The sequence below is a fragment of the Ranitomeya imitator genome, chromosome 2 (genome assembly GCF_032444005.1).
Source record: "Ranitomeya imitator isolate aRanImi1 chromosome 2, aRanImi1.pri, whole genome shotgun sequence".
In the NCBI taxonomy this organism is placed as follows: domain Eukaryota; kingdom Metazoa; phylum Chordata; class Amphibia; order Anura; family Dendrobatidae; genus Ranitomeya; species Ranitomeya imitator.
The window spans coordinates 760,744,067-760,995,553 of record NC_091283.1 but is presented as its reverse complement, the minus strand read 5'-3'; the positions used below and the strand labels follow the sequence as shown (position 1 = coordinate 760,995,553).

The window sequence follows — 251,487 nt, the reverse complement described above, 5'->3', positions numbered from 1 at the left end:
AAATTCAAAAAAGTTCATTTTTTTTCTCATTAATGTACATCTTGACTGAAAAAAAAACAAAGACATATTTGCAAATTTATTAAAAAAGAAAAAATGAAATATCACATGGTCATAAGTATTCAGACCCTTTGCTCAGTAACTCATATTTAAGTAACATGCTGTCCATTTCCTTGTGATCCACCTTGAGATGGTTCTACTCCTTTGGAGTCCAGCTGTGTTTAATTAAGCTGATAGGACTTGAATTGGAAATAATAATAATAATAATAATAATCTTTATTTTTATATAGCGCTAACATATTCCGCAGCGCTTTACAGTTTGCACACATTATCATCGCTGTCCCCGATGGGGCTCACAATCTAGATTTCCTATCAGTATGTCTTTGGAATGTGGGAGGAAACCGGAGTACCCGGGGGAAACCCACGCAAACACGGAGAGAACATACAAACTCTTTGCAGATGTTGTCCTGAGTGGGATTAGAACCCAGGACCCCAGCGCTGCAAGGCTAACCACTGCGCCACCGTGCTGCCCACCAAATGCACACACCTGTCTATATAAGACCTCACAGCTCACAATGCACAAATGCCAAATGAGAATCATGAGATTAAGGGCTCACACTCACTGCAGCCCTCCACCAGTTGGGCCTTTATGGCAGAGTGGCCTGACGGAAGCCTCTCCTCAGTGCAAGACATATGAAAGCCCGCATAGAGTTTGCTAAAAAACACATGAAGGACACCCAGACTATGAGAAATAAGATTATCTGGTCTGATGAGACGAAGATAGACCTTTTTGGTGATAATTCTACCAGTATGTGTGGAGAAAACCAGGCACTGCTCATCACCTGCCCAATACAATCCCAACAGTGAAACATGGTGGTGGCAGCATCATGCTATGGGGGTGTTTTTCAGCTGCAGTGACAGGACGACTGGTTGCCATTGAAGGAAACATGAATGCAGCCCAAGTGGTCGGGCGACGTTCTCTGAGTCCCCTAGATTCTATACGGCTGCCTTTTCGGCGAAGTATGGGTCGATGTGGCTGTGCTTCTTGCAAAAGCCACAGCCTCCGGTTTCTTAAATGAACTTGAAGTATTCCACTAAGTTGGGGCTGGTCCCCTTGCCTGCAACCTGGTCCATCCTCTCTGGATGCAGTCCCCACTGGTGGCTTCTGCACTCCCCATGCCCCTAGGACCCCTTGTGTCTTTCTGAGAGCTTCTTCCTGCTTCTCCCTCTCACTTCTCTGTTCCATCTGACCCTCACATCTGCTCAGCTCCACTTCCCTCTCATTTTCCATCTAGCCCCCTCTGACAGGGAGCTCCTTCTTAGTACATCTTACTGCATCTCCTTCCTCTCACAATCTGACCAACTTTCCCTCCTAATTAGCTCGTCCCCTACTCTACCTTCCCATCCACTCCCCAACACCCTTTCCTATCCATCCTGGGATGAGGCCTTCCTCCCTAAGGGTATGCCCAGATGCCCCGACTGAACTAGTGTGTTTGAAGTGAGTGTTAGAGTCCTGGGTAGTGCTCCCTCCTTACCTGAGAGTAGGATACCACACCTCTGGGTGAGGTGCAGCATCTCTGTGGCGATTGGACCCCAGGGGCGCCACACCAGCTTAAACCTACAGCCTAGCTGGTAATATCTCAGTGTATCTACTGCCCATTTTATGGCTAAGCAATCCTTCTCAATGATGGCGTAGTTCCTCTCACATGAAGAGAGCTTCTGGCTCAGATACAGGATGGGATGCTTCTCCCCTTTCACTTCCTAAGACAGCACGGTTTCCAAGCCAACTTCTGACGCATCTGTCTGGACCACAAACTCTTTGCTGAAATCTGGTGTGACCAGAACCGGAACTTTACAAAGAGCCTGCTTCATCTCCTGCAAAGCCATCTCAGTCACAGCAGACCATTTAATCATCTGTGATCTTGTGCCTTGAAGGAGGTCCATCAATAGTGTGTCAATTATGGTGAAACTTTGGATACACTGTCGGCAGTTAGCTACAATTCCAAGAAATGCCTTCACTTGCTTCTTGGAAAGCAGTTGTGGACACTTCTGGATTGCATCAATATTGTTTATCTGAGGCTTGATTTCGCCCCCTGCTGATGACATTGCCTAGGTATTTGGCTTCTTCCTTCCCTATGGCACATTTTTTGGGGTTCACGGTGAACCCCACATTCCTCAACACATTGAGGATTGCCTGTACCTTTGGAAGACGACTACACCAGTCAGGGGTGAAGACCACAATGTCATCTAGGTAAGCCGGGGCATACTTCTTATGCAGAATTAGGACCCGATCCATAGCCCTCTGGAAGGTTGCTGGAGCCCCCTGCAGTCTAAAGGGTATTCTGGTGTATTGGTGTCTTCTCCTTGACTCTCTGGGTCATGGAGATCTGCCAGTAGCCCTTCATCAGGTCAAGGGTTGTAATGTGCCTCGCGGTTCCCAGTCACTCAAAAACTTCATCCACACGGGGCATCGGAATGGTGACATTGTCCACTGTGGCTTTGGGATTGGCTCCCAGGCAAAGGGATTCTGGCGACTCCTAATATCACCATGGCTAGAGCAAATTCCCATGGTATATTTGGTGCAGCTTTCTTTGGCTTGGCTGGTGTACCTTGTAATTCACCCCGCTCAGTTTTTACACCACCTAGTATGGGCCTGCCACTTGTCTAGGAACTTGCTATCTACTGTGGGGATAAGCACTAGCACGCGGTCCCTGGGCTGTAACTGCCTTATCCTCATTATGGTTATGTGACAAAAAAATGCCCACAGAAAAATTGCCCACATGGAAAGTTGCCCTCACACAAAATTGCACACATGTAAAATATTGACAACATGGACAAAATAACAATCGTTTATTAAAACAGTTTATAGCTATATTCACACACTGAAAATTGGGCACATGAGAAACTGCCCAAATGAACTTAATAACAACAGTTCATTAAAACAGTTTATTAAAGAGGGCTAAGGCTGTAGTCAAACATGGAAAGTTGGATGTATGGGAAATAGGTCACAAAGAAAATGGCCACATGGACAAAATAACAGTTTGTTAAAGAAATCTAATAACAACAGTAACTCCAGTTTATTGAACAATTGCACACCTGCAAATTAGCCAACTCTAAGTATTTCAGTTTATCTTCCACCTGGTGATAGTCCTGTACAGAAGTAATGCAGTGCTTCATACTTACTCTTTTTTCTCAAGGAGACCTGACTGTGCATTAACCACAGTGGCAAGACAGGTCCCTCTACAATCCATCAAAGAGAAACCACAAGCTGGGATGACTGCAGTGGAACAGGGAATTAAGTGCATTGTGAAATCCCCCACAACAGTTTGTAGTTTTTGGTGACTGTTCCAAGGCTCCATTATGATGATTCCATATTCTTTTAGGAATATAAGGATCTCTACCAGCTGCATCTTCAATATAGGTAGAAAAAAGTATTTGAGCATCTCATAGCATTCTTCATGTTGGAATGTGGCAGCAAGCTTATCAAAAACACATCTCACTTCTTTAATTGGCGCAAAGGCTAATGAAGCATGAGACTTCAGTGTATATTCTGTCCTAAAACCAACATTTTTTATTTTTACGATGAGACTCTGATACAAATGAAAATAACACCCTTTGTCCTCAGCATGTGGAAAGGCAATCCTTAGTGTAGTCATACAAGTCTTCTTAAAATCGACTAAAACCTTTTGAGGTGCCAGATTTGGAATCAGTAGCGTCATTACCATACCATACCAAGGAAGGTGACGGGCACAAGGGGGCATTCTTTGCGTCTGGAGGAGAGAAGGTTTTTCCACCAACATAGAAGAGGATTCTTTACTGTTAGGGCAGTGAGAATCTGGAATTGCTTGCCTGAGGAGGTGGTGATGGCGAACTCAGTCGAGGGGTTCAAGAGAGGCCTGGATGTCTTCCTGGAGCAGAACAATATTGTATCATACAATTATTAGGTTCTGTAGAAGGATGTAGATCTGGGTATTTATTATGATGGAATATAGGCTGAACTGGATGGACAAATGTCTTTTTTCGGCCTTACTAACTATGTTACTATGTTACTATGTTACTATTATTTCAGACATTCTCTTATACGTGTTCATGTCCTTTGTTTGTAGTAAAATGTACAAACATGGCGGATATGAGTTACCCACTTTCACATGCCAATTGTACAGTTGGTAAAAAAACACTGGGTACTTTATCAAAGGTGCCATTTCCATAGATGGTATCTTAGTTCAGTTAAAGCATAAGATTTCTATCACCTAAAGCTAGAATTCTGTTTTGATCATCCTTTCCCGAATCATGAAGTATCAGATGGCTATACTTTTGCAGAATATAAAAATTAATATTTTGGGGGTTAGGTAAATTACCATATATGCTATGATGATATATATATGATGATATAATTTACAAGATTTATATTCTTTAGCTTGTACGTAAAATAGCACGGTGCTCCAACTGTTACAGACTCAATATATGTCACACAAGTAAATGCAAACAATAAACAAAGAATGATGCTACTCTACGTATAACCTCCCTGGCCTTTATTAAGCAGGCCTCACGCCTGCCGTGTTCTGACTATTGAAGCCTACACTAGGCCCTGACATGTGCACAAAACAGGAGCAAACTCACGGTGATGTTGGGGACACAGATCCAGTCCCAGGGGGCCCCCTACAGTCTAGCACGGTAGTGCGCACGGCTTTCAGCCAGCTCCGTGAAACGTGGCCTTCTCCTTGCTTCGGGGTCCTGGAGGTGCTTCTGGAAACTATAAATCCCTTTCTCGGTAGCTTCGTGGCTCCTCAAACTAACATAAGACAGCCACCCTCGATGCACCCAGAAAAGTCTGTGAAATCTCACAAGTCCACTCCATTACAGGCTGGGGCTCCTCTCTTGCAGCTATCTCAGCACACAGTTCTCCTCTCTTGCAGCTATAAGCACAAAGTTCTCTCTGCAGAAGCCTCAGCTCACACACGCTGTTCAGGCTCCACCCCTGCCATCTGCACAGTCCAGTTCATTTACACAGTATATCCCAGGGGAGAAGCAGAATATTCCATCCTGCCAGACAAGGGGGTGCAGTCTCTTAAAGTAACATCATGTTCCTTACTGTCCGCAACAGCACCACCCTCCTACATTGGCACATGGGCCAATACATTACTCAACACAGACAGCACCTTTCCCATCACATTACGAGCACTTACAGCTTTCATGTCTTCTCTCATTTTGCTTCTGGTAACGTTTGCTACTGCTTTTTGAGGCCAAGAGACATGACTATGTTCTGTTGATTCTTAACCTACAGTCATGCTGTGATGGTCTTTGGTACGGAAGAGGTGAATCAAACTGTCCCTGGAAGCTGGGACCCTAACTATCCCTGTCCTGGGGTACTCTTGAAGGTAGAGAGGCCCAGGGTTTCTTACCTTACTGTGCTCCTGTTAAACCCTACTCTGTCTCCTCCACCACCCCATGAGGCATGGGACAGAAATGTAAGGTAAACAAAACACAAAGACAAAACAGGGATAAAAGACAAACCCCTATCATACAAAAGCACAAACCAAGGAATAGGGAGGAGGATAGAGACAGGGAGGAATAAACTAAGTGGAAATAGGGACCAGAAGATAAACACACATATTTCAGTAAACTACAGATCACTACATCTACAACTCTAATCCAATTAGTTAATTTAAACATACAGCACAGGAAGACAAATCTTCCACTGTCAGGGGATAAACGCCCAGAGCCAGTACATATAGAGGGATTAAATGAAAAAGCAATTGCAGCTGAGAACAACCAGGCTGTATGGTCTCTTACTTGACCCTCTCAGTACTGAAGCAAAGGAAATACATTTAAAATAGGACATGAATCACACCATCTGTAAAAAGGACTGTGATTCATTACCCGACGTGACCGTTCAACTCCAAGTCTTTCAGGGGAACGTGACACTCTCGTGACAACTACGCTGCCATCTTTTGATTTGATAATTGAATGGCACTTTGTAGAGTGAAGTAAATCATAACTTTGTTGTTCCTCTGGCTACTTGAAAACTCCATTGCTGGCACTACAAGGAGGAATAGAATACTTTAGATAAACTGAAAATATAATTTTATTGAGGAGAAATACTCATTTGGGGATAGATCTATTAAAGTGCATGTTTTAATTAACCAAAACAGAATTGGCTTGCACAGCAGGAAAGTCATTGTTCACTGGGGTTGTATGAAAAAATGGAAGGCCCATTTGAAATAATGGCAATGAGGAAAGCCAATTGACTTCCATGGGATCCATTGAAATACAATACAGCACAAAACAGGCAGCAAAGAAAAAGCAGAATGGATTTCAACAAAGGTCTCTGGGCCCAGTTCACTTCTCCAGGTTCTACAGGTTTGGTTCACTCGCACCTAATCCCAGAGTACAGATTCTGTTCTTACGAGTTATCGTTCCACTGTGTTAGATGTCATTACAGTCTCAGTGTGGTCTGTATGGACCCAGAGACCCTTATTTAAATCCATTCTGTACTTCCTTTGCTGCCTGTTTTATGTTGTAATATATTTCATTGGCAGTGGCGTAACTACCGCGGTCGCAGCGGTCGCCAGTGCGACCGGGCCCGGCAGGTCAGGGGCCCGGGCCCGGCAGGTCAGGTGCACCCAACAACATGTTGCAGTGCAGGAGATTCCTCCTGCACGGCAACAGTCCGAGGCATATCTAGGGGGAGGGGGCAGCCGGGGCACGTGAGAGACAGGAAGCAGCTCCAGTCATCATGCCAGGTGAGACTGTCAGCTTCTGCTCTGCAGCCCCGGGATAGAAGGTGAGAGCAGGGGGGGGGAGGTGCGGGATGGAGCCGCTTTAGTCAGGAGACGCTGAGGAGCTGCGGAGCTGCAGAGCTGCAGCCGATTTACATCAGCCACCCCTGTACCAGAGAGGAGATTGTGAGTTGTGTATATGAGCTGGTATCGTGTGTGTGTGTGATATCTGTAGTGTTTGTGTGTGTGTGTGTGTGTGTGTCAGGGACTTGTGTCCCTTGTCTCCGTGTACCAGTCTCCCTTGCCCATTTGTCCCTGTGTGTCCCCATGTGCCTGTCTCCTTTGTCCCCTTGTGCTTGTGTCAGTCTCCCTTGCCCACTAGTCCCTGTGTGTCAGTCTCCCTTTCCCACTTGTCCCTGTGTCCCCTTGTGCTTGTATCCCTTGCCCACTTGTCCCCATGTGCCCCTTGTGTCAGGCTCCCTTGCCCACTAGTCCCCTTGTGTCAGTCTCCCTTGTCCCCTTCTGTCAGTCTCCCTTGCCCACTAGTCCCCTTGTAACCTTCTCCCCTGCCTCCTAGCCCCCATGTGTCCCCTTGTGCCTGTCTTACTTGCTCCCTAGCCCCCCTATGTTACCCTTGTGCCTGTCTCCCCTAGCCCCTTGTGCCCTCTCCCCTGCCCCCTCGTCACCATTTGCTCGTGTCTTTCTCACTGCCCCTGTATGGAGGGGCTGCATTATACTATTAGGGGGGCTGCGTTGTATTCTATGGGGGTTACATTGAGTTGTATGGCAGGGCTGCAGGGAGGGGGCCCCATTTGGAAGTTCGCACTGGGGCCCCTAACTTTGTAGTTACGCCACTGTTCATTGGAGTCCAGGACCATTATCGGACCACAAAATCATATGCCTCCCCACCCTGCAGTATATGTGTTGTGATGCATAGCTATTTAAGCTCTGATCACTTTTTCTCACGGAAGTCATAAGTGGACAGGGAAGGTAGTGCAGGTGCCATCTTCACACCCGCTGAAATCAATGGGAGAGATACTCTGCTACAGCACCTCATGCTCCTCTGTTGGTCAGTGACATCACATCCAGATGTCACCAAAGAGGGCAGCAGTAAGACCCGTAGCAGCGCTGCTCACTCATTGATTTAATGGGAATTAAGCCTTTGCATGCACTTCCTCACCACTCCTCTTATGACAATACTAGATTGTGGCCCGATTCTAACGCATCGGGTATTCTAGAATATGCATGTCCCTGTAGTATATGGACAATGATGATTCCAGAATTTGCGGCAGACTGTGCCCGTCGCTGATTGGTCGAGGCAACCTTTATGACATCATCGTCGCCATGGCAACCATTATGACATCTACGTCGATACTGTGCCCGTCGCTGAATCAGAAACGTGGGATTTCTATGTCCTTTATGACATCATTGTCGCTGTGCCCGTTGCTGATTGGTCGAGGCCTGGCGACCTCGACCAATCAGAGATGCGGGATTTCCAGGACAGACAGACAGACAGACAGAAAAACCCTTAGACAATTATATATATAAATCCAGCTCACTGAAAGGAATAGTGGGCCAGATGATCAGCTGATGCAGGATGTTCCCCTCCCCCTTGTCCATCAACTACTGATGACCTACCATCTGAAAAAGGGCAGACAATGACACCTTTTGGCCTATGTACCCCCGCAGATAACACAGCGATATCTCTGAATACAGATAAAGCACTAGATGTGACCTGCAGTCCTATGTAACACCACAGATAACACAGTGATACATTTGTGAATACAGATTGGCTATGTTCACATTAGTGTCTTGCGGTGGTGCGTCAGGCGCCACCGCGGCGACGCATGCGTCATGCGCCCCTATATTTAACATGGGGCTCATGGACATGCGTTTGCATGCGTTTTGTGATGCATGCGTCTTTTTTGCCACAAGCGTTAGGGCGCAGAGGACGCAGCAAGATGCATTTTTTTTGCATCCAAAATCCGGCAAAAAAAGGACGCATGCGTGGCAAAACTATGCGTTTTGCATGCGTTCTTGTTTGCGTTGTGCGTTGCGTCGCCGACGCAGCAGCGCACAACGCAAATGTGAACGTAGCCTAATAGCTATTCTCTGGATCACACTGCTTGCTGTTTTTTCCTGAGCTCAGCATCTGCTGTTGCTTCCTGGGCTGGTGGGAGGAATAAGCAGGAGTAACGCACAATCAGTGAGTGATGAGACCAGACAGTATCTATCTATTGATGATAATCGCAGACTGGTGCAAACATGTGTTTCAACCACAGATCTTCATAATTTTTGCATTAGATCTGAAAATTTGTGATGCTGCAATGGTGCAAAACTGTGTGGGCAAATTTCCATATGAGCAAATTACTATGTGGCCAATTTTCCTGTGGACATTCATTGTTGTGGGCATTTTACTGTGGGCATTTTTTCTTTGGCCATTTTTCAAGGAACCGCTATGTCATTGTTGCAGACACCTAGAAGAGGATTATAAGAATCCAAGGAAATCGCAGCGAAAATTCTCCCGGCAGACCGACATCAGCAGAACATATTTACATGTGCTAAAATCCCTTCATCTGAAGCCATGATGAGTGTAAGGCCGGGGTCACACTTGCGAGTTCAATGCAAGAGACTCGCGGGAGTCTCTGGCATCAATACCCGGCACTTCCACCGACACTCGGGAACGGAGCGTTCAGCTGCATAGAAATACATGCTGCTGCACGCTTCGGTCCCAAGTGCCGGCGGCAGTGCCGGGTATTGATGCGAGAGACTTGTGAGAGTTTCTCACATTCAACTTGTAAGTGTTACCCCGGTCTTAGATGTGAAAGAGCTAAAGGAGGGTAATGGACAGAAGCATGTGGTGGGTGTGTTAACTGGCAGAACAGTAGGTAATACCATACAGAACATTCTCTCAAAATGCACCAAGAGCCATCTAATGATCCAAAACTCTGCATTTGGTGGCATCAGTATTCTGTGTCAAGTATTCTTGGATGAAAATGGAACACCAACATGGGCATCTTACTCTATCAGAAACAACTTTCAGCATCCACTGCAACAGTGAAGTATGCCATCTGTCCAGTTATTCATTGTCTTATACAAGGGAAATATGATTCTGTTTTTCATTGCCGACCCCATGTAAATAAATAGATATAAGTAGCTAGAGCTTTGTTCACACTTATGTAGATGAGAGCAAAATTTGGGGAATATTATGAGATGTAAACAAATAACCATAAAAACACCACATTTGTACTGTAGGATAAGATATAACACACAGCAAGTTCCTTCCACTGATATTCAATTGTTTCTCAATGAAAGTGTCTCAAGACAGAAACACTTCACCATGGACTTTGTAATCACAAAGCCTTTAAGAGCTATGACCACAGTTTCCTTCCTATTGTTGCAATCCGGCCTGGAGTTATTCTTTATGCAACATCATCATCATATTTCACAAATTGCAGCTTTATTCTAACAACTATTGTGTAAAAAAAACAATGAATTGTGTCTAAACTGCATCCAAATATATTAAATTAGGACTTACTGTACCAAAGAGGTCACCAGGCTTTTCACATTCTTCACTTAGTTTTGGTTTGTTTAACCTACTCAGTGTCACTAAAATGCTATAACATAGAAATAATGTAATACCCATTACTTGTATAGATGTACACTTCCCTACACCTTTTGTCATAGTGTATATGGTGCAGCTGCACCAGGCAGCACACGACATGATGATAGCATCATGGAGATGTTTTTGAGCAATCCACCTGTGTTGGCACTCCGACCTATGAAGGTTTCAGGCATGTTGGGGAGCATCCCTGTGACAGACTACCTAGTGGGGCATCTCTTGAAGTTATGCTTCATAGTTTCAAAGTTTTTAAGGCTCAACCTAAAACCTAATATGTCGATGATACATTTGAAGGCCCACATACAAAAAATATTAGAAAAAAAAGCAATATAAAATAAAATCACAAAATAATTGAACCAAACTTCCTATAAGAATATAGGAAGCTAAGTTTTCTAAAAAGGACAACCCCCTTAACCTCTTCACCCCACGCCTGTTTTCACCTTCCTGACCAGGCCAAATTTTTCAAGTCTGACCAGTGTCACTTAACCCCTTAGCGACCGCCGATACGCCTTTTAACGGCGGCCGCTAAGGGTACTTAAACCACAGCGCCGTTAATTAACGGCGCTGTGGAAAAAGTGTATAGCGCCCCCCACAGGCCGATTTTCTCCGGGGTCTCGGCTGCCGAGGGTAGCCGAGACCCCAGAGAACATGATTCGGGGGGTTTTTAACCCTCCCCGCATTTGCGATCGCCGGTAATTAACCGTTTACCGGCGATCGCAAAAAAAAAAAAAAGCGATCTCTTTTTAATTTCTCTGTCCTCCGATGTGATCGCACATCGGAGGACAGAGAAAAGGGGTCCCAGGTGGCCCCCCAATACTCACCTAGCTCCCCCGATGCTCCTCGTGTCTCCCGGTGGGCGCCGCCATCTTCAAAATGGCGGGCGCATGCGCAGTGCGCCCGCCGGCCGGCACCGGGAGAATCTTTGGGGTCTCGGCTGCCTGGGGTAGCCGAGACCCCAAAGAGCATAATCGGGGGTCGGTTTTAGCGACCCCTGTTTTGCGATCGCCGGTAATTAACTGTTTACCGGCGACCGCAAAAAAAAAAAAAAAAAAAAAAAAAAAGTAAAGTGTAATTCTCTGTCCTCTGATGTGATCGCACATCAGAGGACAGAGAAATAGGGGGATTCGGGGACCCTAGCATACTCACCTAGGTCCCTGGATCCTCTTGCTGCTCCTCCTGGCCGCCGGCAGAAGAACATGGCGGACGCATGCCCAGTGCGCCCGCCATCTGTCTCCATCTGCCGGCCGGCAGGAGAACAGCGGTTAGGGCTAAAATTAGGGTTAGGGTTAGGGGTAGGGTTAGGGTTAGGGGTAGGGTTAGGGGTAGGGGTAGGGGTAGGGTTAGGGGTAGGGTTAGGGTTAGGGTTAGGGGTAGGGTTAGGGGTAGGGTTAGGGGTAGGGTAGGGTTAGGGGTAGGGTTAGGGGTAGGGGTAGGGTTAGGGGTATGGTTAGGGTAGGGGTAGGGTTAGGGCTAGGGTTAGGTTAGGGGTAGGGTTACGGCTAGGGTTAGGTTAGGGGTAGGGTTAGGTTAGGGGTAGGGTTACGGCTAGGGTTAGGTTAGGGGTAGGGTTAGGTTAGGGTTAGGGGTAGGGTTAGGTTAGGGGTAGGGTTGGGGCTAAATTTAGGGTTAGGGTTGGGGCTAAATTTAGGGTTAGGGTTGGGGCTAAATTTAGGGTTAGGCTTCTTTCACACTTACGTCGGTACGGGGCCGTCGCAACGCGTCGGCCCGACATACTGACGCACGTTGTGAAAATTGTGCACAACGTGGGCAGCAGCTGTAGTTTTTCAACGCATCCGCTGCCCAATCTATGTCCTGGGGAGGAGGGGGCGGAGTTACGGCCACGCATGCGCGGTCAGAAATGGCGGATGCGACGTACAAAAAAAGTTTCATTGAACGTTTTTTTGTGCCGACGCTCCGCCAAAACACAACTGATCCAGTGCACGACGGACGCGACGCGTGGCCATCCGTCACGATCCGTCGGCAATACTATGGGCAAAAAACGCATCCTGCGGGCACATTTGCAGGATCCGTTTCTTGTCCAAAACGACGGATTGCGACGGAATGCCAAACAACGCAAGTAGCCCTAGGGCTAGGGTTAGGGTTGGGGCTAAAGTTAGGGCTAGGGTTGGGGCTAAAGTTAGGGTTAGAGCTGGGATTAGGTTTAGGGTTTGGATTAGGGTTGGTATTAGGGTTAGGGTTGGCATTAGGGTTACGCTTGGGATTAGGGTTAGGTTTGGGATTAGGGTTAAGGTTAGGGTTGTGATTAGGGGTGTATTGGGATTAGGGTTAGGTTTGAGGTTAGGGTTGAGATTAGGATTAGGGGTGTGTTGGATTTAGGGTTTTGATTAGGGTTATGGTTAGGGTTGACATTAGGGTTGTTTTGGGGTAAGGGTTGTGATTATGGTTAGGGTTAGTGATTAGGATTATGGATCAGGTTGGGATTAGGGTTAGGGGTTGGAGCTAGAATTGGGGGGTTTCCACTGTTTAGGTACATCAGGGGGTCTCCAAAAACGACAGCCAATTTTGCGCTCAAAAAGTCAAATGGTGCTCCCTCCCTTCTGAGCTCTGCCGTGCGCCCAAACAGTGGGTTACCCCCACATATGGGGCATCAGCGTACTCGGGATAAATTGGACAACAACTTCTGGGGTCCAATTTCTCTTGTTACCCTTGTGAAAATAAAAACTTGGGGGCTACAAAATCTTTTTTGTGAAAAAAAAAAATATTTTTTATTTTCACGACTCTGCATTCTAAACTTCTGTGAAGCACTTGGGCATTCAAAGTTCTCACCACACATCTAGATAAGTTCCTTGGGGGGTCTAGTTTCCAAAATGGGGTCACTTGTGGGGGGTTACTACAGTTTAGGTATATCAGGGGCTCTGCAATCGCAACATAATGCCCACAGACCATTCTATCAAAGTCTGCATTCCAAAAAGGCGCTCCTTCCCTTCCGAGCTCTGCCGTGCGCCCAAACAGTGGTTTACCCCCACATATGGCACATCAGCATACTCGGGATAAATTGGACAACAACTATTGCAGTCCAATTTCTCTTGTTACCCTTGTGAAAATAAAAACTTGGGGGCTACAAAATCTTTTTTGTGAAAAAAAAAATATTTTTTATTTTCACGACTCTGCATTCTAAACTTCTGTGAAGCACTTGGGCATTCAAAGTTCTCACCACACATCTAGATAAGTTCCTTGGGGGGTCTAGTTTCCAAAATGGGGTCACTTGTGGAGGGTTTCTACTGGTTAGGTACATCAGGGGCTCTGCAAATGCAACATAATACCCGCAGACCATTCTATCAAAGTCTGCATTCCAAAACGGCGCTCCTTCCTTCCGAGCTCTGCCGTGCGCCCAAACAGTGGTTTACCCCCACATATGGGGTACCAGCATACTCAAGACAAATTGGACAACAACTTTTGGGGTCCAATTTCTCTTGTTACCCTTGTAAAAATAAAAACTTGGGGGCTACAATATCTTTTTTGTGGAAAAAAAAAATATTTTTTATTTTCACGGCTCTGCATTATAAACTTCTGTGAAGCACTTGGGCATTCAAGGTTCTCACCACACATCTAGATAAGTTCCATGGGGGGTCTAGTTTCCAAAATGGGGTCACTTGTGGGGGATTTCTACTGTTTAGGCACATCAGGGGCTCTCCAAACGCGACATGGCGTCCGATCTCAATTCCAGCCAATTCTACATTGAAAAAGTAAAACGGCACTCCTTCTCTTCCAAGCTCTGCGGTGCGCCCTAACAGTGGTTTACCCCCACATATTGGGTATCAGCGTACTCAGGAGAAATTGCACAACAACTTTTGTGGTCTAATTTCTCCTGTTACCCTTGTGAAAATAAAAATTTGTGGGCAAAAAGATCATTTTTGTAGAAAAAATGCGATTTTTTTTTTTCACGGCTCTACGTTATAAACTTCTGTGAAGCACATGGGGGTTCAAAGTGCTCGCCACACATCTAGATAAGTTCCTTAAGGGGTCTAGTTTCCAAAATGGTGTCACTTGTGGGGGGTTTCCACTGTTTAGGCACATCAGGGGCTCTCCAAACGCGACATGGCGTCCAATCTCAATTCCAGCCAATTCTACATTGAAAAAGTAAAACGGCGCTCCTTCACTTCCAAGCTCTGCGGTGCGCCCAAACAGTGGTTTACCCTCACATATGGGGTATCGACGTATTCAGGAGAAATCGCACAACAACTTTTGTGGTCTAATTTCTCCTGTTACCCTTGTGAAAATAAGAATTTGTGGGCAAAAAGATCATTTTTGTGTAAACAAAAGCGATTTTTTTATTTTCACGGCTCTACGTTATAAACTTCTGTGAAGCACTTGGGGGTTCAAAGTGCTCGCCACACATCTAGATAAGTTCCTTAAGGGGTCTAGTTTCCAAAATGGTGTCACTTGTGGGGGGTTTCCACTGTTTAGGCACATCAGGGGCTCTCTAAACGTGACATGGCGTCCGATCTCAATTCCAGCCAATTCTGCATTGAAAAAGTCAAACGGCGCTCCTTCACTTCTAAGTTCTGCGGTGCGCCCTAACAGTGGTTTACCCCCACATATGGGGTATTGGCGTATTTAGGAGAAATTGCATAACAAAATTTATGGTTACATTTCTGTTTTTACACTTGTGAAAATAAAAAAAATGGTTCTGAATTAAGATGTTTGCAAAAAAAAGTTAAATGTTCATTTTTTCCTTCCACATTGTTTCAGTTCCTGTGAAGCACGTAAAGGGTTAATAAACTTCTTGAATGTGGTTTTGAGAACCTTGAGGGGTGTAGTTTTTAGAATGGTGTCACACTTCATTATTTTCTATCATATAGACCCCTCAAAATGACTTCAAATGTGATGTGGTCCCTAAAAAAAAATGGTGTTGTAAAAATGAGAAATTGCTGGTCAACTTTTAACCCTTATAACTCCCTAACAAAAAAAAAATTTTTTTTCCAAAATTGTGCTGATGTAAAGTAGACATGTGGGAAATGTTATTTATTAACTATTTTTCGTGACATATCTCTCTGATTTAAGGGCATAAAAATACAAAGTTTGAAAATTGCAAAATTTTAAAAATTTTCGCCATATTTCCGTTTTTTTCATAAATAATCGCAAGTAATATCGAAGAAATGTTACCACTAACATGAAGTACAATATGTCACGAAAAAACAATCTCAGAATCAGCGGGATCCGTTGAAGAGTTCCAGAGTTATAACCTCATAAAGTGACAGTGGTCAGAATTGCAAAAATTGGCTCGGTCATTAAGTACCAAATTGGCTCTGTCACTAAGGGGTTAAACCAGTTTGTCATGCTGTACAAAATAATTTATAAATAACATTTCCCATTTGTCTACTTTACATTAGGATCATTTTTGAATCATGATTTTTTTTTTGTTAGAAAGTTTGGGGGGCGTATATGACAGAAAATACCCAAATGTGACACCATTTTAAAAACTATACTGCTCAAAGTGCTCAAAAAAACACATTCAAAAAGTTTACTAACATTTTAGGTGCTTCACAAGAATTAAAGAATGTGGTAGGAAAAAAGAAATTGTTAATTTTTCACACAAAAATGTTCACTTAGCCCCAAATTGAGCATTTTTACACGGATAACAGAAGGAAATGTTGTTGTGCAATTTCTCCTGAGTACACCGATACCCATATGTGGTGGAAAACTACTGTTGGGTTGCACAACAGGGCTCGTAAGGGAAGGAGCGACAATTGACTTTTGGAATGTAAAATTGTCTAGAATAGATACCAGACACCATGTTGCGTTTGCAGAGCCCCTGATATTCCAAAACAGCAGAAACCCCCACAAGTGACCCCATTTTGGAAATTACACCTCATCTAGCAGTGTAATGAGCATTTTTAACCCTCCAATGATTCACAGAATTGCATAACTAATTTTGAGACACAGTGCAATGCTTAGAAGGGAAGGAGCGTCCTATTGTAGTGTACACTTTGCTGAAATGGTTTGAGAGTGCCATGTCACATTGGCAAAGACCCTGATGTGCCAGAACAGCAGAATCTCCCATAAGTGACCTCATTTTACAATCTACACCTCTCAATGAATTCATCTACGGGTGCAGTAATCATATTGACACCACATGTGCCTCACAGAATGTTATACCATTGGGCAGTGAAGAAAAAATAATGACATTTTTACAACAAAAGTTAGGTTTTGTTTTATAGGTCTTGCTGTTCCAAATGTGGCAATATTAAATATGTGTAGTTTATTTGTTTATTTTTACATAAATATATATATTTATTGCATTAATATATATATTTTTTTTTTGGGGGGGGGTTGTTAATTTTGTGATTTTTTTTCATATTTTTAAAATTTTTAACCCCTTCCCGGCCTTTGACGCAGCGTATGCATCATGAAAACCTGTGCCAATTCGACCTATGACGCAGCATATGCGTCATGGTCGCATCACGCTCCTGCAGGCCGGGTGAAAGGGTTAACTGTAATTTCACCCGACCTGCAGGCACAGGGGGAGTGGTACTTGAGCCCGGGGGGTGGCTTCGCCCCCCCTGGCTACAATCGCTCTGATTGGCTGTTGAAAGTGACGTTTCACTTTCACTTTCACTTTCAATCAGAGCGATAGTAATATTTCACAAATGAAAATTGGTGAAATATTCCAATCCAGCCATGGCCGATGCTGCAATAGCATCAGCCATGGCTGGAGATCGCGATCTGCCCCACCGCCACCGATCTCCTCCCCTCTGTCCTCCATCCGGTCATTAGCTGTCCTCCGCTCCCATAAGTCCTCCTGTCCGCTCCCCCCACAGTCCGATCTCCCCCCCGCTGTCTGATTCCCCCCCATCATACTTACCGACCTCCCGTGTCCCTCCCGGTGTCTGTCCGTCTGCTCCATGGGTGCCGTCATCTTGCAAAATGGCGAACGCATGCGCAGTGCGCCCGCCGAATCTGCCGGCCGGCAGATTCGTTACAAGTGCATTTTGATCGCTGTGATAGGTTCTATCACAGCGATCAAAATAAAAAAATAATAAATAACCCCCCCTTTATGCCCCCATAGGTAGGGACAAAAATAAAATAAAGAAAATATTTTTTTTCACCACTAGGGTTAGGGCTAAGGTTAGGGTTAGGGTTAGGGCTAGGGTTAGGGTTAGGGCTAGGGTTAGGGCTAGGGTTAGGATTAGGGTTAGGGTTAGGGCTAGGGCTAGGGCTAGGGTTAGGGTTAGGGCTAGAATTAGGGTTAGAACTAGGGTTAGGGTTAGAATTAGGCTATGTGCACATAGTGCAGATTTGGCTGCGGATCGGCAGCGGATTCGCCGCTGCGGATTCGTAGCAGCTTTCCATCAGGTTTACAGTACCACGTAAACCTATGGAAAACCAAATCCGCTGTGCCCATGGTGCGGAAAATAACGCACGGAAACGCTGTGTTGTATTTTCCATAGCATGTCAATTCTTTGTGCGGAATCCGCAGCGTTTTACACCTGTTCCTCAATAGGAATCCGCAAGTGAAATCCGCACAAAAAACACTGGAAATCCGTGGTAAATCCACAGGTAAAACGCAGTGCCTTTTACCTGCGGATTTTTCAAAAATGGTGCGGAAAAATCTCACACGAATCCGCAACGTGGGCACGTAGCCTTAGGGTTAGGGTTGGAATTAGGGCTAGGGTTGGAATTAGGGCTAGGGTTGGAAATAGGGTTAAGATTAGACTGTGGTTAGGGTTATGGTTAGGGGTGTGTTGGGGTTAGGGTTGTAGTTAGGGTTGGGATTAGGGTTAGGATTAGGGTTAGGGATGTGATTAGGGTTATGGCTAGAGTTGGGATTAGGGTTAGGGGTGTGTTGGGGTTAGTGTTGGAGTTAGAATTGAGGGGTTTCCACTGTTTAGGCACATCAGGGGTCTCCAAACGCAACATGGCGCCACCATTGATTCCAGCCAATCTTGCATTCAAAAAGTCAAAAAGTTTACAACGCAGAGCCGTGAAAGTAAAAAATCATTTTTCTTTCCTCAAAAATGATGTTTTAGCAAGCAATTTTTTATTTTCACAAGGGTAGCAGGAGAAATTGGACACCAATAGTTGTTGCCAAGTTTGTCCTGAGTACACTGATACCCCATATATGGGGGTAAACCACTGTTTGGGCAGACGTCGGGGCTCGGAAGGGAAGTGTTGATTTTTGAAATGCAGACTTTGATGGAATGGTCTGCGGGCGTCACGTTGCGTTTGCAGAGCCCCTGATGTTCCTAAACAGTAGAAACCCCCCACAAGTGACCCCATTTTGGAAACTAGACCCCCAGGGAACTTATCTAGATATGTGGTGAGCACTTTGAACCCCCAAGTGCTTCACAGAAGTTTACAACGCAGAGCCGTGAAAATAAAAAATCATTTTTCTTTCCTCAAAAATGATGTTTTAGCAAGCAATTTTTTATTTTCACAAGGGTAACAGGAGAAATTGGACCCCAATAATTGTTGCCCAGTTTGTCCTGAGTATGCTGGTACCCCACATGTGGGGGTAAATCCCTGTTTGGGTGTACGTCAGCCCTGGCATTTGAAGTTACACAGGCCCACTTGTCACATGGTGACTATATAATATCTTTGTACACTTGTGGGCAGGGCCAGTTTTAGGCAAAGTGGGGCCCTAGGCAAAGTTTAAAATGGGGCCCCAAATGCTAACATATTGCACATCACACAAAAGCATTTCGGTTGTATTTATATGCGCTGATCTCAGACCGCTAAACGAGTGTGATCGACAATTCTGAAGTTGTTCAACACTTGTTTCCCGGCCTCTTTCCACCAGCTTAGGAATAATGATGGGACAGAACAATCACTAATAGATCACTAACAGATCACCATACAGTATCATGTTATCAGCAGCACATCTACAGTTTACACCGGCGATGTGCTGCTGAGAACAATGATTTTTGTTCCAGCAAAAACAATCTGAATATGCTGCATTTTACTTGTTTAGTAAAATACACCCCATAGTCCTCCATATATTATAATGTGCACCACAGTCCTTCATATAGTATAATACACTCCCTATAGTCCTCCATATATTAAAATACACTGCTCAGTCCTCCATATAGCATAACACACTCCTTCTAGTGCTCCATATAGTATAATGCACCGCCATAGTCATCCATGTAGTACAATTCACTTCCCATAGTATAATGCACCCCATAGTTCTTCATATAGTATAACGTATTCCACATAGTCCTCAATACAGTATAATGCAGCCCACATATAGTATAATGCAGCCACCCCAGAGTATAATGCAGCCACCCCAGAGAATGTAATGCTGCCCCTCATAGTTTAATGCAGCCCCCTCATAGAGTATGATGCAATCACTCCTCAAAGAATATAAATATAATACAGCCCCCATAGAATATAATGTAGCCCCGAATAGAATAGAATACAGCCCACCTCCCCACAGAATATAATGCAGCCCCATCAAAGAGTATGATGCAATCATCCCTCATAAAATCTAATACAGCCCCCCATGGAATATAATACAGCCCACCTCCCCATAATATATAATGTAGCCCCATAGAATATAATGCAGCCCCCCATAGTATATAACACAGCTTCCACCATAGAATATAATATACCCCCCATAGTATATAACACAGCCTCCTCCATAGAAAATAATATGCCCCCACAATGGTATATAACACAGCCACATAGTATATAACACGGCCTCTCCCATAGAATATAGTATACCCCCATAGTATATAGTAAAGCCCGCATAGTGTATAGCACAACTTGCATAGTATATAGCAAAGCCCGCATAGTATATAGCACAACCCGCATAGTATATAGCAAGGTCCGCATAGTATATAGCACAACCCGCATAGTATATAGCACAACCCACATAGTATATAGCACAACCCGCATAGCATATAGCACAACCCGCATAGCAGATTACACAGCCCACTTTGTAGTATACAGCACAGCCCACACAGTAGTATTCAGCACAGCCCACACAGTAGTATACAGCACAGCCCACATAGTAGTATATAGCACAGCCCACAAAGTAGTATACAGCACAGCCCACATAGTAGTATATAGCACAGCTTACATAGCACGCTCGGGTGGTCTCCGAGTATTTGTGAGTGCTCGGAGATTTAGTTTTTGTTGACACAGGTGCATGATTTATGGCTGATGAGTACATGTGGGGGTTGTCTGGTTGCTAGGGAATCCCCACATGTATTCAAGTTGTCTAGCAGCCGCAAATCATGCAGCTGCGGTGACGAAAACTAAATCTCCGAGCATTCACAAATACTTGGAGACCACCCAAGCGTGCTCGGGATAACCCGAGCAACGAGTATAGTATACTCGCTCATCATTAGTTGCAACTTATTGTCTGCTATCTCTGCAAGACAGGAGTGTGGTGTCATTGGACAATCGGTGATTGATAATGTTGATTGACCATTGTGTGGGACCTTGTGGCTTGTTGACCTGTAAAACAGAGAAGGACAAACAATGAATAGTGATAAAATAACACTGGTCAACGCAATTTTTCTGGCAAAAGGTTTTAAAACATATTTTAAGTCAATTTTGGCTGCTGATGACAAATATGAACTCTGGCTATCACATCAGGATTTCGAGATATTTTCAATTTTTAATGAAAATTACTCATAATGTTTTATGATAAAAAGACATGATTTTCGGTACTACATTTTGTATATTTTTAATCAAGGAATAACAAAGATTACAAAGTCTATATACAGCAAATCAAATATACTTACAGAATTAAACTACAAAATAAAAAAAAAAACACATATATATGGCACACAGATGAATGACAAATGGCAGTTATTTGAACTTTCTTTTCTTGGCTGATCTGTGATGTACACCTTCTGGGTTGTGTCTCATCAAGCTCCAGCAATAGTCAGCCATCATATGTGAGTCCCACCGGCCTTGATACCGTTCTTCCATTGTTTTAATGTCCTGATGAAAACGCTCCCCTTGTTCCTTGCTCACATCCCCAAGGTTCTCTGGAAAAAAGTCCAAATGGCTGTGTAAATAGTGAATCTTGATACTCATTCTACATCCAAGATTTTGCAGACTCATTAGTAGCTTTTCCACAATCTCTTCATAGTTGTCTGCTTTCTGGCAGACGCGGTACTGATTAAGGTGCGAGTCTCTGACTGGGGAGCACACATAGAGAGCTGCACGAAAAGGATGTCTGTGCCAGTTCCCCCCTAGCATCACTCCCCCCTTAGTGATGCATTAATTAGAAGACCCCCAGCCGGCCAGTGGTCACTAGAGGGGAGAGGTCCTACGGCCACTCCTACAGGGGTTAAATCCAGGTGTCCGGCCGAGAACTTCCTCTTTTCCTCTCGGCGGACACCTGGAAGCTTTTGTCTGTTGTATCCTTACAATAATGTCGGACCCCCTGGTTGAGGCCCTGCTCAAGGGAGCGGCACAGAAAGGTAAGCACTGGCTTCAGGCCATTTTTACCGGCGTCAGGGCTCAGCTTTCTGTCCCCTCTCCTGTCCCCCTGCTCACAATCCTCTCACCTGGTCTGGCTAGGTCCGTCTCCCCTGCGCCCCCAGGTCCCTGCGTGTCCGGCTCACCTCCGCCGCTGACTGGCACGCCGGCTGCGGGTCTCTCTGCGATGAGTGCCGGGAGTCCGGAGGACGGAGCTGCCCGGATTCCTATGCCGGAGCCCCTCTCTGGACCGCAGCTGTCCGGGGCCCTCCCAGCTACGGGCGTGCATAGGCGGCGGGGTAGGGCTGGGTGACGCACCCGCCATAAAAACGTTTGCGGTCCCCCATCAGAGGGGGCGGCGGGTTGCGCCGTTCTGTGCGCGGCGCCGCCACTTTCCCCGCCTGCAGCTCTGGCTGCGGGCAGTGTGTCGGTGGGCAGCGCCGGGCGGCTAGAGGCATCACCCCAATCCCCGGCCGCTCCAGTGATGCTGCAGGCGATACAGGGGGAATGGCAGTCCGCCCGCTTACCCCGCACCCCAGAGCGGCTCCAGGTCGGGGAAGGGGCGGCCTCACCGCCTCGCAGCTGCCGGGGACTTCCGGCTCCCTCCTCGGGCTCGGTCCGGCGCAGTGGTAAAGCTCCGCCCACCCACTTCTGGTCTCCGCCCACCCACTTCCAGTCACCGCATCCCAGCGATGAAAACACCGCTAGCCAGTCCTTCATTACCTTCCCTGCGGGCACATATATTACACCCGCAGGGGGTAACCTGGAGGCTGGCGCTAACGCCGCACGGTCCCCAGAGTGCACTGGTCGGTCGCACCAGACCGATCAGTGCGCTGATTTCTCACCTAGCCTGACCTCCAGCCTACCCCCAGCAGACGCAGCACTCATGCCTGCACGGGGGTATCAGGGGTCAGGCCGTAGAGGTTACAGTGCAGCTGAAAAGCGCATTGTTCGGTCCAATAGGACCGAGCAGGGCGCTCAACAGCTGCTCAGCGGGAATCACTGCGAAATATCAGTAAACGCACCAAACACGGACACATTTACACCTCCCCCCACAGCCCAAATTCCTAATAAACAGTATCCGTTTACCGCCGCCCCATCAAATCCCAGCAACGGGATAGAATACGGTTACCTCCTAACCCCCCCACTCCTAAGTAGCACTATGGGACCATATACTGCCATTAATCCCCCTTGTAATAATGTTAGAATCCCCCCATTACACCACTGAGCAACGGCGGACGAAGGCGTAGATGCCAAACGTCCTCCCGATCCTCATCGGACAACTCCCATCACCAGTCGCCCTCTAAACGCCCCTCCCGTCATCGACGCAGACGCAGCTCCCATAGGAGCCGCCGCAGATCCCGGGCCTCAGGATGGCTGTCATTAGCAACATCCGAGGGGTCCGAGGTATCGCAGAGCCCGGATAGAAGTCATCGTGGCAAATCCTCCCCGGCGGGCACCCTCTAGGGCTTTCAGCCGGGGAGAACAATCCCCCGCGGCTTCCAGCCACAACTGCCAGGCAGTTGCTGAAGACAGAGCCATTAATCCGCCACTACGTGGTTGTAATCAGGCTCCAACGCACGATAGTCAGCGCATCGGCCAGTCCCTCGCTGTAGCGGGAGTCAGAGTTTCCCCGTCCTGCGACATCACCCCGTCAACATCAGCGGGGGTTCCTCCAGGATCGGAGTACACTCGTCCAGAGTCACACAGTGGTGAGTGTACCAAGGGTAGCGAGGAAATGTTACGCTACAGGGTTAATTTAAAAGAAATAGAGATAACCTCAGCATTAAAGGAGATAATCCTACAACTATCACATTCGAGCGGGAAAGTGGTGAACAATACAGCACCACAGTCCGCTAATCTACACAAAGACGCCTTCTGCGGGATCAGCCCGCTAGGCGCCCATATAGATCAGGAAACTAGACAGAAGATATGGAGCAACGATTATATTGACATATAGTCGCTGTTATCAGCGGACCAACAAACGGGTGGATAAAGCTAACGATAGGGGTTTCGATAGAGGCAGATCGAAAATCGGATTAACCATGAGTAATTGGCTCCAGGCCTTCGCAGTATTGGGCTCTATTATGGGCCAGAAACATCGGGAACGCTACTCCGAATTGTTTATATATCAGGACATGATATATAGTTCGTACAAGTCGCACGACAGTTCAGCCCGGCGACGGTACGACAAGGAGTTCCGAAGGTGTCTGGCGCGACAGCCTGATCTAGGCTGGGGGGTTAAAGCAACGGACGTATGGTTGCGTCTGATGCGGTCTCAAAAGCAGTCCCCCTTTTCAGCCACGACCACTAATTACTCCACAGCTGCAGGTCAAAACTCAGTGGTCGTGCAAAAACCCGGGGCCTGCTGGCTATTCAACGAGGGAAACTGCCGTTTCCACGCATTATGCAAATTCCGACATGATTGCTCCGCTTGCTGGGGGGGACACCCAGCGTCAAGGTGCACTCGTCAGCCATCCAAAGCGCCTACAAGGCAGAACCCCAGTGAGCGTAACCACGATGGCCCCTTGGCTAAAGCTCTACCCCAATAAGAAAGGGCTCAGCAGCTGCAGGCGGGATTCTCCGACGGTTTCTTTATCCCTTTTAGGCTAACAAGAATGCCAACCCTATCCGATAACCCAAAATCGGCTCGCGAATTTCCCCAAATTCTTAGACAAAAAATTGAAAAGGAGGTAGAATTGGGTAGAATAGCGGGCCCCTTTAAGTCGCTCCCCTTCAAAAACATGAAAATATCACCGCTAGGTATTATACCAAAAAGGAACCCGGTAAATACCGACTAATTCATCATTTATCTCACCCAAAAGGCGATTCGGTTAACGACGCTATTTCCCCAGAAGAAGCTTCTGTCTCATACGCGTCATTCGATAAGGCGGTAGAATTAGTCTGGGCAGCCAGACCCGGCGCCTTGCTAGCCAAATCCAACATTGAATCGGCATTCCGTTTACTACCCGTGCACCCCGAATGTTTCCACCTTCTGGGCTGCAAAGTGGACCAACACTATTACTTCGACATGTGCCTCCCGATGGGATGTTCCGTCTCATGTCACTATTTCGAGCTATTCAGCACCTTCCTAGATTGGGTAGTTCGGTACGAGACGGGCAGTAAATCCCTAATTCACTACCTTGACGATTTCTGTTGTGAATTCTGTGGTCACAAGTGGTATTGCAGTCTCTGGGCGTCCTCCCTCAGGTGTTTTGGTGAGCTCGTTGGCTGCCTTGCTATTTAGCTCCACCTGAGTCTGTCTTCCTTGCTCCTTGTCAATGTTCCAGTGTTGGATCTGAGCTACTGCATCTTTCCTTGGGCCTGCTGCTCTGCTAGATAAGTGCTTCTAGTTTGTTTTCTGTTTTTTCTGTCCAGCTTGTTATTATCTTTTGCTGGAAGCTCTGAGAAGCAAAGGGGTGCACCGCCGTGCTGTTAGTTCGGCACGGTGGGTCTTTTTTGCCCCTTTGCGTGGTTTTCGTTTTAGGGTTTTTTGTAGACTGCATAGTTCTCTTTGCTATCCTCGCTCTGTCTAGAATATCGGGCCTCACTTTGCTGAATCTATTTCATTCCTACGTTTGTCTTTTCATCTTGCTAACAGTCATTATATGTGGGGGCTGCCTATTCCTTTGGGGTATTTCTCTGAGGTAAGTCAGGCTTGTATTTCTATCTTCAGGCTAGTCAGCTCCTCAGGCAGTGCCGAGTTGCATAGGTAGTTATAGGCGCAATCCACTGCTGCTTCCAGTTGTGTGAGGACAGTTCAGGTACTGCAGTCTACAGAGATTCCACGTCTCAGAGCTCGTCCTATTGTTTTGGGTTTTGGCCAGATCTCTGTATGTGCGCTGATTACTGCACGCTGTGTTGCCTGATTGCCAGCCATAACAGTACAAGGAGCCAATTCAATGATTTCCAATAGAGGGAAAAAAGAAATCCTGACATCATTTTTTTTTCTTAGCTCTGTCTTCAGTCTTTTTTTTCCCCTAGACATTAGAGTGCTTCAGGACACAGCTGTGGACATGGATATTCAGGCTCTGTGCTCCTCAATGGATAATCTCGTTGTAAATGTACAAAAGATTCAAGATACTATTGATCAGAAATCGATGCTAGAACCAAGAATTCCGATTCCTGATTTGTTTTTTGGTGACAGAACTAAGTTCCTGAGCTTCAGAAATAATTGTAAGCTATTTTTGGCCTTGAAACCTCATTCTTCTGGTAATCCTATTCAACAGGTTTTGATTATTATTTCTTTTTTGCGCGGCGACCCACAGGACTGGGCGTTTTCTCTTGCACCAGGAGATTCTGCATTGAGTAATATTGATGCATTTTTCCAGGCGCTGGGATTGCTTTACGATGAGCCTAATTCAGTGGATCAAGCTGAGAAAAATCTGCTGGCTTTATGCCAGGGTCAGGATGATGTAGAACTATATTGTCAGAAATTTAGAAAATGGTCAGTACTCACTCTGTGGAATGAATCTGCACTAGCGGCTTTGTTCAGAAAGGGTCTCTCTGAAGCTCTTAAGGATGTAATGGTGGGATTTCCTATGCCTGCTGGTTTGAATGAGTCTATGTCCTTGGCCATTCAGATCGGTCGTCGCTTGCGCGAGCGTAAATCTGTGCACCATCTGGCGGTATTGTCTGAGAGTAAGCTTGAGCCTATGCAGTGCAACAGGACTATGACTAAAGTAGAACGGCACGAACACAGACGTCTGAACAGACTGTGTTTCTATTGTGGTGATTCTACTCATGCTATTTCTAATTGTCCTAAACGCACTAGGCGGTTCGATAGCTCTGCCGTTATTGGTACTGTACAGTCCAAATTCCTTTTGTCCATTACCTTAATGTGCTCTTTGTCATCATATTCTGTCATGGCGTTTGTGGATTCAGGCGCTGCCCTGAATCTGATGGATTTGGATTATGCTAAACGTTGTGGATTTTTCTTGGAGCCTTTGCGGTGTCCTATTCCGTTGAGAGGAATTGATGCTACACCTCTGGCCAAGAATAAGCCTCAGTACTGGGCCCAGCTGACCATGTGCATGGCTCCTGCACATCAGGAAGTTATTCGCTTTTTGGTACTGCATAATTTGCATGATGTGGTCGTGTTGGGGTTGCCATGGCTACAAACCCATAATCCAGTATTGGATTGGAACTCTATGTCGGTAACCAGCTGGGGTTGTCAGGGAGTACATGGTGATGTTCCATTTTTGTCTATTTCGTCATCCATTCCTTCTGACATCCCAGAGTTCTTGTCGGACTTTCAGGATGTATTTGAAGAGTCCAAGTCTGATGCCCTTCCTCCGCATAGGAATTGTGATTGTGCTATCGATTTGATTCCTGGTAGTAAATTCCCTAAGGGTCGTTTATTTAATTTGTCCGTACCTGAACACACCGCTATGCGCAGTTATGTGAAGGAGTCCCTGGAGAAGGGACATATTCGCCCATCGTCGTCACCATTGGGAGCAGGGTTCTTTTTTGTGGCCAAGAAGGATGGTTCGCTAAGACCGTGTATTGATTACCGCCTTCTTAATAAGATCACTGTTAAGTTTCAGTATCCCTTGCCATTGATTTCTGACTTGTTTGCTCGGATTAAGGGGGCTAGTTGGTTTACTAAGATTGATCTTCGTGGTGCGTATAATCTGGTGAGAATCAGGCAGGGAGATGAATGGAAAACGGCATTTAATACGCCCGAGGGTCATTTTGAGTATCTGGTGATGCCGTTCGGACTTGCCAATGCTCCATCTGTTTTTCAGTCTTTTATGCATGACATTTTTCGTGAGTATCTGGATAAATTCTTGATTGTTTACTTGGATGACATTTTGATCTTCTCAGATGATTGGGAGTCTCATGTAAAGCAAGTCAGAATGGTTTTCCAGGTACTGCGTGCTAATTCCTTGTTTGTGAAGGGATCAAAGTGTCTCTTCGGTGTGCAGAAAGTTTCATTTTTGGGGTTCATCTTTTCCCCTTCTACTATCGAGATGGATCCGGTTAAGGTTCAGGCCATCCAGGATTGGACTCAGCCGACATCTCTAAAAAGTTTGCAGAAATTCCTGGGCTTTGCTAATTTTTATCGTCGCTTCATCTGTAATTTTTCTAGCATTGCCAGACCATTGACCGATTTGACCAAGAAGGGTGCTGATTTGGTTAATTGGTCTTCTGCTGCTGTGGAAGCTTTTCAGGAGTTGAAGCGTCGTTTTTGCTGTGCCCCTGTGTTGTGTCAACCTGATGTTTCTCTTCCGTTCCAGGTCGAGGTTGATGCTTCTGAGATTGGTGCAGGGGCGGTTTTGTCACAGAGAGGTTCTGGTTGCTCAGTGTTCAAACCATGTGCTTTCTTTTCCAGGAAATTTTCTGCTGCTGAGCGTAATTATGATGTGGGCAACCGAGAGTTGCTGGCCATGAAGTGGGCATTCGAGGAGTGGCGTCATTGGCTTGAGGGTGCTAAGCATCGCGTGGTGGTTTTGACTGATCATAAGAACCTTACTTATCTTGAGTCTGCCAAGCGCTTGAATCCTAGACAGGCCCGTTGGTCGTTATTTTTTGCTCGTTTTGATTTTGTGATTTCATACCTTCCGGGCTCTAAAAATGTGAAGGCGGATGCTCTGTCTAGGAGTTTTGTGCCCGACTCTCCGGGGTTATCTGAGCCGGCGAGTATCCTCAAGGAAGGAGTCATTGTGTCTGCCATCTCCCCTGATTTGCGGAGAGTGTTGCAGAAATTTCAGGCTAATAAACCTGATCGTTGTCCGGCCGAGAAACTGTTCGTCCCTGATAGGTGGACTAGTAAAGTTATCTCTGAACTTCATTGTTCGGTGCTGGCCGGTCATCCAGGAATCTTTGGTACCAGGGAGTTGGTTGCTAGATCCTTTTGGTGGCCGTCTCTGTCGCGGGATGTGCGTGCTTTTGTGCAGTCCTGTGGAATTTGTGCTAGGGCTAAGCCCTGCTGTTCACGTGCCAGTGGGTTGCTTTTGCCCTTGCCGGTCCCGAAGAGGCCTTGGACACATATTTCGATGGATTTCATTTCTGACCTTCCCGTTTCTCAAAAGATGTCAGTCATTTGGGTGGTCTGTGATCGCTTTTCTAAAATGGTCCATCTGGTGCCCTTGGTTAAATTGCCTTCCTCCTCTGATTTGGTGCCTTTGTTCTTCCAGCATGTGGTTCGTTTGCATGGCATTCCTGAGAATATTGTTTCTGACAGAGGTTCCCAGTTTGTCTCAAGGTTCTGGCGAGCCTTTTGTGGTAGGATGGGCATTGACCTATCTTTTTCCTCGGCCTTCCATCCTCAGACTAATGGCCAGACCGAACGAACCAATCAGACCTTGGAAACATATCTGAGATGTTTTGTTTCCGCTGACCAGGATGATTGGGTGTCATTTTTGCCGTTGGCTGAGTTCGCCCTTAATAATCGGGCCAGCTCGGCTACCTTGGTCTCTCCATTTTTCTGCAATTCTGGGTTCCATCCTCGTTTCTCTTCAGGACAGGTTGAGTCTTCGGACTGTCCTGGTGTGGATTATGTGGTGGACAGGTTGCAGCAGATCTGGACTCAGGTAGTGGACAATTTGACCTTGTCCCAGGAGAAGGCTCAGCTTTTCGCTAATCGCAGACGCCGTGTGGGACCCCGACTTTGTGTTGGGGATTTGGTTTGGTTATCTTCTCGTCATATACCTATGAAGGTTTCCTCTCCTAAATTTAAACCTCGTTTTATTGGTCCGTATAGGATTTCTGAGATTCTCAATCCGGTGTCTTTTCGTCTGACCCTCCCAGACTCCTTTTCCATACATAATGTATTCCATAGGTCGTTGTTGAGGAGATACGTGGCACCTATGGTTCCATCTGTGGAGCCTCCTGCCCCTGTTTTGGTGGAGGGGGAATTGGAGTATATTGTGGAGAAGATTTTGGATTCTCGTGTCTCTAGACGGAAACTCCAGTATCTGGTCAAATGGAAGGGTTATGCTCAGGAAGATAATTCCTGGGTTTTTGCCTCTGATGTCCATGCCCCAGATCTTGTTCGTGCCTTTCATGTGGCTCATCCTGGTCGGCCTGGGGGTTCTGGTGAGGGTTCGGTGACCCCTCCTCAAGGGGGGGGTACTGTTGTGAATTCTGTGGTCACAAGTGGTATTGCAGTCTCTGGGCGTCCTCCCTCAGGTGTTTTGGTGAGCTCGTTGGCTGCCTTGCTATTTAGCTCCACCTGAGTCTGTCTTCCTTGCTCCTTGTCAATGTTCCAGTGTTGGATCTGAGCTACTGCATCTTTCCTTGGGCCTGCTGCTCTGCTAGATAAGTGCTTCTAGTTTGTTTTCTGTTTTTTCTGTCCAGCTTGTTATTATCTTTTGCTGGAAGCTCTGAGAAGCAAAGGGGTGCACCGCCGTGCTGTTAGTTCGGCACGGTGGGTCTTTTTTGCCCCTTTGCGTGGTTTTCGTTTTAGGGTTTTTTGTAGACTGCATAGTTCTCTTTGCTATCCTCGCTCTGTCTAGAATATCGGGCCTCACTTTGCTGAATCTATTTCATTCCTACGTTTGTCTTTTCATCTTGCTAACAGTCATTATATGTGGGGGCTGCCTATTCCTTTGGGGTATTTCTCTGAGGTAAGTCAGGCTTGTATTTCTATCTTCAGGCTAGTCAGCTCCTCAGGCAGTGCCGAGTTGCATAGGTAGTTATAGGCGCAATCCACTGCTGCTTCCAGTTGTGTGAGGACAGTTCAGGTACTGCAGTCTACAGAGATTCCACGTCTCAGAGCTCGTCCTATTGTTTTGGGTTTTGGCCAGATCTCTGTATGTGCGCTGATTACTGCACGCTGTGTTGCCTGATTGCCAGCCATAACAGATTTCTTGTTCGTCGGCCCCAGAAATTCTAATCTCTGCTCCAAGCTACTAGAGAGATTCAAAACTATCTCCAACAAATTCGGCGTGCCATTGTCACCGGAGAAAACGGAGGGACCGTGTATTGTGTTGCCCTTTTTGGGCATCGAAATAGATACCAATTCAATGGTCTTCCGCTTACCAAAGGATAAAATACTAAAAACCCAGCAAATGTTGAAAGGCTTCCGCGAAGCTAACAAGGTAACCCTACAGCAAATGCAGGCATTATTGGGCCTACTGACGTTCGCCTGCCGTGTAATGCCGGTTGGTAGAGCATTCTCGCGCAGATTTTCTTCGGCTACAAAAGGCGCTTCGAAACCCGGCCATAGAATCAGGCTCACCCGTTCGCTAAAAGCAGATCTGCTAGTATGGTAGACGTTCCTACAATCGTACAACGGTCACACGTGCGTCATGGCTAGAGAGATCACAAGCAAGGAATTAGGGCTGACAATAGGGTGGAACAAAAAAGAGGGTTTTGCAGCAATCTATAAAAACCAATGGTGCAAATCTGGTTGGCCAGAGAAATGGACGACAACAAGGTGGGGGCAAGACCGAGCCCTAAGGGAATTGTTTGCGGTAGTTGCAGCGATGGAGTTATGGGCCGATCAGTTGAGAAACATGAACATTCATTTCCAAACAAAAAAAACAGCGAAGAGTTTAAATCACACGTCTTCTTCATCATTGCCCATTGCGCCGGCTAGCGCTGATATGCCTCGATAACAATATTTAGTGAAGAGCCACCGTGGTGGCGGAAGTTGACGACAATATCATTAACCCATTGTTATTTTCCATTTGGCAGGCTTTCAGAATCCAGCAGCCCAACGCGGAACCCCGGGGTATTCGGTGTCCACTGTCCCTGTGGGACACAGTGGCCAATCATTGATGCCCCTAATCCGGGCCTCAGTTTCGCCATCTACCTGGCAGGGGTATGGTAAGGCTTGGGAGGAGTGGTGCTCACTAATTCAGGGAAGGCTGGTGGATAAATGCGACCGAGCACGAAGCGCGGTTACAACTGAATTTCTATTACGGATGAGGAAAGGCGGGGCTTCGGGTATCTTGGCACAACGGAAATTATCGGGCCTAGCATTTTTCTTTCAATTAATGGGATGGGCAGATGTAACTAAGTCCTTCTGCATAAGACAAGCCATAAAAGGTTGGAAAAGGCTTCAGCCAAGCCAAGAATGTCGCCGCCACATTTCTCTGAGACTATTGCAGGACCTGATTGCGATATCCCCATCAGTCTGCTCATCGCAATATGAGGCAGCCCTCATATCGGCAGCTTTTGCGACCGTTTTTTCGGAACACTGCGTATCAGCGAATTGCTACCGCTGTCAAAAATCGCGTCGGAAGGAGGCCTAATTAACGAGGACATAGTTATATGCAGCGACGCCCTGCGCATCAGGGTCAGAAAATCCAAATGCGATCCCACCGGTAGGGGCACATGGGTCCTGGTTAACTCTACAGATGGCCCAGCTTGCCCACTAAAAATGGTTAGAAGATACGCCGTAATAAGACACGGTAGATTTTTCTTCACTCATACAGATGGGTACTAATAAGTACTAATTCCAGGCGATGTTCAAGCTATGCTTGGAAAAAACCGTCGCAAATCCAAAGGAGTACGGAACACATTCGTTCTGGTTAGAGGCAGCCACAGAAGCAGCTAGGGCAGGAGTGTCAGAGGCCGAAGTGCAGAGAATGGGTCGTTGGAAGTCCACATGCTTCACCAGATACATAAGACCCGCTTACTTGCTTAAGTAATATGTGTTGTCTCTTACAGGGGTTGAAATTTGAGTCGTAGGAGATTCCTACGTATACTTGGCCGAAGAGAGGGCCAAGCTGCGGCCAGGAGGAACAAATCTTTACCTCCCGGGCATAAAAGTTAACTGAAGGGGTATCAGAGGCCTCCAGTGGAAACAGATGTTCAAGGAGATGGTTGGCATAGCATGGATGGCGGAACAACCGGTGATAATGGTGTTACACGCGGGTGGCAATGACCTTGGCAAACAAAAGGTGGCCGAATTGTACAAATGGGTGACAACGGATATGGAAAGGTTCAGCTGTCTATTCAGGAACATAATACTGGTGTGGTCGGACAAGGGGTAAATTCAACGCGCGGATTGGAAAATATGTGAGAGGAAGAGGCGGCATCGTGATTCGTCACCACCAGCTACAAGGGGATAACACTCCACAATTAAGACCGGACGGAGTTCACCTAACGGACATTGGCCTCGATATTTTTTTGTCTGGTTTACAGGATAGGGTTGAACAGGCCCCAACATTGATGGGTGGGGTCAGAGTCCCGCGTAGGTAATACACGGGATCCTCCATGGCGGAAGAAGCGGAGGAGGGCAAAGGTCGTAACCGCTCGTTGGGCCAATTCCCCTGTCGATCACGGACAGGAGCTCGGCACGAGCCGCCTTTTACGATATGTAATTGTCTTTCTCTGCTTATTTAATTAATAAACTGTGACCGACCTGTTCAACCCACCTAGGACTGTGTGTGTTTCATTACGGGATTGATGGGAGGGGGAAAGGCACTGGTTACGACACCCAGGTCTCCACAGTCTGGCAGACGCGGTACTGATTAAGGTGCGCGTCTCTGACTGGGGAGCACACATAGAGAGCTGCACGAAAAGGATGTCTGTGCCAGTTCCCCCGTAGCATCACTCCCCCCTTAGTGATGCACTAATTAGAAGAACCCCAGCCGGACAGTGGTCACTAGAGGGGAGGGGTCCTACGGCCACTCCTACAGAGGTTAAATCCAGGTGTCCGGCTGAGAACTTCCTCTTTTCCTCTCGGCGGACACCTGGAAGCTTTTGTCCCACCCTCCCTCCCTCCCTTTTAATGGCTAATGAAACTAACCTGCGGGATAATGTAAATTTGTAAATTATGTTTTAATTTAAAAAAAAAAAATGGTTTATACATATGTGATATAACTAACCCTGGTAACCTTGATTAAGTCACAGCGGAAGAAGCGGAGGAGGGCAAAGGTTGTAACCGCTCGTTGGGCCAATTCCCCTGTCGATCACGGACAGGAGCTCGGCGCGAGCCGCCCGTTACGATATGTAATTGTCTTTCTCTGCTTATTTAATTAATAAACTGTGACCGACCTGTTCAACCCACCTAGGACTGTATGTGTTTCATTACGGGATTGATGGGAGGGGGGAAGGCACTGGTTACGACACCCAGGTCTCCACAGTCTTATTCCCTAGAAAATTCTGCACCACATTACAAAATGCATTCCAAGCTCTTTCTTCTGTCTCATTCATTGATGTGATAAAATTTGGGTCTCTCATAAGTGTTCTTATTTGAGGTCCATCAAATATTCCAGCCTTTTTCTTCTCTTCACTAAGACCAGGAAAAGTTGAACATATATAGTTAAAGCATTCTCCACTGTGATTGAGAGCTTTGATGAACTGATTCATCAATCCAAGTTTTATGTGTAAGGGAGGAAAGACAATGTCCTTCCTATCCACTAGAGGATCATGGATGACATTCTTTATCGCCAGATGCCAAACTCTGTCGCTGAGGCCATTCAGTTTTCACCCAATGCTCTGCTGTAGCTCTACTGTCCCAGAAGCACAGAAAACAAGGGTGTTATCATAACAAGTGGGAATTATGTATGTTCAAAGAAAACAAAGATATTCTCACTTTTATTGGGAGACTAAATGAAAACTTAATTTACCTTAGTGAACTGTATAGACCAACACTTTTCATACACTACTTATATTTATCATGGAATTCATGAAAATGGGCTATATACCTATAGCGCAAAAACGTGTCGTGATAGAGAAATTATAAGATCAGATTTGAATTCAGCACTAGAGATGAGCGGTGTTCGAGTCGAACTGTTCGCCAATCTCAAATTCAAGCTGTTTTGGGCGGTGTTCGAGTTGTTCGACGAACCCAAACAATTTGCTTAAAATTCAGCTGTTCGAGTTTCTGTTCGATAACTGTTCGTTCAGCAAAAGCCTCGCTTGATTTGCACATTAAAACTGTTTATCATTGTTAATAGACTGTTTCAGTGTATAGTGGGCGGGGGAGGGGAGGGGGATAGATCTGTGCTGAAATAACGCCGATCTCCTTTTTTTTTTTCTTTCCCGCATTTACAGTGGGGCGGTGCAGTCTCTCAGCCTATCAGCAGTGCGCACACACACAGCAATGTGCATGTGATGCACACAAACAAGGGCATGTGTCATTGGCTGTGTATGTCACATGTCCTCCTTGTCCTATAAGACCAAAGAAAGAGAAAGCCCATGCATAAAAATGTGCACACCTGTTCCAAGAATACTGAAAATATATAAATTTATTTATATGAACACCAAAAAGAAACAAGAATATAAAACCAATTAAAACCACAACAATACACCCATCCCCATATAAAGATGTACAATATAATGCTCTCTAAGTACATGCATGTTAGAGTTGCAATATGCAGGGAAATAATCCAAATTGTACTGTAATAACAATCATGTACACAAAATTCCCCCAGAAAAATATACCAAAACAATTATACCAAAATATATATGGATGGAGATAGAGCTAGAGAAACCCTGCAAAGTGCTCTGGATGAAGCTGCTCCTCCTATACATAAAACAACTCGGCACAGACGGCAACAACCGTGGCACACGCTGCAAACATGTTTCCTGCAGCGGTGCTCCAGGTGCGCAGAACGTCTGTGGAGAAAATCTAATCTACCCGAAGACTTCATCCATTATAAGTTCATGCTAAAGACATACAATTCTGCCCTTCACCTCTCCAAACAAACCTACTTCAACACCCTCATCACCTCCCTGTCCAATAACCCTAAACGTCTCTTTGACACGTTCCAGTCCCTACTCAACCCAAGAGAGCAGGCCCCAACCACGGATCTCCGTGCTGACGATCTGGCCAATTACTTCAAAGAAAAAATTGACCACATTCGACAGGAAATCATCTCCCAATCTCTTCATACCATGCACTGTCCTCCCTCCCCCACTGCATCTAGTTCACTCTCTGACTTTGAAGCAGTTACAGAAGAATAAGTAAGCAGGCTCCTTGCATCTTCTCGCCCGACCACTTGCACCAGTGACCCCATTCCGTCACATCTCCTCCAGTCCCTTTCCCCGGCTGTCACCTCTCACCTAACAAAAATATTCAACCTTTCCCTCACTTCCGGTATTTTTCCCTCCTCATTTAAGCATGCCATCATACATCCATTCCTTAAAAAACCATCCCTTGATCAAAACTGTGCCGCTAATTATAGACCTGTCTCTAATCTTCCCTTCATCTCTAAACTCCTCAAACGCCTGGTCCACTCCCGTCTTACCCGCTATCTCTCAGATAACTCTCTTCTCGACCCTCTTCAATCTGGCTTCCGCTCTTTACACTCTACTGAAACTGCCCTCACTAAAGTCTCTAATGACTTACTAACAGCTAAATCTAATGGTCACTACTCCATGCTAATTCTCTTGGATCTCTCCGCAGCTTTCGATACTGTGGATCATCAGCTCCTCCTCACTATGCTCCGCTCCATCGGCCTCAAGGACACCGTTCTCTCCTGGTTCTCCTCCTATCTCTCTGACCGATCCTTCACTGTATGTTTTGCTGGTTCCTCCTCCTCTCACCTTCCCCTTACTGTTGGGGTTCCTCAAGGATCAGTCCTAGGCCCCCTCCTCTTCTCGTTGTATACTGCCCCTATTGGACAAACAATCAGTAGATTTGGTTTCCAGTACCATCTCTATGCTGACGACACCCAATTATACACTTCTTCTCCTGATATCACACCGACCTTTTTAGAAAACACCAGTGATTGTCTTACCGCTGTCTCTAACATCATGTCCTCCCTCTATCTGAAACTTAACCTGTCAAAAACTGAACTCCTCGTGTTCTCTCCCTCTACTAACCTACCTTTGCCTGACATTGCCATCTCCGTGTGCGGTTCCACCATTACTCCAAAGCAACATGCCCGCTGCCTTGGGGTCATCCTTGATTCTGACCTTTCATTCACCCCCCACATCCGATCACTGGCTCGCTCTTCTTACCTGCATCTCAAAAACATTTCTAGAATTCGCCCTTTTCTTACTTTCGACTCTGCAAAAACTCTTACTGTTTCACTTATTCATTCTCGTCTGGACTATTGTAACTCTCTACTAATCGGCCTCCCTCTTACCAAACTTTCCCCGCTCCAATCTGTCCTGAATGCTGCTGCCAGGATCATATTCCTCACCAACCGTTACACCGATGCCTCTACCTTGTGCCAGTCATTACACTGGCTACCCATCCACTCCAGAATCCAGTACAAAACTACTACCCTCATCCACAAAGCACTCCATGGCTCAGCACCACCCTACATCTCCTCCCTGGTATCAGTCTACCACCCTACCCGTGCCCTCCGCTCCGCTAATGACCTCAGGTTAGCATCCTCAATAATCAGAACCTCCCACTCCCGTCTCCAAGACTTTACATGTGCTGCGCCGATTCTTTGGAATGCACTACCTAGGTTAATACGATTAATCCCCAATCCCCACAGTTTTAAGCGTACCCTAAAAACTCATTTGTTCAGACTGGCCTACCGCCTCAATGCATTAACCTAACTATCCCTGTGTGGCCTATTTATAAAAAAAAAAAAAAAAAAAACTAAAAAACTATCAGGTTCTTCGCATCATGTTCTCATTCACTTTATGCAGTTAATAGCCCACTGTGTCTGTACTGCTACATACTTAGGCAGTTAACTGGTTCATGCAGCTTTACATGAACACCCGAGCCTTACACTATGGCCGGTCCGAATAACTAAAGCAATTGTTACCATCCACCTCTCGTGTCTCCCCCTTTCCTCATAGTTTGTAAGCTTGCGAGCAGGGCCCTCATTCCTCCTGGTATCTGTTTTGAACTGTATTTCTGTTATGCTGTAATGTCTATTGTCTGTACAAGTCCCCTCTATAATTTGTAAAGCGCTGCGGAATATGTTGGCGCTATATAAATAAAATTATTATTATAAAATAAGGGCCTCCCCAAATTTGCTAAAGGACAGTGGTCACAGCACATGTATGTGTGGGGGGAAGGTAGATATAAATAAAGTCCCTACTGGAGTCGTAGAAATCCACACCCTCCTTTTCTTTCCTCTCTCCCTTTCAGTCCTCATACTGGGGTCGGATTATTAGTTCGTTAGTATTGTATGCCTAATCCAGAGCCTCTTTGGTATATTTTTCTGGGGGAATTTTTTTTTTGTCAAGACATCTGGGTGTTGGTAGAGTGAGTTTAGATTTTTACTCCAGCTTTCTTGATTTTAGAAGAGCATGACATGCCTATATCTGTGTGTCCTCCTCCTTTTACTCCTCCACCTCTTTTCTTTTCGCATGACTATATGTGGTTGTGACTTTTCCATGTTTGTTGTGTCTTCTGAGCAGTTTGTCAGCTTTTGGACACCTTTTAAGGTGTTTTCTATGTGTTTTCCATGTGTTTGTATGTGTTTGTGTTTGCCTGTCATTGGTTTCAATAGGGTTCGACGAATAGTTTGGTGAACACCTCCCTGTTCGACGAACCGAACCCGAACACTAGGGAGGTGACTCAACACTATTCAGCACACTCAAATTAGTCTAAAACTGTTCTTAAAGTCCATGCCAGAAATTTTTTTTTTGTAGACCAGTGTAATCAATGCGAAATAATCTCATCACACCTTCCTCTTGACCTCTGAATGATGGCTTGAATGACAACAGTTGTGAACTATATAAAGGAGATATGTCTCTGTAACAAGAGATCCAAAGAACCAGAGACTATTTACAAAACCACAGCTAGGAACACTCTACAGGACAGCAGTCAGGTCATCATGGTTCCATTACACGTGACACAGATTTGACAATCTACAGCTTAGGGGACCACTAGCTTAGGGGACCACGTGCCCGGCTGAAAGAACAAAGAGTTTCTCCATTGATCATAACTGAACCCATGAATACATTTGAGGAAACCAGGATTTAGACCGGTCACCTGAACCCCATGGATATGTTTGGGAAAGCCAAGATTGGGACCCTCCGGTCACCTGGCCTCATTCCTCAATGGACTGTCAGCTTCCTAAGCTTGTCATTACTTCCTCTCTGTGCATGCCACAGGTTTGGGTAGTCGGCCATGGATGTCAGATTTACTTTAATCCCTGCGAGTCAGCAGGAGGGTGAGACTCTACAATTTTGCACCATCTTGGGTATTTTACCGGGATTGTTCTATGTGTTATTGTCTGTTTGTGGATCAATAAAGTATTGCCTGGTCCATGCGGTCTTGAGCTAGCGGACTAGAGCACCCACTGACCCCTGTGTCTCCACACCTAGTTTATCCCTGTTCCCCGTATTACCCCTGAGGGTGGGTCACATACTTTGCTATGCTCCTATCTCAGCCCTTACCTGTTTCTTCTCCCACCCAGGGAGGTGTGAGGCTGAAGTGTATAGGATTACACTAACCAGACAGACAAGGGAAGACAGACAGGGATAAAAGAAACAGAGCAGATTAAAGGGGAGCGATAGGTAGGAGAAACCAAATAGGTGAGGATAATGATAAGCAATCAAACCAAAACCACTCAACAATCTCCAGAACAACTCTCCAAATGAGTTAGCTATCACTGGCAAGGTCAGAAGCAAGAAGAGGGTTCTATTGCTACTGTGAGAAACAAACTCAGAAGAGCTGATACCACCCAAGACAGAGAACTCCAGGAGTCCAACTAAGCAGTTTAACCCTTGCAGAACCAAAGCAAAGAAAATCAGAGCTGCTAGTAGGATTGCAAAGCCGTTGTAACTAACACAGGTGTATGTGTCACCAGACACTGCAATCGTCTGACTCCACTTTGTCGCGGTATCCCCATGATAGTATTCCCCATCCTAAGAGGGGACAACGGACCCTCAGAACCTGGTTTATCAGGATGACAGTTGCGAAAGGCCTGAGCCAACCAGGTCGCATGAACATTGGACGCTGGTACCCACATTCTTTCCTCTGGATCGTAACCTTTGCAATGTACTAAATATTGAAGAGACTTCAATTAACCATGATGGGAAGGTGATAGGAGGGATGGTACCGAGAAGGACACATATTTTTTTTTTTTAGAAGAGAATGGTGAAGTGCATTATGGATCTTAAAAGTAGATAGTAGTAGAGTTGAGCGACCTTGACCTTTTTAGAGTCGAGCCGGGTTTCGCGAAACCCGACTATCTCAAAAGTCGGGTCGAGTGAAATCGGCCGATTATGACGTAAAGTCGGGATCGACCGAAACACGAAACCCAATGCAAGTCAATGGGGCAGCATAGTCGGCAGTGAGTGGGGGCCAGGAAAACACCTAGAGTGCCCATTTTAATGTCAAAACCATCCATTCTTCTTAATGAAGCTTGTCAAGCGTAATTTACCTTATAATAATTGGAAGGCATTTGAAATTGGGGGTCATTTGGCTAAAGTTGTGGTGGGTAGGGCTGGTTCAAGTAATTAGTGGGCCCAGGAAATCTGGACCACGTCACGGCAGTGGAGCAGGGAGAGGTAAGTATTTCAACTTTGCAAGTGCTGTGAACCTGAGCAAGCAGGGGGGGCCCACTCGTTGGCATTGGCACTGGCACAGGGCCCCTCAAAGTACAGCGGTGTGTTTGCACGGCGGGGGCGCCTCCCACCGGCAGCAACACTTTTGCGTACTATGAGAGGCCCTGTGCCAGTGACGTCGCCAACTAGTATTCCTCCCCCCCACCTGATGAAGGAACCTGCACTTTCATCTGCACCTTCCTCTTTGTCCCCGTGTAAGGTGGTATGGTATGCGGGAAGAGCAACCTGACTTTCAGCAGGGTCACAATGTTGTTGTGTAGCATGCACGGGGAATGTTGCGTTATGGGTCAATGTACCAGCAGACTCATCTATCACTGGCTGGGCAATGGGCAGGATGAGGAGGAAACACAGATATAGGCCCAAAGAATAAAGTTGGCTAAATGCAGTTCAAAATTGGTAACACAGGAATAACCAGGGGGCATTGCAGTGTAGGACAACTGGAATGAGAGGCTGACACAGAGAGTAGGCCCAAATCAGTAAGTAGTCGAAATGCAGTTCAAAATTGGCAACCGTAGTAAACAGGCGGCACAGCTTTGTTCAGTGGAGGAGAACAGCAAGGAGTGGCAGACACCGATAGTAGGCCCCAACCCAACTAGTAGGCAAAATGCAGTCTAACATTAACAACTACTTAACGAGCGCCTGAAAACGGAATTTCAGGACAGGAAACCAGGAGAACAGCAAGGAGTGGCAGACACCGATAGTAGGCCCCAAACCAACTAGTACGCCAAATGCAGTTGTTCCGTTTAACCACAATTTAATGAGAGCCTGAAGATAGAAGTTCAGGAAAGAAAACCTGGAGAACACCTTGGAGTGGAACACACCATCTCTCTACACCCCATACCCAATTTGTAGGCCTAATGCAGTGTAGTTTCCAAGAACTACTAAACGAGAGCCGGAAGATCGAAGCTCAGGAAAGGCAACCTGGAGAACACCTTGGAGTGGAACACACCATCTCTCTACACCCCATACCCAATTTGTAGGCCTAATGCAGTGTAGTTTCCAAGAACTACTAAACGAGAGCCGGAAGATCGAAGCTCAGGAAAGGCAACCTGGAAAACACCTTGGAGTGGAACACACCATCTCTCTACACCCCATACCCAATTTGTAGGCCTAATGCAGCGTAGTTTCCAACAACTACTAAACGAGAGCATGATGATCGAAGCATTGGCGAGGAAACCTGGGGAACACCTTGGAGTGAAACACACCATCTCTCTACAGTGGAACACACCATCTCTCTACACCCCATACCCAATTTGTAGGCCTAATGCAGCGTAGTTTCCAACAACTACTAAACGAGAGCCGGAAGATCGAAGCTCAGGAAAGGCAACCTGGGGAACACCTTGGAGTGGAACACACCATCTCTCTACACCCCATACCCAATTTGTAGGCCCAATGCAGCGTAGTTTCCAACAACTACTAAACGAGAGCCGGAAGATCGAAGCTCAGGAAAGGCAACCTGGGGAACACCTTGGAGTGTAACAAACCCTCTCTCTACACCACGGAAGGGCTGATTCTTAGGAAGGAAGGCTGTCGGAAAGAAGCAGGGCGCGTCCGAGGGTGATTATATTCTTATTAGGTATATACTCACCCTCAGACGCGCCCTGCTTCTTTATTTGTAATGAATGTTTATTTGCAATGTGGTTTTGACTTACTCTATTTTTTTGGTAAATAATGATTTTATTATTTTCATTGTTTTGCATCTTCTTGGCAATAATATAAAGAAGACGCGACAGGACAACACTCGGTGGATGCCATATCTGTGTTTAAAATTGAAAAAACCTTTCAGTTAACTACTTGCAGGAGAAAGTTATTGTAGCTGGTGGCCATTTTTAGTACTGTACCAGATTTTTGTTGTATGTGTTTGTTTTTAATGTTAAAATGTCTGCATTTGATATCTCTCCAGTATTTTCTTTTTTATAAGCAAAATACTTATTTTTATATTTTCTGATGTTGGTTCCAGGGGTACACGGGCAGCAGTGGTGTGGTCAGTGGAGGCCTAGTGGAAGGAGTGACCGCAGACAGGCATCGAAGGCCTAAAATAATAACACATGGCTGTAGGCAATTTTAAATTGGTTCCAGGGGTACACGGGCAGCAGTGGTGTGGTCAGTGGAGGCCTAGTGGAAGGAGTGACCACAGACAGGCATCGAAGGCCTAAAATAATAACACATGGCTGTAGGCAATTTTAAATTGGTTCCAGGGGTACACGGGCAGCAGTGCCCTGGTCAGTGTAGTAGTAGTTGAAAGAATGGACCGCAGACAGGCATCGAAGGCCTAAAATAAAAAAATTGGGCTGGCTGTAGGCAATTTTAAATTGGTTCCAGGGGTACATGGGCAGCAGTGGTGTGGTCAGTGGAGGCCTAGTGGAAGGAGTGACCACAGACAGGCATCGAAGGCCTAACATAACAAAAATGTCAATACAATGGTATTGTCAGTGGCAGGCATTGAAGGATGTCAGCGCATAGACTAAACATTGGTGGAGCTGTGAGATAATTTTGCAAGTGGTAGAGCACTGTTTGAGCTGGGGTGGGGGGAAACTGTCTTGTGGCCGGCGGTACAGGCCCAGGGCCCCTCATATTACAACGGTGTGTCTGACGTTGGGTGCGCACCACCACCGCCAGAGACACTTTATTGTACTAGGAGGGACCCAGTGGCAGTGCCGTCGACCAAAAGCGGGCTCACCCACCTCTTCAGACAAACTGCACTCTCACGGGTGCTGTCGCCAAGTGTCGATACCACGGCCCCGTGTGGGGAGTTTGGCCATTTAGTGAGGTGTAAACATGTCGTATGCTGGACAATCAGGTGCAGAAAATTACGAGATTGGAAAAGGCATTCAGAATAGTCCACAGGCAAGACCTTTTCATAGGAAAGCTAGGTGTCAGCTGGGCAAGGTGGGGCAAAAGATTTCGAAATCCAGTTGTGGTTCATTTTAATGAAGGTTAGATCATCTACATTTTGGGTAGCCAGACGAGTCCTTTTTTCTGTTAGTATTGAACCTGCAGCACTGAATACTCTTTCTGATAGGACACTAGCTGCCGGGCAAGCAAGCTCCTGCAATGCATATTCTGCCAATTCTGGCCAGGTGTCTAATTTTGATGCCCAGTAATCAAATGGGAATGACGGTTGAGGGAGAACATCGATAAGGGATGAAAAATAGTTTGTAACCATACTGGACAAATGTTGTCTCCTGTCACTTTGAATTGATGCTGCAGTACCTGTCCTGTCTGCGGTCATACCAAAATCACTCCACAACCTGGTCAGAAAACCCCTCTGGCCAACGCCACTTCTGATTTCTGCCCCTCTAACTCCTCTGGTCTGCTGGCCCCTGCAGCTCGTGTGAGAACGATCACGGGCGCTGTGTGCAGGGAATGCCAGAAGCAAACGGTCAACAAGAGTTGATTGTTTGGTTGCTAATATTAGTTCCAAGTTCTCATGTGGCATTATATTTTGCAATTTGCCTTTATAGCGAGGATCAAGGAGGCAGGCCAACCAGTAATCGTCATCATTCATCATTTTAGTTATGCGTGTGTCCCTTTTGAGGATACGTAAGGCATAATCCGCCATGTGGGCCAAAGTTCCAGTTCTCAAATCTGCGGTTGTGCTTGGTTGAGGGGCAGTTTCAGGCAAATCAACGTCACTTGTGTCCCTCAAAAAACCAGAACCCGGCCTTGCCGCGCCACCAATTTCCAGTGGCCCCGGAAAAGCTTCCTCATTAAAAATATAATCATCCCCATCATCCTCCTCGTCCTCCTCCTCCTCTTCGCCCGCTACCTCGTCCTGTACACTGCCCTGGCCAGACAATGGCTGACTGTCATCAAGGCTTTCCTCTTCCTCAGCTGCAGACGCCTGATCCTTTATGTGCGTCAAACTTTGCATCAGCAGACGCATTAGGGGGATGCTCATGCTTATTATGGCGTTGTCTGCACTAACCAGCCGTGTGCATTCCTCAAAACACTGAAGGACTTGACACATGTCTTGAATCTTCGACCACTGCACACCTGACAACTCCATGTCTGCCATCCTACTGCCTGCCCGTGTATGTGTATCCTCCCACAAAAACATAACAGCCCGCCTCTGTTCACACAGTCTCTGAAGCATGTGCAGTGTTGAGTTCCACCTTGTTGCAACGTCTATGATTAGGCGATGCTGGGGAAGGTTCAAAGAACGCTGATAGGTCTGCATATGGCTGGAGTGTACGGGCGAACGGCGGATATGTGAGCAAAGTCCACGCACTTTGAGGAGCAGGTCGGATAACCCCGGATAACTTTTCAGGAAGCACTGCAAGGGAGATAGCAGCCATGAAATTCCTTCCGTTATCACTCACTACCTTGCCTGCCTCAAGATCTACAGTGCCCAGCCACGACTGCGTTTCTTTCTGCAAGAACTCGGACAGAACTTCCGCGGTGTGTCTGTTGTCGCCCAAACACTTCATAGCCAATACAGCCTGCTGACGTTTGCCAGTAGCTGCCCCATAATGGGAGACCTGGTGTGCAACAGTGGCAGCTGCGGATGGAGTGGTTGTGCGACTGCGGTCTGTGGACGAGCTCTCGCTTCTGCAGGAGGACGAAGAGGAGGAGGAGGGGGTGCGAACGGCTACAGCCAATTGTTTCCTAGACCGTGGGCTAGGCAGAACTGTCCCAAACTTGCTGTCCCCTGTGGACCCTGCATCCACCACATTTACCCAGTGTGCCGTGATGGACACGTAACGTCCCTGGCCATGCCTACTGGTCCATGCATCTGTTGTCAGGTGCACCTTTGTGCTCACAGATTGCCTGAGTGCATGGACGATGCGCTCTTTAACATGCTGGTGGAGGGCTGGGATGGCTTTTCTGGAAAAAAAGTGTCGACTGGGTAGCTCGTAGCGTGGTACAGCGTAGTCCATCAGGGCTTTGAAAGCTTCGCTTTCAACTAACCGGTAGGGCATCATCTCTAACGAGATTAGTCTAGCTATGTGTGCGTTCAAACCCTGTGTACGCGGATGCGAGGCTAAGTACTTCCTTTTTCTAACCATAGTCTCATGTAGGGTGAGCTGGACTGGAGAGCTGGAGATCGTGGAACTAGCGGGGGTGCCGGTGGACATGGCAGACTGAGAGACGGTGGGAGATGGTATTGTTGCCACCGGTGCCCTAGATGCAGTGTTTCCTACTACGAAACTGGTGATTCCCTGACCCTGACGGCGTTGGCCTGGCAAAGAAACCTGCACAGATACTGCAGGTGGTGCGGAAAATGGTGGCCCTACACTGCCGGAAGGGATGTTGCGTTGCTGACTAGCTTCATTGGCCGAGGGTGCTACAACCTTAAGGGACGTTTGGTAGTTAGTCCAGGCTTGCAAATGCATGGTGGTTAAATGTCTATGCATGCAACTTGTATTGAGACTTTTCAGATTCTGTCCTCTGCTTAAGGTAGTTGAACATTTTTGACAGATGACTTTGCGCTGATCAATTGGATGTTGTTTAAAAAAATGCCAGACTGCACTCTTTCTAGCATCGGATACCTTTTCAGGCATTGCAGACTGAGCTTTAACCGGATGGCCACGCTGTCCTCCAACAGGTTTTAGCTTTGCCACGCGTTTTGGGCAAGATACGGGCCCGGCAGATGGAACCTGTTGCGATGTTGATGCCTGCTGCGGCCCCTCCTCCTCCGCTTCAGAACTGCTGCCGCCTGCACCCTGTTCCCCCAATGGCTGCCAATCGGGGTCAAGAACTGGGTCATCTATTACCTCTTCTTGTAGCTCGTGTGCAACTTCGTCTGTGTCACCGTGTCGGTCGGTGGTATAGCGTTCGTGATGGGGCAACATAGTCTCATCAGGGTCTGATTCTTGATCAGCACCCTGCGAGGGCAATGTTGTGGTCTGAGTCAAAGGACCAGCATAGTAGTCTGGCTGTGGCTGTGCATCAGTGCACTCCATGTCAGATTCAACTTGTAATGGGCATGGACTGTTAACTGCTTCACTTTCTAAGCCAGGGACGGTATGTGTAAAGAGCTCCATGGAGTAACCCGTTGTGTCGCCTGCTGCATTCTTCTCTGTTGTTGTTTTTGCTGAAGAGGACAAGGAAGCGACTTGTCCCTGACCGTGAACATCCACTAACGACGCGCTGCTTTGACATTTACCAGTTTCACGAGAGGAGGCAAAAGAGCTAGAGGCTGAGTCAGCAAGATAAGCCAAAACTTGCTCTTGCTGCTCCGGCTTTAAAAGCGGTTTTCCTACTCCCAGAAAAGGGAGCGTTCGAGGCCTTGTGTAGCCAGACGACGAACCTGGCTCCACAGCTCCAGACTTAGGTGCAATATTTTTTTTCCCACGACCAGCTGATGCTCCACCACTACCACTACCCTCATTACCAGCTGACAATGAACGCCCCCGGCCACGACCTCTTCCACCATACTTCCTCATTGTTTTAAAAACGTAAACAAACTAACGGTATTTGTTGCTGTCACACAAATTACACGGTGAGCTATAACTTCAGTATGATTTAGCTACCCCTTTACAGGTGAGTGAGACTACAACGAAAATCAGGCACAATGTTACACACTCTGTTGTTGGTGGCAACAAATGAGAGAGATGCCACACACGCAGGACTGTCACTGAAGCACAAATGTAAATATTAATCTCCCACTGATTTGATTTTTTTTTTTTTTTTCAGGGAGACTTTAGGAAAAAAAAAAAATAGAATAAAATGATTTTTTCAGGAAGAATTTAGAAACCAAAGAAAATAAAATGATTTTTTTCAGGGAGAATTTAGAAAACAAATAAAACAAAAAAAGGCTTTCTATGGCCCACTGAGTGAGAGATGACGCACACAGGAGTCAGGAGTGGCACACAAGCCCAGAGGCCAATATTTATCTCCCACTGATTGATGTAGTGATTTTTTCAGGTAGATTTTGGAACCCAAATCAAGCTAAAAAAAATAATAGGCTTTCTATGGCCCACAATTGGAGAGAGAGAGAGAGAGAGATGGCACACCCAGGAGTCAAGACTGGCACACAAGCAGAAAGGGCAATATTAATCTCCCACTGATTTGTTTTTTTGTTTTTTTTTTCAGGGAGACTTTAGGAAAAAAAAAATAGAATAAAATGATTTTTTCAGGAAGAATTTAGAAACCAAATAAAATAAAATGATTTTTTTCAGGGAGAATTTAGAAAACAAATAAAACAAAAAAAGGCTTTCTATGGCCCACTGAGTGAGAGATGACGCACACAGGAGTCAGGAGTGGCACACAAGCCCAGAGGCCAATATTTATCTCCCACTGATTGATGTAGTGATTTTTTCAGGTAGATTTTGGAACCCAAATCAAGCTAAAAAAATAATAGGCTTTCTATGGCCCACAATTGGAGAGAGAGAGAGAGATGGCACACCCAGGAGTCAAGACTGGCACACAAGCAGAAAGGGCAATATTAATCTCCCACTGATTTGTTTTTTGTTTTTTTTTTCAGGGAGACTTTAGGAAAAAAAAAATAGAATAAAATGATTTTTTCAGGGAGAATTTAGAAAACAAATAAAACAAAAAAAGGCTTTCTATGGCCCACTGAGTGAGAGATGACGCACACAGGAGTCAGGAGTGGCACACAAGCCCAGAGGCCAATATTTATCTCCCACTTTTTTTTTTTTGTTCCAGGGAAAATTTATAAACCCAATAAAAAAAATAATAAATAGGCTTTCTATGGCCCACTATCTGAGAGACAGAGAGAGATGGCACGCTTAGGACTGGCACACAAGCCCAAAGGCCAATATTAATCTCCCTTTTTTTTTGTAAGGGAGAATTTATAAAACCCAAAAAAAATAAATAAATAGGCTTTCTATGGCCCACTATTTGTGAGAGAGATGGCACGCTCAGGACTGGCACACAAGCCCAAAGGCCAATATTAATCTCCCACTGATTGATTTATTGATTTTTTCAGGTAGAATTTAGAACCCAAATAAAGCAAAAAAAAAAAAAAATGGGCTTTCTATGGCCCACTGAGTGAGTGATGATGCACACAGGAGTCAGGAGTGGCACACAAGCCCTGAGGCCAATATTTTTCTCCCACTGATTGATGTAGTGATTTTTTCAGGTAGATTTTAGAACCAAAATCAAGCAAAAAAATAAATAGGCTTTCTATGGCCCACTGAGTGAGTGATGATGCACACAGGAGTCAAGAGTGGCACACAAGCCCTGAGGCCAATATTTTTCTCCCACTGATTGATGTAGTGATTTTTTCAGGTAGATTTTATAACCCAAATCAAGCAAAAAAATAAATAGGCTTTCTATGGCCCACTGAGTGAGAGATGACACAGACAGGGATGGCACTCTAGCAGAAATGTCAATCTTAATCTCCCACAAAAAAAAAAAAAAAAAAAAAAAACAGGGAGTGTCCTTCAATTACTATCTCCCTGCAGTAATCTCAGCCAGGTATGGCAGGCAGCAATAAGGAGTGGACTGATGCACAAATTAAATAAAAAGTGTGTACAAACCAAAAAGATAGCTGTGCAGAAAGGAAGGAACAAGAGGATTTGTGCTTTGAAAAAAGCAGTTGGTTTGCACAGCGGCGTACACACAGCAATGCAGCTATCAGGGAGCCTTCTAGGGCAGCCCAATGAGCTACAGTGCTGAGGGGGAAAAAAAAAAAATGTAGCTTCCACTGTCCCTGCACACCGAAGGTGGTGTTGGGCAGTGGAAATCGCTACAGCACAAGCGGTTTGGTGGTTAATGGACCCTGCCTAACGCTATCCCTGCTTCTGACGAAGCGGCAGCAACCTCTCCCTAAGCTCAGATCAGCAGCAGTAACATGGCGGTCGGCGGGAACTCCCCTTTATAGCCCCTGTGACGCCGCAGACAGCAAGCCAATCACTGCAATGCCCTTCTCTAAGATGGTGGGGACCAGGACCTATGTCATCACGCTGCCCACACTCTGCGTTTACCTTCATTGGCTGAGAAATGGCGCTTTTCGCGTCATTGAAACGCGACTTTGGCGCGAAAGTCGCGTACCGCATGGCCGACCCCGCACAGGGGTCGGATCGGGTTTCATGAAACCCGACTTTGCCAAAAGTCGGCGACTTTTGAAAATGAACGACCCGTTTCGCTCAACCCTAGATAGTAGGGCTAGGCAAAATATCACTGTATTGATGGCGGCAACAATCTTAAAGCGACCAATGGAACTTGGTACTAATTTCAAAGAAGGAACCTTTCATTTAATTTTCTTCGAAGATAACCACACCAAATCACCTACACACAGGTCCGGACCCAGAAGGCATCTCCGATCACCCATACTCTTGTATCTGGACCCCATTCTCCTTAAGTTATTAAGAACACCTCTCCACATTGATGTAACAGATGAGGAAAACTGTTCCTCCTCAGGTACCCCAGAAGAATGATTACTATTGAAATCGCATTCGTACACAAAGCATCTAAGAGATGTCTCAAGATTTTGGTTCACACTCTCAGTTTGCCCATTAAATTGTGGATGAAAGGCAAATGAAAAAGAAAGAGGAGTCCATAAATGGGCATAAAATGCTTTCGAAAGATTGAATCTCCTGGTCGGAAACAATATCAGAGAGAATCACATGTAATTTCACAATCTCCTCAATAATTATGTGTGCCAAAGTCTTGGCATTTGGTAATGCAAGTGCAGCGCCCCAGAGACCTGGTAGTTGCAGTAATGTCGCTCTGCCGCTAAGGAGGGTGATGTTATGTCTGATTGCACTAAAGGAGTTCATCTGACCAGGTATCACAAGCACACACTACACTTCACACTCCGGCCACTAGGGGGAGCAAAAGGCACTATTTACTAGGTCACTCCTCACACTGGTAAAACTAGGGGTTGGATAGGAAGTTAGAGAGAAGCTGACTGGGTTTTGCCCAGGCAACATCCCGTGGCAGGGGGTGTTGCAGGGGAAACTTCAAGGGAGTCCCTGTCAGGCGTGGGAACCTGGCAGAGACTTAGCGACAAGAACAGAAAGCAACGGAACCGCGCCTGTACTACCTTGCGGTGGTATCCTTAGAAAGGACACGAAGAGAAGGATATTGTGGACAGTGAGAAACAAGATCAAGCACAAAGGAGAGCCAGTAGGAGTCGTGCCCCGAGAAGGCAACATCCTACTGAGGCGCGTAGCCGGTGACCGGAACACAGAGGAAGTTTATGCCTTACTTCAAATACCGCAGGACAGTTAATTATAGGTTGGCTGTCTACCATACATCACCTAAGCAGACATAGGGGGCAACCGTGGAGAGGGGCATCTCTAGGGTCCCAGAATAGCTCCGAGCCTTCCCATCAAACGGGTGCGTCCTAGCCATAACAAACTTGGGGGACGGCGAGAGAAAGATCTAGAAAGAACGAGAAAGAACTAGAACAGAAGTTGTGAGGACTATCCCGAATGCTCAGCAGGGAGGCACTACAACACACAGGCGCTAGTGGTAGGCAACGATTTCCACCTGCAAAGGGAACTCTGGATGTGCCCTGTTAACAGTGCTCTGGATTGAGGATCCTGGAGTCACCAGTGGAGGGGTGGAGAGACTGCAGCCCTGTGTCCTCGTTGTTGACTGCGCCTCACACCATCACCACCGACACGACTGGGAAGCCATGGGGACTCACTTCACCTGTGGGAAGATATACAATCTAGCTGCCATCACATCACCCCAGTGGACCCCAAGCAGCGTCGGTCACCCTGACCGAACACCACAGGTGGCATCACGAAACCTTAGCCGACTTTCATCATCCGTTTTATTGGACGCCCCTTAGCAGGGTCACGGACCGGGTCCAGCCACCGTGACATCCCCAGAACTGAGCCAGAGAGGACCGGTACCGAGTAACCCGTGGCCCTGTGTCTGGGGGCGCTCCACAAGTAGCGCAAGGACATGAGCCATCTTGTTGAATATGTCCACCATCACCAGTATTGCTGTGTTACCTGCCGACACAGGTAGATTAGTGATGAAATCTATAGACAAATCAGTCCATGGTCTACAGGGAATCGCCAAAGGTTGAAGAACCCCGGACAGACAAGTATATGGGGTATTAGAACGGGCACAAGTTCTACAGGCAGCTACATAATCCCGAACATCCTAGTGCATCCTAGGCCAAAAACGACGAGCAAAATCTGTGGTGGCTTTACTACCAGGATGTCCAACCAGGAACAAATCAAGATGTTCACTCAAATTCTAAGATGGAGGTTCACAAACAGCTTACCTGAAGGATAGGCAGCAGGGACATCCCCCTGAGCCTCTATGACCTCCTTCTCCTGATCAGAATATATAGCAGCAATAATTACTCCTTTCTGTAATAAGGGAAATGGCTCACAATTAAAACCTCCCCTCAGAAAACAACGACATAATGCATCCACCTTAATATTCTTATCCTCCAGTCTATAAGTCACAAAAACGTTGAATCTGGTAAAAAACAATGACCACCTTTGCTGTCTTGGAGTCAGATGTTTAGCTAATTCCAGATAAAAGGATTTTTGTGATCAGTGATGACCATGACCGTATGAACTGCCCCTCAAAAAAATGCCACCATTCCTCAAAGGCCGTCTTTATTGCCCAGAGCTCCCTATTACCAATGTCATATTTCTTTTCATATGGGTGACTATTTTTTTAAATACGCACACGGATGCTATTTACTAGGAGATGAACCCTGTGAGACAATACAACCCTAACCCCCACCTTTGATGTGTCTACCTTCACAATGAACGATTGAGTGATGTCAGGTTGTATAAGAAAGCAGAAACAAAACTTTTTTCCAGGTATAAAACGCTTCACAGGCCAGATTAGACCATTTAGAAAAGTCTGTTCCTTTCCTGGTCATATCCGTAAGCGGTTTGGCCGCTACTGAACAGTCCTTGATGTACTTGTGGTCCAACTAAACAGTTTAACCTTTGCAGCACCCTAGCAAGGAAAGCCAGAACTGCTAATAGGACTGTGAAGTTGTTCTAACTACAATAGGTGTACAGTATGTGTCACGAGACACTGCCATCGTCTAACCCCACAATGTTGCGATATCCCTGTGACATTACTGCTGCCGAAAAGGTGTTTTAGGCCCAAATAAGTTGTCCAATACTATTAAAGGTTTTGTCCAGGTTAATCATGAAAGTCTGCAGTCACATTTTTACATTGTACGCACTGCGCACTTTGAGGATTCTCTGGTGCCGAGGACAAGACCAAGCTGTCATGTCACCACAAGTATATGTATACTTCCAGCAACATTCCAACTAAATGTCTTATTTTGTGTGAGACTAATAGTACTTTTGAATAACACCATTCATTTTATCATACGGAATCCATTTTATCTACTGGAAAATGGGAAAAAATTTTGTGAGATGTAAAATTGCAAAAAAAAACAACGCAATTCCATAATTGCTTTTGAGGTTTTGTTTTTATGGTGTTCATTCTGCAGTAAATGTGACTTGGTAATATGAATTTATGGGCAACATATTATATTTTACAGAATATAAATGTAAAAATAATATTAGTGAAAAAGACTATAAAAATTACATCTTAAAATGACCAGAAATGTTAGGGAACCTGTTCTCATACTTTATCTTAATGCATGTTTTCAAATTTTGGAGAATGAAGAACTATAGATCTTTTGTACATATTACCCCTAAGAAAACTTGGATTGAATAATAGCTACCCAAGGCTGATGTCCACAATTCGGGATCTGGTCCTTTGTCTGCCCTTATTCACACACTGAGGTCAACTCTGACATATGGTAAGGTTTTTAATATTAGTGTAGGATCATCCCTAAGGCCTCTTTCACAAGTCCGTTTATTTCCGGTACCGGAAAAAAACAGTACCGGAGATATCCTTATCCATGTGTGTAATCCTTGCATATTTGCCGCACAAGTATGGCAACTGTGTGCCCCCATGTGCCGCATCAGAACCACATGGACGGCCGCCGGGGAAGAAGCGCTACAGTAAGTGCTGTTCCCCAGCACCAAGTGCTGAAGATGGCACTCATCATTCTCCCCTGCACTGCCAGCAATCAGTGCGAGTAGAGGAGAATGATGAGAGGTATTCAAGTAAGAACAATGGCAGGAGGTGGGGGCTTTTGGGACTATTACTCCCATCAACCTACACCTGCTGCCGCTAATAACAGTGACAGCAGGAGCGGATGATGAGGGTTTTCCTGACCTGCCACCTGCGCTATAACTAAATAAATGAATGAAAAACCCTTCGTGGGTTCCCCCCTATTTTTCATAACAAGCCAGGCAAAACTGACAGCTGGGGGCTGTAACCCTCAGCTGTCAGCTTCAGCAAGGCTAGTTATCAATAATAGAGGGGTCCCCAATCAGTTTTTAAATTATTTAAATAAATAATTTTTAAAAACGGCGTGGGGTCCCCCTCATTTTTGACAACCAGCCTTGCGAAAGCTCACAGCTGGGGGCTGATATTCTCAGGCTGGGCCATGGATATAGGCACTAAAAAGAGCAGCCTGCAGCTGCCCAGAAAAGGCGCATCTATTAGATGCACCAATTCTAGCACTTTGCCTGGCTCTTCCCACTTGCGCTGTAGCTGTGGCAAGTGGAGTTCATATTTTTTTACTAAGCTGTGGGCTTGATGTCACCTGACAATACAAAGGTGACATCAAGCCCACAGCTTAGTAATAGAGGTGGCTATAAGACACCTATCCATTACTAATCTTATAGTTATATGGTAAATAAAGACACAGCCAGAATAAAGTCTTCTATTAGAAATAAAACAAAACATACTTTTCCTTTTTTATTTAAAAATAACAAACACAGTTATACTCACCAAACACCTAATTCCACCAAAGCCCTCGATCTCCTGTAATAAAACAAAACTTAAAAAAGAACAATATCCCTCACCTATCGATCGTTCTGTCCCATGCTGTAATCCATGTCTGGGGGATAATAAGTTTTCAACCTGGACGGTGCCAAAATGCGACCGTCCTGGCTGAGAACCACTGGTGAATGAGATGCTGCGAGCACAGCCTCAGTGATGTCACCGAGGCTGCGTTCCCAGCTGGGCTGATCTGAGGCGACCTCATCACTAGCACTTTCCCATGGTCCTGAGGTTACCGCAGTTCAGCCTGGCTGGGAACACAGCCTCAGTGACGTCACTGAGGCTGCGCTCGCAGCATCTCATTCACCAGTGGTTCTCAGCCTGGACGGTTGCATCTTGATACCAGACATGGATTACGGCGTGGGACAGAACGACCGACAGGTATGGTATATTGTGGGGGTATATTGTGGGGGTATAGTGGGGTCCCCCCACACCGATTTGTAAAGTTATTTATTTAAATAATTTAAATAAGCAGCTTTGGGACCCCTCTATTCTTGATAACTAGCCTTGCTGAAGCTGACAGCTGAGGGTTGCAGCCCCCAGCTGTGAGTTTTGCCTGGCTTGTTAGGAAAAATAGGGGGGACCCACGAAGGGTTTTTCATTCATTTATTTAGTTATAACGCAGGCGGCGGATGAGGAATACCCCCATTATCCACTCCTGCTGTCACTGTTATTAGCAGCAGCAGGTGTAGGTTGATGGGAGTAATAGTCCCAAAAGCCCCCACCTGCTGTCATTGTTCTGACTTGAATATAACTCTCATCATTCTCCTCTGCTCGCGCCGATCGCCAACAGAGCAAGGGAGAATAATGAGAGACACATAGAGTATAATGGGTACACGTGTGTACGTGTCTCCGGTACGTGTGAAAACTGTCACCAAAAATACCGGAGACACTGACATGTGAAAGAGACCTAAGGCTACGTTCACATTTGCATTGTTAGCCCTATCTTTAACATGGGGGGCGCATGGACATGCGCCGGTATACGTTGTACTGCGTTTTACGACGCATGCGTCATATAGATGCACAAGACAGGGCGCAGAGGACGCTACTTGTAGCGTTTTCCCTGCACCGAAATTCCTGATCTGTAGGATTTTATGACAACGCATGCGTCGCAAAACGCTGCGTTGTGTACATGCGTTGTTGGTTGCGTCGCGTTGCATCGCCGACGCTGCGCTCAACAACACAAATGTGAACGTAGCCTATCAGGGACACCTTGACAATGGTGAGATGGCTTTTATGCATTTTTTTTTATCAAAAACATTGTTACTAAGAAAATGTTATTTAAATGCACTTTTGCTTTTTATTTAGTTACAGCAGGGTTTATGTTCATTTTGCTTATTGTTGGTTTTGTATGCTTTATGGCCAATGTGAACATGCATTTTCATGTGCTATATGTATACCAACTTAAACAAAGCTCAATTTTTGTGGTTTTTTTTTCAGAAAATTCTACAAGACAGAAAACCAGAAAGAGTGGCCGAAGGATTCGGCTAACATGGAATTGTGGGATTGAGAGATTGTGTTGAAGATGAAATGTAAATTACTGCTTTGTATAACTGTAAGGGTGGTGGACTGTGCTGTTGCATTCCTACTCCTGAAGACACCGATCGTGTTATGTTTTGTACTGTAAAGTGAATAATATCTTTGGTCTATATCATGTCATGTCAATTGTAATGTACAGAGTGTGATAAGTATTGTTAGTATAATGTAAGGTATTATAATGAAACATGTAGTGTAAGGTATACTGTTATAAAATAGGTAGTGTAACGTAGATAGTTGAAGATTGGGTGAATTAGAAGTTTATGTTTGAACTAGCCAACAGTGGGAGAGGTTAAATTTAAGATAGTGACTGCTTTCCGATAGTTAGGGAGATAGGGTTTGGATTGCAGAATGATCAGAGCTGCATCAAGGAGTGACCCTAAGTGAGAGGAGACTAAAGGCGAGAGATAGTGAGATCTTGAAGAAAAGTGACAGAAAGAGACAGGTTCTAGGTGAGGATGCCTAGCCACAAGTTAAGTTTGAGCATCCTTGGATATTTGTGTACTCAGATAACTTTGACCAAGGTTTCAGACCTTAATTAGCCTGTTAGGGTAATGGTTTGTTCACCATCATTATTAGGAAAGGCCAGGTGATTCAAGTTTCCCAGCTATATTAAAACCAAGCATCCTCTAACCTTGTGCCAAAAAACAGCAGCCATGGGTTCTTTTAAGCAGCTGCCTAGAACTCTAAATATAAAAATGGTGAAGGCCCACAAAGCAAGAGAAGGCTATAAGTAGAAAGCAAAGCGTTTTCAAGTTGCCCTTTCCTCAGTTCGAAATGTAATTGAGAAAAGGCAGTTAACAGGAGCAGTGGAGGTCAAGATAAAGTCTGGAACAACAAGCAAAATGTCAGCGAGAGCTGCTTGTAGGATTGCTAGAGAGGCAAATTAGAACCCCTGCTTGACTGCAAAAGAGCTTCAGAAAGATTTAGGAGACTCTGGAAGTGTGGTACATTGTTCTACTGTTGAGAGATACCTGCACAAATATAGCCTTCATGAAAGAGTTATCAGAAGAAAACCTCTCAGCATCAGAAGTATGCAAAAGAACATCTAAATATAAACAAGCCTGATGCATTTTGGAAACAAGTCCTGTGGACTGATAAGGTTTAGATAGAACTCTTTGGCCACAATAATCATAGATACAGTATGTGTGGAGAAAAAAGGGAACAGAATTCCAGGAAAAGAATATCCATTAAGCATGGGGGGTGGATCATTCATGCTTTGGCGTTGTGTTGCAGCCTATGGTACGGGGAACATTTCACAGGTAGAGGGAAAAATGGATTCAATGAAGTTTCAACAAATTTTTGATGCAAACATAACACCATTTGTAAAAAAGCTGAAGTTGAAAAGAGAAGGGCATGTACAAATTGATAATGATCTTAAACGCAAGTCAAAATGCACAATAGACTACCTCAAAAGGCGCAAGCTGAAAGTTTTACAATAGCCCTCACAGCCCCCTGATCTGAACATCATTGAAAATCTGTGGCTATGCCTCAAAATAGCAGTGCATATAAGACGAGCCTGGAATCTTACAAAACTGGAAGAATTTTCCAAGGAAGAATGGATGAAAATCCCTCAAATAAGAATTGAAAGACTCTTGGCTGGCTTAAAAAAAAGAGTTTAAAACCTGTGATACTTGCCAAAGGGGGTGCTGCTAGGTACTAACCATGCAGGGTACCCAAACCTTTGCATTGGCCCCTTTTTTCTTTTTGTAATTTTTAAAATGTAAAAGATAAAAAAAATTTTTACTTAAAATACAAAGTAAATGTGTCATCTTTAACTTTAAGCCTTTTAGAAATCACTTAATCTTCAACTTGTTTAACTGTTCACAATAACAATAGTTTTGACGAAATGTTCCCAAACTTTTACATACCACTCTATGTGAGAACTGTTAAATCCAAATGTCTGTCTGATGGCGGTTATATGTTATATGTTATATCTGTCTGATAACTATAATGGCCTCTACTGACTTCTTGTTCATCCTCTCTACCACATTACATCACGTTTCAATGGTGTTCAGGGTTTCCAAATCACACTTGGCAAAATGAAACTTTACAGTACTAAAATATCAGACTGGTGATGACTGTACCTGATATAGTAACTCGCTAATACTGATGTGCAGTGAGCGTAGCCGCACTTTCAGTCATGTTATCTGTGGGAGAGCTGGTACTTTTGCTGCAACTGTTTTACATAATTTGATATGTTTCATATTCATAATTGTGAAACATGTAATTTCCTGTTTACTAAGCATGGAGAGAACAAAGACAAAGCTGAATTTAAAAAAAACACAGTCCTCATGTGTATAGTCATTAGTTATTTGATAGGAAAATGTATTCAAGGCAGCAAAACCAATGAAGGAAACCAGAAAAGGGAAATGATACCATCAATGGCCATTGTTCTTAAGAAAAGTTAATGCTGATGTATAAACTTACGGAACTAAAGTCCTTCACTTCTTTGCTGCTGTTCTATTACATGGAGACGTAAGGCCTCTTTCACACTTCCGTCTTTTAGAATCAGTCACAATCCATCAAAGTGTTGAAAAGACGGATCCTGTGCAGATTGTAAAAAACGGATGCACTGGATCCTGTTTTTTGACGGATCCGTCAATGCAGCAGCTGCAGGAAAAATGGGTTAAATTAAAGGAATAGAAATCCTTCCAGGTATGCTCAGTGTAAAAAACGGAATCTGTTGCTGGATTCCGTCATTTGACGGACAGCATCGGATCCTGCGCCCATAGGCTTCCATTCTAGCCAATGACGGACACCGCAGGATCCGTCGCTGTACATTTTTTCAACGCAGAAAAAAATGTTACATTGAACGTTTTTCCAGACGACGGTCCACCAAAACACGACGGATCCGTCGCACGACGGATGCGACGTGTGGCCATTTATCGCGATGCGTCGCTAATACAAGTCTATGGGAAAAAAATGGATCCTGCGGGCACATTTGCAGGATCCGTTTTTTTCCCAAAACGACGCATTGCAACGGATCTGAAAAGACGGAAGTGTGAAAGCAGCATCGAAAAAGAAAATTCTACAGCTGTTTGCGGTAGTTTAGTTTGTTTGGGAGGGTTGTCTCGATTATATGGCATTATTCAGTGGACAGTAAAAATGATTAGTATATGTTTTTTGTGTTTCACAACATTAAAAAAAAAACTTTCATTGTATGAAAAACCTGGCATTAGTGCTCTTTTATTGTGGTTTTTTCTTTATTTCTAGATTTATTATTTTTTTAATTTGTTTATTTTGTACTCAATAAATAAGAAAAAAAATATTTATTTCAGCTTTTATTGCAATTTTTACATTTTTGAACATTTTATTGAACTTGTAAACTTGAATGAAGCATGTAAGCGCTTAAAAAGCCGAGATCAGCAATATCTCTATACTTGGCTATTGCAGCAGAAGCATGGTTGTACATTACAGCTGACTCCAGCTACATATGGAGCGAGATCCACTTCTTGGTTCTCTTTAATATAAGATGGTGCCAAGGGGCCTTTATATTACTAATTGTGTGCAATTGCAACTATTCGTTAATAGGCCATATCACATTGCTCTCCTGGGGCTCGCATGAGATTATGTCATGGGAGCCCTGCGCCTAATCTGCGTTGACTTGAATCTCCCTGCCTTCACACAAAGAGGAAGTAAGCACTTTAGCTAGACGCTCACATCCTCTTAATGTCTGATGCATGCAAAGCTGGGGAGAGTGAAGCCAGTGCTGATTGATTGAAGGGGTCACATTACATAATCTCAGGAGCCCAGGAGGAGCGAGTGTTGACATCACCGCACCGAAACAGCAGCGGCACCGGAGATGACTATAATTGTACCCTCCTCATAACACCATTCATTTATAAGCCATACGACATCATTCAATACAAAGTATAAGTTAGAAAATTTAATATTTTATTTTTATTGTATAGTATGAGTTTCTTCCTGCTGGTGCTATTCTGTCAGATTAATAACAAGCTGTAAATATTGAACTAGGAGGATGAGGAGCCAGCAGGTTATCATGAAGTTATTAAAAGGGTTATCCACTACTATACAATCCCAGTTTAATCATTTCGGAAGCCATTTAAAATAAAAAATAGTGTATACTCACTTGGTGCGGCAGCACTGGTCCAGCGATATTGGCACCATTGGCACCATTGGTCCTGCAGCCAATGAATGTCCACTTATCAGCTGCAGCCTTTACTATTTTTTCAGAGCTGGCATCCACTCTGACAGAATATTAATAAGTTTCAGCTGACAAGTGGTCACTTGTTGACTGCAGCTGGCATGTGGCACAACAATTCACGTCACTCTCTTGGAACAATAGCACCAATATAAATAAGTATAGATTGCTTTTATTTTAATTGAGCTCCTGGAATGACTATGCTGGTGTTGTCCAGTGGAGATCATCCCCATACTTATTTGGGTACAGCATAGACTAAGGCTATGTGCACACGTTGCGGATTAGGCTTAGGAATTTCTGGTGCGGATTCTGCCTCTCCTGGCAGAAAATGCAGCAGCGGATTTGTTGCGTTTTTTGTGCGGTTCCGCAGCATTTTTTGTGCATTTTTGCTGTGGTTTTCTTGCGGATTTGCTGCGTTTTTTACTCCTGCACAGCTTTTTTTTTCTCATTGATTTACATTGTACTGCACTGCCAAAAACGTTGCGGATCCGCAGAGAATCCACAACGTGTGCACATAGCCTTATATGTCTTTTGCACATATTTGTGTAAATTATTCCAATGCATAAGGTACTTATCATGCCAAATGTATTTCCTGTCTTTACTATTTCATAAGTGTGCTATGTGAGTTTTTGTCTGGGGTGACCATCATTGGTCAAAGGTTTTTCTGTGCCTACTGGCTTTTTATTGTTTTTATTGTGTGGTTCATGTTTTGCTTCTTTTTTGGTATCCTACTAAATAAAATATTGTTGTTCAGGTGATCCCTGTGATTATGCATATTATTTTGTTCTCTTTGTCTTTTCTGGGCTGTTCTCTGGGTCTTTGGGTTTCTAGGTTCCTCTGTGTCTGGGCCCATAAGCTGTTGGCAGCTAATTAATCTCTGTATTGTCCAGCCATTCAGCAGTGAATATATATTTATTTAGGAGCAAAGATAACACAGCTTACAACTGGTATTTCTTATAGCTTGGAATCTTAGTATTTTGTCTTTTGCTTGTCAAGTGAAAGTAAAAGAATGGTAGCCCCCCCCCCTACTTTAAGTAGGGAATATAGGGGGGTCACATGGCCACACAGACTCTACAGCTCAATGGCCAGTTTTGTATGGTGTAAGTAAGGGTTAAACTCAAGGCTTGTTATTTACAGTTGTTCTGTCAGTGGGTAAATCTGGTTTCAGCCAGCTGTTATTGGCGCTCTTTTAACGGCTGTCAATTGGTTGTCAGCGCGTTGCGGGGCTGTCGCTGGGATATTTAAAGCCAGGTTCTGGCAGGTTTCAATCATTCTGAGGTACCGTCTGAAAAAGAAGATACCTGTCAGAATGGAGAATCTCCTTCAACAGATCTTGGCGAGAGCCGGGGAAGAGGACGGTGCGGAATAGTTGAGGAGCTGCCTCGCTATAAGACCTCTTACCGCAGCTCCAGAAGCCTTCCCTCCTCCTTCGGACCCGTGCTTATTGCCGCAGCCACCGAGCCCACCTCCGATGTCACCGCCGAGCTCTCGCGGCGGTGTTAGGAAAAGGAAGCCCCGGACCACTTACTCTCCGCCCTCAGCAGCTTCTCCCTTCAGCCGTCCTAGAGTGGAGCCCAACAGGAAGTCCCGCCGACCTCCATCAAGGAAGTCTCGCAGCCCATCGTCAGAACTCCATCGGCGGCAGGAAGAACTACCGACGACGTCATCAGGAACCGCCGACAGGGCAGGCGAGCTTCGCGGCCGTTAAAGAGCCGCGCCGGCAGCACCAAATTCAATACCCTGTCGGCCCCTTCAGCGGCTGCAAGTTCCTGCTTACCTCCTCCTTCAAGAAGTCCGCCAACGCAATCCTGGGACACAGAGGACCTGCCTTCCACTGCCACATAGGTGCGCTCGCCTAACATGGAGGGCTTGAGCGCAGGCTGCACTCCAGATATGCTACTCGAGGATAGAAGCTCTGGAAGGGGTGAGACCATTAATGCACCTTTATCTGTATGTAATTCTGATCTCAAGCACATTATACAAAATGTGCTTTCAGAGGCCTTAGGTGGTGTCCTTTCATCAGCTTCCCCTTCAATTCCCTCAGTAGATCTAAATACGGTTGCTCCTAGAAATACTTTTAAAGAAGCCCTCACATGTGAATTATCCCCTTTAGGTTTCCATTTGAGCTCTTCTACGAAAGCGCTCATATGGAGCAACCATTACGTAGATTTATTTTCATTGCTGCCTCGCAGAGAACAGCCGAGTAAATTAGATAAGAAAGACGACAAGCCTGATGCAGATGATGCTAAGCGTGGCTCATTTAAATCTTTCAATAATTGGATCCAGGCCTTTTCTATTTACTCTGCAGTTCTTGGCGAAAAATCTCTGCATCTTTGTAGCAAGCTGTTCTAGCACTGTTGTGAATTCTGTTGTCGGGCTCCCTCCTGTGGTCATGAATGGTACTTCGGCTGGTTCTATCCATGGAATTCCTCTGGTGGCTGTGGGTGTTTCTGAGTTTCCTTCCACAGGTGACGAGGTTAATTCGTTAGCTGGCTGCTCTATTTAACTCCACTTAGATCTTTGCTCCATGCCACCTGTCAATGTTCCAGTATTGGTCTTGTTCACTCCTGGATTGTTCTTGTGACCTGTCTTCCCAGCAGAAGCTAAGTGCCTGCTTGTTTTTCTCTGGTTTGCTATTTTTCTGTCCAGCTTGCTATTTTGTTTGTTGTCTTGCTTGCTGGAAGCTCTGGGACGCAGAGGGAGCGCCTCCGCACCGTGAGTCGGTGCGGAGGGTCTTTTTGCGCCCTCTGCGTGGTCTTTTTGTAGGTTTTTGTGCTGACCGCAAAGCTACCTTTCCTATCCTCGGTCTGTTCAGTAAGTCGGGCCTCACTTTGCTAAATCTATTTCATCTCTGTGTTTGTATTTTCATCTTTACTCACAGTCATTATATGTGGGGGGCTGCCTTTTCCTTTGGGGAATTTCTCTGAGGCAAGGTAGGCTTTATTTTTCTATCTTTAGGGCTAGCTAGTTCCTTAGGCTGTGCCAAGTTGCATAGGGAGTGTTAGGAGCAGTCCACGGCTATTTCTAGTGTGTGTGATAGGATTAAGAATTGCGGTCAGCAGAGTTCCCATGTCCCAGAGCTCGTCCTATATTATCAGTAACTATCAGGTCATTCCGTGTGCTCTTAACCACCAGGTCCATTATTGTCCTGACCACCAGATCATAACATAGCACATCGATATCATTCTTGAAGCTTACCGCAATTTTGGAGGAGTTGCTTGGCTTCATTATGACGAAGCTTTCCGACAAAAGCTAACGGTGCACCCAAAGGTCCGCTGGGGTAGTAAGGATGTCGGCTTATAGTTCAATTTAATGCTTCCTCAAAGACACTTTTCTAGCAGATCATCCGCCACACCCCTCCCTAGGAGAGGCTTTTGTTTTGCCTTTAATGAGTCAAATTGTAAGTGGAGCTCTAATTGTCAGTTCCGTCATGAATGCTCCTTTTGTGGAAATTCACACCCCGCATTCAAATGTTTCAAAAAGCAATCAGCTCAGTCCCTATCAAAAGATGCTAACGGAAAGGGCGCAGACCCCTGTGATGGTGGAAAGAATGGTTTCATAGCTAAAGCAGTACCCAAATAAAATGATCAGTAGTTTGCTTTTTAATGGATTTTTTTCTGGCTTTTTCATTCCTCCGTTCAAGCGGCCTGGCTGCAAAATTGTTAAGAATCTACGTTCGGTTTCTGTTTATCTAGAGGTAGTTCGTGAAAAAATACTGAGCGAGCTGAAGCTAGGTAGGGTGGCTGGCCCTTTCTCATCCCCCCATTTCCTAATTTTAGAATTTCCCGGCTGGGCGTCGTCCCAAAAAAAGATCCTGGTTCCTTTCGGCTTATTCACCACCTATCCTTTGCTATTGGTTCTTCCTTAAATGATGAAGTTGATAGATTGACCTGTTCGGTCTCGTATTCTTCTTTTGATAAGGCAATTGACATTCTGAGACAATTCGGTCAGGATGCATTAATGGCAAAATCTGACATTAAATCCGCCTTTCGGCTTCTCCCTGTTCACCCTGACGGATTTTCTTCCTTGGGATTTCATTTCCTAGATTGTTTTTTCTTCGATAAATGTCTTCCCATGGGCTTTTCTTTGTCCTGCTTTTATTTTGAAAGCTTTTCCTCATTTTTACACTGTGATTTGGAATCAATTTCTTCTGAGTTGGTACCTTACATTATTTGGACGACTTTCTTTTTGTGGGTCCCTCATCTTCTTCAGTGTCTGCATACTTTGAATACTTTTATTGACATGTGCAGGCATTTTGGTGTCCCCATTGCACATTGAAAAAACAGTTTGGCCTTCTCTCACCAAACAAAAATCTACCCTTAAGGAATTACAGTCTTTATTGGGTTTACTGAATTTTGCCTTAAGAATTATTCCTATTGGTCGTGCATTTTCTCGCCGCCTTTATGATGCCACAAAAGGCGTTTCATCTCCCAACTCTCACATCAGAATTGGTTCTGCTTTGAAGGAAGACGCCAAAATTTGGCTTTCTTTCCTTTCCGATTATAATGGTAAATCTTGTTGGCAATCCCATTTCACTTCCTCTGATTCTTTCCCGTTTGTAGTCTCCGTTCGGAGCTCCCATGGTTGTGGAATCTTATTTTCGTCCCATTGGATCTCACAACATTGGCCTAATTCCTGGGTTTCTGGAGGCGTAACTAGCAATTTGATGGTTTTGGAGTTTTTTTCCAGTTTTCTGGGTTTCACTACCTGGGGTCATTTTATCTCTTGATCCAGGAGTGATTTTTTTTCCATTAACACCTTGTCCTCCAACAACAAATGGGCTGCTGGTATTTTGAGACAACTGGTTCTGGTGTGTCTTAAATTTAACATTGGGCTGAAAGCAAGCTCTAGCAGAAGCAAACAATATTCTGCAACTGATGCCTTGTGTGAACATCATTGGTCAATTTTTCGTTTGCAGGTACCAGAGGCGGATCCAGAGGAGACTCCTTGCCCCCATTCAATTTGGGATGTGATTTCAATCTGATCCCTCATTTTATTGAAAAAGCTCTATCCGATAGATCATGGGCCTGCTATTCGGCCGCATGGTTCGCTTGGCTTAATTTTTGTAATGTGCATAGGCTTTCAATCCAAAAGTGGCTGACCCGAGTCTTTAATTGTTAAAGGATTGTCTAATTCTGCTGTGACCAAATATTTAGCGGGTGTTTCATTTTTTCTTAGACTTTTCGGAGAATCGTCCTTGGCATCACTTTTTCCAATTAAACAGTTTTTGAAGGGTTTTAGGAGGAGAACTTTTCAACCTGACTCTAAACGACCGATTTCTTTGCCTCTTTTAAAGGAGTTATGCTCGGCTCTAAGCCGAGTCTGTACAAACTCTGATGAAGTTTTGTTATTTCATGCGGCATTCTGTTTATCCTTTTTCGGGGCCCTCAAAATGGGAGAGTTAGTATCTGCTAAAAATTCTCATCCCTCTGGTCTGATGTTGTCTGATTTGAAATTATATGATGGTTTTATCATTTTATCTATTAGGAAATCTAAGACGGATCAATTAGCAAGGGGGGCCAGTTTTAAGATTGTTTCCTTCCCTGATCCTGCCATTTGTCCAGTTTTGAACATTAAACATTGGTTACGTGCCAGATCAACTTCAGATGGTCCTCTGTTTATGCATAAGGATGGTTCCCCAGCCACGGTTTTTCAATTTCATTTCATTTTAAAAAGCTGCTTGAGAGTCTTAGGCAAAGAACATCTCAAAATCTCATCTCACTCCTTTAGGATTGGAGCCGCCACTGAGGCCTCTAGGGCCGGCCTTTGCGATTCTCAAATTAAGCAAATTGGCAGATGGGAATCAGGGAGGTTTAAACTATATGTTCGACATGACCTATATGATTACTAATTTTTAATTTATTTTCAGGTCCAACCATAGTTTGGATCATCGGTCACTCTTTTGTTTTCTGGGCTCAGAAGCGAGCTTCTCAACGGTCCTATACAGAGAATCTGTCCTTCAATATTTCTTTGGTCCAAATCTTTTGGCATGGTGTCTGCAGACTGAGATGGTATAACTTGGTTTTAGAATTTAAGTATTGTTTTAAACTGTTTCCTTTTCCCGATTTGGTTGTTTTTCACTTAGGCGGTAACGATCTCGGAAAATTGAGAACCCTGGATCTGCTTGCTAGTATGTGAGCCGATATTGTTAGTCTCAGGCAATCTTTTCCTTATCCGGGTTTTGTTTTTTCCGAGATTATACCCAGGCTGGCGTGGAATACACCTGAATCCGGATTTTTGGACAAAATACGTAAAAGGGTGAATAAAAACATGGAAAAATTTTTACCGATGGTTAACGGTTTTTCTTATAGGCACATCGACCTTGAAAGTTTTTTACCTGGACTCTACCGTTCATTTATCTAGCATTGGACTTGATATTTTTAATTTGAATCTTCAAAACATGGTGGAAAAATGGCTGTGCGGTTTTGGGGGGCCTCAACTTGCTGAGTTGAGGCTTGTGGGAAAATCGCCCAGTTTCTGGGTGGATGGTTTATTGGATTTTTGAGTGTTTGGTCATATATCTGAATAATTTATTTGGTAATGTGCTGTTATTTATTACTGAGTTACCCAAAAATAACTAATAATCCCACCCTCCCTCCCTTGATTATTACTTTGTTGTGATGTTTGTATTGTGGGAAAATCGCCCAGTCTCTGGGTGGATGGTTTATCAGATTTTGGAGTGTTTACTGTTTGGTCATATATCTGAATAATTTATTTGGTAATGTGCTGTTATTTATTGGAAAAAACAAAATCCAGCTCACCATACCGACATTCCCAAGAGCTCGGAGCACGGAACCGCTGTGTCAGGGCGTAGACGAACAGGAAAGAGAAGGAGATCCAGCTCAACGAAATAGTGAAAAATCCATAGTTTATTTCACTTAAAATATAGTGAAAGGACAAAACATCAGCATACAAAAAAATATTATAAAACCAAGGTCAACGCGTTTCCGGTGACTAAGCACCCTTAATCATGATACCTGGTACAAGACATGTCTATACTTTTATACTAGTATCCGGTTATCGCTCCGGTGCTGCAATTGGTGGAATTGTCTAATCAAGCAAAAATAGACACACATGATAATGGAAGCAAGACAAGCTTGATAGAAGCACAAAAACAAATGTTTAAGTTAAACAAAAAAGCAGAGAAAACAGAAATAGCATAAGATACAAAAACTATATACAAAATGAAAAATGAAATAACATTACCATAATCATTGAATAAATCCAAAAATATAATGGTAAAATAATATGTACAGTGTCATATGTTGTGAACCCACATAACAATATAAAGCTTGAGTTGCTAGATATTATTTGTAAACCCTCGGAATACTAATAAAATGCCCTAGTACCTTTATACATAGCGGGTTCACAAACAACTATGAAAACAGCCAAAATAGGTTGGAGCAAGTAGGTAAAAGCACAGCTGCAGACGCCGTGACAATGTAACAGCAGTCGGCAAACAGGGGGAAACAAAAGGGCAGATTGATAACTATTAGCCTCACGAAAGAGTCGATAATTATGCGGGAAATATAAACTACAAATTTAGTAACTAGATGTCAAAAAAGCGACTTCATTGTTTGCAAACCCTCGGAATACTAATAAAATTCCCTGATACCTTTGAAAGTAGCAAGCTCACAGGCAACCATGGATGGAAAAACAAAACAATCAATGGCAGAGATCTCCCAAACAGGGAGTTGAAACAGCTGAAATAGGTAGGAGCAAATAGGTAAAAACACAGCTGAAGACGCCGTAACAATGTAACAGCGGCCGGCAAACAGGAGGGAACGGAAGGGAAAATAGATAGCTATTAGCCTCACAAAAAAGTTATTGATTATGCAGAAAGTATAAACTACAAATTTGGTTACTAGATGTTAGAAAAACAACATCCTTATTTGTGAACCCTCAGAATACTAATAAAATTCCTTAATATCTTTGAAAGTAGCGGGCTCACAAGCAGCTATAGATAAAAAAGCAAAACAATCTATGGCAGAAATCTCTCAAACAGAGAGCTGAAACAGCCAAAGTAGGTTGGAGCAAAATGGGTAGAAGCACAGCTGAAGACGCCGTGACAATGTAACAGCGGCCTGCAAACAAGGAAAAAAAAAAAAAAAAGGGGCGAGTAGATAGCTATTAGCCTCAAAAAAGAGTCATTTATTATACGGGAAATATAAACTACAAATTTAATTATTAGATGTCAGAATAGTAACTTCATTGTTTGTGAACCCTCAGAAAACTAATAAAAGAGCATGAGAACTTTCCTTTTATTTAGATCATGTGGAATTCTTGTACCAAGTTTAAAGATCCACCATGATTCCCTGTTTCTCAGGGTCACCTCAATGTCTCCTCCTCTAAATGGTTTATGAATTTTTTCTATCGCATAAATTTTAAGTGACTCAAGGTTAGAGTGATGATAATTAATAAAATGTTGTGAAACTTGTGAGGTGTTCCTATTAGCACTAATATTTTCAACATCATAAATATGTTCACGAATACGTGTTTTTAAAGACCGTATGGTGCTCCCCACGTATTTAAGATGACATGCCATGCACTCCATGATGTATACCACATTTTTGGTGTTACAGTTCATGAAAGTCTTAATGGGATAAACATTTTGATTACTGGCATCAGTGAAATTATGGCATTTACCCGAAAATTTGCAAGTTTTACAAGCCATCGCACCACATTTAAAAAAGCCTTTCGTGCTGAGCCAATGAGAGGGTTGCGCAGAGTGGGCATGAAGAGAACTCGGAGATAAGCTCGAGCCTAAAGAGGGGGCTCTTCTGGACACAATTCTGTATCCATTACTCAGAATTTGAGCTATATCAGCATCCTCCTTCAGAATAGTCAGATTATTAGTCAAAATTTTCCTGATTGTATTAAATTGATTACTGTACTGGAAGACCACAGTGATTGGATTTTGAGGAGATAAACTTTGATTTTGTTTACTATGGAAACGAGGTCGTCGAGCGACAATTTTTTCTGCTCTTTTTAGATGCCAGTCACTGTAGCCTCTCTGCACAAGTCTATCCTTTATGCCCTCGATCTCTTGGGAGTAATCTTCCAGTGTGCTACAATTACGTTTTGCTCTTACCATCTCCCCTATAGGAATACTTTTGATAGTATGTTTGGGATGGTGACTGTTAGCACGCAATATTGTATTCCCTGCTGTAATTTTCCGGAAAGTAGAAGTAACAATTGGGGTATTAGGTATCCCCTTTAGTTTTAAATCTAGAAACTCTATACACGTGTGGTCTTGGCGTGAAATAAATTTAAGATTGAATGGATTGTGATTGAGATAGTTTGTTAAATCATGTACGGTAGATACATCAGAACTCCAGATAAATATCAGGTCATCAATGTACCTACCGTACCAACGTATACAGTCTTTAAATGGATTCTCATCATTATATATGTAAGATTCTTCCCACCAACTCATAACCAGATTGGCAATGGAAGGTGAGTATTTGGCACCCATTGAGACACCACTGGTTTGCATGAAATATATTTGGTTAAAGCAAAAGAAGTTTGTAGTCATGAGAAAAGAAGTGACCTCTATGACATAAGACTGTAAATCTACGGAAAAATCACTGTACTTTTGCATGTGAAATTTAAGAGCAAATATAGCCACTTCATGTGGTATAGAAGTATATAACGAGGTGACATCTGAAGTGATCCAAGAGAAATTAGACTGCCATATAAACCCCTCCATGAAATTCAGGACATCGGCACTATCCCTAAGGTGCCCAGGTGTTCTCTGGACGAGAGGCTGGAGGAGCAGATCTAGCCACTCTCCCAGCCTCTCACCCAGAGACCCAATACCCGACACAATCGGCCTCATGGGAGGTGGGTACAAGTTTTTATGGGTCTTAGGCAAGGCATACAGAATTGGAGTTACTGGGTTAGCCACCCTGAGATAGTCATTTTCTTTTTTGTTGAAAAAACCCATACTGAACCCTTCATCTATAAGATTGAAAATTCTATTCTGTATTAGTGCAGTGGGGTTAGTGGACAAGCGCTTATACACAGTAGGATCTGTAAGCATATCATTGACCCAGGTGATGTAATTAGCCTTATCCATCACAACAACTGACCCACCCTTGTCAGAATTTTTTATGACAAGGTCATCATTATTTTGTAGTTCCTGTAATGCCTTCTGTAGCCTAGGTTTGAGATTACTACTGTGCAAGCGTTTATTCCGCACACTTTCAGAAAGGCTCCTCAACTGAGACTCTATCACATTTTGGAATCTGTCCATGGCAGGTTTACGTGCCTGAACAGGATAATAATTAGGATTAGGCACTTTAATTATATTTTTAGGAATAAATGAATCTGCATTAGCCTCTAAACTTTCATCCTGTAAATCTGATAGACACATGAGTGACAGTTGATCTGAAAAATCGAGAGACCTAAAATCATTACTTTGGGGGTTGATGTTACATTTTTTCTCTGTTGTATCATCCTTAAAGGAGGAGGCAAAGGATAAAATGACATCGGCACAATTTGACGAGTTCATTAACACCAGCAACTCTAAAATTTCCAAAGCAGAAGAAACCATCATGGATATGAAGAAACGCAAGCTGGATCGGGACCTTTATGACTATGCCAATGATCAGGTTTATGAGTGGGGGAGGTGGGATAAAACGAATCAACCGTATAAATCTATTTTAAAACCCCACAGAAACCGCACCTACAGAAATCGTATGCGGAGACAGGTCACCTTCAGTTCGTCTGATCTGGACACTTCAACTGGAGTCACAGAAGACTCAGATTCTGAACCTGCACAGAGTGCAAAAAACTCCTATTTCAAGAAAAGCAAACCCCCATTTATCAACAGAAGAAGGTCTATCGAAGAAAAGGAAGGAAACATCGAAGTAAACAGAAATCCTCCGAGATATCATCTCAGACGTCAACGTTAGGACATTTTAATGTTGTTAACATGTCTTCCTTTTCCCTTACAGATGACCAATTAGAACTCTTATCACATGGTCTTAATTTTGTACCAAGCTGCAATTTTGATCTTTTTTCCACAATTTGTGATGTGAATAGATTTATGAGAAATATTGCTCTCAAATTGCATTTTAAGGATGATACAACAGAGAAAAAATGTAACATCAACCCCCAAAGTAATGATTTTAGGTCTCTCGATTTTTCAGATCAACTGTCACTCATGTGTCTATCAGATTTACAGGATGAAAGTTTAGAGGCTAATGCAGATTCATTTATTCCTAAAAATATAATTAAAGTGCCTAATCCTAATTATTATCCTGTTCAGGCACGTAAACCTGCCATGGACAGATTCCAAAATGTGATAGAGTCTCAGTTGAGGAGCCTTTCTGAAAGTGTGCGGAATAAACGCTTGCACAGTAGTAATCTCAAACCTAGGCTACAGAAGGCATTACAGGAACTACAAAATAATGATGACCTTGTCATAAAAAATTCTGACAAGGGTGGGTCAGTTGTTGTGATGGATAAGGCTAATTACATCACCTGGGTCAATGATATGCTTACAGATCCTACTGTGTATAAGCGCTTGTCCACTAACCCCACTGCACTAATACAGAATAGAATTTTCAATCTTATAGATGAAGGGTTCAGTATGGGTTTTTTCAACAAAAAAGAAAATGACTATCTCAGGGTGGCTAACCCAGTAACTCCAATTCTGTATGCCTTACCTAAGACCCACAAAAACTTATATCCACCACCCATGAGGCCGATCGTGTCGGGTATTGGGTCTCTGGGTGAGAGGCTGGGAGAGTGGCTAGATCTGCTCCTCCAGCCTCTCGTCCAGAGAACACCTGGGCACCTTAGGGATAGTGCCGATGTCCTGAATTTCATGGAGGGGTTTATATGGCAGTCTAATTTTTCTTGGATCACTTCAGATGTCACCTCGTTATATACTTCTATACCACATGAAGTGGCTATATTTGCTCTTAAATTTCACATGCAAAAGTACAGTGATTTTTCCGTAGATTTACAGTCTTATGTCATAGAGGTCACTTCTTTTCTCATGACTACAAACTTCTTTTGCTTTAACCAAATATATTTCATGCAAACCAGTGGTGTCTCAATGGGTGCCAAATACTCACCTTCCATTGCCAATCTGGTTATGAGTTGGTGGGAAGAATCTTACATATATAATGATGAGAATCCATTTAAAGACTGTATACGTTGGTACGGTAGGTACATTGATGACCTGATATTTATCTGGAGTTCTGATGTATCTATCGTACATGATTTAACAAACTATCTCAATCACAATCCATTCAATCTTAAATTTATTTCACGCCAAGACCACACGTGTATAGAGTTTCTAGATTTAAATCTAAAGGGGATACCTAATACCCCAATTGTTACTTCTACTTTCCGGAAAATTACAGCAGGGAATACAATATTGCGTGCTAACAGTCACCATCCCAAACATACTATCAAAAGTATTCCTATAGGGGAGATGGTAAGAGCAAAACGTAATTGTAGCACACTGGAAGATTACTCCCAAGAGATCGAGGGCATAAAGGATAGACTTGTGCAGAGAGGCTACAGTGACTGGCATCTAAAAAGAGCAGAAAAAATTGTCGCTCGACGACCTCGTTTCCATAGTAAACAAAATCAAAGTTTATCTCCTCAAAATCCAATCACTGTGGTCTTCCAGTACAGTAATCAATTTAATACAATCAGGAAAATTTTGACTAATAATCTGACTATTCTGAAGGAGGATGCTGATATAGCTCAAATTTTGAGTAATGGATACAGAATTGTGTCCAGAAGAGCCCCCTCTTTAGGCTCGAGCTTATCTCCGAGTTCTCTTCATGCCCACTCTGCGCAACCCTCTCATTGGCTCAGCACGAAAGGCTTTTTTAAATGTGGTGCGATGGCTTGTAAAACTTGCAAATTTTCGGGTAAATGCCATAATTTCACTGATGCCAGTAATCAAAATGTTTATCCCATTAAGACTTTCATGAACTGTAACACCAAAAATGTGGTATACATCATGGAGTGCATGGCATGCCATCTTAAATACGTGGGGAGTACCATACGGTCTTTAAAAACACGTATTCGTGAACATATTTATGATGTTGAAAATATTAGTGCTAATAGGAACACCTCACAAGTTTCACAACATTTTATTAATTATCATCACTCTAACCTTGAGTCACTTAAAATTTATGCGATAGAAAAAATTCATAAACCATTTAGAGGAGGAGACATTGAGGTGACCCTGCGAAACAGGGAATCATGGTGGATCTTTAAACTTGGTACAAGAATTCCACATGGTCTAAATAAAAGGAAAGATCTCATGCTCTTTTATTAGTTTTCTGAGGGTTCACAAACAATGAAGTTACTATTCTGACATCTAATAATTAAATTTGTAGTTTATATTTCCCGTATAATAAACGACTCTTTTTTGAGGCTAATAGCTATCTACTCGCCCCTTTTTTTTTTTTTTTTTCCTTGTTTGCAGGCCGCTGTTACATTGTCACGGCGTCTTCAGCTGTGCTTCTACCCATTTTGCTCCAACCTACTTTGGCTGTTTCAGCTCTCTGTTTGAGAGATTTCTGCCATAGATTGTTTTGCTTTTTTATCTATAGCTGCTTGTGAGCCCGCTACTTTCAAAGATATTAAGGAATTTTATTAGTATTCTGAGGGTTCACAAATAAGGATGTTGTTTTTCTAACATCTAGTAACCAAATTTGTAGTTTATACTTTCTGCATAATCAATAACTTTTTTGTGAGGCTAATAGCTATCTATTTTCCCTTCCGTTCCCTCCTGTTTGCCGGCCGCTGTTACATTGTTACGGCGTCTTCAGCTGTGTTTTTACCTATTTGCTCCTACCTATTTCAGCTGTTTCAACTCCCTGTTTGGGAGATCTCTGCCATTGATTGTTTTGTTTTTCCATCCATGGTTGCCTGTGAGCTTGCTACTTTCAAAGGTATCAGGGAATTTTATTAGTATTCCGAGGGTTTGCAAACAATGAAGGCGCTTTTTTGACATCTAGTTACTAAATTTGTAGTTTGTATTTCCCGCATAATTATCGACTCTTCCGTGAGGCTAATAGTTATCAATCTGCCCTTTTGTTTCCCCCTGTTTGCCGACTGCTGTTACATTGTCACGGCGTCTGCAGCTGTGCTTTTACCTACTTGCTCCAACCTATTTTGGCTGTTTTCATAGTTGTTTGTGAACCCGCTATGTATAAAGGTACTAGGGCATTTTATTAGTATTCCGAGGGTTTACAAATAATATCTAGCAACTCAAGCTTTATATTGTTATGTGGGTTCACAACATATGACACTGTACATATTATTTTACCATTATATTTTTGGATTTATTCAATGATTATGGTAATGTTATTTCATTTTTCATTTTGTATATAGTTTTTGTATCTTATGCTATTTCTGTTTTCTCTGCTTTTTTGTTTAACTTAAACATTTGTTTTTGTGCTTCTATCAAGCTTGTCTTGCTTCCATTATCATGTGTGTCTATTTTTGCTTGATTAGACAATTCCACCAATTGCAGCACCGGAGCGATAACCGGATACTAGTATAAAAGTATAGACATGTCTTGTACCAGGTATCATGATTAAGGGTGCTTAGTCACCGGAAACGCGTTGACCTTGGTTTTATAATATTTTTTTGTATGCTGATGTTTTGTCCTTTCACTATATTTTAAGTGAAATAAACTATGGATTTTTCACTATTTCGTTGAGCTGGATCTCCTTCTCTTTGCTGTTATTTATTGCTGAGTTACCCAAAAATAAACATCACGGCCATATTTTTTCCACTAAAGTTTTGTCGTGTTCTTATTTATGGATGAATGAGGCTTGTGTTGCCATGTTCTCCAGCTAGCCACATGAAGTGGACAGGAACTTCCTGTTTTTTGGTGCTTATTTTTAACAATGCTTTACTGGCAAGTATAACACTATTGCTGGAGACAGAAACTAAAAAAGTGTAAAAGTCTTCCCACCGCGACAAGGAGTACCCTGTCGGGATGGTCCTATCCTGTATCTAGTATTATAATCTTTTACCTATTGGTTATCAAGGGGGTAGAGTACTGGCCTAAGGAAAACATCCTGAAGGAGAGAACAAACACCAAACCCTTCTTTTAGGGTCTGATAACCCCAGCCCCCAGGGGGCTGATATGATCGAGCTCCAAGGGGAAAACCCGGCCATCACGCAGGAGGATTATCGCAGGCAGCAGCCAGCAAAATATGATGCAGAAAGGAATGCCTGGCAGGAGGAGCGGGAGAAGAGGAACGTACAGGCTAAGGCCCAAGCCCATAAGAACCAGCACATTGACCAAGGCCCACTGCAGTAAGTGGTGGTAATTGTCTTTACACCGGTGGTAGAGTCCACTATACTTGCACTGTATGGCGCACCCGTTGTGCTATTTGATCCTGAACTTTCCCGACCAAGGAGTAGCCAGCACCATGTACTGCTCTGGAAATAGCAGAAGTGAGCAAAAGATAGCATGTGACTGTAAATAGTTAATTTACCTAAAAAGGTTAAAAGTAAAAGAGACACTATGATCATGGATGGAGAGTGATCAAGAAACTTTCCATTGTAAATAGTTAGCTTAGCACTTCTTAAGGTGCTCCTTATTGGTTTTACTACACTTATTTAGTGTGGGTAGAACCTTTTTTGTTAATGTTGTACCACAGAACTAAAACCGTCTGGCGTGACCGAAGATGTGGTCCTAGATGGAGACCAGCTATGCGCTGTAGTCACGCCCAGAACCTACGTGGGGGGTTTTGGGAGGTTTCCCCCATAGTACACTGACTGAAGGGATCCCACTAAAGCTTGTTGAACTGCACTTGCCATACAAATGTTTTATTGCACTTATTCTATAAATGTTTTACTGAACTTAGTAGGAAAGTGTTTTGCTAATGTGTTATTGCCTTTAATAAGGACTGATTTGGTGATCTCAAAGAAGAGGAGTTCATTGAAAGCAGTATTAAAATGTGCTAATCTCTTATTCCATGTTTTATGCTTGATAGTTATGTTAAAACTAGATGGTAGCCCGATTCTAACGCGTCGGGTATTCAACGCATCGGGTATTCAACGCATCGGGTATTCTGGAATATGTATGTAGTTTATTTATGAAGATTTTAGAATAATACATTGAATTCACAGGATTCGGCCGGCCGCGACCAATTAGCGAAGCGTGGTTCAAATCCCGCGCCAATTCGCGGCCGGACTGCGCCTGACACTGATTGTTCACGGCCGACCACGTAGTTTATAGCACAGCCATGTAGTATATAACAGCCAACGTAGTAAATAGCACAGCCACGTATTATATTGCACAGCCACGTAGTATATAGCACAGCCATGTAGTATATAGCACAGCCACGTAGTATATAGCACAGCCCACGGAGTATATAGCACAGCCCATGGAGTATATGGCACAGCCCGCGCAGTACCATGCACGCAGTATATAACACAGGCCACGTAGTGTATAACACAGGCCACGTAGTGTATAATACAGGCCACGCAGTGTATAACACAGGCCACGTAGTGTATAACACAGGCCACGTAGTGTATAGCCCAGCCCACGCAGTATATTGCATAGCCCGCATAGTACATTGCACAGCCCGCGTAGTACATGTAGTACATTGCACAGCCCACGTACTATATTGCACAACCCGCGCAGTACATTGCACAGCCCGCGCAGTACATTGCACAGCCCTCGTAGTACATTGCACAGCCTGTGCAGTACATTGCACAGCCCGCGCAGTACATTGCACAGCCGCACAGTACATTGCACAGCCCGCGCAGTACATTGCACAGCCCTCGTAGTACATTGCACAGCCTGCGCAGTACATTGCACAGCCTGCGCAGTACATTGCACAGCCCTTGTAGTACATTGCACAGCCCGCGCAGTACATTGCACAGCCCTTGTAGTACATTGCACAGCCTGCGCAGTACATTGCACAGCCCACTTAGTATGTTGCACAGCCTGCGCAGTACATTGCACAGCCCACTTAGTATGTTGCACACCCCACGTAGTATGTTGCACAGCCCACGCAGCATATTGCACAGCCCACGTAGTATATTGCACAGCCCACGTAGTATATAACACAGCCCATGTAATATCTTGCACAGCCCACGCAGTATATAGCAATGTGGGCACCATATCCCTGTTAAAAAAAGAATTAAAATAAAAAATAGTTATATACTCACCCTGCGTTGGCCCCTGGATCAAAGCGGTTACCGACGCTCCTCGCGCGCTCCGGTCTGAAGAGTGCATTGCGGTCTCGCGAGATGATGACGTAGCGGTCTCGCGAGACCGCTACATCATCATCTCGCGAGACCGCAATGCATGGAGACGTCACCGAGGCATCGCAAGGAGCGGGAAAGGCCTGTTCCTGATCCGGGGGGCCGACGGATGGTGAGTATATAACTATTTTTTCAATTATTTTTAACATTAGATCTTTTTACTATTGATGCTGCATAAGTAGCATGACTAGTAAAAAGTTGGTCACACAGGGTTAATAGCAGCGTTAACCGAGTGCGTTACACCGCGGTCAATGCTGCCATTAACCCTGTGTGAGCGCTGACTGGAGGGGATTATGGAGCGGGCACTGACTGCGGGGAGGAAGGAGCGGCCATTTTGCCACCGGACTGTGCCCGTCGCTGATTGGTCGTGGCTGTTTTGCCACAACCAATCAGCAACTCGGATTTCCATGACAGACAGAGGCCGTGACCAATGAATATCCATTACAGACATACAGACAGAAAGACAGACAGACAGACGGAAGTGACCCTTAGACAATTATATAGTAGATAACGTTCAAGTTTAAGGTGCCTTCCATAAAGGGAAGAAGAGTTCCTTTTAACTGATTACCCTGTTGTAATGCATTACTAAAATGTTTGCATGTTTGTTAACCCTTGTTTGCCCTGTTCCGGCCCGAGGACGTGCTGTGTTTAACGGGGGGGGGAGGGGGTATGTGGCGCCCCTGAAGGTCCAGTCACCACAAAGTACTGCACCTCACCCAGAGGTGTGGTGTTCTGCTCTCAGGTAAGGAGGGGGCACTGCACAGAACCCTACACCTGCATCCAACACTAGGGAGGATGGCTTTATCCCAAGCTGGATAGGAAAGGGTGTTGGAGGAGTGGGTGGGGTAAGTAGAGTAGGGGAGGAGCTTCAGGCAGCAAGAGTCAGGAAAGATCTAGAAAGTTAGGGAGTTGGTGAGAGGAGTGGAGCTGAGCAGATGTGAAGGTCTGCAGCTACTATCAGACAGAAAGACTGAAACAGACAGGAAGGAGTTCCCAGAGAGAGGCAGCCAAAGAAGGAAGAGACCGAATGGGTCCTAGAGGCACAGGTAGTCAGAAGTCCAACCGTGGGGCTCGTATCCAGAAGTGGAGGGACCAGGTCGCAGGCAAGGAGACCGGCCCCATTCTAGTGGAGAAACTAAGGACTCAGCTAGCTAACCGGAGGCTGTGGTATCTGTATGTGCCACAGCCACATCTGGACCCATTCGCTGAAAAGGCAGCCATATAGGGTCCAGGGGGATTCAATGCAAACCGTCCGACAAGATCCGCGGCTGCTGGCTTGGGACACTGTGTGGCAGGCACAGGACAGGAGAGGCGAAGCCAGCGCAGAGAGACAGCCAGAGAAAGGAACATAAGAAAGAGGGTTCTGGAAACTGCACCAAATTGCTTGAGACCTGGCTGTACCAAAACCTGGAGGACACAGCACCCCAGCAGGGGCAACTAAGAACTGTTAAGGTACCATCACATTAAGCGACGCTGCAGCGATCTAGACAACGATGCCGATTGCTGCAGCGTCGCTGTTTGGTCGCTGGAGAGCTGTCACACAGACAGTTCTTCAGCGAACAACGATCCCAAAGTCCCCGGGTAACCAGGGTAAACATCGGGTTACTAAGCGCAGTGCCACGCTTAGTAACCCGATGTTTACCCTGGTTACCATTGTAAAAGTTAAAAAAAAAAACACTACATACTTACATTCCTGTCGCGTCCCCCGGCCTCAGCTTCCCTGCACTGTGTAAGCACGCTGGCCGGAAAGCAGAGCGGTGACGTCACCGCTGTACTTTGCTTTACGGCCGGCCGGCGCTGACACAGGGGGACGCAGGGAAGCTGACGCTGAGGAACGTGACAGGAATGTAAGTATGTAGTGTTTTTTTTTAACTTTTACAATGGTAACCAGGGTAAATATCGGGTTACTAAGCGCGCAGGACTAGGCGCAGGACAGGAGAGGCGAAGCCAGCGCAGAGAGACAGCCAGAGAAAGGAACATAAGAAATAGGGTTCTGGAAAGTGCACCAAATTGCTTGAGAGCTGGCTGTACCAAAACCTGGAGGACACAGCACCCCAGCAGGGGCAACTAAGAACTGTTAAGGTACCGTCACATTAAGCGACGCTGCAGCGATCTAGACAATGATGCCAATCGCTGCAGCGTCGCTGTTTGGTCGCTGGAGTGCTGTCACACAGACAGCTCTTCAGCGAACAACGATCCCAAAGTCCCCGGGTAACCAGGGTAAACATCGGGTTACTAAGTGCAGGGCCACGCTTAGTAACCCGATGTTTACCCTGGTTACCATTGTAAAAGTTAAAAAAAAAAACACTACATACTTACATTCCTGTCGCGTCCCCCGGCCTCAGCTTCCCTGCACTGTGTAAGCACGCTGGCCGGAAAGCAGAGCGGTGATGTCACCGCTGTGCTTTGCTTTACGGCCGGCGCTGACACTGGGGGACGCAGGGAAGCTGACGCTGAGGAACATGACAGGAATGTAAGTATGTAGTGTTTTTTTTTTACTTTTACAATGGTAACCATGGTAAACATCGGGTTACTAAGCGCGGCCCTGCGCTTAGTAACCTGATGTTTACCCTGGTTACCAGTGAAGACATCGCTGAATCGGCGTCACACACGCCGATTCAGCGATGTCAGCGGGTGATCCAGCGACAAAATAAAGTCCTGAACTTTCCCCAGCGACCAACGATCTCCCAGCAGGGGCCTGATCGTTGGTCGCTGTCACGCAGAACGATTTCGTTAATGATATCGTTGCTACGTCACAAAAGGCAACGATATCGTTAACGATATCGTTATGTGTGACGGTACCTTTGACGGTACCTTTAGTAAAGCATTGGAAACTGCACCCCGCTGTGTCCTCACTTATTTACTGCACCATCCAGCCTGCACCACAGCTACTACAACATCCATCATCACATAGTTTCACCTAAGTGCCCTGGGACTAAAGTTATACCTGTGGAGAGCTGTGACAACTCTGCTGCATCACCATCAGCCCCAGCAGTCCCTTCAAGCAGCGTCAGCTAACATCCCACATTTTTCCCGAATACCACAGGTGGCGTCACGAACATTTATCCCATAAACTTTATTTCCTCTTTTTCATATTTTATTGGACGACAAGGGCCACGGAACCGGGTCATTGGTGCCGTGACACGTCCCCTTTAAAAAAACAGCCTGGTACCGAATATCCCAACGGCCCTGGTGGGCGCTCCAGATAGTAGTCTTTAGATATTTAGTTTAAATGTTTCTGGAGCTGTACTCCTCAGTCCCCCTACACTTGGAATGGAAAGACAGCTCAAATGGTCAATAAAAATTCCATTTACAAAGGAGGCACAAGACATCCGTTCTTGTGCCTTTGAGGAATCACAGCAGTGGCAACCCCAGTTCTTCAATATTGTGATTTATAAAGGTATGTGCTTAGTAGTGATGAGCGAATAGTGAAATATTCAGATTCGGGAAAATCGTCTCGAATAATTTCTAATATCCGTGTATTCGTAACGAATAATGAATCCAATGCAAGTCAGTGTTAAAGCCGAATGTGTTTTGCTGGACTCAATAAACAGGTATGGGGACAAAGGAAAAAAGGTGAAATGGATGAGAAAGAGCTAAAACTAAATGGGAGCAGCATGGGGAAGATGATTGCATGCCTTTGTAACTCACATTTGGGATCTGGGAATAATGTTGTCAGACTATTGCGCCGGTTTTACGGATTTATAAGAAGAACTACTAACCCAAAACTAATTTTTTTAAAAGGAAAAAATGCTAAAAATAAACATTATTTCCTTCATAATTACATGTATATAACACAAACAAAAAAAAAATTATACCTCCCCTTCAGCATATGTTCACACGGAGCATTTTGGCTTTATTTTTTCCTGTAACATTTGTGATAGCTCTCACTCCTACTACATTTGGGAGGTCCCACCCCCATTTCAAATTGCTAGCTAGATAATGGAATACATATTCGCCATCACTTTACAATGCCAGCTAACACATGCCCATTTTATTTTTGGGCTTTGCCCGCCACCACAACGACCAATGTAATGTCATTATGCGGCCTTTGCTTGACATTTTCAGAGGTCCAGCAGGTGCCGTGAAACCTGAGTTTGGGAAGGGTCTTCAGGTGGCCCTGTATCATACATTTGGGAGAGCACTCACTTCTATATTTGGGAGGTCCTTCCCTCATTCCAAATTGTTATCTAGATAGTGGAATACATATTCCCCATCACTTTACAATGCCAGCTAAAACATGCCCATTTGAATTTTGGGCTTCGCCCACCACTACCACCATGTCCACCGCCATGTCATTAAGTGGCCCTCGCTTGACATTTTCAGAAGGTTAATACAGCAGAAAAGGGGCAGCAGTTCCTACATGCTCATGTCTCTGGACAAATGCACTATCAGTATGCAGCAAACCCATGTAGAAAAAATGGCGGCAAAATACTAATAAATCAACCGCTCACATCCTACCAATTCATGGAGGGGGTGATTGCTCAGTATATGATTGCCCAAAAGAGGCTTGTATAGTGTGCTGTTCACAAGCAGGTAATGCATAGTGTCTGGTTTACAGCCTATTAGTCACGCCCATACTATTCGATCAGGCAGGCTGCCCTTCACTACCTAAATGCATCCAATCTGGACACCCCAGTATGCATCACATAACGTGCTGGGCCTGGCTGCACCCTGAAAAATCTGGTGCAAAAATACATATAAATAAATATGGGAGGTATTGGTCGATATTTTGGACAAGATATGCAAGCTCGCAACCCATGCGAAGGGTCCTCACACTTAATACCAATGCCACAAAAAGAGGACTAGAAATACTCCAAAAATTGAAGAATACAGCAGAAAAGGGGCAGCAGTGCCTACCTGCCTAGGTCTCAGAACAAATGCACTATCAGGATATAGCAAACCCATGTAGTAAAGATGGCGGCAACACAGGTGCAAAATACTAAAAAGATAACCACTCACAGCTTACCAATTCATGGAGGGGGTGATTGCACAGAGGGCCAGCAGGTGCTGTGAAACCTGAGTTTGGGAAGGGCCCTCAGGTGGCCCTGTATCAGACACTTGGGAGAGCTCTCACTCCTATATTTGGGAGGTCCCTCCCTCATTCCAAATTGTTAGCTAGATAGTGGAGTACATAGTCACAAGCACTTTACACGGCCAGCTTCAAAACATGCCCATTTGAATTTTGGGCTTCGCCTGCCACCACCACATCCACCGCCATGTCATTATTTGTCCTTCGCTTCACATTTTCAGAGGTTCAGCAGGTGCTGTGAAACCTTCATTTTGTAAGCTCCACAGTTTATTTTTGCGACCGGATCCCAATGGAACAAATGTCATAGCAGGTGAAGCTGCTGTAAGATGAATATAATACAGGAGTTGGGGGAGCTGTATGATCAATTGATCAATATCAGGAAATTGGATTCTACCAGACACCAAAAGCATTAGCGTTATGCAAGCGAGGGCCTGTATTGTGGTCAGTCTGTCAGGCCTGAAACCCATGTCAGGAACACGTACAAACCTCATTTTACTTGGAAGCAGCCTCCTAAAGGGAAAGAGACAGGAGTGCCATTGACCAATCTGCACAAGCCTATGCACGTCTACTGGAAACTACACAACCAGGCAGAATCAGAAACACATGGGCTACAAGGACTGCACAAAGTGCCAAAATGGATAAATCATGTTCTAGGGTGCGGGCTATGGTCTGACCTGTTTTATCCTTTTTCAGGTGATGTGGAGGAACTTGAAAGTAGAAGAAAATCTTGTTCTACCATCTTGCTCAATATCATACAATCACTTGGCAGGGAGTAAAGTTACAAAGCATTAAATGTTATTGGCCCTGAATTCCACCAATGTCCTTCCTATTAAAATTTTATGTAGAAAAATTGTCTTAATTGCTCAAGGGTCTATTGGAGTTCAGCTTATTTATTTTTTTTAAACATCTCTGTTAAAATGAAGGCTGCAATGTGACTTTCAGATAGTCTGGATAAATGAACTCCAATGTCTTTGTACCCCTTGATTAAGCATTAAACTGTGATTAAAAAACAATGATGAATTTGTCTATCTCACAATATAAAACACACAGCATGATGGTGAGAAGTACTGCCCAGACTTTGTTCACTATGTAGCACTGGTAAATATGAGGGAATGTGGACAAATATTAAGTGAACAAAGACATTAGCGTTCTGTAATCCCCAGATACGGTAGGCTTATGTCAGACTGTCGGGATCAGCCATTATTCTGAGGTGTATGGTGGCCTCTTGACTCCACCCGTGAAATGAAGACGAGGGAGAGAATGATCTGGCCTGTGGAATTTCCAATGGTCCATCCTTCTGTCCTTCAGGAGATAAGCCGCCACCAGGGCAGTCTGGCAGCATCTCTCTCATAGAGAACACAAGAGGGCTCCTTTAAACTGTATAAGGCAGGGGTGTCAAACTGCATTCCTCGAGGGCTGCAAACAGGTCATGTTTTCAGGATTTCCTTGTACTGCACAGGTGATAATTTATTTATTTTTTTTTTTTTAATTCTTTATTTATAATTTCAATAAACATAAGAAAGAACAAATTGAAGTAAACAGACTCTCGTGTCATAAGTACATATGTTTTGTTGCATTACAATAAGTCGTAAGATAATCAAGAAAGATTTAATAATCGATATACACTCGTTAGAAAATAACAGTTGAGTATGTAAAACACAGAACAAATTTCAGATCCATGAAAATCTGCCTTAGATATCACATTTAGCTGTACAAGAAAATAGTAAGGCTAGGGGGTGTAACAAAGGTGACTAATATCTTAAATGAAGTTATTATTAAATGAGAAAGAGAAAGAGGAGGAGTGGATGGCAGAAAAAGTGGTTGAAGTGTGCTAAAAAGTTGGTGCAGACGCGGAGGCGGGTCGGTCATCGCATCCTATTCAACAAGACCTAGAAGTGGGAGATGAAAAAGAAATCCAAGGGCGCCAAGTTTCACAAAATTTCTCATGGGATCGCATTTCCCAACTGGACAGTTCCTCTAAGCGGTATAAGTCTTAAACTTTCAGGCTCCACTCATTAAACGATGGAGGGGTTGTTTTCTTCCAGTGTATTGATATCAAATGTTTTGCAGCTGCTAGTAGAATAGGTAGTAAATCGTGCTTCTTTGGTGTAAAGGAGAGAGATGGAAGGGAGAGTAAGGGTACCGTCACACTATAACATTTCGATCGCTACGACGGTACGATTCGTGACGTTCCAGCGATATCGTTACGATATCGCTGTGTCTGACACGCAGCAGCGATCAGGGATCCTGCTGAGAATCGTACGTCGTAGCAGATCGTTTAGAACTTTCTTTCATCGCTGGATCTCCCGCTGTCATCGCTAGATCGGTGTGTGTGACACCGATCTAGCGATGCGATCCAGCGATGCGTTCGCTTGTAACCAGGGTAAACATCGGGTAACTAAGCGCAGGACCGCGCTTAGTTACCCGATGTTTACCCTGGTTACAAGCGTTAAACTAAAAAAAAACAAACAGCACATACTTACATTCTGGTGTCCGTCAGGTCCCTTGCCGTCTGCTTCCAGCACTGTGACTGACGGCCGTAAAGTGAAAGCAGAGCACAGCGGCTGTGCTTTCACTTTCACTTTACGGCCGGCAGTCACAGTGCGGGAAGCAGAGACTGCAAGGGACGTGACGGACACCAGATGTAAGTATGTGCTGTTTGTTTTTTTTTAGTTTTACACTTGTAACCAGGGTAAACATCGGGTAACTAAGCGCGGTCCTGCGCTTAGTTACCCGATGTTTATCCTGGTTACCCAGGGACCTCGGCATCGTTGGTCGCTGGAGAGCTGTCTGTGTGACAGCTCCCCAGCGACCACACTACGATTTACCTACGATCACGGCCAGGTCATATCGCTGGTCGTGATCGTAGGTAAATTGTATAGTGTGACGGTACCCTAAGACATCTTGGGGTGTTAGGTCACAATCCATTAACCCCATGCTGTGTAGAGATTTGTTTATGTCCGTCCAGAATTGTTTTAAGTCCGGACAAAACCAAAAGATATGAGCTAAGGAACCTACGTGTCGAGAGCATCTCCAACACATCGGGGAATCCGTTAATCCCCAATGAAACAATCTTTCTCGGGTTCTATACCACCTAGAAAGGATTTTAAATGAGTTTTCTTGTAATAGGATGCATCTGGAGAACTCATGAGAATTGACGAGTATCTGTTGGGTCTCCCGGGGAGACAATGTCACTCCTAACTCCTTTTCCCAAGAAGAGAGATATAAAGGTTTGAATTGAGTTGAGTTATTGAGGAGATTCGCATAAAGTTTAGAGACTATTTTGGTGATTGGGGATTTTAGCCTCACCAGCAAATCAAGCCAGAGCCAGTCTGGAGAGTGACTAACCTTAATTCTGAATTTTGTCAGTATTCGATGTATGTGGTATTTTTGGAGGAAATTAGTGGGTTGTTTAGTAGCATTAATCGGCCAGTTATCTTTGCAGGGTATTTGATTTGACAAGAAATGAGAAATTGGGATGTCTGGGAGTGATGCCCAGAGTCCATAGATGTCTTCATATGTGGGGTCTACCAACCATGGAATGATCCCAATCGGAATACTATCAAGAAAGTAACAGAATGGGAGCTGATTTGGTATAAGGGAGCGTCTTATACATAGTAACATAGTAACATAGTAACATAGTTAGTAAGGCCGAAAAAAGACATTTGTCCATCCAGTTCAGCCTATATTCCGTCATAATAAATCCCCAGATCTACGTCCTTTTACAGAACCTAATAATTGTATGATACAATATTGTTCTGCTCCAGGAAGACATCCAGGCCTCTCTTGAACCCCTCGACTGAGTTCGCCATCACCACCTCCTCAGGCAAGCAATTCCAGATTCTCACTGCCCTAACAGTAAAGAATCCTCTTCTATGTTGGTGGAAAAACCTTCTCTCCTCCAGACGCAAAGAATGCCCCCTTGTGCCCGTCACCTTCCTTGGTATAAACAGATCCTCAGCGAGATATTTGTATTGTCCCCTTATATACTTATACATGGTTATTAGATCGCCCCTCAGTCGTCTTTTTTCTAGACTAAATAATCCTAATTTCGCTAATCTATCTGGGTATTGTAGTTCTCCCATCCCCTTTATTAATTTTGTTGCCCTCCTTTGTACTCTCTCTAGTTCCATTATATCCTTCCTGAGCACCGGTGCCCAAAACTGGACACAGTACTCCATGTGCGGTCTAACTAGGGATTTGTACAGAGGCAGTATAATGCTCTCATCATGTGTATCCAGACCTCTTTTAATGCACCCCATGATCCTGTTTGCCTTGGCAGCTGCTGCCTGGCACTGGCTGCTCCAGGTAAGTTTATCATTAACTAGGATCCCCAAGTCCTTCTCCCTGTCAGATTTACCCAGTGGTTTCCCGTTCAGTGTGTAATGGTGATATTGATTCCTTCTTCCCATGTGTATAACCTTACATTTATCATTGTTAAACCTCATCTGCCACCTTTCAGCCCAAGTTTCCAACTTATCCAGATCCATCTGTAGCAGAATACTATCTTCTCTTGTATTAACTGCTTTACATAGTTTTGTATCATCTGCAAATATCGATATTTTACTGTGTAAACCTTCTACCAGATCATTAATGAATATGTTGAAGAGAACAGGTCCCAATACTGACCCCTGCGGTACCCCACTGGTCACAGCGACCCAGTTAGAGACTATACCATTTATAACCACCCTCTGCTTTCTATCACTAAGCCAGTTACTAACCCATTTACACACATTTTCCCCCAGACCAAGCATTCTCATTTTGTGTACCAACCTCTTGTGCGGCACGGTATCAAACGCTTTGGAAAAATCGAGATATACCACGTCCAATGACTCACCGTGGTCCAGCCTATAGCTTACCTCTTCATAAAAATTGATTAGATTGGTTTGACAGGAGCGATTTCTCATAAACCCATGCTGATATGGAGTTAAACAGTTATTCTCATTGAGATAATCCAGAATAACATCCCTCAGAAACCCTTCAAATATTTTACCAACAATAGAGGTTAGACTTACTGGCCTATAATTTCCAGGTTCACTTTTAGAGCCCTTTTTGAATATTGGCACCACATTTGCTATGCGCCAGTCCTGCGGAACAGACCCTGTCGCTATAGAGTCCCTAAAAATAAGAAATAATGGTTTATCTATTACATTACTTAGTTCCCTTAGTACTCGTGGGTGTATGCCATCCGGACCCGGAGATTTATCTATTTTAATCTTATTTAGCCGGTTTCGCACCTCTTCTTGGGTTAGATTGGTGACCCTTAATATAGGGTTTTCATTGTTTCTTGGGATTTCACCTAGCATTTCATTTTCCACCGTGAATACCGTGGAGAAGAAGGTGTTTAATATGTTAGCTTTTTCCTCGTCATCTACAACCATTCTTTCCTCACTATTTTTTAAGGGGCCTACATTTTCAGTTTTTATTCTTTTACTATTGATATAGTTGAAGAACAGTTTGGGATTAGTTTTACTCTCCTTAGCAATGTGCTTCTCTGTTTCCTTTTTGGCAGCTTTAATTAGTTTTTTAGATAAAGTATTTTTCTCCCTATAGTTTTTTAGAGCTTCAATGGTGCCATCCTGCTTTAGTAGTGCAAATGCTTTCTTTTTACTGTTAATTGCCTGTCTTACTTCTTTGTTTAGCCACATTGGGTTTTTCCTATTTCTAGTCCTTTTATTCCCACAAGGTATAAACCGCTTACACTGCCTATTTAGGATGTTCTTAAACATTTCCCATTTATTATCTGTATTCTCATTTCTGAGGATATTGTCCCAGTCTACCAGATTAAGGGCATCTCTAAGCTGCTCAAACTTTGCCTTCCTAAAGTTCAATGTTTTTGTGACTCCCTGACAAGTCCCCCTAGTGAAAGACAGGTGAAACTGCACAATATTGTGGTCGCTATTTCCTAAATGCCCGACCACCTGCAGATTTGTTATTCTGTCAGGTCTATTAGATAGTATTAGGTCTAAAAGTGCTGCTCCTCTGGTTGGATTCTGCACCAATTGTGAAAGATAATTTTTCTTGGTTATTAGCAGAAACCTGTTGCCTTTATGGGTTTCACAGGTTTCTGTTTCCCAGTTAATATCCGGGTAGTTAAAGTCCCCCATAACCAGGACCTCATTATGGGTTGCAGCTTCATCTATCTGCTTTAGAAGTAGACTTTCCATGCTTTCTGTTATATTTGGGGGTTTGTAACAGACCCCAATGAGAATTTTGTTACCATTTTTCCCTCCATGAATTTCAACCCATATGGACTCGACATCCTCATTCCCTTCGCTAATATCCTCCCTTAAAGTGGACTTTAGACAAGACTTTACATAGAGACAAACCCCTCCTCCTCTCCGATTTTTACGATCCTTTCTAAACAGACTGTAACCCTGTAAGTTAACTGCCCAGTCATAGCTTTCATCTAACCATGTCTCGGTTATTCCCACTATGTCAAAGTTACCTGTAGATATTTCTGCTTCTAGTTCTTCCATCTTGTTTGTCAGGCTTCTGGCGTTTGCGAGCATGCAGTTTAGAGGATTTTGTTTTGTTCCAATCTCCTCACTGTGGATTGTTTTAGAAATGTTCTTACCTCCCTTCTGAGTATGTTTTCCTGGGTCGTCTTTGTTCGAGTCTAATGTTTTTCTTCCCATCCCCTCTTCTTCTAGTTTAACGCCCTCCTGATAGATAAGGTATTATGTAAGATCTCATCAAGTTTTTTACGTGGGCGATTGAAGGATGACCAGAGGTAAAGATCAACTTCCTCGCCCAACAGGGCAAGTTCTAATTTTGTATTAAAGTTTTCCGGATTAGGTTTTAGTAAGTTTAACCATCTAGCTAGGTGTATAGGTTTATAGTAAGTTTTGACATCTGGGAGGCCGAGACCTCCCTTGCCTTTAGGAAGGGAGAGAATTTTAAAAGGTAGTCTGGCTTTTTTATATTTCCAAATAAATTGTGAGATCATTTGGTTGGTTGAGTGGAAAAATAAATTGGGAAGGGGTATGGGAACCATGTTCATGGTATAGAAAATTTTGGGAAATATGTAGGATTTAATGACATTTATTCTTCCCATCCAAGATAAATAGGGTAGGTCATAAGTTTTTAGATCTGCTTGAAGCCGTGTCAGAAGGGGAGTGTAATTGCATTTGTAGAGGGAAGAGGGGTTAGCTGTTAAATAAATTCCAAGATATTTCAATTTTTCTGAAGACCAATTAAAGGGGGTGCTTTCTTTTAATTCAAGAATGTCTGAGGACCTTGCTGAGATATTTAGAGCTTCGGACTTATTTGCGTTAATTTTGAAATTAGAGATCTCACCAAAGTCGGCAAACAAGGACAATAATTTCGGAAAGGATGTTTTAGGGTTGGAGGTCAAAATTAGAAGGTCGTCTGCAAAAGCAGCTACTTTGACCTCCAATTTGCCCATCTCTAGGCCCTTGATTTCCTTATCCTGTCTAATCCTTTCCATCAAAGTTTCCATGACCAAAATAAACAAGGAGGGTGAGAGAGGACAGCCCTGCCTGGTTCCGTTAGTTATATTAAAGGGTTCAGAAAAAATACCATTTACCCCAACTTTAGCAGATGGGTCTACGTAGAGGGACATAATAGCATCTATAAAGGCTACTGGGAAGGCAAATTTTTTTAGCGTGCAGATCATGTATCTCCAACTTATTCTGTCAAATGCTTTTTCAGCATCAGTCGACAGAATTGTCAGTGGAGTCTTTGTTTTCTTTGCATATGAAATAGCGTGAAGAATTTTAGTGGAATTGTCTTTGCCTTCTCGGCCCCTCTGCACAGGTGATAATTTAATCACCAACTCATTATTTGTGTAGGTGATTAAATTATCACCTGTGCAGTACAAGGAAATCCTGAAAACATGACCTGTTTGCAGCCCTCGAGGAATGCAGTTTGACACCCCTGGTATAAGGGACTCGGGAGAGATAACTGTTGGCCAAGCAATCGTCTGAACCCTGATTCAGCATTACTATCTATGCAATATGGGGGGTTTAACAGGATGATACAATCCCTGATGACAACAGGATTATACAATCCCGAATACCTATGTAAATACAACACAGCCACTGAAGCAAAAGAGGAAGTTAAAAGAGGAAAGCACAGCATCAAGTAGAGTATGTGCAAAGTATAACTGTCTCTAGATCAAAGCTGACAGCTTCTCCTGAGCTGCACCGAACATTCAGTTATCTCCTTCAAGCCATCAAGATGCCATCATATACTGTCACAGTGGCTACAGGCAGCCAGTGGTTTGCTGGCACAGATGACTATATCTATCTTACCCTGGTTGGATCAAAAGGCTGCAGTGAAAAGACTTTGCTGGACAAACCTTTCTACAATGATTTCGAGAGGGGGGCGGTAAGTGTGACTGATCTACAAAATGTTGACCTTGTTACACTATGGACATTGTATGATATTCTGTATACCTAGCAAGAAGCTAGGTATATAGTTTATAAATATGAATTTTATTCATAGTTTGATATAATTCATCACATTTTAACCTACACCTAAACTAATTAAAAAATAATGTTACTATATACTGTATAAGCAAAAAGTGAAATAGCTACAATAGAACTTAGTACTACATAGCATACAATATCTAAACATGCCATAAGGGCTGCTAGGGCTCCAGATAACCAGAAAAGAGGCATTAGTGTACTGGATTCATAGGATGCAATGTCAGGAGATTGTTTTCTCCTGCCTAAAAACTATTGGCCTAATTCATCATTTATATTTTTTTAAGTCACTTTTTTGTCTTGTGGTATTCACAGACTTTCTTTGTATCACATTTTTCAAAATGGCTCACATGGTTCATGAGTTTTGCGCAAAAATAAAGCTCTTTATTTTGTACTTTAAACTTTTTCGTGACTTTTTAGGGCAAAAGGTGCATGTTCCACTAAAATGATGCAGAATTTGTTCAGATGTACATAAAATTACTCTGGGGAGAGACTGTAGTCCATTTGTGCTTAATTTTGCCACTTTTTTAAAAAATAGCAATTTACGAAGCAGCGGAAATCATCTGTAAAACCAGAACCTCAATAACAATGATAAATATGAAAAAAATCCCAAACTAAAACAATGTACAATACAAAATAATATTGTTGTACCGTGTTAGCCAGAAAAATCTATGTAAATACTTATGTCCCAAAATATGGAGAAAAGTATTCAACGAGTGATACCTTTATTGGCTAACCAGAGAAATTACATTTTCAAGCTTTCAGAGCTCAAAGGTCCCCTTCATCAGGCTGTATTTCAAGTGAATATAGCCTGATGAAGGGGCCTTTTGAGCTCCAAAAGTTTGGAAATGTAATTTCTCTGGTTAGCCAATAAAGGTATCACTCCTTGAAAACTTTTCTTTTTTTTTGGGACATAAGCATTTAAACTAAAAGAATAAGACACACAAGAAAAACAAGTGAAAAACACAGCAAACGACATAAAATAGGCACAAACAAAAATGAATCAGACGCTATCATTCCTACAGGATCACAATGATTACGTTTTTTGTTAATTAAAGGGAACCTGTCATCCCCCCCCCCCCCCTGGCGTTTTTAACTAAAAGAGCCACTTTGTGCAGCACTAATGCTGCATTCTGTCAAGGTGGCTTTTTCATTTGGGGTCCCTTCCAACGCTGAAATATTCATTTTTATAATTTGCCCGTCATACCTGTAGTCTGTCCTGGGGGCACGTCTTTTCCCCCCGACACAAATGCCTCCCAGCCATCACTGATTTCCTCCATGCACCGGGCGCCGCCTCCTCTGCATTCATTTACGTCCCCGGCGCCTGTGCTGTAAGTTCCCATCATGTGATGTGAGTCGAAGGGCAGCGCAAACTGTGCATGCCCGGAAAAAAAAATTACAGCGCAGGCGCCGGGGACGTAACTGAACGTCGAGGAGGCGGCGCCCGGCGCAAGGAGCAAATGACTGATGGCTGGGAGCCGTTTCTGTCCAGGGGGGAAAAGACATGCCCCCCGGGCAGACTACAGGTATGGCGGGCAAATTATAAAAACTATTATTTCAGCGGTGGAAGGGACCCCAAATAAAAGAGCCACCTTGAAAGAATGCAGCATTAGTGCTGCACAAGTGGCTCTTTTAGTTAAAAACGCCTGGGGGGGGGAGACAGGTTCCTTTTAAGGAACAATTATAAAATTACTTTTTCTCACCTTTCCATTGTGGCACTGTTATTTCAGCACTTCAGCTGGTATAATTTAGGCACTGCATAAAAGTTTTTCTTGGGGGAACTTTTTAGGAGATGCCACGCTATTGTTGTATAATGTGAGATGTTTATTTGGGCAATTTATGATGTTACTACATGAGCATCAGACCATAGTATGTACACATTAGTGTCTTTTAGCTATAAGATTTTTTTATGTTTTGCAGAACTAAGAATCTTAACTGTTCGGATAACTAATGTGTAAAATATGAGTTTTGTAATTTTTTTCTGGCTCTATCTTCAAAACAGGATTCATCAAAAAATCCTTTTCTTCACTATTACTGACAAAACATAACGTAAATGGTGTCCTATATCGTGGTATAATTTTGGTACTTTTTACATTTTTGGTCACTACTGAAGAATGGCTGCAGTACCATTACTGTGTCACCATGTAAGCCATTCTGCCAGGTTGACATCTATGAAAGGACATTACACTGATTATAACCTGCCATTTTCATATATCAAACAGCTACTAGTGTGTTTTATCTTTTATACAGTGTTTTGCATGTTTCTGAACTGATATTATCTCCATGCTATATTTATTTTTTTAAGTTCACATTTTGTTCAGAGAATACCATGATATTTAGCGATCACACAAAAACTTGTGATAGTGATTTTGTGATACATGTCATTACCTGTGCCTGTGGCCTGCAATACGTGGGTCGGACTATTCAGTCCTTATGATCCCGTATGAATGGCCACAGACACAATACTAAAAATGGCTTTTTAAAACAGAGCTTATCCCGGCATTTTGTTTGAAGCATAATAAAACATTCAATATTTCCGTAACCCCGTTGGAGCAAATACCTGAGAATTGTACTAATAAAGTACAAAACTTAAACCGGAAAGAAGAATCAGGGTATGTGCACACGTAGAAAGCTCCTCTGCGGATTTTTCCGCAGCGGATTTTATAAATCCGTAGTGCAAAACCACTGCGGGTTTTACTGCGGATTTATCGCGTTTTTTATTGCGGATTCCACTGCGGTTTTACATCTGCAGTTTTCTATTGGAGCAGGTGTAAAAACGCTGTGGAATCCGCACAAAGAATTGACATGCTGCGGAAAATAAAACGCTGCGTTTCCACACGTTTTTTTCCACAGCATGGGCACAGCGTTTTTGGTTTCCCATAGGTTTACATTGTACTGTAAACGCATGGGAAACTGCTACGGAAACGCAGCTGCGGAAACGCTGCGGATCCGCAGCAAAATCCGCAACGTGAGCACATACCGTCATATTGCATCTTCCGTCTGGGGACATTATACCCAGATGGATTAAATAATGTTATTAAGGGTATATGATGTACAAAACAAATGAATTGACAAGTACAAAATGGAGTATTAGTTTTTGTTGTTGTTGTTGTTTGTGTTTTGTTTTAATTTTGACATGAATGAAATATCGAAAAATTCTATTTGGCATTTGGAAATAGTCACAATATGAAAAAAGGAAGTGTTTTTTTGCTATAATGTATATGTTCGTAGGATTTTACATTTTAGAATGAAATCACACTTTAGTATGTTTAACCCCTTCCCGACCCATGACGCCACGTAGGCGTCATGAAAGTCGGTGCCATTCCGACCCATGACGCCTATGCGGCGTCATGGAAAGATCGCGTCCCTGCAGATCGGGTGAAAGGGTTAACTCCCATTTCACCCGATCTGCAGGGACAGGGGGAGTGGTAGTTTAGCCCAGGGGGGGTGGCTTCACCCCCTCGTGGCTACGATCGCTCTGATTGGCTGTTGAAAGTGAAACTGCCAATCAGAGCGATTTGTAATATTTCACCCATTATAACGGGTGAAATATTACAATCCAGCCATGGCCGATGCTGAAATATCATCGGCCATGGCTGGAAATACTAGTGTGCCCCCACCCCACCCCTCCGATCAACCCCCCACCCCCCCGATCTGGCCGGTACACTGCTCCGGCTCCCCTCCGTCCTGTGCTCCGCTCCCCCCCGTGCTCGTGTCCGCTCCCCCCGTGCTCCAATCACCCCCCCGTGCTCCAATCACCCCCCCTGCACTCCGATCCACCCCCCCGGTGCTCCGTTCCACCCCCCCGTGCTCCATTCCAGCCCCCCCGTGCTCCGTTCCACGCCCCCCGCGCTCCGTTCCACCCCTCCCGCGCTCCGATTCCCCCCCCCGTGCTCCGATCCCCCCCCCCGTGGTCCCCCCCACCCTATCATACTTACCGATCCAGCCGTGGTCCCGTCCGTCTTCTCCCGGGCGCCGCCATCTTCCAAAATGGCGGGCGCATGCGCAGTGCGCCCGCCGAATCTGCCGGCCGGCAGATTCGTTCCAAAGTGCATTTTGATCACTGAGATATAATCTATCTCAGTGATCAAAATAAAAAAAATAATAAATGACCCCCCCCCTTTGTCACCCCCATAGGTAGGGACAATAAAAAAATAAAGAAATTTTTTTTTTTCCACTAATGTTAGAATAGGGTTAGGGGTAGGGTTAGGGTTAGGGGTAGGGTTAGGGGTAGGGTTAGGGGTAGGGTTAGGGGTAGGGCTAGGGGTAGGGCTAGGGGTAGGGTTAGGGGTAGGGGTAGGGTTAGGGTTAGGAATGTGCACACGTATTCTGGTCCTCTGCGGATTTTTCCGCTGCGGATTTGATAAATCCGCAGTGCTAAACCGCTGCGGATTTATGGCGGATTTACCGCGTTTTTATGCGCATTTCACTGCGGTTTTACAATTGCGATTTTCTATTGGAGCAGTTGTAAAACCGCTGCGGAATCCGCACAAAGAAGTGACATGCTGCGGAATGTAAACCGCTGCGTTTCCGTGCAGTTTTTCCGCAGCATGTGTACAGCGATTTTTGTTTCCCATAGGTTTACATTGAACTGTACACTCATGGGAAACTGCTGCGGATCCGCAGCGTTTTCCGCAGCGTGTGCACATACCTTTAGAATTAGGCTATGTGCACACGGTGCGGATTTGGCTGCGGATTCGCAGCAGTGTTCCATCAGGTTTACAGTACCATGTAAACATATGAAAAACCAAATCCGCTGTGCCCATGGTGCGGAAAATACCGCGCGGGAACGCTGCGTTGTATTTTCCGCAGCATGTCAATTCTTTGTGCGGATTCCGCAGCGTTTTACACCTGTTCCTCAATAGGAATCCACAGGTGAAATCCGCACAAAAAACACTGGAAATCCGCGGAAAATCCGCAGGTAAAACACAGTGCCTTTTACCCGCAGATTTTTCAAAAATGGTGCGGAAATATCTCACACGAATCCGCAACGTGGGCACATAGCCTTAGGGTTAGGGTTGGAATTAGGGTTGTGGTTAGGGGTGTGATTAGGGTTATGGCTACAGTTGGGATTAGAGTTAGGGGTGTGTTGGGGTTAGTGTTGGAGGTAGAATTGAGGGGTTACCACTGTTTAGGCACATCAGGGGTCTCCAAACGCAACATGGCGCCACCATTGATTCCAGCCAATCTCGTATTCAAAAAGTCAAATGGTGCTCCCTCACTTCCGAGCCCTGACGTGTGCCCAAACAGTGGTTTACCCCCACATATGGGGTACCAGCATACTCAGGACAAACTGCGCAACAATTACTGGGGTCCAATTTCTCCTGTTACCCTTGTGAATCTAAAAAAATGCTTGCTAAAGCATAATTTTTGAGGAAAGAAAAATGATTTTTTATTTTCACGGCTCTGCGTTGTAAACGTCTGTGAAGCACTTGGGGGTTCAAAGTGCTCACCACATATCTAGATAAGTTCCTTGGGGGGTCTAGTTTCTAAAATGGGGTCACTCTTGGGGGGTTTCTACTGTTTAGGCACACCAGGGGCTCTGCAAACGCAACGTGACACCCGCAGACCATTCCATCAAAGTCTGCATTTCAAAAGTCACTACTTCCCTTCTGAGCCCCGACGTGTGCCCAAACAGTGGTTTACCCCCACATATGGGGTATCAGCGTACTCAGGAGAAACTGGACAACAACTTTTGGGGTCCAATTTCTCCTGTAACCCTTGGGAAAATAAAAAATTCTGGGCTAAATAATTATTTTTGAGGAAAGAAAACGTATTTATTATTTTCACGGCTCTGCATTATAAACTTCTATGAAGCACTTGGGGGTTCAAAGTGCTCACCACACATCTAGATAAGTTCCTTTCAGGGTCTAGTTTCCAAAATGGGGTCACTTGTGGGGGGTTTCTACTGTTTAGGCACATCAGGGGCTCTGCAAACGCAACGTGACGCCCGCAGAGCATTCCATCAAAGTCTGCATTTCAAAACGTCACTACTTCAATTCCAAGCCCCGGCATGTGCCCAAACAGTAGTTTACCCCCACATATGGGGTATCACCGTACTCAGGAGAAACTGGACAACAAATATTGGGGTCAAATTTCTCCTGTTACCCTTGGGAAAATTAAAAAATTCTGGGCTAAATAATTATTTTTGAGGAAAGAAAACGTATTTATTATTTTCACGGCTCTGCATTATAAACTTCTATGAAGCACTTGGGGGTTCAAAGTGCTCACCACACATCTAGATAAGTTCCTTTGGGGGTCTAGTTTCCAAAATGGGGTCACTTGTGGGGGGTTTCTACTGTTTAGTCACATCAGGGGCTCTGCAAATGGAACATGATGCCAGCAGAACATTCCATCAAAGTCTGCATTCCAAAACGTCACTACTTCCCTTTCGAGCCCCAACGTGTGCCCAAACAGTAGTTCCTCCCCACATATGGGGTATCAGCGTACTCAGGAGAAACTGGACAACAACTTTTGGGGTCAAATTTCTCCTGTTACCCTTGGGAAAATAAAAAATTGCAGGCTAAAAGATCATTTTTGAGAAAATAATTTTTTTTTTTATTTTCATGGCTCTGCGTTATAAACTTCTGTGAAGCACTTGGGGGTTCAAAGTCCTCACCACACATCTAGATTAGTTCCTTTGGGGGTCTAGTTTCTAAAATGGTGTCATTTCTGGGGGATCTCCAATGTTTAGGCACACAGGGGCTCTCCAAACGTGACATGGTGTCCGCTAATGATTGGAGCTAATTTTCCATTTAAAAAGCCAAATGGCGTGCCATCCCTTCCGAGCCCTGCCGTGCGCCCAAACAGTGGTTTACCCCCACATATGGGGTATCAGCGTACTCAGGACAAACTGGACAACAATATTTGGGGTCCAATTTCTCCTATTATCCTTGGCAAAATAGGAAATTCCAGGCTAAAAAATCATTTTTGAGGAAAGAAAAATTATTTTTTATTTTCATGGCTCTGCGTTATAAACTTCTGTGAAGCACCTGGGGGTTTAAAGTGCTCAATATGCATCTAGATAAGTTCCTTGGGGGGTCTAGTTTCCAAAATGGGGTCACTTGTGCGGGAGCTCCAATGTTTAGGCACACAGGGGCTCTCCAAACGCGACATGGTGTCCGCTAACAATTGGAGCTAATTTTCCATTCAAAAAGTCAAATGGCGCGCCTTCTCTTCCGAGCCCTGCCGAGTGCCCAAACAGTGGTTTACCCCCACATATGAGGTATCGGCGTACTCGGAAGAAATTGCCCAACAAATTTTATGATCCATTTTATCCTACTGCCCATGTGAAAATGAAAAAATTGAGGCGAAAAGAATTTTTTTGTGAAAAAAAATTACTTTTTCATTTTTACAGATCAATTTGTGAAGCACCTGAGGGTTTAAAGTGCTCACTAGGCATCTAAATTAGTTCCTTGGGGGGTCTAGTTTCCAAAATGGGGTCACTTGTGGGGGAGCGCCAATGTTTAGGCACACAGGAGCTATCCAAACGCGACATGGTGTCCGCTAACGATGGAAATAATTTTTCATTCAAAAAGTCAAATGGCGCTCCTTCCCTTCCGAGCCTTACCATGTGCCCAAACAGTGGTTTACCTCCACATGTGAGGTATTGGTGTACTCAGGAGAAATTGCCCAACACATTTTAGGATCCATTTTATCCTGTTGCCCATGTGAAAATGAAAAAATTGAGGCTAAAAGAATTTTTTTGTGAAAAAAAAGTACTTTTTCATTTTTACGGATCAATTTGTGAAGCACCTGGGGGTTCAAAGTGCTCACTATGCATCTAGATAAGTTCCTTGGGGCGTCTAGTTTCCAAAATGGGGTCACTTGTGGGGGAGCTCCAATTTTTAGGCACACGGGGGCTCTCCAAACGTGACATGGTGTCCGCTAAAGAGTGGAGCCAATTTTTGATTCAAAAAGTCAAATGGCGCTCCTTCCCTTCCAAGCCCTGCCGTGCGCCCAAACAGTGGTTTACCCCCACATATGAGGTATCAGCGTACTCAGGACAAATTGGACAACAACTTTCGTGGTTCAGTTTCTCCTTTTACCATTGGGAAAATAAAAAAATTGTTGCTAAAAGATAATTTTTGTGACTAAAAAGTTAAATGTTCATTTTTTCCTTCCATGTTGCTTCTGCTGCTGTGAAGCACCTGAAGGGTTAATAAACTTCTTGAATGTGGTTTTGAGTACCTTGAGGGGTGCAGTTTTTAGAATGGTGTCACTTTTGGGTATTTTCAGCCATATAGACCCCTCAAACTGACTTCAAATGTGAGGTGGTCCCTAAAAAAAATGGTTTTGTAAATTTCGTTGTAAAAATGACAAATCGCTGGTCGAATTTTAACCCTTATAACTTCCTAACAAAAAAAAATTTTGTTTCCAAAATTGTGCTGATGTAAAGTAAACATGTGGGAAATGTTATTTATTAACTATTTTGTGTCACATATCTCTCTGGTTTAACAGAATAAAAATTCAAAATGTGAAAATTGCGAAATTTTCAAAATTTTCGCCAAATTTCCGTGTTTATCACAAATAAATGCAGAATTTATTGACCTAAATTTACCACTAACATGAAGCCCAATATGTCACGAAAAAACAATCTCAGAACCGCTAGGATCCGTTGAAGCGTTCCTGAGTTATTACCTCATAAAGGGACACTGGTCAGAATTGCAAAAAACGGCAAGGTCTTTAAGGTCAAAGGCTGGGTCTTGAAGGGGTTAATAACATTTTAAAATAAATTTTATATATAGTATTATTATATTTATATTAAAATATGTGTTTTAAAAAAAAATTTTGAGTGAAATTTTTTAACATTTTTTTTCCTTGTGTGAAAAAACTTGTGTATAAAATTTATATGAATTCTGTTAGATTCCTCAGGGTATGTGCACACGTCAGGTTTTTTTCCTGACAAAATCCTGAGAATTCTGCCAGAAATTCGCTTTTTTTTGGCGCGGATTTCTCGCTGAATTTGCGCGGTTTTTGCGTGGAATTTTTGCGGATTTTTTGCGTTTTTTTTTTTCCTGAATGACAATTTTGCTATGGAATCCGCAAAAAAATCCGCAAAAAGAATGAGCATGTCCGTTCTTTTTGCAGAATGCATTTTTTTTGCGGAAAAAAACGCTAACATATGCACAAAAAATGCGGAATGCATTCTAGAAGATAGGATGCATAATGTTAGTGTTTTTTTACCGGATTTATAGCGTTTTTATAGCGAAATTCCGCAAAAAAAACGCTAAAAATCCGGACGTGTGCACATACCCTCAGAGTGCAAAATCCTGCATATCTGAGTATCTGGGTGTGTCTGACAAACAGATCTTTCAGGCCCCACCCAAATTGACATGCAGGGATATCTGCTATAAAATGTGTACAGATAGATCTGTTTATATGCATGACATTATACCTGAGGAAGACTCCAAGAAGTCGAAACCGGTTGTATTTTAGTTTGAAATAAAAATCATCCTTGAATCAGAATATCGAGTTCCATCATCATCCTTCAGGAGCGCATATTGCTGGGAATAATATTTACAAAGTATTATATTTAATGTATGTATGTATGTAGGCAAATGATCCCAATATGCAAAATTGTACAAGTGGTAAACAGACAGTCAGTCCACGGGTTTACAAACTAAATACGTTCTGTTACTTGTAAATGTGTATGTAAATTGGGAAAGGGCCATGAAAATAATAATAATAATGCTCACCTCACTGCTAACCACTTTGGCCTCCTTGTTGCTCGTCAATTGCCAGCTGGCTCTCTTATTACCCTTGTCATTTCCTGGTCTCTTCACTATGGGCCCAAACTTGGCAGTTAAGTCTTGGAGATGCAGCACATAACAGTGGAAAAAAAGGACCTGAGAGGAGAGTATTTGTTTTTTTTTGTTTTCATCCTGTTTTCATCTTTCTGTTGTCAAGTGTGTCACGTCTCCAGCTTCCTCAGAATAGGCTAGGACTTTGAGTCACATCCATGAGTGAGTGTTTCTGACATTATGCCAGCCCTGTAAGCTCATCATAAATCAAGTCAGTGATATGTAAGCTCAGCGACTGCTGGAGCTTCTGTGTCACTGACATGATTTATGATGGGCTTCCAGGGCTGGAGATGCAGAAGAACCACTTGCTCTTGTCATAAAACAGGCAGGGAAATGTGCCATCTGTGTACTCACTTATCATGAGTGACTTATGTCTCCTCCCCTCGCCAGTTGTATCTGCATGGTCGGACAAAGCAAATGACAGTACATAGCAGTTAGAAGATTATGTCAGAAAATGAACATTTTTTAACACATCCAGTTATAGTACTTATTATTATTAGTGATGAGTGAGTATGCTCGTTACTCAAGATTTCTGAGCATGCTTGGGTGTTCTCCAAGTATTTTGGGCGTACTCAGATATTTAGTTTGTGTCACCGCAGCTGCACGATTAGCAGCTGCTAGACAGCCTGAATACATGTGGGGATTACCTAACAAACAGGCAGTCCCCACATGTATTCAGGCTGTCTTGCAGCCGCAAGTCATGCAGCTGCAGCGACACAACCTAAATCTCCTAGCACACCGAAAATACTCGGAGAACACCCGAGCATGCTCGGAAATCTTGAGTAATGAGCATATTCGCTCATGACTAATTATTATTCCAAGGTCTATTCATTAAAATGTAGTTCATGGGAAAACATCTTTAAATGCTGCAATGACTCGTAAGAAAAATCTGTGAGTTCTGGTTCTCCACTCCCAAGCTTTTTCATATTTTAATGCATTAACTTCCAGGACTAATTGTTATCTTCCCGTTGTCACAATACATTCAGTGTTACTTATCAATTAGTACTAATTCTATTTAGTAATGCATTTCAAATATACAACAAGACATTCATAATAAAAAGTATTACATACATTGCATATATTAAAAAGTTGACTAATTTATAGGACATACAGTGAGATTAAGATAATAGAAAATCATAAATTGTCCAAAACTTTCCAAACTTTGAGAAAACCATAATATCACAAAAACCATAACATTAAAGGCAATACGTCAGGTTGGATAATACGATTAACCTATAGGTATATTGTTAATAGCGTTACGAAGGTGCCTGGCTGCTGTACTGAAAGAGAGAATTAATTTTATTTCTTCCTGGAGCCATTAGCTTTCAGCCAAGCAGGCATACGGACGCGGCTTCAGTAACCATGCAGAGCCAGCTTTCAGTTAGTGCCGAGGTATGCTTATAGATGCTGCTCACAATGCTGTGAGTGATGACTGTAGCTGTAAGAGGGTGAACTGTAGTCCCACTGAGAGGGCACTAGGACCCTGTGGTTTTTGCCTGTTGCAGCAGAGGACAGACCTCCCAGAGACAATGTGTGCTGCGGGGTGGGGTCTAGTGTCTCGAGTGTAAAGTGAAAGTAGGAAGTGAGAGCTGGGAGAGAAAAGGCGGGAAGAAAAGGAGAAGCTGCTGTGAGATCTTAAAAAGAGACTGTGTGGATTTACTGCAAGTGTTTTTGGAGGAAAAGAAGCTTTTGAGAGACTTTTTGTTGCTAACGTTCCCCTGGAGAAGAGCTAACCTTTTGTTTAACTCTGTGAGAGACTTGTGTTGCTAACGTTTCCTGGAGAGGAGCTAACCCTTTATCTAAGAAAAGACGGAGACTTTGCTAAGAACCCAGTACGAATTTGGAAGTCTGTGGATTCCCTGTGCATTGAGTGGAGGAACAAGTCTGGACAGACTGCTGATACAGAGACGGACCGATTGTCGTGGAACCATTCCTAGGAGCTACAGAAGCAGAGACTACATCGTGAGACCACTAACTAAGTCCCCGGCGTTTGGGCTCGGCATCGGCCGACAAGACAAGAGGAGCTTGCTGTAACTTATTGGCGCTGAAGATATGAACTGGCTACAGCCTGTGTGGATTCCTGCCTGAGAGGAAATCTATCTCAGGATACGGTACCATAGTTATAGATACCCGGGTATCTCTGCTCAGAGTGTTAAATTGTTACTTTAGAGGTGTATCTTATATTAGAGTTGTGTAAGTTATACTCAATGTGCCATTCCAGGGGCTCCCTTAATAACACTACATTCAATTTACACTTGTTCCTGTTTTTAGTTGCCTGTTAGGTAAATTTCTTACTAGTCTGTTGTAGTACACAGTTCTCAGGAGACCTTTGAGTGGCACAGTGATTTCAGCTGCTGCTGAATTAGTGTATCTTTGGGGTGCATCTGCCTTAATATTCTCCATATTACCTTGATTAATTTGCCTTTGAGTAAATACCATTGGAGATTTCTGCCTTGGTCTTGGTTTGTGACTCACTGGATCTTATTCGGACCTCTGGTCATTACATTTTTGGCGTAGTCGGCAGGATCCAGTGTTTGTCATGGACGAGGGCGAGGGTGGAAATGACCCCGCTGTATCCGCATCCTCCTCGGGGGTTGGGGTTCCCCTGGCAGCCGCTGCGACTCCGGGAGGGTATGTGCCTGTAGGAGCTTTACTTCAGCACATGCCGAAATACGATGGGCGCAATATGGCGTTGCAAGATTGGGCTGAGAGAATCCGGAGTATTCTGCGCATGTGTAATTTGACCCCCGCGTTACGCGCTGAGCTGGCATTAAATGCACTGGAGGGTGATATTAGGCGTATGGTGATGGTGCGCCCAGAATCAGAGAGGGATACATTAGAAAAGATTTTGGAACTGTTAGAGGGGAGTTTGGGGGGCCGAGCGCGTGTGGCCCAGCTTCGGTCCTTATTCTTTAATCGTCCCCAGAGAGAGTGTGAGTCCCTGATGCAGTACTCTAATATTTTACAAGAGATGTTGAATGAGATGCAGCGACTAGACCCGGGGGCCATGGGGGCGTTCCGGGAGGTAGACCGCTTGCTCCGGGACCAATTCATCACCGGTTTAGCCCATAGACTTCTCCGGGACAAGCTGTTGGAAATGGCCCGGGTTGCACCAGAGTTATCTTTCTGGCAGATTTACCGAGCTGCAGTGGAAAGGGAAGAGAAATCAGCCTATGTTCCCGAGGGGTCAGTGAACAGTGCCCAGCTGGAGGAAGGTGTGTCATCAGGGTCGGGGGGAGAGGGGCTTGTAAGCGTGGTACAAGCTTTGCGTGCTGAGGTGAAGGAGTTGAAGCTGAAATTGTCTCAACTGACAGTTGATCCCGCCTCTACCACCTCACGGGAACCTCCTGCCCCACCCCCTGGAACGGTGACCCCGCAAATGGCCAGGTCGTCCTATCAGAATGAGTCAAGCCCTCGCCCATGAGGAACAATCACCTACTGGAAGTGTGGCCGCCAGGGACACATCTCGCGTTACTGCCGGGCGCTTACAGCCCCAGAAACCCCGTCGCCGGCTTTAAACTTCCGGCCGCTGCCATGAGAGGGCAAGCAGCAGCGGCCCCACCCACACAAAGCCCTCGACGGAATGAACAAGATTTGTTTGCATGTAGTCCAGTGATAGAAGCAGAGTTTGAAGGGCGGAAGATGAGGTGCTTGGTTGACACGGGATCTGAATGTACTATAATGCCTCTAGAAGTATATGAGAGATACTTCAGTCGACTAGTGATTCCAGAGGATGGCCGAGTGATACGACTGACCACCACAAATAATAGTCAATTGTCAGTCAAAGGGATCGTGTGGATGCAACTAAAAATGTTTGGTCAAGAGCTGGGGCAGAAAGGGGTAGTACTGGTGGATCACCCCCCTAGAAGAGGGATGGAAGTGACGCTCGGAATGAACGTGCTGCGAGATTTGAATCACCAGATGTATGCCAGTGAAGGACCCCGATACTGGGCCCGTGCGACAAGACACCGACCCACACAGAGAATTCTACACCGTCTAGTGCTGAGTTGCGACTTGCTGAAAAGTGCGGTCCCAGGTGGCCGGGTGGGCCGGGTCCGAGTGACTTCGAGGGCCCCGATCCTGCTGGGACCCAGACAAGAGGAACTCTTAATGCTGCCTGTGGGAGCTGCACAGAGATTGAATGGGCTTGAAGTGCTACTTGAGCCCGCCCGAGAGGGTTCCTCATTTGCCAAGGTACATGTGGCCCGGTCTTTGGCGATTGTGAAGAATGGACGAGTGCCGGTCCGATGCATCAATGTTTTAGATGAAGCTGTTGCAATTCCCGCTGGGACCATACTGGCTGAACTGTTCGTGCCGGCAGAGAAGGTGCCGGAAAATGCAGGGTTCGAATTGCGACCAGACCAACAGTCATCCTGGACATTCGCGGTCGAGGTAGGCCGGACTGAACCTCCTACGGAGGAATGGAATGTTCATGTGATCATGGAGCAGATGGGAGTGGATCGGGAGAAGCTGACCCCCGTGCAGTTGGAGCAGTTGGAGAGAGTTTTGTGGGAACATCAAGAGACATTTTCCCGACATGGAGAGGACTTCGGGTGTACCCAGACGATTGAGCATGAGATTCCAACGGGGGATACTCCACCCATTAGAGAAAGATATCGTCAAATTCCTCCGGCGCTCTATCAAGAGGTGAAGAGCATGATGGCCAGTATGCTGGACAACCAAGTGATCCGAGAGAGCCGGAGTCCCTGGGCGGCCCCTGTAGTCTTGGTCCGCAAGAAGGATGGGACACTCCGATTTTGTGTGGACTATCGGAAATTTAATGCCCACACCGTACGGGACGCATATCCTTTACCCCGTATTGAAGAATCCCTGTCGGCCCTGGGTCGGGCCAAGTATTTCATAACGTTGGATTTGGCAAGCGGGTACTGGCAGGTCCCAATGGCTGAAAAAGATCGGGCCAAGACGGCGTTTGTCTTGCCAATGGGGCTTTTTAAGTTCAACCGGATGCCCTTTGGCCTCGCTACCGCCCCAGGAACCTTCCAACGCCTGATGGAACATTGCTTGGGCGATCTAAATTTTGAATCAGTCCTGATATATCTAGATGACATTGTGGTGTTCGGAACCTCATTTGAAGATCATCTGGAGAAGCTGCGTCAAGTTCTCCGGCGGCTCAAGAGCTACGGCCTGAAAATAAAGCCAAAAAAAGTCAACTGTTATGAAACCAGATTGAATATTTGGGGCATCTGGTGACCCCGGACGGGGTACTACCTTTAGCCAGTAAGATTAAGGCGGTACAAGAGTGGCCACCTCCTTGTGACCTGCGAGAAGTGCGGGCCTTCCTGGGCCTAGCAGGATACTATCGGCGGTTTGTGCCTAAATTCTCACAAGTGGTGAGTCCCTTGAATGAACTTTTGAGAGGGACAGCGCTGGGTCCTCGAAATCGCCCCATTCCATGGGGGCCCCTACAGAAAAAGGCATTTGATGGAGTGAAAACCGCCCTAACGAGTGCCCCATTGCTGGCCTACGCCCGGTTTGACACCCCTTTTTTGTTGTATACCGATGGTAGTCTTCATGGGTTGGGGGCAGTACTAGCACAGGTGCAGGACGGCCGAGAACGAGTGATTTCTTATGGCAGCAGATCTTTAAGAGACTCCGAGCGAAATCCGGCTAACTACAGCTCATTCCGGCTGGAATTGCTGGCCCTGGTGTGGGCAATGACAGAACGCTTCGCCGAGTATCTAACAGGGGCTGAGGTGCTAGTCATGACAGATAACAACCCGCTAGCTCACTTAGAGAATGCAAAACTGGGGGCGTTGGAGCAGCGGTGGGTCGCCAGACTGGCCAAGTTCAATTACCGCATTAAATTTCGCTCTGGTCGAGAGAACGGCAATGCAGATGCATTGTCAAGGGTGCCCCTTGGGTCATCCGGGGAAGATGTTGACAAACAACTTGAGGATACTGAAACTCCAGCTTTGGGGCAGATACCTATCTTCCAAAGTGTGGTACACTCAAGTGGGGTGGCCACCGGGATGCCCTGTGTCCTGGGTAAAACACCCTCAGATTGGACAAGAGTCCAGGATGAGTGTCCGGACATTGCACTTGTGCGCCGTTGGGTACAAAACAAGGCCTGGCCCAGTGCAGAGGACAAGGCTCAGTTGTCCATGGAAGGAATGAAACTTCTTCGACAATGGGATAAATTATGTGTGGAGCAAGGTCTTTTGTATCGTAAGGTGTACCTGCCATCGGAGCTGCAGCATCGGTACCAACTGATAATTCCTGTGGGGATGGGGCCAGTGGTCGCTCGTGAGGCGCATGAGAAGGGGGCCCATTTTGGAAGTGAAAAGACACTTCAGTGGTTGCAGCGAGTCCTCTACTGCCCTGAGTTGGGAGGGATGGTGGCCGACGCGTGTCGGCAGTGCCAAATTTGTGGGCTCAACAAAAGCCCTGAGCAGCGGGCTCCCACACAGTCTATTAAGACTTCAGCTCCACTGGAGCTACTCATGATTGACTACGTGTTGATAGGGTACTCTACGTCAGGGTACTCCTATTGCCTGGTGATGACAGATCACTTTACCAAGTTGCTGTAGCAGTGCCGACAAGAGATCAGACGGCCAAGTCGGCGGCTGAGGCAGTGTGCCGACATTTCTTCCAAGTGTTCGGGTGTCCGCAGAGAATACATTCAGATCAAGGGGCCTGCTTTCAGGGGACGCTGATGAAAGAGTTGCACCAGCTCTATGGTATCGAGCAGTCGAGAACAACGCCTTACCACCCTCAGGGTAACGGGGCGTGTGAGCGTTTTAATCGGACCCTGTTGCAAATGTTGAGGTCCTTAGAGAGTCAGCAACAGACATGCTGGCCTGAGTATCTCCCCGAATTGATGTGGGCTTACAATAACAGGGTGCACAGTACTACTGGTTACTCACCACACATGTTGATGTTTGGTAGACCTGGCCGAGGCATTGAGGATTTGAACATGCCAGATCCCTCCTCCGCCCCCCTTCGGACTGCATCCGAGTGGGTACGAGAGCATCGGCAGCGGTTGAGGGTGGTGCATCAGGTGGTCGGCGACCGCCTTCGACAGGTGGTCCATAAGGACACGCGACCTGTACAAACAGAGCTGTTCTCTCCGGGGGACAGAGTGTTGGTGAGGACAAAACGACGGTCAGGAAAGCTGAGTGACCGATGGGAGGCGATACCGTATCTGATAAAAAAACAGGTGAACCCTGAGATTCCAGTGTACGAGGTCGAACCGGTGGGGACAGGGGGGCCAACCCGTAATTTGCATCGTAACATGTTACAACGGTGCTGGTTTGAAGATTCGGCGCCTACCCCCCTAGAGCCAGAGGCCATGTTCCAAGGGGCGGAAGCTCTGAATGATCTTGAGTTTGATGGTGTGCTTACTCCTGCGCCTGCTTATTTGCCCCCTGTGACCGATCTGGCCTCGGGTGATGAGAATGTTGGGGATATGGAGGATGTTGTTGAGGAGAGTGCATCAGGTCAACTGTTTGGTCCTGACGCTGTATCACAGGACATCGAGCCGCAGGAGGAGACAACTCCACTTACGCCCACTAACACGACCACGGAAGAGACTCTAGCTCCCTCTAAGGTCGCACCTGTTGATGTAGGACTCAGGAGAACTACACGATCTACGGCAGGAATACCGCCTCAGCGATATGCTCAAGATGAATTTGAGTGGGAAGGTATGTCGAGGACGCCAACCTCTAGTGGGGTGGCATGTAAGAGGGTGAACTGTAGTCCCACTGAGAGGGCACTAGGACCCTGTGGTTTTTGCCTGTTGCAGCAGAGGACAGACCTCCCAGAGACAATGTGTGCTGCGGGGTGGGGTCTAGTGTCTCGAGTGTAAAGTGAAAGTAGGAAGTGAGAGCTGGGAGAGAAAAGGCGGGAAGAAAAGGAGAAGCTGCTGTGAGATCTTAAAAAGAGACTGTGTGGATTTACTGCAAGTGTTTTTGGAGGAAAAGCTTTTGAGAGACTTTTTGTTGCTAACGTTCCCCTGGAGAAGAGCTAACCTTTTGTTTAACTCTGTGAGAGACTTGTGTTGCTAACGTTTCCTGGAGAGGAGCTAACCCTTTATCTAAGAAAAGACGGAGACTTTGCTAAGAACCCAGTACGAATTTGGAAGTCTGTGGATTCCCTGTGCATTGAGTGGAGGAACAAGTCTGGACAGACTGCTGATACAGAGACGGACCGATTGTCGTGGAACCATTCCTAGGAGCTACAGAAGCAGAGACTACATCGTGAGACCACTAACTAAGTCCCCGGCGTTTGGGCTCGGCATCGGCCGACAAGACAAGAGGAGCTTGCTGTAACTTATTGGCGCTGAAGATATGAACTGGCTACAGCCTGTGTGGATTCCTGCCTGAGAGGAAATCTATCTCAGGATACGGTACCATAGTTATAGATACCCGGGTATCTCTGCTCAGAGTGTTAAATTGTTACTTTAGAGGTGTATCTTATATTAGAGTTGTGTAAGTTATACTCAATGTGCCATTCCAGGGGCTCCCTTAATAACACTACATTCAATTTACACTTGTTCCTGTTTTTAGTTGCCTGTTAGGTAAATTTCTTACTAGTCTGTTGTAGTACACAGTTCTCAGGAGACCTTTGAGTGGCACAGTGATTTCAGCTGCTGCTGAATTAGTGTATCTTTGGGGTGCATCTGCCTTAATATTCTCCATATTACCTTGATTAATTTGCCTTTGAGTAAATACCGTTGGAGATTTCTGCCTTGGTCTTGGTTTGTGACTCACTGGATCTTATTCGGACCTCTGGTCATTACATAGCCTTGTCAGGACACCTGCATGACTGAAAGCCAGTGGATACCTGGAGAAATAAAATTCATTTTCTCCCAGGTGCCACATTTTTAGTAAGGCGACCAGACACCCCCATAACGCTCTTAACCTGTAGGTTAATCTTTTGTCTGCAGGTTGATAATATTAACTGACCTGCCAGATTCCGTTCAAGAAAGAATATTTATTTCCTGTTGCTTACATATTCCTATGCACCGTACAGAATTTTTTATTACTCGCTGTCCCTGGTGGAGCTCTCAGTCTACTTTCCCTGTCTCAGGAAATTTGCCTGTCTAGGTGTTTGGAGTGTGGGGGAAAATCCACACAAAAATGAGGGAAACATACAAAGTAGATTTACTCTGTAGTCAGATAGAAATCCACTTTCCCAGTGCTTCAAGGCAACAGTGCTAACCTCCGCAGCCACTGTGCTGCAGCTGTACGCTATATCTATAAATCATAGCACGCCATTGGAAAGTCAGGAATGGGCAGCCACTTTTTTTAGTTCAGCAGCAACCCAAGAATTGAGAGTGATGTCATGGTTGTGCAGATAGCAGAACAAGCTAAACAAAACTAGACAGCAGTAAGCCACCACAGTCATCCCTAAAAAGAGGAACAGAATTTTTGCACAAGAGGATCCTGTCGTAGCTGCTACAGGTGCTAGTATGGAAGCGATGACTTCAGACAATGTATACAGCACAACCTTAAATTGGCTGTCAACTACTAGGACAAACCCTTCCTAAACTAAACATTTGCCCTGATAAAATAATAAAGCCTACACTCGGCTCTTGTGTTGGTGCCGTTACCACGGTGTCAGCACTCGTACTCCCCGAGGCTCTGATGTAGTGTTGTGATACGTGACGCCGGCACCCATTCAGCGCTGGCGTCACTGTCTCCACCTTCGGACAAACTGAACTGCAGCTAATCCCGGACGTCCTCTTCATGTTCAGTTTGTCCAAAGGCGGAGACAGTGAAGCCAGCGCAGATTGGGTGCCAGACATCACGTGTCATTCCACCGCATCACAGCCTCGGGACAGAGAGTGCCGACACCGCAGGTATGGAGCCGGCATGGGAGGCTATTCTAGGCTTTGTTATTTTATCAGGCTAAACACTTAGTTTAAGAAGGGGTTGTCCTGGTAGTGGACAAACCTTTTAATACATTACATGGTTTTATTACTACTCAACTGCAATATTTTATGTGTAAGAGAAAATCTGCTTCAAAAAAATGGTGAAAGGGATTTATCTTTAAGCATTATGAGCACTGTTCTTGCTTTGGTCCTTCTGTTTGAATACTTGCAAGGGTAGGTTTTATAATAATAAATACAAAAGAGTACCCTGGCCAATAAAAAAAACACAATTTAAAAATCTACACATATAAAAATTTTCTTATGTATTGCACCTCTTTAAAATGAGCCCTGTGTGGCAATTTAAGCACTAGATGCAGTAGATATTGTAGACTTCACACCGGCTGCAGGCATAGATGGGGACCTTTATATAAGAACTGTGTGTGTGACTCATGATGCTAAAAGCTTAAAGGGACTCTTGTCACCTGAATTTGGAGGGAACAATTTTCAGCCATAGGGGTGGGGTTTTTGGGTGTTTGATTCATCCTTTCCTTACCCGCTGGCTGCATGCTGGATTGCCTTGTGCAGGCATGTACTATGGAGGACAGAGAATGAACTTCAATCCAATATTGCAGCCAGCATGCAGCCAGCGGGTAAGGAAAGGGTGAATCAAACACCCGAAAACCCCGCCCCTATGGCTGAAGATTGTTCCCTCCAAATTCAGGTGACAGAGTCCCTTTAATTTGTCAAGACGTTTGCATACATAATAGCTGTTTATTTAATACACACTGTCCAAAAATCACATTTAGCTAAAGAATGTATGTGCGAAGATTAGAAGAATGCTGTTTTTTTCTATAAAAAGTTAAATTCCATGAACATTAATTAAGAGGATGATATCATATCAAAAGTAACAATATATTTTTAGAAACCGTGCAAGACTGTGCCATTCTCCTTTCATGTGATTAGTAATTGCAAACACATTTTTCAGTTGAGATACTGGATCTTGTTTTTAGCCACAGAAGTAGTTATTTGAATTTCTTCCTTTCTAAGAAAGTCAACACATAAAGAAGTGTAGCGAGGTTGTGTTGGTTTTCTTCTGTTAGGGTATGTGCACACGTCAGAATTTCTTGCAGAAAATTCCTGAAGAAATCCGGACATTTTCTGCAAGAAATCTGCATACTTTTTTTTCGCGTTTTTGACCCGTTTTCTTTTTTCGTTTTTTTCCCAATGCATTAAATAGTGGGAAAAACATGAAAAATCTGCAAAATAATGAACATGATGCTTTTTTTTACAGCGATGCATTTTTTTCATGGAAGAAAACGCATCATATGCACAAAAATTGCAGAATGCATTATAATTGATGGGATGCATATGTATGCATTTTATATGCATTTTTATCGCGTTTTTATAGCGAAAAAACACGAAAAAAACACAACATGTGCACACAGCCTTACAGTAATAAAAACCCATAATGGTCACTGAAATAACTAGAAACTGACAAAAAGTGATTTTAAATTTACTGAATAACAACTAATGAAAATCAAACATTTCTTTTTAATTGTAGCTCAACAGACAAAATTAAAAAAACAAACTAATGAAATGGGATAGACAAAAATGGTGATACCCTTAGAAAAGATTGAAAATAATTTCACCAAAGGGACATCACAGGTGCCTACAAACTTGTAATCAGTCAGTCTGCTTATTTGAAGGGTAAAAAGTAGTCACTGTGCTGTTTGGTATCATGGTGTATACTTTGAACATGGACCAAAGTAAGGTAAGGAAAGAGCTGTCTCGGAAGTTTAGAAAGACAATTATACACAAACATGTTTAAGATAAAGACCATCTCCAAACACCTTGATGTTTCTCTTACTGCAGTTGCGCACCTTATTCAGAAGTTTAAGGTCTATGGGACTGTAATAAACTTGCTTGGATGTGGCCGCAAGAGGAAAATTGACGACAAATTGACGAAATGGGTAATAATAATGGTAACCAAAGAGCCCATAACAACTTCCAAAGAGATTAGAGGTGGACTGTAAGGTCAAGGTACATCAGTGTCAGATCGAAACATCTGTCTCTGTCTTGATAAAAGTGGACTTCATGGATGACGAGAGAGAAGAAAACCACTGTTGAAAGCAAACCATAAAAAAGCTTCTGGGAGAATCTCATTGGCTTTCTAAACAAAACTAGAGCTTTTTGGCAAGCCCCATCAGCTCTATGTTCACAGTCTCACAAATGAATCATACAAAGAAAACAACATTACCCACTGTGGCACATGGAGGAGGCTTGTTGATGTCCTGCTGATATGTTAAATAATCCATCTTACCCTCCACACACTACAGGTCTCAAGAGCCAGAGGAAGCAAAACAGCTCTGAAGCATCACCAAGCCCTCGCTATGTTTCAGTGTAGTCACTACGGCACTAGTTGAACAGTGTACTTTTCAGCAGCGTTTCATTCTTCCTCCACCAGTAATACCATTCCAATTTTGTTTAATGTCTCCATAATAGAGAATCTGAAACCTTCTGTGCCTTATTTATATGATTTTGAGCAAATTGGAGCTGACTTTTCTTCTGCCTTTGAGGCAGCAGAAGTATATGTCTTCTAGATCGGGCAAGGAGAAATTTGGTGTTTACCATATGCATTACCATGCAAACTGAAACCTCAGTGCCTGTGGTGACCACATTTTGAGAACCCAAGAATGTTACTGAACTGAAGGTCATCACCCATGCGCAAAGGACTAAGATTTAACAGGAACGCTGCCAGTATTGACTATGCTTCACGTCTGCAGCTGGCCATAAAAGCGAAAGGTGTTCTACTAAGTACTAAAGACACTTGTCATGAAGGGAATGAAAATCTCGCAGTCAGCAGTAAACGTTAAAAGTGGCATTTTGTGTAGAATTTTGAGAAAACAATTGTTATGTTACATGTATTGGGATTTTTTATTGGTAAATTGCAAACTGCAGAAAGTTTGAAAATTTTGCTAATAAACCTAACTTGCAGTGGGAATTGAATAATTTTGATTGAGCTTTACATGCAGCTTCCACTGATATGTACAATATTGATAAAACATCAAGTATGGATGTGAAACTTACTGACCTGTCCAATGTTATAACATTAACAGGTTCCAATAAGCTACTCTGCAAAAAAATATGGCTGCATGTGAAGACACTAATCTGGGTGAAAGAAGGAAGTTTACTGCATATACGATTATCTGATCAAATAATATTAACCACAATTCATGTAAGAGTGCTTTCATTCTTATCACAATCATTTGAATTTCCCACAGTACAGCAGATAGTGAACTTTTGTGCTGATATAAAGCAATAGAGATGTCTGCTGTATTATCAAAGATTTCTAGAAGATAGATTTTCACGCATGATCACGTAGAACACGGGATTATATTTCACATTGACAATTATAAAAAAGTATATATAAAGTAATCTATATATATAATTGCCTAAGGGTTTTTCCGTCTGTCTGTCTTTCTGTCTGTCTGTCTGTCTGTCTTTCTGTCTGTCTGTCTGTCTGTCTGTCCTGGAAATCCCATGTCTCTGATTGGTCGAGGCCACCAGGCCTCGACCAATCAGCGACGGGCACAGCGACGATGATGTCATAAAGGAAGTAGACATCCCGCGTCTGGTCGAGGCCGCCAGGCCTCGACCAATCAGCAACGGGCACAGCGATGATGATGTCATAATGGTTGCCATGGCGACAATGATGTCATAAAGGTTGCCTCGACCAATCAGCGACGGTCAAAGTCTGCCGCGAATTCTGGAATCATCATTGTCCATATACTACGGGGACATGCATATTCTAGAATACCCGAAGCGTTAGAATCGGGCCACAATCTAGTAACTAATAACTTTGTTTAAGATAAGCACTTTTAACCAGATAATACAAATAAAGCTCAATCGTAATTTCTCAAACTTGTATTTACCATAGACCCAATAATCCAATCCAACCAGCCATGTGCTTGGTAACACAGCCCTTAAATGCAACGTTCCCACAATGAGCTTCTGTAGAGTTTTTGATATTGCAAAATTTCTTCACCTATTATTTAAATTGTGTTACTTGTGTTTTCATTATGTTTTATGTGCATTTTTTAATGTACTTTTTATCACGTTTTGACTCCCCGATTTTTGTCTCTTGTTGGTTTATAATGCTTTAAATAAAGCTGCTTTGTTTTTCAAACTTTCTGGTATTTGGCTTTGATAAAACTTTATTGACATACTTAGGTGTGGATTACATGTATTTTTAATGCCTTTCCACCGTGTGAAACACAGAGACATCCCCGAAAGAAGCTTTTGCAAAATGGCGTAGGGGTTGGGGAGGTGTGGCTGTCGTGGTTTTCTGAAGGTTCAGGTCTTGGTGTTGGTGGTCTCTGCAGGTGATGTACACATTTTTGGATCCCAAAAACTTCATTATGTTTTGAGCAACACATTAGCTGTATAGCACTGTGTCCGTGTATATACACTGCTAAAAAAATAATAGGAACACTTAGACAACAGAAAATAACTCCAAGTAAATCAAACTTCAGTGAAATCAAACTGTTCACTTAGGAAGCAACACTGTATGACAATCAATTTCACATGCTGTTGTGCAAATGGAAGAGACAACAGATGGAAATTATTGGCAATTATCAAGACATCCTCAATAAAGGAGTGGTTCTGCAGGTGGGGACCACAGACCACGTCTCAGTACCAATGCTTTCTGGCTGATGTTTTGGTCACTTTGGAATGTTGGTTGTGCTTTCACACTCGTGGTAGCATGAGACAGACTCTACAATCCACACAAGTGGCTCAGGTAGTGCAGCTCATCCAGGATGGCACATCAATGTGAGCTGTGGCAAGAAGGATTGTTGTGTCTGTCAGCGTAGTCTCCAGAGGCTGGAGGCGCTACCTGGAGACAGGCCAGTACACCAGGAGATGTGGAGGGGGCTGTAGGAGGGCAACAACCCAGCAGCAGGACCGCTACCTCAGCCTTTGTGAAAGGAAGAACAGGAGAAGCACTGCCAGAGCCCTGCAAAATGACCTCCAGCGGGCTACAAATGTGCATGTGCCTGCACAAATGGTTAGAGACTGACTCCATGAGGATGGTCTGAGTGCCCGACATCCACAGATGGGGGTTGTGCTCGCAGCCCAACACCGTGAAGGATGCTGGACATTTGCCACAGAACACCAGAATTTGCAAATTCGCCACTGGCGCCCTGTGCTCTTCACAGATGAAAGCAGGTTTAAACTGTGCACATGTGACAGACGTGACAGAGTCTGGAGACGCCGTGGAGATCGATCTGCTGCCTGCAACATCCTTCAGCATGACCAGTTTGGCAGTGGGTCAGTAATGGTGTGGGGTGGCATTTCTTTGGTGGGCCCTCCAGCCCTCCATGTGGTCTCCAGAGGTAGCCTGACTGCCATTAGGTACCGAGATGAGATCCTCAGACCCCTTGTGAGACCATGTGCTGGTGCAGTTGGCCCTGGTTCCTTCTAATGCAGGACAATGCCAGACCTCATGTGGCTGGAGTGTGTCAGCAGTTCCTGCAAGATGAAGGCATTGAGCCTATGGACTGGCCCACCCAGTCCCCAGACCTGAATCCGATTGAACACATTATGTATCGCACCATCCACCAATGTTACGTTGCACCACAGGCTGTCCAGGAGTTGGCGGATGCATTAGTCCAGGTCTGGGAGGAGATCCCTCAGGAGACCATCCGCCGCCTCATCAGGAGCATGCCCAGGCGTTGTGGATGCCACACACACTACTGAGCATCAGATCATTGTCTTGAGGCATTTCCATAGAAGTTGGATCAGCCTGTAACTTCATTTTCCACTTTGATTTTGCGCATCATTCCAAATCCAGATCTCTGTGGGATATTAGTAGTGATTTACATTGATCATTTTTAGGTTTTATTGTTCTCAACACATTCCACTATGTAATGAATAAAGATTTACAACTGGAATATTTCATTCAGTGATATCTAGGATGTGGGATTTTAGTGTTCCCTTTATTTTTTTGAGCAGTGTATATGGGTCCATCTGTAACCAGCATTTTCATCAATATCACCATGAGGAATAATATGCTGCTCCTTGTACATCCTTAGCAGCTTTCCTTTTCTCTTTGACCCTTTATGTAAACGGTATCCCTTTAGTCTGCTGTTCTTTGGAGGCACTATGCACTTTATTTTTGAAAACTTAGCAGCTTGGCACTTCTAGAAGTGTGATCTATATTATTTATCTTTTTTGTATATTTTTTTCTCCCTTCTGTCAACTTACTTGTGACCAATCTTCTACAGGTTACCTTCCATATACCCAGCCCACAATTTGCACTTCCCTCTATTGGTGGTCTTTCCCATCCTGTTTTTTATGGTTTTATAGTTACTGTTATATCAATAAAGATTATGCTTTTATTAACAATCTGGAATCATTTTTGTGTCCTCTGGCGGAGTTACCATTGCTGTCAGGGTTAGTGTGTTTTCAAAGTTGCATCTGAAGATTCTAGTATCTTCTTTATTGGGACATATGTGATTTACATTTTATACATTACAGGACGTCTTTCCTACGTGCAGCAGCACACTTTCTAATGTATATGCACTTCTGCATATCAGGAAATACTTAATAAAAAACACATTCTGTATTTGCACAACTCTATGACCCAAGAGCTTCATAAACTGACACAGCAACATCGGTGTTCTTTTGTAACAGTTTGCTACACAGGGCATGGTAGTCATCCAAAAGTGATATAGTATAATATATAGGTTAAATGTTTTGCCCAATGCTTAAATATTGATAGCTTATCCTTAGGAAAGGTCATTAATATCAGACTGGATGGTGTTTGACCCCTGCAAGCCACAATAGTCAGTTATTTGTAGCTCTCAGGATGGGCAGATGTACATAGTGTACAAAGCCTAAACAACTTGAACAGTACAGCGCCATATACTATATAGTGGTCATTTTCAGGTATTGCAGCTCCCGTTTACTTCAATTTGAGCTGAGCTGCAGCACCTGAGAGCAGCCTCTACACAATGTACAGAACTGTAATGTTCTAGGTCTGCAAACTGTGCACATCCAGCAGATTCAAAAGCTGCAAACAGCTGAATGTGGGGGTCCCATGTTTCAGCTCCACCCACATATCTGAAAAAGTCATCAAAATTTAAAGGGAATCTGTCAGCAAGTTTCTGTTATGCAATCTGAGGACAGCATGATGTAGGGGTTAAAACACTGAATTCAATTATGTGTCATTTATTACATTGTGTGCTGTTGTTTACTTACACTGACTGGTTTTATCTGTAGGAGATTATCATTACCAGGTCTGATATGCATTGGACTGCTATCTAGTCTGACTCAGTCCTCTCCTCTGATAAGCAGCTCATTATCTACAGACAATATACATACAGAGCCTGGTGTGGTCGGAGGCAGCTTTCTCAGCTCGGCTGCATTGTTATGTCTAAAAACTCTGATTGTATCACAACTGCTGCACCCAGTGATACAGTTGGGAAAATAAGTATTTGATACACTGCTGATTTTACAAGTTTTCCCATCTATAAAGAATGGAGAAGTCTGTAATTTTTAGAGTAGGTACACTTCAACTATGAGAGACAGAATCTTTAAAAAATCCAGAAAATCACATTGTATGATTTTTACATAATTTACATTTTATTGCATGAAATAATTACTTGATACAATAGAAAAACAGAACTAAATATTTGGTACAGAAACCTTTGTTTTCAATTACAGAGGTCAGACATTTGCTGTAGTTCATTACCAAGTTTGCACACACTGCAGCAGGGATTTTGGCCTTGGTTCAGGCATGGAGCCTAGCTAGACCACTCCAGGACCTTGAAATGCTTCTTACAGAGTCACTCCTTAGTTCTCCTGGTTGTGTGTTTTGGATCATTGTCATGCTGGAAGACACAACTATGACCCATCTTCAATGCTCTTACTGAGAGAAGGAGGTTGTTAGTCAAAATTTTGTGATGCATGATCCCATCCATCCACCCTTCAATACTGTGCAGTCATCCAGTCCCCTTTGCAGAAAAACACCCCCAAAGTATAATGTTTTCCCCAACATGCTTCATGGTTGGGATGGTGTTCTTGGGGGTGAACTCATCCTTCTTCCTCCTCCAAACACGGCGAGTGGAATTGATACCATAAAGTTCCAATTTGGTCTCAATTGACAACATGACCTTCTCCCATGCCTCCTCTGGATCATCTAAATGGTCATTGGCAAACTGAAAATGGGTCTGAAAATGTACTGGCATGAGCAGGGGGACCTTGCATGACATGCAGGATTTTAATCCACAACGGCATAGTGTGTGGAGCGCCCCCAGATGCAGGGCCACAGGTTACTCGGTACTGGTCCTCTCTGTCTCAGTTCTGGGGTCGTCACGGTGGCTGGACCTGGTCCGTGACCCTGCTAAGGGGCGTCCAATAAAAGGGATGATGAAAGTCAGCTAAGGTTTCGTGATGCCACCTGTGGTATTCGGTCAGGGTGACCGATGCTGCTTGGGGTCCACTGGGGTGATGTGATGGCAGCTAGATGGTATACCTTCCCACAGGTGAAGTATGTCCCCAGGGCTTCCCAGTGGTGTAGGTGGCGATGGTGTGAGGTGCAGTTAATAACGAGGACACAGGGTTGCAGTCTCTTTACCTTTTACTGAAGGCTTCGGGATCCGCAATCCAGAGCACTGTTAACAGGGCTGTCTGAGACCGGCCAGTCCGAAGGCACATCCAGAGTTCTCTTTGCAGGTGGAAATCATTGCCTACCACTAGCGCCTGTGTGTTGTAGTGCTTCCCTGCTGAGCATTCGGGATAGTCCTCACAACTTCTGTTCTCATTCTTTCTCGTTCTTTCTATTCTCCGTCCCCCAAGTTTGTTATGGCTAAGACGCACCCGTTTGACGGGAAGGCTCGGAGCTATTCTGGGACCCTAGAGACGCCCCTCTCCACGGTTGCCCCCTATGTCTGCTTAGGTGATGTAAGGTAGACAGCCAACCTATAATTAACTGTCCTGCGGTATTTGAAGTAAGGCATAAAGTCAATTACTTCCTCGGTGTTCCGGTCCCCGGCTACGCGCCTCAGTAGGATGTTGCCGTTCTCGGGGCACAACTCCAACTGGCTCGCCTTTGTGCTTGATCTCGTTTCTCACTGTCCACAATATCCTTCGCTTCGTGTCCTTTCTTTAGATGCCGCCTCAAGGTAGTTCAGGTGTGGCTCTGTAACGATCTGTCCTTGTCGCTAAGTCTCTGCCAGGTTCCCACGCCTGACAGGGACTCCCCTGAAGTCTCCCCCACAACACTCCCTGCCATGGGATGTTGCCTGGGCAAAACCCAGTCAGCTTCTGTTCTAACTTCCTATCCAACCCCTAGTTTTACCAGTGTGAGGAGTAGCCTAATAAATAAAACCTTTTGCTCCCCCTAGTGTCCGGAGTGTGAAGTGTAATGTGTGCTGGTGATACCTGGTCAGATGAACTCCTTTAGTGCCATCAGACGTACCATCACTCCCCTTAGTGGCAGAGCGACATTACTGCAACGACCAGGTCTCTGGGGCGCTGCATGTGTTACTACCAGTATTGTTTAAGACTGTAGGCTCAGCATTCTTGAGGTCATTGATCATGTCCCCCCATGTAGATCGAGATCTTGCAAGGAGCCCCAGAGCAAGGAAGATTGACTGTCATCTTGTATTTCTTCCGTTTTCTAATAATTGCCCCAACAGTTGTTGCCTTCTCACTAAGCTGCTTGCCTATTGTCCCAGCCTTGTGCAGGTCTACAATTTTGTCCCTGTTGTCCTTAGACAGCTCTTTGGTCTTGGCCATGGTGGAGAGGTTGGAGTGTGATTGACTGAGTGTGTGGACAGGTGTCTTTTATACAGGTAACAAGTTCAAACAGGTGCAGTTAATACAGGTAATGAGTGCAGAGTAGGTGGGATTCTTAAAGAAAAACTAGCAGGTTTGTGAGAGCCAGATTTTTTGCTGGTAAAATGCTTATTTCATGCAATAAAATTCAATTTAGTTATCTAAAAATCATACAATGTGATTTTCTGTTTTTTTATTTTTAGATTTTATATCCTTCCAGTTTTAGTATACCTACGATAAAAATTAAAGACCTCTCAATTCTTTTTAGGTGAGAAAACTTCCAAAATCTGAAGTGTCTCAAATATTTATTTCCCTAACTGTACATCGTTGGATTCAAGTTTTTTTTTGCCTACATCATGCTGCTAAACTTCTAATAGTAAATGCATATACTAGGGAAAAGGTATAAATCATAATGAGAATGCCCTAACATTTAAAATATATACTTTATTGTTAAAACCAAGGCCAACTGCCGTGTACAGAAGAAAAAGAAAACCAACACAAAAAAGAACCAAACAAAACGTGCTCAAAACAACAAAAAATGCTAAAGGGGAAAAAAGACTAGATTGCCCTAGCTACGGCACCTATATACGTCCCTGCCTAGCTGCGGAGGTTGGCACCCTAGGGGGGAGTGTAATGGCGCCCCCGCTCCACGTTGGCTGTCCCTATTGGCCCTGATAAATACTATCACCGCTAGTGAGCACCTCTACCCACAAGCTAAAGGATCCTCTAGCACTAGACAGAGGACTACCTATGCTAGGGAAAATCTAGAACCCCCAGAATAAAAACATTGTATGAACACATAAGCGTATATAAAATAGGGAAACAGATATCACGCCCTTTTAGGGGATCACTTATTATTTGAAACAAAAAAAAGGAAGGTGCATAGTGCAATAGTGCAATAACAGACATATAACTGCATAAACAGCAGTCACCACAAGGTAAAATATAAAAAACGATTTCAATGGAAATAATTCATAGTAGTAATGTGATACCAACCACAGTGACACACCACTGCCCCCTCACAGAACTCCAATGCGCGACTCGCTATCGCTTCGACAGGGAGTTTTTATTTGGCTAGGTGAGAGACCTCTGACATGGGGTCCGAATAGTTAATATCAACTCTTTAATAAACCTTACCAGATGACTTAGGATAAGAAGCCAAACCAAACACTTTTCAAAAGGTGCACTAAAGTTCAAGTCCTCTTTCCTTCTAGAGAGGCTATTTCATATTTAAATTCACAAAAGGGCATTACATGGCCTATAAATCTCGTAATGGTGGCTTACTACTCTCCATATGGAGAATCGTTCCCCCTTAGACCTAATCAATCTGAGGCAGGAATGCAATTACAGATAACACCTCTATACAAAGCTGATAACACAGGATTTAACATTCACAATACGTGATGCCACTGCTTCTCCTCCCTTCTCAATGACCTTTGGTCGCTCTTATTAGTATAGAGATATGAGTAAGTCTATTGCTGCTAATATACATGTACAGTAGATTTCCAGTAAAAGCAGCCATGGGCAGAAAAAAAAACAATCCAATTCAAGTGGTGTACCACCAATGATGGGCGGCCACCGTGGCCACCACCAGGCTCCGGAACAGCATCATACTTTCAAGTGTATCGGTGATGCTGATACAATTATTATTATTATACATTTTTATAGCGCCATTTATTCCATGGCGCTTTACATGTGAATACGAGGCAAATAAAGACAAATACATTAAACATGAGCAGATAACAGGCACACGGGTACATAAGGAGGGAGGACCCTGCCCGCGAGGGCTCACAGTCTGCAGGGGATGGGTGATGAAACACTAGGAGAGGGTAGGGCAGGTTGCGCGGCGGTTCAGTAACTTCAGGATCACTGCAGGCTGTAGGCTTGTCGGAAGAGGTGGGTCTTCGGGTTCTTTTTGAAGGTTTCTATGGTAGGCGAGAGTCTGATGTGTTGGGGCAGAGAGTTCCAGAGTATGGGGCAAGCACGGGAGAAGTCTTGGATGCGGTTGTGGGAAGAAGAGATGAGAGGGGAGTAGAGAAGGAGGTCTTGAGAGGATCGGAGGTTGCGTGTAGGTAGGTACCGGGAGACCATGTCACAGATGTATGGAGGAGAAAGGTTGTGGATGGCTTTGTATGTCATTGTGAGGGTTTTGAACTGGAGTCTCTGGGCGATAGGAAGCCAGTGAAGGGCTTGACATAGGGGAGAGGCTGGGGAATAGCGGGGAGACAGGTAGATTAGTCGGGCAGCAGAGTGTAGGATGGATTGGAGCGGTGCCAGAGTGCTAGAGGGGAGTCCAGAGAGTAGGAGGTTGCAGTAGTCGAGGCGGGAGATGATAAGGGCATGCACTAGCGTTTTTGCGGTGTCGCGGTCAATTGAAAACAATTATAGGAGAGTAAGCCATCATCTGACACTACCTCTGACATTATCTCCCATCTGTATCTGATCTATATGATGTATCCGGAAGATGCAATGATATAACTACAGGAGGAGATTAGAGGGTCAGAAGATGCCGAAGAGACCAGAACAGCGGGGGAACGGGAAGAGGTGAGTATATATTTATTTATTTTTAATGTGGGGCCCATTATACTGTATGGAAGACTAATGGCACCCATAGTACTGTATTATACTGTATGGAGGACTATGTGGTGCATTATACTGTTTGCAGGTCTTTGTGTGGGGGCATTATACTGTGTGCAGGGCTATGTGGGGGCCATTATACTGTTTTAAAGGCTATGTGGGAACAATTATACCGTTTGGAGGGCACTGTGTGGGCCATTATAGTGTATGCAAGGAATTATTCAATGTGTATGTGTGTTTTTTGTGGAGTCCATTATACTGTGCAGACAGCTGTGTCTGGACCAGTATGCTATTTTGAGGGCTGGATGAAGGCAATTATACTATTTGAAGGGCTAATGGGGGCTATTATACAATGTGGATGGTTGTTTTAGGGCCATCATACTGAGTGGATGGGTGTGGGGGCCATTATACTGTGTGGAAGCCCATTATACTTTATGTAGGGCTGTGTGATGGTTACAGTTGTGACATTATTCTGTGATGGGCTCATCATACTTTCCCAGGAGAGGGATAAGAGAGATGGGGATACAGTAGGGTCATTACGTGTGTGTGGAGTGTACTGTGGAAGAATTCACTGTGGGGTTATCACACTTTGTTTTGGCGTGACATTATTGTTGGCATAATATTTTATGAGGGCAATGAAAGGGCAATCTAAGGGCTTCAATAGGAGGAACATTTTTTGTAAGTGCTGCAAAGTTGTGGGATATGCTCTTCTATGGCTGACTTCAGGGCATTACCGCCCTTACTAATTTATGGGGTCTGGTGAGCAGCAGTACAGAGAGTAGCCCGGACATGCAGGCAGCCCGGTCTGGTCGGGCCCTCCTCTATTTGCTTCTGCTCACCGGGTCCCGGGGACAACGGTTCATTTTCTGATGACACATTTCATTTAATATACCTAAATCTGATAACGTATAAACAGGACTTGTGCTACCGAGAATAATTGCAGCCTATGTCCACGGAATAATCTATCATACATAGTTTAGTGCACATCTGAACCAAGGTTAGCCTGTGTATACAGGCTATTAAATGACCGTCGAGTGGCAAAAATATTGTTGGTCGGCAGTTGTTTAAGGATGTGTGCAAACGCCTGAAAAAGCACCCCACAAAATGAACAAAACGCACAGTAATGTCAAAGCGACATTTTCTGTGCACATGCTGTCTTTTGTTACTTCTATCTATCTCCTATCTATCTGTTGCAGGGTTCGGACAAAGAAGTGACAAAGAAGTATAGAGAGCGGGAAGCAGCCCACTCTCCATACTTCACTGTATAAGGTAAAAGACACTGTCAGAGGAGCGTCCACAAGATCAACGGCAAAGCCACTTCAGGAAAACGACCATCTGCATCTAAAAGACGCCATGTGCACATAGCCACATACTACGTATTGCACAGTGCAAATGCACAGTGTGCGGTTTTTGCATACATAGAGGACTGCCGATAGATACAGATACTGAGAAAGGAATAATGCTGAGCGAGGGAAACTTTTATTATATACACAGTTAAAAGTTTCTAAAGTAATGTTTCTGGCACAAGAATTCACTTAAGTTATTGATTCTGTTTTTATTTCTGTTTCTTTAGATTGACTCATATGATATGACAATATCCGAAGACATTGGAGAGATTCAGTTAATAAATATTGAAAAACATAAATACTGGTATAAAGATGACTGGTATTGTCGGCACATAACAGTTAAGACTCCCACAGGAGAATATTTGGAGTTCCCCTGCTACAGATGGATTACTAATGATAAGGAAATAATTCTTCGGGAAGGAACAGGTTAGTTCAGTTGTGATAGTATCAGCTATTATCAGCTATTTTCTTTACTGAAAAAATGTAAGAAGAAATTAAATGGTATGGGTACCGTAATAACCAGCCATGTGGCCCTACAAAAAGAGTCATCAGGAGAAAGGTGACAGCCACTTTATTGACGAGTTCTCACCAATTGAAGGTCCGGATCCAAATTTAATGATGGAGTTACACAAGCGTAGATCAATTATATAATGAGTGCTAATCAATTTTATAACACTAGACATGAGCAAAAAGATTAGATGTGAAATTAATTTGTGTAAAATTTTTAAAAAAATTCACTGAACCCAGCAAATTTGAACAGAATTGGCTAAAATGGCTGCTACAATTTGACACATTTCAAAAGATTGTGTAAGAGGAGGTGACGATACTCCTGAAAAACCTTGGCGCTATGTATTATTGGTGCGAGAATGTGACACCTAGTCAGGCGTTTGATAATGGAGTTCCTGAATATAAAGAGTCTGTGCGCCAAAAGAGAGTGGTCTAGAGGTGCTCAGGAAGGCTACTTTCACACTTCCGTCTTTTGTCCTCCGTCGCAATCCATCGTTATGGGCAAAAAGCGGATCCTGCAAATGTGCTTGCAGGATGCGTTTTTTGCCCATAAACTTGTATTAGCGAAGGATCGCGATGGATGGGCACACGTCGCATCCATCGTGCGACGGATCCGTCGTGTTTTGGCGGACGCGATGCACAAAAAAAGTTCAATGTAACTTTTTTTGTGCAACGTGTCCGCCATTTTCGACTGCGCATGCGCGGCCGAAACTCCGCCCCCTCCTCCCCGGACTGCAGAATGGGCGTTGCGTTGAAAAACTGCATCCGCTGCCCACGTCTTGCAGTTATTTCACAACGTCCGTCGGTACGTCGGCCCGACGCATTGCGACGGGCCCGTACCAACGGAAGAGTGAAAATAGCCGAAGAGACGCTGCAGCCAGAGAGACAAGCCAGGACAAGAAGCGGGTGCCAGTAGGCTGGGGTCCAGTTACACATAGGACCCCAGCGGCACTGACCATATTTTTTAACCATAACATGAAAGTAAGGTTAAACATTGGGGAGCACATTTTCCGTTGAGTTAGATCTGACACCTATTTTTGACTAACATTTGGCTTCTGAATACAAAAGTGACATCACAACAACTTAGTAAGCTATAGTATACCCTCCGTTTGTCTCCAAAACTACACATACAATGAAAAATAAAGCAAAAAATAACCAGAATGTAATGTTTTTTTTCTAAAGCTATTTTGTTCATACAAAGGATACAGTATATTGTTACTGTAAGTCAAATTGTGTGCAAGTAGTAAAGTGAGGTAGCAGTTAAGGCAAAAATTTACGCTTATAGCTTTTGCTGGAGTGTTCAATCTCTGGACAATCTCACCTGATGCTCCAACAATAGTCAGCCATCATATGTACATCCCATCTACCCTAATTATGTCCCTCCATGACCTTCAAATCTTTCACTTTGTTCATCACTGAATACACCAAAGTTTTCAGAGAATTAAGCAAGACGGCTATGTAGAAAAAGCATCTTGATGCTCATGTTGCAACCAAGCATTTTGTAGCTCTTTAAGAGTTTCTGGACAATTCCGATGTAATGTTTGCTCATGTGTTTTCAAGAAAGTCCTTGACAAGGTATTGGAATGATAACCAAACATTCTTTTGGAGTTCTGACTTTACCATGATGAAATGTTCATCTTTGATGAGCTGCCGAATCTGTGAATGATCAAACACTTTATTTTTTCAAATGGCAGGCTGGGAAATGCCAAAATTAGATACTTAAAAAAGTCTCCTTCAGTTGGCAAAACTTTAACGAATTGCTTAATGAGACCCAGATTCATGTGCAGAGGATATAATGTTCTGTCAACAAGTGGCTCATGTAGAATGTTTGGATCATCAGGTTTAAGGTCAATCTTGGAGGCCTATTACTCTCTACCCAGTGCTTCTCACAAGCTCTGCTGTCCCACACGCAAACAAAACATGGATACTTGGTGTATCCGCATTGCTGACCAATAAGTAAGTATATGGAGCGCCCCCATGGGGCCGTGGGGTACTCGGTACCGGTTCCTACGGTTCACAGGGGGATATCACAGTGGCTGACCTGGTCTGTGGACCTGGGACGTCTGTGTAAAAGGGAAAGGTCTTTAAAAGGATAAAGTTTGTGTTCGTGACGCCACCTGTGGTATTCGGTCAGGGTGACCGACGCTGCTTTAAGGGGTCCGCTGGGGTGATGTTATGGCAGCTAGATGGTATACCTTCCCACAGGTGAAGTATGTCTCCAGGGCTTCCCAGTGTGTAGATCGTGGATGGTGAGAGGCGCAGAGAAGTATGAGGACACAAGGTTGCAGTCTCTTTACCTTTACTGAAGACTTCAGCATCCACAGTCCAGGGCACCAGATCACAGGGCAGGCAGAGCCCGGCTGGTTTGGAGGCAAGTCCAGAGTCCCCTTTGTCCATGTGGAAATCAATAGCCTTCCCTTGCGCTCTAGTGGTGTAGTCCCTTACTGCCTATGGGTTCACATAAGGGTCTCGCAGATGTGGTGTTTCTCTCTCTGTCCCCCGTAGTCAGATAGGACAATACCCGTATGACTGGTGGCTTGAGGCTGTTTATAGGGATTCTAGCAGGCCCCGGCCTCTGAGGGGTGCCACTGTGCTTTCTGGGTGTAGGTGCGGACAGGTAACCTGCAATTAGCTGTCCTGCCGGTCTCTGAAGTAAAACATAAAGGTCCTAACTCCCTCGGTGTTCCGGCTACCGGGATTCTGCGCCTCAGAAGGAGGCAGCCTGTGCTGGGCTAGTCCCCTTCTGGTATCCTCTCCTTTGCTTTGCTTTCCTTGCATGCTCACTGCAATACAGTTCTGCCTTCTGAATGTCTCTTCCCAGGAGCTGCAGCACTTCAGGCTACACGGCTCCTCTGCTTCCTTTCCCTCTGTCTTTCTGACAGGAGCTGTCTTTTTCCTTCCAGATCAGGATGTTCTTATTGGGGAGTTCACCTTAAAACAGGTTTAGAGCTCCTCCTTCTGGTCTGGAGTGTGAACATATTGCATGTTTGTGGTACCTGGATGCAGTTATCCTTCTTTGCCTCCAAACGTAGCATCACTCTACCCAAGAGGAAAGCAATACCACTGCGACGACCAGGACCCTGGGGCACCGCACATACAATTTTAAGATCAATACAGATTATACAATTGTGTTTGTGATATTGCAACAAATCAATAATTATCTTTATGTTTCCGAAAATGAATAGCCAATTGGGACTGCACCAAATAAATTGCCATTGTGGAGGAGGACACACTTTAAGCTCTGCTTTGAACTATCGGTGAAGAGTTGCCATTCATTTGAGGTATACATTGGAATTCCAAATTCCTCAATTAGACCATGTGTGTTATGGCAACACACAAAGCCACTGTTACTTCTAAAGTATTGCAGAAATGCACTTTCTCTGGATCGAAAGTAGGATACCTTTGCTTTTTTCAAGCAAGTTTTTCGATTGCAGTCTTGAATCTAGGAGTTCTGAAGCCCTTTTTAATAGTCTCAAATCTCATGTCAAATTGTTCAACTCATGCTGGTCAAATTCCTTATGAGCTGAGACATCTTGAATTTCAAAATCTTATTCATTGTTGTCACTTTGTTCTTCACCTTAATGTTATACTTTAAAAGAGGATAGTTCAAGGAAAACTTCCACTGGATGCATAGCTGATGGTAGACTAGGATAGAGTTGAGCGACTTTTACTTTTTTCGGATCGAGTCGGGTTTCGTGAAACTCGACTTTGTCAAAAGTCGGGTCGGGTGAAATCGGCCGATTATTGCGAAAAGTCGGGGGCCGACTGAAACACGAAACCCAATGCAAGTCAATAGGGAATCAAAGTCGGCAGTGAGTGGAGGACAGGAAAACACCTACAGTGCCCATTTTAATGCCAAAAACATCAATTCTTATTACTTAAGCTTGTCAGTCTTAATTTACTTTATAATAATAGTTAGGCATTGAAAACTGGGTGTCATTTGGCTAAAGTTGTGGGGGGGTAGGGCTGGCTCAAGATTTTCGTGGGCCCAGGAAACGCGGAATACGTCATGGCGGTGGCGCAGGGAGAGGTAAGTATTTCAACTTTGCAAGTGCTGTGATCCTGAGCAAGCAGGGGGGCCTACTCGTTGGCACTGGCACAGGGCCCCTCATAGTGCGGCGGTGTGTTTGACGGCGGGTGACGCCTCCCACTAGCAGAGACATTTTTGCGTACTATGAGGGGCCCTGTGCCAGTGATGTCGCCAACGAGTATGCCCCCCCACCTGATGAAGGAACCTGCACTTTCATCTGCACCTTCCTCTTTGTCCCCGTGTAAGGTGGTTTACTATGCGGGAAGGGAAACCTGACTTTCAGCAAGGTCAGATTCTGGCTGTGTAGAGTGCAAGGGGAATGTAGTAGTCTGGGTCAATGTACCAGCAGACTCATCTAGCAGTGGCTGGGCAATGGGCAGGATGAGGAGGATACACAGATATAGGCCCACATAATAAAGTAGGCTAAATGCAGTTTAAAATTGGTAACAGGACTAAACAGGCGGCATTGCTTTGTTCAGTGGAGGAAAACTATAATGAGTGGCAGACACAGTTAGTAGGCCCAAATAATTTAGTGGGCTAAATGTCTGCCAAAAAATTGTTCATAAATAAACAGGCGACATTGCTTTGCTCAGTGTTGGAAAATTGTAATGAGTAGCAGACTAAGTTAGTAAGCCCAAATAATAAAGTGGGCTAAATGTCTGCCAAAAAATTGTTCATAAATAAACAGGTGGCATAGCTAGGTACAGGGGTGGGCTCCTCTGCTGAGTAGCAGACAGTGGTAGTAGGCGCAAAGTATTAACTGGTCTAAATGGAGGCCAGGGCCCTTGTATATTTTAACTATCATCGATCATTTCAACAAGTTTGTATTGGCAGTGCCATTGAAGGATTTAACAGCACAGACTACACAGTGGTGGAGCAGGGAGAGGTAAGGGTACCGTCACACAGTGGCATTTTGATCGCTACGACGGCACGATTTGTGACGTTCCAGCGATATATCCGTGACGTTCCAGCGATCTCGCTGTGTCTGACACGCTCCTGCGATCAGGGACCCCGCTGAGAATCGTACGTCGTAGCAGATCGTTTGAAACTTTCTTTCGTCGTCTAGTGTCCCGCTGTGGCGGCATAATCGCATGGTGTAACAAAGGTGTGCACGATATTGTATACGATGTGCGCATAGTAACCAACGGCTTCTACATCGCACATACGTCATGAAATTATCGCTCCAGCGTCGTGCATTGCAAAGTGTGACAGCAGTTTACGACGCTGGAGCGATATTGTTACGATGCTGGAGCGTCACGGATCGTGCCGTCGTAGCGATCAAAATGCCACTGTGTGACGGTACCCTAAGTATTGCAAGTGGTAGAGCACTGTTCGAGCTGGGGGGAACACTCTCTCGTGGGCGGCGGTACTGGCACAGAGCCCCTCATATTACGACGGTGTGCCTGACATTGGTTGTGCACCACCACCGTCAGAGACACTTCATTGTACTATGAGGGACCCTGTGCCAGTGCCGTCGCCCAAGAGTGGGCCCACCCACCTGTCCAGGCAAACGGCACTCGCAGTGCGGCACCCTGTGGGGGGAGTCAGCCCATTTAGGGAGGTATAAAAATGGCCTATGGTGGACATTCCACAGCTGCAAATGGAGGAATTGGAGAAGTCAGTAAGAGGAGGCCAAAAGCAAGACATTTTTCAGGCAAGCTACGTGTCAGCAGGGGAAGGTGGGGCAAAATAATTTGAAATCCATGATTGGTTCATTTTAATGAAGGTTAGATCATCAACATTCTGGGTAGCCAGATGTGTCCTTTTTTTGGTCAGTATTGAACCAGCAGCACTGAAGACTGTTTCTGATAGCACACTAGCAGCAGGGCAAGCGAGTTCCTGTAATGCATATTCTGCCAATTCAGGCCAGGTGTCTATTTTAGATGCCCAGTAATCAAAGGGGAATGACCTGTGAGGGAGAACATCGATAAGGGAGGAAAAGTAGTTCGTAACCATACTGGACAAATGCTGTCTCCTGTCACTTTGAATCGATGCAGCAGTACCTGTCGTGTCAGCGGTCATTGTGAAATCACTCCACAACCTGGTCATTAAACCCCTCTGTCCAACGCCACTTCGGATTTGTTCACCTCTAACACCTCTGCCATGTTGCCCCTACGGCTCGTGTGAGAACCATCACCGCCGCTGTGTGCTGGAAATGCCTGAACCAAAGGGTCTACAAGATTTGCTTGTTTGGTAGCCAATATTTGCTCAAGGTTCTCATGTGGCATGATATTTTGTAATTTTCCTTTATATTGTGGATCCAGGAGGCAGGCAAACCAGTAATCGTCATCGGTCATCATTTTGATAATGCGGAGCTCCCTTTTTAGGATGCGAAAGGGCATACTCAGCCATGTGGGCCAATGTTCCAGGTGTCAATTCACTGCTTGTGCTGGGTTGAGGAGCACTTTCTTGCAAATCAACATCACTTGTGGCCCGCAAAAACCCTGTAGCTGACCTTGCAACGCCACCAATTTCTATTGCCCCCTGAGAAGCATCCTCCTCCCATAAATATTCATCCCCATCATCCTCCTCCTCTTCGTCTGCCACCTCGTCCAGGAGAGTTCCCTGAGCAGACAATGGCTGACTGTCATCAAGGCTTCCCTCCTCCTCAGCTGCAGACGCCAGCTCCTTAATGTGCGTCAAACTTTGCATCAGCAGATGCATTAGTGGGATGCTCATGCTTATGATGGTGTCATCTGCACTTACCAGCCGTGTGCATTCCTCAAAACACAGAAGGACTTGACAGAGGTCTTGTAGCTTCGACCACTGCACAGCAGACAACTCCATGTCTGTTGTGAGTTCCGTTCTGGAGCTCCCTCCTGTGGTTGCTAATGGTGTGTTTGCGAGTTCTGCCCTTGGGCTCTCTCTGGTGGTTTCGAGTGGAACTGCTGCTTCATTAGGTAGCTGTAGCAGCTGCCTTCACTAATCGCCTTGCCTGGGTTTGTTATTTAAACCTGCTCTGGGCTTTAGTCCATGCCTGCTGTCAATGTTCTTGGTTGGATTTGATTCTTCCCTTGGATTTCTCATATGGCCAGTCCTTGTCTGCAAAAGATAAGTTTTGCTAGTTTGTTTGTCCATTTGTTTGGACTCTATTGCTTTGCATTTTGTCTCTTTTGTCCAGCTTGTCACTATGTCTTATTTAGGCTAGCTGGAAGCTCTGGGAAAGCAGATTTGCCCCTCCACACCGTGAGTCGGTGTGGAGTTAATTTTTGTAAACTCTGCGTGGATTTTGTAGTTTTTAATACTGACCGCACAGTATCCTTTGCTCTCTGTCTATCTAGTTTAGTATTGGCCTCCCCTTTGCTGAATTCTAATTTCATTTCTGTGTTCGTCATTTCCCTCTCCTTTCACAGTCAATATTTGTGGGGGGCTATCTTTCCTTTTGGGGGTTTCTCTGAGGCAAGATAGCTTTCTATTTCCTTCTTTAGGGGTAGTTATATCTTAGGCTGTGACGAGGTGTCTAGGGAGTGTCAGGAACATCCCACGGCTATTTCTAGTTGTGTTGTTAGGATTAGGGACTGCGGTCAGAAGAGATACCACCTTCTCAGAGCTCGTTCCATGTTGCGTTTTAGCCACCAGGTCATTTCAGTGTGGCCTCTTAACCACCAGGTCATAACACATGTCTGCCATGCAAGTGCCTGCCCGTGTATGTGTATCCTCCCACAAATTAATTACAGCACACCTCTGTTCGCATAGTGTTATGACCTGGTGGTCAGGACAATAATGGACCTGGTGGTTAAGAGCACACGGAATGACCTGATAGTTACTGATAATAAGGACGAGCTCTGGGATGTGGGAACTCTGCTGACCGCAATCCCTAAACCTATCAAACACACTAGAAATAGCCGTGGATTGCGCCTAACGCTCCCTATGCAACTCGGCACAGCCTAAGAAACTAGCTAGCCCTGAAGATAGAAAAATAAAGCCTACCTTGCCTCAGAGAAATTCCCCAAAGGAAAAGGCAGCCCCCCACATATAATGACGGTGAGTAAAGATGAAAATACAAACACAGAGATGAAATAGATTTAGCAAAGTGAGGCCCGACTTACTGAACAGACTGAGGATAGGAAAGGTTACTTTGCGGTCAGCACAAAAACCTACAAAAAGACCACGCAGAGGGCGCAAAAAGACCCTCCGCACCGACTCACCGTGCGGAGGCGCTCCCTCTGCGTCCCAGAGCTTCCAGCAAGCAAGACAACAAATGAAATAGCAAGCTGGACAGAAAAATAGTAAACCCAAGAAATACAAGCTGGAACTTAGCTTCTGATGGGAAGACAGGTCACAAGAATGATCCAGGAGAGAACAGACCAATACTGGAACATTGACAGGTGGCATGGAGCAAAGATCTAAGTGGAGTTAAATAGAGCAGCAGCTAACGAATTAACCTCGTCACCTGTGAAACTCAGAAACACCCACCAGTGGAAGTCCATGGACAGAACCAGCTGAAGTACCATTCATGACCACAGGAGGGAGCCCGACAACAGAATTCACAACAGCATAGCCTCTGAACCATGTGCAGTGTGGAGTTCCACCTTGTTGCAACGTCGATTATTAGGCGGTGCTGTGGAAGATTCAGCGATCGCTGATGGTTCAGCATATGGCTGGAGTGTACAGGTGACCGGCGGATGTGCGAGCAAAGTCTTCGCACCTTCAGGAGCAGGGCTGGTAACTCCGGATAATTTTTGAGGAAGCACTGCACCACCAGGTTCAAGGTGTGAGCCAGGCAAGGTATGTGTTTAAGTTCTGAAAGGGCTATGGCAGCCATAAAATTCCTTCCGTTATCACTGACTACCTTGCCTGCCTCAAGATGTACACTGCCCAGACATGAGTTTGTTGCTGCAAGTACTTGGCCAGTACTTCTGCGGTGTGTCTGTTGTCGCCCAAACACTTCATTTGTAACACAGCCTAATTATGCTTACCACTAGCTGTTCGATAATGGGACACCTCGTGTGCAACACTGGCAGCTGCGGATGGAGTGGTCATGCGACTGCGCTCTGTGGACGAGCTTTTGCTTCTGGAGGAGGAGGAGGAGGAAGGGTGGCGAACACCTACAGCCAACTGTTTCCTAGACCGTGGGCTAGGCAGAACTGTCCCACTATGGCTGTTTCCTGTGGACCCTGCATCCACCACTTTAACCAAGTGCGCCGTGATGGACACGTAACGTCCCTAGCCATGCCTACTGGTCCATGCATCTGTTGTGAGGTGCACCTTTCCACTGACTGATTGCCTCAGTGCTTGGACAATGCGGTCTTTGACATGCTGGTGGAGGGCTGGGATGGCTTTTCTTGCAATGAAGTGCAAACTGGGTAGGTCATCAGGTCTTTGAAAGCTTTGCTTTCAACCAACCGGTAGGGCATCATCTCTAACGAGATTAGTATAGCAATGTGGGCATTCAAACCCTGTGTACGCGGATGAGAGGATGAGTACTTTCTTTTCCTAACGAGAGTCTCTTGTAGGGTGAGCTGGACTGGAGAGCTGCATATGGTGGAACTAGCAGTGGTGGTGGTGGACATGGCGGATTGAGAGAGGGTTGGTGATGGTATTCTTGATGTTGGCCTACATACAGTGTTTCCTACCAATAACCTTGTGATTCCCTGACTGCTTTGGCCTTGGGACGATACCTCCACATTTGCTGCTGGTGGTGTCCTAACCGGTGGGCTTACAGTGAGGGAAGCAATGTAGCGTTGCTGACTACCTTCATTCTGAGCAGGTGCACCAACGGTACGGGACATTTGGTAGTTAGTCCAGGCTTGCAAGTGCATGCTGGTTAAATGTCTGAGCATGCACGTTGTATTTAAATTTTGAAGATTCTGTCCTCTGCTAAAGGTCTTTGAGCATTTCTTACAGATAACTATTGTCTGATCATACGGATCTATTTAACAAATTGCCACACTACACTCTTCCTACTATGGAATACCTTTTCAGGCATTGCACGCTGTGCTACTTTCACCAGATGGCCACGCTATCCTAAAACTGTTTTTGTTTTTGACAAACGTTTTTGGCCTGATACGGGCCTGCCAGATGACTGCTGTTGCGATGTATATGGCTGCTGCGGATCATCCTCCTCCGCTCCCGAGCTACTGGCAGCGGCACCCTCTTCCCCCAATGGCTGCCAATCTGGGTCAACAACTGGGTCATCTATCACCTCCTCTTCAATGTCATGTGCACCTTCCTCTGTGTCACCGTGTAAGGTGCCATAACGTTCGGGACGGGGCATCATAGTCTCATCAGGGTCAGATTCTGGCTCAGTACACTGCGAGGGCAATGTAGTGATCTGAGTCAATGGAACAGCATAATAATCTAGCTGTGGCTGTGCATCAGTGCACTCCATGTCTGATTCATTTTGTAATGGGCAGTTAACAATTTCCCTTTCTAACCCAGACACGGTATGTGTAAAGAGCTCCATGGAGTAACCTGTAGTGTCGCCTGACGCATCCTTTACTTTTGGTTTGGGTGAAGGACACAAGGAAACGTCTTGTTCCTGACCGGGAGTATCCACTGATGACTCACTGCTTTTATATTTGGAACTTTCTGAAGAGGAGGCGAAAGAGCTAGAGGCTGAGTCAGCAAGGAAAGCCAAAACTTTTTCCTGCTGCTCCGGCTTTAAAAGCTGTTTTCCTACTCCCAGATAAGGGAGCCTTCGAGGCCTTGTGTAGCCAGACGATGACGCTGGCTCAACACCTCCAGCCTTAGGTGCTATTGTGCTTTTGCCACTACCACCAGATGCACCACCACCACCACCACCATCAGTACCAGCTGGCAACCACCGCCCACGGGCTCTTACTCCAGACTTCCTCATTTTTTGGAAAATCTAACCAAAATAGCAACCGTTATATGGTACTGTAAAACAAGGTAGAAGGTGTATATAAACTTGTTGAGAATTTAAATCTCCCTTTTTTTTTGGGAGACTGAACCAAAACTCAGGCCCTGTGCATAAAACAACACAATGTAAGTGGCAGAAAGTGGCTGGCTGATATACGACAAACTAACAGGACTGAAGTATATCCACTTTGTGAGAATTTGAATGTCCCTTTTTTTTGGGAGACTGAACCAAAACTCAGGCCCTGTGCATAAAACAACACAATGTAAGTGGCAGAAAGTGGCTGGCTGCTATACGAGAAACTAACAGGACTGAAGTATATCCACTTTGTGAGAATTTGAATCTCACTTTTTTGGGGGGAGACTGAATCAAAACTCAGGCCCAGTGTATATAACAACACAATGTAAGTGGCAGAAAGTGGCTGGCTGATATACGACAAACTAACAGGACTGAAGTATATCCACTTTGTGAGAATTTGAATGTCCCTTTTTTTTGGGAGACTGAACCAAAACTCAGGCCCTGTGCATAAAACAACACAATGTAAGTGGCAGAAAGTGGCTGGCTGCTATACGAGAAACTAACAGGACTGAAGTATATCCACTTTGTGAGAATTTGAATCTCACTTTTTTGGGGGGAGACTGAATCAAAACTCAGGCCCAGTGTATATAACAACACAATGTAAGTGGCAGAAAGTGGCTGGCTGACATACGACAAACTAACAGGACTGAAGTATGTCCACTTTGTGAGAATTTGAATCTCACTTTTTTGGGGGGAGACTCAGGCAGAGTGTATAAAACAACACAATGTAAGTGGCCGAAAGTGGGGGAAGATATATGAAAAAATACAAGGACTGTAGTACAATTTCAATCTCCCTACAATGATCTCAGGAAAAGTATGGCAGCAATAAAAAAGGACTGCTGCACACAAAAGTGTGGACAAATAAACAAGATAACTGTGCACAAAGGAGCAACAGGATTTTTGCTTTTAAAAAAGTAGTTGGTTTGCACAGCAGCGTGCAAACAGCAATGCAGCTATCAGGGAGCCTTATAAGGCAGCCTAATAAGCTACAGAGCTGATGCACAAAAATATAGCCTCCACTGTCCCTGCAAAAAAATGGTGGTGTTGGACAGTGGAAATCGCTACAGCACAAGCAGTTTGGGGGTTAATCTTCCCTCCCTAACTATATCCCTCCTTCTGATGAAGCTGCAGCAACCTCTCCCTATGCTAAGATCAGCAGAAGTAAGATGGCGGTCGGCATGCACGCCCCTTTATAGCCCCTGTGACGCCGCAGAAAGCAAGCCAATCACTGTCATGCCCTTCTCTAAGATGGTGGGGATCGAGACCTATGTCATCACGCTGCCCACACTCTGCGTCCTCCTTCATTGGCTGAAAAATGGCGCTGAAAGCGTCATATGAAACGTGACTTTTGCGCGCAGATCGACGACCTCATGGCCGATCCCACACTAGGATCGGGTCGGGTTTCATGAAACCCGACTTTGCCGAAAGTTGGCGATTTTTGAATTTGTCCGATCTGTTTCGCTCAACCCTAGACTAGGATACTCTATTTTATATTTATTTTTCTTGTTATAGCCTCAAGTTTTCACTTTACAAAAGTAACACACGAAAGAAACGGTCCTGCATTGAAATCACAACTAAAACAGTAAGGCTGCCGTCACATTAGCAGTATTTGGTCAGTATTTTACATCAGTATTTGTAAGCCAAAACCAGGAGTGGAACAAATAGAGGAAAAGTATAATAGAGACTTATGCACCGCTTCTGTATTTATCACCCACTCCTGGTTTTGGCTTACAAATACTGATGTAAAATACTGACCAAATACTGCTAGTGTGACAGCAGCCTAAAGCAGAGCTAACCGAGTTGTGTGTGATGAGTGCAAAGTGTCAGTCTTTAGATGTCTTACACTGATAGCACCACCTTTCATTTAGAATAAGCTTTGAAGGCAGATTTTCAGGGAGATCTATGTCCAGCCCATAGATCTTAACAGCTCATTTGCAGATAAGAAAATTGTGGATTTCTCTGGAATAAGAGATTGAATCGCAGATACCAAGGTATCTTTTTATTCAACTTTCTATGACCTACGTGACCATATAGATAGCTTAGGAGGGTAGATACTACTGACAGATTCCCTTTAAAGGGTATCAGTCATCTACTTTATAGTGCCCTCTCTTTGGGTCCAGCTTGCAGTAGTGTAAGGCACCCTGTCTTGAGCATTATGTGTGTTGATTACAGGGTATCATTTGGTCAAACTAAATCTGTATTCCTAGCACCTGAGTGTGTGCACCATAAGTATCCTTAACAAGAACTTTGTATTTTCTTCTTTCTTCTTTTAAACAGCAAAATTGGTTATGCATGATGTAACAAAAATTCACAAGCAACACAGAAGAAAGGAGTTGGAAGATAGACAAAAACAGTACAGGTAAAGATGACATTTCCTCTTACTACTTCCATTCACCAATAAGCTTCTGATGGACAGGGCATGTCTAAAAGGCAGTGCTCTGAAACAGTGACAGCAGGGGCAGACACAGACAGCAGAGGGCCCCTGTACATCTGTACATGAATCATATATTGCCCTTTGCCATCCAATAGTTTATCAAAATGCACCCATTTATGTGTTTGTGAAATAATGTTGCTTGCCGCTTTGGAAGTGGAAGTCGGTGCCCTTACCTCTTGGGTTCCTGTGTGATAGAGTGGCCAAACACTGGTTTGAGGGTATACATGGAGCGACCCAAGGGCGGCGGGGTACTCTGAGCCGGGCCCTTCAGTTCGCAAGGGGGATGTCACGGTGGCTGACCCGGTCCGTGGCCCTAGGGGACGTCCGTTAATAAATGGGGGAAAGGTCTTTAAGGGGATAGTGTTCGTGACGCCACATGTGGTATTCGGTCAGGGTGACCGACGCTGCTTAGGGGTCCGCTGGGGTGATGTGATGGCAGCTAGTTGGTATACCTTCCCACAGGTGACGTATATCCCCAGGGCTTCCCGAAGAGTAGATGGTGGATGGTGTGAGGCGCAGTGAAGAAGGAGGACACAAGGGTGCAGTCTCTTTACCTTTTTACTGAAGGCTTCAGCATCCACAGTTCAGAGCACCAGATCACAGGGCAGGCAGAGTCCGGCCGGTCTGAAGGCATTTCCAGAGTCCCCTTATCCAGGTGGAAATCAGTAGCCTTCCTCTAGCGCCTGAGTGTTGTAGTCCCTCCCTGCTGAGCTTCTCGGTGAGGTCCTCACAACTGATGTTGGTGTTCTAGATGTTAAGTCTTTCTCTCTGTCCCCCAGAAGGATAGGAACAACCCATATGACTGATGGCCTGAGGCTTTTTACAGGGACCCTATCATGCCCCAGCCCCCACAAGTTGCCACCGTGCCTCCTGGGTATAAGGTCGGGCAGCCAACGTGGAATTAACTGTCCTGCCAGTCTCTGAAGTAAAGCGTAGAGATCCTTACTCCCTCGGTGTTCTGGCTTCTGTGCCTCAGAAGGAGGCAGCCTTTTACAGGGCAGATCTCCTTCTGGATTCCTCTGCTGTGCTATGACTTCGTTTCTCACCTGCTACAACACAATTCTCTTTGAGTCCTTTCTTAGGATGCTGCCGCACGTCGGGCAGGCACAGCTCCATGGCCTTCTATCTAGGCCTCTGACAGGATCCCACCCCTGTCAGGGACAACTCTGTCTGCAGCAATTAGATGTTCCTCCTTCCCCCCTGTCTGCCTGACAGGTGCTGCCTGGGTGAGGCCCAGTCAGCTTCTGTCTAACTTCCTGTCCAAACCACCAGTTTTACCTAATTGTGAGGAGTGCCCTAATAAATAGAAACATGGCTCCCCCTGGCGGCCTGGAGTGTGAAGTGTGTTGTGTGGTTTGTGATACCTGGTAAGATGATCTCCTTTATTGCCATCAGACGTAACATCACTCCCCCTGGTGGGAGAATTACATTACTGCAACAACCAGGACCCTGGGGCGCTGCATACATACTTTTGATTATAGTGATTTTCATTAGAATGTTCCAGATTTTGAGAACTAGACAACTCATGTTGACATATAAAGTGGATACTGTTATGGATACTTTTGTAGATTTTTGCAACTCTTAAGAGGGCTTCTACTGACAGTCCTTGCACTATCCCCACTTCTTAGCAGTCCTATGAAATGCTTTAATTGTTCATCCTTTTACCAATGTACAGTGATCCTCTGCAAAGGCCTCTGGTTGCGTCCATGGAGGAGCTGCTGACCCGTGGAGTGGAGTGAGTTGGCAGCAGGGTCAGAGTAGTTAATAGGCTGGTAAAACCAGAGAGAGGATACCAAGGACAAAGTCATCAGGCAGAGACGAGATCAGTAGAAAGACTATTCTTAAACCCAGAATGATGCAATCAAGGACAAAATGAAACAGGCAAATGAGGGTGTAAGGTAGTCCTGAGTCAAGTCCATCAATCCAGGTAACATAACATAGTAGTACTGCAACCTCCTACTCTGTGTCATTCCCTCTAACACTTTCGCACCCCTCCAGTCTATTCTAAACTCTGCTGCCTGACTAATCCAAATGTGCCCCCGCTATTCCCCGGCCTCTCCCCTCTGTCAATCCCTGCACTGGCTCCCCATTACCCAGAGACTCCAGTTCAAAACCCTAACCATGGCATACAAAGCCATCCACAACCTGTCTCCTCCATACATCTGTGACCTCATCACCCGGTACTTAACTACACGCAACCTCCGATCCTCACAAGATTTCCTTCTCTACTCCCCTCTTATCTCCTCTTCCCACAATCGCACACAATATTTCTCCCATGCATCACCCCTACTCTGGAACTCTCTACCACAAAATACCAGACTCTCGTCTTGGAAACCTTGAAAAAGAACCTGAAGACCTACCTCTTCCGACAAGCCTACAACCTGCAGCAACCAATGGTCGACTAAGCCACTCCACAACCAGCTCTCCCCTTGCTTACTGTATCCTCACCCATCGGACAAGTCCGGAAGTATCGGTGCTGTCATCCAAGTTGCAGGGGGGAGAGATTAGTACCCCAGACAGACCTTTGAACTTAAGATCAGGGGGCATGAAGGGTATAACAGTGCGCAGGAACAGGAACTCGGTTGGCGGGAAGCTGTAGTGTGTGGGGGCAGAGTAAGAGCCCTCAACAGTCAGGACAAGGTAGGCTTAAGGCTATGTGCAAACGTTGTGGATTTTGCTGTGGATCCGCAGTGGATTGGCCGCTGTGGATTCGCAGCAGTTTTGCAGTTTTCCATGCATTGTACCGTACCATGTAAACGTATGGAAAACGAATTCCGTTGTCTCCATGGTGCGGAAAATACTGCGCCGAAACGCTGCCTTCTATTTTCTGCAGCATGTCAATTCTTTGTGCAGATTCTGCAGCGGTTTACACCTGCTCCTCAATAGGAATCCGCAGGTGTAAAACCGTAAGTGGAATCCGCACAAAAACCACAGGAAATCCACGGTAAATCCGCAGTAAATCTGCAGGTAATCCGCAGTGCATTTTACCTGCGGATTTTGCAAAACGGTGGGGAAAAATCAGCACACTAATCAGCAACGTGTGCACATAGCCTAAGTCTGAGAGGCCTACGGAGACTTACCAGAGACTGTAGGAATAGACATCTCCTAAGAACCCTGACATCCACTCAGTGTCACTGAGCGTGAGCAATCCATTCCCACGACCAGACAACAGAGGGCGCCGTTCGAGACTCGATATCCTGGCCGTAAACCGAATGCAGCCGTCGTACATAGACTCTCCCGCCCGTATTAGCGTTGTGCCGACGCTTAAAAAGAAAGGACTGTCCTCTTTCCATTGTGTCCCATATTGGAACCAGGACACGCGAAAGGACATTCCAGGACCTTCGCTGACACCAAAACCCAGGACCCATCTCCGACCTGGACGCCGCCGGATTCTTCAAGCATTCAAGCCGGACGCCACTGCTATCTCCACAGAGACTGCCGCCGGATTGATAAGTTTGATACCTTTGTACTTTCCTCAACCCTTTATTGCCCCTGCTATACTTACGTCAATCTAACACTGTTTTAGCATCCTTATCTCCCCCATTTACCCTCTCCCTGCGTGCAGTAATGCTGTTCCATTAACCCCTTTCTGCCAGCTAACGGAATAGTACGTCAGCTGGCAGTATCCCCGCTTTGAGGTGGGCTCTGGCGGTGGGCCCACCTCAAAGCCGCGACATGTCAGCTGTTTTCAACAGCTGACATGTGCGCACAATGGGCGCGAGCGGAATCGCGATCCGCCCACGCCCATTAACTAGTTAAATGCCGCTGTCAAACTCTGACAGCGGCATTTAACAAGCGCTCCCAGGGGTGCTCGCACTGATGACCCCCGTCACGTGATTGGGGGTCACCGGTGCATTGCCATCACAACCAGAGGTCTCCCTGTGGTCGGCACTCATAGCAAGCCTGCAATTCTGCTGCACAGAGGTGATCTGTGCAGCATCTCTATGTAGCAGAGGCGATCGAGTAGTGCAAGCTTCTAACCTCCCATGGAGGCTATTGAGGCATGCCAAAATTAATTTAAAAAATGTGTTTAAAAATATAAAAAAAATAAAAAAATATAAAAGTTCAAATCACCCCCCTTTTGCTCCAATCAAAATAGAACAATAAAAAAATTAAACCTACACGTATTTGGTATCGACGTGTTCAGAATCGCCCAATCTATCAATAAAAAAAAGGATTAACCTGATTGCTAAATGGCATAGCCAGAAAAAAAATCAAAACTCCAAAATTACGTTTTTTTGGTTGCCACGACATTGCATCAAAATGCAATAACGGGTGATCAAAAGAACTTATCTGCACCAAAATGGTATCATTAAAAACATCAGCTCGACATGCAAAAAATAAGACCTCACCCGACCCCAGATCATGAAAAAAGGAGAAGCTATCGTTATCGGAAAATTGCGCAATTTTTTTTTTCTAAGCAAACTTTGGAATTTTTTTTTTACCACTTAGATAAAATAGAACCTAGACATGTTTGGTGTCTATGAAGTTGTAGTGACCTGGAGAATCATCATAGCAGGTCATTTTTTGCATTTCGGGAATCTAGCAAAAAAGCCAAACAAAAAACAAGTGTGGGATTGCACTTTTTTGCAATTTCATTGCATTTGGAAATTTTTTTCCGTTTTCTGTTACGTCGTGGTAAAACAAATGGTATCGTTCAAAAGTACAACTCGTCACGCAAAAAATATGCTCCCACATGGCCATATTGATGAAAAAATAAAAAAGTTATGGCTTTGGAAAGAAGGGGAGCGAGCAACAAGAAAACGAAAAAAGCTCCGGGGGTGAAGGGGTTAAAGACTACTGTTAACCCTAGTTCTGCCTCCGACTGTTACTGCATCCTGATACCTGCTCACACATCCCTTGTAGATTGTGAGCCCTCGCGGGCAGGGTACGCTCTCATCCTGTATCAGTTGTGACTTGTTTTTATTATGTATACCCCTCCTCACATGTAAAGCGCCATGGAATAAATGGCGCTATAATAATAAATAATAATAGTAGTAAGATGCTGGTCAAATAATTGAATATACAATCAGGATTCCATGAGCAGGAGCAGAGTATAATACTCTATACAATATCTTAATATCTAATATGATATATCCAGCACATACCTGGCAACTGGCAGGATGAGGATGTCAGAGAGAGATTTACAGTAAATAGGGGGTTTGCTCTGATATTGACCAACAAACACTGTTCTCAGACATGGGATAGTTAGCAAGACCTGATTAACATGAATAAACTACTGAACGAAGCTCAGATGCATTCATACTGCCCAGCAGAAAAGCAAATATTTAATTCATTAAAATGAAAGGCTAGAAGGTGCCCCTCCACCAGCAACATGACTCAGAGCGGTAGGACTAAGCCAGATCATTCTCTATCAGGGTCTTTGTAACTGAGTTTGTAACTCCTGTGTTACTTGTGGTACAGATGTGAGATAGAATATCAAATTTTACATCACAAGGGCACCTCAACAAAAACACTTTACAAAAATATAGGCTAATTGTGTTTGTGGTTCTTGCTGAACCCATATTCTCAGCATAATGAACTTTGATGGGCCCCAGTGCTGGTCCAATATTTACCCTAACACAGGGGTGAGCAATTAATTTTCCAGAGGTGCCATATGAGAGACCATGACTGTTGTGGAGGGCCGAACTAATAGCTTGAAATTTATTCTATTCAATATTAATTTATTAATATTAATTGTATCACTTAATATTGAGCATAATTAAGTATGCTGACACCCCCTATATATTTTTGAAACCCCCCCCACAGCCCCTTATATACAGCATGAGCCTCACACAGCCTACTACAAATGCGGCATGAGCCCCACACAGCCTCCCTATAGACAGCATGAGCCCCACACAACCTCCCTATAGACAGCATGAGCCCCACACAGCCTCTCTATATATGGTATGATCCCCACACAGCCTCCCTATAAACAGCTTGAGCCCCACACAGCCTCCCCATGTACAGCATGAGCCCCACACAGCCTCCCCATGTACAGCATGAGCCCCACACAGCCTCCCCATGTACAGCATGAGCACCACAAAGCCTCCCCATGTACAGCATGAGCCCCACACAGCCTCCCCATGTACAGCATGAGCCCCACACAGCCTCCCCATGTACAGCATGAGCACCACAAAGCCTCCCCATGTACAGCATAAGCCCTACACAGCCTCCCTGTGAACAGCATGAGCCCCACAAAGCCTCCCCATGTACAGCATAAGCCCCACACAGCCTCCCCATGTACTGCATGAGCCCCAGTATCCCCATATACTGCATGAGGCCCCACACAGCCTCCCCATAAACTGCATGAGCCCCACGCAGCCTTCTTATATACAGCATGAGCCCCACAGTCTCTCCACATACTGAATGAGGCCCCACACAGCCTCCCATAGACTGCATGAGGCTCCCCCACAGTCTCCCCATATACTGATTGAGCCCCACACAGCCTTCCCATTTATTGCATGACAGTATACAGCCTTCACATAGTCTCCCCATGTGCAGCATGTCACACCCATAGCCTCACCATATGCAGCATGTCACACCCATTGCCTCCCCATGTGCAGCATGATACCCCTATAGCCTCCCCATGTGCAGCATGACACCCCCATAGCCTCCCCGTGTGCAGCATGACACCCCCATAGCCTCCCCGTTTGCAGTATGACACCCCCATAATCTCCCCGTGTGCAGCATGACACCTCCATATCCTCCCCATGTGCTGCATGTCATCCCCAAGAATCCCCATGTTCACCCCATAGAATCCCCATGTTCACCCCCATAGAATCCCCATGTTCACCCCATAGAATCCCCATGTTCACCCCTATAGAATAACCATGTTCACCACATAGAATCCTCATGTTGACCCCCACAGAATTCCCATGTTCACCCTATAGAATCCCCATGTTCACCCCATAGAATCCCCATATTCACCCTATAGAATCCCCATGTTCACCCCATAGAATCCCCATGTTCACCCCATAGAATCCCCATGTTCACCCCATAGAATCCCCATGTTCACCCCATAGAATCCCCATGTTCACCCCATAGGCTTCCCATGTTCACCCCATAGAATCTCCATGTTCACTCCATAGAATCCCCATGTTCACCCCATAGAATCCCCATGTTCACCCCATAGAATACCCATGTTCACCTCCATAAAATCCACCTGTTCACCCAATAGAATCCTCATGTTCACCCCCATAAAATCCACATGTTCACCCCATAGAATCCCCATGTTCACCCCATAAAATCCCCATGTTCACCCCATAGAATCTCCATGTTCACTCCATAGAATCCCCATGTTCACCCCATAGAATCCCCATGTTCACCCCATAGAATCCCCATGTTCACCCCCCATAGAATCCCCATGTTCACCCCATAGAATCCCCATGTTCACCCCATAGAATCCCTATGTTCACCCCATAGAATCTCCATGCTCACTCCATAGAATCCCCATGTTCACCCCATAGAATCCCCATGTTCACCCCATAGAATACCCATGTTCACCTCCATAAAATCCACCTGTTCACCCCATAGAATCCCCATGTTCACCCCATAGAATCCCCATGTTCACCCCATAGAATCTCCATGTTCACTCCATAGAATCCCCATGTTCACCCCATAGAATCCCCATGTTCACCCCATAGAATCCCCATGTTCACCCCCATAGAATCCCCATGTTCACCCCATAGAATCCCCATGTTCACCCCATAGAATCCCCATGTTCACCCCATAGAATCTCCATGTTCACTCCATAGAATCCCCATGTTCACCCCATAGAATCCCCATGTTCACCCCATAGAATACCCATGTTCACCTCCATAAAATCCACCTGTTCACCCCATAGAATCCCCATGTTCACCCCCATAAAATCCACATGTTCACCCCATAGAATCCCCATGTTCACCCCTATAGATCACCTATGCTGACTGCGGGAGACAGCAAGCAAGCAGGTGGGCACGGTGTGGCCCGCGGACCTCAGGTTTCCAGCCCCACACAGCCTTCCCATTTATTGCATGACAGTATACAGCCTTCACATAGCCTCCCCATGTGCAGCATGTCACACCCATAGCCTCACCATATGCAGCATGTCACACCCATTGCCTCCCCATGTGCAGCATGATACCCCTATAGCCTCCCCATGTGCAGCATGACACCCCCATAGCCTCCCCGTGTGCAGCATGACACCCCCATAGCCTCCCCGTTTGCAGTATGACACCCCCATAATCTCCCCGTGTGCAGCATGACACCTCCATATCCTCCCCATGTGCTGCATGTCATCCCCATAGAATCCCCATGTTCACCCCATAGAATCCCCATGTTCACCCCCATAGAATCCCCATGTTCACCCCCCATAGAATCCCCATGTTCACCCCATAGAATCCCCATGTTCACCCCATAGAATCCCCATGTTCACCCCATAGAATCTCCATGCTCACTCCATAGAATCCCCATGTTCACCCCATAGAATCCCCATGTTCACCCCATAGAATACCCATGTTCACCTCCATAAAATCCACCTGTTCACCCCATAGAATCCCCATGTTCACCCACATAAAATCCACATGTTCACCCCATAGAATCCCCATGTTCACCCCATAGAATCCCCATGTTCACCCCATAGAATCTCCATGTTCACTCCATAGAATCCCCATGTTCACCCCATAGAATCCCCATGTTCACCCCATAGAATACCCATGTTCACCTCCATAAAATCCACCTGTTCACCCCATAGAATCCCCATGTTCACCCCCATAAAATCCACATGTTCACCCCATAGAATCCCCATGTTCACCCCTATAGATCACCTATGCTGACTGCGGGAGACAGCAAGCAAGCAGGTGGGCACGGTGTGGCCCGCGGACCTCAGGTTTCCAGCCCTACGGCTGTCTCGGTCCGTGGGCCGGACTGAGACAGCCAGAGGGTCGGATGTGGCACGCGGGCAGCACTTTGCCCAGGTCTGCCCTAACACATTCCTTTAGAAATTGATTGTAATGGTGCTTTAATAGGATGACTTTTTGAAACTTTGAGTCTCACCAAGCAGCTAAGGCCCAAACACCTAACATGCACAGAAACCATATGATAACATAACATTAGTGAAACATCGATTGATTATATCAGCGTACCTTTTATCTTTTATTTTATAACATTTGGATTTTACTATTGAGATTATCTTCTAATGTTAATAGTGAACTTACATTCCACAGATGGAAAGAATGGCATCCTGGCTTCCCATTGAGTATTGATGCCCACTCTCATAGTGATTTGCCCCCTGACATACAGTTTGATAGCGAAAAGGGAGTTGACTTCATCTTGAACTACACAAAAGCGTAAGTATAAAAAAAGCAAAAAAATATTAAACATGTACTTTGCATTAAATACCAGACACGTGAAGTTTGGAATTGTTGTAGACCACAGTTCATGAAAATTTTAACATTTTTTCTAAACTGCCACTTGTCCGGTGTCAACACAAATCCAGTAATGGCGGCCCTGCCTCTCTCAGATGTTATATGATGTGAGCCGTGCAGCCGATCAGCAGGTGCTTCACTCACTCATAGACTGGATGTAACTGACATTCCAATGAAGTCAGAAAACAGCAGCAGGTCTCACTTCTTCTAGGTGTCAGTTTCATCCAAAGGAAGTGAAGTGGCAGCTGATTGGCTGTATGGCACATGTGCCATCATCGCTGGAAAGGTGATGACACAGAAGGTGAGTAAAAGCCATTTTTATCTTATACAGGGGAATATAGGAATTGAGAAGGGGTTGTGCATTTAGTAGAAAAACCCTTTAACTCCTTAATGACCCATAATGTATAGGTACGTCATAGGTTGTATCCCTCCTTTTTATGCAGGCTCTAGCACTGAGCCCGCATCTTTCCGGCTCAAGACAGTTGATGTGCCTCTATCTGCCGCTGGTGGAATCGCGATCCACCTGTGGCTGTTAAAATGTTAAATGCCATTGTCAATCTCTGATAGTGGCATTTAACTCATGCAAAGTGGCCACTCGTCACAAACCCCTCACATCGGCACCTCTGTCAAATGATTGCAGGTCGTCAATAAGTTGGCATGACAACTGGGGGTTTGCAGAAGACTCCCGTGCTTGTCATTGTAGATCTCCCATGAATGCCGCCCGTGGCCGGCATTCATAGGAGATGATGATTTCTGCTACACATAGCAGGTCTGAAGGGAACTTTTGAAGCCAGTGAAAAGTAGAAATGTCTTAAAAAATCTTTAAAAAATGTAAAAAAAATATATAAAAGTTAAAATCACCTCCCTTTTGCCCCATTCAAAATAAAACAAACAATAAAAAACAGAAAAAACACATATGGTATCGCTTAAACCGCATAATGAGAAGAAACATCAAAATGCCAGAATTCCATTTTTTAGTCACCGCAACATTGCAATAAAATACAATAACGGGAGATCAAAACATTGTATCTATCCCAAAATGGTATCAATAAAAACATCAGCTTGGTGCACATAAAAAACGCCCTCACCCAGCCCCAGAACACGAGACGAAAAATGGAGGCACTACTGATCTCGGAAAATGGTTTCTTACAAATTTTGGAATTTTTTTATCACTTAAATAAAAAAGAATCTATACATGTTTGGTATCTCAAAATCATAATGATTTGGAGAGTCATAATGGCAGGTCACTTTTAGCATTTAATGAATATGGTAAAAAAAAAAAAAAAAAAAAGCCCAAAAAGCAATTTTGGAATTGCACTTTTTTGCAATTTGACAGCACTTGGAATTTTAAAATAAATGGTGTTGTTCAAAAAGTACAACTCATCCTGCAAAAAAAAACAAGCCATCATATCGCCATATTGAAAAATAAAAAAATTATGGCTCTGGTAAGAAGGGGAGCAAAAAGCAAAAACGGAAAATCCCAAGTTCGTGAAGGGGTTAAGCTGGCAATACAGTGGCTTATCTCCTAATAGGACAAAATTATCAGACACAACTTTTTTGTCTATATAGAAAAAATGGATTGCAACCTTTTTTTACATTGAAGTCTATTGAAAACTGATTCAAGCAAACAATTACTTGACATGTGAATTTCGCCATACATGGAATGTGTAAATGATTGTTAGAATCAAGTAATTAATACCCATTGGTTGTCACATGACAAACCGCCGGCATGAATGGATCTAGAAACTGTGCTAAATAACAATAGACATCCAAGCAACTTAATATTCAAAACTTTAACAAACTATTGTCTCAGCTCAATCTCCCATCCTGTCTTCCTGGCAGTTACTCATGTTTGGAAAAAAAACTGTCCAAACCAAAAAGAGGAACTCCTAGAATGAACATCTTAAAAAAACTACACCTTTCTCTCATTCTATCATTTGACCACCAGGCACTCCCCTCAATTTCGTAAGAAAAAGGTATTAAAAAACTGGGCGATGTACATGACGGAAAGAACTTTTCTAAATACAGTGACTTAAAAATTAAATATAACCTCCCGTCTTCGCTATTTATCCAGTACACAATCCTCAGAGATCAAATCCAAGTCTTTCTCCAGAAAAAAAACTAATTTCTCTGAAGCAACAGTAAATCTCCTATGCTAAATCAGTCACAGGATTTTCTGGAGTCATAGTTATATTAATGATTGGTTCAACCATGACAGTGAGATGACAAAGAACGCATACATGGCTAAATGGGAAAAAGATCTGAAGATTCCCTTCTGTCTTGAAAAATGGGAAGACGCTTTATCATTCACTTAAGCTTCAAACTTATCCATGACACTACAAGAAACACATTATGAGCTCATATCAAGGTGGTACTATACTCCTGCAAGACTAGCATATCTTAATCCAGAACACTCCTCGTTATGTTGAAGGAATTACGGTTACCATGGAGATGTTTTCCATGTTTTCTGGAAGTGCCCCAAAATAAAACCACTTTGGTCTCAAACCTCCACTCTTGTTAATAAATAAGCAGGCACAATCATTGATCTCTCTCCACAGCTGGCGCTGCTATCTTTTGACCTAGAAGACTTCAAGCCAGACATAAGATCCATAATTATGCACGTTCTACTTGTGGTTAAAAACCCAATTGCTTTCCACTGGAAGGATTAATTTCCCCCAAAATTCAGATACTTAATTGAAAAAATCTCTCTTCATAGATCCTATGAATTTAAATTTGTAATAGCCAATGACAATCACGCTAAATTCTCTAAAAAATTGGCTCGCTGGAACAAAATCTACCCCTAAGTTTTCCTCAAGATTATGTACGTCTTTAATTGAAACATTCGTTGTTATTGTTAACGTTTTTATTGATGTCTTAAATTGTTGTTACCTGTCATGATCCCAATGGCAGGGGATCACCAAAGGACAAGCACAGATACAAACAAGCTCTAGGGCGATGGAACCTGAGCTGACCGCGACCCTGAACCTAACACACAAATAAAAGTAGCCGGGGAACGTGCCTACGATGATCCTAGACGTCTCGCTCCAGCCGAAGATCTAACTTCCCCTATTAGTAGAAACACAGACCTCTCTTGCCTCCAGAGAAATCCCCCACAGAAATAGCAGCCCCCCACATATAATGACGGTGAAATGAGAGGAAAGCACATACGCAGTATGAAAACAGTTTCAGCAAAATGAGGCCCGCTAAAGCTAGATAGCAGAGGATACAAAAGTGAACTGCGCGGTCAGCGAAAAACCCTTCAAAAAACCATCCTGAAATTACTTGAACTCATGTGCCAACTCATGGTACATGAGGAGCAATTTCAGCCCACTAGAGCAACCAGCAGCAAGAATCACATATCTGCAGGCTGGACTAAAAACCAAATAAAGCAAAACACCAAAACAGGAAAATCCAAACTTAGCTTGACCAGAAGGTTCTAGGAGCAGGGAGCAGAGGTAACAAGACACACTGGATACATTGATAACCGGCGAGGAAATGCCAGCAAAGCCAGGTTAAATAGGAAACTCCCATATGCTGATGGATCAGGTGGAACCCAGAAACCCAGGAAAGACAAGTCACCCAGTACCATCAGTAACCACCAGAGGGAGCCCAAAAACAGAACTCACAACAGTAACCCCCCCTTGAGGAGGGGTCACCGAACCCTCACGAGAACCACCAGGGCGACCAGGATGAGCCCTATGAAAAGCGCGAACCAAATCATCAGCATGAACATCCGAGGCAACCACCCAAGAATTATCCTCCTGACCATAACCCTTCCACTTGACCAAATACTGGAGTTTCCGTCTGGAAACACGAGAATCCAAGATCTTCTCCACAACATACTCCAATTCTCCCTCCACCAGCACTGGAGCAGGAGGCTCAAGCGAAGGAACAACAGGTACCTCATACTTCCGCAACAACGACCGATGGAACACATTATGAATAGCAAACGATGCCGGGAGATCCAAACGAAACGACACAGGGTTAAGAATTTCCAAGATCCTATAGGGACCGATGAACCGAGGCTTGAACTTAGGAGAAGAGACCTTCATAGGAACAAAACGAGAAGACAACCACACCAAGTCACCAACAAGAAGTCGAGGACCCACGCGGCGACGGCGATTAGCAAACTGCTGAGCCTTCTCCTGGGACAACTTCAAATTGTCCACCACATGACTCCAAATCCGGTGCAACCTATCCACCACCATGTCCACTCCAGGACAATCAGAAGGTTCCACCTGACCAGAGGAAAAACGAGGATGAAACCCTGAATTACAAAAGAAAGGAGAAACCAAGGTAGCAGAACTAGCCCGATTATTAAGGGCAAACTCGGCCAGCGGCAAAAAGGTAACCCAGTCATCCTGATCAGCAGAAACAAAACACCTTAAATAAGTTTCCAAGGTCTGATTAGTTCGTTCAGTCTGGCCATTCGTCTGAGGATGGAATGCAGACGAAAAGGACAAATCAATGCCCATCTTAGCACAGAACGTCCGCCAAAATCTAGACACAAACTGGGATCCCCTGTCAGAAACGATGTTCTCAGGAATCCCATGCAAACGAACCACATTCTGAAAAAACAGAGGGACCAACTCAGAGGAGGAAGGCAACTTAGGCAAGGGTACCAGATGAACCATTTTAGAAAAGCGATCACACACAACCCAGATGACGGACATTTTTTGAGAGACAGGGAGATCCGAAATAAAGTCCATGGAAATGTGCGTCCAAGGCCTCTTCGGGATAGGCAAAGGTGACAACAATCCACTGGCCCGAGAACAGCAAGGCTTAGCCCGAGCACAAACCTCACAAGACTGCACAAAAGAACGCACATCCCTCGACAAGGAAGGCCACCAAAAAGACCTGGCCACCAAGTCTCTAGTACCAAATATTCCAGGATGACCTGCCAACGCAGAAGAATGGACCTCGGAGATGACTCTACTGGTCCAATTATCCGGAACAAACAGTCTCTCAGGCGGACAACGATCAGGTTTACCCGCCTGAAACTCCTGCAAAGCACGTCGCAAGTCTGGGGAGACAGCAGACATAATCACCCCATCCCTAAGGATACCAGAGGGCTCAGAATTTCCAAGGGAGTCAGGCACAAAACTCCTAGAAAGAGCATCCGCCTTCACATTCTTTGAACCTGGCAGGTATGAAACCACAAAATTGAAACGAGAGAAAAACAGTGACCAACGAGCCTGTCTAGGATTCAGACGCCTGGCAGACTCAAGGTAAATCAAATTTTTGTGATCAGTCAAGACCACCACACGATGTCTAGCACCCTCTAGCCAATGACGCCACTCCTCAAATGCCCACTTCATGGCCAAAAGTTCCCGATTACCAACATCATAATTCCGCTCAGCCGGCGAAAACTTTCTAGAAAAAAACGCGCATGGCTTCATCACTGAGCCATCGGAGCTTCTCTGTGACAAAACCGCCCCCGCTCCAATCTCGGAAGCATCAACCTCAACCTGAAAAGGGAGCGAAACATCTGGCTGACGCAACACAGGAGCAGAAGAAAACCGGCGCTTAAGTTCCTGAAAGGCCTCCACAGCCGCAGGAGACCAATTAGCAACATCAGCACCCTTCTTAGTCAAATCCGTCAAAGGCTTAACAACACTAGAAAAATTAGTTATAAAACGACGATAGAAATTAGCAAAGCCCAAGAACTTCTGTAGACTCTTAAGAGATGTAGGCTGCGTCCAGTCACAAATAGCCTGAACCTTGACGGGATCCAGCTCAATAGTAGAAGGGGAAAAATATACCCCAAGAAAGAAATCTTCTGGACTCCAAAGAGACACTTTGAGCCTTTTACAAACAAGGAATTGGCCCGCAGGACCTGAAACACCTTCCTGACCTGCTGAACATGAGACTCCCAGTCATAAGAAAAAACCAAAATATCATCCAAATACACAATCATAAATTTATCCAGATATTCACGGAAAATATCGTGCATAAAGGACTGGAAGACTGAAGGAGCATTAGAAAGTCCAAAAGGCATTACCAAATACTCAAAATGGCCCTCAGGCGTATTAAATGCGGTTTTCCACTCATCACCTTGCTTTATTCGTATAAGATTATACGCACCCCGAAGATCAATCTTAGTGAACCATTTAGCCCCCTTAATGCGAGCAAACAAATCAGTCAACAATGGCAAAGGATACTGATATTTTACGGTAATCTTATTCAAAAGACGATAATCTATACAAGGCCTCAAGGAACCATCTTTTTTGGCCACGAAAAAAAAACCTGCTCCCAAAGGGGACAAAGATGGACGAATATGTCCCTTTTCCAAGGACTCCTTAACATAATCCCGCATAGCAGTATGCTCTGGCACTGACAGATTGAACAAACGACCTTTAGGAAATTTACTGCCTGGAATTAAATTTATAGCACAATCGCAATCCCTGTGAGGAGGAAGCGAACTGAGCTTAGGCTCCTCAAAAACATCCCGATAGTCAGACAAAAACACAGGAATCTCAGAAGGAGTAGATGAAGCGATAGAAATCGGAGGTGCATCATCATGAACCCCCTGACAACCCCAGCTTAACACAGACATTTTTTTCCAGTCAAGGACTGGATTATGAGTTTGTAACCATGGCAGACCAAGTACTAGAACATCATGCAAATTATACAGTACCAGGAAGCGAATCACCTCCTGATGAACGGGAGTCATACGCATGGTCACTTGTGTCCAGTACTGAGGTTTATTCATAGCCAAAGGTGTAGAGTCAATTCCCTTCAAAGGAATAGGGACTTCCAGAGGCTCCAGACTAAACCCACAGCGATTGGCAAATGACCAATCCATAAGACTCAGGGCAGCGCCTGAATCCACATAGGCATCGACGGAAATGGATGATAATGAACAAATCAGAGTCACAGACAGAATGAACTTAGACTGTAAAGTACTAATGGCAACAGACTTATCAACCTTTTTTGTGCGTTTAGAGCATGCTGATATAACATGAGCTGAATCACCACAATAAAAGCACAACCCTTTTTTCCGCCTATACTTTTGCCGTTCACTTCTGGACTGAATTCTATCACATTGCATTATCTCAGGTGACGGTTCAGACGACACCGCCAAATGATGCACAGGTTTGCGCTCCCGTAAACGCCGATCAATCTGAACAGCCATAGTCATAGACTCATTCAGACCAGCAGGCGCAGGGAACCCCACCATAACATCTTTAATGGCCTCAGAAAGGCCATCTCTGAACTTTGCAGCCAGAGCGCACTCATTCCACTGAGTAGGCACCGACCACTTCCGAAATTTTTGACAATAAATTTCTGCTTCATCTTGCCCCTGAGAGAGGGCCAACAAAGCTTTTTCAGCCTGAATCTCTTGGTTAGGTTCCTCATAGAGCAAACCCAATGCCAGAAAAAACGCATCCGCATTAAGCAACGCAGGGTCCCCTGGTGCCAATGCAAATGCCCAATCCTGAGGGTCACCCCGCAGGAAAGATATAATTATCTTGACTTGCTGAGCAGGGTCTCCAGAGGAGCGAGATTTCAGAGAAAGAAACAACTTGCAATTGTTCCTAAAATTCAGAAAACGAGATCTATCTCCAGAAAAAAACTCTGGGACAGGAATTCTAGGTTCAGACATAGGAGCATGTACAACAAAATCCTGTATATTTTGAACCTTAGTGGCAAGATTATTCAGGCTGGAAGCCAAACTCTGGACGTCCATGATAAACAGCTGGGATCAGAGCCATTCAAAGATTAAGAGGAGGAGGAAGTAGCCAGGCTGCAATAAGGCTAGGCAGCAAACTCTGAGGGAAAGAGAAGGAAAAAAAAAAAAAAAAAACTTCCTCAGACTACTTATCCTCCTACTTCAGCCAATACAATTAACACTTTGTGGGCCGGTTATACTGTCATGATCCCAATGGCAGGGGATCACCAAAGGACAAGCACAGATACAAACAAGCTCTAGGGCGATGGAACCTGAGCTGACTGCGACCCTGAACCTAACACACAAATAAAAGTAGCCGGGGAACGTGCCTACGATGATCCTAGACGTCTCGCTCCAGCCGAAGATCTAACTTCCCCTATTAGTAGAAACACAGACCTCTCTTGCCTCCAGAGAAATCCCCCACAGAAATAGCAGCCCCCCACATATAATGACGGTGAAATGAGAGGAAAGCACATACGCAGTATGAAAACAGTTTCAGCAAAATGAGGCCCGCTAAAGCTAGATAGCAGAGGATACAAAAGTGAACTGCTCGGTCAGCGAAAAACCCTTCAAAAAACCATCCTGAAATTACTTGAACTCATGTGCCAACTCATGGTACATGAGGAGCAATTTCAGCCCACTAGAGCAACCAGCAGCAAGAATCACATATCTGCAGGCTGGACTAAAAACCAAATAAAGCAAAACACCAAAACAGGAAAATCCAAACTTAGCTTGACCAGAAGGTTCTAGGAGCAGGGAGCAGAGGTAACAAGACACACTGGATACATTGATAACCGGCGAGGAAATGCCAGCAAAGCCAGGTTAAATAGGAAACTCCCATATGCTGATGGATCAGGTGGAACCCAGAAACCCAGGAAAGACAAGTCACCCAGTACCATCAGTAACCACCAGAGGGAGCCCAAAAACAGAACTCACAACAGTTACCTTTTCTTGAACAACACCACAACACAGGTACTACCTTATATGCTTAACGGTATTACTTGCTTATTAATTATGCAGCTGTAAGTACACTGCTCAAAAAATAAAGGGAACACTTAAACAACAGAATATGACTCCATTGACAGTTTGTCAATCAATTTTGCATGCTGTTGTGCAAATAGAATAGACAACAGATGGAAATTATTGGCAATTATCAAGACACACTCAATAAAGGTGTGGTTCTGCAGGTGGAGACCACAGACCACATCTCAGTACCAATGCTTTCTGGCTGATGTTTTGGTCACTTTTGAATGTTGGTTGTGCTTTCACACTCGTGGTAACATAAGACGGACTCTACAACCCACACAAGTGGCTCAGATAGTGCAGCTCATCCAGGATGGCACATCAATGCAAGCTGTGGCAAGAAGGTTTGCTGTGTCTGTCAGCGTAGTGTCCAGAAGCTGGAGGTGCTACCAGGAGACAGGCCAGTTCACCAGGAGACATGGAGGGGGTCGTAGGAGGTCAGCAACCCAGCAGCAGGACCGCTACCTCAGCCTTTGTGCAAGGAGAAACAGGAGGAGCACTTCCAGAGCCCTGCAAAATGACCTCCAGCAGGCCACAAATGTGCATGTGTCTGCACAAATGGTTAGGAAATGACTCCATGAGGATGGTTTGAGTGCTCAACGTCCGCAGATGGGGCTTGTGCTCACAGCCCAACTTCATGCAGGATGCTTGGCATTTGCCACAGAACACCAGGATTGGCAAATTCACCACTGGTGCTTTGTGCTCTTCACAGATGAAGCAGGTTCACACTGAGCACATGTGACAGACATGACAGAGTCTGGAGACTCTGTGGAGAGGGATCTGCTGCCTGCAACATCCTTCAACATGACCAGCTTGGCAGTGGGCCAGTAATGGTGTGGGGTGGCATTTCTTTGGAGGACCGCACAGCCCTCCATGATGTGCTCGCCAGAGATAGCCTGACTGCCATTAGGTACCAAGAGCAGATCCTGAGACCCCTTGTGAGACCATATGCTGGTGCAGTTGGCCCTGGGTTCCTCCTAATGCAGGACAATGCTAGACCTCATGTGGCTGGATTGTGTCAGCAGTTCCTGCAAGATGAAGGCACTGAAGCTATGGACTAGCCCGCCCGTTCCCCAGACCTGAATCTGATTGAACACATCTGGGACATCATGTCTCGCACCATCCACCAACGTCACATTGCACCACAGACTGTCCAGGAGTTGGCAGATGCTTTAATCCAGGTCTGGGAGGTCATTCTTCTGCTGCCTCGTCAGGAGCATACCCAGGCATTGTAGGGCGGTCACACAGGCATGTGGAGGCCACAAACACTACTGAGCATCATTTCCTTGTCTTGAGGCATTTCCACTGAATTTGGATCAGCCTGTAACTTCATTTTCCACTTTGATTTTGAGCATCATTCCAACTCCAGACCTCCATGGGATATTAGTTGTGATTTATGTTGATCATTTTTAGGTTTTATTGTTCTCAACACATTCTACTATGTAATGAATAAAGATTTACAACTTGAATATTTCATTCAGTGATATCTAGGATTTGGGATTTTAGTGTCCCCTTTATTTTTCTGACCAGTGTATAATATAAGTTCTCCTTGATATTCCCTTTTCCCTCCCCCCTCACCCTATTATATCTACCTGTAATACTTATGTCAATTCTTTCTATTAATGAAAATGTTAATAAAAACTATTGGAAAAGAATCAAGTAATTCGTTGCTAAAGTCAGGAAACAGTGAAAGTCAATGATTTTCAGGGAAACTTCTTTAAAGCCTTCAGGGCAATTTTACTAATGATTCTACAGTTATGGCTGCATAGGCCATAGAACTGCAATAAAAATGCTACCTGCTTTGTCGTAATCAGATGTTTCAGCACTGATAAATAAAGCTTGAAAACCATATTTGATCATTCTCTCCCCTGAAATCATCATCAGAATGTATGTTCATAGTTTGTTAGAAAAAATGACATCACCTCACAATTCAAAGAATGTATTAAATGCCCAAATCTACATTAATATCATATTAAATTTCATATTTTACAGAATGGAAAACCTCTTCGTGAACAGTTTCATGCATATGTTCCAGTCCTCGTGGAGTGATTTTGCTGACTTTGAAAGTATTTTTGTCAGAATTAGTAATACAATTTCAGGTGAGTTGAAGATGATTCAAGTAACTCCAAAAGATTCATTTTCTAGGGCCAGGTAACCAGATTAACATGGTCCTTGATTTAAGATAGAATAACAATTCTTTGTACAATTAGATATTATTATTATTATTTAATATTATAGCGACATTTATTCCATGGCGCTTTACATGTCAAAAAGGGTATACATAATAAAAAACAAGTACAGTAATCTTACACAATACAAGTCACGACTGGTACATGAGGAGAGAGGACCCTGCTCGTGAGGGCTCACAATCTACAAGGGATGGGTGAGAATACAGTAGGTGAGGGCAGAGGTGGTTGTGCAGCGGTTTGGTCTATCGGTGGTTACTGCAGGTTGTAGGCTTGTTGGAAGAGGTAGGTCTTCAGGTTCTTTTTGAAGGTTTCCACGGTAGGCGAGAGTCTTATATGTTGGGGTAGAGAGTTCCAGAGCATGGGAGATGCACGGGAGAAATCTTGCATGCGATTGTGGGAAGAGGAGATAAGATGGGAATAAAGAAAAAAATCTTGTGAGAATCGGAGGTTGCGTGCAGGAAAGTACCGGGAGAAGAGGTCACAGATGTATGGAGGAAACAGGCTGTGGATGGCTTTGTATGCCATGGTTAGGATTTTGAACTGGAGTCTCTGGGTAATGGGGAGCCAGTGCAGGGATTGACAGAGGGGAGAGGCCAGGGAATAGCGGGGGGACATATGGATTAGTCTGGCAGCAGAGTTTAGAATAGATTGGAGGGGTGTGAGAGTGTTAGAGGGGAGGCCACAGAGCAGGAGGTTGCAGTAGTCGATGCGAGAGATGATGAGGGCATGGACTAGGGTTTTTGCAGAGAAATATTTTTGAGTTGAAGTCAGCAGGAAGTGGAAAGGTCTTGGATATGTGGTTTGAAGGAGACATCAGTGTCAAGGATTACACCGAGGCAGTGAGCTTGTGGGACAGGAGAGAGTGGGCAGCTATTTACTTTATTGGATAGGTCTGTTGGGAAAGTCAAGTGAGATGGGGGAATGAATTCTGTTTTGTCCATATTAAGCTTTTGAAATTTAGCGGAGAAGAATGATGAGCTATGCAACTACACTGCTCCGAAAAACTAACAGAACACTTAAATCACGCATTGAATCTTAATGAAGAAAAGATTCAAGCTGAAAATCTTTACTCACATAAACTGTGTAATTAGGTGAGAATTTGACAATGGAAAGTAAAATCATAAACCAACTGAAGCTTAGATTCCAAATCACCACAAGACTAATAGTCAAAAATTAAAATCACAATTCATTGTGGCAGCTCATAATAAGGCATGCTCTCGATGACAAGGCAAACAGTCTTCTGGGGAAATGCTTCACAGATCTGGTTGACTTTGCCAGTGAGCTCCAGGACAATCACAGGTGCTACTGAGCGGCTTAGATATAATAATAATGTTCTAGAAGTCCTCAGTTGTATTTAGATCTTGGGACCGTCATGGATAGGCAATGACGTCAATGCCTTTGTTTTTCAGAAACAGCTTACACAATCCGGTCATGAGAGGCTAGGAACCAGGGTCTACTGCACAGTGTTAGCTCTGACAGTGACTCTGGGGATTTCATCCTTTTCATCCTGGTACCTAACAGCAATCATTGGCAATTATGTGTTGGTTTGTGTGACTTTCCAAAGATATTCCTCTCCAGACCATCACTGATTCACTCTCAAACTAGTCATGCTTGATCATGTTGCGGGCAGCATAACGTTCACCATGGTATCTCCCAACTCTCTCACATCTGTCATAATTCCTCAATGTGTATCTGATGTGTAAGAAAGGGTCACCAATTCTAGTGTTCTCTGATTTATGCCAATGGAGCTGCACGGTGCTGGGCTGCAAGCACAAGTTCCACTAGAGGATGTCAGGCTCTCATGCCACCCTCATGAAGTATGTTTCTAATAATTTGTAGGATTCTGGTAGTGCTCCTCTTGGTTCTTCTTGCACAGATAGAAGAGACCAGTCCTGCTGCTGGTTTGATGCCATTTTACAGCTCTAAGAGGCTATCCCTTTGCATTTTGTGTCCTGGTGTTTGCTCCATGCTCTTGAGACTGTGCAGCGAGACACATCAAACCTTCTTGCTACAGCATGTGTGAATGTATAATAGTATGCAGGAGTATGTCACCACGGAACAGGCAGACCAACTGTTGAGGGGTTTGTTAACAGGAATAAGGTTCTCCTCGCAGGGAGAATACAATAGAATATAAAATAATAATATAACCGTGCAAATATATGGAAAGTAGTATAAGTTCCCAGGCAGTCAAACATTGTAACAGTAGTAAACGGAATTTCTTGAGAAAACACTTATCAGTCTGATGAGGATTTACTTGTAGGGTCGTCTTCTCCAACGTAGGTGCCGAGAAACAGCGACACTTGTCGACTCTGAAGTCTCTCCTCTGTCTCCTGGGAACTGGAAACTCCGGGGTTAAATGTTTGCAGTCTCTTCTCAGGGTAAAACTGGAAGCAGGAAGTAGAACAGCCACACTGCTGCAGGAGTCTCTGTATGTTCAGCTGACAGTCTCTCTGCAGTAGCAATGCTACACACACTGAGCAGTTTACTTGTCACACTCAGGGGTTTCGGCTTGTCACTACGGTCACCGGGGCTGCACGCTCGGGTCACTGTCTCTGCACTGTCAAGGGGAAGTCTCCTCTGATCATGGAGGCTTCTGAGTCCACACCCTCACATCCAGCCTTCACTATGGCTCGTATCTCAGCCTCAGTACCCTCACGGGAAGCACTCTCTCTTGGGGAGCGCGGCGCTGCAGCCTGCTTTCTCTCTGGCGCGCTGCCCCCTCTCTCTGGTCCGCTCTGCTTTTGCGCCCTCTGCCTGCCCGCTTTTTTGGACCACCACCCCTTCCACTTCCTCTCTGCCCCCAGCAGTCACATGGTCTCCTCTGTCCAGGGCAGAAAGTCATCCCCCCAACAACCCAGCTGTCTGGCTAAGTGGTTCCAGGTAAGGAGCAGGGAAAGCAACCTCCTTTGGGCTCTTCTTCCTCTTCACCCATTTACAAATGTGCCATAATGGAGAAGCTGGACCAACTGTGTAACCTGAATAAACAGCAGGTGCCTCCTCTTTCTGACAAGAATACTACCAAAATGGCCACCACCTACAAAACCATTCCTTTTGCGGTTTGTCTTACTATTGCCTTTCCAGTGCATCAGTTATCACTTTCATTTGCACCAAAGCAGGTGAAATAGATTCAGAATCGTTTCTGCTTCTTAACTGTATAAATTCATATCCCAAAGTGTAATTGACTTGGGGTTATACTGTGACGTGCAAGTGTAAATTTTTTTGAGCTATTTTGTGTTTAACTACAGTGCTGTCAGTAAATCCAAAAGGTTCATAAAGCTGAAATCTGAATATTTAAGAAAGTAAAAGCGAAGTTTTGTTTTTCTTAGGAGAATGTGTGTTTAATTATAGGCAACTATTGCTGTGCAGAATTATTATGCAACTAAATGAAAAATGTAAATTTTCCCATCTCAATTGTTTATTTTAATCTGTTAAAATGAGAATAATAGCCAAACAACTCAAAATGTATAAAAATAATTAAAAAAAACCTTAATGTCCAACACAGCTGCGCTTCTTTTCAATAACAGTCATAACAATGGAGTCTGTCGGTTTCTTAATCTGAGACAATCAACTTTTTGGGCAGCATCAACCACAGCCTCCCAGACACTGTTGAGAGAGGTGTACTGTTTTTCCTGTACTGTAAATCTAACATTTTATAAAGGCTCATAAGTTCACAAAAGGGTTTAGTTCAGGTGAAGTAGGCCCATGTCATTATTCTTTCATGTTTAACCCCTTAATGACCGGAGCTTTTTTTAGTTTTGCGTTTTTTGTTCTTCGCTCCCCTCCTTCCCAGAGCCATATCTTTTTTATTTTTCGAGCATGGGAAAATATTCTGAAAAGTTCCCAGGCTCGAGTTCATATGAGTTCATCCAGCAGAGGGTGCATCACCGCGAGTCGAGGTAACTACAGTACATTCCCCTGCATTCCATTCATTCACCAAGTTTTACAGTCAGGAGCACAGCTGCATTAGCAGGCTCCTGGGTGTAAAATGATTTAACCCCTTCAGATGGATTTACAGCGTGGGACAAGACTGTAACGACGGAAGGTATGGAATATTGTTGTTTGTTTTTTTAACTTTGTTTCAGGTGACAAGGGTCTTCAGGTGGATGGAGAGTATAAAAAAATATTAAAACACCATGTGTCTTTATTTCATTAAAATACTTTTTAATAATGTGTGTGTGTTTTATTAACCATTTCGTACTATTGGATTAATAATGGATAGGTGTCATAATTGACGCCTCCCCATTATTAACCTGGCTTAATGTCACCTTACAATAGCAAGGTGACATTAACCCTTCATTACCCCATATCCCACCGCTACACAGGAGTGGGAAGAGAGAGGCTAAGTGCCAGAATAGGCGCATCTCACAGATGTGCCTTTTCTGGGGTGGCTGGGGGCAGATGTTTTTAGCCAGGGGGGGGGCCAAAAACCATGGTCCCTCTCTAGGCTATTAATATCTGCCCTCAGTCACTGGCTTTCCCACTTTGGTGTAGAAAATTGCGCGGGATTTAACCCTTTAATTTAATAGCTAGAGACCCCAAATTTGACATAAAGACACTTCTTACATTACTAAAGAGGAATATGTAATAAAAGAAGGGATATGAGATGATTTACTGTATGTAAACCATGTCTCATATCCTGTCGGGTTTGTGAAGGAGATAGGCAAAGTCGGCAATTGAATTACCGGCTTTTCTGCTATCTAGCGCTGAATTAAATATATATATATATATATATATATATATATATATTGGTCTCACTGACCTATATATAGACTGTATACATGTTTTTAAGAGTATTTGAGCCGATGGATCCATGATATGTCCATTTTGCAAGCCTGCGAGAAAAAATCGCTGTACGGAAGCCATACGGATGCCATACGGATGGCACACGGATAAATTTGTGTGTAAAAATCGCATCCTCGCATTGAATACGGAACTGTTTTGGGACAATTACTGCATATTACGGCCGTAAAAAAACGGACCGTATTTACTTACACCTAGTGTGACGCCGGCCTAATTCTACACACCGTGATGAAATTTGTTACATCCTTAGACCGCGACCTCCCTCATTACACAAATACACATCACCTGATCTGCTTCATCCAATAAGGATTCAAGGTTATACATCTTGAAGTTGGAAATTATACAAAAAAATAACGATAAAATGGTAAAAATACTCACTTACCTAATAATTCTGCATGCAGTGTAGTTTGGCAATTTGGTGGCTCAGTGGTTAGTGCTGATGCTTTGCTTAACAGTGGCCCTGGGTTTAAATCAAGCCAAGAATCACACAAATAGGGCAATGCACCATATTTTCATGTTTCTGTGGTTTTCCTACCAAAACATTGACTTTATTAGCCCAGGTGGGGACAGAAATCTTTGTGTGTGATGACAATCTCTGTACAGCATTGCAGAATATATAAGAGGAGTTTAAGCAACAGAAACTACAAGGCATTTAATCTGTCATCTTTTATCTTGTAGAGTATGTAATGCAGCATTGGCAGGAAGACTTCATGTTTGGATATCAGTTTCTCAATGGCTGCAATCCAGTTCTCATAAAAAAATGTAAGAAATTACCAGAGAATTTCCCAGTAACCCATGAAATGGTGGAATGCAGCCTTGAACGGAACATTCCACTGGAGAAAGAAATGGAGGTAAATGTAAATGAATAGTTGTCTTAAAGTAAAACTCTAGGCAAATGCCATAATGAAAGGGATTATCCACTTCTTAAAGGGAACCCATCATGTTGAAAATGGTTTCTGATCTGCACACAAGATGTTATAGAGCAGTAGGAGCTGATCAGATTGACATATTTTTGTAGGAAAAGTTTCAGTAAAACTTGCATTTTATTAATTGATATCCCTGGTGTTTATATACATATGAGTCCAGTGGGCGGTCCTATTCACTGATTGACAGACGTCCCTGTATGACTGTGCATGCAGAGATAGCTGTCAATCACTAGTAAACGCCCAATGGACTCCTACACGTACAATCACCTGAGTAAAATACAAGTTATATTTAACATTTTCCAACAATCTTATACATAATTCTGCTCAGCTTCTCCCTCTCTATACCGTGCTGTCCACAGAACAGACAGCATGCACAAAATTACAGGTTTCCTTTAATATTTTCAGTGCCCCCAGATACAATAGAAATACTTGATACACACCTCTCAGAGTGGCACCATTCCCACAATATCAGCGATCTCTCCTGGCAGTACATGTGACATTGTTATGTCACATGATAGCTGCTACCAATCAGTGGCTACTGATCGTCTGCAGCCTTTATTAATCTGTGAAAGAAGATGTCCACTATGATGGAATACTGAAGACCTGCAACTGATTAGTTTAAATCAATGATACAATGTCGGGTGACCCGCGGGAAGAGACAACACAGGAATGTGGGAGGAGAGTATCAAGTGATTCATTTTATCTGGGGCTCTGAAGAGAATAAGAAGTAGGTTATCCAGTAGTGGGCAATCCCTTAATAAAATGTACCTACTGACAGGTACGGACTGGGGCTGAAATTCAGCCCTGACATTTGAAATCACACAGGCCCATGTTGTCCCCGTCCCCAATTACCAGATAGGGATATGTTACTAATATTTCTCTGGATGGAGGAAAGCAATATTTACCACAAGACCAATATTTCTAATGATACCTGTGGCCTGGTGGGGTAAGTGACGGAGTCAGCGACTTTGTGTTCCGTCACAACTCTTATCAGTATCAGTATCATGAAAACACCAATTCTGTTAACAATGTAGCAGACAAGGCAGCTCACGACCAGACTGGCCCTTCTGGCATTTGCCAGAATTGCCAAATTGCCAGTCCGGCTCTGCCTACTGAATACCTTTAATGCTGCGTGGTACTCAGTGATAAAGGGGAATTTGCCAAAATGGGGCCTGCAGAGCCTGAAATCTATGAGATACAATTTCAGCAATAGCCATATTGTCATAGCAGGGGGGCATTATTTTACCCATCTGTGTTGTACATCTCAATTATATGAAAGAACAGTTCTTATTTCCTATAATGATAAGGACCTATATTGTTCATAGCGCATGAGAAACTTGGATTTAAGGGACCAATGTACAACTATGTCCCTTAATGTAGGTCCAGTTACCTTATTATGATAAATTTCACTTTAAGAGAAAACTATGATGGTCTAGACAATAGTAGCCAGTGGTTGTATGTAACAGAATCTGTGATTTATCTCATATTTACAGCAAGATAACATCTTCATTGTCGATTTTCATCTTCTCGATGGCATCTCTGCAAACAAAACTGATCCATGCACCATGCAATTCATTGCTGCACCCATCTGCTTATTGTACAAGAATCTTGAGAACAAAATTGTACCGATTGCGATACAGGTACCGTCAGTGTGAAGTTTAACAATTTGAAATAAACAGTCATGGAGCCGCGTTTAGGTCTGGTCATGAGTTTTATGCAGTTCCATGTTATTGCCTCTCCATTTTTTATGGAACTTCACTTGATATTGAGTGGTCATTGGTCTCTAGCACAGCAGGAGGTCGCGATCAGTTTACTGGACAGTGTTGAATTCTAAAAACATTATGAGCAGATTTACTAATCCTGTTCAATATTTGGACAGGTCACTTGTGTCTTACTTTAGAATATTTCATGTTACATTGCTCCATTTTGGTGGCTCACATTTTAAGCCGCATCCATCCTCGTAAAGCCAATAATTGAGGCATACTTACAACAGTAAATCTGTCCTTAAGTCCTTAGTATTTGATGAATGGTTGGCTCAAGGGCATTCAATACTGGGTCAATATGTTACACAATGATAATGTCAAACTGGAGATTGCATGGTTTCACAGTGCTCCCTTGGGCTATCTCTGGTTATTTTGTATTTTTTGCCATATTCTAAGACAGACCTAAGTTAAAGGAGATGTTGCTAATTTAAAATAGGATTTGCTTCATTTCTAGAAACAGGACCTCCCTCGTCTTAGGCAGAGCCTTAAACTTACTTGCCACGGCTGACCTGTAAGATGTTATAAGGCCCCCATTTGTCATTGTGACCTACTGACAACTCGTAATTGCATTGTGGGGGTGTGGATGGGCTTACATAGGGAACTTCCCTCTGATCAGGTTGACCATAGAGTTTATGGGATGTAAGGACAATTTTATTCTCTAAACATCTCTGCCAAATGTTGAAGCACAAAGGGAGACTAAGGAATGTAATTATTAACTAATGTGGACATAACACAATTCCGTTGCTTTGTACTGTATAGTTGAGCCAAACTCCAGGACCAGAAAATCCAATATTTCTGCCATCTGATGCTAAGTATGATTGGATATTAGCTAAGATATGGGCCAGATCGTCTGATTTCCACATTCACCAGACAGTTACCCACCTCCTGAGGACCCATCTTCTTACAGAAGTGTTTGCGATTGCAATGTACCGGCAACTACCTGCAGTTCACCCTATTTTCAAGGTAATATCTTTTATGCTATATTTTAGACATATTATCCTATATGTTATTTTGATGTTGCAAATACAAGAGTGTGTTTTAAAGAATACATACCCCTTTAATCTGATGTCCAAAGACCCCCAGCTAGATAAGTGGCTTAGAATGTGGCCAGGTTGGGTGTTAGGGCCAGGCAGGCCACAGGGGCCCTAAGAGGCAGATCTTGGATCTTGTGGTCACTATGGGGCTTATGGGTCAGAGGGGCCTGGTGCTGACCCCCCAGAGAGAGCGGCGTGTGATCACACACTTTATCGCACACCACGCTGTATCGGGCGGTGGAACTGCTGATTGTCTATGACCCTCGTTTAACGGCCTGAACTCAACGCATGTAAATACAATCAAGCTGTTTGTGTCATGGTACAATATGTGAGCATTTGGGGCCCCAATTTAAACTTTTGTCCAGGGCCCCACTTTGTCTAAAATTGGCCCTGAATCTAGCTGGCTGCCGGGAAATATGATTTAGGCAGCTATTCAAGTAAATGTTCATCTGTGTAATACATGGATAGCTGCATTCTGCCGGGGCAGGACTCAATGCTCGTCTCTCTACATATTGGCATTTAGAGAATATAAGGTTTATACATACAATAACCAATTACAAAGACATGTGGGTACATAGAGTATGTTTACAGCTATTTCTCACTTAATAGAAACTTCAGCAACAAGTATTTTAAGATTCAGTATTGTGTAATTCTAATTTGTGTTGGATTGTACATTTTCTGTCTCATCATGGAAATATTAAAATAAGGAATACATTTTAGGAATTGCTCAATTGCTAGAGGTATGCGGCAATTCAATAAAGTGAACTGAGAGTCAGATTATGGCTGTAAGTAAGTAGTAGTAGTAGATCTAACTAGGAAGTGCTGGCTGTATAACACAGGCAGCACCCACAATGTAAGGAGAGAACTCAACTCGCTCCCTAAACCCCCATCCAACATATACATGTACAACAAATATTGGGAAAGGGGTACGTTACAAAGTAAAGTGGATGGTTCTACTCAACGATTGGTGATTTCCTTGTATAAGTGTGCATTCAGAGATATGTGTCAATCACTGAACAGGAACGTCACTAAACTCATAAGTCCTAAATGAATAATAAATGAGTACATCCCGATTATACTAATTATTTTTCTACAACATATATTTAGGAATCTGCTCAGTCTGTCCTGCTCTCTAACAAGGTCAATCCTCAATGTGAGCAGTTCCCTTTAATTATTGCTAGATTTCACCCACTTTTCTCTTGCTGATCATTATACAAAGCTAAAGAGCTCTTACTCAATAGATTAGGAAGTGTAAACCTATTTGCCAAAATCTAGTCTCCAAAACAAGATAATGTGTACACTTCCCATTGAAGGCTAAAAAACTTCTGCAATAAACCAAGGGAGGATATCATTGCATAACAGATATTATGTGCTCTTCCTTCTTTTTCTTGAATGCATTTTCACATGTACTAGTCACCAGGTTGCTCGATTCCAGGTTGTTGATGTTTTTTTTTTTTAATGTTTGGATATTTTACAAGCTGCAAAATGAATTTCACATCTATGAGATAAATGCACAAAATTAGTCATATAACTTCAGTATAACAGTACACTGTGTTACTGCCATATCTCACTGCAGCACGAAAGATGCAAAGTTCGATTTTCTGCTTCCCCATGGGATTTGCATACCCACCAGATTCTCATCCTGAAGTTTGCACATTTTATGAGAACAAAGGTCTCTGTGTTGGATGTTGCATATGGAAGTCCATATACTGGTTAAAGAAACACTCCTCCTATCAAAGTTTGCATCCTCTTAATACATTGCAGTCATCATATTATACAGCACTGTGTACTTACAATTGCTCATTTTGCCTCTCTACCCAGTTAATTATTCTCTTTTCCATTATGTCTATGACATCAAGAACAGAGTAACTGACAGGGAGAAGGACTTGGGGATCCTAGTTAATGATAAACTTACCTGGAGCAGCCAGTGCCAGGCAGCAGCTGCCAAGGCAAACAGGATCATGGGGTGCATTAAGAGAGGTCTGGATACACATGATGAGAGCATTATACTGCCTCTGTACAAATCCCTAGTTAGACCGCACATGGAGTACTGTGTCCAGTTTTGGGCACCGGTGCTCAGGAAGGATATAATGGAACTAGAGAGAGTACAAAGGAGGGCAACAAAATTAATAAATGGGATGGGAGAACTACAATACCCAGATAGATTAGCGAAATTAGGATTATTTAGTCTAGAAAAAAGACGACTGAGGGGCGATCTAATAACCATGTATAAGTATATAAGGGGACAATACAAATATCTCGCTGAGGATCTGTTTATACCAAGGAAGGGGACGGGCACAAGGGGGCATTCTTTGCGTCTGGAGGAGAGAAGGTTTTTCCACCAACATAGAAGAGGATTCTTTACTGTTAGGGCAGTGAGAATCTGGAATTGCTTGCCTGAGGAGGTGGTGATGGCGAACTCAGTCGAGGGGTTCAAGAGAGGCCTGGATGTCTTCCTGGAGCAGAACAATATTGTATCATACAATTATTAGGTTCTGTAGAAGGACGTAGATCTGGGGATTTATTATGATGGAATATAGGCTGAACTGGATGGACAAATGTCTTTTTTTGGCCTTACTAACTATGTTACTATGTTATTATGTTACTAATTCTTCTAGGCTCCATGTAGAAACAGGAAGTCTCTTTTCCCTGTATGAGTCATCATCAGGACTACAATCCTAAAGCACTGCAGGAGTTGAAGAGGAGGATGTCTCATGCAAAGAAAAGAAACTTCCCGAATCTACATAGAGCTAAGAAGGATTCAGCTAGTCTGTTTGTAATGACGGAATGGCAAAATGAACACTAGTAAGTATACAGTGCTATATAATATGATGACTTTATTATATTAAGAGGATAAAAATGTTGATGGGAGGAGGAGTGCTTCATTAAGTGACAAAATATATAGCTGACATTTCCCAGTGGTTGTTTTCTGGTACTGTGCCATCTTCTGATGCACATTGGGTAAAATTACTATTGTTATATTCTGCATCCTTGGTGGGTTTTTTTTATTATTATACCTCTGTACTTATTGAGATGGTATTCCTCTATATTAGACAATTGTGTTTCCACTTTGGGTGACTATTTACTATGTTTGCATCCATTCCCCAGTTGTTATTATGCAGTACCATCTACTGGCTAATTGTTATTCATGTTTTATTTTTGTATTATCCCATAAAACTCACATTTGAATTGAGGGTACATAGTCACTATAGTTTAAATTCATCAATTAAATCTATTATTATTTTTCTCTTTTTATTTGAACCGATTGCTAATACTGGCTTACTCACAGTAGATATATTATTAGAAGTAGTAATACCCCGAAATTCTCTGACTCACAGTGTTGTAATGGTTGGTTAAATCTTTATTGCCTTTATTAATAATATTATAGTTAATACATTTCTCAAGATGTGTCAAACGAGAGATTTGGGAAAATTTTTCCCCCATGCAAGGCAATACTCAGAATACTAAGCTTTGTATAATTATGTATAGTACTAGATGGTGGCCCGATTCTAACGCATTGGGTATTCTAGAATATGTATTTATGTATGTATATAGCAGTCACATAGTACATAGCACAGGCCACATAGTATATAGGAGCCATGTAGTATATAGCAGGCAAATACTATGTGGCCTGTACTATATACTATGTGGCTGCTATATACATACATATTGTAGAATACCCGATGCGTTAATACAGGCCACGCAACATATAACAGTGGCCACGCAGTATATAACACGGCCACGCAGTATATAACACAGCCACGTACTAAATAACACAGCCCACGCAGTATATAGCAGCCACGCAGTATATAACACAGGCGACGTAGTATATAACACAGGCCACGCAGTATATAACACTGCCTATGTAGTAAATAGCAGCCACGCGGTATCTAACACAGCCCACGTAGTATACAGCAGTGTGGGCACCATATCACTGTTAAAAAAATAATTAAAATAAAAAATAGTTATATAGTCACCCGCGGGGATCCAGCGTAGATCCAGCGAACCTCTGGCGACGCACACGCGGCTGCCGCCATCTTCCCTTCCCAAGATGCATTGCGAAATTACCCAGATGACTTAGCAATCTCGCAAGACCGCTAAGTCTTCTGGGTAATTTCGCAATGCATTGCTGGGAAAGGAAGATGGCGGCAGGCGCGAGCGCATCGTCGGACGACGGAGGGTGAGACTAGCAGGTTTTTTGTTTTTTTATTATTTTTAACATTAGATCTTTTTACTATTGATGCCGCATAGGCAGCATCAATAGTAAAAGGTTGTGGACACACAGGGTTAATAGCAGCGGTTACGGAGTGCGTTACCAGCGGCATAACACGGTCCGTTAACGCTGGCATTAACCCTGTGTGAGCGGTGACTGGAGGGGAGTATGCGGGCGCCGGGCAGTGATCAATTATTAATTTACTTAGATTTCAATGTGAAATCTAATAGCAGAAACTATTGAAAGATTCACACCTTTTTTTGTGTTTTGCCTGGCGTAAGTATTCCATGAATCATCATAATATGGGCAAAACGCTTGTTTGTTGGGTCATCAGATCATTTATGCTGGGCATTTAATTCATCAGTCGGCAGCACATTGCCCAGTGTAAATGGAGGATGTGCTGATGACAACATGATGGTGTATGGAGACAGAACAATGGTATTAACAAATGTTCCTTACCATACAGTTTTTGTTGGCTCGTGTGAATGGGCCAGATATATCGATGCTCGCCAATGGGCTGGAATCAGCTAAAGTAAATGAGCCTTAGGCTACTTTCACACATCCGTCCCGCGCCGTCACACATAATCTGGAGGCGGGACAGATTGCTGGATCCAGCGCAATTAGTTTAAAAACTGATTGTGCCAGATCAGCTTTTCTTCCAGATCCGGGATAAAGATATACTGTAAAAAAATAATAAACAAAAATAAAAAATTGTGATATTCTCACCTTCAGGCGTCCCCCGCAGCCTTCCTGCTCCTTGCGACGGTCGCGATGCTCCCGGTCCCAGTAATGCATCACAGCAATGACCTGTGATGATGTAGCGGTCTTGCGAGACTGCACGTCATCTGGGGTCATTGCCACGATGCATTACTGGGATCGGGAGCATCGCGACCATCGCGAGGAGCGGTAAGGCTGCGGGGGACGCCGGAAGGTGAGAATATCACGATTTTTTTATTTTTTTAATTATTTTTTACATTATATCTTTTTACTATTGATGCTGCATTGGCAGCATCAATAGTAAAGAGAGAGAACAGGGCATGCGCAGTTTGGAGGCTGGACTCCGGCGCCAGATATCGTCATGTGGCGCATCTGGCTCCCATAGGCGTCCATTGTCAGAAAAGCCGGATGGCGCCGATTCCGGCGCCATCAGGTTTATTGCTGCAACAAAAAAAGTTCCTCTGGACGTTTTCTCTGGCTGCCGAACAGGCAAATTTTTCTGGATCCGGCAAAAAACAGATGAAACCTTGGGACATCAGGCACAATCCGGCGCTAGTACAACTCTATGAGAAAAAAACGGATCCGGCAGAAAAAAAAACGGATCAGTTTTTTGAACATTTGCCGGATTGTGCCTGATGCAAAACACCTGATGTGTGAAAGTAGCCTTAGGCCACGTGCGCAGGTTGAGTATTTGGTGAGTTTTTTACCTCAGTATCTGTAAGCCAAAACCAGGAGTGGGTGATAAATACAGAAGAGGTGATGTGTTTCTGTAAGGTGGCCAGGGTGGTAGCGTTCCCACACCCATGTCCCTACTGCTGCATGTGCAGCAGTACACTCACATTCACTGTCAGATTCCCCTCAGCTGCTGTCACTCCGGCTCCACGAGCTCCACAGACCACTTGAGAGACAATGTCCTTTTTCAATAGATTAACTTTACTAAGCAGTAGGGTATCCATCATACATGCAGCATAAACTACACGGAGTGGCATTTCCTCAGCTTTCTGTTTCTCTTTCTTCTTCCGGCAATCCCTGCCTTGTTTCGGGACAATCTCTGTCCCACTCCTGGACAATCTCTGTCCTGCTTCTGAACAATCCCTGTTCCGTCCATGCTCCAGACCCACCAGCTTTCTACCATTCCTTGGTCTGGCTTCAATAGGAAAAGGGTCCAGGCTCATCATCTTTGCTTCACCTGCACTGGTCATAGACCCCGAATCCTCTTCGGGTTGGTCTCTGTTCTAGCTGATGACTGCCCGCATGTTCCTCAGCCTGTGGCCCCTTCCTACCTTCCCCCTTCCCCTTTATCCCCACGGCTGGCAGACTGTCCTTTCTCACTGTTCACTGCTGCATCCTGCACTGAGCCCTAACCAGGAAGTGCCCTCCTATATCTCACTGCTCTGTGCTGCACTGCTCTGTAACTCCTTCCAACAGGAAAACCCCAATGCTAACTAAACCTAAGCTACTAATCCTACTCCCTATCTTTAATGTGCCCCCTCTATTTTAATCCCCCTATTGCCCTATGCTATCTTCTTTTCTATCCCTACTTGTACACATACCAAATGTATCACAATGCAGTGCATAAACAATACAACAACATTACACTACCATAAATGAACGACAAGGTGCTGCACATACTCATGTGAACAGTGTTCAAAGAAGAGGGAGGCACGTGACGACCCTAGTCACCCCCTTAGATTTCTATTACCCTTTTTCTCTGATTGTCCCACTCCTAGTTTTGGCTTACAAATACTGAGGTAAAAAACTCATCAAATACTCAATATGTGCATGTGGCCTAAAGGTTTATTCAGACATGTTCTGTCCGAGTTAAAATCCCGATAACACACTTATCAATGTAATACAATAGGGCCGTTCGGATGACAGTCGTTACACGCACTCTTCCTATATCTTCCGTATTTCAGATGAGACTTGCCTATACAAGCCTATGGGTATGTAAAAAGAAAATCGGATCCGTAAAATCATATTTTTACAGATACAATGCCTTCAATAACATAGGAAAATGTATTTGATAACGTACATTTTAAACTGTTGATTTATAAATACTGATAGCACAGGGATATTACACGGATGTGACAAAAATAGACACCTGGAAGGCACATGAATAGAATACAGATGAGTTTTCTGGATGAAAATCTATTTTTTAATACGCTCATCTCAACCCAGCTTTAGCAGTAATAACTCAATAAAAAGAAAATTGAAGTTCTTTTCACTCTAAACCAAAGGCTCCCAAACTCCAGTCCTCCTGGCCCCAACAGATCATGTTTTCAGGATTTCCTTAGTATTTCACCGTTTCCAACGTCTTAATTATTCTATCACCTGTGCAATACTGAGGAAATCCAGAAAACATGATCTGTCGGGGGCCCTGATGACTGAAGTTTGGGAAAAACTGCTCTAAACACTGAATGAAATGCTTTGATAGCAGATGACACAAAACAAAATAATTAAGCAATAAATGGTATTATATATGGATATGTATTCTAACACGGAAGATTTCTCAAAAGCAGGAAAACAGAGAAGATGAACTATTGCCTATTGAAGACTTTTTTATTTCTAAAAATGGCTTCTCAGACCTGGAATCTGATTGTTATTGGCTACTCGGTTTTAATAAATCTCCCCCTAAATGCTAGAATGTGACCCTCATTTTATGTTTCAGCTTCTGATACCACACGTAAGATTCACTATAGCAATCAACACGAAGGCACGGGAGCAGCTCATTTGTGAATGTGGCCTCTTCGATAAGGTTTGATTCATATGCGTTTTATTCTACAGCTTTTGTTACTTGCTAATGATGTAGAAAAATCTTATATACTATTACTATAGGTTTTGTACTATTAGCAGTACGTGTTTTTCTGTATGTTTTTCCTATATAAGTTAAGGATATGGTGATATAGAAAAAGGTAACATAGTATAAATTTAAAACCCCAATAAGGCAACAACATACAGCAGGTGAAATAAGTATTGAGCACGTCACCAATTTTCTAAGTAAATATATTTATACAGGTACTATTGACATGAAATTCTCATCAGATGTCGGAAACACCCCATCCAATTTACAAAGGCAAAGAAATCAAACCATAGATGTCCATAAATTGAGCTATGTAAAATAATGAGAAATTACATAGGGGGCAAGTGTACGGAAAAGAATTTAATACTTTGTACAAAAGCCTTTCTTGGTGATGACAGCTTCAAGATGCCTTTTGTATGGAGAAACTAGTTGCATGCATTGCTCAGATGTCATTTTGGCCCAATCTTCCACACTCTTAAAATCCTGAAGGTTCCGTGGGCTCCTTCCATGAATTCAGAGCTTTAGTTTCTTCCATAAATTTTCTATTGGATTCAAGTTATGTGATTGCTTCGGAACAGTCTAGCAGCTTTATTTTCTTTTTCTGAAACCAAATTAAATTACAATATATTTTATTTATTTATTTTACTCACTTATATAGCACCAATAAATCCACATCGCTTTACAGACATTACTGGCACTGTCACCATTGGAGCTCACAATCTAAACTCCCTATCAGTATGTCTCTGGAGTGTGAGAGGAAACTAGAGTACCCCGAAGAAACCTACGCAAACACAGGAAGAACATGCAAACTCCTTGCAGATGTTGTCCTTGAGTGGATTTGAACCCAGCACCCCAGCACTGCAAATTTTCTAATACTTCATACAAAAACCTTTGTTGTATGGAGAAACTAGTCACATGCATTGCTCACGTGTGATTTTGGCCCTTTGTTCCACACAAACACAATTCAAATCCTGAAGGTTTTGTGGGCTCCTTCTATAAACTTTGAGCTTTAGGTCTTTCCATAAATTTTCTATTGGATTTAGATCAGCTGTTGGCTGTGATTTTTTTTATCTCTGAAACCAATAGTTTCCTTTTGTTATCCACGTAACTCACTCATACACAGGTAATGGGAATAATAAAACCTACATCATAGAGAAGCCGCACCCACACCCTACTGGTCCCTATACACACTAGGAAAACAAAAACAAAGGAATATTCGCAGTAGCAGTGTGACCTTGTGTTAATAAGTGAAAAAATCGCATAAAAATAATAATCTTCCAACCCAAAAACTGGAAGTAAGTGAAAATATATGGACAGTTGGAAATGCAATAAGGAAAAACAAAGAAAAGATGGCCGACCATAATATCCATGCATAATGTGGTAAAAAATCAGTGGTGGTTTATTAAATTACAATACATCAGGTGACAATAACAGAAAGAACACATCAATGTACACAAAAAGTTAAAATCAGGGCCGCACACCCAAACATTAGGATGACTGTAGTCAAGAGGGAGAGAAAGGACTAACTGTTGAGTGCCAAATACTGCGGCCTGCTTTTCTTCGTTTTTCCTATACAGACTAGAAAATGTGCCCAAAGAAGGAAAACCGAACTTGTGGTAAAAAAAAAGTCAGAGCAAGAAAGTTTAAAATAAAAAAACCTTTATCACCAGACAATGGTTATATGGGGGCACTCCAGAAGACGTGTGCCCACACAGTAGTAAGAACAACAATAGTAAGTATACACATGCAAATCCAAGGGTGCATGATAGGATATACCACCCCAAACCACACAGGACAAGAGTATATGCCAAAAACAGAGGGGAAAAGGGGGACAGTTATAAAGTTCAAATTCCGTCAATGAAATAAATAACCGAATCACAACCATACACAAGTAATAAACTTGGGCATAGACAAATGATACAAGGTAAATGTTTGTCCAGAGACCATACATTGGATGACCGTGTTGAAAGGAATGTATACCAAGTCAGAAAGATCAAAAACATAAGAAAAAATGAATACAAATAAATTATATATGTAAGATAGTACTGTCAAAGTCCACAAGATGGAGGTGTTTGGCAAAAAATAATAAGCAACCACAGGCTGCAAAGTGAACCCAATGTTAATTCCCAAAATGAATGAGACACTATTGATATAAGAACAATTGTAAGAAAAACGCTCATATTGGTAAGAGATAGCGTTACAAAAATATACAGTATATATAAAATGATGGTAAATTATATAAAGAAGAAAAGGGCAAACAATGTTATAAACAGTCTGACCAATAAAGCAGGATACTACTGGATGTAAGATGTGTCAAAAACAAAAGTTATATAAACAGGATGACACAGAACCAAAGTTCACCTATATAGGTGAATAGGCTCTGTTCAAGGAGTTGTGTTAATATGGAACAACTTGGAAAAAAAAGATTGATGACCGGGTCACAAACATACATCATACACCTGTTAATGGACCTCATTACCATGAGGGTAATACCTGGTGGTCCTGGTGGTACCCGTCCTGGTGGTACCCGACACGTGTTTCGGTAAAGACCTTCGTCATGGGAATGGTGTCATACCGGAACCGGGAGCATAAACGGACGTCCGCAGCCAAGCAGAGATCACCAGAATCATGGGATGCATCTGCCGCATGGAGGAACACGGAAGTCAGACGGCTCCCACTTCATGTGGCCAGCAACTCCAGGACACATGGTGGACATGTGACTAGACGTCACAAAACACATGGTGATACAGTAGTCGGCACGACAACTAGGACGCAGGCGGTGCATGCACACAGGACCAGTCGTAACTAGTGTTGAGCGATACCGTCCGATACTTGAAAGTATCGGTATCGGATAGTATCGGCCGATACCCGAAAAATATCGGATATCGCCGATACCAATATCCGATACCAATACAAGTCAATGGGACATCAAGTATCGGAATGTATCCTCATGGATCCCAGGGTCTGAAGGAGAGGAAACTCTCCTTCAGGCCCTGGGATCCATATTAAAGTGTAAAATAAAGAATTAAAATAAAAAATATTGTTATATTCACCTCTCCGGCGGCCCCTGGACATCAGCGGGAGGATCCGGCGTCCGGCACGGCTTCTTTCTTCAAAATGCGCGCCTTTAGGACCTGTGGAATGACGTCCCGGCTTCTGATTGGTCGCGTGCCGCCCATGTGACCGCCACGCGACCAATCAGAAGCCGCGACGTCATTCCTCAGGTCCTAAAAGGCGCTCATTCTAGGACTTTAGCTGAGGAATGACGTCGCGGCTTCTGATTGGTCGCGTGGCGGTCACATGGGCGGCACGCGACCAATCAGAAGCCGGGACGTCATACCACAGGTCCTAAAGGCGCGCATTTTGAAGAAAGAAGCCGTGCCGGACGCCGGTTCCTCGCGCAGATGTCCAGGGGCCGCCGGAGAGGTGAATATAACAATATTTTTTATTTTAATTCTTTATTTTACACTTCCGATACCGATACCCGATATCACAAAAATATCGGATCTCGGTATCGGAATTCCGATACCGCAAGTATCGGCCGATACCCGATACTTGCGGTATCGGAATGCTCAACACTAGTCGTAACATATGGACAGAGGAGGTAAGTATATGGTAAATTAAGAGGAAGGCATAGTAAGAAAGACAAATATCATCAAGGAATACAGCTAGTGTTGTGTGAAAAGTGTTAGCCCCTTTCTGATTTCCTATTCTGCTGCATGTTTGACCCACTTAAATGTTTCAGCTCACCAAACAAATGTAAATATTAGACAAAGATAACACAAGTAAACACAAAATGCAGTTTAAAAATGAAGATTGTTAGTATTAAACCCTTTCTGAGATTAGATGTACTATCCCGTCGAGGTGGTATGGGCCCGTATGACCAACAACAGGATAATACGTCTAACGCGATCAGCAGCGCTCACGGGGGGAGCGCGGCCGATCGTGGCCAGGTGTCAGCTGACTATCACAGCTGACATCCGGCACTATGTGCCAGGAGCGGTCATGAACCACTCCTGGCACATTAACCCCCGGAACACTGCGATCAAACATGATCGCAGCGTTTCTGCGGTGTAGGGAAGCATCGCGCAGGGAGGGGGCTTCCTGTGTGCTTCCCTGAGACCGTCTCCTCCATCCTCCTCCCTGCAGGCCCCGGATCCAAAATGGCCACAGGGCTCCTTCTGGGTCCTGTAGGGAGGTGGCTTGCAAGCGCCTGCTCAGAGCAGGCACCAGCAAGCCTCCTGCAGTGCCTGTCATATCGCTGATCTGACACTTTACCATGATGTCCCACACTGGGACAAAGTAAAAAAAATATATATTAACATGTGTAAAAAAAAACAAAAAAAATCCTAAATAAATAATAAAACAATATATATATATATATATATATATATATATATAGTTCCAATAAATACATTTCTTTATGTAAATAATAATAAAAAACAATAAAAGTACACATATTTAGTATCGCCGCGTCCGTAACGGCCCGACCTATAAAACTGTCCCACTAGTTAACCCCTTCAGTGAATACCGTAAAAAAAATTAAACTAGGCAAAAAAACAATGCTTTATCATCATACAGCCAAACAAAAAGTGGAATAATATGCGATCAAAAAGACGGATATAAATAATCATTGTACCGCCGAAAACTTCATCTTGTCCCGCAAAAAACGAGCTGCCATACAGCGTCATCAGCGAAAAATAAAAAAGTTATAGCCCTCAGTATAAAGCGATGCAAAAAAAAATATTTTTTCTATAAAATAGTTTTTATTGTATAAAACCGCCAAAACATAAAAAAATTATATAATGAGGTATCACTGTAATCGTACTGAACCGAAGAATAAAATTGCTTTATCAATTATACCAAATGTGGAACAGTGTATACGCCCCCCAAAAAAGAAATTCACAAATTGGTGGTTTTTGTTCTTTCTACCTAACAAAAATCGGAATAAAAAACGATCAAAAATGTCATGTGCCCAAAAATGATATCAATAAAAACATCAACTCGACACGCAAAAAAAAAGACCTCACATGAATCTGTGGACCAAAATATGGAAAAATTATAGCTCTCAGAATGTGGTAACGCAAAAAATATTTTTTGCAATAAAAAGAGTCTTTTAGTGTGTGACAGCTGCCAATCATAAAAATCCGCTATAAAAACCCACTATAAATAGTTAATCAAACCCCCCATTATCACCGCCTTAGTTAGGGAAACATAATAAAATAAAGAAAGTATTTATTTCCATTTTCCCATTAGGGTTAGGGTTAGGGTTGGGGCTAAAGTTAGGGTTGGGGCTAAAGTTATGGTTAGGGTTGGGGCTAAAGTTAGGGTTGGGGCTAAAGTTAGGATTAGGGTTGGGGCTAAAGTTAGGGTTGGGGCTAAAGTTACGGTTGGGGCTAGAGTTGGGGTTAGGGTTTGGATTACGTTTACGATTGAGTTAGGGGTGTGTCAAGGTTAGGGGTGTGGCTAGGGTTGGGATTAAGGTTAGAGGCGTGTTGGGAGTTAGGGGTGTGTTGGGGATAGGGGTGTGGTTAGGATTGGGATTAGGTTTAGGGGTGTGTTGGGGTTAGGGTTGGAGTTAGAATTGGGAGGTTTCCACTGTTTAGGCACACCAGGGGCTCTGCAAACGCAACATGACGTCCGATCTCAATCCATACAATTCTCCGTTGAAAAAGTAAAACGGTGCTCCTTCCCTTTCGAGCTCTTCCGTGCGCCCAAACAGTGGTTTACTCCCACATATGGGGTATCAGCGTACTCAGGACAAATAGGAGAAATTGGACCCCAATAGTTATTGTCCAGTTACCCATAGAAAAATATAAAACTGGGGGCTAAAAAATCATTTTTTGTGGAAAAAAAAAGATTTGTTATTTTCACGGCTCTGCGTTATAAACTTTAGTGAAACACTTGGGGGTTCAAAGTGCTCACCACACATCTAGATACGTTCCTTGGGGGATCTAGTTTCCAAAATGGGGTCACTTGTGGGGGGTTTCTACTGTTTAGGTACATCAGGGGCTCTGAAAACGCAAAGTGACGCCCGCAGACCATTCCAACAAAGTCTCCATTCCAAAATGCCACTTCTTCCCTTCTGAGCTCTGCTATGCGCCCAAACTCTAGTTTTCTCTAACATATGGGGTATCAGCGTACTCAGGATAAATTGCACAACAACTTTTGGGGTCCAATTTCTCCTGTTAACCTTGGGAAAATACAGAACTGGGGGCTAAAAAAACATTTTTATGGAAAAAAAAAAGATTTTTTATTTTCACGGCTCTGCGTTATAAACTTTAGTGAAACACTTGGGGGTTCAAAGTGCTCACCACACATCTAGATAAGATCCATGGGGGATCTAGTTTCCAAAATGGGGTCACTTGTGGGGGTTTCTACTGTTTAGGTACATCAGGGGCTCTGCAAACACAACATAATGCCCGCAGACCATTCCATCAAAGTCTGCATTCCTAAATGTCACTTCTTCCATTCCGAGTTCTGCCATGCGCCCAAAACAGTAGTTTTCTCCCACATATGGGGTATCAGCATACTCAGGACAAATTCGCAACAACTTTTGGGGTCCAATTTCTCCAGATACGCTTGTGAAAATACAAAAGTGGGGGCTAAAGGATCATTTTTGAGGAAAAAAAAAGATTTTTTAATTTTCATGGCTCTACATTATAAACTTCTGTGAAGCACTTGGGGGTTCAAAGTGCTCACCACACATATAGATAAGTTCCTTAGGGGGTCTACTTTCCAAAATGGTGTCACTTTTGGGGGGTTTCCACTGTTTAGGCATATCAGGGGCTCTCCAAACGAGACATGGCGTCCCATCTCAATTCCAGCCAATTTTGCATTGAAAAGTCAAATGGCGCTCCTTCTCTTCTGAGCTCTGCCATGCCCCAAAACAGTGGTTTACCCCCACATATGGGGTATCAGCGTACTCAGGACAAATTGTACAACAACTTTTGGGGTCCAAATTTTTCCTGTTACCTTTGGTAAAATAAAACAAATTGGATCAGAAGTACATTTTTTGTGAAAAAAAGTTAAATGTTCATTTTTTGTTAAACATTCCAAAAATTACTGTAAAACACTTGAAGGGTTAATAAACTTCTTGAATGTGGTTTTGAGCACCTAGAGGGGTGTCATTTTTAGAATGGTGTCACACATGAGTATTTTCTATCATATCGGCCCCTCAAAGTGACTTCAAATGTGATGTGGTCCCTAAAAAAAATAATGGTGTTGTAAAAATGAGAAATTGCTGGTCAACTTTTAACCCTTATAACTCCCTAAAAAAAAAATGTTGGTTCCAAAATTGTGCTGATGTAAAGTAGACATGTATAGTACATAAACACGGCACTCAGTCAATAGGTGAGAGGCTGGTGCTCAAGTAGGGTGTCCAACCCACGAATCAATATATAACAAAGACTTGGCACTCAAATAAGTTATGAAGTGGTAATTTGTTGATTTTTATTGTACGTCCAGACACAGATTCAACAGATGCTGGTAAACGTTTTCAGTCCCAATGGACCTTCCTCAGAACAATTCCATTTTATCTGATACAGAAATATCAAGAGAGAATACAGAACAAATATTTTAGTCTCTGCCTGGTGTCACAATGTCACAGTACAATTGTAATATCACATATAACGTCAAAAGGAAAACATAAAGTGTCTCAATAAAAAAATAATCATCATAAAGGAAGTATATACAAAGGTTACATAATGAGTATATAGAAAATATATGCAGGCACTACCGCAGTGGTCGAGTCTATCCAAGGGTTAAGTATCCTATATACCACTGTATGGACTTAAAAGAAAAAATGAGGTGTACGGATATAGTATGTGCTATGCAATAAAAGGATATATGTGCTCCTGGAGAAAAGGAAGGTGGAGCTTCCACGTGGGTTGGAGTTGAGGTGACGATGGAGTTCATCCTTATAAGTACATAAGAAGTGCTAGTGCTCAGTGAAAAGTGTTGAGACGCACACAATCAGCAACCAATGGCTATTATTTTCCATCTACTGTTATAGCCGTTGGTTGCTGATTCTGTGTGTCTCAAAACTATATATGCTTTTTTCTTTAGGCACGTTTCACTGAGCACTAGCACTTCTTATGTACTTATAAGGATAGCGCATACTATATCCGTACACCTCATTTTTTCTTTTTTATTGAGACACTTTATGTTTTCCTTTTGACGTTATATGTGATATTACAATTGTACTGTGACATTGTGACACCAGGCAGAGACTAAAATATTTGTTCTGTATTCTCTCTTGATATTTCTGTATCAGATAAAATGGAATTGTTCTGAGGAAGGTCCATTGGGACCGAAAATGTTTAACAGCATCTGTTGAATCTGTGTCTGGACGTACAATAATAATCAACAAATTACCACTTCATAACTTATTTGAGTGCCAAGTCTTTGTTATATAAAGTAGACATGTGGGAAATGTTACTTATAAAGTATTTTGTGTGACATATCTCTGTGATTTAAGGGCATGAAAATTCAAAGTTGAAAAAATTGCAAAATTTTCAAAATTTTCACCAAATTTCTGTTTTTTTCACAAATAAACTCAGGTAATGTCAAGGAAATTTTACCACTAACATTAAGTACAATATGTAACGAGAAAACTGTCAGAATCACTGGGATCCGTTGAAGCGTTCCAGAGTTATAACCTCATAAAGGGACAGTGGTCAGAATTGTAAAAATTGGCCCGGTCAGTAACATGCAAACCACCCTTGGCGGTAAAGGGGTTAAGGGAAAAAGAAATCCAAACCTACAGTGCCCTGTATGAAAAAGTGATTGCCTCCTAAACATAATAAGTGGTTGGGCCACCATTAGCAGCAACAACTGCAATCAAGCATTTGAGTTAACTGGCAATTAGTATTTTACAGCACTCTGGAGGAATTTTGGCCCACTCATCATTGCAGAATTGTTCTTATAATTCAGCCATATTGGAGGGTTTCTGAGCATGAACCACCATTTTAAGGTCATGCCACAGCATCTCAATTGAGGTCAGGACTTTGACAAGGCCACTCCATAGTCTTAATTTTGTTTTTCTTAAGCCATTCAGAGGTGGACTGGCTGGTCTGTTTTTGATCATTGTCCTGCTGCATAACCCAAGTGCACTTCAAGTTGAGGTTACAAACAGATGGCTGGACATTCTCCTTCAGGATTTTTTGTTAGGCAGCAGAATTCATGGTTCCATTTACCACAGCAAGTCTTCCAGGTCCTGAAACAGCAAAACAGCCCCAGACTATCACACTACCACCACCACATTTTACTGTCGCTATGATGTTCCTTTTCTGAAATACTGTGTTACTTCTACGCCAGATGTAATCTGAAATACACCTTCAAAAAAGTACATCGTTTGTCTTGTCAGTCCACAGCGTATTCTCCCAAAAGTCTTGTGGATCATCAAGATATTTGCTGGCAAAAACTGAGACAAACTTTTATGTTCTTATTGCTCAGCAGTGGTTTTCATCTTGGAACTCTGCCACTCAGGCCATTTTTGCCCATTCTCTTTCTTATGGTGGAGTCATGAATACTGACCTTAACTGAGGCAAGTGAAGCCTGCAGTTCTTGGGATGTTGTAGCTGCACTCTTGGGGTAATTTTAGTCGGCCAGCCACTCCTAGGAAGGTGCACCACTGTTCCATGTTTTCACCATTTGTGAATAATGGCTCTCAGTGTCATTCGCTGAAGTGCCAAAGCTTTAGAAATGGCTTTATAACCTATTTCAGTTACTTTCTATCTCATTTGTTCCAGAATTTCTTTGGATCGCAGCATGATTTCTAGCTTTTGAGGATCTTTTGGCCTGCTTCACTTTGTCATGCAAAGTTCTTGTTCTTGACTGAGAACAGGTGTGGCAGTAAAAAGGCCTTGGTTTGGATAGGGAATTTGAACTCAGCTTCCCAAAGATGTGATAAACTACAGTTAATTTATGTTTTAGGGGGGGAGCAATCACTTTTTCACACAGGGCCCTGTAGGTTTGGATTTTTTCACTTAATAGTAAAGATCTTCATTTAAAAACTGCATTTTGCTTTTTCTTGTGTTATGTTTGTCTAATATTTAAAACTGTTTGGTGATCTGAAACATTAAAGTGTGACAAACATGCAAAAGAATAGGAGATCAGGAAGGGGGCAAATACTTTTTTACACAACTATATAAAAATGAATGATGGCACATTATAAGAAACATGTCATATTAGATCACAAGAAAGAAGCACCGACCTACTGAAAAAAAATAGAAAAGAAAGAATACAATGAAAATTGCATCTATTACATATACAATTAAAACAGTTATAACAACGCAACACTCAAACCCAACCGACAATGTGTGCAAAAGTGAACAAAAAGATTAGGAGATATATATATATATATATATATATATATATATAGTGGGGAAATAAATATTTGATCCCTTTCTGATATTGTAAGTTTGTCCACTGACAGACATGAACAGTCTATAATTTTAAGGGTAGGTTAATTTTATTATTGAGAGATAGAATATCAAAAATAAAATCCAGAAAATCACATTGTATAAGTTATATACATTTATTTGCATTTTGCAGTGAGAAAGTATTTGATTCCCTACCAAACATTAAGAGTTCTTGCTCCTACACACCAGTTAGATGCTCCTAATCAACTCCTTACCTGCATTAAAGACAGCTGTCTTACATAGTCACCTTTATAAAAGACTCCTGTCCACAGACTCAATTAATCAGTCAGACTCTAACCTCTACAACATGGGCAAGACCAAATAACTTTGTAAGGACATCAGGGACAAGATCATAGACCTGCACAAAGCTGGCATGGGCTACAAAACCATAAGTAAGATGCTGGGTGAGAAGGAGACAACTGTTGGTGCAATAGTAAGAAAATAGAAGAAATACAAAATGACGGTCAATCGACATCGATCTGGGGCACCATGCAAAATCTCACCTCTTGGGGTATCCTTGATCATGAGCAAGGTGAGAGATCAGCCTTAAACTACACGGGGGAACTTGTTAATGATCTCAAGGCAGCTGGGAAAACAGTCAGAAAGAAAACCATTGGTAACACATTACGCTGTAAAGGTTTAAAATCATGCAGTGCCCACAAGTTCCCCCTGCTCAAGAAGGCACATGTGCAGGCCTGTCAGAAGTTTGCCAGTGAACACCTGGATGATTCTGTGAGTAAATTTTGAGAAGGTACTGTTGTCGGATGAGACAAGAATTGAAGTGTTTGGCACTAACTCAACTCGACGTGTTTGAAGTAAGAGAAATGCTGCCTATGATCCAAAGAACACCATCCCCACTGTCAAGCATGGACGTGGAAACATTATGTTTTTGGGGTGTTTCTCTGCAAAGAGCACAGGACTACTTCGCCACTTCAATGGGAGAATGGATGGAGCCATGTACCGTAAAATCCTGGGTGACAACCACCTTCCCTCCACCAGGACATTAAAAATGGGTCGTGGCTGGGTCTTCCAGCAAGATAATGACCCAGAACATACAGCCAAGGCAACAAAGGAGTGGCTCAAAAAGAAGCACATTAACGTCTTGGAGTGGCCTAGCCAGTCTCCAGACCTTAATCCCATAGAAAATTTATGGAGGGAGTTGAAGCTCTGAGTTGCCAAGCGACAGCCTCAAAATCTTAATGATTTAGAGATGATCTGCAAAGAGGAGTGGACCAAAATTCCTGCTGACATGAGCGCAAACCTCATCATCAACTACAAAAGACGTCTGATTGCTGTGCTTGCCAACAAGTGTTTTGCCACCAAGTATTAAGTCTTCTTTGCCACAGGGATCAAATACTTATTTCACACTGCAAAATGCAAATAAATGTATATAATTTATACAATGTGATTTTCTGAATTGTATTTTTGATATTCTATCAATGTTAAAATGAACCTACCCTTAAAATTAGACTGTTCATGTCTTTGTCAGTGGACAAACTTACAAAATCAGCAAGGGATCAAATACTTATTTCATTCCACTGTATGTATATATATATATATGGATCGCCCCATAGGGCAGTGGGGTACTCGGTATCGGGTCCTTCGGTTCTCAGGGGGATGTCACGGTGGCTGACCCGGTCCATGGCCCTCGGGAGGTCCGTTGATAAAAAGGGAAAGGTCTTTAAAGGGGAAATGTTTGTGACGCCACCTGTGGTATTCGGTCAGGGTGACCGACGCTGCTTTGGGGTCCACTGGGGTGATGTTATGGCAGCTAGATGGTATACCTTCCCACAGGTGAAGTATGTCCCCAGGGCTTCCCAGTGTGTAGTTGGTGGATGGTGTAAGGCGCAGTGAAGAACGAGGACACAAGGTTGCAGTTTCTTTACCTTTTTACTGAAGGCTTCAGCATCCACAGTCCAGAGCACCAGATCACAGGGCAGGCAGAGTCCAGCCGGTTTGGAGGCAAATCCAGAGTCCCCTTATCCAAGTGGAAATCAGTAGCCTTCCTCTAGTGCCTGGGTGTTGTAGTACCTTACAACACCCAGGTCCTCACAACTGATGTTGGTGTTCTAGATGTTATGTCTCTCTCTGTCCCCCAGATGGATAGGAACAAACCCGTATGACTAGTGGCCTGAGGCTTTTTACAGAGACTCTAGCACGCCCCGGCCCCCACAAGTTGCCACCGTGCCTCCTGGGTATAGGGCGGATCAGTAACTTGGAATTAGCTGTCCTGCCAGTCTCTGGAGCAAGGCATAGAGACTGTAGCTCTCTCGGTGTTCCGGCTACCGGATTCTGCGCCTCAGAAGGAGGCAGCCTGTGCAGGGCAGAACTCCTTCTGGCTTCCTCTCCTTTTGCTATGACTTCGTTTCTCACCCTCTACAATACAGTTCTCTGTTTGTGTCCTTTCTTAGGATGCTGCCGCACGTGGGGCAGGCGCAGCTCTGTGTCCTTCCGTCTAGGCCTTTGACAGGCTCCCACCCCTGTCAGGGACCAACCCTGTTAGCAAATACTAGATGTTCCTCCTTCCTCTCTGTATGCCTGACAGGAACTGACTCACTTCCTATTCAGACCACCAGTTTTACCTAATTGTGAAGAGTGCCCTAATAAATAGGAGCATAGCTCCCCCTGGTGGGCTGGAGTGTGAAGAGTGTTGCATGTTTGTGATATCTGGTAAAGAGATCTCCCTTATTGCCTTCAAAGGTAACATTACTCCCCCCTAGAGGGAAGCAACATTACTGCAACTATCAGGACCCTGGGGCACTGCACTTATATATATATATATATATATATATATATACTGTATATATATATATATATATATATATCTCAATCATTGGTAAGCTATGTCTATGCTGAAAAAATTGTGCACCCATGACAATATTAGCGACTAGAATAAAAAGAGTAGGTAAACAATCAGGCCATTTAATATGCATTTATCCGAAGGGCTGAAACATTAAGATACAGAGAGTAATAAAAACAAAGTACATGAATCACACATGTGGAAAATGGTCAGTGAATAGCAACTGTGAAATGAGTTCCAGGAGGTCTCTAGTGCCTAGTGTCTAAACTCAGATCTTAGATTCAGCTATTGAGACTCTGTCCAGGTCATCATAAATTAGGCTAAAAGCCAAGAAAAAAGCATCAACAAAAGACAATGCTGGGGACTCCTCAGGCAAAGAAAATACCCAGGCCTGTGCATCCCCAATGAGCAAAAACAAAATAATGCCCTCTTCTTGACTCTTACACCCAGAGGAGATAGGACAGAGGTGCAAGTATAATTTACATCAGGCTGAAAAAAATTAAACTTGCTTCTATCCCTGTTAAAGCACTCCTGGTAACTTTACATTTGGCTCAGCTTAGCCACTGGGATTAGAAGGACTTGCAAGATGTTGATGGCGCTTGATATCTGCAACCTCCAAGGATAAAACTTGAAGTTGTGTGGCCAAAGTGTTCACGGAATCCATAATGATGCCCCAGCACACACTAATTGGCTGGCTATAATGTTTTGCATGCAACTCACTCATACAAGGCTATCGGGAATAATAAAGCATACAACATAGAGAAACCGCAACCACACTCTACTGGCTCCTGTAAAAACTAGACAATCCCTAACCACACAAAAAAAACAGCACCTCAGACCAGGCTCCCTAAAAGGCAGTCAATGGATTTCTTGTACCTGCTAAGGAACCAGAGGGGAGGCTGCTTTGCACAGCTAACCAGGAGAAGAAAAGTGTGCAAATGGATAGGAGGACACAGGGTGAGGAAACTTAGAGCACGTGCACGAAGGGTAAATAAAGTGAACTAAGGAGAATAGCAAATGAAACAAGAGCAATTTCCCACAAACCTAGCTGAGAAAGGAAAGGTGCTGAGAAGGCAGTCAAACAAAACACACAGCAGAAATAATGTTGCTTGCCTAGCAAGGGAAATCCCTTTGCTGGAGGGCTGGAACTCCTTTGCACTAATCCACTTTGAAGTATAGCCAGCAAGGAAGTGTAGTGAAGGGAGAATATATATAGTTCAACCCAGAATGTGATAGGGCAACCAAAACGGGACAATGGGAAATACCTGAAAGGGCAAAAATCCAGAAAGGAAAAATAAAGGTAATAAGAACAGGGGAGAAAAGGGCAATGGCTCAGGAGACAGGAGAACCAACCACAGAGCAAGAGGTCACTGGATTGAATCCCCAAACTGAACCATAATATTTTTATCAAGAATGTCTTGGGACATTTGTCCATTTATTCTTCCTTCAAGGATATATTTGCCAGTGCAGTATGCTGAAAAACAGCCCAACACCATGATGTTCCCACCTCCATCTTCACTGTTGATGTGTTATTGGAGTGATATGCAGTGCATTTTAGCATCCAAACATGGTGTGAATTATGATAAATATAGGTAAACTGACTGAACAGCAATCTAGTCTGAACTGGTGCATAACCAAAAAAGACTTACATAGCAAATAGATCAATGGCTGCACTTAACTGTACTAAAGCAAGGAAATGTGCGATACATGAAATGTGAATAGCATAATGGCTTGTGAAATCTATGAAAAAACACATGAGATGCTTAGCGCAAGATTTGGCCTAAAAATGTGAGCCCATCCACCAAACGTTAAGGTAATCTCAGATCAGATGGGTCCCTGACCTGACTGCCTGGTGTGAACACTTACCTCTGGCTTTACCATGTTATTAGCCAGAGGTAAGTGTTCACACTAGGCAGTCAGATCAGGGACCTATCCGATCTGAGATTACCTTGACATTTGGTGGATGGGCTCACATTTTTTGGCCAAATCTTGTGCTAAGCATCTCATGTGTTTTTTCATAGATTTCACAGGCCATTATGCTATTCACATTTCATGTATCGCACATTTCCTTGCTTTAGTACAGTTGAGTGCAGCCATTGATCTATTTGCTATGGTGTGAATTATGGCATCCAAAGAGTTAAATTTTAGTCTAATTTGATCAGAATATATACTCCCAGTATTTCACAGACTTGTCTAAATGTTGAGCAAACTGTAAACACATCTGAACATACTTTTGTTCAGCAATGAAGTCTTGCATGATGAGGGTGCATACAGGGCATGGAGACTCAGTTTTCTTTGAAACAATTGTTTCTGCTTTCTGTAGCTCTCCACAGGTGGTCCTTGGCTCTTGGACAACACTTCTGATAATTATTTTCAATCTTTTGTCTGAAACATTGAGGGGAGCACCTAGCTGTGGTGAAAAGATTTTTTTTTTATGGATAATGGCCCCAACACTGCTTACTGGAACCTTCAGAAGTTTAGCAATTCTTCTATAGACAGTGCCATCAATATGTTTTGCAACATTAAGGTTGCAAAGGTCTTGAGACCGCTCACTGGTTTTACAGAGAGATTTTTTTGTGTGACACCTTGGTAATGAGACAACTTTTTATAGGCCATTAGTTGAACCAGCTGATACTATTTTTCACTAATTGACAGGATTGCTTTCTAATTACTGACAGATTTGAGCGGGTGACGTGACTTTCCATAGATTTTTGCACCTACCTTTCTTCATGTGTTCAATACTTTTTCCCTGTTTCATTTCTTATTATTTCACATAATTTAATTTATAGTCTTCTATGGATTGATTTCTTTGTGTGGATTGGATGGGTTGTTCCAGACATCTGGAGAGAATGTCATGTCAATAGCACCTTTACAAATATATTTACTTAGAAAATTGGTAACGTATTCAATACTTATTTCACCCCCTGTAGATGACCATAAATATAAGATCACTTTCATCATGCAACAGCTATTTCCAATTTAAATAAAAGATGTGCCAATTAGTTCACTTATCTCAGAGAAACAATACGATCAGCAGGCCTATGTGCCACAACAGCAGCTTTTTCCTTACCTAGCACCTTAAATTTTGGAGATCCAATTTTGTCATCTCCTTTAGCTTTGCTGCTGTAAAGTCCAAAACAGCACTTTTCAGAGCTGCTTGGGAACCTGTACAGGCAATAACACTATAGTAGTAAATAGCACAATTGATTTAATTTCAGTGTAAATTATGTTACAGGCCAATGCAACTGGAGGAGGAGGGCACGTGGAGCTGGTGCTAAGAGCCATGAAGGAGTTTACATACGATAGTCTTTGCTTTCCAGAAGCAATCAGGTTGCGGGGCATGGATAACAAAGAGGAAATTCCCTATTATTTCTACAGAGACGATGGAATGAAAATCTGGGAAGCAACACTTGGGTAAAAAAAAGAATTAATTTGTCTGACTGTCCATTTGTCTTTCCATCATTGTGGTAAAGCATGTTCATGGAGTTTAGGTGCAGTGGGTAAGGACACTTTAGTTTTTCTTTTTAATAAGTTTGCAAAAATTACTACATTTCTGTTTTTTTTTCAGTCAAGATGGGGTGCAGAGTGTACATTAATGTGAAAAAATTAACTTTTTTGAATTTACCAAATGGCTGCAATGAAACAGAGTGAAAAATTTAAAGGGCTCTGAATACTTTCCGTACTCACTGTACATTTGCATAACTTGGACACACTGTTAACCAATAGAAGCATTATTGACTACAAGTGCAGTACATTTCACTACCCACAACTTATCCAAAATGTAACCAAAATGTTGGTAGGCTTTGCTAACCACATAACTACTAAGAAACCAAATTTAAAAAGTATATTGTTTATAAGCATAGGTACCTAAGCTATGATAATAAATCACAACATTAGGAGTAATAGATGAAGAGGCAAACTAATAACTTGCTTGCAGAGATATCGTTAATAGTAGAGATAAATGCAAGCAGGAACTTGTAGCAAGGAAAAGGCTAACTGTAGAATAGTAGTGAAGTACTGGCAAACTTGCTTGCAGAGATGTTGTTCAAACTAGAAACTTGCTTGAACGGATTCATTAGCTTAAGAGCTGACACTGAGATGTGAAGCGTGACAAGATCAGTAACAGGAAATTTGCAATCTGAAACTTTGATCGTAGAATGATAAGTGTGGACTGCATGTACAGTTATGGCCAAAAGTATTGACACCCCTGCAATTCTGTCAGATAATACTCAGTTTCTTCCTGAAAATGATTGCAATCACAAATTCTTTGGTATTATTATCTTCATTTAATTTGTCTTAAATGAAAAAAACACAAAAAGAATTGTCCTAAAGCCAAATTGGATATAATTCCACAGCAAACATAAAAAGGGGGTGGACAAAAGTATTGGCACTGTTCGAAAAATCATGTGATGCTTCTCTAATTTGTGTAATTAACAGCACCTGTAACTTACCTGTGGCACCTAACAGGTGTTGGCAATAACTAAATCACACTTGCAGTCAGTTGACATGGATTAAAGTGGACTCATCCTCTGTCCTGTGTCCTTGTGTGTACAACATTGAGCATGGAGAAAAGAAAGAAGACCAAAGAACTGTCTGAGGACTTGAGAAACCAAATTGTGAGGAAGCATGAGCAATCTCAAGGCTACAAGTCCATCTCCAAAGACCTGAATGTTCCTGTGTCTACCGTGCGCAGTGTCATCAAGAAGTTTAAAGCCCATGGCACTGTGGCTAACCTCCCTAGATGTGGATAGAAAAGAAAAATTGACAAGAGATTTCAACGCAAGATTGTGCGGATGTTGGATAAAGAACCTCGACTAACATCCAAACAAGTTCAAGCTGCCCTGCAGTCCGAGGGTACAACAGTGTCAACCTATACTATTCGTCGGCATCTGAATGAAAAGGGACTGTATGGTAGGAGACCCAGGAAGACCCCTCTTCTTACACCGAGACATAAAAAAGCCAGGCTGGAGTTTGCCAAAACTTACCTGAAAAAGCCTAAAACGTTTTGGAAGAATGTTCTCTAGTCAGATGAGACAAAAGTAGAGCTTTTTGGGCAAAGGCATCAACATAGAGTTTACAGGAGAAAAAAAAGAGGCATTCAAAGAAAAGACCAAGGTCCCTACAGTCAAACATGGTGGAGGTTCCCTGATGTTTTGGGGTTGCTTTGCTGCCTCTGGCACTGGACTGCTTGACCGTGTATATGGCATTATGAAGTCTGAAGACTACCAACAAATTTTGCAGCATAATGTAGGGCCCAGTGTGAGAAGCGGGGTCTCCCTCAGAGGTCATGGGTCTTCCAGCAGGACAATGACCCAAAACACACTTCAAAAAGCACCAGAAAATGGTTTGAGAGAAAGCACTGGAGACTTCTAAGGTGGCCAGCAATGAGTTCAGACCTGAATCCCATAGAACACCTGTGGAGAGATCTAAAAATGGCAGTTTGGAGAAGGCACCCTTCAAATATCAGGGACCTGGAGCAGTTTGCCAAAGAAGAATGGTCTAATATTCCAGCAGAGCATTGTAAGAAACTCATTGATGGTTACAGGAAGCGGTTGGTCGCAGTTATTTTGGCTAAAGGTTGTGCAGCCAAGTATTAGGCTGAGGGTACCAATACTTTTGTCTGGCCCATTTTTGGAGTTTTGTGTGAAAAGATCAATGTTTTGCTTTTTGCTTCATTCTCTTTTGTGTTTTTTCATTTAAGACAACTTAAATGAAGATAATAATACCAAAGAATTTGTGATTGCAATCATTTTCAGGAAGAAACTGAGGATTATCTGAAAGAATTGCAGGGGTGTTAATACTTTTGGCCATGACTGTAGGTAAGCTGGAGTGAGCTTGGAAAAGTAAAACACTGGCAGTTGACTAGAAGTCAAGACTAGATGGAAATAATTAGACACTTGGCTGAAGCCTAGCTAAGTAAAAGGTGAAGCAACTGCTGACAAACACAAGGTAACAGAAATCAATGCTTTCTCAATACTCAGACAGCACATGGCTGCCTCAGCTGACCTGAAAAGGCCTTTGGTTATGAAGTCAGAGATATTTTCCGTTTCACCACAAGTAACCAGGTGTGGACCTCCAAATAGAGGGCCAGCCATACAAGAAGGAAGCAAGGCCTGGCACTTGAGTTGAGACAGTTGAAGAGTAACACCTACCTTACTACATGTTGGGTTCCAGGGAGTTTTAAGTGACTGCCCAGGACTCACATTTTGATGAACTATCCATAGGGTAGGTCATCAATATCTGAATGATGGTGGTCTGAAACCGGTCACACCCACTGATCATCTCTTGCCAGGTCTCGCAGCCACTATGACTAAACAGACACCGACCATGCAATATACTACAGAATTATAGATTATACAGGGTGGGCCATTTATATGGATACACCTGGGTGGGCCATTTATAAAGTTGCATCCAAAATGGCTGACTTTAAAATGGCCACCATGGTCACCACCCATCTTGAAAAGTTTCCCCCCTCCCATATACTAATGTGCCACAAACAGGAAGTTGATATCACAAACCATTCCCATTTTATTTAGGTGTATCCATATAAATGGCCCACCCTGTAGTTTATAATACAACATTTTTCCTCAAAATATCTGATATGATTACTTATTTTAATTAAATCTTAACCACAAATGTAAAATTGGCCATACTGTTTATTAGAAAAACCCATAGGTTAACAATAGGTTGAAGATTTGTAATTACTTAGAGATATTGGTATTTTTTAGTATTCTTCTAACAGGGTAGCAAACTATAGGTGTCACTATAGAAAGAGAGGTTTTCTTTTCAACTATAGGGCTATTTAGAATTTTCCAGCTACAATGTTTTTCTATTCACTAGCAAGGTATTCTAATTACAATAGAGGAAGTAAGGTTTGATTAAAATAACTTCATTTGTATAATGTTCCTCTATGATGATTTATGATTATTGGCGGTTTACGTTGATAAAAAAATTTCTCAGTAGTTGATACCTTTTAATGGCTAACAAAAAGATGATGACAAACAACAAACTGCTAAAGCTATATAGGACTCCCAATTTAATTTTTTTAACCAACTATATCAATATTGCTTACTTTAGCAAGCAGTCTGGTTACATCCAAGAATGACTGAACTTCTAATGTAATAAAATATACTATTCTCCTAAAGATATTAATTTAAGTGGCAAAATTGTTTGACTTTGTTTTTATATTTGCCAAGTTCGTGTCTTCTCTGTGGTAAACATGTAGAATGAGAATTGCTGACGCAACTGGATTTTTATTAAGTTGCGCAACCACAATAGCAATTCTTCCTGTTTTTGCGGCATCCTATCTTTCCTCAAGGCACACCGCACACCAGCAAGACAAGCTTAAATTGGAACTGCATTTTAACAAACTTTGCATAACTCTAAAATGCAGGCGAATGTAGAAAGCTTAATATATCTATTCCAGTGTTTTCCAAACTCCAGTCCTCACGGACCCCACGGGTCATGTTTTCAGGATTTCCATAGTGTTGCACAGGTGAGACAATTCCTGATGCCTTGATGTTACTTCCACTAATTGAGCAATACTAACGAAATCCTGAAAACATGACCTGTGGGGTCCATGAGGACTGGAGTTTTGGAAACACTGATCTATTCAGAGAAATCTGCCTCTTTCTCCACTTATCAGCCATTTGTTTCTCTTCCCCCACCACCTGAGATTATCAATTATACTGAAAAAGCATGTCAAATTCCTCTTGGTCAAAGCAAATAGCACTGCAAAAACATTGGGGTGTAAGGTTACACACCCCATTGTCCTCTATAGAGGAGAAGAGAAGAAAGAGGAGGAATAAGGAGCAGAGTGAGGAAACAAGCAGAGGGAGACACAGAAATATTGTGTTGACCTTTCAAGTCTTATATCTCATATCATAGCTTAACTCACATGAAAGCTGCTCAGTACTGCTGTATAATTTCCTCCATAATTCGTCTGCTTCTCTCTGTGTGCTAACTAAGGAATGAAGAAGATGAATCTATTTCTGTGTGCTGTGCAATATATAAGAGAGATCGTAGCAGATCGCCTTCCCCCACCAGTCTATGATCAATTGAAAATAAGGTCTGTGTTTTGCAGGGTATGTAGGTAGTCAAATTCACCGCACACTCTGATGATGAATTCAATTTCTTTTTATTTCAAAATTCAAGTGCAGGTAGACATCAGCTCGGAGAAAGCATAAAGTGCAAGTTATAAATGCGACATACAACGTATTGACCTGGTCCCGGGTCTTGTTCAAAAAGTCGCTCTGGGGGGAGGGGAAGAACTTAGCATATTTTTTGTGAAAACATATCAACAATAATAATAAACAATATTTACATATATACAATATATACAAATACGTTCATCCACCTCTCGTGTCTCCCCTTTTCCTCATAGTTTGTAAGCTTGCGAGCAGGGCCCTCATTCCTCCTGGTATCTGTTTTGAACTGTATTTCTGTTATGCTGTAATGTCTATTGTCTGTACAAGTCCCCTCTATAATTTGTAAAGCGCTGCGGAATATGTTGGCGCTATATAAATAAAAAATTATTATTATTATATTATTACTCTGGTGGATGCATGGGAGTAGCAGAAGAAAATACAATGTGCACGTCACAACATGGTTATAGGAATCAGTTCTCAGACATAGGTCTGTATTAGTTCAGCGATACTTTTGCAGAGTATGAACCACAATGCTTGGACTGGTCAAAGCTTTCCTGTCCTGAATTCAACAGCCTCATAGGCATATATGATGTAATCAAGTTCGGGTCAGAAGAAACTCAGTGCGTTGCAATCCATACTTAGACTGCAAAGCATAGATGTATGAATCTAGCCTAAGGGATAGACTACAGGAGGAAAAACTGGTAAAAATGCAGGTGACAGAAATAATACTGTTCCTCATATACACATACAGGACAGTTTATCCTGAAAAATGATTTGAAAGTATGTTTACTTTTTATAGGGTTTCCTTAGCTTGTACAAAATCAAATGTCTGGCCTTAAAGCCCCCATACATATTGAATAAAAGTCATCCGAACTCATCAATCATCTAATGTGCATTGATGCATGAGGACCTCCTTACTCTCCCTCAAGAGATGATGCTGGGGAAGAGAGGGATCAGTGGCTGGAATTTCAACAGTTAATACTTTTGTTCGTAAGGGAGAAAAGGCGCTGCCAGATAATTCTGTCAACGGCTCTCTTGTAGAGAACGCAGGAACGATAGGCCAGCACAGTGCTCTAGTGCTGCAACGCTCAGACCTACATCTGCATCAGGCTCTTCTTAGACCTACATTTCTCCTGGAACATGCCCCTGCAAGCTAATAGCCAGGAAATAATCAGATATTGTGGTATAGTATATACACTATTGGCTTGATTAATCAAGTCTGGCAATTTGTATACCAGCCTTGATGAACTGTGCACTGGAGTAAGATGCAGCAAATTTTTTAAGAGAATGCTGTTTAATTAACTTGGTGCATTTTTCAATTGCTGTGTGCCGAAACCATAAATATTATTGCAGTCAGGAAACTGGATGGAGTACCCGGAGGAAACCCATGCAAACAACTTTTACTGATGAGCTTTGAACCCAGGACTCCAGGGCTTGAAAGTTGCCCACTACATGGACCTCATAAAATAATAAAGCGTATACTTACCTCCCATGTTGCGTCGGTCCCATGGTGTTGGCACTCACGGTCCCGGGGGCTCCTGTGCTGTTGTAGTGACATGTAACACCGGCACCCAATCAGTGCTGGCGCTACTGTCCTCGCCTACTGTAAAATTGAGCATGAAAAGAAAGTCCAAGATCAGCTGTAGCACGGACTTCCTTTCCATGTTCGATTTGTCAGAAGTCGGGGATAGTGACGCCAGCACTGATTGAGTGCCGGAGAGCGAGGGCCAACACTGCTGGAACGGCACTGGCAAGGGAGGTGAGTATAAGCTTTATTATTATGAGGGCCAAACATTTTGATCAAGAAGGGGTAGTCCTAGTAGTCGACAATCTCTTCAATACAATCTGATGAACATTTGGCTTACAATTAAAGTAATAAATTACTTTGGACAAGCGTATGTAAAAATGACTTTATGTTCTTATACAGTTTTGTGGAAGATGTGGTGGACATCTATTATGAAAGTGACAAAACAGTTTGTGAAGACAGTGAGCTTCAAGCTTTTGTAAAAGATGTATTTGTTTTTGGCCTTCGGGACAATGAAACTTCTGGTAAGATCATTAATATTTTTCTTTACACCATACATACCATCAATAAGATTATGACAACTTTACAAATCTTTTTAAATGTAACAGCAAAACTGTGATGCATAATATATACATTCCCTAATATTTCACCTTTCATAGTAGAAAAGCCTTTAGCAGAGGCTTAAAGGGGTTGTCCAGGACTTACATATTCATGGTTTATTGGTAGGATTGGTCATCAATATGAGATTGGTGAGTGCCTAACACCCGGCTCCTTCACTGATCTGCTAATATATGCTCTGCCAGTAGTTGAATGTCAAAAATATACGGAGCATACCAAAGCAGCTCATTACATTATTTAATGACTGTAGATGAGTGCTGCAGTTTATCTCACTCTCAAATTATTGAAAAAATAAACTTCAGATTACTCGATGTGTTCAGTATTATGCTGCTACAGTAACACACTGTAAGTCTCCTATGATGACGGATCATCACATGAGATAGAAAGTTGAATATAGTGTTCTATTCTAATTTTATATCCAAGAAGTATTGTTTCTCCTTGCAGAGATTGACATGCTAAGCATGCTGAGATGAGGAGACTTAAAGCCGCAATTCTCCTCAGGGAAATATGCTAATTATGCAAATTGTCTCGTCAGAGAGGAAGAGAACTAGAACTCTAGTGCCACCTATTGGAAGTAGCAATCCCACAACGAGGGGCAATACCCCAAAACACAGTGTCTGCAAACTGAGATTCTGGTTTGACTATTATCCTAAGTCATGTGACAAGACTTGCTAAAGGGTCGACATTGACTTGTAGGATTGCTATTTCCAATAGGTGGCACTAGAGTTCTAGTTCTCTTCCTCTCTGAAGAGACAATTTGCATAATTAGCATATTTCCCAGAGGAGAATTGCGGCTTTAAGTCTCCTCATCTCGGCATGCTTAGCATGTCAATCTCTACAAGGAGAAACGATATTTCTTGGATATAAAATAAGAATAGAACACTATATTCAACTTTCTATCTCATGTGATGATCCGTCATCATAGGAGACTTACAGTGTATTATTTTACACACAGTGAGATCTGCAACATAGCCACATGTTTCTGTGTGTCTTTACTGCAGAAATCACTTTTATGTTTCAATAAGGAGTTTTCCATGATTAACTCTTTTAAATTCCCAGGCTTGTAATTAGACCATGACAAGCATGGTTACTAAAAATGGTTAGATATGGAAATCCTCTCTAAGGCTGGGTTCACACTGCATGAATAGCAGCCCGTTAAACACATAGGTTAATGGGCTGCTGTTAAATAAAAGTGTCGTTATGGCAGCCCGCTAGCGCAGATAGAGCATCTGCCAGCTCTATCTGCACTAGCAGTGACGGACCCGGAAACGCTGCAGCCCGTATCTCGGGGTCCATCACTCAATGACGGCACATGGCTAGCGCACGCCCATTGTGGGCGTGCGCTAGCGATGTGTCCGACATTGCATTCAATGGCGGCGTTACCGGACTACGTTACACCACGTTATGCTGCGGTGTAACGTAGTCCATCTAACAGTCAACACCATGAACGCAATGTGAACCCAGCCTTAGACTTCCTTCACACGTCCTGGTGATTCTTGTACTGGAAAAACCAGTACTGGTCACATTTGTGTGCGATCCGTGTGACATCTCTGTGTCCGAGTCCTGTCAGTGTGACACACATGGCATGAAATGTGGCATAAAAATTAAAGAGTTTTATATATTAAAGATTGTCAAAGATAGAGATAGCTAGCAATGAGGAACATGATAGATAGATAGATAGATAGATAGATAGATAGATAGATAGATATCAGTGGGATTTCTAATCAGTGCGTTGCATGCTTATTTTTCTATACTTGGATTTTTTTTAAATAAATAATTAAATAATGAGGGGTCCGCAGTAATTTTCATAACCAGCTGAGGGAAAGCCAATGGCTGGGGTTGATCTTAATAAAGGTTGGTCTAAAATCAAAACTTATTACATATCCATGCCTACTGTAGGTGTGGATAAGTTTTGATTTTAGACCAAACCCTTTAAGCATGGCCAAGCAGCCACTTCCAATTTACTGTGCGACGCAAGAGGTGTTAACAGATTGTTGACTATTGTTTGCTTATGGTCTGCAATGAAGGATGTGAATGATGAATGTTGGTGGTTGAGAAACCTTGAGAATTGTACCTTTTACTCTTATCCCCCAAACCCTTTAATCTCACCTTGATTATGGCACATTTTTTGGAATATTTAAATTATTAAATGTATAAGTAAAGCAGAATAGGTAGAATAGATAGATAGATAGATAGATAGATAGATAGATAGATAGATAGATAGATAGATAGATAGATAATATTTACAAATTGTTTTTTACAGGTTTTCCCAAAACTCTCAAGACCAAAGAGAAATTAGTGGAATACCTCACCCTTGTCATCTTCACTGCGTCTGGGCAGCATGCCGCTGTGAACTTTGGTCAGGTTAGTTTGTAATAATTGTGATGACAAAATAATATAAGTACAGCTGGTGGTGAGCTGGGTAAGAAACAAGCATGTATTTGTGGCGGGATTGTAGACTGGGTTCTAGTGGAAAAAATATGGCAATTATTAATCATGGGATTCACTCAAATATGAAGAAAAGAAGAAGGTTCCACATGGCCATCAGATTATTTATTCCTTTTTTAAGAATGTACAAAATTTTAAAACTACTTTCACTTACAATTATTAAAACAAAAAATTCCACTAAGTGTACATAAAAGTACAAACAGGGCTAAAGTTTGGGAACACCTGTCCATGCAATGGTTTTCCTTGTTCTTTTTGGAACATACACATTGTAGATTCAGACTAAAGGCAACAAACCACAAAGAAACATACATGAAAACAGTAAGCAAAAAGCACATGTATTAAACCTTAGATTCCTCAAGTACCCCCTTTAACTATGATGAAAGCTTTACACAATTTTGGCATTCTTTAAAGCAGCTTCATCAGGAGACAACAATCCATTACTTTAAGTCATGAAGGTCAGTCAATCCAGAAAATTGCTAGAACCTTGAAGGCATCCTCAAGTGCAAGCTTTGAAAGCATCAATCACCATGATTAAATTGGCTTTCATCAGGACTGCCCTGGGAAACAATTACCAAAACTTACTTGTTCTGCAGAGGATAAGTTCATCAGTTACTAGCCCCAGAAACTGCAAATTAACAGCACCTCAGATAACAGCCTTCATAAATGATGCACAGAGATAAAATAGTAGACATAGCTTAGCATCAACTATCAAAGAATGTGAGAAGCAGGGCTTTATTATTAAATTGCTGCATAGAAGCCACTGCTGAGTACCTCAAACAAAAAGAGAATTGTTTGGGCCAAGCAACACACGGACTGGACATTAGATCAGTATAGATCTGTATTTTGGTCTGATCCATTTTTTATTTTTTTTTATTTTACCAACCATCATGTTTTTCTAACAGAAATAAAAGGTGAGTGGATGGTTTCTATATGTGTGGTGCCCACTATAAAGCATGGAGGGGGACGTGTCATGGTGTGAAGTGCTTTGCTGGTGACACAGTTAGTGATTTATTTCAAATTTAAGGCACACGTACCACATCATGGCTACCATGGTATTCTTCAACTACATGCCATCCCATCTGGTTTGCACTTAGTGAAAGCCATTAAAGGTGAGGACCTAATGAAGCTGTTTGAAGGAGTGCCAAGGGTGTGTTGTTAAATATGCTTATATCGCACATTTATTTAATCAGGACTCCTTACCAGATGCGTTACTCTTAAACAAAAAATGTCATGATATTTTCATAAAAAATGTAGTGGCTTGGATTGTCCACAGAAAAACCACATTGCAGCAAAACATAAGATAGGTGAAATAGTTACGAACAGATTGTCCATTTGTTCCTCATTTTTCCCGAGATGGTAAAAAGCGTCTGTCTGTCATGCAGTAGAATTCATCATGGCTACCAGTTGTTCATTCCTTCTGTGAGTAGTCTGAAGTCCATGGAGAATGATGGAGAAGGCAGGAGGTGACAGCACCACGTGACAGCCCCCTCTCCTAAGAGCTGTGATTATATAGGTGTCCCATAGAGCATGTGTTCTCTCTATATGGTGTTGACTTATACTTTGAGCTACATATACAGAAATAGCTTTTTGTAGCGTCAGCGAGAGGCAATGTGCTCAGTACAGAATTGAGAATAAGAATAATTAAATTAATAATTAATATTTAACAATTCCCCCTTTTGAAGGTGACAGACATTGATTGGAACCCTCAAAGTAGATGTATTGATAATAAGTTCTTCTTTCTTCTTTTCTTCTTCTTTGGCAAAATAATTTAATGTTAATAATAATAATAATAATATTGTTATGCATACTCAATAACATAATAATATGTAAATTTATGTTATGGTAAGCCGTGACCAATATTCATATCAAATATATAATTCTACTTCCCTATTCATTATTGAAGCATCTCAGGTCTGATGTCATCTGGTCTTCATCTTGATGTCTTCTTCTTGGTTCTTTTAAAGCAATCTTTATTATAATTCTTTTGAAATAGATAACATGTAGATATTGTAGAGACCAAGTGTCATGTGTCAATCAAAGTCCATAAATTCAAATGTTGATAAGAAAACAAAGTCCATAGATGAAATGTAGCTTTAATATCTGTGCAGTGTCACCTTTAAAGACCTGGACTTACATTGGCTCGCCTTGGAAATCATCTGGAATCCTTCCATATCATCCGCACTGGTCCTGGAACAGGTGTGACGTCTTTGGTCAGCACAGCAAGGGTTAAATTGACTCTTCCTTGCTAATAATAGCACCATAACCAGTCCTTAGTGCACAGGACACGTGTCAAGATTGTAGTGTCCTGACAATTACCTTATTGTTCACCAGCTTTCCTGGAAGTCTTATAGGTGATAGGAAGCCACTGGAACATGATAAAAACGTGATAACACAGTTCATATTAGCATGATAGGATCATCGTCCTCTCCAATTGTGGTTGTCAGTTTAGATACTGTGCTCATAGTTGTCAGTGATGGATACTGCAGTTGTGGTTGTCAGTGATTGATACTGCAGTCGTGGTTGTCAGTGGTGACATGAATTGTAATTGACACAGTCTATTATTACTCAGAAATCATATAGCATTGTTACCTTGTGGAACTTCTGGATAGCGGCTTTTTACTTCTGGCAACTTCTAAGAATCAACTGAATTTAGAAATATGAAAAGTCTTTATTAACATAACTCCAGTATCTTGATTGAAGTCTTCATTCCCTATTCTATACCAAATCAGGTAATTTTCATAACCTATAATATCACAGCGTACCATAGCAATCAATAATATCCATATAATTATTATCAGAATATTAACATGGAATTCATATTTGGAAAAATAAAATAATAATAAATGATAATACATTATTAACCATATTCTTCATGTGATAGAACATTTTTATGATATAGGTGTAATTTCTTTTTGAACCCATAGATGTCAGTGTGTCTTTTATGAAACAAATGTTTCCATCTTTATTACTAAAACTTTATTAGACCAATAATATGTAAGAATGTATATCCATGAACCAAAATAAGAACATACAGTACATACCAAAAGTTTGGACACACCTTCTCATTTAAAGATTTTTCTGTATATTCATGACTATGAAAATTGTACATTCACACCGAAGGCATCAAAACTATGAATTAACACATGTGAAATTATATACTTAACAAAAAAGTGCGAAACAACTGAAAATATGTCTTATATTCTAGGTTCTTTAAAGTAGCCACCTTTTGCTTTGATGACTGCTTTGCACACTCTTGGCATTCTCTTGATGAGCTTCAAGAGGTAGTCATCGGGAATGGTCTTCCAACAATTTTGAAGGAGTTCCCAGAGATGCTTAGCACTTGTTGGCCTTTTTTCCTTCACTCTGCGGTCCAGCTCACCCCAAACCATCTCTATTGGGTTCAGGTCTGATGACTGTGGAGGCCAGGTCATCTGGCGTAGCACCCCATCACTCTCCTTCTTGGTCAAATAGCCCTTACACAGCTTGGAGGTGTGTTTTGGGTCCTTGTCCTGTTGAAAAATAAATGATGGTCCAACTAAACGCAAACCGGATGGAATAGCTGTCACGGGGAGCCTAGGTAGGCTAAAGCTAATAACCCGGGCCCCTGCGATATCCCTCAGACTAGGGAAACCCTGTCTGTCCCTCTCCCAGAGATTACACTGATGGTGTGCTTGTCTGGGCAGCTAGGCATGACCCTGATTCCTGTTTCAGTACTAATCTGAAACCTCCACCCTCCACCCAGTGACAATTCCTCACACCAACCCCTACAGAAAGCACAGACAGGGAAAACCAAAAACGCACCACGCCGCAAACACACTCAGGAAAACACTATAATGTGCACAGGGTAAAACAAAACACAAATAGGAAGGAGAAATATGACAAAGGATCATACACCACCAGATATGATATTTCCACTCCAAGACCACCACTCCGAACCGAGATCACCAGGTACAAGACACAAGCTATAATCGGCGACGCCCAAAGTTCAGAAGAACTATTTAAAGGCCGTGGGCGTGACCCAGCCTACAATCTGAGTACCAGCTAGATTAACCCCGGACAACCTAGATAAAATCTAGCCGGCGCCACTGAGCGCATAGTGGACGAATGCAGAATTACCGCTGTCTGTCGGACGCCCTAGTGTGAATAGCGTCTGACATGACAATAGCATGCCGCTGCAAGATGCTGTGGTAGCCATGCTGGTTCAGTATGCCTTCAATTTTGAATAAATCCCCATTAGTGTCACCAGCAAAGCACCCCCACACCATCTCACCTCCTCCTCCATGCTTCACCATGGGAACCAGGCATGTAGAGTCCATCTGTTCACCTTTTCTGCGTCGCACAAAGACATGATGGTTGGAACCAAAGATCTCAAACTTGGACTCATCAGACCAAAGCACAGATTTCCACTGGTCTAATGTCCATTCCTTGTGTTCTTTGGCCCAAACAAGTCTCTTCTGCTTGTTGCCTGTCCTTAGCAGTGGTTTCCTAGCGGCTATTTTACCATGAAGGCCTGCTGCATAAAGTCTCCTCTTAACAGTTGTTGTAGAGATGTGTCTGCTGCTAGAACTCTGTGTGACATTGACCTGGTCTCTAATCTGAGCTGCTGTTAACCTGCGATTTCTGAGGCTGGTGACTCAGATAAACTTATCCTCAGAAGCAGAGGTGACTCTTGGTCTTCCTTACCTGGGGCAGTGCTCATGTGAGCCAGTTTCTTTGTAGCGCTTGATGGTTTTTGCCACTGCACTATGGGACACTTTGAAAGTGAATGTACAATTTTCATAGTCATGAAAATACAGAAAAATCTTTAAATGAGAAGGTGTGTCCAAACTTTTGGTCTGTACTGTATACAGAAATAGCTTTTTGTAATGTCAGCGAGAGGCAATGTGCTCAGTACAGAATTGAAAATAAGAATAATTCAATTAATAATTAATATTTAACATGTGTAAAGTCAACAAATTAAAAGGGATGTACTTTGAGAAATCTAAAGTTTAAAACATAATTTGGTTTGTTTCACATATCATTCTTTACCACTTGTTTCAATATGTGCGTCTTTGTGGGTTTGCTGCCTTTAGTCTGAATCTGCAATGTGCAGATTCCAATGAGAACAAGGAAATCCATTGCATGAACAGGTGAGTCCAAACTTTAAACTGTTACTGTTACTGTGACTATAGGATAAAAGGGAAGAGAAGTAGAATGACCTCACAGAGCTCTTTTATAGTCTCTGACCATGGACGATGGAGGAACAAAACCCTGCATAGTAACTGTAGAAACAATAGGATACTTTTAATAAAAACATTTTGTAATATTACCAGTATAGATTAATAAGAAATGTATACAATGTCATGTCCTCTCTAATATATTACAATGTTGTTCCCCGCAGTATGATTGGTGTTCATGGATCCCAAATGCTCCTCCAACCATGCGTTGCCCTCCACCAACAAAGAAAGATGACGTTACCATTCAATATATCATTGAAAGTTTACCTGACAGAGGTCGATCATGCTGGCATCTTGGAGCTGTATGGGCTTTGAGTCAGTTTCAAGATAATGAGGTAAGCAGAAGAACCACAATTTGTCCTGCAGGTATCTACGCGATTTGTTTAAAGTTTTCTACCTTTGACAGCTGTTAAAGGTAATACAAATCAACCTCCTTCCCTCCCCAAACCGCATGCAGGTTTTGAAAGCTAAATCCAGCAATACTTTTATATCTTCTATCTGCTGCTGTATTTGTGAAATTGGCCTTTTATTTCATATGCAAATGAGGAATTAAGTGCTGCTTTGGGTGTGATAGGACACTTTCCGATCCTCTGACTCCTGAAGTTGGTTTCTCAAGGGCACCATCCTCCTTAAATTGATTGATATCTCACTCTCCAATGTCCTTCCCTTGCAGCTGGCCTCACATAGAAAGTGAGGTTTCTATTAACCCCTTCCCGACCTTTGACGCCACGTAGGCGTCATGAAAGTCGGTGCCAATCCGACCCATGACGCCTATGCGGCGTCATGGAAAGATCGCGTCCCTGCAGATCGGGTGAAAGGGTTAACTCCCATTTCACCCGATCTGCAGGGACAGGGGGAGTGGTAGTTTAGCCCAGGGGGGGTGGCTTCACCCCCTCGTGGCTACGATCGCTCTGATTGGCTGTTGAAAGTGAAACTGCCAATCAGAGCGATTTGTAATATTTCACCCATTATAACGGGTGAAATATTACAATCCAGCCATGGCCGATGCTGAAATATCATCGGCCATGGCTGGAAATACTAGTGTGCCCCCACCCCACCCCTCCGATCGCCCCCCCACCCCCCCGATCTGGCCGGTACACTGCTCCGGCTCCCCTCCATCCAGTGCTCCGCTCCCCCCCGTGCTCGTGTCCGCTCCCCCCGTGCTCCAATCACCCCCCCGTCCTCCAATCACCCCCCCTGCACTCCGATCCACCCCCCCCGTGCTCCGTTCCACCCCCCCGTGCTCCATTCCAGCCCCCCCGTGCTCCGTTCCACGCCCCCCGCGCTCCGTTCCACCCCTCCCGCGCTCCGATTCCCCCCCCGTGCTCCGATCCCCCCCCCCCCCGTGGTCCCCCCCCATCCTATCATACTTACCGATCCAGCCGTGGTCCCGTCCGTCTTCTCCCAGGCGCCGCCATCTTCCAAAATGGCGGGCGCATGCGCAGTGCGCCCGCCGAATCTGCCGGCCGGCAGATTCGTTCCAAAGTGCATTTTGATCACTGAGATATAATCTATCTCAGTGATCAAAATAAAAAAAATAATAAATGACCCCCCCCTTTGTCACCCCCATAGGTAGGGACAATAAAAAAATAAAGAAATTTTTTTTTTCCACTAATGTTAGAATAGGGTTAGGGTTAGGGGTAGGGTTAGGGGTAGGGTTAGGGGTAGGGTTAGGGGTAGGGCTAGGGTTAGGGGTAGGGTTAGGGTTAGGGGTAGGGTTAGGGCTAGGGTTAGGGCTAGGGTTAGGGTTAGGAATGTGCACACGTATTCTGGTCCTCTGCGGATTTTTCCGCTGCGGATTTGATAAATCCGCAGTGCTAAACCGCTGCGGATTTATGGCGGATTTACCGCGTTTTTTTCTGCGCATTTCACTGCGGTTTTACAATTGCGATTTTCTATTGGAGCAGTTGTAAAACCGCTGCGGAATCCGCACAAAGAAGTGACATGCTGCGGAATGTAAACCGCTGCGTTTCCGTGCAGTTTTTCCTCAGCATGTGTACAGCGATTTTTGTTTCCCATAGGTTTACATTGAACTGTACACTCATGGGAAACTGCTGCGGATCCGCAGCGTTTTCCGCAGCGTGTGCACATACCTTTAGAATTAGGCTATGTGCACACGGTGCGGATTTGGCTGCGGATTCGCAGCAGTGTTCCATCAGGTTTACAGTACCATGTAAACATATGAAAAACCAAATCCGCTGTGCCCATGGTGCGGAAAATACCGCGCGGGAACGCTGCGTTGTATTTTCCGCAGCATGTCAATTCTTTGTGCGGATTCCGCAGCGTTTTACACCTGTTCCTCAATAGGAATCCGCAGGTGAAATCCGCACAAAAAACACTGGAAATCCGCGGAAAATCCGCAGGTAAAACGCAGTGCCTTTTACCCGCAGATTTTTCAAAAATGGTGCGGAAATATCTCACACGAATCCGCAACGTGGGCACATAGCCTTAGGGTTAGGGTTGGAATTAGGGTTGTGGTTAGGGTTAGGGGTGTGTTGGGGTTAGTGTTGTGGTTAGGGGTGTGTTGGGGTTAGGGTTGTGATTAGGATTATGGCTACAGTTGGGATTAGGGTTAGGGGTGTGTTGGGGTTAGTGTTGGAGTTAGAATTGAGGGGTTACCACTGTTTAGGCACATCAGGGGTCTCCAAACGCAACATGGCGCCACCATTGATTCCAGCCAATCTCGTATTCAAAAAGTCAAATGGTGCTCCCTCACTTCCGAGCCCTGACGTGTGCCCAAACAGTGGTTTACCCCCACATATGGGGTACCGGCATACTCAGGACAAACTGCGCAACAATTACTGGGGTCCAATTTCTCCTGTTACCCTTGTGAATCTAAAAAAATGCTTGCTAAAACACAATTTTTGAGGAAAGAAAAATGATTTTTTATTTTCACGGCTCTGCGTTGTAAACGTCTGTGAAGCACTTGGGGGTTCAAAGTGCTCACCACATATCTAGATAAGTTCCTTGGGGGGTCTAGTTTCTAAAATGGGGTCACTTGTGGGGGGTTTCTACTGTTTAGGCACACCAGGGGCTCTGCAAACGCAACGTGACACCCGCAGACCATTCCATCAAAGTCTGCATTTCAAAAGTCACTACTTCCCTTCTGAGCCCCGACGTGTGCCCAAACAGTGGTTTACCCCCACATATGGGGTATCAGCGTACTCAGGAGAAACTGGACAACAACTTTTGGGGTCCAATTTCTCCTGTCACCCTTGGGAAAATAAAAAATTCTGGGCTAAATAATTATTTTTGAGGAAAGAAAACGTATTTATTATTTTCACGGCTCTGCATTATAAACTTCTATGAAGCACTTGGGGGTTCAAAGTGCTCACCACACATCTAGATAAGTTCCTTTCAGGGTCTAGTTTCCAAAATGGGGTCACTTGTGGGGGGTTTCTACTGTTTAGGCACATCAGGGGCTCTGCAAACGCAACGTGACGCCCGCAGAGCATTCCATCAAAGTCTGCATTTCAAAACGTCACTACTTCAATTCCAAGCCCCGGCATGTGCCCAAACAGTAGTTTACCCCCACATATGGGGTATCACCGTACTCAGGAGAAACTGGACAACAAATATTGGGGTCAAATTTCTCCTGTTACCCTTGGGAAAATTAAAAAATTCTGGGCTAAATAATTATTTTTGAGGAAAGAAAACGTATTTATTATTTTCACGGCTCTGCATTATAAACTTCTATGAAGCACTTGGGGGTTCAAAGTGCTCACCACACATCTAGATAAGTTCCTTTGGGGGTCTAGTTTCCAAAATGGGGTCACTTGTGGGGGGTTTCTACTGTTAAGCCACATCAGGGGCTCTGCAAACGCAACGTGACGCCCACAGAGCATTCCATCAAAGTCTGCATTTCAAAACGTCACTACTTCACTTCCGAGCCCCGGCATGTGCCCAAACAGTGATTTACCCCCACATTTGGGGTATCAGCGTACTCAGGAGAAACTGGACAACAACTTTTGGGGTCAAATTTCTCCTGTTACCCTTGGGAAAATAAAAAATTGCAGGCTAAAAGATCATTTTTGAGAAAATAATTTTTTTTTTTATTTTCATGGCTCTGCGTTATAAACTTCTGTGAAGCACTTGGGGGTTCAAAGTCCTCACCACACATCTAGATTAGTTCCTTTGGGGGTCTAGTTTCTAAAATGGTGTCATTTCTGGGGGATCTCCAATGTTTAGGCACACAGGGGCTCTCCAAACGTGACATGGTGTCCGCTAATGATTGGAGCTAATTTTCCATTTAAAAAGCCAAATGGCGTGCCATCCCTTCCGAGCCCTGCCGTGCGCCCAAACAGTGGTTTACCCCCACATATGGGGTATCAGCGTACTCAGGACAAACTGGACAACAATATTTGGGGTCCAATTTCTCCTATTATCCTTGGCAAAATAGGAAATTCCAGGCTAAAAAATCATTTTTGAGGAAAGAAAAATTATTTTTTATTTTCATGGCTCTGCGTTATAAACTTCTGTGAAGCACCTGGGGGTTTAAAGTGCTCAATATGCATCTAGATAAGTTCCTTGGGGGGTCTAGTTTCCAAAATGGGGTCACTTGTGCGGGAGCTCCAATGTTTAGGCACACAGGGGCTCTCCAAACGCGACATGGTGTCCGCTAACAATTGGAGCTAATTTTCCATTCAAAAAGTCAAATGGCGCGCCTTCTCTTCCGAGCCCTGCCGAGTGCCCAAACAGTGGTTTACCCCCACATATGAGGTATCGGCGTACTCGGGAGAAATTGCCCAACAAATTTTATGATCCATTTTATCCTACTGCCCATGTGAAAATGAAAAATTGAGGCGAAAAGAATTTTTTTGTGAAAAAAAATTACTTTTTCAATTTTACAGATCAATTTGTGAAGCACCTGAGGGTTTAAAGTGCTCACTAGGCATCTAAATTAGTTCCTTGGGGGGTCTAGTTTCCAAAATGGGGTCACTTGTGGGGGAGCGCCAATGTTTAGGCACACAGGAGCTATCCAAACGCGACATGGTGTCCGCTAACGATGGAAATAATTTTTCATTCAAAAAGTCAAATGGCGCTCCTTCCCTTCCGAGCCTTACCATGTGCCCAAACAGTGGTTTACCTCCACATGTGAGGTATTGGTGTACTCAGGAGAAATTTCCCAACACATTTTAGGATCCATTTTATCCTGTTGCCCATGTGAAAATGAAAAAATTGAGGCTAAAAGAATTTTTTTGTGAAAAAAAAGTACTTTTTCATTTTTACGGATCAATTTGTGAAGCACCTGGGGGTTCAAAGTGCTCACTATGCATCTAGATAAGTTCCTTGGGGCGTCTAGTTTCCAAAATGGGGTCACTTGTGGGGGAGCTCCAATTTTTAGGCACACGGGGGCTCTCCAAACGTGACATGGTGTCCGCTAAAGAGTGGAGCCAATTTTTGATTCAAAAAGTCAAATGGCGCTCCTTCCCTTCCAAGCCCTGCCGTGCGCCAAAACAGTGGTTTACCCCCACATATGAGGTATCAGCGTACTCAGGACAAATTGGACAACAACTTTCGTGGTTCAGTTTCTCCTTTTACCATTGGGAAAATAAAAAAATTGTTGCTAAAAGATAATTTTTGTGACTAAAAAGTTAAATGTTCATTTTTTCCTTCCATGTTGCTTCTGCTGCTGTGAAGCACCTGAAGGGTTAATAAACTTCTTGAATGTGGTTTTGAGTACCTTGAGGGGTGCAGTTTTTAGAATGGTGTCACTTTTGGGTATTTTCAGCCATATAGACCCCTCAAACTGACTTCAAATGTGAGGTGGTCCCTAAAAAAAATGGTTTTGTAAATTTCGTTGTAAAAATGACAAATCGCTGGTCGAATTTTAACCCTTATAACTTCCTAACAAAAAAAAATTTTGTTTCCAAAATTGTGCTGATGTAAAGTAAACATGTGGGAAATGTTATTTATTAACTATTTTGTGTCACATATCTCTCTGGTTTAACAGAATAAAAATTCAAAATGTGAAAATTGCGAAATTTTCAAAATTTTCGCCAAATTTCCGTGTTTATCACAAATAAATGCAGAATTTATTGACCTAAATTTACCACTAACATGAAGCCCAATATGTCACGAAAAAACAATCTCAGAACCGCTAGGATCCGTTGAAGCGTTCCTGAGTTATTACCTCATAAAGGGACACTGGTCAGAATTGCAAAAAACGGCAAGGTCTTTAAGGTCAAAATAGGCTGGGTCTTGAAGGGGTTAAGCTAAAAAGGCTGGTGCTTGGAGGGGAAAAAATTCAGGAGGCAGAGGCTTGTGAAATGTTATGTCACATTCAGAGATCTTAATGCCTCATTTAATATGAATTAAAACTCTGATTTCTAGGGAATGCAGCAACAGATAGCAGACGTAAAGGCATTGATAGATTTACCTTTTAAAATCTTGCATGCCGATATATGTCGTGTGGGTGTGTTGATCTTACTGACAGATTGCCTTTAAAAAGCTGTAGGCCTATCTTTAGTATAAAAATGTGTTAATACAAGGCAATGGTTTATTACTAAATTCTTCATGTGATGGATCATACAGCTTCAGAACAAAGAAAAATTGTCTTCACTACTTTCTATATGTGTCTTGATTCTGAGGAAGACAAACGTGAATGGTGCTTTGGAATATCTTTCACCTTCTTTCTTATTGTTATCTAGTTGTTTCTAGGCATGTATCCAGATGAACATTTTGTTGAAAAATCTGTAAAACAAGCAATGGCTAAATTCAGGAAAAACCTTGAAGACATCACCAGTTTCATCCTTGACCGCAACAAGAATAAAAAGTTGCCATATTATTATATGTCTCCAGACAAGATCCCGAACAGTGTTGCTGTATAGGTTTACTGAAGCTACTTTCTGGATCAACAAGATCACGCATGAAAGTGTAATGAGGACCTGGAGCTACAGTCCTCTGATAAAGTGCAAAAAGTTTCATTTTACTGCAGTACTTCATTTTCATTTAACGAACTACATTCATGTTTTATGCCAGTGTTTCTCAACTCCAGTCCTCAAGACCCACCAACAGGTCATGTTTTCAGGATTTCCTTACTGCTGCATAGGTGATGGAATTAATGCTTGAGCAGGTGATGAAATTATCACCTGTGCAATACTAAGGAAATCCTGAAAACTTGACCTGTTGGTGGGTCTTGAGGACTGGAGTTGGGAAACACTGTTTTATGCCATACAGATATCTCAGTTGAAGGGATTCGGCCAGAAGGATTTCACCCCATAAACTTTTTATAACTGCATGTAGATCTTTCAAAGACAAGTCGAGCAACACCTGTACATGACCGTTTCATTCCTTCGTTACTGAAAAATCAGTGTTTGAATTTATGTTCAATGAGGATGAAGAGCTATGTGTAGATCTGAAGCCTGTGTCACTCCAGCTCTATTCCCAGAACAGTGATGCCTCCTCCTTCTTGAATGAGAGCCTCAATGCTGTGTGAGTCCTCAATCAAGCAGGAAGAGGTGATGACGCTGGGGATCAAATAGAGCTGGAGTGACAGAGGTTTCAGATATACCACAGGCATTCAGACATGTAAAGGTATTGTTGGACTTGTCTTTAAAAGAGCTACAGACACATATAAATAGTTTTGGGGGTGACATCTTGCTGTCAGATTCCATTTAAGATTACTCTTAATTTCTATAAAAACCATAGACAATTAAGCACCAACATATTGTGATATCAGGCCACATTGAGCTACTGGGTTCTGTCCCATCATTGGATTAAATTTGGCTTCGTACATTGTAAACATAGATTCTTAGATGGAAATTACAGTAAAGTTTAACTATATTTGTAGTGCTATAAAATGTCAATCTCGTCACGCACCGCTTACATTAGTGATATACAACTAACAATGGTAATACAAAACATAACAGGTTATTAGCTATATACGACGTAAAGTGTATACAGATGACTGGCAAAAGTCAAATTTTGAGTACACCCTAAGGCACTAACTAGTTTCTCCTTCAGAACATATAGGTATATAAAAAAAATGCTATATTTTATCTTCTATTAATTGTTTTTATATGTTGATTTTAACTTTGAATAAAAAACATTAAGGTAAATTTAAATTGTTGTCAGTCTCCAATTCATACACTATATGGTAGATATCGCCTATAATAACAGACTCGCGGTCTGAAACCTGACATGTGCGCACCACCAATGAATACAATGGATGTGCGTGTGTCTGTATTTGCGGTCCTTAAAAAAAGGATCTCTTACAGACATAAAAAAGGTACGTGTGAAGAAGGCCTAAGGCTACTTTCACACTAGCGTTTTCTGCAATCCGCCGCAATGCGTCGTTTAGCAGAAAAAACGCATCCTGCAAAAGTGCTTGCAGGATGCGTTTTTTTCCCCATAGACTTGTATTGACGACGCATTTGCGACGGATTGCCACACGTCGCATCCGTCGGGAGCAAAAAACGCTACATGTAACGTTTTTTGCTCCTGACGGACCGCTTTTTCCGACCGCGCATGCGCGGCCGGAACTCCGCCCCCACCTCCCCGCACCTTACAATGGGGCAGCGGATGCACCGGAGAAATGCATCCGCTGCCTCCATTGTGCAATGCGTTAAACGCTAGCATCGGAATCTCTCCCCGACGCACTGCGACGGGGAGATTCCGACGCTAGTGTGAAAGTAGCCTAAGAGGCAGAGCAGAACACTTTGTCTCCTTATGCACGGATATAAGCTGGACCACAGTTAGTTTGTGCTGCTACTTAGAAGCAGAATCTGGTACGTTAATGTATTTACAAATATGATTATTGTGCACGCTCCCCTGCAATGAGATCAATTTTCCATATAATTGAAATCTGTACATTTATTTATATTGTATAGAATTACGTTATAAAGGGCAAGATTCATTTTTAGCACACTGTAACATGAAGACAACTAATTATTAAAGGCATCTGCTGTTTAAATATTTGTCTCAACTAAGTTCCTTGTTCAGACCTCTGGGAGATCTGCAGCAACCAACGCTTGTCCCGGCCATTCCTACTCCTGTGTTAGTTGATGACACCAAGAACACTGTTCCAGAGTGCTATCCCGCAGGGAAAGGAGTCAGTCAAAGATAGCCATTGCTGGTGCCCTAAGGCCCAGAACTTGGTGAGTGGCAGTCTGTTTATAAAGGGGCCAATGGATATGTATCATTCAGGAGCAATCTACAGTACATCGATTTGTATATTATATCAGAACTGACTGCCCGCCAGAGGCGTAGCTAGGGTTTTGGTACAGGGGGGGGGGCGAAGCTTCTGAGTGGGCCCCTAAACAGGTAACCTTGATTACAACTGGGTGACACACCCTAATACTGGAGGAGAACCTCAGCAGATGACTGCGCTATTACTGAAGATAATCTCTATATAACGACCAACATGCATATTACCGCCATATGGTCAGTGGTAAATACCAGCTCTAGAGAACATATAAGAGATTACAGCACAGTTACAGATGTCTTACCGCTGACGTTCTTTATGATGGAGTCGTCACTTTTCCTGTCTTTTCCATCAGGCCCAGACCGACATGACAACTCCTTCCAGCCACGACTCGTCTGCAGAGAATACAACAAAGACACATTTCACTTCTCATATTCCAGCCCATCACCATCTATTCCCAACCTGCACAAACCCCTCATCCTGCCAACAGCTGAGATCTTCTGCAGCCAGATGCAGTGCGACTGGCTGCAGCCTCTGACACACCCATGACAGAGCCAAAAAACATTTTTGTGGGAAAAGTGTGATTTTTTTAATTTTCACAGCTCAACGTTAAAAAATTTATGTGAAGCACATGGGGGGGTTCACAGTTCTCACCACACATCTAGATACGTTCTCTGAGGGGTCTAGTTTCCAAAATGGGGCCACTTGTTTTTTTTTACACTGTTTAAGCACATCAAGAGCTATCCAAAGGTGACATGGCATCCGCTAAGGTTGCCGTCACACTAGCAGTATTTGGTCAGTATTTTACATCAGTATTTGTAAGCAAAAACCAGGAGTGGAACAATTAGAGGAAAAGTATAATAGAGACACGTCACCACTTCTGCATTTATCACCCACTGCTGGTTTTGGCTTACAAATACTGATGTAAAATACTGACCAAATACTGCTAATGTGACGGCAGCCTAACTATTCCAGCAAATTTTGCATTCAAAATGTCAAATAGCAATACTTCCTTTCCGACGCACGAACAAACTGTAGTTTTCTCATGTCTTTGGAGTGTGGGAGGAAACTGGAGTACCCGGAGGAAACCCACGCAAACACAGAGAACATACAAACTCTTTGCAGATGTTGTCCTTGGTGGGGTTTGAACCTAGGGCTATCCACTGAGCTACCGTGCTGCCTGTGGTGGAAAGGACAATGGTGGTGAGGGAGGAGGTAATGATGAGGTGTTGGAATGGGCAATGATAGGGGTTGTGGGTGAGAAGGCAATGATGGAGGTGGTGATGAGGACGACGATGGAAGTGAAGGGGGGGCTGCATTATACCCTATGAGGGAAGCTGCGTTATACTTTAAAGGCGGCTACATTATATTCTGTGGGGGGCTGCAATATATTCTGTGTGGGGGCTGCATTATTCTCTCAGGGGGCTACATTATATTCTGGGGGGGCTACATCATACTATATGAGGGGGGCTACATTTATGCCCTATGAGGGGGCTACAGTATATTCTATGGGGGGCTGCATTATACCTTATGAGGGGGTTTCATTATATTTTGTGGGATGCTGCATTATACCTTATGAGGGGGGCTGCACTATATTCCGTGAGGGGGCTACATTATATTCCATGAGGGGGGCTACATTATATTCCAAGAGGGAGGCTGCATTATATTACATGAGGGAGGCTACAATATATTCTATGAGGGGGCTACATTATATTCTATGAGGGGGTTAACCCAACCCCTGCTGCATAATAAAGACGTGTACTACCTTATATTATACCCAGGAGAGCCGAAACGTCAATTGAATTGTTACTACAAGTGGTCGCTTATCCTTGAATTGTACATTGCTCCCATGTGTCACTAATGTGTAGTGTTATATTTAATAAATTTTGCACAATTTGCATAAATATCTATTAAGAGTGTGCCGTGTCTTCTAAACTTTACTTGTACGTGGACTCTTTAGTCCATGACACCTGCACCTCACCTTCCAAACTGACTAAGTGCACACCATTGTACCTTATTGTATTTATTTCTATGCAGCTACATAGTGGACCCCAAGAATGATTTTCTCTGGTGGGCCCTAGGTGCTCCAGTCCGACGCTGCCCCGATCACGTGACGGGGGTCACCGATGTACGCATTTCCATCCGGAAGCGCTTGTTAAATGCCGCTGTCAGAGTTTGACAGCGGAATTTAACTAGTTAATAGGTACGGGTGGATCGCGATTCCATGCGCGCCTATTGTGGGCACATGTCAGCTATTCAAAACAGCTGACATGTCCCGGCTTTGATGCGGGTTCACCGCCAGAACCCACATCAAAGCGGGGGTTCTGCCATCGGGCGTACTATTCCGTCCGATGGCAGAAAGGGGTTAAGGCCTTTATTGGCAGTCAAGCAGTGGAGTACTTTGAATCTGCCATGGAGTATTTTCCTGAAGAAAAATCATGTGGTTTTCCTGAAAACTCCTGACTTTTTCCTGTACCACTTGAAGAAAATGTCTTCAATAAAACTTGCAGGTTTGGGAGTTAAATTTGAGTCTGTATTGTACCCAAAAGGTCCAATTAGCTCATCTTTAATAATACCAAACCATAGCAGTACCCCACCTCCAACTTGTTGGCATCTGAGTCAAAGTACAAAGAAGTCTTTCTCATCTGATCTATCTATATAATTGTCTAAGGGGTACTTCCATCTGTCTGTCTGTCTGTAATGGAAATCAGCCACAGGCTTAGTCCGGCCGCGAATTGGCCCCTCCCTACTCTCCTCCAGTCAGTGCCCCCTCCCTACTCCCCTCCAATCAATGCCAGTGTGTCGCCCCATCCCGGAAAAACTTTTTACTATTGATGCTGGCTATGCAGCATCAATAGTAAAAAGATATAATGTTAAAAATAGTTTTAAAAAATAAAAAATTGTGTTATTCTCACCTTCCGACGTCCACCAATGCGCGCGATGCTGCCGCCAGCTTCCGTTCCCAGAGAAACATTGCAAAATTACCCAGATGACTTAGAGGTCTCGCGAGACCGCTAAGTCATCTGGGTAATTTCGCAATGCATCTCTGGGAAAGGAAGTTGGTGGCCGCATCGCGTGCTTCGGGGCAGCTTCAGTGGACGACGGAAGGTGAGTATATAACTATTTTTTATTTTAATTCTTTTTTTAACAGGGATATGGTGCCCACACTGCTATATACTACATGGACTGTGTTATATACTGCGTGGCCTGTGTTATATTATATACTATGTGGGCTGTGTTATATACTATGTGGGCTGTGTTATATACTGCCTGGCTGCTATATACTACGTGGGCAGTGCTATATACTACGTGGCTGCTATATACTATGTGGCTGCTATATACTACGTGGCTGTGCTATATACTACGTGGCTGTCTGTGTTACGTGGGCTGATATATAATATGTGGCTGCTATATACTACATGGCTGTGCTATATACTACATGGCTGTGCTATATACTACATGGCTGTGCTATATACTACGTGGCTGTGCTATATACTATGTAGCTGTGCTAAGCGCGACGTACATACCAAACATATTCTAGAATGTGTGTTATATACTACTTGGGCTGAGCTATATATTACGTGGGCTGTGTTATACACTGCCTGGCTGCTATATACTACGTGAGCAGTGTTATATACTGCGTGGGCTGTGCTATATGCTATGTGGCTGCTATATACTACGTGGCTGTGCTATATACAACGTGGCTGTCTGTGTTACGTGGGCTGTGATATATACTATGTGGCTGCTATATACTACATGGCCGTGCTATATACTACGTGGCTGTCTGTGTTATATACTACGTGGCTGTGTTATATACTACATGGCTGTGCTATATACTATGTAGCTGTGCTAAGCGCGACGTACATACCATACAAACATATTCTAGAATGCGTGTTATATACTACTTGGGCTGAGCTATATATTACGTGGGCTGTGTTATACACTGCCTGGCTGCTATATACTATGTGGGCAGTGTTATATACTGCGTGGGCTGTGCTATATATTACGTGGGCTGTGCTATATACTATGTGGCTGCTATATAATATGTGGCTGTGCTATATACTACGTGGCTGTGCTATATACTGCGTGGCTGTGGTATATACTACGTGGCTGTGGTATATACTACGTGACTGTGGTATATACTACGTGGCTGTCTGTGTTATATACTACGTGGCTGTGCTATATACTACATGGCTGTGCTAAGCAAGACGTACATACATACATATTCTAGAATATCCGATGCGTTAGAATCGGGCCACCATCTAGTTAGTACATAAAACCTTTGAATAATCTGTCTTCAGATATTTCTTGGCCCAGTCTTGATGTTTCACCTTCTGCGTCTTGTTCAGTGGCAGTTGGGTTTCAGCCTCCTTGACCTTGCACATGTCTCTGAGCGCTGAACACCTTGTACTTCTGGGCACTACAGGGAGATTGCAGTTCTGTATGATATCACTGGAGGATAATGGCTTTCTGGTTGCTTCACATTTGCTTCTTCTCAAATCTTTGGTAGTTAATGTGTGTGTTTTCCTTTCTAACCCTGTTGACTATTTGCAACAAAACGTTTAATGGTTCTGTGATCACAACCCAATATCTTAGTAATGTCAAGAGTCCTCCATCCCTCTGTAAGATTTTTATCGATTTTTTACTTTTCAAGTTAAATCTTTTTTTCACCCACTTTGAATGAGGTAAACAAGCTGCCTAAACATTCTGCACTCTGTTATAGGCCGGGGTCACACTACAGCGTAATACGGACCAGTGCTAAGCGATAAAAAAAATCGCATAATACTCGGACCAATGTTAATCTATGGGGCAGCTCCTATCATCTGTTTTTTTCTCGTCCGTATTATACTTGCAAGTGAAATCGCAGCATGCTGCCATTTGCACCATATATCGGCCGAGACTCGCCAATGCAAGTCTATGGGTGCGAGAAAAAATCGGGCCGTGCGTGTGACTTGCGAGAAATCCTCAGGCATTGGGCAGGTCACAGGAAATTGGTTCAACCATTATCTGCTCATTTTGCAAGTGTGTGAGAAAATCTCACCATACGGATGACACAAGGATACTTTTTTGAGAAAAAAAAGGCATCCTGGCATTGCACATGGATGAGATACGGATCACCATACGGAGAACATTTGTGCGATTCTTGGCAGACAAAATCGGACAGATTTTTTATACATTGTGTGTGACTCCAGCCATAATGTGTGTTGCACCCTTATAGGCCTCACCTTCCCTGATTACACAAGTACCCATCACCTGATCTGCTTCATCCAATAGACATTCAACTTTATACAGCTTGGAGTTGGAAAACCTGCATAAAAATGATGATATGGTCAAAATAATTCTGCACATAGTGTACAGTATCATTCCATAATCACAGTTACAGAGGTCTTCAGCATGTCCCCAGCTGTTATAGTAACCAAACCCATCGACAACAGTGTTGCACATGAGCTGATAGGTGCGGTTCATGCACTTCAAATGCTAGTATTATAAATTGACAAAGGTATTTAAGTGGTTAACAGCAGCGGTCAGAGTTCAGCTCTGCTCACTGCTGTTAGATGCAGATGTAACACCCCAGGTAACTGGTTGTTACAGTGGCATTGCTTTCCTCATGGGGAGAGTGATGTCTTGCTTGGAAGTGAGGAAGGATTCCTTTATCACGTAATCAGCACATACAACACTGTTCTGAATCCAGGCCAGTAGGGGGAGCTTTGGACGCGGTTTCAGGGGAGCTTCCCTAGATATATACTGGTCTGGGAGAGGAGTTAGTCAGTCTGTCAGAGACGGGGAAGGAGTGCAGTCTGTGAGAGGAGTCTGTCGGAGGGTGAGACAGAGGGAGGAGTGCAGTCAGATGGCGAGAGTCTGAGAGGAAAGCTGGGGCTGTAAAGCTACGTGAGGTGCTGCAGCTCCTGGAATGAGAACAGAGCATTCTGTAGGAGACTGAGAGGGGAAGTGAAGCGCAGGAGAGTAAAGAGTTGGAGTGAAGCTGCGACTGAGCTTCCTCCATGCTGAAGCGTAGAATTCCGGTAGCCGGAAGACCAAGGTTGTGGGGGTAACTCTATGCCCCACGGCAGAAACCGGCAAACAGCAGACTGATAGTCTCCTGTCCATCATTAAGACCCGAAGGCACAGTGACAGATAGAGCCCGGAGTCATCCTGAGAGACCCTGTAAAAAGGCTCAAGTTGCCTGCCATGCAGGAAGTGTCCTACCAGCAAGGGGGACAGAGAGAACGTGAGGACCTTGTGTGAGGCTTAAGGCAACAAGGCACTACATCATAGCGCAGAAGGGAAGGCTTCAAACCCCACCTGGTAAGGGGGATTCCTGAGTCGCTTCCAAGCAGGCCAGACCATACCAGTACCTGTGATCCGGTACCCTGGACTGTGGCTGCCTGAACTCTACAGTAAAAAAGGTAAAGAGACTGCAATCTTGTGTCCTCTTTTTCTTACTACACCATCTTAATCTATTACATCGGGAGCCCTGGGGACTCAGCTTCACCTGCGGGAAGCCATACCATCCTTGCTGCCACAACATCACCTCAGTGGACCCCTTTAAGCAGCGTCGGTCATCCCTGACCGAGCACTACAGGTGGCGTCACGAACACTCTTATTCCTAAAAACCCCTTCCAAGACCGTTCCTTTAATTTGGACACCCAGGGCCACGGACCAGGTCGCTGCCACAGTGACCACCCCTTTAATGAGTACCCCTAGGCCCTGGCAGGAGCTCCACAAACAATGGCTGAATGACACAGCAATCTTCTGCAGGGAAAGATGGGGACCCGACACTGGATGTACAGGAAAGGTTTCATTTTTGGCATACATGGATGTATAAGGGTTTTCTTTAGGGATGAGTTGAAGTTTTTATTGGTATTACTTTGGGGTACATAACATTTTATGATCACTTTTTTTTTCAAACAACTTTTTTCTTTGGGTCGTTATATATTATTTAGTTGGTTTTTATTTGCTTTGCTATGTTTTCTCACTAAAAACAATATTTTTCAAAAATAATTTGTTTTTGAATTCCTATATTATGACCACTGTAACTTTTTTATTTTTCTGCAGACAGAGCCATGAGAGGGCTTCTTGTATTGGGATGAGTTGATGATCTTAGTGATACCATGTTTTTTTTTACATATGATTTTTGACCACTTTCTCACTATATTCCATTAATTAGATGACCACACCCCGTCGTGCCGCTGTCCCACCCAAACTTCGCCCGTTTTGGTGGAGCTGGACAAAACTTGCATGAAAACACCAAAAGTTATAACTTTTTTGCACAACACAGAGTTGAAAAAAAATGTGCTCACTTTCCAAAGAATTTTACAATTCTACAATTCTGGCGTCATTGCTTTAATGAATTAGGGATTGAGGGAGGAAATTCATCATTTTTAAGCTAGCTTGTAGGTTTATAAACTTTATAAATACATTGTCTCTATTAAATTCTTGGTTAATTCACATGTCAACTTTGTTTTTTGACTAAGCAGCTATTAATCTTTTACAGGACCATCCAGAGTTTCGTATGCTATAGAACTGTAATGTATCTGTAAAAATCAGATCCAAACTGATCGTCTGTATGGCATGTGATTTTGTTTCTTGCACTATACCAAATACAGAAATCGCAGCATGCTGAATACACCTAAGAAATAATAAGCAGATCTGCACCGCCTCATTGAATAACACTGGTCCGAGTGCAATCCAAGTTTATATCAGATTGCACTTATCCGATTTATATGCTAGTGTGAGCGAGCCCTAATAAAAAAAAAACTAACAGTGAAAAAAAAGATTATTTACATGTTCCTTTACCGCCATCTAGTGGTGGAATCTGTTTTGCACGATAATAAATATAAATTTCAAAATAATTACTGGTACTTTCTCATTCTTGACGTTGTTATATTAATATAGTCATTGTGACAATATGGTTTATTGACTTATTAAAAAAAAAAAACATTTTTTTTTCAGGTGATACCATACTGCCCTTAACCCCTTTACCCCCAAGGGTGGCTTGCACGCTAATGACCTGCCAATTTTTACAATTCTGACCACTGTCCCTTTATGAGGTTATAACTCTGGAACGCTTCAACGGATCCCGGTGATTCTTTGATATTACCTGCGTTTATTTGTGAAAAAAATGGAAATTTGGCGAAAATTTTGAAAATTTTGCAATTTTCCAAATTTGAATTTTTATGCAATTAAATCACAGAGATACATCACACAAAATACTTAATAAGTAACACTTCCCACATGTCTACTTTACATCAGCACAATTTTGGAACCAAAATTTTTTTTTGTTAGAGAGTTGTAAGGATTAAAAGTTGGCCAGCAATTTCTCATTTTTACAACACCATTTTTTTTTATGGACCACATCTCATTTGAAGTCATTTTGAGGGGTCTATATGATAGAAAATACCCAAATGTGACACCATTCTAAAAACTGCACCCCTCAAGGTGCGCAAAATCACATTCAAAAAGTTTATTAACCCTTCAGGTGTTTCACAAGAATTTTTGGAATGTTTAAATAAAAATGAACATTTAACTTTTTTTCACAAAAAATTTACTTCAGCTCCAATTTGTTTTATTTTACCAAGGGTAACAGGAGAAAATGGACCCAAAAAGTTGTTTTACAATTTGTCCTGAGTACGCCAATAAGTACATATGGGGGTGTAAACCACTGTTTGGGCGCATGGCAGAGCTCGGAAGCGAAGGAGCGCCATTTGACTTTTCAATGCAAAATTGACTGGAATTGAGATGGGACGCCATGTTGCACTTGGAGAGCCCCTGATGTGCCTAATCATTGAAACCCCCCACAAATGACACCATTTTGGAAAGTAGACCCCCTAAGGAAGTTATCTAGATGTGTGGTGAGCACTTTGACCAACCAAGTGCTTCACATAAGTTTATAATGCAGAGCCGTAAAAATAAAAAATCATATTTTTTCACAAAAATGATCTTTTTGCCCCCAATTTTTTATTTTCCCAAGGGTAACAGGAGAAATTGGACCCCAAAAGTTGTTGTCCAATTTGTCCTGAGTACGCTGATACCCCATATGTGGAGGGGGACCACCGTTTGGGTGCATGGGAGAGCTTGGAAGGGAAGGAGCGCCATTTGCGATGCAGACTTAGATGGAATGGTCTCCAGACGTCACATTGCGTTTGCAGAGCCCCTAATGTACCTAAACAGTAGAAACCCCCCACAAGTGACCCCATATTGGAAACTAGACCCCCAAATGAACTTATCTAGATGTGTTGTGAGAACTTTGAACCCCCAAGTGTTTCACTACAGTTTATAACGCAGAGCCGTGAAAATAAAAAATCCCTTTTTTTCCACAAAAATTATTTTTTAGCCCCCAGTTTTGTATTTTTCCAAGGGTAACAGGAGAAATTGGACCCAAAAAGTTGTTGTCCAATGTGTCCTAAGTACGCTGATACCCAATATGCTGGGGTAAACCCCTGTTTGGGTGCATGGGAGAGCTCGGAGGGGAAGGAGCACTGTTTTTCTTTTTTAATGCAGAATTGGCTGGAATTGAGATCGGACGCCATGTCGCATTTGGAGAGCCCCTGATGTGCCTAAACAGTGGAAACCCCCCAATTCTAACTGAAACCCTAATCCAAACACACCCCTAACCCTAATCCCAACGGTAACCCTAACCACACCCCTAACCCTGATACACCCCTAACCCTAATCCCAACCCTATTCCCAACCGTAAATGTAATCCAAACCATAACTTTAGCCCCAACCCTAACCCTAACTTTAGCCCCAACCCTAACCCTAGCCCCAACCCTAACCCTAGCCCTAATGCTAGCCCTAACCCTAATGGGAAAATGGAAATAAATACAGTTTTTACATTTTTCCCTAACTAAGGTGGTGATGAAGGGGGGTTTTTATACGATAAAAACTATTTTATAGAAAAAATAATTATTTTTGCATCGCTTTATTATGAGGACTATAACTTTTTTATTTTTTCGCTGATGATGCTGTATGGCAGCTCATTTTTTGCAGGACAAGATGACGTTTTCAGCGGTACCATGGTTATTTATATCTGTCTTTTTGATCGCATGTTATTCCACTTTTTGTTCGTCGGTATGATAATAAAGCGTTGTTTTTTGCCTCTTTTTTTTTACGGTGTTCACTGAAGGGGTTAACTAGTGGGACAGTTTTAAAGGTCCGGTCGTTACGGACGCAGCGATACTAAATATGTGTACTTTTATTGTTTTTTTATTTAGATAAAGGAATGTATTTATTGGAACAATATTTTATTATTATTATTATTATTTATTTATTTTTACACATGTAAAAAAAATTTTTTTACTATTTTATTTTGCCCCAGTGGGGACTTCACGGTAAAGTGACAGATCGCTGATCTGACACTTTGCTGTGCACTGTGTCAGATCAGCGATCTCACATGCACAGCAGGGAGGCTTCCCGGCACCTGCTCCGAGCAGGCGCTGGTAAGCCACCTCCCTGCAGGACCCGGATGCAGCCCTGCAGCCATTTTGGATCCGGGGCCTGCAGGGAGAGGAAGGTAGGAGACCCTCGGAGTAACGCGATCACATCGCGTTGCTCCGAGGGTGTCAGGGAAGCACGCAGGGAGCCCCCTCCCTGCGCGATGCTTCCCTATACCGCCGGAAGACAGCGATCATGTTTGATCGCAGTGTGCCAGGGATTAATGTGCCGGGGGCGATCCATGACCGCTCCTGGCACATAGTTCCGGATGTCAGCTGCAATAGTCAGCTGACACCCGGCTGCAATCGGCCGCGCTCCCCCCGTGAGTGCGACTGATCGCGCTGGACGCACTATTCCGTCCTTGGGAAGTAGGGCCCACCCCACATGGGCGGAATAGTACATCCAATGGTAGAAAGGGGTTAAAGACATTGTCCAGGACTAAACAATTGATGACCTCTCTATAACAGCTATCATCAATATAAGATCAGTAAGGATCCAAAAGGTGGCACCTCCCACTAATCATCAGAATCCTCTCTGGGGCTTGATGGATATAGGTAATGTACAGAGCAGAACACAGCAGCCTCCTACACTGAGTACTGGGTTCACCATATCTTCTACACTAGTAAATAGGAGAAAAAGTATAATACACTGTGGTGGGCTGCTGTGTTCCAGTCCATACAAATCGGTGGGGGTGGAGGTGTTGATTGTCATACCTCCATCATTATCATATGGCTGACCTATCCTACGGATACATTATCAGTTGTTTAGTCCTGGACAGCCTCTTTAAGGGCACCATGGCATAACTTACCAGCCCAGCATAAAATTATGCTCACTGGAAATATATATATATAGAGAGAGAGAGAGAGAGAGATGTATATTACAGTACAGACTAAAAGTTTGGACACACCTTCTAATTTAAAGATTTTTCTGTATTTTCATGACTGTGAAAATTGTACATTCACACTGAAGGCATCAAACTATGAATTAACACATGTGGAATTATATACTTAACAAAAAAGTGTGAAACAACTGAAATTATGTCTTATATTCTAGGTTCTTCAAAGTAGCAACTATCATGCCCTCAGCTGCAGGTTCGGTCTCTGCTGTGAAGGGAGACCGGCACCTTTCACACAGCTCCACTGGTACTACTCACCCTGTCCGTGGCTCCAGACGATCAGCGGCTCCTTTCTCTGCTAAGAACCTGCATCCTCTTGGCAGGTCTCCTGGAAATGCTCTTAGGAGGCGCGCCCCGCTTCCTGCACATACTTAAAACAGCAGAGCACCTGTTCTCTATTAAGGCTCTCTGTGCTATGATGCTCTGTGCATAAAAGGCATCCTCCCATTATGGGAGGTGCCTGGACAATGTGTTCATTCTATTGTTTATGGCCCTCTGCTCAGTCCACACTCTGCTGTGCTCTGCTCTGCAAAGTGTAGTTTACTTTTGGTTTTCTAATCCCTCTGTCTCCTCAGTATCCTCCGCTGGCAGTTCCCTATTCTGGATCCTTCTGGACTCCCCGGTTTCCACTCCAGGCTGACTGAGCTGCTCCTCGCAGAACTATCCTGATATTGCTGCCGGCTGGATCAGCCTTTCCGAAACTACACAGAGCTTCCAGGATCCTCTTCACTGATAGAGCTTGAATTCCACCGTCTTGTTTATATGGTCTGTACGGGTCGTCCCTCTGGTCCGGGTACTGCGGCATTTAGGCCATCTGGTGTTGTGACGGGGGAATCCCTGTATAGGGGTACACCTTGCCCGGTGCTCCACTACATGGTTCAGTGTTTTGGTCCAGAGGGTTCTTCTCTCAGGCACCTCTTTCTGTTTGTTTAAAACTTCATTTTATTAAATACCTTTGCCTTTTGAAGCCATTCTCCTGTCTCTTGTGTACCGGGTATACAGCTGCCACTGCTCCATCAGTGGTCTAGTGAGTCCACTATATTTCCCCATGCCCTGTGGGCGTAACAGTTTGTCCAGGCCATGGACTCCGCTGATACCCGATACTCAGTTCAGAGAGAGCTGGCTACGCTTTGTCAGGACCAGGATCAGCTAGTTTCCTTCATGCAAACTCTGGATACCCGCTTATCTACTCTACAGGTTGCCGAGTCCACCAACATGACACAGCTAGCAGAGCTCCGTCTGGAATTCAATCGCCAACTTGAGACGCAGACCCGCTTGTTGGACTTCATGACCTCTGTGGATGACCGGTTAACTAAGGTACAGCATCTGACGGTTGAGCCCACCATGAGACCCTGTCCTCGTCTCTGCAAGCCTCCTCGTTACTATGGTGACCCCAAGTTGTGCAGAGGATTTCTCAACCTATGCTTGCTGCATTTTCATTTTTTGCCTCAGCATTTTCAGACAGACATGGCCAAGGTGGCTTTCCTTGCCTCTCATCTGGAGGGAGAGGCTTTAGCTTGGTTCAACCCCCTAATGGAGCGGAATGATCCCATCGTGTCTGATCTGCAGGTATTCTTGGACACGTTCCGCAAGATATTTGACGAGCCTGGTCGTGCTACATCTGCCATGGAGTCTCTCTTCAATCTGCAACAGGGCTCACTCTCGGTCGGTCAGTATGCCATCCGTTTCCGCACCCTAGCTTCGGAGCTCCAGTGGACCAATGAGCCTCTGGTCGGAGCCTTCCGGCAAGGGCTATCTGGAAGAATTAAGGATGAGTTGGCAGTCAGGGACCTACCCGAGACTTTGGATGATCTCATATCCCTCGCCATTCGGATTGACCTGCGTCTTCAGGAGCGCTCCAGAGAGAGGATCTTTGAGAAGCAATTTCCACATCCAGCATCTTCTTCACCGAAACCCCGGTTTCCGCCTTCTCATGCTCTTGTCTCTGGGGATGGACCCATGGAGCTTGATCGCGTAAAGGTGAAGAGGAATCTGCAGGAGATGCCCACTAGAAATCCGTATTGTTATAGCGGATGCTTCGCTCCCGAGCAATGCAGTGGAGCTGAGAGGCCGGAAGAACTCTTCCGCCTAGGACAGGTAAGGGAGGTCTCCCTAAGTGAGAATGATTCCTCTCCTCCACTAACTATATCCATACAGGTGATCTACGGAAAGGTGCGGTTCTCCGAGATGGCCTATCTGGACTCTGGGTCTGGTGGAAATTTCATTCAAGAAACTGTGGCCAGGCGGTTCGGGATCCCAATCATTCCTCTACAGCGGACCCAGTGCATTATCTCTGTAGATGGAAGACCCCTGAAGGATTCCATTCTTGGCATCACCGAGGAGGTGGAACTTCAGATTGGAGCACTCCACAGGGAGAAGATTTCTTTCTATGTGTTACCGAATCTTTCTCCACCATTTCTACTAGGTCTTCCGTGGCTGCGTCTCCATGAACCTGTCCTGGATTGGCTGTCTGGGGATATCCTTCGTTGGGGTCAGTCCTGTTTCGATCACTGCCTCAAACCGGTTCGGCCTGGTTCTATCCTGCGGCCTCCTGCAGCTTTACCCGGGTTACCTCGTGCCTACTGGTCCTTCGCAGATGTGTTCGACAAGAAGGAAGCCGAGACTCTTCCTCCTCACAGGCCTTACGATTGTCCCATTGATCTTGTTCCTGGATCTTCTCCGCCTCGAGGTAGGATCTACCCTCTTTCTCCCACTGAGACTCAAGCCATGACCGAGTACATTAAGGAGAATTTGGCTCGAGGGTTTATCCAGAAGTCCTCCTCTCCGGCTGGAGCTGGATTCTTCTTCGTCAAGAAGAAAGATGGATCTCTTCGCCCGTGCATCGACTATCGTGGTCTCAACCTAATAACTGTAAAGAATAGATATCCTCTTCCCTTAATTCCAGAGCTTTTTGATCGTCTTCGAGGTTCCCGAATTTTCACCAAGTTGGATCTCCGTGGGGCTTACAACCTCATCAGGATACGATCTGGGGATGAGTGGAAAACTGCCTTCAACACGAGAGATGGTCACTATGAATATCTGGTGATGCCCTTCGGCTTAAGCAACGCACCCGCCGCCTTCCAAGAGTTTGTCAATGACGTATTCCGTGACCTGCTCTATGTTTGTGTGGTGGTGTATCTGGACGACATCCTGGTGTTTTCTCCCGACTTACCAAGTCACAGGAGGAATGTTCGTCTTGTTCTTCAACGATTGAGGGAGAATCGTCTCTATGCAAAGTTCGAGAAATGTCTGTTTGAACAGAGGTCTTTACCCTTTCTTGGCTACATCATTTCCGATACAGGTCTCGAGATGGATCCAGAGAAAGTCTCTGCCGTGCTTAAGTGGCCCCGACCTGAGGGAATCAAGGCCATTCAGCGGTTCCTGGGATTCGCCAACTATTATCGGCAATTCATCCCTCACTTCTCCTCTTTGGTAAGTCCACTCACTGCCTTGACCTGTAAAGGTGCCAAACCTAAGGATTGGACTCCTGAGGCTGAGTCAGCTTTCTCTTCCCTCAAACAAGCTTTCTCAACCGCACCGGCCCTGCACAGACCAATGATCAACAAACAGTTTTTCCTTGAAGTGGACGCTTCGTCATCTGGAGCCGGAGCGGTCCTCACACAAAAACTGCCTACCAGTAAGATGGTGACCTGTGGTTTCTTCTCTAAGGCATTCTCGCCCTGTGAACGTAACTACTCGATTGGGGATAGAGAGTTACTGGCAATTAAGCTCGCCTTAGAGGAATGGCGATATCTGCTTGAAGGCGCAGTTCATCCAGTCATCATCTACACTGATCATAAAAATCTGTCCTATCTTCAGTCTGCTCAAAGACTCAACCCTCGCCAGGCTCGTTGGTCTTTATTTTTTGCTCGGTTCAATTTCTCTCTCCATTTCCGTCCTGCAGAAAAAAATATTAAAGCTGATGCGCTTTCCAGGTCCTTCCTGTCTGACGACCTTGAAGAGGAGCCTCAGCATATCATTGAACCGTCCAAGATGATCACGGTGGCTCCAGTGAAGCTATCGCAGCCCCCTCCCGGTAAGACCCTTGTAACTGAAAGAGACAAGAGGAGAGTTCTACACTGGGGTCATTCTTCTAAGCTTGCCGGACACGCCGGTCAAAAGAAGACTTTACAATTAATATCTCGACACTACTGGTGGCCCACCTTGTGCCAAGATGTTTTGGACTTCGTTGCAGCCTGTCCCTCCTGTGCTCGTAATAAAACACCCAAGAAACTGCCAGCCGGTCGCCTCCTCCCGCTACCGATTCCGTCTGCTCCCTGGCAACACATTGCCATGGACTTCATCACAGATTTGCCAGCATCATCTGGTTGTACAGTAATCTGGGTTGTTGTGGACAGGTTCTCCAAGATGGGACACTTCACTCCGCTATCTGGTCTCCCTTCTGCTCCTAAACTTGCAGAGCTCTTCATTCTGCATGTCCTTCGGCTTCACGGACTTCCACTGCACATTGTCTCCGACAGAGGAGTTCAATTCGTCTCCCGATTTTGGCGGTCCCTCTGTAAGCTGTTGGAGGTCACCCTGGACTTCTCCTCGGCCTATCACCCACAATCTAATGGCCAAGTGGAGAGAGTGAATCAAGTCATCACCAACTATCTGCGACACTTCGTGAATGGTCACCACAGCAACTGGGCTGACCTGCTGCCGTGGGCGGAGTTTTCTTACAACAATCATGTTGGTGAGTCTTCCTCTAACTCCCCGTTTTTCATTGTTTATGGACAGCATCCTAGGATCCCGACTCCATTGCTTCTTGCCTCCGGCAATCCTGCGGCTGACTCCCTGGCCAAGGACTTCACAAAGGTTTGGACTGAGACCAGGACCTCTCTGGTGAAGGCATCGGTTCAAACCAAGAAGCATGCGGATAAGAGACGTCTGGATCCACCACCTTTTCAACCAGGAGATAAGGTATGGCTGTCTTCTAAGCACATCCGTCTTAAGGTCCCTTCTTATAAGCTGGCTCCTCGTTTCATCGGTCCCTTTGAAGTGCTCCACCGGATCAATGATGTGTGCTATCGTTTGAAGTTGCCTGCCTCCTTACGGATCCATAACTCCTTTCATGTCTCCCTGCTGAAGCCAGTTGTTCTCAGTCGCTTTACCCAGGATCCAGGTAATTTTCCTCCTCCTGTCTGTTCTGAGGATGTCTATGAGGTGAAGGACATATTGGCCATGAAGAAAAGAGGGGGCAGGTCGCTCTTTCTGGTTGATTGGAAGGGATATGGTCCTGAGGAGAGGTCCTGGGAGCCTGAGGAGAATATTAATGCCCCGGTCCTTCTTAGAAAGTTCCTGGCAGGTTTGAGGAAGGGGGGGCGTAAGGGGGAGGGTACTATCATGCCCTCAGCTGCAGGTTCGGTCTCTGCTGTGAAGGGAGACCGGCACCTTTCACACAGCTCCACTGGTACTACTCACCCTGTCCGTGGCTCCAGACGATCAGCGGCTCCTTTCTCTGCTAAGAACCTGCATCCTCTTGGCAGGTCTCCTGGAAATGCTCTTAGGAGGCGCGCCCCGCTTCCTGCACATACTTAAAACAGCAGAGCACCTGTTCTCTATTAAGGCTCTCTGTGCTATGATGCTCTGTGCATAAAAGGCATCCTCCCATTATGGGAGGTGCCTGGACAATGTGTTCATTCTATTGTTTATGGCCCTCTGCTCAGTCCACACTCTGCTGTGCTCTGCTCTGCAAAGTGTAGTTTACTTTTGGTTTTCTAATCCCTCTGTCTCCTCAGTATCCTCCGCTGGCAGTTCCCTATTCTGGATCCTTCTGGACTCCCCGGTTTCCACTCCAGGCTGACTGAGCTGCTCCTCGCAGAACTATCCTGATATTGCTGCCGGCTGGATCAGCCTTTCCGAAACTACACAGAGCTTCCAGGATCCTCTTCACTGATAGAGCTTGAATTCCACCGTCTTGTTTATATGGTCTGTACGGGTCGTCCCTCTGGTCCGGGTACTGCGGCATTTAGGCCATCTGGTGTTGTGACGGGGGAATCCCTGTATAGGGGTACACCTTGCCCGGTGCTCCACTACGTGGTTCAGTGTTGTGGTCCAGAGGGTTCTTCTCTCAGGCACCTCTTTCTGTTTGTTTAAAACTTCATTTTATTAAATACCTTTGCCTTTTGAAGCCATTCTCCTGTCTCTTGTGTACCGGGTATACAGCTGCCACTGCTCCATCAGTGGTCTAGTGAGTCCACTATATTTCCCCATGCCCTGTGGGCGTAACAGCAACCCTTTGCTTTGATGGCTGCTTTGCACACTCTTGGCATTCTCTTGATGAGCTTCAAGAGGTAGTCATCTGGAATGGTCTTCCAACAATCTTGAAGGAGTTCCCAGAGATGCTTAGCACTTGTTGGCCCTTTTGCCTTCACTCTGCGGTCCAGGTCACCCCAAACCATCTCGATTGGGTTCAGATCTGGTGGCTGTCGAGGCCAGGTCATCTGGTGTAGCACCCCATCACTCTCCTTCTTGGTCAAAATAGCCCTTACACAGCCTGGAGGTGTGTTTTGGGTCATTGCTGTCACGTGACCCCCAGGCTGCAGCCGCCGCTAATTTCCGCCGACGTCACGTCAATTTCCAGACTCTGGAAATTGACGTGACGTCAGCAGCAGGCGTGACCAGCCTCCACAGACAGCGGTCACTCATCAAGAGTGACTGGGCTGTGGGCGGCGCTGGGGGCTGCAGGGCTGTGCTGGGGGTGGGCGGGACTAGGCCGGGATGTGCGAGCGCCTGGGGTCTGCGTGCCGGCGCCGGGATGTGTGGGCACCGGGGGTCTGCGTTCCGGCGCCAGGATGTGCGGGCACCGGTGGTCTGCGTGCCGGCGCCGGTGGTCTGCGTGCCGATGCCGGGATGTGCGGGTGCCGGGGGTCTGCATGCCGGCGCCGGGGGTCTGCATACCGGCGCCGGGATGTGCGGGCGGTGCTGGGGTCTGCGGGTGTGTGCGGTGGGTCTGCTGGCCCTGCTGGAGTCTGCTGCGGGGGAGGGGGTGGTCATTGTGTGTGTGTCTCTGTGTGCAGGCATTGTCCGATGGGACTACAAGTCCCATCGGGCTCTGCCTGCTACAGTGACAGTGAGTGACACATTAGCCAATAATGGGACAGTAGTAGTCCCATCATCTGGCTAATGTGTTGAATGTAAAAAAAAAAAAACACATACACACATATACAGAACATACAGACATACAACATACACCGTGTGACATGCAACATGTGACATGCAACATGCGACATCATGCGACATGCGGCATGCCACATGCAGCATGTGACATGAGACATGTACCATGCGACATGCAACAACATGCAGCAGGTGGCATGCTGCATGCAGCATGCGATGACATGCAGCATGCGACGACTTGCAGAATGCGACATGTGACAATATGCGACGACATGCACCATGCGACATGCACCATGCGACAACATGCACCATGCAACGACATGTGACAACATGCACGATGCGACTACATGCGACATGCAGCATGCGCCATGTGACAACATGCGACATGTGACAACATGCGACATGCAACATGGAACCTGCGACATGTGACAACATGCGACATGCGGCAACATGCGACATGTTACAACATGTGACATGCAACATGTGACGACATGCAACATGTAGCATGTGACATGCAGCATGCAACATGCAGCATGCTGCGACATGCAGCATGCGCCATGTGACAACATGCGACATGTAACATGCGACATCATGCGACATGTTACAACATGTGACATGCAACATGTGACATGCAACATGCGACGACATGCACCATGCGACGACATGCACCATGTGATAACATGCGACACGCAGCATGCGGCATGCGACAACATGCAGCATGCGACATATGCACCATGCGATGACAGGTGACGAGCGACGACATGCACCATGCGACATGCAACAACATGCGACATGTGACGACATGCGACGACATGTGACAACATGTGACATGCAGCATGCGACATACGACATGCAACATGCCACGTACAGTACATACATACAGTACATACATACAACATACATATAGACATACAGTACATATAACATAGAGTACATACTCACCATCACTTGTCACTTTGATCCCCGAAGCCATTGTCACCTGTAAAAAATATTAAAATAATAAACGAACACTATACTCTCTGATCCGCAGAAATCCAATTAAAACGAGAGTCCCACGACGATCTCCCGTGGAGAGCAGCAGCATCAGCTGATGTGACTGCTCTCCAGGGGCTCCAGGAATACAATGATGGAGGGTATCCTTCCTCAATGTATACCTCACAATGTATTCCTACGCCCCTGTGAGAAAATAGTCCCTAGTCTCACTTTTGGCATTGCTTTGTGAGAAAGTTCCCACGCAGCAAATGCCATAAAGTGAGACCAGTGAACTACAGTAACCTCTCAGTGATGCACTGCAGGAGCCATTGTCTCCTGTCAGTGTGTCACTGAGGGTCCTATAGAGCAGTGACACCACCCGATGTCACTGTTCTATAGGGGAGATCGTCATGGGACACTCATTATTAATTGGACTACGGCGGACAGGTAGTATACGGTTTATTATTTTACGTTTTTTGCAGGCGCTGAAGTATGGCAAGTATGGTTAAATTAAGATTATTAAAATACTTTTTTCTGGCTGTGTCTTTTATTTTTTTTAACTCTTTCACTACTCTAGGATTAATAATGGATAGGCGTCATATTGACGCCTCTCCATTATTAACCCGGCTTAATGTCACCTTACAATAGCAAGGTGACATTAACCCTTTATTACTCCATATCCCACTGCTACTCGGGAGTGGGAAGAGAGGGGCTAAGTGCTGGAATTGGCGCATCTCACAGATGCACCATTTCTGGGGCGGCTGCGGACTGGTATTTGTAGCTGGGGGGGCAATATCCATAGTCCCTCTCTAGGCTATGAGTATCAGCCAGCAGCTGTATCAAAAAACTTGGCACTCAATAATGCTTGTAGAAAATAAAGTCATTTATTTTGCATCAGGACAAACAGATCAGCTGTAGCTCGTATCTTGCTAAACGTTTTCGGTCCTTTGTGGACCTTCCTCAGAGCAAGTTTATCTGGAGCGTAGGATCTGGACATATACCCAGATGCATGAGTATGCTGACACTATATGTAGAGGCAAATTTCAGAGGCACTAATGGAGACCGTAACTGAGCAGATAAAGCTGCTTGGGCATACGATGTGCCCACACTGTGCACGTTCTATTGCCTGGAGCGCTGGTGGCGTGCTGAGACGCTGAGGGAGTCACGCTGCCAGCATACTCATGCATCTGGGTATATGTCCAGATCCTACGCTCCAGATAAACTTGCTCTGAGGAAGGTCCACAAAGGACCGAAAACGTTTAGCAAGATACGAGCTACAGCTGATCTGTTTGTCCTGATGCAAAATAAATGACTTTATTTTCTACAAGCATTATTGAGTGCCAAGTTTTTTGATACAGTTGATTTAAGGGGCTGGAAACCCTACTTGAGCACCTCTACTCACAAATCTATAGAGTGCCGTGTATCTTGTTCTTATCAGCCAGCAGCTGTCTGCGTAGCCTTTCTGGCTATAAAATAGAGGGGGACCCCACGTCATTTTTTGGGGGGGTCCCCCTATTTTAATAGCCAGTAAAGGCTACGCAGACAGCTGCGGGCTGATATTCATAGCCTCAGAGGGGCCATTGGTATTACCCCTTTCCCAGGCTACAAATATTGGCCCCCGGCCGTCGGCTTTCCCCCTCTGGCGCAGAAAATTGCCATTTTTTTTTTCGTTTTTTTTTTAACTGAAACATATTGTTCATTAACCACTTTCTGCCAGCTGACGGAAGCTAGCAGTATCCCCCGCTTTGAGGTGGGCTTCGGCGGTGAGCCCACTTCAAAGCCGCAACATGTCAGCTGTTTTCAATACAACAAAAAAAATGACATGATCGCTACATGGCGTAGCGAGAAAAAAAATCAAAAGCCAAAATTATGTTTTTTTGGTTGCCGCGACATTGCATTAAAATGCAATAACGGGCAATCAAAAGAACGTATCTGCACAAAAGTGGTATCATTAAAAACGTCAGCTCGCCACGCAAAAAATTAGCCCTCACCCGATATCTCAGAAAATATAGACGCTACGGGTATCGGAAAATCGCGCAATTATTTTATTTTTTTTTAGCAAAGTTTGGAATTTTTTTTCACCACATAGATAAAAAAAAAAACCTAGACATGTTTGGTGTGTTCGTAATCACCTGGAGAATCATAATGGTAGGTCAGTTTTATGCTGCGTGCACATTTTGCAGATTTGCGTGCAGAATTTTCTGCACAAAATCTGCATCTCCTTGAAGAAAACACAGCTGCGTTTTTAATGCATTTTTTTCACGGTTTTGATGCGGGTTTCTTGAGCGGTTTTGATGCAGTTCTTGGTGCGGTTTTTGCGCGGTTTTGATTCAGTTTTTGCTGCAGTATTTGGTGCATTTTTTGCGTGGTTTTGATTCAGGTTTTTGATGCTTTTTTATGCAGTTTTTGGTGAAGTTTTGATGCAGTTTTTGGTGCAGTTTTGATGCAGTTTTTGGTGCGGTTTTGGTGCAGTTTTGATGCAGTTCTTGATGCAGTTCTTGATGCGGTCTTGATGCAGTTTTTGCTGCGGTTCTGGCGCAGTTTTGATGCAGATTTTGCTGCGGTTTTGATGCAGTTTTTTATGCAGTTCTTGGTGCGGTTTTGATGCAGTTTTTGATGCAGTTATTGGTGCAGTTTTGATGCAGTTTTTGGTGCAGTTTTGATGCAGTTTTTGGTGCGGTGTTGATGCATTTTTTATGCAGTTCTTGGTGCGGTTTTGATGCAGTTTTTGGTGCAGTTTTTGGTGTGGTTTTGATGCAGTTTTTGGTGCGGTTTTGATGCAGTTTTTGGTGAAGTTTTGATTCAGTATTTGGTGCGGTTTTGATGCAGTATTTGGTGCTGTTTTGATGCAGTTTTTGGTGCAGTTTTGATGCAGTTTTTGGTGCGTTTTTATGCAGCTTTTGGTGTGGTTTTGATGCAGTTTTTGGTGCGGCTTTGATGCAGTTTTTGGTGAAGTTTTGATGCATTTTGGTGCATTTTTTTTGCGTGGTTTTGATGCATTTTTTTATTTTTTTTAGTGTGGTTTTTGCGCAGTTTTTGTATGCTAAATAAAGATGTATTATTGAACAAAAAAAAAAGATTTGTGATGTCATTTTTGTCCAACCTCCTCTTTTACATTTGTCCAACCCACACTGAATTACACAGACAAATAGATGATAGATGAAATGGATAGACAGATCTACATATAGATAGATCTATAGATGCATACATCTATCTATTCATATATCTATCTATAGATATATCTGGATAGATATATCTATTGATAGATGTATGGCTAGTGTAGGGTGCGTGTCCACTGTCTGGATTACATCCGAATTAGCTGCAGATTGGATGCTGCATACTTGTAGTCCCATCGGATGATGCCTGTACACACACCCCAAAAGACCCCCCGCACAGCCCTGCACACACCCGAACAGTCCCGCACACACCCAAACAGTCCCGCACACACCCGAACAGCCCCGCACATACCCGAACAGCCCCGCACACACCCGAACAGCCCCACACACACCCGAACAGTCCCGCACACACCCGAACAGCCAGGCACACACCCGCACAGCCCCGCACACAAACGAACAGTCCTGCACACACCAGAACAGCCAGGCACACACCCGCACAGCCCCGCACACACCCGAACAGTCCCGCACACACCCGAACAGTCCCACACAGCGCCGCACACATCCGAACAACCCGCAGACCCTGCCCGCACACACCCGAACAGTCCTGCACACATCCGAACAGCCCGCAGACCATGCCCGCACACACATACACGCAGCGTCGGACTGGAGCACCTTGGGCCCACCAGAAAAAATCATTCTTGGGGCCCACTATTTAGCTACATAGAAATAGATACAAGTCCACCAATTGTGCAGTAAAAAGCGCTAATATCAGGGTATTATATAAGGTAGTTCACGTCTTAATAATGTAGCTAGGGTTGGGGTAGCCCCCTCACAAAATATAATGTAGTCCCCTGAGAGAATGCAGTTCCACCACAGAATATAATGCGGCCCCCCCATAGAGTATACTGTAGCCCTCCATAATATAATGTTGTACCCTGAGTATAATGCAGTCCCCCCACAGAATATAATGTAGCCCCCCCCCCAGGGCCGTATTTAGATTTTCTGCTGCCCTAGGCACTTTTAGTGCTGCCTCCCCCTCTGGTGAGTATGACACTATCGGCAGTGACTTTGGCAAGAATCGCTGATGTGAAAGTAACCTTTTGCAGCAGATTGGGCAGTTTTTCTGCATCTGCCGTGTAACGGATCACTCACAGCAACACTGCATTCGGCCTCATTCATTCCCTTTGGGATTTGCGGCACTTGCCGTGATCTGGCAAATGTGGCACCATACCTCCCAACTTTTGAAGAAGGGAAGGAGGTATAAAGTTTGTGGCGCGCGTAGTGCGCCGCGGCAAATTTTAGGCCTCTGACCACACCCATTTCACAACTAGTCACACCCATATCCACGTCCCAACCACAGCCATTTAGCACTGCTGATCACACTGTTTTATATACAATAATTATAAACAAAAAGAAATATGGCCACACATAATAGCCACACATGATGCTCCATACTGTATAATGGCCACACACAGTTCTCCATACTGTATAATGGCCACATATGATGCTCAATACTGTATAATGGCCACACATGATGCTCCATAGTGTATAATGGCCAAACATGATGCTCCATAATGTATAATGGCCACACATGATGCTCCATAATGTATAATGGCCACACATGATGCTGCATAATGTATAATGGCCACACAGTCCTCCATACTGTATAATGGCCACACATAGCGCTCCATGCTGTATAATGGCCACACAGTGCTCCATACTGTATAATGATCCCACATGATGCTCAATACTGTATAATGGCCACAAATGATGCTCCATACTGTATAACGGCCACACATGATGCTCCATACTGTATAATGGCCACACATGATGTTCCATACTGTATAATGGCCACACATGATGTTCCACACTGTATAATGACCACACATGATGCTCAATACTGTATAACGGCCACACATGATGTTCCATACTGTATAACGGCCACACATGATGCTCAATACTCTATAATGGCCACACACAGTTCTCCATACTGTATAATGATCCCACATAATGCTCAATACTGTATAATGACCCCCCCCCCTCCTGTATGCATGGCGGCTCATATCCCCCCCTTCTGTATGCATGGCTCATATTCCCCCTCCTGTATGCATGGCTCTGGCTCATATTCCCCCCCGAATGCATGGCTCATATTCCCCCTCCTGAATGCATGGCTCTGGCTCATATCCCCCCCCCCCCCTGAATGCATGGCTCATATTCCCCCCTCCTGTATGCATGGCTCTGGCTCATATCCCCCCCTGAATGCATGGCTCATATTCCCCCTCCTGTATGCATTGCTCTGGCTCATATTCCCTCCCCAAATGCATGGCTCATATTCCCTCCTCCTGAATGCATGGCTCTGGCTCATATCCCCCCTGAATGCATGGCTCATATTCCCCCCTCCTGTATGCATGGCTCTGGCTCATATCCCCCCCCCCTGAATGCATGGCTCATATTCCCCCTCCTGTATGCATGGCTCTGGCTCATATTCACCCCCCAATGCATGGCTCATATTCCCCCTCCTGAATGCATGGCTCTGGCTCAAACACCCCCCCCCCCCGAATGCATGGCTCATATTCCCCCCTCCTGTATGCATGGCTCTGGCTCATATCCCCCCCCCCCGAATGCATGGCTCATATTCCCGCTCCTGAATGCATGGCTTCTCTCCACCACCCCCCCTCCCGCTCCTGCATGGCGCGCCGGCTTATGTCCTCCTCCATCCCCCCCGTCCCTCATACTCACCTGACCGGCGTCACCTGTCCCACACACCGCGCCGCCATCCCTCTGCCCCTGTCCCGACGCAGCACCTTCTTCCTGCCTGAGCAGTCATGTGATACCGCTCATTAAGGTCATGAATATGCGCATATTCATGACCTTAATGAGCGGTACCACGTGACCGCTCATTCAGGAGGAGCTGCAGACGCCGAGACCAGGCATCGCTGTAGCAGGGTCAGGTGAGTATCGTCTTCAGGGTGGGTTTAGGCGGTCGAGCGGGGGGGAGGCGCCCTGGAGCAGTGGGGGCCCTGTGTCAGTGCCTGGGCCCACTGGAGAATCCTCCGGTTCTCCGGTGGACCAGTCCGAGCCTGCCTACACGCACAGTCACCGCCCACACACTTCCCTCCACCCGAACTGCAGCGTTTCTCAGACCCACATCCGCAGCAAAACTGCAGATCTTTTTTACATCTGCGGTTTTGCTGCGGATGTGCCCGACTCAATGAAAGTCTAAGGGTGCAGAAACGCTGCAGTTCGGCACAAAAGAAGTGACATGCTGCGGGAAAAAAAAGCTGCATTTCGGTGATGCTTTTTCTGCAGCATGTGCACAACAAGTCTGTGGCTCCCATAGACTTACATTGGTTGTTGTGCACTACACTGCGGATTTGATGCAATTCTGGAATCAAATCCGCAATGTGTGCACACAGCCTAAGCATTTAGTGAACCTAGCAAAAAAGCCAAGCAAATAACAAGTGTGGGATTTGCACTTTTTTTGCAATTTCATCGCACTTTGAATTTTTTTCACATTTTCTGTTACACGACATGGTAAAACCAATGGTGTCGTTCAAAAGTAGAACTTGTCCCGCAAAAGATAAGCCCTTACATGGCCATATTGACGGAAAAATTATGGCTCTGGAAAGAAGGGGAGGGATAAAAACGAAAAAAGCTCCAGGGGTGAAGGGGTTTAGAAACATGGATATGGACATATCTATGGAAATAGATATATAGATACATATCTATCTATCTGTCTATCTGTGTGTAATGGAGTGTAGGTTGGACAAATGTAAAAGAGGAGGTTGGACAGAAATGACATCACAAATCTTTCTGAAGAGAGAGGAGGAAAGGGTTTGGTTGTGTTTTGGAGTCGGTGTGGTAGGTTCGAGCTTAGTGGCCAGTGTAATGCATCATGGAACTTGTAGTATTAGAGCACAATAACTCAGGAGAAAGGAAGTTGTCGATTAACCCCATAAGAGCTGGATCCAGCACTGAAGATTTGCTGCTACAGCATGATAAAAGGTAATATTGCTAAAATAAACACAGTGGATGTTTTCAGTGGCACATAATAGCAAGATTTATGAAAAAAAAATATTGTAGGGGCCAAATTCTTTAAGGTGAATGTAATAGCTGATATTACAACTGATAACCATCATCCACCACAGGATCACATATGTGCTAGTTTCTAAAAATTTCAGGCACTGTCAGCTGAAACTAGAAGTGTATGGCATGATCGCCTGAAATACTTTGCTACCAATTCTTGCAGCATCTTCAGATGTATCACCCATACAGCACATCTGAGATGTCATCAATAGGCCCAGTGGCGTAGGAAGTGGGGTGCGGGGGGGGGGCGGTCCGCCCCAGGCGGCACAATGCGGGGGGCGGCCGGCGCTGCAGGAGAAAAAAAAAAAAAAGACGCCCCTTTAAATCTTCGGGCGGCGCCGTCCGCCGCCACGACCAGGGCCAGCTCCCCCCACCCCCGCCCCCCGCTCTAATCCTCACCTCTCCTGGTTCCTGCGGCTTCAGCGTCCTCTGACTCTGCGACGTCTTAGAGCAGAGGGCGTGATGACGTCACTACTGTGCGCGCTGCTCAGCCTCTCTGTCCTGAGCGTCGCAGAGCCGGAGAGACGCTGACTGGCTGCACCGGACCTGCGCTAGGAACGGGAGAGGTGAGGATTTTACTTTTTTTTTTTTTTCTTTATGTCTGACTGTCTGGGGGCAATGCTGGACACACTGGGGCAATACTGGAGACCATGGGGCAGATTGCTGGACACACTGGGGCAATACTGGAGACCATGGGGCAGAATGCTGGACACACTGGGGCAATACTGGAGACCATGGGGCAGATTGCTGGACACACTGGGGCAATACTGGAGACCATGGGGCAGAATGCTGGACACACTGGGGCAATACTGAAGACCCTGGGGCAGATTGCTGGACACACTGGGGCAATACTGGAGACCATGGGGCAGAATGCTGGACACACTGGGGCAATACAGGAGACCATGGGGCAGAATGCTGGACACACTGGGGCAATACAGGAGACCATGGGGCAGAATGCTGGACACACTGGGGCAATACAGGAGACCATGGGGCAGAATGCTGGACACACTGGGGCAATAATAATAATAATAATCTTTATTTATATAGCGCCAACATATTCCGCAGCGCTTTACAGTTTAACAGTTTCAAACACAAAAGTCATAAGTAACAACGTTAACAATACAATAATTAAAGCAAAATAAGACGACCCTGCTCGTGAGAGCTTACAATCTACAATGAGGTGGGGGAGATACAAAGTACAGGTGTGTATTTACAATGATGTATTTACAATCATGGTCCAGCCATCTTCAGGGGTTGGGGAATAGATGGGGATAGTGAATGGGCTACACACAAACATAACATAACTTTGATTAGTGAACGTGATAGGCCGCTCTGAACAAATGTGTTTTGAGCGAGCGCCTAAAACTATGCAAATTATGGATGGTCCTAATATCTTGGGGTAGAGCATTCCAGAGGATTGGCGCAGCACGGGAGAAGTCTTGGAGTCGGGAGTGGGAGGTACGGATTAGTGCAGAGGTTAGCCGAAAGTCATTTGCAGAGCGCAGTGGTCTGTTAGGCTGATAGACAGAAATGAGGGAGGAGATGTAAGGGGGTGCCGCACTGTGGAGAGCTTTGTGGGTGAGAACAAGTACTTTGAATTGTATCCTGTAATGAATGGGCAGCCAGTGTAACGACTGGCGAAGAGCGGACGCGTCCGAGTAACGATTAGCCAGATGGACGACCCTGGCTGCTGCATTAAGGATGGACTGGAGAGGGGAAAGTCGAGTGAGGGGGAGGCCAATTAATAGAGCGTTACAGTAGTCCAGGCGGGAGTGGATCAGGGCGACCGTGAGGGTTTTAGCTGTCTCCATGGTGAGAAAAGGGCGGATTCTAGAGATGTTCTTTAGGTGTAAGCGGCACGAGCGGGCAAGAGATTGTATATGGGAGGTGAAGGAGAGATCGGAGTCAAACATAACACCCAGACAGCGCGCCTGCTGCCGGGGTGTTATTATGGTGCCACCCACGGAGAGGGAAATGTCAGATTTAGGGAGGTTAGTAGATGGTGGGAGCAGAAGAAGTTCAGTTTTGGAGAGGTTGAGTTTCAGATAGAGAGCGGACATGATGTTGGAGACTGCGGACAGACAGTCAGTGGCATTCTGTAGTACAGCGGGGGTAAGGTCAGGGGATGACGTATATAGTTGTGTGTCGTCGGCATAAAGATGGTACTGAAAGCCAAATCTGCTGATGGTCTGTCCAATTGGGGCCGTGTAGAGAGAGAACAAAAGGGGGCCAAGGACTGAGCCCTGAGGTACCCCAACAGTGAGAGGAAGAGGAGATGAAGTGGAGCCAGAGAACAGAACACTGAAGGAGCGGTCAGAAAGATAGGAGGAGAACCAGGAGAGAGCAGTGTCCTTAATGCCTAGTGACTGGAGCCTAGAGAGCAGGAGAGGGTGGTCAACAGTGTCAAAAGCTGCAGAAAGGTCGAGAAGAATGAGCAGAGAGTGGTCACCATTACGTTTTGCTGTCAGAAGGTCATTGGTCACTTTGATGAGTGCAGTTTCTGTCGAATGTAGGGGGCGGAAACCGGACTGTGAAGGGTCTAGGAGGGAGTGAGTGGAGAGGTAACGGGTAAGGCGGGAGTATATCAGGCGCTCCAAGAGTTTAGAGATGAAGGGGAGATTGGAGACCGGTCTGTAGTTGTTTGTGCAGGATGGGTCGAGGGTGGGTTTCTTTAGTAATGGAGTAATGATAGAGTGTTTGAAGGAGGAGGGGAAAATGCCAGAGGAGAGGGAGAGATTAAAGATTGTAGTTAGGTGACTTGTGACAACTGGAGAGAGAGACTGGAGGAGATGTGAGGGAATGGGGTCGGTAGTGCATGTAGTCGGACGAGAAGAGGAGAGGAGCTTGGAGACTTCTTCTTCTGTGATGGGATCGAATGTGGAGAGTGAGCCAGGGGCAATGAGGGGAGGGATGGGAGTCACTGAACTTAGTTGTTGGGAGCGGATTTCCTGACGGATATTGTCTATTTTCTCTATAAAGTGGGAGGCCAGGTCACCAGCACAAATATCTGTGATAGGGGCTTGTGCTTTTGGCCTGAGGAGGGAGTGAAAGGTGTCAAAAAGTTTCTTGGGGTTGTTGGATAGTGAGGAGATCAGAGTGGTAAAGTAGGTCTGTTTAGCGAAGTGAAGGGCAAAGTTATAGGTCCTTAACATAAATTTGAAGTGTATGAAGTCTTCTGGTGTGCGTGTTTTCCTCCATAAGCGTTCAGCACACCTAGAGGATCGCTGGAGAAATCGGGTTTGCGATGTGAGCCAGGGCTGTTTTATTCTGTGTTTGGAGGTCCTGAGGGTGAGGGGAGCTACTTGGTCAAGGGTGCTTCTAAGAGTGTCATTGAAGTGATGTACCGCCAGATCAGGACAGGAAAAGGAAGAGATTGGGGACAATGATAAGCGTAGGGAGTCTGAAAGTGTAAGAGGGTTAATGGCTTGTAGATTTCTGACTGAATGGTGTGTAGGAGGGTGCTGGGGTGAGCGAGGATATGTGAGTGTGAAGGAGAGAATGTTGTGGTCAGAGAGGGGAAGCGGTGAGTTATCTATGTAGGAGATTGAGCAGAGCCGGGCAAAAACCAGGTCCAGGGTGTTACCGTCCTTGTGTGTCTCAGAGGTTGAGAGCTGTGAGAGGCCGAGAGAAGTGGTTAGTGACAAAAGCTGGGATGCAGATGTGGAAGTGGGGCTGTTAATGGGGATGTTGAAGTCTCCCAGGATAAGGGTTGGTAGTTCTGAGGACATGAAGTGCGGCAGCCAGGCAGAGAAATGGTCCAGGAAGCGGGTGGGTGAGCCTGGGGGCCGGTATATGACCGCTACTCTGAGGGAGAGGGGGCGAAAGAGCCTGATGGTGTGGACCTCAAAAGAAGGGAATGAGAGTGATGGAACTGAGGGGAGGACCTGGAAAGTGCATTGTGGGGACAGGAGTATGCCAACTCCACCACCAGGTCTGTTTGTTGGTCTCGGGGAATGGGAGAATTGTAAGCCACCATGGGTAATGGCAGCAGGAGAGACAGTGTCAGAATCCTGAATCCAGGTTTCCGTGAGGGCCAGCAGATTCAGAGAGTTTTTCAGAAAGTAATTGTGTAGGAAAGGAAGCTTGTTACATACAGACCGTGGATTCCAAAGGGCACAATTAAAAGAAGGAGGGGATGAAGGAGTGCAATTAATATTAGTAAGATTAGTAAGGTTTCGATGTGAGGTAGGGTAGGGGTTGAGGTTGGTGGATGGTGGACCGGGGTTTGGGGAGATGTCTCCTGATATCAGCAGGAGTAGGAAGATAAAAAGCAAGTAGCTTTTGGGATTGTATGAAGTTTTTTTATGCAGTCTGTTTGGGTAAGATGGACTGAGGTTTTTCAGGAAGGTGAGAAGTGCATGGGAGCTGTACATGGGAGAGGGAAGGAGAGAGGAGCTGATGTATATGAGTCGTGATTGAGGGGGGATTGGGCGGTGAATGTGGATTGCAAGGGAGCTTAGGATGATAGGAATAATGCACATGGAATAACTGCGGTGTCACGACGCTTATCTTCTGTGACGCTTTGCTTATGGGACGCTAGCGTGCACCCCCACTTGCAATACTGGAGACCCTGGGGCAGATTGCTGGACACACTGGGGCAATACTGGAGACCATGGGGCAGAATGCTGGACACACTGGGGCAATACAGGAGACCATGGGGCAGATTGCTGGACACACTGGGGCAATACTGGAGACCATGGGGCAGAATGCTGGACACACTGGGGCAATACTGGAGACCATGGGGCAGATTGCTGGACACACTGGGGCAATACTGGAGACCATGGGGCAGAATGCTGGACACACTGGGGCAATACTGGAGACCATGGGGCAGATTGCTGGACACACTGGGGCAATACTGGAGACCATGGGGCAGATGGCTGGACACACTGGGGCAATACTGGAGACCATGGGGCAGAATGCTGGACACACTGGGGCAATACAGGAGACCATGGGGCAGAATGCTGGACACACTGGGGCAATACAGGAGACCATGGGGCAGAATGCTGGACACACTGGGGCAATACAGGAGACCATGGGGCAGAATGCTGGACACACTGGGGCAATACAGGAGACCATGGGGCAGATTGCTGGACACACTGGGGCAATACTGGAGACCCTGGGGCAGATTTCTGGACACATTGAGGCAATGCTGGAGACCCTGGGGCAGACTTCTGGACACACTGGGGCAGACTGCTGGACACTGGGGCAGATTGCTGGACACACTGGGGGTAATATGCTGGACATACTGGGGCAATGCTGGACACTGGGGGTAATATGCTGGACACACTGGGGCAGACTGCTGGACACACTGGGGAAAGGCTGGACACTGGGGCAGATTACTGGACACACTGGGGGCAGTGCTGGACATACTGGGGCAGATTGCTGGACACACTGGGGGTAATATGCTGGACACACTGGGGCAGATTGCTGGACAACATGGGGGTAATATGCTGGACACACTGGGGGCAGGACTTGAGGCATGGGCAGAATGTAGATACGGGGCATGATTGGAGACACGGGGCAGGATTGGATCATGGGGCAGGACGGATACGATGGAGGCTGGTGGGGCAGGATGGGGAGATCATATGGGGTAGAATGGATACTCATGAGGGCAGGATGCGAGAACATATGGCTGGAGCCAAGAATGAGACACACGGGGCCAGGATGTGGAATATTATTACCATAGGGGATAATTAAGGGATATTATTACTGCAGTGATGTATTTATTTTATTTTTTGAGTATACTGTTTTAAATGGGGGGGGCGGTCCTGTTACTGTGCAGAGTGACACTATATCACCTTTTTTTCTTCATGTGATGTAATGTAGAAGTTGTGAAAAATTAAGTAATGTGTTCTGCAAGCGGAGCTCGAGATAACTGTGTTATTTCCTGCAGAAACGAGTCCTGGCTGGAAGGAATGATGGCGGTCTGTGCTGGATGAAAGATGAAGGACTTCACCTAGAGACGTCACTGGTGAGTCAGTGTTACCTATACACTGACACTATACACTGTATACTATATAGAGGTCCTATGTATAATGTCACCAGTGATCTCTGTATTACCTCTACACAGACACTGCATACTAAGTACAGATCTCCTGTGAATACTGGCACTTATGGTGATAGTATTGTGGGGTTTTTTTTATTACTGATCAATATTGTAGTATTCAGTCACTATGTGGTGGTAATATGTGGTCTGGAAATGGTGTTGTGGTATTTGTCCCTTGTATGTAGTATTATTCGGTCACTATGTGGCCTGGTCATGGTGTGGTGGTATTAAGTCACAGGTGTGGCATGTGGGGGTGACACCATTAGGCCCAGTTTAAGTTTTACAAAACAGGAAAACCATTTTTGGTAACCTTTGTGTGTATTGAGCCGGGGGGGGCGCCAAACTCGGGAACAGCCCCGGGCGGCAAAAGCTCTAGCTACGCCTCTGAATAGGCCAATACAAAAAAGAACTGCCTGTAGGAGATCCTAATGTTCACCCAAGTACATTCAGTGTGGAAGAATGCTCCAGAGATAACCATTAATAACTTCATGGATAGCAGTTACGACTCTAAGGCTATGTGCACACGTTGCTGATTCTCTGCGGATCCGCAGCGTTTTTTGAGGTGCAGAAACACTGCAGATCCGCAATTGATTTACAGTAAAATGTAAATCAATGAGAAAAAAAATGCTGTGCACACTTTGCGGAAAATCCGCTGCGGAAACGCTGCGGTTTAAAAGAAGTAGCATGTCACTTCTTTTTTGCGAATCTGCAGCGTTTTTGTACCCATTCCATTATAGAAATCCGCAGGGGTAAAAAACGCAGCAAATCCGCAAAAAAAAAAAACGCAGCAAAAATGCACAAAATACGCTGCGGAACCGCACAAAATACGCAGCTGTGTTTTCTGCCAGGAGAGGCAGAATCCGCACCAGAAATTCCTAAGGCTAATCCGCAACGTGTGCACATAGCCTAAGTGCCGGTTTCTGCACAAAACATTTATACTCGATACTGAATCAATCGAGATGTTTTGAAAAATAAAATTCCACTTTTTTCATTTGCATATCATTAACATGTCTATCAATCCTGTCATTTCCATAATTCCGTAACTTCTTGTTGTTGCAACTTCAATTTTGAGGAGTGTAAAACTAAAATAGTGCAATCTGTACAACAGGCATAATATTTATAAGTCCCTTCTATGCAGGCTCGGACTGGCCCACCGGGGAACCGGAGGATCCTCCGGTGGGCCCTGGCACTGACACCTACTGGCAGGGCCCCCACCGCTCCAGGGCCCCCACCGCTCCAGGGCCCATCCCCCCCCCCCCCCCCCGCCCGCCTTGAATACTCACCCTGTTCCAGCGATGGTCTTGGCGTCTGCACTGCAGCTCGTCCTGAACGAGCGGTCACGTGACACCGCTCATTAAGATCATGAATATGCGCATATTCATGATCTTAATGAACGGAGTCACATGACCGCGCAAGCAGGAAGAAGCTGCTGCGCCGGTGCCGCCGCCTGGAGTCGGGACAGAGCGCGAGGGATGTCGGCACGGCCGTGCAGTGGAACAGGTGAGTATGAGGCACGGGGGGGACGGGGGGGACGGAGGGGATGAAGGAGGACATAAGCCGGCGCGCCGAGCAGGAGCGGGTGCTGGTGCAGAGAGATAAGCCGCCATGCAGGGGGGAATATAAGCCATGCAGGGGGAAATATGAGCCATACAGGGGGGAATATAAGCCATGCAGGGGGGAATATAAGCCATACAGGGGGAAATATATAAGCCATACAGGGGGGAATATAAGCCATACAGGGGGGAATATAAGCCATACAGGGGGGAATATAAGCCATGCAGGGGGGAATATAAGCCATACAGGGGGGAATATAAGCCATGCAGGGGGGAATATAAGCCATGCATACGGGGGGGAATATGAGCCATACAGGGGGGAATATAAGCCATACAGGGGGGAATATAAGCCATACAGGGGGGAATATGAGCCATGCAGGGGGAATATAAGCCATGCATACAGGGGGGGGGGTAATATGAGCTATGTATATGGGATAGGAGGGAGATGAGCCATGCATACAGGAGGGGGGTCATTATACAGTATTCAGCATCATGTGTGGCCATTATACACAGTATGGAGCATCATGTGTGGCCAATGGACATAATACAGTATGGAGCATCATGTGTGGCCGTTATACAGTATGGAGCATCATGTGTGGCCAATGGACATAATACAGTATGGAGCATCATGTGTGGCCGTTATACAGTATGGAGCATCATTTGTGGCCATTATACAGTATTGAGCATTATGTGGGATCATTATACAGTATGGAGCACTGTCTGGCCATTATACACTATGGAGCATCATGTGTGGCCATTATACAGTATGAAGAACTGTGTGTGGCCATTATACAGTATGCAGCATCATGTGTGGCCATTATACAGTATGGAGCATCATGTGTGGTGGCCGTTATACAGTATTGAGCATCATGTGTGGCCATTATACAGTATGGAGCACTGTGTGGCCATATTTTTGTTTTATATACAATAATTATAAGCAAACTGTGATCAGCAGTGCTAAAAGGCTGCGGTTGGGACATGGATATGGGTGTGACTAGTTGTGAAATGGGTCTGGTCAGAGGCGTGGCCTAAAATTTGCCGCGGCGCACTACGCGCGCCGCAAACGTTATACCTCCTTCCCTTCTTCAAAAGTTGGGAGGTATGGTACCACATTTGCCAGATCACGGCAAGTGCCGCAAATCCCATAGGGAATGAATGAGGCCGAACGCAGTGTTGCCGTAAGTAATCCGTTACGCGGCAGATGCAGAAAAACTGTAGGATCTGCTGCAAAAGGCGACTTCCACATCAGCGATTCTTGCCAAAGTCTATGCCGATAGTGTCATACTCACCAAAGGGGGAGGCAGCGCTAAAAGTGCCTAGGGCAGCAGAAACTCTAAATACGGCCCTGGGGGGCTACATTATATTCTGTGAGGGGACTGCATTATACTCAAGGTACTACATAATATTATGGGGGCTACATCATACTATATGAGGGGGCTACAGTATACTATATGGGGCTGCATTATATTCTGTGGTGGAACTGCATTCTCTCGGGACTACATTATATTCTGTGGTGGGTGGCATTATACTATATGGGGGGGCTGCATTATACCCTATGGGGTGCTACATTATATTCTATGGTGGGGACTGCGTCATACCTGAGAGGGTTGCATTATATTTTGTGGGGTGCTGCATTATATTCTATGAGAGGGGACTGCATTATATTTTATGAGGGGGCTACATTATATTCTGTGAGGGGGCTACCCCAACCCTTGCTACATTATTAAGACGTGAACTACCTTATATTATACCCTGATATTAGCGCTTTTTACCGCACAATTGGTGGTCTTGTATCTATTTCTATGTAGCTACATAGTGGGCCCCAAGAATGATTTTCTCAGGTGGACCCAAGGTGCTCCAGTCCGACGCTGCTTCTATGAATTTATAATTGGTTTCATTTGAGTTTTGGGGGTGACAAACTCTCTTTAAATCAGTGTTAGATTTGCCAGGTACTTTGGTTGAATCTTTTGGATGGATGACTAATGGGCAGTGTTTACCCAGTTCAACAGTCCTATTTGCTACCAAGACACTCCCTGCAAATCTAGAAAGCTAAACTAATATGATCCTTACACTATTCTAGTTCTTTAGCAAACTACGAGAATTTCACATGAATTAGAAGACCACCGTAGACTCTCATTTTTACTAGTAACTCCAATTTTCTCTTTTTCTCTTGGGCTAAAGAAGTGAATGCCACAGATTTCCATGCAAATGAAAAGCACACCATCTAAATACATATTCACGCCGGCCATCGTGTCATATCAGAGTAAATGTCAAGCTACAGAAAATAAACTTGGCAGACCTTTAAATATCCTGCAGGAACTAAGAAACATAAATCTTTAATAAAAACGAATGACCTTATTATCATGGTCTCTGCTCATAGGTTATACAAAAAGTCCAGTTTCCATAATTAAAAGGGGGCTTTCAACTATATGTAATGTTTATGCTGCATATTGGAGAATCAAAATATCATCTCCTACCCCTAATCGTAAATTCCACAATTGTTATATTTTGTTTTACTAAATAGTTAATCTCCATAAAGCTCTAATGTTTATTACATATTCCACCTTGATAGTGGTTTGAATCCCAGTTTAAAATATTTGTTGGGTTGAGTAGAACTGCAAAATCGCAGCCATGCTGTTCATACTAGTATAGTCAACACCAATGGCATTCATTAGCCATCTACTGGATGGCAATCCAACCATTAGCTTAGGATACCCAGTGAGAGGATCTCCATCCCTACTCTCCAGGGAAATAGTGTAAAAAAATAGATCTACAGTATAGCCCTGGAGCCA

At 44.1% G+C, this 251,487-nt stretch overlaps 1 protein-coding gene across 1 annotated transcript; it reads left to right on the top strand.

The window, feature by feature from the left end:
- The first annotated feature begins 89,963 nt into the window (after nucleotides 1-89,963).
- On the top strand, nucleotides 89,964-213,395 carry ALOX5 (arachidonate 5-lipoxygenase). Its single transcript, XM_069753372.1, has 14 exons — nucleotides 89,964-90,242; nucleotides 123,966-124,164; nucleotides 137,451-137,532; nucleotides 146,814-146,936; nucleotides 157,702-157,808; nucleotides 163,377-163,549; nucleotides 165,118-165,264; nucleotides 166,147-166,350; nucleotides 174,020-174,106; nucleotides 190,611-190,789; nucleotides 197,450-197,571; nucleotides 199,929-200,029; nucleotides 205,494-205,664; nucleotides 211,980-213,395. The coding sequence occupies exons 1-14, from the start codon at nucleotides 90,093-90,095 to the stop codon at nucleotides 212,157-212,159; spliced, it is 2,025 nt and encodes a 674-aa protein (XP_069609473.1). The 5' UTR covers nucleotides 89,964-90,092; the 3' UTR covers nucleotides 212,160-213,395.
- Nucleotides 213,396-251,487: the final 38,092 nt, after the last annotated feature.

Bases quoted from the DNA above. Each gene is read 5' to 3' on its own strand.
- ALOX5 (XM_069753372.1), top strand. From the start codon at position 90,093: ATGCCATCATATACTGTCACAGTGGCTACAGGCAGCCAGTGGTTTGCT. The intron at 190,790-197,449 runs GTAAAAAAAAGA...GTTCTTATACAG, and splicing joins ATCTGGGAAGCAACACTTGG to TTTTGTGGAAGATGTGGTGG. The intron at 205,665-211,979 runs GTAAGCAGAAGA...ATTGTTATCTAG, and splicing joins GTCAGTTTCAAGATAATGAG to TTGTTTCTAGGCATGTATCC.